This window comes from Tamandua tetradactyla, chromosome 19 (assembly GCF_023851605.1).
Source record: "Tamandua tetradactyla isolate mTamTet1 chromosome 19, mTamTet1.pri, whole genome shotgun sequence".
Lineage (NCBI taxonomy): Eukaryota > Metazoa > Chordata > Mammalia > Pilosa > Myrmecophagidae > Tamandua > Tamandua tetradactyla.
In genome coordinates this window covers 8,707,211-8,963,618 of record NC_135345.1, presented here as the reverse complement: position 1 = coordinate 8,963,618, position 256,408 = coordinate 8,707,211, and the positions used below count along the sequence as shown (strand labels likewise).

Here is a 256,408-nt window from a genome sequence, read left to right as displayed (position 1 = left end):
GGGGCAGAGGCAGTGAAGATTTAAGGATGCAGGACTTTCCAAGGGTTGTGGGGGAGAGTTAGTTGAAGGGCTGCACTTGCAGGGAAGGTCAGGAAAGCTCAGCTTTGGAGGACGATAAAAGCAGCTTTTGGTGCTGGTCCTGCTCCCTCCCCCAGGAAATTTTCGGAGACAGTCTGACCTCCTTCATGGGTCCCTGGCTCTGCATTGACTGGGATAGACTGACTTAGAAAAGTCCTTTCTGGGGCAAAACTCCTCCCAGAATTTGCTCTCCAGGCAAAATCAGACTGAAACAACAAAAGGAGTGTAAAAAACTATAGAAGTGGGCAGTCCGAGACAAAGGCCTGTCAGCTTGAAATACTGGTGAGGGAGGTCTTTCTTCGGGGAAATATAGAAGACAACCCAATTCCTGTAGGTAGTGGAACTCCAAAGCAACAAACAAGCAAAAGCCCAGGACAAGACCGAGGCCCCCAAGACAGGGAATACCTCCACACTGCATTCTCCTGGGGCAGACCTTCCTGACAGGGGGGCTGAAGCCAAAGAAAATCTGTTTCATCCCTATCTGGATACAAAACCAAGAAACAGACATCTCAGGGAATAAATCTCAGAGTTAACATTTTAAGTATTCAAATGTACAGTATGCGGGGCAGGCCATGGTGGTTCAGCATGCAGAGTTCTCATCTACCATGCCAGAGACCAGATTCAATTCCAGGTGCCTGCCCTTGCGAAAAAAAAAACAGTACAGTGTGCAACAAGAGTACAAGACAATAAAAAAAACAGTAAATGATGGCCCACCCAAAGAAAGACTGAAAATGCAGAAAACCCAGTGAAGATGATGGCAATGTGGCCATAACAAAGTTCTTAAAAATGATCTTAAAATGCTACAGAAGATCCTGCCATGCCAGAGACCGAGGATCAATTCCCAGTGCCTGCCCATGCCAAAAAAAAAAAAAATGCTGCATAAGATGAAGTGCAAAGGAAGCATTAAGGATATCACTAAAATAATGAATGAGCAACATGAGAGTGTTAGTAAAGAGAAAGAAATTGTAAAAAAGGAAGCGAACAGAACCATTGGAGTTGAAGATCACAATAACCAAAATGAAAAATGCCTAGGAGTGCTTCCAGAGCAGATCGGAGCTGGCAGAAGAAAGAATCAGTGAACTTGGAAACAAGACACTTGAAAAGGTTCAGGCTAAAGGGCAGACAGAATAAAGAAATATTGAAAGTTAAGATAGCGTAGAGCAGATATGGAACATTGAGTACATTGATACATGCACTGTGGAAGCCCTAGAAAGAGAAGAAAGAGGGAGAGGGCAGAAAGAATCACCAAAGAAACAATGACAGGGAATGTCCTGAACTTAGCAAAAAAATGTGATTATGCACATCCAAGAAGCTCAGAGAACATCAAACAGGGTCAACATGAAGGAAAATGCACCCTGTCATATATTGATCACACTTTCAAGTGAAAAAAAACAAGGAGACAGTTCTGAAAGCCACAAGAGAAAATCAATATGCTACATACAAGGGTGTCCCAACTAGATCGCATTCAGATTTCTTATCAAAAACCATAGAGGCAAGAAGGAAGTGGGATGAAATATTTAAAGTGCTGAAAGAAAACAACTGCCAGTCAAAAATTTTATCCAGCAAGGCTCTATTAAAAATGAGGGAAAGATTAGGATATTCACAGGAAAGCAAAATCAGAGGCTTTCACCTCCCTCACCTCTGGTCTTTGTGAGAGTACCTGCATGTTTCTCTTACATGTGTTCAGTAAGTTTTCTGCCTGCTTACTTTAAAACAAAACAAAACAGAAAAAAAGCAGAAGAGGTTTGTTCTAGTTTGCTAGCTGCCAGAATGCAATATACCAGAAACAGAATGGCTTTTATAGCCTTGCTTTAATTGGGACATTTTCTCACAGCCTTAGGACTGTAAACTAGCAACTTATTGAATTCCTCTTTTTAAAAATGTCCAAATTAAGGCACCAAGAAGAGGTTGCCTTCACTCAAAAAGGCCGATGGGTTTAGAATTTCTCTCTTAACTGGGAGGGCACATGACGAACATGGCAGCAGTCAGCTAGCTTTCTCTCCTGGCTTCTTTTTCCATGAATCTCCCCCAGAGGCATTCTCCTTCTTCATCTCCAAAGGTCACTGGCTAGTGGACTCTGTGATTCTCTCAGTCTCGTGGCTCTGTTCAGCTCTGCTGTGTCTTGTGACTCTAAAAACGGACTCTCTCCAAAATGTTTCCTCTTTTAAAGGATTAATGTGTGGAGACACATCTCCATGGAAACCATCTGATCAAAAGTTACCACCCACAATTGGGTGGGTCACATCTCCATGGGAACAATCAAAATGCTCCCAGCCAGCAATACTGAATGATGATTAAAGGACATGGCCTTTCTGGGGTCCACCACAGATTCAAACTGGCACAAAGCTCATTACCACCAGATGTGCTGTCCAAACAATTGTAAAGGGAGTTCTTCAGATGGAAAAGAAAGGACACTAGACAATGGTTCAAAGCAGCATAAGAAATAAAGACCTGTTAATTTGATAGTTATAAATGGAATATTATTGTTGGATATTGTTTGGTATGTAACTACACTTTTTACTTCCTACAGGTGCTAAAATGATAATGCATAAAAAGTAATGATAAATCTATGTTTTTGGACATACATATACAAAGATATGAGTGGTAACAAGTAAAACAATTGTGGAGGCAGAGGGGTATAGGAAAAGTATATGTGCATGCTAATGAAGCTAAGTTGATGTCAAACCAAACATGAGTGTTGTATATTTAGATATTAAATTTTATAACCACAAGGAAAATAGATGACAAATATAAACATACAGAATGAGAAGGTAGTCAGTGTGATACAACACAAAAAAGGAAAGAAATATAAAAGTAGGTATTAACAGAAGTGAAGGGCACAAAAGGAATGTCTTGTGAAGTCTAAGTAGCAAAATGGCAGAAGAAAGTCCTGTATTATTAGTAATGATTTTAAATGTAAATGGATTAAACTCTCTAGTCACATACAGAGATTGGCAGAATGGATAGAAAAACATGACCTAAGTATATGCTGTCTGCAAGAGACTCACCTGAAATTCAAAGGTGCAAGCAGGTTGAGGGTAAAAGGTTATAAAAATATATACCATTCAAGCAGTAACCAAAAGAGAGCTAGAATGACTATACTAATATCAGTTAAAATAGATTTTAAGTCAAAAACAGTTATGAGGAGAAAGATGGTTATCATATACTGATAGGTGGAAATGCAACAGGAAGCTGTGATAATTATAATAATAAATGCATCTCACAGCAGAGCCCAAAAATAATGAAGCAAACACTGACAATTTGAAAGGATAAATCAATGGTTCTACATTAATAGTAGGAGGCTTTAGCACACTGCTCCATAATGGATAGAACATCTAGTCAGATGATCGATAAGGAAATAGAGGACCTGAATGATACACTAAATAACTAGGCCTAACAGACATATATAGAACACTGCACCCAACAAAAACAGAATACATGTTCTTCTAGAGTGTACATGGATCATTCTCCAGAATAGACCATATGCCCGGTCACAAAACAAGTTCAATAAATTCAAAAAATATTGAAATCATACAATGAATATTCTCCAGCCACACAGAATGAAGCTAGGAACAGAGGGAGAAAGAAACAGAGATTCAATAACAGAGAGAGAATAGCAAAATTCACAAATATTGGAAATTAAACCATATACTCTTAAATAACCAATGAATTAAAGAGGAAATCAAACTTGAAATTGGGAAGTAGCTTGAGACAAATTAAAACGAACATACAATATACCAAAACACTTCCAGATGTAGTGAAGGCAGTGCTGAGGGAAAATTTGTAACACTAAATGTGTAATTATAAAAGAAGAGAGACTTCAAATAAGAAATGTAACCTCAAAACTTGAAGAAATAGAGAAAGAAAAGCAAACTAAATCCAAGGTGAGCAGAAGGAAGGAAAAAACAAAGATTAGAGCACAGAAAAAGGAAATAGAAAAAGAATTGAGAGAATCATCAAAACCAAAAGTCGGTTCCTTGAAAAGATCAATAAAATTGACAAACCTTTAGCCAGACTGACAAAGAAAAGAAAGAGAGATGATATAAATTATGAAAATCAGAAATGAGAAGAGGAACATTACTACAGACCCTGCTGAAATAAAAAAGGACTTAGAAGAGGATATTATGAACAATAGCCAATAAATTAGTTAGCCTTGTTGAAATATACAAATTCCTAGAAATGCAACTCTACATTGACTCAAGAAGAAATAGAAGATCCCAACAAACCAATTACTAGTAAAGAGATTAAAACAGTAATAAAAAACATCCAATGAAGAAAAACCCAGGGCCAGTTGGCTTAACAAGGGAATTCTACCAAACATTTCAAGAAGACTAAACTCAAATTCTGCTCAAATGCTTCCAAATATATGAAGAGGTAAGACTCATTCTATGAGCCCAACCTCACTCTCAGACCAAAGTAGAATAAAGGTATCAAAAGAAAAGAAAACTACAGACTAATATCTCTTATGAATATTGATGCAAAAATCCTCAACAAAATACTAGCAAACCACATCCAACAGCATATTAAAACACTTATTCACCATAACCATTTTGTCTCCAGTATGCAAGGTTGGTTCAACATAAGAAAATCGATTAATGTTACACTATATTAATAGACTGAAGGGGAAAAAAGCACATGACCATCTCAATTGATGGAGAAAAGTCATTCAACAAAATACAGCACCTTTCTTGATAAAAATAGTTAGGACACTTGGAATAGAAAGAAGCTTCCCCAACTTGGTAAGGGGCATATATGGAAAGCCAGTTAACATCCTACTTAATAGTGAAAGACTGAAACCTTTCCTCTAAAGCAAGCAACAAGAAAAGGATGGCACCACCGTCACCATTGTTATTCTACATTGTCCTGGGAGCTCTATCCAGAGCAATTTGGAAAGAAAAAGAAATAAAAGGCATCAAAATTGGAAAGGAAGAAGTAAAACCTTTCCTATATGCAGATGATATGATCCTAAATACAGAAAATCCTGCAAAGTCCACAATAAAACTCACAGAGCTAACAAATGAATTCAGCAAAGTGGCATGATGCAATATCATAACCCCCAAATCAGTAGTGTTTCTATACACAAGCAATGAACAATCAGAAGAAGAAAGCAAGAAAGAAATTCCATTCATAATACAACTTTAAAAAATGAAATATCTAGGATGTATAAAGGACTTCTACACAGAAAACTGCAAAACATTACTAAAAGAAATCAAAAAACACCCAAATAAATGGAAGGACATTCCACATCTATGGATCAAAAACTAAACTCATTAAGATGTCAATACTACCCAAAGAAATTTATATATTCAATACAATCCCAATAAAAATTCCAACAACCTTCTTTGCAGAAGTGGAAAAAGATAATCATTACATTTACACGGAATGGTAGGGGGCCTTAAGTAGCTAAAGCCATCTTGAAAAAGAATGAAGTCAAAAACTCACTCTTTCCAATTTTAAAATTTATTACAAGCCACGGTAATCAAAACAGCATGGTACAGGCACAAAGACTGGCATATAGAGCATTGGAATAGAGTTGAGAGCTCAGAATTCAACTCTCACATTTATGGCCAACTGATTTTAACAAGGTGGAAAAGACAACTCGATTGGGATAGAACTGTCTCCTCAACAAATGGCACTGGAAAACTGTATCTCCATTTACAAAAAAAAAAAAAAAGAACCCATACCTCATATCATATACAAAAGTCAACTCAAAATGGATCAAAAAACCTAATATAAGAGCTAGAACTAGAAAAGTTCTTGAAGGAAACACAGGGAAGCATCTTCAGGACCTTGTGCTATGCAATGGTGTCTTGGACTTTTCACCCAAGCTCAAACAAAAAAGAGAAAATATAAATGACACCTCATCAGAATTAAAAGCATTTGTTTTCAAAGGACTTTATCATGAAAATGAAATAACAACATACACAATGGGAGAAAATATTTGGAAATCATATATCTGATTTAGGATTAATATCAGAATATATAAAGAAATCCTTCAACTTAACCACAAAAATAAAAAATGAGAAAAAGACTTGAACAGACATCTCTCCAGAGAAAAATCTATAAATGGCCAGAGAGCACATGAAAAGATACTCAACATTGTTAGCCATCAGGAAAATGCAAATCAAAACCACGAGATACCATTTTACACACACTAGAACGGCTTCTATTTAAATAAAAAAAGGAAAGTAAACAAAAAATAAATAAATAAACAAAAGAAAAAAGGGAAAGTAAGTGATCAAGAGGATGCAGAGAAATGAGAACACTCATTCAATGCTGGTGGAAATGCAAAATGGTGCAGCCACTGTTGGAGACAGTTTGGTGGTTCCTCAGAAAGCTAAGTATAGAACCACCAGATGACCCAGAAATCTCACTATTAGGAATATATTCAAAAGTATTGAAATCAGGGTCTCATACAGATATTTGCACACTGATGTTCATAGCAGCATTATTCACAATTGCCAAAAGATAGAAGCCACCCAAGTGTCTGTCAACCAATGAATGAATGAATAAAACATGGTATATACATACAATGGAATATTATTCTATGTAATAAAGAATGAAGTCCTGATACATGCAACAACATGGAGGAATCTTAAAGACATCATGTTGAGTAAAATAAGCCAAACACAAAAGGACAAATATTGTATAGTCTCACTGCTTTTTAACAATTTGAATAAGCAACTTATAGAGTCAGAATCTAGAATACAGATTACAAGGCTACAGGGTGGGGATACGGAATGGGAAGTTGAGGCTTAAAATGTATAGGGTTCCTGGGGACTTCTGGGAAGATGGCTGAATAGAGTAGCTTAAGATTAGCCCTACTCCACAGAAAAGTTAGAGAAAGGACAGGAGGGCGACTGAGGCGGCAATTCGGGAGTGTGACTGACCTGGGAGAGCCTTCTGCACCACATATTGCAGCCCTGATTGCAGAGGCCGAGGAACTGAGAGGCAGAAAGCTGAAGCCTGGTGCAGAGGCACAGAGCTATGGACCCCGGCAACTCACCCCACACCCCATGCACCTGAACCCTGTCACCCACTCCCATTCCCCACGCTCCAGGTGCCCACCCTACCAGCCCCCAGTGCACACAACCCCACCCCAAGTGCAGCCCAACCCACCTCTGCACACCTCCTGAGCACTACCTCCCCCTCCCTGTTCCCTGCAGGCTGTTACCAGTGCATAAAGGTTGCAGGCACTAACCTCCATACCTAGGCTACCCCTATCCCCTGCCCATAGTGTCGCACAGCCTCACCCCACTCTGAGCTCAGAACATCAGTTTGCAGCACTCCCAGACCCACGCATGTGCATGGTCCCCCAGTCACATCATTCAGCTCTGGGAATCACACTTTATAGCTGTCCTAGAACTGCACATGTGCACAGCCCTCAGCCTCACTTTTCAGCTCTGAGAGAGTGCCAACCTGCACAGCCGGGTCACATCTGCCCCCAATCCATGAAGGCATAATGCCAACCTGCTGCCACAGCTCTACTCATGTGCACAAAGGGCGCCATTCCTTAGACCAGACCACACCAGGGTTACGCCCCCCAGACTAGTGCACCTGCACAGCCACATCCTCCCTGGCTGCTGGGCACCCACACTCACAAGCATCAAAGTAACATCTTTAACCTGTGTCCATACCTGTACTGAAACAAATCACCATACTGAGTGCTCCACCCCGTGCCCTGCTCTGTGCTGTACAACCATCCCACAAACACAAGACCTTAGACTACTGAAAGAAATCAACTCCCAAAGTTAACCATTCAAGATATTTACATGCACTGAAGACAGCAGAAAATCACTAATCATATCACGATGCAGACAGATAAAGCCCTGCCTAATGACCAAATTAAAACACCAAAGGAGACACAGACATTGGAGCAACTTATCAAAGATGTTCATACAATTCTACTTCATAAAATAAGTGGGATAGCAAATGACATAAAGGAGATCAAGAAGACAGTAGAAGAGTACAAAGAGGAAAGATTATTTGAAAGAATAAATAGAAAAATAGTGGACACAACAGAGATTAAAGACTCTGTTGACCAAATAAAAACACCAGATCTGAAGAGACAGAAGAAAGAATAAGTGCTATAGAGGACAGGATAATTGACTTTGAAGACTCAAAACAGCAAATGGCAAAATAGATGGAAAAGATTGAATGGGAACTCAGGGAAATGATAGACAAAACAAAGCACACAAATATAAGAATCATTGGTGTCCCAGAAGAAGAGAGTAGTAAAGGGCTAGGAAGAGTTTTTGAGGATATAATAGGGGAAACTTCCCAACCCTCATAAAGAACATAAATATACAACTCAGTGAAGCCAAAGAACTCCAAACAGAATAAATCCAAATAGGCCTTCCCCAAGACACATACTAATCAGTCTGTCAAATGTTGAAGAGAACCAGAAAATCCTGAAAGTGGCAAGAGAAAAACAATCTACTACATACAAGGGAAATCAAATAAGACTGAGTCAGGCTACTCAACTTGCACCCTGGAGGCAAGAAGGTCATGGAATGATATATTCAAGATCCTGAAAGAGAAAAACTTCTAGCCAAGAATTCTGTATGCAGCCAAATTGTCCTTCAAAATTGAGGGAGAGATTAAAGTTTTCACAGACAAAGAAGTCCTGAAAGAATTTGTCAACAAAAGACCAGCCCTACAAGAAATACTAAAAGGAGTTCTGCCAGCTGAAAAAAAAAAAAAAAAGACAGCAGGAGGGCACAGTATTGAAGATTACCACTAAGGGTAATTTAAAGAATACAAAGAGAAAGAGGGAAAAGAATATATAGATCTGACTAATAAAATAAAAAAGATAAGATGGTGGAATCAAGAAATGCCTTTTCAGTAATAAGTTAGATGTTAACAGACTAAATTCACCAGTTAAAAGATACAGATTGGCAGAATGGATTAAGAAACATAATCCAGCTATATGCTACCTACAAGAGACTCATCTTAGACACAAGGATACAAATAGATTGAAAGTGAAAGGATAGAAAAAGATCTTCCACGCAAGTTGTGACCAAAAGAAAGCAGGAGTAGCTAAACTAATAGACAAAATACACTTTAAATGTAAAGATATCATAAGAGCAGATCAAGATTACAATGAGAACCACCTCACACCTATAAGAATGGCTGCAATTGAACAAACAGAAAACTACAAATGTTGGAGAGGATGTGAAAAAACGGGGACACTCATGTGCTGCTGGAAGGACCATATAATGGTACAGCCACTATGGAAGACTGTTTGGTGGTTCCTTAGGAAACCGAATATTGAGTGGCCCTATGACCCAGCAATAGCACTACTTGGTATATCCCAGAAGAGCTGAAAGCAACAACACCAACAGCATTTGCACACCGATGTTAATAGTAGCATTATTCACAATTGCAAAAGATGGAAACTAACCAAATGCCCATCAACAGAAGGTGGTATACATATGATGGAATATTATGCAGCAGTAAGACAAAATGACGTCCAGAAGCACATGGCAAGATGGATGAGCCTTGAGGACATAATGCTGAGCAAAATAAGCCAGACACAGAAGGATAGATACTGTATGATTCCACTTTTATGACCAGCATAAAGGTAAAATCAGAGGCTTATAATAGAGAATATAGGGAACTTAGAGATACATAGAAGCTAGAGATAGCTGAACCATTAGCTAATGAGGTTGAACTCCAATGTAAGGGAATAGATAGGAGCAAAGGTGATTCTCTAGTGGGTCTAAAAGTAATATTACCATATTGAAGATGAACAAGACTGAAAGGGGTTGTATAGGCCTATGTGTCCCACTGACTCACACTAGAAATATGAATGAGTTCTCATAAGAATTACTTCAAAGGTATGATTCTTGTATAAAGAGTGTTTAAGTCCAGGATACAGGGGGAAAACTGCTATTGCATGCTGAGCTATGTTCAAAAGGAAACCATCAGCACTTCCACAGCAACAGCAGAGGTAAATAATGGGGTGAGGGACAAGAGTCAAGAAGAGGTTTAGATTTCCTATTTGGTGAGGGTGTGTTTATTCGTTTTCTGTCTCAATTATCTAAAATTGAGAATGTTGATGGACTGTGGACTTTGGGCCCTCTTCATGATGCCCGATGAATGCAGGTGGCTGAAAGATGCACTGATAGAGAAGTAGATTGGCGAATGATGGTGTATACTTATGAATGAAGGTTGTGCTGCTACAAAAAGGAACAGTAATGTGAGGCATGCAACGATGTGAATGAACATGTGGGACATTTGGTGAGACAAAATAAGCCAGGATCAAAAGAACAACAATGGCATGTTCACCTTTAGAAAATGCTTATTAGAAAACAGGGACTTAGATTGTTGGCTTTTAGACCAGGCACATTAAGTCTGGAGTGGTGATTATTATTTCTGGATTTTGAGAGGCTGTTTTTTTACATATAATCTGATATGTAGAGATAAGAACAAAGCTGAATAGGTTGGGGTTAAAGTAATTCAGAACATAGGGGTAAGGAAGACAGTGTCTATATCTTAGAACCACATATATCCTTTGAGACCAATGAAAGAAAGGTTTATTTGATCTGGAACTAAAATTTTCTGTAGTGCATAATCTAATTCAACCTATCTGTATAGCTCATTTGAACAACTGAAACACAGGAAGCACAGAATAAGAAAGAGATCCTTTAATCCTGTATAGATTATTGTAATGCCTGGAAACATCCTAGAGTATATTAAGCAGATAATCAAAAAGTATTGGCAAAGTCCCCTGAAGGAGGGGAGAAAGACTATGGAACTGTTAAACCTTACCATCAGGGAATCCCATGATACTGTGTCAAACTTTAGGGATACCCAAATCAATATGCCATGCTCCCAATCATGAGTCTTACTCTTGTGAAGTTTATGTAGTGGAGAAGCTTAGACTACCCATAGGCATGTCTAAGAGTTACTTCTGGAGGACCTCTGTTGTTGCTCAGATGCGACCTCAGTCTTCTAAGCCCAACTCTGCAAGTGTAATCATTGCCCTCCCCCCTACATGACATCCAGGGGTGAAAGTCTCCCTGGTGATGTGGGAAAGGACTCCCAGGGATGAATCCAGACCTGGCACCATGGGATCAACAATTACATTCTGACCAAAAGGGGGGAAAGACGTGTAATTAACAAAGTTTCAGTGGCAGAGAGAGTTCAAATAAGAGTCAAGAGGCTACTCTGGAAGTTGCCCTTACACAAGCTTCAGGTAGACCTTGCTACCAATCATAACCTGCCAACCTCCAACCAGGACCATTCCAGCCAATCATAAAGAATACCTATGGCAATATATAAGATTCCACAAGGGTTCCAGGCACTAGAGCAACTTTCCAGAAACCTACAACCTCTAGATGGGTCCCTGGTCCAGATAAGTCCTGAAACCTGGCCCAGCCTCTGCAGAACATCAGATAGTTCCATCTCCCTACCCCATATTAGTGACAGACCCTTCCAATAGCAAAAATGTATAATTGCCATAGCCCAAACAACCCCAAAGAGAGGTATGGAAAGATCAAAGGTGATAGTGGAATTATACATAGAAGATAGGACTTAAATGAATATGAATGCCGAATCATTAAGTTGATATCTCTTTTAATCTCCAGTATTTTACAGAAGCTATAAGTAAAAACCTAAAATTGTGAAATTTGTAACCCATGTCAAAGTCTGAAATATGTTCTACAACTAATTGTGGTGCTGTGCTTTAAAATTTATAGCTTTTTTTGTGTGTGTATATATATATAATATATATATATGTATTATTGTTCACAAAAAAAAGAAGGAAAAAATCTGTTGTGATGATAAAAAATATTTAAGCCCTCTAGCCTCCTATATTCTGGAGGAGCTAGAAGGAAAAATCTGAAAGGGTCACATGGTAGCCCATGACAAACTCTGGGGTCTGTCCTGTAACCACTTGTTGAAGTGTACTTTGAAAACTATTTCTTTTTTATTTCTTTGCTTTGTATATATGTTATACTATTCAATAAAAGAAGTTTTAAAAACGTATAGGGTTCCTATTTGAAATGTTTTGATAATGGATGGTGGTGATAGGATTAAAAGGTAGATATCAGATTGTTCATATGGTAACAGAATAAAAAAGTAATGACAGGAGAAAAAGACACAGTATACTTTCAGTAAAAACATTTTCAGTGACAAAGACTCTTGCGTGGTTGTGACTACATGAGTGTGAATATGTTTGCGTATGTACATTGATCATATGAAATATTCCTCTCATATTGCTGTATACATGCATCTCTGGGCATTACTGGCTGGTGCTTATCTAGAACAATGAAGACCCACTCCAGGAGGGCAGGAACCCTAATTGTTTTGCTCTGTACTCTGTATAACTGGAATAGTACCTAGCACATAAAAGGCACACAGTGCATGTTGCTTGAATGAATAATGAATGAATGGGTAGTGTAGTAAGCACAGTAAGTCCCCCCCACCCCGAAGATGTCTATGCCTTATCTCCAGAACCTGTAAATATGTTGCCTGGCCGAGCAAAAGGGACTTAGCTGATAGAAGTCCTTATAAGAGATAAGCAGGGATGGGTGATGATGACACAGTGGCAAAGTTTTCATCTGCCATGCTGGAGACCCGAGTTCGATTCCTGGTGCCTCCCCATGTGAAAAACAAAAAGAGGAAAGCAGGAGCATCAGAATCAAAGAAAAAGATGCAACAACAGAAGCAGAGGTAAGAAAGAGAGAGAGAGAGAGAAACTTAATGCAGGAGACTCCTGAATATCAGTGTTTGCCTTACTTGGTCCTATGTTCAAAAAAAAATTAATTGGTATAATGGGCCCATCCTTTCCATCAATTATTTCTATTTTCTTGCACATCTTCAGTCTCCATCTCCCCACGACCTCTTTCATCTTTAGGTATAAAGAAATCTATATCCCTCCCAGCAAGGGAGATTTTTCTTTGAGCTACAATTTCCTTACTTACAAAAGATCAGTAATGTACCCACCTTTGGTGTTGTTAAAACAATGAAGTTAGGTGCTTAATGTAAATAATCTAGGAGAATCCCTGGCATCTGGTAACCACTTGAGAAATAATAGTTCTCCTCTCATTTTCCAGATTGCTTTTTCATCCTTCCTCTCCTCCACAATCTTAAATTGTGCATCTACGACCCACGTGGTACTAAGATAGCTAATATATATTGAGTGTGATTACTGTTTGCTAATCACTGTTCTAGGCACGTTTATAGATTAACAAACGTTCAACACCTCTAAGTCTCAGAGTATTTCCTTGAGATATAGACAATGTTCACCACCATTCCATAGATGGGGAAATAGTGGCACTAGAGGTTAAGCACAATGCCCAAAGTTACACATCTAGTAGGTGGTAGAGCCGTGATTTGAACCCAGGAATTCTGACACAAACACCCAAGCATTTAAACACCACTTAAACTGCACCAAACCTCCCTAAAATCTGTGAAGGTTTGATGGTATCATGCATGAAATGTCATGATGCAATTTATATTAGAGATTCATTTACAAAATAAAGTAGGAAAAAAAAGGAGAAGGGGGCTGCTTGACATGCACTTGACCAACTGTTGCTTCAGATGCTTTTGAGAGTAGTGGAAAGCTGTCAAGATTGAAGACAGTGTAAAGCCCAGTGATTCCCTTTGGCCCAGAAATAATGGCAATAGCACGAGATTTGAGGTTACCTCTTTTTTCCAGAGGTGCAGTTTTCCAACAGTAGAGCATAATTGTCAGTAGGTAAGCTCATAGCTTGGATAGAGTTTGAATCTTGGTCCTGCCACTTTGGAAAATTCACTTAATCCCCATGATCTTCACTTTCCTCAAGAATAAAATGATAATGATAATGCCTACTTCATTAGATTGTTATGAAGATGAAATTAAATAATGTTCAGAAGTTTCTAGACAATGCCAAAATTTTAACATAAAATTAAAGTGCTTAACTTTAACATCAAATGCTACCCCACAAATCCTCAGCAGATACTGTAGATTTATTTACCCCACACTTAGTCCTAAGAAATTCCCACTCTTCTTTCATTACATAGAAGCTAAGAAGCTAAGTACTTGATTTTTTAGCCTTCCTTATAGTTGAGTGCAAACATGTAACCCAATTCTGGCCAAGGAGATGTAGTTGGAAAGGGATAGTCATAACTACTGAGCCTCTTCGCCCTTCCTTCTTTTGGCCTGGAATGTGAACATGATGCAAGGAAGTTCAGAGACTATTTTGTAAGCATAAAGGAGCAGTCAAGAGAATTGGAGTCACCCAAGTTCTGACATTGTTGAACTGTTGCACCCTAACTAGCAGGCACCTACCTCTAGACACATTACCTGAGATGAAAACAAGCACCCCTTTGTTTAAGATCTGCATATTGCAACTAAAAACATTCTTGGCTGATACAGTGTCCCAACCCAGATGGGCCATTACTTAGATGACAGGTCTTGGCTGCTTTTCCTCACAGATGATTTGAATAACTTTTTCCCTCCTCTCTCAGAACTGCAAGAATTTTGACTTTTAATCCCAAACGTTTAATACTTCTAAGTCTCTTTCAGGCACGTGGTAAACACCCAGAAAAAAAATGTCTCTATTGGAAAGAGGAAGTGAATGGGAGAATGTGGGTATAATTACAGGAACACTGACCACCCATCTTAGATGATGAGGATAAAGGCCACATAGTAAGTACAGGGCAGTGAGCTGGAAGGATCCTGCATCTGAACTTCATGGAACAGAGCTGCCATGAGAGCCTGAACTGCCTACTTCTTGTCTTGGCTTGTAAAAGTCAAAACTTTTTGTTTTATACCCTATTACTTAGGATGTCTTACTCATGACTAGGCCTAATCTCAATTTATACAAGTCATGACAGGAAAGAGCACAAGGGGAATGAGATTATATGAAGCAAATTCAATTCTTTTGACATCTCAGCATGTTATTTCTCTGGGGCAGAGATGCCCTAGCTAAAGGACCTGGACTCATATTCATGGATTCGCTGGTCACAGCAGCTCCGCTGTGGTCGTGGAACTGTCTATGGTCCTGAAATGGGCTTTCACAGGTGCTTTTCATAGTCGTGGGACTGGCCGTGGTGCTGACATGGTGCTGCATGAGCCTAACAAGGGTAATTCCTCTTTTTCAAGTTTGCAAACTACTTTCACATTATTGCATATTTTTTCTATAAATAACCTGTAAAATCAATATTATGGAACTCATTCTACATGATCCAAACTCTATTCTCCCACCTCCAAGTCCAGTCAAGTTTAGTGCTCTTTCTACTACACTACAAGACCTTGAAATTTGGGTCCCAATCTCTAGCCTTCAGAACTATGACTTTGCTTGGCATCCCTAATTGTTTGGGGCACACCCATACATTCATACCTTCCCCTGTAACATCCTGACACCTTCTGACCCTGTAGAGGATCGTAGCATTAATGGCCCTGCAGAATTATGGCGCCCGGTGTATGTGCCCTTGTGTAATCTCCTACCGCATTGACACTGGCCTGGGATATGTAATTTTATTTGACCACTGAGACGTCAGCTTATGACACAAACAGAGTCTTGATAACCACTTGTGCTTTAAGGGTTTTCTCTCTTAGAATGCTGATGCTATCCTGTGAGGAAGCCCAATGTAGCATCCTTGAGGATGAAAGACCACATAAAGGAGGGGGTCCAGCTGCCTCCACTGTCCAAGCTGAGCCCACACTCAGCTGCACCTCCAGGTGAATGTGGTGCCTGAGTAAGCCCAGGAGAAAGAAGCATAAGAAACACCCAACCAACTCACAGAATCACAAGAAATAATAAATTAGTCTTGTTTTAAGTCATTGAGTTTGGCATAGTTTGTTACACAGCAATATATAGCTGATATAGACCCATTACTTCTGGCTACATTTTGGCATTATTCAGTCAGTTTGTTAGCACTGCTTAGACACAAGACCAAGATCAATATCCTCTGGATTAATGGTGTATTCATTCATCTTCCAAACATTTGTTGAACACCTATTATATGCTGTACAAGGTAATGGGGATACAAAAGTGGATAACACCAGTCTCTGCCTTCAAGGAGTTGAGAAAATGGTATGGGGAAACAGACCCACTGATAATCAGCAGAATTGGTATCCCTTATGTGTAGAATGTCTTTTCCCTCCTCCTTACTTGAGGGAACTTCTATTCATTCTTAAAGACTATCCTAACGCACTTCTGCCTTGAGAGTTTTTCTATGATTTCCCAGTCTGGAACAGGTTATTTCCTTATGACTCCCATAGAAGTCTGTGCCACCTTTATTGATGGATTTATCACTGCATCAGACTTGCTGTGACTTTTTACTTGCCTACCTCCCCTGCAAGATTCCGAACTACTTAACTAACAGAAAATGTCTGATTCATCTCATGACTCCAAGTTCCTATCACCTGGTAAATATTCATTGCATGTTTACTGAACGATTGAATGCTAAGATAAAGAATTGAAGAGGATGTGATAAAAACCCAGAGGAGAGAGTGGCCATGGCTTAAGATGATTAGGACATGTGCCCCATGTGAGCTGCATCTCAAATGAGGATTGAAATTTTATCAGATAGAAAAGAGGGGAAGGAGGAAATTCAGACAAGAGGACAAAGACATGGGAATAAGCAAGTAAACAGCATATTCAGAGAACAAACTGTTGGTGTGCCAAACATAGCGGCTATAAGCATAAGAATGGGAGATGAGGCTGGTCAGTGGTTTTGGTCTAAACCTTGAAAACCAAGAATGATGTATCAACACCAGTTCCTAAATATGCCTGGAACCAAGCCTCCACGCCTTCCACCAATGGTTGAACATAGGTCTATGCAGTAAATCCTGATTCTGATACTGCCTTTTATTTAAATAAATAAATGGATCCTGGGAGGTTAGAAAACTATAATCGGCCTTCTTCTCATTTTGTTTACTGGTTGTGAGCCCTAAAGAATGGAGGTTGCAACGAGTGACAAGGACTCAACAGCTGCTCACAGTTTCAGACATTTGCTGTAATTCACACTATGATATGGGTATAATTATCCTTATCAGAATCACTTCCCTTGGTAAATTTGTTCATTAAGTCAAGTAAATTTCCTCTCATTAAATCACAGCATTTAGAGGGTGTCATTTATCTCAGCCAAGAACTAGAGCTTGAAAATAAAGGCAAAGAGAAAAAAAAAAAAAAAAAACCTTGGGTTCTCAGAAGGAAGTGTGGGTGGTGAGGACAGAGGCAGTACTTCAGAAGTGTATTGGAAGCTCGAACCTCCAGCAGTTCCATGACTGTGTGCCTCTTAAACGTAGATCAGATGCAAAACTAGGATACTACTTAAGACCTCACTCTGACTAATTGAGAATGTTGCAGTCCAGCTAAGATCTAGATGCAGAAAAGCACAGCTAAAATAAAGTATTTTCAGTGATGGGAGCATATATTTTGAAAATTGGCCTACAGTTTCATCCAATGAATGAAAAGTACAAGAAATGTTTTTGTGCTGAAACTATGTTAGGTGTTTTAATTTTTATGATCCTCTTCCGTTCTCACAACACCACCATGAGGTGGGATGTGACCACTGTCATAATGCCCATTTATTTTTCTTCTTGGCATTTAACACAATTCTAATTTAAATAACTCTGAGTGGGATTTGGGAAGACCAAATATGTCATATTACCTGCTGAATAACATACAGCAGTTACCACAATTTCTTGTACATAATAAATTCTAAATAAACAGTTGCTGAATCAATTAACTTATTTGTGAATAATCTAATAAATAAAAACCAAGGATTGTTAAGAGATATAGGAACTTACCCTAAAAAAAACTTGAAGTCACCCAGACCAGTAAAATTTGGCTGAACCCTAATTACCTATAATAATGTACTTAGCTAATGAATGTGTACCAGTTAGGAATCTTTAAGTTGCAAACAACAGCATTCTATCTCATACTAGCTAACAAATAAGAAGGTTTTAACTCTGCCTCTCTCATCTCTCGGTTCTACTGGTCTCTGCTTGTCTTTAGTCTTCAGAAAGTTTTCTCATTATGGTAGCCTGCAGTAGCTCCAGCCTTGCATCTTCTCATCTTACCCACCCCAGTGAAGAGAAAACTCCTCTATCCCAATCTACTGCTCCCTGCTATGTGGAACATGACTCCCAAGGGTGTATGTCTCCCTGGTAACTTGGGACATGGCTGCCAGGGATGAGCTAGCCATGGCATCATGGAAATAAGAAAGCCTTCTTGACAAAAAGAGGCAAAAGAAATGGAACAAAATAAAAGCATCAGAGGCAAAAGAAATGGAACAAAATAAAAGCATCAAAATAAAAGCAAAATAAGAGCTTTCAAATAGAGCTGAGAGGTCATCCTGGATGTTACTCTTATGCAAGCTTTAGCCAGATATTTCAAACTACCAAAGTATGCCATGACCCAAACAACAGAAATCCTGAAAATCCTTGAGTGCCCTGGGCTCTATCTACATCTCTGTAATAGTTTTTCTTAGTAAGTTAATTTCTCAGAAACTTAGGTTTTCAAGACTGAGCTTAGGCCAGATAAATCCTGAAACCGAGAAGTATCAGTCTCTCCAAGAACAACAAGCAAGTTTATTCTCTACCCCATAAAGTCAAGACCCTTTTCCAGCATGAAGAAGTTAAAATGGTCATTGCCCAGATATCCCTGAATATTGAGAGAAAGATCAAATGAGAAGGAGGAGGTGTAACTGAGAAATTAGGATTTAACAAATGACTGTGACTACTGACTCATTATATAGATGTTTCTTTTTAGAGTCTAGAGTGTTAGGATAGCCAGAAGAAAATACCTGAAGTTGTTGAACTGTAATCCAGTAGCCCTGATCTTTAAAAATGATTGTATAACTGTAATGCAAAAAAAAAAAGTTGATTACTTATGTTTGTATGGATCTACCTCTAGATGTTTTTTGTTCCATTGATATATATCAATACAACATGGTCATACAACATAGACTTACAACCTCTTTTGTAAGTCTAAAGATTAGGTAGATTGCAATACTAGTGGTCAATAAAATGGAGGGTATAAGGGGTATGGGATGTTTGAGGTTTTATTTTTCTTTTTATTTATTTTTCTGAAGTAATGGAAATCTTCTAAGACTAATCATGGTGATGAGTGAACAACCATGTGAGAACACTCTGAACCATTTATTGTATACTTTGGATGGATTGTATGGCATTGTAAAGATATCTCAATAAATATTTTTAAATCACTGTTACATAAAAAATCACCCCAAAATTTAGTGGCTTAAAAGAAAAATCACTTTTTTTGCTCACAATTCTGAGTCAACAATTTTGACAAGGCTCAACTAGGCAGTTCTTTGGCTCCATGCAGTGTCCTCTGGACTCACAACACATTGTGGTCAGTTGGTGTCATCTGGGGACTGGTTGGACCCAAATGGGCTCACTCACATGGCTGGGACCTCAGCTCGGCTGGCTAGAATGTCTGGGATGTTTGGGCCTCTCTTTCTCCTTGGTGTTTTTCTGAGTTAAGTGCTTGAATTTCAAAAAGCCTCTAACCTAGCCTTCTCACAAGGTGTTAATGTTCTAAGACAGTGCAAACAGAATCTGTAAGGTCTCTCAAGGCCAAGATTCAGAAGTCACACCATGTCTCCTCCACCTTATTCAACCGGTAAAATCAAATCACTGGACCAGCCTAGATCCTAGGAGAGGAGAGACGCTACCTCTTGATTAGTGGGACCTAAAGTCGCATTGCAAAAAAGCATGAAGTGGTGGGGGTGGGGTGGTGTGTGCAAGGGTAGTTCAGTGGTAGAATTCTCACCTGCCATGCTGGGGACCTGGGTTCAATTTCTGGCCCATGCATTTCCCCCAAAACAAACAAACAAGCAAAACAAGCAAAACAAAATTCAACAAATGTTGCTGCAATAACGGGATACTCACATGGCAAAACGATGAGATGTGACCCCCACCATACAGGATGCAAAAGAAAAAAGAAAAGAACAGGAGGGATGGGAAGAACTATAAGATCCAGCTTTGCAAAAAAAATCTTCCACCCACAACGCGAGATATCAATTCCAAGAAGAGTCTAATTGGCCCTACACCATTCACTGGAATATACCTGACTCAACACTGTAGCTAGGGAGAATGAGTCATATACTCATCCCAGAAGTGGTGGGCAGGGAAGATGGCAGGGTGCAGTGCAATCTAATCAACTACTCTTGCCAAGCCACCTAAAATCAAGGAGGCAATCCCCAGAGAAACAGAAGAGGATGGAAAAATGTATTCAGAAGACAAAATCACAGCCAGCATAGTCCAATGCAGGCTCTGTTCATTTTAAGAGGATGGTGACCAGACATAAAAGCATCAGGATGAAGCCCAAAGTGTCAAAGAACTTTTCCCATTGGCCCCCTCAAGAATGAGATCTTTCGATTAAAAGGTTTAAAGAATTTAGGTTGTACTTTTTTTATTAGACTTTATTTTTTATTAGACTTTATTTTATTGGACTAAAACTTTTTTAAAAACCATAGGACTGCATGACACAAATAGCGAACCCTATTATAAGCAATGGACTATAGCTAATAGTACAGTTATAAAAATGTTCTTTCATAAATAATAAATGTCCCACACTAATGCAAGATATTAAGAGTATAGTGGCATATGAGAATTCTGTATTTTAGGTATGATTTTTCTGTAAACCTACAACTTCTTTAATTAAAAAAAAGTTTAAAGGAAACATAAATGAGATCCCCTGATCCATACACTGGACTTGTCCATTTTCTCCTTATTGTAGAAATAAATGTATAATTCTAAAGCCAGATGCCAGAAATGAAAAATGTTCAAAATCAACTCAGATCCTTTTTTTCTTATTCCATGGAAGCCTTTTTATTATAATTTGGTTGACAAAAAAAAAAACACTGGTCAAACCAATTTGAACACTAATTTTTCCTAATAATTTTATTTTTATGGCAAAAAGTAGTAGATTATCACACAGAGTTTATGCATCAATCTTTAGTGAGAATAGCAGCTGTGAGTCCAGTCCAACTAATTCTCAGAGACTAAGATTTAGTCTTTAAGTCTGAAAGTCATACCATGGTGAATTTTCCAAAATCTCATGCCTGGAGGAGGCTCTCTGAGCCCTTGCTGAGCCCATGCTGTCCTGCCTCTAGGAACTATTGTTCTCACTTTACCTTGGAGAAAACTAAAGCTTAGAGAAGCAACTTGCCCACGGTCATAAAACTGGCAACCATAACCCAGAATCTCTGTTTTCTTTCTGCTCAAAAAATGGTGTCACCATTCATTACAATCCACTCATTCAAAGAACACCAATTTTGCCCCTACTGTGGGCCTGGTAGTATTTCAGGTACTGCAGATATTATGGTAAAGAAGAGAAGAAATTTCCAGCTACCATGAAGCTAGAAGAGAGAGAAAATAAATAAATCAATAAATAGGCCAGAAATTAACACATCAAATTCATCAAATGTTGATGAAAGCAAATGATTAGAACATGGTGATGTGCTAGAATATGCCTGCTCATGACTTTAGGTTGACTGGTCAGGAATTAATAACATTAGAATAATGTCAAAGTACTGCCCATGGGCCTCAGGTGCCCACCTATAAAACAGGTGGACTGGACACAGTTATCTCCAAAGCCTCTTTATACACATACTGAGAATGGGGAGACCTCGATTAATAATCCATCACATGCATAAAGGATTTGGTGGGGGTGTGTTCTAGTTTGCTAGCTGCCGGAATGCAACACACCAGAGATGGGTTGGCTTTTAATAAAAGGGGATTTATTTTGTTGGTTCTTCAGAGGAAAGGTAGCTAACTTTCCACCGAGGTTCTTTCTTACGTGGAAGGCACAGGATGGTCTCTGCTGGTCTTCTCTCCAGGCCCCTGGGTTCCAACAACTTTCCCTGGGGTGACTTCTTTCTGCATCTCCAAAGGCCTGGGCTGAGCTGCAAGTGCTGAGATGAGGAATGCCGAGCTGCTTAGCTGTGCTACGTTGCGATCTCTCATTTAAGCACCAGCCAATTAAGTCAAACGTCACTCATTGCAGCAGACATGCCTCCTAGCCGACTGCAGATGTAATTAGCAACAGATGAAGTTCATGTACCATTGGCTTATGTCCGCAGCAACAAGACTAGGTATGCTCACCTGGCCAAGTTGACAACTGAATCTAACACAGGGTGGATGGGTTAGAGTGAAACAGATCAGGATAGTTAATACCAGCACGTCAAAACCAATAATAGTAATGGCAATATCTATAATTTTGAGTGCTCTGCCAGGTTCCTGAAATGCGTTCTTTCCACTTCTCATGACAACCCTGCCAGCGTAGGTATTAGTGTCACTATTTAGCTAATGAGGAAAGTGGAATTCCATGAGGCTATATACGTGTCCCAAGTGAGGTCGCAAGACAGCAGGTCCTTATGAACTAGGCAGGCTGGGCTGAGGAGTTTTGTGGAATTTGTTTTGCTGCCTGCTTCCTCTCTCCAACCTTTGCCCAATTCCTCCTCCTCTACCCTAGCCATGGTGCACCCTGTTCTCTACCTCAATACTCAGACCAAAAGACCCACAGCCCAGCCTCCCTGTAGCCTCCCCTCCCAATGGGCAGCAGTATTTCTGGTGGAATGGTAAAGGCATCTGGCTACCCACTGTCAACCCTGTTCCCTTCAACCCTCACAAGCCAAATTCTCCCCCTGCCATAGAGCTCAGTCCCTGTACAAGGTCTGGGGAAGGTCCTGGAGCAGCAAGATGGGATACCCACAGACTTCTGATCCACCCATCACGCCCCACCAGGAAACTTTAAAATAGCAAGTGTTTTCCCACTTGTACAATACTAACACTTGAGTCTAAAGTCTGTGAACTATCCAAGAATTCACAGATGATCAATAATCAGGTTTAGATTTGAGCCAAAATACTCTAAACCCTAGTTGAACATGCTTTTAGCCATGCTACATCATATCAAAAGAAAATGAAAGGACTTTTCCAGCTAGGGCAAATTAAAATCATCCTCAACAAGGGTATAGAGAGCCTGTTTCATTTCTTTTAAGTCCATCACAAGCCTTCCAAACACAAATGTGTCCCACATCCAAGTTGACAGTGAAAAACTCTGAAGCCTGATATAAGAAGGAACTTATGCCCATGCGCTAATACCCTCCTGGGGCTGGTTCCAGCTAGGGCCAATGTGTTGCACAGTCCCTCTGGGCAGGGCAGCCCTGACTCCAAGTCCAAATAAGAAAGTAAGGTAGAGATTTCTAAACCCAAAGACTACTCCCTCCAGAATTCACACACACTGTTCATCTTGCAGCATGTTGCAAAAGCGGAGAGAGCAAGCGATCTCAAAGACTGGATTTATGAGGCTTCATGCCGCCTGTGAGAGATCCTTATTTGTGGATGTGAGAAACCGGTGGAAGAATTCTGTGGTCTCTCCTTTAAATGCGTAACCATATTTATAATCTCAGAAAGTGAGAAAAAGGGCCTCATAAGCTGGGCAGGGCAATAGAATATAAGGAACAGCTGAGAAGTTGGTAACAGGCCAAAGAATGTTGCTTCAGCAGAAATATAACCAGCAAGATCTCCATCCTTCCACTAACTCAAAATCCACAATTTGGAGCACTCCATGTATACCCAGCGATGGGGATACAATGAAGAATCCAACATAATCCCTGCCACAAAGTCAACTGAGAAAGCAGGCAGGGGCACAATTTTAGCACAATGGGACCAGTGCTGGAGAGGAGTGGAGCATGGGCCATTATGGAATTAAGGGAGGGCACCTAACCCAACTGTAAGCCAGAAAAAGATTCCTAAAGGAGGTGCCCTCTCACTAGAGGGAGCCGCAGATCAAAGAAGGACCTTGCAAGCAAAGGGGAAAGAGGCACTATTCAGAGGCCAAACAGCACATGACAATATGACAAATGCGGGAGTACTGGTAGCTGGTGTGACCAGAGTACAGGAGGTTGGGGGGTAAGAGGGTGCAGTGAGATTCTAGTCTCAAGAAGCAGGTATGGTCTTGCATTCCATTTTGAGGAAAAAGGACTTGGTACTGAAGGCCAGCATTTCCCAAAGTGTGCTTTATGGAACCATAGATCCTAGGCGCCTGGCAAAGAGGGGTTCCATGGTCAAACAAGTCTGGGAAACCCCTCACAGTATCCAACTTTCTTGGAGAATCACAGAGTACTTTGGCATATTAAAAGTTCTGAGCGGTCTAGCCATGAAGGAACCTACTTAACTTTGTCTAACCCTAACTCTTTCCCAAAAGGATCTGACCATGTTAGAATGCAATACCCATTACTGCTTAAAGGAACTCTGGGAAATCTGCCAGGGGCTCTTGAAAGACTTTGAGTAGTTTTTGAAGCACAAGAAGCACTTGTTCATCTTGGTGTACTGAAAAGATGTCCAGAGAAAAGGAGCTGTCCTTTAGTTAGCCAGCTTCTAGACTCTCCCCCAGGGATGCAGCCGGTGATTGTAGCGTATTATTCTCCAGGGCGTCCTAGGCCCCCTTGGGCCTCTCAGCATCCCTCCTCCCTCGCCAGCTGCAGAGCCCACACCACACCCCAGCCACTCCTCTCCCCATCCACTAAACAGGCACCCTGGCCTGTGCCACAAGGATCCACTGCTACTCCCAGTAGGAAAATAACATAGTCACTGGATCACAAGGAGTTGAAGGTATATGTTCTAGTTTGCTAGCTGCCAGAATGCAGCACACCACAGACGGATTGGCTTTTAATAAAAGGGGATTTATTTCATTAGTTCTTCAGAGGAAAGGCAGCTAACTTTCATCTGAGGTTTTTGCTTACGTGGGAAGGCACAGGATGGTCTCTGCTGGCCTTCTCTCCAGGCCTCTGGGTTCCAACAACTTTCCCCAGGTGATTTCTCTCTGCATCTCCAAAGGCCTGGGCTGAGCTGCTTGGGCTGTGCTATGTTGCGCTCTCTCATTTAAGCACCAGACAATTAAGTCAAACATCATTCATTGCAGCAGGCACACCTCCTAGCCAACTGCAGATGTAATCAGCAACAGATGAGGTTCACATGCCATTGGTTCATGTCCACAGCAACAGAGCTAGGTGCCTTCACCTGGCCAAGTTGACAACTGAATCTAACCACCACAGTATAATATTCAAATTCGGATCAGCAAAACCCTTTATGTCTCACCAAGACATTGGTCACTGGGAAGAGGACACTGTTTCAAGTCTCAGGTGTAGGGTGTGTGGGTCCTGATTAGTCACAATAATTCCAATGCCCCTTCCAGGGACTGGCTAAGGAAGGGACTAGTGGTCCAATATAGACCAATGAAATGTAGGGAAGTTTACCAAGTGGCTTCTGGAAAAGATTATTTTATTTATTTATTTTTTTTTTTTGCTTAAACAATGGAAATTTATTGGCTCACGGTTTTGAGGTTTGGAGAAGTCCAAAATCATAAGATCATAGGTATTACATAATTGCACTATTTACTATGAGTCCATGGTTATATTTACAGCCCACTGGTTGTGTTGTGCAGTATGGATTTTTTTTTTAATTTTTTATTCTAGTGACACATAACACAATGTAAAATTTCTCCTTTTACCCAATTGAGTGGTCTTTGTCCCCTTGTGAAAAATAGTTGGCCATAAATGTGAGGGTTGATTTCCGACCTTTCAAGTCTATTCATTGGTCTATATGTGTATCCTTGTGCCAGTACCATGCTGTTTTGAGTCCTGTGGCTTTATAATACATTTTAATATCAAGTGTGACTCCTCCAACTTCATTCTTCTTTTTCAAGATGGCTTTAGCTATTCAGGGACTCTTACAATTCCATATAAATCTGATGATTAGCTCTTCCATTTCTGCAAAGGACATTGTTGGAATTAGGATTGGGATTGTACTGAATCTATAAATTTTGTTGGGTAGTATTGACATCTTAATGGCATTTAGTCTTCCAATCCGTGAATACAGAATGTCCTTACATTTATTTAGGTCTTCTTTTATATATTTTAGCAGTGTTTTGTAGATTTCTGTGTAATGTTTTGTAGATTTCTTTACATCCTTAGTTATATTTATTCCTAGATATTTGACTCTTTTAGTTGCTATTGTGAATAGAATTTTTTTCTTGGTTTCTTCCTTTGATTGTACATTGCTTTCATATAGAAACACTACTGATTTGGGAGTTTTTGTCTTGTATCCTGCCACTTTGCTGAATTCATTTGTAAGCTCTAGGATCTTTGTTGTGGACTTTTCAGGATTTTCTGTATGTAGGGTCATGTCATCTGCAAATAAGGAAAATTTTACTTCTTCTTTTTTAATTTGGATGGCTTTCATTTCTTTTTCTTGCCTAATTGCTCTGGCAAGAACTTCCAGTACAGTGTGGAATAATAGAGGTGACAGTGGCCATCCTTGTCATGCTGATGGTTTTAGGGGAAAGCTTTCAGTCTTTCACCATTAAATAGGATTCTAGGTGCATGCTTTTCATATATACCCTTTGTCATGTTGGAGAAGTTTCCTTCTATTCCTAGTGTTCTAAATGTTATTATCAAGAAATGGTGCTGTATTTTGTCAAATTCCTTTTCTGTATCAATTGAGATGATCGTGTGGCTTTTTTCCTTCATACTGTTAATGTGGTATATTACATTAACTGATATTCTTATGTTGAACCAATGTTGCACACCAAGGATAAATCCTACTTGATTATAGTGTATAAATCTTTTAATATGCCATTGGATGTGATTTGTTCGTATTTTGTTGAGGATTTTTGCATCTATAGTCATAAAGGATATTTGTCTGTAATTTTCTTTTCTTGTGGTATCTTTATCTGGCTTTGGTATGAGGGTGATGTTGACCTTGTAGAATGAGCTAGGTAGTGTTCCCTCCTTTTCAATATTTTGGAAGAGTTTGAAGAGAATGTGAGTTCAGTCTTCTTACAATGTTAGGTAGAATTCCCCTGTGACGTCATCTGGCCCTGGACTTTTCTTTATTGGGAGGTTTTTATTACTGTTTCAAACTCTTTACTAGAAATTGGTTTTCTGAGATCTTCTATTTCCTCTTGAGTCAATGTAGGTAGTTTGTGTTTCTAAGAATTGGTATATTCAAGTGTAGGTTATCTAATTTACTGGTATACATTATTGTTCATAGTATCCTCCTATAGTCTTTTTTATTTCAGAGGGGTTGGTAGTCATGTTCTCCTTTTCATTTCTGATTTTTGTGATTTGTATCCTCTACCTTTGTCAATCTAGCTAAAGGTTTGTCCATTTTATTGATCTTTCCAAAGAACCAGTTTTTGGCTTTGTTAGTTCTCTCTATTGTTTTTATAGTTTTCTCTTTCATTTTTCTCTGCTCTAAACTTTGTTTTTTGCTTCCTTTGGCTTGCTTCAGGTTCAATTTGTCCTTCTTTTCCTATTTCTTCCAGTTTGAGGTTAGGTCTCTGATTTGAAGTATCCTATTGTAATATAAGCAGTTAGAGCTATAAATTTCTTCTTCAGCACGACCTTCACTACATCCCATAATTTTTGGTATGTTGTATTTTTATTTTCATTTGTCTCAAGATTTTTCCTAATTTCACATCTGAATTCCTCTTAAACTAATTAGGTATTTAATAATGTGTTGTTTAATTTCCATATAATTGTGAATTTTCCCATTCTCTCTCTGTTACTGATTTCTAGCTTCATTTTGTGTGGCCTGAAAATATATATAGTATTATTTCAATTTTTTTTAAATTTATTGAGACATGTTTTATGACCCAACGTATTGTCTATTCTGGAAAATGATCTATGAGTGCTTGAGAAGGATGTATATTTTGCTTTTGCTGGGTGTAGTGTTCTATATATGTTTGTTAGATCTAGTTGGTTTAGTATATCCTTCAAGTCCTGTACTACCTTATTGACCTTCTAACTAGATGTTCTATCTATTATTGAGAGTTCTATGTTAAAGTCTATAACTATTAATGAAGAACTGATGATTTCACCCTTCAAATCTGTCAGTATTTGCTTCAGATATTTTGGGGTTCTGCTATTAGGTGCATATGTCTTTATTACACCTTCTTGTTTAATTTCCCCCCTCTCAGTATGTAATGGCCAGCTTTGTACCTCATAGCTGTTTTTTTACTTAAAGTCTATTTTACTGGATATTAATATAGCCATACCAGCTCTCTTTTGGTTACTACTGGGAATTTAAGGTGTTTCTTGCAGACAGCAAGTAGTTGGGTCATACTCCTCTATCCATTCTGCCAATCTCTGCCTTTTGACCAGACAGTTTAATCCATTTACATTTAAAGTCACTACTGATAATACAGGACTTTCTTCTGCCATTTTGCTACTTAGACTTTGTAAGACATTCCATTTTTGTCCCTCACTTCTGTTAATATCTACCTTTATATTTCTTTGCTTTTATGTGTTGTATCATATTGAGTGCCTTCTGTTTCTATCTGTTTATTTGTTGTCTATTTTCCTTGTAGTTGCATGGGGTTAGAATTTAACATCTAAATATATAACACCCATGTTTGGTTTGATACCAACTTAATTTCATTAGCATGCACATATACTTTTCCTATAACCCTCTGACCCCCACCATTTTTTTTACTTGTTACCACTTATATCTTTGTATATTGTAAGTCCAAAAACATAGATTTATCATTACTTTTTATGCATTTTCATTTTAGCACCTGTAGGAAGTAAGAAGTAGAGTAACATACCAACAATACACTACAATGATACTGGCATTTATAGTTATCAAATGTTACCCTTACCTTAAGTCTTTATTTCTTTAAGCTGCTTTGAACAACTGTCTAGTGTTCTTTCTTTTCAGTTTGAAGAATTCCTTTTAGCACTACTTGTATGGCAGTCTAGCAGTAACGAGCTTCCTCAGATTTTGGTTATCTGGAAATGTCTTAATCTCTTCCTCATTTTTGAAGGAAAGCCTAGCTGGATATAAAATTCTTCACTGGCAGTTGTTTTCTTTCAGCACTTCAAATATTCCAACTTACTGCCTTCTTGCCTTCACAGTTTCTGATGAGAAATCTGAATGCAATCTAATTGGGACACCCTTGTACATAAGGCATTGCTTTTCTCTTGTAGATTGCATAACTCTCCCCCTGTGTTTTGCATTTGTGATGGTTAGGTTCTGGTGTCAACTTGGCCACGTGATGAGGCACAGTTGTCTGATCAGGAAGGCACTGGAATGACCACTGCTGCAAGGCTATTTCATAGTTGGTAGATAAGCCAGAGGTTGGTGCATTCAATCATCAATCAGTTAATTGCCTTTGTAGCTGATTACATCTGTGATTAACTAAGGCATGCCTCCCACCAATGAGATAATTCAATGCATTGTAGACTTGTAAGGAAGAAGGAAGACCTTTTTACTGCTTCTTCTGTCAGTGAGCATCTCCTCTGGAGTTCATCCAGACCCTTCATCAGAGCTGCCAGCTTCACAGCCTGCCCTATGGATTTTGGACTCTTTCATTCCTACAGTTATGTGATACACCTTTATAAATCTCATATTTACAGATATCTCCTATTGGTTCTGTTCCTCTAGAGAATCCTAACACAGTATTCAATAGTGAAATCAATACATGATAGGTATTCTAGTTTACTAGCTGCCAAAATGCAATATACCAGAAATGGAATGGTTTTTAAAAGGGGGAATTTAATAGGTTGCTGGTCTAAGGCTGAGAAAATGTCCAATCTAAGGCATCCAGGGAAAGATACCTTGATTCAAGAAGGCTGATGAAGTTCAGGGTTTCTCTCTCAAGTGGAAGGGCATGTGGTAAACACAGGCAGAGTTTCTCTCTCATCTGAAAAGGCACATGATGAACACAGTCAGGGTTCCTCTCTCATCTGGAAGGGCACATGGAGGACATGGCGTCATCTGCTAGTTTCTTCTCCTGGCTTCCTGTTTCATGAAGCTCCCTGCAAGGCTTTTTCCTTCTTCATCTCTAAAGGTTGCTGGCTCGTGGACTCTCTGCTTCATGGTGCTGCAGCATTCTCTGCTCTCTCAGAATCTCTTTCATTCTCCAAAATGTTTCCTCTTTTATAGGACTCCAGAAACTTATCAAGACCCACCCAAATAGGTGGAGACATATCGTCACCTAATCCAGCTTAACAACCACTCTTGATTAAATCACATCCAGGGAGAAGATCTGATTACAGTTTCAACCATACAGTATTGAACAGGGATTATTCTACCTTTACGAAATGGGATTTTGATTAAAATATGGCTTTTCTAGGGGACATACATCCTTTCAAACCATTACAATAGGTGTATTTTTCTTCATATTTATCCTGCTTGGTGTTCTCTGAGCTTTTTGGATGTGCCTACTCATATTTTTTAAGTTTGGAAAGTTCTCTGTCATTATTTTTTTTTACCATTCTTCCTGCCCCTTTCTCTTTTTCTTCTCCTTCTGGGACTCCCGTAAGGCATATATTGCTGTGTTGATGGTATCCTATATCTTTCCTAGGTTATTTTTACTTTTAATATTCCTTTTTTCTTTCTGCACCTCAACCTGTTTAATTTCAAATGTCTTGTCTCCAAGTTCACTTATTCTTTCTTCTGCCAGCTCCAAATTGTTCTTGAAACCCACCTGAGCATTCTTCATTTCAGTTATTATGGGCTTCAGTTCCAAAAGTTCTGTTTGGTTCCTTTTTAAAATTTCTCTCTCAGGCAGGCCACGGTGGCTCAGTAGACAGAGTTCTCACCTGCTATGCCGGAGACCTGGGTTCAATTTCCTACCCATGCAAAAAAAAAAATTATCCCTCTTTACTAACGCTCTCATCCTGTTCATTCACTGTTTTCCTGATATCACTTAGTGCTTTCACTGTATTTTCCTTCACTTGTTGAGCACTTTTAAGATCATTTTTTAAATGCTTATTCTGTATGTCCACAGTCTTGGGTTCTTTTGTTGGTGTTTTCTGGATTTTTTTTTTTTTTTTTTTTTTTTGGCATGGGCAGGCACCAGGAATCGCACCTGGGTCTCCGGCATGGCAGGTGAGAATTCTGCCATCATCTTGCCACCCAGTCTTCTGGATTTTTATACTCTTCCTTTCAAAAGACCATCATTTTCTATTTCTTTGTTTGACTTGTCCTTTTCTTTGCACACACAAAACTTAATTTTTTTAAATGTTAACTCTTGGATTTATCCCTTGAGATTCTGTTTATTGGTTTTGTAACCAGCTAGGGATGAGTCAGAAATTTTCTTGAGCTTCAGCCCTCCTATTGGGAGTAGATTCTCAAATCAAATGCAGTGTCTAGGGTGTTCCCTGCCTTTCTGTGCCTTTGTCTTATCCTGGGCTTTTGCTTGTGAGTTGTTTTGGAGTTTCCATGTTTACAGCAGTGTGCTTGCCCCTTCTGTTTCCCAGGAGACAGACCTCCCTTTCCCAGGTGTTTGAAGCCAGCAGGGCTTTGTCCCAGACTGTCCTGGGACAGTCTCAATAGTATTTTTTTTACACTCCTTTCATTATCTCAAGCTACTTTTTCCTGGAGGTCAAATTCTGAGAGGATGGGGCACTTCTGGAGAGGACTTTCCCAAGTCAGTCTTCCTTCAGTCTTCTCTAGCTTTAACAGGGACAGGAGCCTATGAAGGGGATGCAAACCATCTCCAAAATGCCCTGAGAAGGGGGTCAGGAAGGCCACCAGGGCCTTCTCTGACTGTTCCCCAAAGCTGAGCTTTCCTGGCCTGCCCAGAAAAGGCAGCCCTTATCTAACTGTTCCCGGCAGCCCTGAGGAAGCACAGCATGTTTAAGTCTCCACTGCCTCCACCCCTGTCGGAGGAGGGTTGAAATAACGGCTGCCCCCACAGCCAGACCCCCAGCAATCCAAAGTCACTAATCAAAAGCCATGATGAGTGATCAGCTGTGCCTACCTCTGGTCTTGGGGAAGAGGATGTTTATGTCCTTTTCTGTCACCAGCAAACTGGCCAGGGGCTGGACCCTCTGGCAGCCTGCTGCAAAAGTGGAGCTGGGAGCCAGAAGCCAGTGACAGAAGGGGACATAAAAAAGGGACACAGAACAATTCACTGCCCTTTATCATAATTTATCAGTCTTTTGCTCCCTCTTGATGCTATATAGTGTTTTTCTGGCCTCCAGAGTTTTCAAAATAGTTGTTTCAGGCAGTTCCTGCCTGTTCAATTGTGTTTTGGTAGCGATACTGGGTCCTGAAGCTCCCTACTCCACCATCTCCTACAATCCTCTCTCAACTGTGTGAAAGTTTTTTATTTTGATGACGTCTTATTTATCTATTTTTGTTTGTTGTTACTTTTGCTTTGGGTCTAAAGTCTTAGGAATTATTGCCTACCCCACAGTCCTGAAGATGCTTCCCTATCTTTTCTTCTAGGACTGTTGTAGTTCTGGCTCTTATATAAAGTCTTTGATCCACTTTTGAATTGATTTTTGTATATGATTTCAGGTAGGGGTCCTTCTTTCTTTTTTTTTTTTTTTTTTTGCAAAAGAAGATCCAGTTTTCCCAGCACCATTTGCTGAAGTAACTGTTCTTTCCAGTTGATTGGTCTTTGCCCCATTGTCAAAAATCAGTTGACTATAAATGTGAGGGTTGATTTCTGAATTCTTGATTCAATTCCATTGGTCCATACGTATGTCCTTTTGCTGGTACCATTCTGCTTTGATCACTGAGTGTGTAGCCTTCAAGCAGTGTCTTTCAGTTGAAGCTATCCATCTTACACTAATTCTGGACACTAGGAATGCAAGAGGGAAAAATGCAGGATCCCAGCTACCGAAGAGCTCAGTCCAGTAGGGCAGTCTGTTAAACAGAGAAGGAGGGTCTGCAGTGAATGTCAAGTGGACTATGGGAGATCAGAAAAGAGGCAACTGACCTAGGCTTAATGGGGCATGAGGTGGTGATCAGGAATGGCTTCCTGGAGGAGGAGACAGCTCTGCTGAATCTTGTAGGGATGATCAAGATCAAAAAGAGGAAGGAAATTCTAGACAGAAGGACAGAATGAGCAGAGGAGTGGAAACATGAAACAGCATGGTTGGAATGTTGAATGCCTGAGTGAAAGGAGGAATGTGGTAGGTGGTGAGGTCAGAGGGGTCAGGGGTGGAAACATGGAGTACCAAGTCCTCCCATGCTTTAGTCCCTTGTAAAGGAACCACCTCCTCTTTCCAAAAGTCATTCTATTTCTCCCCTCCATCCAATTAGCAAGGTGGATTGTCATTTAGGTCTGGAATTATTTTAAGAAATAGGCTCAGTCTTTCTATACCCAGACCCCAACACTTAAGTCCAAACTGCACATAATGATCCCTGAACAAAGCCAAAGAGGTAGATGTTGGTCATATATTTTTAAAAAAAGGTACTGAGAAGGGAGCTCAGAAAGAAATAAATTATTTGGTCTCTTCATTCTTTAAGAGTCCTAAAAGCCCATCAGGTACTTCTCTAGACTGTTCAAGCATCACCCAAAGAGCTATTTGGAGTTCAAGCACATTCCTTTAAGTGGCTCTTACCCACCCTGAGAGCCAGGCAGCAGGGACACCACTTATCCCAGCTTTTAAGAAAATTATCATGAAAAGATTAGAAAGCTCATTTTCTCAGGTCACTGTAAGGCCAGGCCTTCCATATCGCACCACTACCCTCAACTCCCACCCAGAACCTTCATATCCTTCCCAACACATATGCAAAGTCATTTTCCCAAGAGCAAAGGAAACTTCTCCAGTATTGTTTCTCCTAGCAATTCCAATACAGCCCAAACAAAGAGGGTGGAAAGAACTTACAGAGAACCGCCCGCACCCAGCCACTGAGTTAACATGATTTATGCGTTCTCTCACTTAGAGTTTGGGTGGGGAGCAGACTGGAGGGCCAGAAAGCCTCCGTTTAAGTCCAGGCTCTGTCATGGGTCCCCTGTGGGTCTTGGGTCAGGTTACTTAACCTACCTATGCCTCAGTTTTCTTCATCTGTGAATGGGGATAAGAATCCCTACTTCTGGGGCTGTTGTAAGGATGCAATAAGTTAATACATGTAAAGTACATAGAGTTGTGTATCTGGGTTAGGGAAAATGAGAGCATTTTCCATGCTGTGGTCTTCCTAGAGAGATGAAAATGCTAATGAGCCTTCCCCCACAGGAGAATGTTCTGTCCCATTCTCCACATTGGCCACAGAATTCTTCTCTTCAAAGTATGGCTCTGGCTGTCCCCTGAATGCCCTGTGGAAATGTTGTCATTCACCAGCCCACATGCCCAGACTTGGCTCTCCCACCCACAGACCACCATTTGTTTTATATTCATGACTTCTCATTATGAACTCTAGTTTGGGGAAATATGCAGGAAAAATTTCTCCCAAAGCCTTTAATCTATGAATCCCCTGTCTCTATCAAATGTATATGCATAGCCTTATTCCTCCATTGGAATGGCCATTTAAGAAGTTTGGTCTCTGGGTAAGTAAGCCTAGCTAATTGTCAACTACCTTATGCTAATATCCATCTCATGAGGGAAGCATGGACAAGGCCAGAATTGGCAAAACAAGCGGCCTCCTCCAATGAGCAATACTAGTGGTACCAAGAAGAGCTCCCCAGTTCTCTGGTCCAAACACAGCTCCCCAGCCAGTCTGCTGAGAGTCCCTCTTTGCAGCTCCCTTTGCTTGAAATGTTCACCATCAAAGTTATTCCCCGAGTTGGATGAATAATAACCACTATAATGCATTATATTCAACAGTTGCATATTGTATTCTAAACCCATTCTCTTACATGAACTCAGTCCAATTATTCAGTCTCCCTACCTCGCGCCCCTTCTCTCTCTGCAGTGCCCATGAATCCCTGAGATTCACTGTCTGCAGTAGATTCTATCAGTAAATTCTATGGGCACTTGCCCACATCCTCTTGCCCAGCTCTAACCTCAGCTGCAGCCAAGAGGGGCAGTTTGCAGGCATCCTGATGGCTTCTTCCCTCAAGGATCATCTCTCAACTTCTCTGCCTCAGGGCTTTCTCTGAAACCAGGGGCCCAGGCTCAACCCCAAAGCCTGGAAGCTCCCAGAAGTCAGTGCCCTCAGAGACAACTCTCCACCAGTGGGGGATGAGATTCTTTGGGTAAATGCATGGGCCTAAGTCCTTCAGGAGTAAAAAGTTTAAGGTATATTCTACATAGTGTCCTAGAATGTTTCCAGTGAGTTTGAACCCATGATGCCCAGCAACACAAAAACTCACTCTTAGCTGGCCTTTCCCTCTGTATAGTTAGCTAACATAGTTATAGTTAACTGATAGGAAAACACCTCCTAATTTAGTGGCCCAAAACCAACATTTATTTAGCTCATGCGTCCATAGGTCAGCTGGGAGGTTCTTCTGGGTTGAACTTAGATTTTAAATTAATTTCTTTGATCCTCAGATTTTTCCATCTATAAAATGGGATGGCAAAACTAGAAATTTCCTATGTCCCCTTTTACCTCTGGGATTCTTTTTCTTTAACAATAAGAGTAACATCCTTTGCATTAGCACTTTCCAATTCCCAATCAATATCACACTCATTACCACTCAAATGAGATGGATGACTTGACAGTACTGGGTGGGGAAAAGTGAAGAAACAACAGTTTTTCCATAATGATTCCACTATGGCTATAAATAACCCATGAAGACAATTTGACGTCTCTTGCAGACTCTGTAGTGGATCTGGAAATCCAGTGACTGCGAATGTTCCAGACTGATTGGGAAGGTGCCACTTCTGATTCAGCTGGGCTAGGTGTTTGCATAAATTGAGTATTTGGGTTTGTGACTAAAGCCAGCTGAAGGAATACAACAATGTGGGAGCCTCACATTTATTCTCAGAAGATAAAGGGCATTGGCATTCAAAAGCCAACGTTTACTAGGTACTCAAAAGAATGTCAGTCCAATTACTTCTCTTTGTGTCTAAATCCTTGAGAGACCTTGGTGCTTGGAGGCATCAGAGCCATTTGGCTGAAAATCCATTCAAAGAAAAGAAAGGGGATAGGGACAAAAATGTCTCTCCCCCTTCCAATGGAGTACGCAGACTTTATTTACCCAGCCATTCATTCACTTATTCCACACACTTTTATTTAGCCCCTCCTCAGTTGCAGGCCCTGTACTAGAACTCCAGGGACCATAGAGATGAAAGAGGGAATGCAGATTTTCTGTGAGCAGTGATGCCCAAAAGATGCATATGAAACATTGTAAAACAATGGAAAAAGTGCCTTCAGCAAAGCACTCACTTCTGCGAACAGGCAACACAGAGGACAGACAAAGCAGACAAAAACATGCAGTTGTAGAATCAGGGAAGTTTTCCAGTGGAGGGGGTATTTGCCTTGAGTTTGGATTGAACATCACAGAGCATCACAGAAAGTGGTTTCTGGCCAATTTGCTGGTTTGACATGATAACTTGAATCTGCCCTTCAGATGGTTGAAGTCACTAGTCCAGCTGTGAAAGTTCACTCTTACAGATATCTCTCCCAGAGCTAGTTTGCAGGTAGACCAGGGCCCACAGGTAGGAGTTCAGTCTCACGCCATCTCATTCCAGCCACCTCTACCTTCACACTGTTGTGGAAAGAGCAGAGTCAATCAGACCAGGATTTGGTTCCAAGCTCATCCATTTTCTAGCTGCGGGACCAAATGAAAGTATGTAAAATGAGGGTGGTGATACCTGCTTTACTGGATGATTGTGAAAGTTTAGGGGGAGGGGCTGAGCTCTACCCAGGGTGCTGTTTGTGGCCTCCCATGCACCCCACTGTTGCTGCAATCACCTCACTCTGTGTTGAGGTTGCTCCTGAAGCAGTGATGCTACCTGATTTATACCTGATTCCCTGGTGTTTGGAGTAGTTCCTGGCAACTAGTAGGTGCTCAAACAATGTTTGGTGATACTGCTAGCTAATTGTGGGAAATTGCATTATTATTATTATTCAGCAGCACTTGCTTTCTTGTCTTCCCCCATGGAAGTGGGGCAGTTCCACATCCCAGTGATTTTGGACTTGGACAAGTGACTTGCTTTGGCCAATGTAATGTGAATGAATTCGATGAATGCCACATCCGAGCAAAGGCATTCAATGTTTTTACATGGTCTGGCATGATCTCTGATGATCTTGTCCTCCAACATGAGATGAGCATGCCTCAGGCAGCTGCTACTAGGAAGCCTGGTTTGTGGAATGAGAGCCAAATGAAGCTAACATGAATCCGACTCGCAACCAAGACCCAGGCCCAGCTGAACCTAGCCAAGCCCAGTAGAGCCATAGCTGACCTGTGAGTGAGAAATAAATGTTTGTTGTCAGCACTGGGATTTGGGGATTGTTTGTTATGCAGCATTATTATGATAAAATGTGACTAATATTTTATAAAAACTAACTGATTACTAACAATATGCCAGGTATGGTTCTAAATGCTTTGTATAGAGTGTCTCATCTAATCCTTACAACATCACATCAGATAGTATTACAACTATGTCCACTCAACAGATTAGGAACTGAAGCAAGTTATTCCCAAGATTATATAGCTAGTAAGTAGGAGAACAAGGATTCTAAATTAGCAGCCTGACTCCAGAACCTGAGAGGCATAACCACCCTGCTATACTGCCTTCACTAATGAGTCAATCAATTAATTAATAGATAATGACATCTACCTGGTTGCCCACCTGCATATTCAAGGAGTTTCCCAGTGACAACCTGAGTTTGCAATAGGCCATTCATTCAGTCATGACGCATCTGCCCAAGAAAGTACACAGATTAGTGTCAACCTCCAGCAGGAGCAACTTTCATCTGACCTTTTGTGATTTCTATTTGAATTCTCACATTTATTATTTATAACACTAGAGTCTGAACTGCTCTGACAAGGCAAGGTTTGGGGTTAGGTCTGCAAGGACAGAGGAGCAATCCCCTAGCTAAACTAGATGCATGAAGCTGTCTCGACCACACTAAAGGGACAGCAAGGGGAGAATGAGCACTGTTTATGGAGTCAGGAGCTAGCCAGGTGGTCATGGTTATGCCATGGTGCAGTATGTCACCATGGAAGGCTCTCTCTGAGCCTCAATTTGCCTACCTGTAAAAACATTTCATAGAAACAGTGCAAGAATTACATGAGATAACACATGATTCTTTGCAAAAAGCACAAGACTCAAAGCACCATAACAATTCTTAGCATGATCATCACCATCATCATCACCATCATCAATATCACTGTTATCATCACCGTCTTCAATATCACCATCATCATCACCATCACCATCATCATCATCACCATCACCAATATCACCATCATTGTTATTAAGCCCATATTACATTCCTGAAGGACGTCTACTGAGTTTGTGAGCGCTGACAGAGGCCTGGCTCTGAGCCTGGCTGTGTGCTGCATGAGCTCTGGGCATGAAGAGACCCGATTTATAACCATAGATAGTAACCCTTCCCTCAGGGAGGTCATGGCACTTGGCACCAGGAAGTGTCAGAACTAGATTTTCAAGAGTGGGGCCCACCTTGGAAAGCCCTTTTAAGCAAACAAAACTTATTTTGGCAGCCATCCCCTTTAGGTAACCTCTTCTCCAAGTTGTCAGTCTAGAAGGCTAGTGGCCCAAACTCAATGAGTTCCCACCTCCTTACTCCTATCACAATCAACCGTCCAAAAGGAAAACCTCCCAAATACCAAATGCTCGCTCTTCTATGCCAGGTTCTACACATCTTGTCCACTTTATCTGCCTGAAGTAGAATTCTGATCACTGTGCAATCTCCTGCTAAATGACTCTCATCAGATCCTCTACCCCACTACAAACTTCTTGGACTGACACTCAGAGTCCACTATAATTTAGACTCCACCACTTTCCTAGTTTGAGTTCCTTAATGAACTTCACATTCAAGCCAGGTTGAACTCCTCACAGTCTCTGTTGCTTCCAGGGCCACAGACAGCCAAACCCAGATGTATGTGATGGTCAGAGTTCAAGAACCGGACTCAAAGACACTAGGAACAGAGCTTGAGGAAAAAGCTGGACTCAATTACCCAGTTTTCCAATGGGGTGCTTAAGAGCCTAAAGATGAAGAAGGGAGAGGAGGAAAAAGATTTCTATTTTATGGAGGCTTACTCTGCAAATACATCATTAATTCCTGAAAGCTAAAACTCAATCTATACTACATGTACTAAGTGCCAGGATCTGTGCTAAATGTTCCATGAGGTAGGCATTATCATCACTTTTCAGATACGAAAACAAAGGCTCAGGGAGTAAAGTGTATTGCTGAGGGTAACATAGCAAACAGCTGAGTCAAAATTCAAACCCCAGCCTTCTTCCCCTGCTTCTGGAGGTTATATGACACTAACTCATTGGGGGGGGAAAAAGTCTTAGCCATGACTTGAGCTTGTACATGCAGCTACAACAAGGAAATCTGGAGCATTTGGCTCAGGACAGCATTTAAAGCTCCAGCCTTTTACAGCCCACGGTGATGACTGCAAACAAAGACTGTTCCCCCTGTGTCTGCTGGCACTTTCCTCTCTTCAAACCCTTGAGCCTAAGTAAAGACTCACATTTTTTGCCCTGCTGCCATTTTGATCCCTAGTGTTTATTCCCACTGTCTTGGCCCCATTGTTTCTCTGGTCCATGTTATTACACGATTAACAAGTAGCATTAAACATGAGTTTAATATTGAAGAACTGAGTTAGCAGTATAATTGGCCAATCTAAGACAATTCTGAGACTTGTTCTCACATTTCTCATAACTCAACTAAAAAGACAAATTCAAATTACTAGTCTTTAATCCAATTCATAATGAATATTACTGATATAAGTAGTAAGTAGAAGATAAATCCGACAATGGTAAAATTAAATGGACAATTGCTAGAAATAATGCCTGTCTCCAGAAACAGAAAAACAATAGCAGAAGATATTGATGGAATCAATAAGAGGAAAGGAACTGACAAATAAATCTTCATTGTAAGGTTTTCAAGCATAAAAATTACTCTGTAAAAATAAATTTAGTAAGAAAATGAAAATTTTGGAAATGGCTTAATTTCCCCCAAAGAGGAAAATTATCAGTTCGTCTAATTGGCTCAGTGCATTTTACTCTAGAAAATATCTTCCAGGCAAAAATTCATGAGTGCTGACATTTATGGTTAAAATGTTTGCTTCCAAAATCAAACATCTTCAGTTTCAAATGGTAGGGACATGGTGGCCAAGGTGGCTCAGTGGCAGAGTTCCCACCTGCCATGCTGGAGACCCAGGTCCAATTCTTGATGTCTGCCCATACAAAAAAAAAAAAAACACCCAAATGGTAGGAACAAAATATCTGTTCACCTTTGCTTGATGTTCATGCTGTCACTGCTGCCTGTAATCCTTCTTCCCCTAACCCCTTTCCCCTGGTCAGATATTACATACCTTTCAAGGGCTAGTTTAAATGCCACCTTATCTACAAAATCTTTCCTGGTATTCCATCTAGAAGGGAACTTATGGTCCTTAGAACTCCCTCTACACTTTTTCTCACTTCTTTTGTGTCACCAAAGACCTTCAACCTTGAGTTAGGTATTGGAACCAGTCTCTCATCCATCCCTACGGACTGGCTAGTCAGCAAATGACTAAAGAACGAATAGGTAGATGAAAGCACTAGTGTTGAGTACTCACATACTACTGTGAATTTAAGTCCATGTGCCACCATTCCAAGAGAAGTCCACTTGTTATGCATGGAAAAAATAATTGATCCCTTGTCAACATATTCTGGAACAACGAGACCAAGTGAGGCAGATGTTGGGGACTGAGAATCCATCTAAGGGGATAGAACTCTCACTTCAGAGGTGACACATATTTCACTGAGGTAGCCGGTTAACCTCATTGACTAAATTATTTTTCTTCATTCCCTACCTCCAAATGAACCAGACTTCCTACGTTCATTAGAACCATCCAAGCTTCTTGGAGAAAGGTGTAGCTGAGGGAAAAGGAAATGGTCTTAGGACAGCTATGGGAATGACAACATCAAGGTCAGGAAAATGTTGTTAATATTTCAAAGCATGGTTGACATTCACAAGGACTTTTCAAGAAGAAACAGGGATTAACGTTTCTGGATAGAATATTCAAGATGCTTTCTTTTTTTTTGTCTGCCTCCTCTCCATCCCATTGGTGAGGAAGATAGCCCCACCCTAAGGCTTTAGGATTGACCAAACACACACTCAGCCCAGATAGATGAAATTGACAGCAATTTATTAGTCACCTATATGCACAGCCCTGGGAAGAGGATGCTGAGCCCCATGCCAGGGCACCCGAGGCTTGCACTCAGGAGCACAGTGAACTTGCACTCAGGGCACACGAGGCTTGCACTCAGGAGCACAGTGAATGAGCAGAGGCTGAAGGAGGCAGGCTTTGTAGTGATAAGAGGGTAGGTGCCCCCTGGCTCCCAAGGAACGATGTGATTGGCTTGTTTGAATAATTCCATGGGCTGGCAGGAAAGTAAAACCAAATAAGTTGAGGACACGGGGGTGCAGTTGTTCCAGTTAACAGGGGAAGCAGCCAGCGGGGATCCTTTCTTGGGTGGGGGCGGGGGGGATGGTTCTTGCCTCATGAGAACAGGGGAGCTCATGGTTAGGTCTCTGAGGCTTTATAGAGGTTCAAAGATTTCAGGACAGCATTGAAATTTTAGGCCACACAATATACTCTAGGGCCCAAGCTCAGGCTTAAGGAAGCACGAGCCTCATAGCCATGAGAATAAGGGTGATTAATGGGGAATGTGAGCTCTAGAGTTTTGCTGCTGGGTCTGTGTCAGGGGTTAAATCATGCCCCCCACAAAAGGCATATGCAGGTTCCAACCCCAGGTAATGTGGGTGTAAAACCATTCGTAAATAAGGTCTTTGAAAATGTTCTTAAAGTGCGCCCAAACTGAGTGGGCTTTAATCCAATGTGGCTAACATCTTTTTAATCAAAGGAAATTTGGCACAGAAAAAAGGGCCACAGGAAGCAGCCAGAAGCTAGAAATCGATGGAGTCCAGAAAAGAAGAAAAGACACCACCATGTCTATTGCCATGTGGCAGAAAAGCCAAGGAACTCCTAAGATTCCCAGCTAGCCAGAAGATACTGACCCCTGAAGGAAACAAGTCTTCTCACCTCTGAAACCAATAAATTCCTGTTGTTAAGCAAACCCATTTTATGGTATTTGTTTCATTAATTCTGGTTTCTCTGTGTTTAGGAGTTCAGTTCTCAGGATCCCTGTTCTCTCTCACTTTTTGCTATAAGCAGCAAGGAAAACTAGGTTGCACCCTCCATACTTAGATTGGAAATCCCCTCAATAAAATATCCGAGTTCATTGCTTTTAAGTTCTGCCTTCCATCCAACATTAGAACACAATTTTGCCAAGTTCTCTGTAACTTTATAACAAGGATCCTCTTTCCTCCAGTTTCCAGTAACACATTTATTTCCTTCTAAAGTCTCATCGGAAGGAACTTTGGTGTGCATATTTCTACCAACAGTCTTTTCAAAGAAATCTAGGCTGTTTCTCTCAGACGCCTTACAGTTCTTCCATCCTCTATTTATTACTCAATTCAAAAGCTGTTACCACATTTTTAGGTATTTGTAATAGCTGCACTCCACCTCCTGGTACCAAAATCTGTTTCGAGGGCAGAACCATGGAAGCAAAGGTCTGGACTAAAGAGATCTCCTTGGCCAAGAGAGTGGGCCCACCATGTGTGTGAAAAGTGCTGGTGTGCTCCTGCACCTGGACGGGACAGGCCATCTGCCTTGGTGCTTGGAGGGGTGGGCCTTGCACCATATTATTCAGAAAGAGTGCCATGTCCCGATGGTACAGTGTCAAGGAGAGCATGGTGGCTATGCAAGTATGCTCAAATGGGGTGGAACTGCCACTCCATCAGGCCCAGAGGGAAAAATGTTAATCTGTAGATGATTCTCAGACCTTGAAATCTAATGGAGCTCACCCTGCTGGGGGCTGGAGTTATTTATGACCCAGGACCTCTGTTTTCCTTCCAATTTCTCCCTTCTGGGGTGGAAATGTCTATCCTATGTCTGTCCCTCCCTTGTTTATATTAGAAGAGATTATTTGTTTTCTATGTTTCACAGATCCACAGGCAGAGGGAATCATTCCCCAGGACAGACCATACCCATATCAACTTTGGTGAGACTTTGTACTTAGCATTATTCTAAAATGGTTTAAGAATTCTGAGATGTTGCGGAGTGAATATAATTTGCATATGGGAAGATCATGTCTTCTGGGGATCCAGGAGACTGAGTGTTGGGGATTAAGTCATGTCTTCCCACAAAAGGCATGTTCAAGATCCAACTCCTGGTCCTGTGGGTATGAACCATTTGTAAATAAGACCTTTGATGATATTAATTGAAGTGTGCCCAAACTGAATGAGAGTGGCCATAAATCCAAAATGGCTGAAGTACTTGTAATCAAAGGACACTGAGCACTGAAAGAGTACCCATGAGGAGCAGCCAGAAGCTGCAAGTCAATGGAACCCAGAAGAGAAAGGAAAAGATGGCTGCCAAGTGCGTTGCCATGTGACAGAAAAGCTAAGGAACCCCAAAGATTGCTGACCAATCACAAGATACTGACCCCAGGTGAAAGCAAGTTTTTGAACCTCTGAAACTGTGAACCAATAAATTCCTGTTGTTAAACCAATCCATTGTGTGGTATTTGTTTTAGCAGCTGGGAAACTAATAAAATCTGAATCTCAGATCTGCCTCACTTGCTGTGTGACTTTGGACAAATCACTGAACCTCTCCATTCCTCAATCTTGTTATCTGTAGAGTAGTAGTATTGATAGTACCTACCTCCTAGATTTCTTGTAAACATTAAGTGAGTTAATGTTCATAAAATGTTTAACTCAGAGTCTGATGTGTAGCACACACCCAATAAATTGCTGATATCATCATGGTCCTTACTTCATGGTGTCTTTGGTGCCACTGAGATGAACATGCCCTGTACCTCTGCAGGAAACAGGACTGGGAGTGGGGCATCCTAACCATATTAGCAGTAAAGAATCCTTGTCTGGTGTCTTTTTTATTAAGAATTAAGGCTTTATCCCTCCTGTTGATATGCAAAGATTTTCTCTTAAGATTTCCTCAGCTCAGCCATCACAAAATGCTTTCCAGCTCTCAGGAGAAAAATGATTACACATCCTGAGTTTAGTATGTCACAAACTCAGAGAAGGAAGGCTGAGGGGAAGGCTGAAAGTGATTCAATATAGGGGAGATGTGGAAGCTTGAAGAGTCAGTCTGATCATGAATCACCAAATTGGAAAACCCAGGGATGATTTACAAGAAATATTCTCCTGAGCTTTGAGCTTTCACCTGCATATGGTAAAGAAGTAAGTTCCCTCACTGCTCTTAGAGCAGGGACAAGGAGAGCAGCTACCTTACAGTATTGCTGTGAGTACTGATGAGTTAATACCTGGTAAACCTCTAGCACAATGCTCAGCAAGAATGAGGTAATCAGTGTAGACTCTCATCTTTGGTGGTGGTGGTGGAGTCCCACATTCACACCCCTTCTCTGGTCTTCACCCCATACACGTACCTGGAGGGTCCACTTGCATCTTCAACATGAGTCTGAAGCTGAATCCAAAGGCACCATGCCCCTTCACCACCACCACCAGTTTCCCTTTCCTCCCAGGTCCCTGACGGCTCCATGGTGCATGGTATCAAGTCCACGGTAGCAGACCATGCTACCCCAGATAATACTCATCCATCATTAATCCTGGACCTCAGAACAAGGCACAGAGAAGGTATTCAATACAATCTTCAGAGCTCGTGGGATCTGTTTGTTTTGTTTTGCAAATTGTTGCCACCATACTCTTATGATGTGAGGTTAGTCAAGCCAGACAAGGATAGGTTTGAATCCCCACCTTATCAAATCCTAGCTGTGTGACCTGGAGCAGAGGACTTGATCTCACTGAACCTTACTTGCTTAGCTGTAACACTGAGATAAACAAACCTAATCATAGAAGCATCTGCTCATGAAACATCGATGAGAACGCTTTGTGCAAATACTAATGTGGCATGGAGTAAAGTCTTAGTTAATGATCATTTTCACCAATAATAATGACCCTGTAGTGTTGCATGATGGTTTTACTTTTTAGAGATGAGTTTCACCAAACTCAGAGATGGTGAATCATTTACTTAAAATCACACTTTCCCAGTCTGATGCTGGTTCTTTATGCTGCACAGATGAAGGTTGCCTGAAATGTCGAGATTATTACACAGATTATGCAGGGAGGTGGGTAGGTGAGGTTGCTTGAGTTCTTGATTTCATTTTAACAGCCTCTCTCCCTGAAGGAGGAGCTTGTAATAATAAAGGCATGATATCTTTAAACTTGTTTTCAAACATTCAAATCATTTATTAGATCCTCTTTCCCTTGTCACACCTTAGGCTCCCTGCAATTTTGCAAAGAAAGACCTGCTCTCTTTCATGAAATACAAAAAACAAAAACAAAAACCCATGAGCCTTTGAAATGCTTTTTTGCTCCAGGAAGGACTAATATTTGTCAGTTGTGAATTACCATCCTGCACACTTCTTTTGATCAAAGAATTAATCAGGGGCCTAAAAGTCCCTGCACATCTGTGTTTAATCCGCAAATGAACAATATTCCTTCTCTTCTGGAAATATTGTGAAAAAGCATAAATATCACCAACCTCTTTTACCTAGAAAGAGCAATTGGATTCTTTTGTTCTCATGATCTCTCCCTTAAAAATGGATTTCCAAAGACAGGGAGGGCTGCTCCAGATATAGGTGCATAGTGTCATGGAAAAGATCACTAAACTGGGAGTCAGGAGACCTGGATTCTTGTAAAAATATTTCAGCCTCACTTGGCCTTAGTTTCCTCATCTGCACTATGAAGGGGGTGGACAAAATTATTTCTGAAATTTCTAGCCAGATTTCAAATTCTATTCAAGTATGGAAAATTATTAAAGAAAAAAATGATAGTGGCCATTTCTGTTCAGGTTGGCAAACCTTGCTGACTGAGTCTTCACATATGAACTGTCTTAAGGGATCTTAGAAAATTAATTTGGAAATCGGGGTATGTGAAGATACATACGTGTACTTATGTGTACCCATGTGTGTTCACATGCTTCTAAGTGTAATTTAGACATATGTGTATTGTATGAGTATCTAGGAGTGCGCGTGTGTCCTTATGTGTATTTGGCTGGGGAGCCAGAAGGGTCAGCAAGAGCAGTCTTTATGTGGCTGAATGCAAAAACACTCATAATGCAACATTTTAAGCAAACCTTTTTAGCTACAGCATTAGTCATTCTATTGTTGGCTTTAGAAACACAGAAAGTGCTTCCTGGGTAGCATCCTGGAGTAGACAAAAGAGGCTTTAGAACCGAACAGACTTGATTTCAAATCCTACTTCTGGTACTTGTCCTATGTCTCAGAATCTGAATCTCTTTATCCAGATTGATGTGAGGTGAAATAAGGAAAGGTTTATAAAGCACCTGAGCATAATGAAAAACTCAATAAATACTACCCACTCTCTTTTCTTCTACATTAGTTATCTAATTCTCAGTAGCAAATTAATCTAAAACTTAGCAGCTTAAAACAACATTTACTATCTCACAGCTTCTGGGTTCAGGGGCCCAAGCAAGTCTTCACTGGGTCTTCTGGATCAAGATCTCTACAATTAAGGTGTTTCTCAGGGCTTCAGGCACATCTGAAGACTCAACTGAGGGAAGATTCATGTGGCCATGCATAGGTCTCTGATGGCTGTTGGCCACAGGCCACCCTCAGCTCCTTATCACTGAGCTTCTCCTTAGAGCAATTCACAACATGGAAGCTTCTGTCAGAAAGAGCCAGCAAGAGAGCAAGAAAGGGCAAACAAGGTGGAAATTACAGTCTTTTTGTAACCTAATCCCAGATATGACATCTCATTACTTTTGCCACATTCTGTTCATTAAAAGGGGTCTTTAGGTCCAGCTCACACTGGACAGGAGGGGATTGCACAACAGCAGGTGTGATGTTTAGATTCTGGTGTCAACTTGGCCAAGTGATAATGCCCAGTTTTCTTGTCAGGCAAGCACTAGCCTGACCTTTGCTGCAAAGATATTTCGTGGCTGGTTGATAAAATCATCAATCAGTTGATTGAATCTGTCACTGACTATACTTGGGATCAACTAAGTCATGTTTCCCACCAAGATAATTCAATCATTTGAAGACCTTAAAGGGCAATGAGAAACTTTTTCACTGCTTCTTCAGCCAGCAAGCCTCTATGGTGGAGTTCATCAGATCCTTCATTGGAGCTGCCAGCTTCAGAGCCTGCCTTATGGGTTTTGGACTCTTCCATTCCCATGGCTGCATTAGATACCTTTATAAGTCTCATATTTAAAAATATCTCCTGTTGGTTCTGTTTCTCTGAGAACCCTGAGTAATACAGCTCAGTTCTGGGAATGGTTCTTGAGAAACAAAATCTTAAAAATGGGTTTTTACTATTATTTTCTGCTCTGGTTAGATTCAGAGGTACTAATGACTCTGTTTCCAATAATCAAGATGGCACTGACAGTCCATGGAACGAGTTTGCAAGAGAGATACTCAAACATCACCATTAGATTCTGCCAATTGTACACTTATACAAGGCAAGGCTCTGTGTGTGAGTGTTTTTGGCACCTTTACGGAGTTTTGTGGAATTCAGAAGTATAATAATGATGGCTGGTTGTTGTTAGATACCCTGGATATAGTGATGAAGGAAAGGGGTGAGCTAAAGGCTTCAAATTTGCAACTTAAGCATCATATGAATGATAAAAAAGTTTCCATGTGTGTCCTGAAAAAAAATCTTATTTCCTGTGGCCACAGACTTTGAGATCTCTGAAAACCAGACACAGAGCCTCACTGTGTAAGTAGGAGATTTACAATGTAAACTAAAATCTCAAACTTGTGGGGTGTTTGCTGCTAAAGTAAGGGCTTTGATTGGAAAAGGATGGGAATCTGAAACGTGAAACAGTGGTATATGATTTGATAATGATGGTGCTGGGGAGCTGGGATCCCTGGAATCTTCTGAGACTTTGCTAGGTAGACCTGTAATGGACTGCCCTGAGGAAACAGCTTCCTGCCCTCCACCCAGCCTTGAAGAAACAGCTTCCCAGCCTCTAGTCTTCCCAGGAGACTCTGCCATCCAACTCCCACATAATAAGATTGAACCTTCAGTGCCTGCTAACGATGTAACCACATCCCCTCCAGAAATACTCTTACCCCTTTGTCTAGAGTGTCTAATCCTGTTTCACCAGATGAAACTACAATGGAATAACCTGAGCTAATTGACTTGAAAGGCACTTCTACTTCTTTTTATGACCCACACCCACCACTCCTCTTTTCTTCAAGATTTATAACTAGACTAAAGTCCCAACAGGCCCTGAAAAGTGAGGTGTAAGATGTGATCCATGAGTAGGTACACTATACTCCGAAAGAACTGCATGAGTTGTCCAATGTATATAGACAGAAGTCAGGGGTATATGTGTAGGAATTGTTATTAAGGATGTGGGGTAATGGTGGAAGTAATATAAAGAAATTGGATCAAACTGAACTTATTGATATGGACCCACTAAGCAGAGATTCTGCATTCAGTGTTGTAGCTTGAGAGGTTAGAAAGGTCGTTAACAGTTTGTTTGGATGGTTGCTGAAATATGGATCAAAAGGTGGCTGACATTACCTGAGGTGCCCTAGTATAATGTAGATGAGGGGATCCAGAGGAAGACCTGCTCACATACCCCAAGAATGTCCAGATGACAGCACCTCTTTCACCAGAACCTTGTGAAATACATTTGTGAGACTAGCTCCATCATCCCTGAAGAGCTGTGTAGTCTTGCTTCTCAGTAGGTCAGATATTATGTGGGAACTGCTGTCATTGAGATGGGATATTTAAATAGGATGGGAAAGATCAGATCCCAAGTTGGTAGAAGTCATGTGGCAATAGTTAATCACCATAGACAAGGTGGGCCTTGCCTGGCCACCATAATGGACAGCAGACTCAAAGCAGCAGTCAAAATAATCTGACTCAGAGACACTTGTGGCATTGGCTAGTAGAACCTAGAAGTAAAATAGATGGACAGTCTACTAAACTCTTGTTTCTGTTTCTGTATAGGCAGAAAATTTCTAGATCAAGTGAATAGAAATCTAACTTAAACTACAAAAACAAAGAGTCACGGCCCCTTAATACCCGGATTTGAGACAGTTTACAGACCTAGAGCCACTTGAATGAGGGGAGGGCCAGGTACCTTTGGGGAAGGACCCTGTCACACTGCTCAAAATTTACACTGGCATTCTTCTTCCCAGCCTTTTCCAGGAAGACCTATGGCCTCCCTGGGAAAAAGGAAATGATCAGATATCTCAGAGATTATTAGACACCGGCTCTGAAGTGACACTAATTCCAGGAGATCCAAAACATTTCCTGGATTCATCCCTAGAGTCAGAGTAGGGCTTATGAAGTTCAGGTAATTGATGGAGTTTTAGCTCAGCTCCATCTCACAGCAGGTCCAGTGTGTCCCCAGACCCATTCTGTGGTCATTTTCCCTGTTCAGAATGCATAATTATAATCGACATACTCAGCAACTGGCAGAATCCATACATTGGTTCTCTAACTCATGGAGTGAGGGCTATTATGGTAGTTAATACCTACAATTGGGCAAGTCATATCTCCTTGGAGAGAAACTAATCAATTTTCCAATATACAGTGCTGCATACAGTTTAAGAATGTGGGAATGAGATATAACAGAACTGGAACTGATTTTCTAAAGAGGAATTTAATAAGTTACAAGTTTACAGTTCTAAGGAAGTGAAAATATCTAAATTAATGTCTATCTTAATTTAAACATTTCTTAATTTAGAAAACGAAGATTTCATGGAGATCTTCACTCAAGAACGGCTGATACTGTTTGAAATAGTTCTTTCAGCTGGGAAGTCATGTTTCTGCTGAGCCCATGTTCTTGGGCTCCTTTGCTTTCAGCTTCTGGTCCTTTGGGGATTCTTCACTTTGCTTCTCCAGGGCTGGCTTTCATTCTTTGGCTTCCCTTGGCTCTCTTCAGGGTCTGGCTTGCTTAACATCTCATGGCAACGTTTGCTGGGCTCCAAGCATCTTCAAACATCTGTGTCTTGGTCCTCTCTACTGACTCTGAGTTTTCTGACATTTCTGTTATTTCTGGCTCTCTCCAAAATGTTTCCTCCTTTAAAGGATTCCAATAAACTAATCAAGGCCCACCTGGAATGGGTAGTGTCGCATCTCCATCTAATTAAATGATCACACCCGCAATTGGGCTGCGTCACATCTCCATTGAGATAATCTAATCAAAGGATTGCAACCTACATTATTGAATCATGATTAAAAGAATGGCTGCCTCCACAAGACTGAATGAGGATTAAAACATGGTTTTTCTAGGGTACATAATGCTTTCAAACTGGCACACCCACCAATAAAATAATCCAGTCAGTTGAAGATGAAGGCAGTGACTTGCCATGTCGTGGTAGAAGCCTAAGCAGCACTGTCACCTGCTTTCTGCAGAAAGTGGAAAATGATGGACTGGGGCCTTTAGCCAAGGAGACCTCTCAGCAAATAGCTGGCAGGACTGCCTGGTTTCTTCTTGCTGCTTGTAGTGATATGAAGCAAAAGAGAAATAAATTCAGGGAAGGGTTGGGAAACACACAGGAAAGAGGATTTGATGGTGTTGAAAATTATCTGCCTCTCCAAAGGGCAAAAGACAGTAAGATTAAGAAATGACTTTCAAATAAACTTCAAATCTAGGATATTGCCAGGAAACAGTTATCTAGGGATACCACCAAGGGTGTGACTCAATGACCTTTTGTTAGGAGCTTAGAGAGATGAAGATGAAGATGGTGCATCAGGGTATTCAGCACATGAGAGGCTTGGGGTGCCCCATGGCCCTCACAACTGATCAGAACTGCTTCCCAGAACCTTAAGGGCACCGTCCCTCAGCTGTCTCACTGAGATACAGGAGGGCTTACCTGGAGGGAAAATGTGTGGATGTGACTTCTGTCTAATGGAGTGTATTGGGTTCTCCAAGGAAACAGAACCAACAGGAGATTTTATATATATATATATATATATATATATATATATATATATATATATATATACATACATACATACATGTACATACACACATATATATAACATATGTGTGTTTATATATATAATATAAATATTATGAAATTTATTATAGGATTTGGTTCACATGACTGTGGACATGAGCAAGTCCAAATTGTGTAGGGCGGGCTGCAAGTTGGGAACGCCAATGGAGGTTTACAGTTAATTCTCTGGGAAAGCTGCTTGCCGAAGTAGGGATCTAATTGTTCTTCCTGACTGCTGAGATCATCAGTTCTCCTTTTAGAGCCCTCAACCGACTGGAAGGGACTTCTCGTATTCTTGGAGGTACTCTCCTCTGCTGACTGTGGATATCATCAGCCGCGGATGTACAGCATATCCTCACAACAAAGATCAGGCTGGTGCTACATGCGATACCATTTTTACTCCATCAAATTGGGGAAAATTAAAAATGTTTATAATTTAATCTTGGTGAGGTACCAAGGAAAATCACTCTCATATACATAAGAGTTGGAATGTAAACTGATACAACTCTCTGGAGGGCAATTTGCAACATCTGTTAATACCTTAAAATGCTCATATTCTTTGATCCAGCAATTCTATAAATTTATCCTAGAAAGAGCGTCTCATATAAATTAAATGACATATGTAGTGGGATACTTACCAAATGCCATATAAGCAAAGTTTGAAAACAATCTGAATGTACTGTCCAACAGGAGACTGGTTGAATAAATTTTAGTACAGCCATATGATGGATTACCATGCAGCTTAAAAAGAATGAGGCAGGTTTACATGTACTGATATGAAGAAATCTCCAAAAAAATAAAAAGTGGAAAAAAAAGCCAGTGTAGAAAAACAAAACAAAAATTTATGCACAGAATTATGCTTATATATGCATCACAGACCTCTAGAAGGAACTCAGAAAGAGGTAATAAGGGAGGGGAACTGAGTACTATGAGATTCAAGAACAAGAAACCTACTTTTCAGTATACATTGTTTTATACCTTTTGAATTTTGCATTATGTGCATTCACCATATATTTTTAAAATTTTTAATGTTTCTTATTTTTAAAATAATACATTGTATAGCTCATCTTTAAAAAATAGACATGTTCCAAATAAAGTCTGATAGTATAAAATAAACTTGATATACAAAACTTAGGTAATTCTTACCTAAATAATTGAAAGTTTGGCTTAATAAAATTTGCTCCAATATTTTGTCTTATGTATATAAAAATAAAAAAAGGCACAGAAGCCAGCTTGAAAGGGTTCCTGCTGGACAAATTTAGAACAATTTGAGCCTGATAATAAATAAGGGTAGTATAAAGGATTATAATCTATTTTAAAATTATGAAGCCAAGAGTCTACACTGACATAAATAAGAAAGGCAGGGGGTACAAAGAAGAGAGTAAGGCTGGCTCTTCTTCTGGTAGAAAGTTGACAATAAACTTAAAAAAATGATGGATTAAAAAAAACTGGCATTCATTCCTGGTGCCTGCCCATGTGAAAAAAAAAATTGGCAACCATAATAATAATCAATTTAGGCAAGAATCACTAATACACGTCAAAACTAGTGCGTGAAATTTAAGCAATAGTTAAACTAGTGGACCCACCAAAACCCATTAATCAGAGTTAGCATTGCCAGTAATGGACTAACTGACAGCCGGGCCTCTTGATAGGTCACTCTCAAAGAAACCCAGCATCGCTTCTGTGGTTTTCCTGCCGAAAGTGAGTGTCAGAATCTAATCATAGGGAGGCACCAGAAAAGCCCAGATTTAATGACATTCTTAGAAGTCGGCAGCTGGGTGCACCTCACAAATGCCAGTGTCAGGAAAGACTCAGGGCCAGGAACTATTTCAGAATAAGGGAGACTAAAGAGTCAGGACAGCTAAATGCTATATATATTCATGGATAATGTTTGCTTGCAAAGTACATTAGCATGATAACAGATGAAATCTCAATCAGGTCTGATGATTAGATAAGAGAATTCCTTGTTTTCAGGAGGCAAACACTGGCATATTCATGGTAAATAAAGTTCTTGTTTTTAATCATTGAAATATATGGATGTGTGTGTGTGTTTGTTTGTGTGTGTGTATGTAGAAAGAGAGAGAGAAGAAGAAAAGGACATAATGGAGTAAAATATTAGTATCTGGAGGATCTGGGTAAAGAGTATTTAGGAATTCTTTGTGCTATTATGCAACTTTCCTCCAAGTCTAAAATTATGTCCAAATAAAAAATATTTTAATAAAACATAAATTGTGAAAAATCTTTCTGCAAATTCTTTGACACTCTCCCCACAAGGAGTGAAGCCTAATCCCCTTCCCTTGAATATGGCCTTAGTGCCTCACTTCACTGCTCATGAGCAGACAATGGTTGACAGGGGATGGGCCCACCTGGCTCTCGCTCTCTCTGGGTGCCTGCCTTTGGAATCCTGAGCTGCCCTACAAGGAGCCCAGCAACCCTGAAACATGCCGCCGGGGGGACCACATCAGGAGACCTCATACAGGTAGAAATGCCCGAAGACCCCCGGCTGGTCTCAAGGGACATCTGGCTTCTTTTTACAGTCCCCATGTCATGTCTTGCCAACCATCCCACAGAACTTTCCCCAGTGGGGTAGGTCACGTCTGCTGTCCTGGAGAGCCAGAGCAAGAGTGCAGCAAGTTAGGTGCAACCTCAAAGTCGGAGGAGGCACTCACCTGTTGTCACGCGATCCTCGCGTGCCTGGTGTGGTGAAAGGTGCTGGAAAGACGGCCTCCCTTCAAATTCAGCCTGGGTGTCTCTGGCTGGGAGCCCTTAGATCAGTCCCTGGACCCCTGCCCACCCCAAGTGCCTGGTCTCTTTAATGGCAGGAGGGAATAAGCTCAGTTGTCGGGGGCCTAAGGGAGATACCTTGGAGACCCTTTGCAAGCTGTGAAAGAGCCTTCAGACATTGCTTGTTGACAGCACTTTCTGGGTCTTGGGTCAGTGCCAGACTATAAGGACCACCACCCCCCTGCTGGGTAGCCCACCCGTCCTAGGCTGAGAAAACCGTGGTGGCAAGACAGAACAGGTCTCGGTTGGCTTCTAGGAAGATGCCACGTCATACAGAGTGGGGACCTCAAAATCCCCATAAACATCTATCAAGCCATAGAGTTCTTTAAAAGAGGAGGAAAGAAAAGAAAAATTAATAATACAAAATTACCTCCAGGTCAGACACATGTATTGAATCCTAACCCCTGCCTTGGTGGGATTGGCGTGCCCATTTCTCCAATAAAGAGACTGGAGTTCAGAGAAGTACCCAAATTCAGACAACTAATAAAAAGTGACACTAAAATTTGAACTCAGGGATGTGGAGCTTCAAAGCCTGAGCAGCCACTGGTTTTTTTATGTTAGCAGCATCCACGGTTCCTGGTGGGTAGGGGTAACCTGGGGGTGCAACCACTGGGGAATGGAAGGGGGAACTTTGTTGTTTGCATATGACGAACTGCTGAGCAGCTACAAGAAGGAATGAAGTTGTGAGGCATCACCTAGGTGCATGAGCCTTAAGGACAGTATGTTGAATGAAATGTCAGAAACAAATCATACCTTACTCATATGGATTGAATATATGATACAAACTTGAGAACTGAAGTTGAGAGCATGGGTTATCAGGTTGGGGCCTATTGTAAAGGTTCCTAGATTGTAAGCTCTCACAGCAGTCCCATATATTTAGGAGTTGTAACTGATATTTCTAAATCCTGAGATACTGAGCTATTTGTATATAGCCGGGTCGTTCCCTGAGACTTCAGGTATCTGTATGACACCTGGGCACTGAGGCTGTGAAAGTCAGCATTACCCCATTCAGCAACTGTTAGAGGAGCTGGGGAAGTGACCAGACTTCATCTAGAGCTGTGAAGGAAGCTGATCTAGAGAGGACTAAGGTAAATCAGGATTGCATGGATGATATGGTCCATGTTTTCAAACTTCAACCTCTGTTGTGAGACAAAAGGGAGAGATGTTTATTTGGTGCAAAATTAATATTTTGGGGTAGCACATTATTTAATCTAACTTGCATGATCAGTTTACTTGAACACCAAAAATCACATGGAATCTTGAATAGAGTGTGAGGTCTTGTTGATTTGTAGGTTAGTGTGATCCCCCAATATATCCCAGAATAATTTGGGCAGAGAATGAAGGAGTATTTGCAGGGTTCCCGTGGGGAACTGGGGAGAAAGGAGGAAATATTCAAATTCCCCATCTAGGGAATTCCTGATACTCACATGTAGTACGGAAAACCATATATGCCAAGCCCTCAGTTTTGGGCCTCATCCCTCTGGGGCTTGTTCATGCAGAGGAGAAGCTAAGCCTAGTGATAATTATGCCTAAGAGTCACCCCCAGAGAACCTCTTTTGTTGCTCAGATGTGGCCTCTTTCTCTAGGCCAACCTGGTAGGTGAACTCACTGCCCTCCCCACTATGTGAGACATGACTCCCAGGGGTGTAGATCTTGCTGGCAATGTGGGACAGGAATCTCCCTTTTTAGTTGATGGTGTATTGGAGTGGCTAGAGGGAAGTACCTGAGGCTGTTGAACTGTGTTCCAGTAGCCTTGATTCTTGAAGAAAACTGTATAACCACATAGCTTTTACAGTGTGACTGTCTGATTGTGAAAACCTTGTGTCTGTTGCTCCTTTTGTCCAGGATATGAACAGATGTGTATTTTTACACAAGGATAAAAATAAATTAATAATAGGGGGCAATAAAGGGTAAAAATTGGGTAGATTGAAATACTGTTAGTCAATGGAATGGAGAGGTAAGGGGTATGGGATATATGAGTTCTTTTTTATTATTTCTATTTCTTTTAATGGAATGATGAAAATGTTCTGGAAATGATCATGGTAATTCTGTGGTGATGTTGTGAACCACTGATTGTTCAATATGGTTGGACTGTGTATGTATGGATATTTCTCAATAAAAATATTTTTTTAAAAAACAGAATACTTAAGAGCCTCAAAACAAAAAACCTGATCAGCATAGCTTCATGTTTAGACAGCTGGCATCTGGAGTCAGGACCCCTTAACCACAGCACTGCGGATGTTTTGGGCTGGCTAATTCTTTTTTCTGGGGGCTGTCCTATGAATTACAGGATGCTTAGTAGCATCCTTTGCCTTTCCTCACCAGATGCCAGAGGCATACCAGCTGTGATGACGCAAAATGTCTCCAGATGCTGTCATATGCTCCCAGGGGTGATGGAGGGGGTGGAGCATGGGCTCAAAATTGCCCTGGTTGAAAACCACTGGCTTAGGTATAAACTCTGGTTCCACCACTTACTAGTCATGTGTCCTTGGACAAGAAATGTAACCCCTCTGCATCTCAATGTCCTCATCTGTCCAGTGGAAAAAAATACCAGTGCCCACCTCCTGGGTTAATGCAAAGGTCAGGTAAGATCCCACAAGAGCTCCTGGCACCATCACTTGGCTCGTGTAAGGGCTTGGGACATGAGCTATTTTTCCTGCTTGCCCAAGCTGCCTTCCCTCCAAACACAGAGCTGTGCACAAAGCTGGAGTACATTGAAGATCCATTTATAGATGGGCAGAGAAGAGGATCAATTAACCAGTAATTAGACAATTAGCAAGGAGCTGAACTCTGTGACCCACACATTAGTGCATCTACTTGCTGGGAGATGTCCCTGCGGCCTCTCTTACCATCCTGGGCCAGTTGAGATCAAAGACATTGTGGCCAAGCTGCCTGGGGTCAGGGCCAGCTCGGCCACTCCTGAGCCCCACAACCTTGACCTTCAGCCCCTTGGTGCCTTTATTTCCTCATCTGCAAAGTTAGGGTAATAAGATTGCTCACATCCAAGGAATCAGTGCGTGTGCAGTGCCTGCCTGGAGTAAATCTATCGGGTGCTTGCTGTCATGGTTCTCACTGCTGTCATTAACCCCATCATGCCCTCTAGCCAAGCTGGCCACCTTTCTGTTGCCAAGCCTGCCAAACACAAGCCCATTTGCAGCTTCTGTGCTGGTAGTTTCCTCTACCTGGATCACTCTGTCCCCTAAATATGAACAAAGTTCAGCCCCTTTCTTCTGGGTCTCTGCTTAAAATATGCTGTTCTGCCTTCTCTGACCACCCTCAAAAAAAAAAAAAAAAAACAGCAGACTCATCACTCTTTTCACCCCACTTGGGTTTTCAACATAGCAGTTTTCAGCACCTGATAGGATATGTCATAGCTGGTATAGCACAGTACAGTACAGCACAGGATAGTAAGGCTTATTTGTTTGTCTGTCTCTCCCACTAAAATATAAGGTCTAGAGAATTTAATTGATGATTATATTCCCAGTGTCTAGAGCAGTGCCTGCCACAAAGTAAGTGCTAAGTCATTACAGTGAATGATGAATGGTCTTCTACAGAACAGGTTTCCAAAGTCCTCACATGATTCATCATTTAAAATGGGGACCAAGAACAGTGTTGGCCACAAAAGACGTTGCTTATCACACCTGTTCTTCAGAATAAGATAGCTGCATGTTAGAACCAAAAGAACCTTCCAGATCAATTAGAGTTTCTTAAACTGTGTTCCCTGCATCTATGATCTCCAGACAGTAAAAGTGAATCGCAACTTCTTTTCACAGGGTCAAAGAAGTTGGGAAAGGATGCCAACGCCTGCCCCGTCTTGGGGATTCACAGCATGCAGGGAACGCTCTAAGAATCCCTGCAGAAAAGACCCCGTGTTCAACCTGGTTTGTTAAACTGACTTGACCCTTGACCCCAACATTAACATCTTGCAGGTTCTTAGTTCATCACAAAAGAAGATTTAAATAACAGTGATCTAGTATAAATCTTTCCATCTACAGATGCAGACAGAAAGTGATGCCCAGAGAGGTTAAACTGACTTACTTAAGGCACACAGCTATCTCCTGGATCCTAAACCAGGACACTTTTCATGGCCCCTTATGTTCCCCTAGTGGTCCACTTAGCTGTCAGCTCATGTGAGGTCAAAAACTGAAAACAAACCTCAGACCCCAGCATCAATTTTATTAAATCATATATGAAAATAAATCTGCCATACAGGATTTTCTTTCCATCTCACCATTCCAGAAATAGTCAATTATTCATTCAACAAATATGCGTAAAGCATTATGTGTCAGGCACATTTTGTAGTGAACAGGGCATGCTTGTTCAGAAGACTGACAATAAAATTATCCTTAAAGAGATCAAAATTGATTGAACTGTCCTTGATAAGGCTGTTTCAAAGGAGAGACGTGTAAGAAATTACATATTCACATTTCATTTGCTTCCATTAACAGTACTCATGTTTAGATTTGATGGCAATAATTTGCTATCAACTGGAATGGTTCTGGAATAAAATGCTCCCCTTCACTGAGCAGACTGCAGAGAGAAAGAACAAAAAGATTATAATTAGTTAGGCTTTTTGTTATGCACTTCAGCAAGCAGATTTCCCAACGTCAGGTCCATCCAAATTTCATCTCTGGCTCTTAACATTTTAGTCTAAATGAAGTCCTCCTTTCGCTGTTGTCTACAAACGAAAATGCCTACTTAAAAATGGGATTTCTTTTTGAAAGCACGTTGACTCAATTTCAAAGCCCTTTAGCAAATGTGATTTATCTGATGGCACATAACTCTAAAATAACGTGATAGATTTGAGACTGAGAAAGATCTAGCTGTTGTTCTGAATGGTCTATTCAAAGGAAGGGGCATCTGTCTAAGAAGCAGGAGAGTTGCTTTATGTTGTATGATTTCAAAAAGAAGAATCCAAATGAAAAAGTCTACATTAGAATCCTGGGCTGGAGGCGCCCATATCCGACACCATGGCTCTGAAGCTGGCTGTACAGCACAGACTCAAGACATGTGTACCTAATAAAAGAGAACCTGAGGACTCGGAAGGTCTTCGGAGTCGTTTGCCCCCAAGCACTCCTTAAGGGTGCATCTGAGTAGAAAAAAAAGGTGTGTTTCCAGACCCAGAGCACCTCTCCCCTTGCTTTTCAAGGATGCCCTCGCAGTTTCTCCCAGGGCAGTTCTGAAAACCAAGCTGGCCAAGCAAGGATCATTACCCCATGGATCACATAATCTGCATTTATTAGACACCAAAATGAATCAGGAAGGTGTCCACGTTTGTAGTACAGACACCTCCCAGCACAGAAGCTGCAAAAACACAGGGACACAGAAAGCACCAAAGCCACCAGGAAAATCACCACCCAAGACCCTTCAGCACCACTGCACACATGAACCTATTGTTTAAAAGTCAATCCAAACACTAATAAGTCACCAGACAATCCACTGGTATAAAAAAACAGGGATGCGTATACATTTTTAAGGACCAAGCATCACTTTTTCTCTGCTTTAAGAGGACGTTGGTCCACCTCCGCTCAGCTGGAGTATATCTGAGTTTATTGCACACCATTCTGCCAATTCTTTCCACCAATAGTAGATGGGTGAGGTCTTGAAGCACTTGGGCTACTACACAGAGAGAAACACTGATAAACTGAGCAAGGACTGGAAATGTGTGTATTTATGGGTGTGTGTGTGTGCATGCTTGTAAAATGTCTCCGGAGCTCGAAAGCCAGGAGGGGCGTTTCTATCGCAGCCTACTGGAATCCGTTTGGGGTGAAAGGCGTTATTTTGCCCAGTGAAATTTCCGCCTCGCACTCCAGCTCGCAGACAGACTCCGCAGCAGGGTCATCGCCTGGGGATGTCTGGGAAACCCGGGACATCCGATCGAAGGGGGCCTCCTCCTCCTCCTCCTCCTGCTTGCCCGCCTCCCCCTCTGCCGGAGTGACCGCGTTGGGGATCCCGAGGATCGCGGCCGCTGCCATCTCTCGGGGGAACGCCGTGTCCTGGTTGTAGGAAAGGAGCTCATTGCTGATGTTCACCGTCTCCACCGCGGTGCGCGCGCAGAGGCGGCTGCAGCCCAGCAGCTGGGCAAACACCTTCCGGAAGTCGGCGTTGAAGGCGTAGATGATGGGGTTGAGAGAGGAGTTGGCCCAGCCGAACCAGACGAAGACGTCGAAGGTGGTCTCGCTGACGCAGGGGAAGCTGCGCGCCGCGCCACCGGCATGGCTGCTGCAGAAGGGGACCATGCAGTTGAGGATGAAGAAGGGCAGCCAGCAACACACAAAGACCCCCATGATCACCGACAGGGTCTTGAAGACCTTGGTCTCCTTCTTGATGGATGCCTTCAGGCTGGCGTCGGGCGCACAGGGCGCGCGGCTCCGGCAGCTCTGCGCGTGCTCCGCGGCCCTCTCCAGCGAGGAAATCCTGCGGATCTGCACCTGGGCGATGCGGTAGATGCGCGTGTAGGTCACAATCATGATGGCCACCGGGATGTAGAAGCTGATGAGCGAGGAGGAGATGGCATAAGTTCGGTTCAGGCTGGAGTCACAGTTCTCTGCCCTCCTCCCATCAGGCTCCTCTGTCGCCTCCCAGGGAGTCGCATTGGCCGGTTTGGACCCAGAGTCCACCCCTCCCAGGGAGCCCGCCTTGTTGTCCCTGTGCCAGTTGAGCTGGACCGGGATGAAGGAGATGAGGATGGACAATGTCCAAGCCAGGCCGACCATGACCAAGGCCACGCGCTGGGTCATCTTGCGCTCGTAGCGGAACGGCCTGGAGATGGCCCAGTAGCGGTCCACGCTGATGACACAAAGGTTCAGGATGGAGGCCGTGGAGCACATGATGTCGAAGGCCACCCACACATCGCAGAACGCTCCGAATGGCCAGTAACCGGCCACCTCAGCGACCGCCTTCCAGGGCATGACCAGCAGCGCCACGAAGAGGTCGGATACGGCCAAGGACACGATGAAGATGTTGGTCATCTTGGCGCGCAGGTGGCGGCTGCGCACGATGGCCGCGCACACCAGCACGTTGCCCAGCAGGGTCCAGAGGATGAGTAGGGTCAGGAGGCCAGCGGTGACCACCTGCGCGGGCCCCAGCGGAGACGCCCCAGCCGAGCCCCTCACGGTGCCCCTCGGCGCCAGCTTCTGCTGCAGCCCAAACCGCGCTGTGTACTCGGTGCCATTGGGTCCCGGCGGCAGCATGTCGGGCTTGGCGACAGGAGCAGACTGCGGGGGACCCAACTTCAGTCCGGCGCCCCCCGGGCGTCCCCATCGGGCACCCCGGGGGCGCTCTGGGACCCCGCGGGCTCAGGTACACCCTAGGATCCGGGGATCGCTCACCGTGCGCTGCGCCGCGGTCCGGGAGAGAGTCGGGTCCCTGTCGGCTCCCTGCGCGCCTCCAGGTCGGTGCGCTCGGCCCCCGCTGCGCAGTGCTGGTCTGGATGCCGAGAGCAGGAAGCGGCTAGTGCCCGCGGGCGGCAAGGCGGACCCGGTTGCTCTCCGGAGTCTGCAGCTCGCCGAGCGGCGGTGCCGGCTGTGTCGGGTTCAGAGCCCGAGCAGGGGAAAGCTAGCCACCACCGAGGGGGCGGGGGCCGGAGGCGCCCGCGCAGGGAGAGCGCTGCTGCGCTGCTGGGTGCCTCGCTCCAGCTCTGGGTCCCGAGTTCCCCACCCCACCCGCCCTGCGCCTCCGCGCTCGGTCCTGCCGCGCACCCGCCCCACCTGTTCCTCAGATGCCTCACTCTCCACGCTCCACCCGCCAGGCTACAGTCCCAGAGGAGCCTCAGAGCCAGGTCCTCGCCCCGTGCTGGAGAAGACGTTCCCCAGGAGAACCAAGAGGTGCCTGGCCCTGCCCTGGTGCCCCAGACACGTTTGGAGAGGGGGCGCAGGAACAGCGGGGTGGGGTAGAGGTTGGGGAGAAGCACTACAGTCTAGACTGAGAGGCGTGGTTGCAGGGTGCAGAGGGCAGTCTTCGATTTCTCCCAGGCCAAGTTCAAATGTACTTTATTTCTGGCCAGTTGACTGAGGGCGCTAGGGAACTCTGCTCCTCTGCCCCTCCACGTGGTGGAAGAGTCAGTGAAGCCATCTCAGAAAAGGGCCTGGGGAGGTGCAGAGCACACAGTAGGCTCTCAGGAGATGTGTCTCCTGGCAAGTGTCCTCCACACCAGCACCACCCCAATTCTCAACACCCACCCTGAGACAGAGGTTCAACCTGACCTTTTGCAAGACTGTCCTCTTCCCCCACTGCCATCCCCACGCCCTGCCCGATTTTTACTTTGGGGAATAATTTTGGATGAACCCAAAATGCAAGGGCGCCTCATCGAGTTGGTAGCCTCCATACAGGGCCCTTCCATGGTCTTCCTCTTCTCTCACTTTGAGAGGGGCAGATTCATACTCTAGTGTTTAACAGAAGAGATAACCGAGGTCTGGCTAGGTGTCTGGAAGCCCAAAGCAAAAACACTGGAGAGGGAAAGGCAGTGTTCCTGTGATTTTCCCACATCTCCCAAGCTGACAAGTTCCATTTTCATTTGTGAACTGTTCGAGTCTCCCTGCTCATATTAATGTCCGCTGAAGGAAACCAGGGAATGAACTGAATGAGACAGAAGCATGCTACACAGTTGCATCTGCGACCCCACTGTGTAGTGGGGTCTAGAAACAGAGGCTGGACTTTCTCATCCTCTCCCCACTCTCTCTCTCCAACAAGACCCACCTGTATCCCATATCAATACCAGCATCTCAGTCCTTGGCCTGCTCAGCCTTAAACACAGCCTCTCGCCCCTCAATTCTCCTCCCTTTTGGTGTTTTCTACCTCTGGACATAGCAAGACCATTTGTCCAGGTGCCAAACCATAAAAATGGAGTCCTCCTCACTTCTCTTCCCCTCTCTCCTCAGAGCTAGTCCAAATCTTTCCACTCTTTTCCACCACAGAGATCATCCCTGTCCAAGACCATATCTTCTCCAAACTGTATGATGCTGACACTATCCTGACCTCTAGGATAGGAGGTTGGGGTGGTAGAGGTGGTGGGGAGGACACCGTTGCCAGGAGATGTCATCTCCTGACTTGCCCTGGCCTGCCCTTCTTATCCACCCTCTACTCAATGGCAGACAGGGTGATCTTTCTTAAAGGTAGGTGCGATCATGTCACTGCCCAGGTGAAAGCCCCTCAGGGGATCCACGTGATCCCCAATCCTTCGTTGGGAGCACAAAGTCTCTCCACCACCTTGTTCTGGCCCTTGCCCACTATTCCCACTTCTCCTGCCACTCCTCCACATATAACCTGGATTCAAATCACCTCCACCACCAAAAGAGAGCACTGGTTGTAATTTTCCCCTGGGTCATCTGCTAATTCCTTGGCCTATAATGAACTTCATCTCATCTTATCCTCCTGGAGAATACCAACTTATGATGTCAAAAGAACTTGTATTTTGAAGGCAGGGACGTTGAAGTCCAGCCTTCATTCATCAAATATTTATTGAGCACCTACTATGTCCCAGGTACAGATTTAGGGAACACAATGGTGTGTGAAAAAAATATATTGTGCTTTCCCTCAGAGAGCCTCCAGTCTGGTATTTGAGGATCATCCAAAGAAATGGGTGATTGTAACCATGACAACTGCTATGAAGAAAAAATAAATAGCACTTTGAAAATGTATAATAGGTGGGATTGACCAAAACACAATGTCAGGGAAGGCTTCCCTGGGGAAGTTCCTTATGGGATTGAAATCAGAGTTAAGTAGTCAAAGGAGACAGCAGAGAGAAGGAAAATCATGGCAGACAGAAAGAGCAGGCATTTACTAGCTGTGGGATCTTGGGCAAGTTACTTGTTCCATTTGAGTCTCAGTTTTCTCCTCTGTAAAATGGTGTTAAGAAGAATTATCCCCTGATAGGTTAGCTTTGGGGATTTTAAAAGATAAGTATGATGAGATGAAAATAATTAACGCATAAGGGCTCAGAGCCTCCCTTGTCCTCTGGCTGCTCTTGAAGTTCCTTGTCCTGGACTGCTTTCCAAAGAGAACCCTGCCCTGCCTTTGGTGAGAGAGATGCTGAGAGGGGATGCATTATTGGACCCAGGAGGCTGGAGGAGGATGAAATGGTCCTGGAAGAAATAGATGGCATTTGTCTTCACAATTAAAGGAGAGGAACTAAAAGCTCAGGATATGGTTTCCAGGTGAGTTTGACACGAAAGAAGTGAGAGGGCTGGAGTATATGAGGAAGGTGGACAGGAGAGTAAGAAGAATTTTAAAGAAGCATTACCCACTGCATTCACAGCATTGAAAGAATTTAAGTCTGGAAATCACCTTTGGCCTGTGCTTCGTTAGTACAGCTCTGCTTTGAGACTGGGCCTCGTCTATCATCGCTTCATGATTTGTGGGTAGGACTTACCAGACATAGTTAGTGCCTTTCCTTGCTTTCAGATTTAACTCAAATGCGATCTCCCCAGGAAGGCTTCTGGACCGTGTTTTTACCACTTGTTTACATGACTGTCTGACCTTCTAGACATGGAACCTCTAAGTAAGGGACTGTGTCTTACTCATATCTAGATTCCGCAGCCAACACAAGTGGGTACTTAACAAGTGTTTATTGGCAGATGAGTGAAAAAAGAAGCCTCTGTCCCACAAATTTGAAGGGCACACAATTCAATCAACCAAAAGAGGCATGCACACACACTCACCACACAGTTTTCAATACATTTCTGGATAGTCCTGACCCTCTGAATTCCTTCCATCCATAACAAGCATTTATTGGGGATCCGCTCTGTGGGGCCCCCCATACTGGATATACAAGTCACGACCAGGGCGGTGTATCAATTATGAAATTTTCCAGCAGAAGGAAGTAAAACATACTGACAGGGCAGGCAATGGTGGCTCAGTGGCAGAGTTCTCACCTGCCATGCTGGAGACCCAGGTTCATTTCCCGGTGCCTGCCCATGTAAAAAAGAAAAAGAAAAAACATATCGCGAAATGGGGTCTTTTTTCCTAATTAGGACCAAATTGGTGTTTGAGCTGGAGAGTCAGCTGGGTCTGCATCCCAGGCTCAGTTCTGGGCTTTGAGGATATGAGGAGAATCAGACATATCCCTTGTTTTCCTGGGGCTTACATTCTAGAGAGGAGACAATAGAAAACACCCTAAAAAGTAGGATTTCACATAAGTGCTGTGAAAACACCCTAAAAAGTAGGATTTCACATAAGTGCTGTGAAGAAAATCAAATGGAATAGTGAAATAGAGAGTGGCTAGATGATAAGGACAAGCTGTTTCAAATGGGTAGTCAAGGAATATCTCTTGACAATCAGAAAGACGATGTGATTCCACTCAAGCAAAGATCTGGGATAAAGCATTCTGGAAGAAGAAAACAGGCTGTGCAAAGGCCCCGAGACAGAGTGAGCTTTTGGGGGGGCATGGGCTGGATTCAGGAATCAAACCCGGTCTCTGGCATGGCAGGTGAGAAATCTGCCACTGAGCCACCGTTTCACCACCCCAGAGTGAGCTTATTTGATCAAAAGTGAAAGGCCGTAGCATCGTGGCCAAGGGAGGGAGTGGCATGAGATGGAGAAGGACTTTAGATTTTATTCTAGGTTCCAGGTTCCTTGATTAAAATCCCCTGGATTGGTTAACATCTGAGGGCCCATACATCTCCAATACTATAATCTTTAAGTGCCAGGATGGCAGGATAAACTAGAGTATGGCAGAGCATATCCCAACTCTGAGCCTCTCACAGTATTAAGAAACAATTCTCAAGGTTGCATATAGGGAGGGTTGAGGTTCAAAATCCACTAACAGAGCATAGACACTGTGGTGGCTTGAAGCTGTACATATGCCAGAAAAAAATATGTGCTGAAATTTAATTCATTCCTGTGGCTATTACCCCATTGTAAGCAAGCTTTTTATGAAGTTACTTCAGCAAATAGGATTAAGGCGTGACCCAGGATGGGTCTTAATCATATTACTGGAGTGCTTTATAAGAGAATGAAATGCAAGCAGAGAAAGAGAAAGCCCCAGGAAGCAAGAAGCTGAAATGGAACCAGAATAGAAGGAAGAAACCAGCAGAGATGCCCAGGAGCCAAGGGTCACCAGCAGCCAGTCTTGAGGGAGAAACGTTATCTCCTTGATGATGCCTTGATCTGGATGTTTTTCTCAGCCTCAAAACTATAAGCAAATGAAGTCCCATTTATTGTTTAAGCCAACTCATTTCATGGTAGTTGCTGGAGTGGCCTAGGAAACTAAAACAGACATTAACCTATCGCTACAGATGCTAGCCCTGGTCATAGCACTGGGGCAGGGGTCCAAAGCCCTTTGCTGTGCCAGCATTAACCCTATGATTACTGGTTGTACAGAGGTATGGGGGACTTCAAGAGAGGGGCTGGGACAATCGAGGTGAGCAAGGAGAGATCAGAGAGCAAAGGAAAGTGGCAATTTACCAAATGACGTGGAAATAGTTTAACAAGTGGAAGAATATACTGTGTATAATACAGGCTGAATAAATGAACCATACTGAAGCAGAGTCCAAGGGAAGCAACTTTCTCTTAAGTTGCTTTCCCACCTATATTAGTTTCCTAGGGCTGCTATACCAAGTTAAACAGATTTAGTGGCTTAAAACAAATCAAATTTGTTATTGTATATTTTTGTAGGTCACAAGTACAAAATGGGTCTCACTAAGCTAAAATCAAGGTGTGGATCTGGCTGTGTTACTTATGAATATTCCATTTCCTTGCCTTTTCCAGTTTCTAGGGACTGCCTGCATTCTTTGGCACACGGCCCCTGTTTTGGTTTCCCAGCTGCTAAAACAAATGCCATATGGTGGCTTGGCTTAAACAATGGGAATTTATTGGCTCCTGGTTTTGAGGCTAGAAGTCCAGAATGAATGAAGGCTTCAGCAAGGCGATGCTTTCTCCCTGAAGACTGAGGTATGCTCTGCCATACTCTAGCATGCTGTGGCTTCCTTGGGATCCCTCTGCTTTTCCATCATGTGGTGATATACATAGTGGCATTGTCTCCTTTCCCTTACAAGTTCTGTTGACTTCCAGCTTCTGGCTATTCCCAGTGGTTTCTCTGACTGTGTCCAATTTCTTTTGCTTATAAAGACATAAACCATATTAGATTAAGGTACTCCCCCATTCAGTCTGGGCATACCTTAATGAATCATATCTTCAAAGGTCCTACTTACAAATGGATTCACACCCCTAGGACCAGGGGCTGGGACCTGAACATGAATTTTTGGGGGATATGATTCAATCCCCAACAGTCCCCTTCCTCTGTCTTCAAAGTCAGCAACACTGAGCCAAGTCTTTCTCATGCTGCCATGTTCCAGTTCTCTTCTGCCTTTAAGGACCCCTGTGATCATATTAGAACCATCTGAATAATCCAGAATCATCTCCCTCTCTCAAGGTCAGCTGATTAGTAAACTTAATTACATCTGCAACCTTAATTCCCCACTGCCATGTAACTTAACATATCCACAGGTTCCTGAGATTAAGACATATATCTTTGGAGGGGGTTCATTATTCTGCCCAGCACACCACATACCCTCCCTTTAATCATCTTTGTTGTTCCTTTGGATGCACTTTGACTTCTCTGAAATTCCAAAACATTCTTTATTACCACACCCACCTCTTTGTCAGCTTCAACTTCTTTTTTACTTGCTCCTTATGGTGGAGCTAGTGCTTGGCAGATACCCATGTGCTTCCCAGCATTGACTATGCTCCCTTGTTGTTTGATGGAGACATGTGGCCAGATCTTGGCTAATTCATCATGGATAGAAGCAATGTAAATCACAGGTCTGAACCTTAGAAACATCCATGGGGTCCATGAGCTCTTTCTTCTGCTTCTGACATGGTCTTGGAGCCATATGTTCTACAGCCTAGCTACAAAATGTAGAAGGCCTGTGGGATGGCTGGTCTCCAAAGATGGCCCCCAAGGAAACAACTCTCCTGGTTTGCATGCCCTTCTGTGGTTCCCTCCCACAGTGAATTTGGGCTGGTGAGAAATAGAATGTGGTGGACATGGTGCTATGTCACTGTTGAGGCTGGGTCATGAGAAGGCTTGCAGCTTCCACTTTGGTCTTTAGAACATTTGCTCTTGGAACTCTCCCTACTGGGCTCTAGTCACCATGCTGTGAGATGCTTAAGCCACATGGAGCGACCACTAGAAGGTGCTCTAGTCCTAGCTCATCTCCCAGGTAACAGCGAGCATCCACTGTCAGCGATGAGAGTGAGCTAGTGTGAACATTCCAGATCAATCTACCCCTCCCAATCTTAGTTACAGGAATGATCCTTGACCCAGGAAATATAATCATCATGCTGTATTTTCCTGTCTTTGCAATTGGTTGAGATGTGGGCACAGGATCCACACAGGGTCAGATAAAGTTCTTCCCTGTGTTAGTATGTAGATACTTGGAAAACAAACTTGGGCCCCTTTCTAAATGGATGCAGTGTGCTTTGGGTTTCCCACAGCCATTTTCTCTGTCCACAGGAGGAGAGAATGAGAGTCCTATGGCAGAAATAACAGGAGTGAGCAGGAGAGAGAGAGGAGAGGAGAGAGAAGAAAGAGAAAGAAGATGGGGGAAGCAGAAAAAGACCACAAGAATCATATCTTTGAACCTCTAGATCCAGTCCTACCCTTATGAAAATTACCTTTTTGCTAACTAGCTCCGGTTGTCTCTTTTAAGTACAAAATCCCTGCTTAGTGCAAGGAACCTACAAGGTTCAGAGGTGGCAAGAGAACTGTTCATATTTTATCCCAGCCAGAGCCCTGATCCCAAGGGATGGTGGCAGGGATGTGCTCCTTTTATACACATCTTAGTACAAAATTGCACTAAGAAGATTTTCTTAGAACACTTTAGCACAAAGGGGTTTTTCCAATTTAGTGAGTAAGTATCTTCTATTTGAATTCATTGATCCTCCTTTTTCTGAAGACATACTTTAAATTGGATTTGCTTCACTGAGACAAATGGCAAAATCAATAGGAAAACAACTGGAATTTTACTGCTGCTGCTAGGTTCCTACTTATTTCAGAAGACTCAACTCTGGTTTTGGCTTTGTTTTTGTTTTCCACACTCCTTTTTATTAATAGATCCCTGGAGTTATCTGGATGCTTTTCCCTCTTTTTAAGTAGACATGAAAAGGCACGATCCATCTTTGTTCTGGAGGGTTAGATGGAAATAGAGGAAGGAGGCATGTGAGCTGATTGAGGAAGCAACTGTGAGGCGATGGCATCCATGGCCTGATTCAAGCAGGTGAGTTGGTCACTCATGCCACAGAAGCCAGGAAAGCATCTGTAAGCTCTTAGTGGTGTTAGTTTATCTCCCATTTGTGTGCACTATGAGACAGATTATAGTTTGTTATAGAGAGGAATACAAGTAAGAAAAAGCCAAAAGGAAAGATGCAGAGGGCAAGGTCTGGGAGGATCTCAGAGTCAAGCTTCCATGTCCTCCCCATGTGGAATCAGAATGCATCACCTTTCTAGCAAGCTGATATCATTGTCAATCATGGAAGCCCCCCCCAACTTTGATTTATCCCAAGATAAATGTGGGGGTGTTTTGCCAGAGGCTATACACTGAGTTCCCCAGCTGCCAGTCCTGCCCTGTGCTTAGCTTGGCCCAGTTGTGGAGATAGCAAAGCTAAGAAGATGGAATTGGCCTGGATACTTAACTCACTAGATGGAGAAGACCCCCGTTGATATGCACTGGGTTTTGCATGAGGGAAAAAGTGCTTTTTTTGCACTGTCCCTGAGATTTGGGATTATTTCACACCAAGGCATAGTAGAACATTCATTATCTTGGCTAATACAAGTATGATTAAATGTTGCTCTATTTTTCATGGCTACTAAGTGAATGCATTTGCTATTCACAGGACACCCAGATCTTGGTTTATAAATGTCATCCTTCACTGAAAGGACCCAGAGCTCCTCAGAGAAATGGCTGATGTAGAACTGGGGCAGGGAAAGTACAGGATAAACCTGAAATGTTTTCTAGCACCAGAAGTAAGAACGTGCTCAAGGATTGATGGAGACATGTCAAAAAAAGACTCAACAATCAATTTGAAGCAACTCTCACTTGCCAAATCTAAAAAAAAAAAAAAGTGAGGATCAAAATTAACAATAATGTAATGGATTATAATCTAGTGAATAAAATAAGAATCCATAAGTCCACAATAATGGAAGGGAGGGAGGGAGGGAGGAAGAGAAGCAGCGAAGGAGAGAAGGGAGAAGGGAAGAATTGGAGTTCCTTTTAGTAGATGCAGTTGATAAACACAGAAGGAATAATAGAAGATCACATTTTGTAACCATGATAGTAATAATTGTTTCAGGCAAAAATCATCATTAAGTGAAAATTTGGAGAGGAACGGGATATTTGCATGATCTCAAAGCGCCTTCTCAAAGAGGGGGGATGGTAATTATATGGTGGAAAAACACCTGCATTGCCTTTCATGAAATTTCATGAAATGACAGGGACTTTACAAAAACAACTCATCACAGGGGCTTTCTGAGAAAATAAAATGCACCCTACAGAATTGCAGTTAAGCAACACCTGGAATAAGTTAGTTTGGGACCAGTAGAGACAGCTTATCAGAAAGGACAGGCTTACCATGCTAAGCAATATACATCTGCTCCCCATTTTGTAAGACCCTCCTGTGTAATAGGAAAGTTCACTGTCGGCTAGTCTTTGTGAACCCCCATGTGGAAGTGCTCTACATGCCTTTATGAGTAGCTGTGACCACTTGGCTATTAAGCTCTCACTCCATTTTCCGTTTGTGGTCTCCCTGCTTACAAACAATCTTTTCTCTCTCAGTGAACCCTTTTAATGCTTTACTGTATATGTGGTAATTTTTTTTTTGACAGTATCAATGCTAAATCTCCTGAATTTGATCATTAAACTCCCATGTTCCTAGAATTTACATGCTGAAATGTTTAAGGACAAAGGGCCAGGAAGCCTGCAACTATGGTTCAGGAAAAGATATATGTGCCAGTTTGAAGAAATTATGTACCCAGAAAAGCTATGTCCTTTAATCCTCATTCAGTATTCTGGATGGAATCTTTATGATTGTTCCCATGGAGATATGACCCACCCAGTTCTGGGTGGTAACTTCTGATTCAATGGTTTCCATGGAGATGTGTCTCCACCCATTCAAGGTGGGGTTGCTGACTGGAGTCCTTTAAGAGGAAACCATTCTGGAAAAAGCTTTAAAGCAACCAGAGCCAACAAAGTCCACATAGCCAGAGACCTTTGGAGATGAAGAAGAAAATCACCCCTGGGTTAGCTTCATGAAACAAGAATCCAGGAGAGAGAGCTAGCAGATGTTACCCTGTGCCCTCCCAGCTGAGAGAGGAACCCTGAACTTCATCAGCCTTTCTTGAGTGAAGGTAATCTCTTGTTGGTGCCTTAATTTGGACATTTTCACAGTTTTAGAACTGTAAATGTGCAACTTAATAAATTCCCCTTTTTAAAAGCCATTCTATTTCTGGTATATTGCATTCCAGCACCTCACAAACTAAAACAATATATGATATATATCTTTTAATATATATTAAATAAAATATAGATTTGATATAGTTTAATAGTAGAGTAGAGTAATGAATTTAGGTTCCAAAGGAGCCCTGGCCTTTGTCCTGCCTTCTGGGGGGAGAGGGGTTTTGGAACTCTAAAGCTTTGAAATTTCCCATGATAGGAGTGTTTCTTGTCATCCTGGTGTCCCCTTCCCCACCCCAGAACACCTCAATAGTGTCTGCTAATGAGGTGACTCGGGACCAGGTCAGCTCAGCCCTACCTCCACAACCCCTGGGGAGGGGAAGGGGCTGGAGATTGAGTTCCACCCCGTGGATATTGAGTCCATCAAGCACGCCTGTGTAATGAGACCGAATGACAACTCTTGGGCACTGAAGCCCCAGAGAGCTTCCATGACTGAGAAGGTGCACCAGACTCTACGTGGAAAGGACATGGAAGTTTGTGTCTGAGGTTCTTCTAGACCTTGACCTGGCGCTATATGTCTCTTTTTTGGCTTCTTCTTATTTGTATTCTTTCCACTACGATAAAATTATCATCATAAATATATGCTTTCAGTGAGTTTTCTGAGTCATTCCAGTGAACTACTGAACCCAAGGGGGTGGTGGGAACCCCCAAATTTGTAGGCAGTTGTTCTGAAGTGTGGGTGACCTGGGTCCCCCAACTGCCTGCTGATGGCTGAAAGGCAAGCTTGTAGAGGATTGCCCTGGGCCTGAGGAGGCCAGCCAGACTCCGGGTACAGCCAGAATTGCATTGTAGTTAATGACAGAAGTTATTGAAGTTTCTGCAATAATATATAATCTAACATAATGTGACATAATATAACAGCAAAGAGAAATAAAGTAAATGTGGCAAACGATCACAGTTGATGAATCTGGATAAGGGTTTTATGAGAATCCTTTGTCTTGCATCTCTTCTATAAATTTGTAGTTATTTCAAAATAAGAAAATCTTTAATAATATATTCATTAAGAATGTTTTCAGCTATGAGTAACAGAGAGCTTGACATTTGTAGCTTATGCAATAAAGACATTTAATTATCTAACATAACAAGAAGGAGCAGGCAAGGGCTAGTACAAAGGCTCACAGAGGGAATTGAGGACCCAGGTTCTTTTTGTCCAAACACTCCACCATCCTTAAGGTGGTACTTTGAGCCTTTGGGGCCCGTGGTCACAGGCTGGTTGATACAGCTTCAGACCTCAGGACCAAGTTCAAATTCGAGGAGTAAGATGGGAGCAGGCTATGTCAGGGGCTTTTTCTTATGAGTCTCTCTCCTATCACCTTGGAAGGAAACTTCCTTAGAAGGACTCAGCTGTCTTGTCCTTATGTCTCATTGCCCCTAGCTACAAGACTGGCAATGTTAATAAGTATCAGACAAAGAAAACAAAATGCTCATGCATGGTTTAAACCAATGATGGTTTGTCACTTGAGACCATGGTTTAAACCAATGATGGTTTGTCACTTGAGACCGGGCTCATTCCTTCCCCAACAAAACCAGAGTTTTCTCAGCAAGCAAAGCAATTTCTCCAAGCAGACAGTCACAGTGTATACCCTAGTAAATATTTGCTAAGCACCTACTCTGGCCAATACTTTGCTGAATCTGGGTTATAGGAATCAAAATGCAGTCCCTGCCTCCAGGAGCTCACAGTCACCTTCTCAGGACAATCTGCCCACTCCCCCATCATAGCTCTCCATCCAGGACATGGAAGCCCCATTAGAGCTTACACAGGAAGGGGTAGAGTCAGGAAAAAGCAACCTTATCCAGTTGGTTTGAGTTTTTCCACACCAAACAAATAACTTCTTAACCTGCACAGCAAAATATCAAACAAAAACCTGGTTTTGACTGAGCTTTCTGCAGTATTGAAACTATCTCCCCATCTCCCTGTTTTTCTCCCAGAATATCTTCAGCATCCATTCATTCATTCTTGCAATGATGATACACAAGTTCCTCCCCTGCCATCACTGGAGAAACAGATGTAGTTTCTTCCTCTTGAGACTTACAGTTCAGTGGAGAAGTCAAGTTCCCTATTCAAACAATCCCACACATAACCATATGATTAAATCCTAGGCAGATGCAATGAGGGAAAGCTAGAGGGTGTTGAAAGAGTTCATAACAGGACATCAGACCTGTGTGAAGAGTTCCCTGAGAAACTGATGTTGGCATGGAGATCTGAAAGATGTGTGGGAATTAATAAGGAGAAAGGAAGGCAGAAGAAACAGCAAGGGCAAAGGGCTTCTGACAGGAAGAACTAAAGACACTGGTCAAATAGTGCCGGAGCACAGAGAAAACATGGAGCCCAAGGAAACTGGCATGAGATGAGGCTGCAGAGGTAAGAAAGAGAGACCAAGCAGGACCCTGAGCACCAAGGTATGGATTTGGGTCTCTGTCTGAAGAACTATGAGAAGCCACAGGAGGATGTCAATCAGGAAAGATATGAGCAGATTTGATTTTTTCAGACACCACACTTGTCACAGTGAGAAGGACAGAATGGTATGGCGCAAGAGATGAATTGGAGAAATTAATGAGGAGGCTACTTCAGAAGACCTGCCCAGAAATCACAGCAGTAGAGGTAGAAGTTGAGTGGGGGGATGGAACCAAGAGATGCTTGTGGGTAAAACAGAATTCATGCCTACTGAGTGGAGATGGGTGGAAGGGCCACGTAAAGACAACTCTTGCGTGTCTGGTGTCGTGTAATAGCTGGATGATAGTATTGTCCATCAGGATGGAAAATATGAGGAGGAGGGGGGACTGGTCCGAGGGATTGGAAGCCTTGAGTTTTGTTCCAGACACACTGAGTTGAAAGAGACTTTGAGATACCCAAGCAGGCTGTTGGAAATTGAGATGTCAAGCTGAAAATGTAGATTTCGGATTCACCCACCTCCGAATGGTGAGAGCCTTTGGCTGGGAACTCGAGCACTGTGTTCATTTTCTGTTGCCACCTTAACAAATCACCACAAACTGGTGTGACTTAAAACAGCGTAAATGTATTCTCTGACAGCTTCGGATGCCAGAAGTCCAAGACCGGTCTTACTGGCTGAAAATCAAGGCATAGTCAGGGCTGGTCCCTTCTCGAGGCTTCCGGGATAAATGCATTCTTTGCCTGCTCCAGCTTCTGGGGGCTGCCAACATTTCTTTTTTGGCAGCCCCTTCTTTCTCATCTTGGCTTCCACTCTCATATTGCTTCTCCTCTACTGAAGGCAAATCTCTCTCTGCCTCCCTCTTATAAGAACACATGTGGTTACACTTAGGGCCACTGGCTAATCCAGGATAATCTCCCATCTCTAGATCTGTACTGAATCACATCTGCAAAATCCCTTTGGCCATAGGAGGTAACACATTCACAGATTTCAGGGATTAGGACCAGCCATCTGAGAATTTCTGACAATGTCTGTAAGGAGAGGAGCATCTGGTCTACCTCTCTGCAGCAGCCCCTGGAGGCAGAGACCTCAAATGATAAGCATAATTATAGTAAGAGCCAGCTGTGTGCCCACAGCCTGTGCTTCAGGCACACACTGTGGCTATTAGTTCTGCCAACAATCCTTTGAGGTAGGTCTCTTATGGCTGCCATGTCACAGAGGAGAAAAGGAAGGTGTAGAGAGGTGCCAGAAACTCAATAGACACACAAGTCCAGACTCCAAGCCTTCACCCTGACTCCCTGCCACACTCATTCTAGGGAAGCTGTAGCTTCAGGAACCCTTGTCAGGGTAGCCTCAGCCCTGGGTGCCCCCGCAGATGATGGAATCAGGGCCCTTGTGCCAAGGCCCTTTGCCAGAAGCCCCAACTTGCTAGAATCCTGCCCTTCCTGCTGGGTCTGACTCAGGGGCTGGGAGCAGCCAAAGGAGCGGGAGCCTGCACGTGTTTCCACAGTTGTGCTGTAGCCCATGAGCTTTTTATTATTATTATTGAGAAAAATCTTCACACACTTGCCTTCTAAACATGGTGCACAATCATTGGCTCACAATATCATCACATAGTTGTATATTCATCACCATGAATATAACATTTGCATCACTCCGGAAAAAAGAAATAAAAAGAAAAAAATCACATATATACCATACCCCTTACCCCTCCCTCTCATTGACCACTAGTGTTTCCATCTACCCAATTTATCTTACCCTTTTCCCCCTATTATTTATTTATTTTTATCCATATTCTTATCTGTCCATACCCTGGATATAAGGAGCATCAGACACAAGGTTCTCACAATCACACAGTCACATCGTAAACTTTATATCCTTATACAATCGTCTTCAAGAATCAAGGCTACTGGAACCCAGCTCAACAATTTCAGGTACTTCCCTCCAGCCACTCCAATGCTCCATAAACTAAAAAGGGATATCCATATAATGCATAAGAATAACCTCCAGGATAACCTCTCAACTCTGTCTGAAATCTCTCAGCCACTGAAACTTTATTTTTTCTTATTTCTCTCTTCCCCCTTTGTAGTCAAGAAGGCTTTCTCAATCTCTTGATGCTGGGTCCTGGCTTATCCCAGGCTTTCTGTCACATGTTGCCAGGGAGATTTACACCCCTGGGAGTCATGCCCCACTTAGGGGGAAGGCAGTGAGGTCACTTGTTGAGTTGGCTTAAAGAGAGAACACTGGCCCGTGATCTGGACCACCCTTGTGTCACTGTGCACCTTTAGATGCCCCCCACCCACAGCTGTGCTTCCACCCTCCCCACCCCCGTGGGAAGGACTGCCCTCCCCTCACCCCACTGCCCTCCATGCTGCATCCTGCTGGACGTCCGGTCCCATCCCCTCCACTGCCAGGTGAGGCTGGGCAAAGGACACCTGCACACACCTGAGGCAGAAATGCGTGTTGAGGCATGCAGAAGCTGTGTCACGCCCTCGACCACGTTCCTGGAAAAGGAGGCCTTTTAAACAGTTTCTGCTTGGGCGATATCTTAGCGTGACAATTAAGACTATGATGAGAAGATGTTGGGGAATCAGTGTGAGGTCATGTATATATGGATGGGGCTTTAATGTGTTTCCCCCACCCCCCGCCAATATTGCAGATGCCCCCCACTCTCAGGCCTGGCCCCTCCCAGAAGCCAAGGATGCTTCTGGAGTGAGTTAGACTTTAGGGTGCACTAGGTAGGATGATTTCACCACAAGTAACAGAAAACCCAATATACCACGGCTTAAACCAGGGATCAGCAAACTCTGGCCTGCACACATGTTGTGTAAATAAAGTTTTATGGCATACAGCCAGGCCCATCGTTTACAAATGATCTCTGGCTCCTTTCACAGTACAATGGCAGAGCTGAATAGTTTAAACAGAGTCCATATGGCCCACAAAGCTTAAAATATTTTCTATCTGGCCCTTTAAAGAAAAGTTAGCCAATCCTTGGCTTAAACATGACAACGTTTGATTAGTTCCCATAGCAAAGGGTCCAGAGGAAGGCGGCCCCAGGACCAGTTCAGCACTGTCACTGGAGACCAGCCTCTTTCTACCTTCCTTCTTCAGCAGTCTGGCTTCTCATTCTTGGGCTTGTTACTTCATGGTCACAAACTGGCTGCCACAGCTCCGAGCTTAACTGACTTCCCACCACTGCATTCAAGGCAGGAGGAAGGATAGGCCTCCTCATCTTGTTTTAATGAGAGATTAAAATCCTCTCTGGGGCATCCAGCAGCATTCCCTCACCTCTGGTTGTCCAGAACAGGGCTTGGTACATATTTTCCTTAAAGGGCTAGAGAGTAAATATTTTAGGCTCTGCAGATCACAAATGGTCTCTGTAAAATATTCTTGTTTTTTCTAGTTGCTGCTGGGTGCACATTTCTTTGCAATCCTTTGTAAATTCCTTAGAATCCTTTTCAATCCCCCTGCAAAGAGTGAGTGAGTTTAGCACACTTGGCTTAGACCATTCCAGAAACTGTAGGAGGCAGTTGCCCCTATTGTGAAAAAAGTCAGAACTCCACTTTCTGCCCCATAGGGAAAAGCTATTGACTGCTCCCCTCTCCCACCCCAAGCCAGATCCAGAGAGCAAGCGGAGGAGAGCAAATTGGGAAAAGCTTCTTCTGGCCTCTTGCATAGGCATAGGGGGGGTTATAGCGACCTCTTGTGCTCTGAAAGTGGAGAGACTGTGTGCCCGGGTAGGCAGAGAATCCTGCCAAAGCCTTAAAAACCATTCCAGGAAACACGCAAATCATGAGTGCCCACCATGGTCCCCGCGAGGGAAAGGGGCTGAGCCCTTGCCATTATGAAGCAGATGATCCAGCCGGACAGCAAACAAATCAATAACTACAAATGGCAACAGGCTAAAGGGTCTGAGCAGAACAAGGAGGTGAAGATAAGGGGTCAGTTTGGACAGAGGGCTGGGGCAGCCCCACCTTGGAAGGATTGTCTAAGCACAGCCTGGAGGGTGAGGAAGAGAGGGATGCTTGCAAGAAGCTAGGAGAACATGCCAGGGAGTGAACATGGCAGGTGCAAGGGTCCTGGGGGTGGTGGGCTGGCGGTCGGAAGCATTTGGAATAGTCCAGGAAGTGAACAGAAACTTACCTGATGGGGCTGCATGGGGGAGGGGCACCTAGGGGTGGGAGGTTGGCCTGCAAAGGAGATGGAGTAGCAGAGGCCAAATCATGAAGGACCTCACAGTTTGGCCTCTGCTGGTCTGAAACTGTTATGTTCCCCAGAAAAGCCACGTTTCACTCCTAATCCAAATTTATGGGGCCAGACCACTTGTCTAGGGTGGGAAACTTTGATTGGATTTTTTCACAGAGATGTGACACACCCAGATGTGGATGTGACCTTTTGTTTATATCACTTCCATGGAGATGTGACACACTCAATGTGGTGGGGCCTTTTGATGAGATAGTGACGTGATTCCACCCATTTGAAGTGGGTCTTTTTTTTTTTTAATATTTTTATGGAGAGATCTTCACACACATACATGGTGTACAATCAATGGCTCACAATACGATCACACAGTTGTGTATTCATGACTTGATTTGTTTACTAGAGCCCTTTAAAAGTGGAAGCATTTTGGAGAGATCTCAGATGCAGATGCTTGGAGAACAGTTGCTTCGGAGCTGACAGAGACAGCAGTGTTTGGGGACGCTGGGAGTGCCGACAGAGAGAGCAGAAGCCTAGACATGGGAGAGCCCAGTGGATGTCACCAGGTGCCTTCCCAAGAGATGCTAAAGAAAGCCAGACCCCAGAGCTGTGTCCTGGACAAGCTAAGTGAAGGCCCACAGACGCTGAGAAAGATAACCACTGGCATCAGAAGTGGAAGCAACAAACAAGGACCAGCAGACGCCAGTCACGTGCCTTCCCAGATGGGGGACTTCCTCCAACCAAAGTATCTTTCTTTCTCTGGATTCCTTAGTTTGGAGATATTTATGGCCTTAGAACTGTAAAACTTGTAATAAATTCCCTTTTTAAAGGCTGTTCCATTTCTGGTATATTGCATTCCTGCAGCTTTAACAAACTCACCTGGGCTAGGATTTTATATCTATTATACCATCTTCTAGAAGCAACTGGGCCGCCATTGAAGTGTCCTTAGCAGATGACCCGATTTGATTTGCATTTTTAGACCATATACTATAATTGCCCACATGTTGAGGTCACCGACATGTCATTCGGAACTTCCCTCCACCACCACCACCACCCCACCCCGGTTTTCCTCCTGTGCCCTGCCTGTGGTCCCCATTTCCTGATGGCAGGGTCCTTCCCTGCCAGGTGCCCCAGCCTACACCTCAACGCAAGCTCCACTCCCCCCGCGGAACCCCCGACAACTCCCAGGTATTCTTGCAAGCCTCTCGGGAGGGACTAGGACAGGCGCGGTGAGATGGGGGCGCGGGGAACGGTGGTGGGGCATCCCTGCTGAAATGGTGGCTCGCTCCTGGCTTACCCAGAACTCAGAATCCTCATCATGCTGCCTACGGAATACCATCCGGGCCTGTTTGCGGCCACCTCCACCCTTACCCCTTATTTGTCATCTGGTCGCATCCCCCCACCCGCAAGGTTTGGCCTGAAAGTGCGGAGTGAGGAGGAACCAGAAGGAAATGCGCGGGCGCCCCCTGCTGGTCGTGCTCTCCCATCGCAAGACTCACATTTCCTGGCCCCAGGACGCTTGGGAGCAGTTGTCACTTTTCAGCATTTTAGGCTAATTGCAATACTTTATAAATGGGTGAAAATGAAATCTTCTATCAGTGGACCGATTATTCCTTACAAATGTTTCCAAGCAATTTTTTGACGGATATGATATCTTTATCAAATTGACTTCCTTTTTAAGACGATTTGGCTTAATAGATTGGAAAAGGCAATAGTGTTTCAAAAAATGGCATAGAAGTCCAAACGGTACAATTTACTAGCCACGTGGGAATAATCAAGAGGCTCCCTTCATTCAAACAGTGTAGAAATGCGCACCTAACCAGGTCAATAGACATAGTCAGATTAGAGATAGAGTCCCAAGTTCTTTAATTTCAAGGGTCAGACAACTACAACACAATTGCAACAATTGCTTCAGTTGGATTTCATGACTGGTTGTTCCGGGAGTTATAAAGGAGTTAATTTGACACCCAGGTATAGGCTAGGCAGATGCTGGTAGGGTTTAGCTCACAGCTTGTACTATATTTTCTCATGCACAATTTGTAGCCCTGGATGTCCAGCTCCAAAACCTACTGCTTGAATTATCGCATATGCAGGAAATAAGCCCTTATTGATTGCAGATGTAATCAGCCACAGCTGTCATCAACTGACTGATGATTTATTATACCAATCTTCGGGTTTATCAACCAGCCACAAAATATCCTTGTAGCAACCGTCAGGCCAGAGCTTGCCTGACCAGACAACTGGGCATCATGCCTTGGCCAAGCCGACACCAGAATCCAACAGGGGATAGTGTTGAGGTGTGTGTGCTGACCACCCCCGCCCCTGGGGACATCTGACAATATCTAGAGACGTTTCTGGTTGTTGCCACTCTGGGTGATGCTGACACTTCTGGCAATGCCCAGGGCAGCCCCCACAGCAAGGAATTAGCCAGCCCAAAGTGCCAGTGGTGCCAAGGCTGAGAAAACATGATCTAGAGGTGATCAGTGTTAACTTTTTATGTCTATCAGGGTATTATATACAATATATAATTGTGTAAAAAGAGGATTGTTTTTATTATATGTGGAACTTGTATTTAACTTGCTCTTTTTCTTTTAATACATCAGAGGGCATGTCGACCATTTTAGGGTCCCGCTGGTGTTGATTCTCACACTTTTATAGGCACAAGAATCCCCTGGGGACTTTGGTAAGATTCCTGCCCTGCGGTGGTCTGGGGTGGGGCCCAGGAATCTGCATGTTAATAAGCAGCTCAGCAGATGCCAAGTCTCTTTGGGAAGCATCTCCTCAGGGGTCCACAAACCCCCATGAAGATACTCAAACAGCTGTCCTTGACATTGTATATTCTTCTACAGTATGATTTTATGTGGCTGCACCTGGATGCACCATTCCCTATTTAGTCAAACCCTGCTGCTGGACATTTGGGTGGATCCCCTCCTTTTCTTCTCCTATTGTAAACAACACTGTAGTGAACATCTTCTTGCTGAGTCTTTACTGACATTGGCACAATGCCCTGTGAAGAGCTTTACGCTGACTTGGCAGTGACTACATGAGAATGCTCGTTCCCCCCAGGGATCCCATCATGGCTGGCATTCATTCTACCTCTGCTCTAAGAAATCAGGACAGCCCTGGGGCTTCAGTCCTTGGATTTGGGCCTCTGCTGAAGAGATAAGGGGAACTATGATAATTCTGGCAAAAAATTACCTGGATTTGTCATGGCATAGGGTGGACACAGGGCACTTTCAGGGCTTGGAAATATCAGCCCAGTCTGGTTGGACTCAGAGGTCCAGAGAAGAGTTCTTAAAAGATGGAGAATTTCTTCCCTCCAAGAAAAAGAAGAGCCCTGCAGATTCAGAGATGGCTATTCCAGTCAGGTGGCTTTTACCTACAAGTAATCAAGCATCCTGACTCAACCAGCTTAGAAAGCAAGGCAAATTTATTATCTTACATACCTAGAAATTCACAGAAGAGAAATCCCACATGTGCAGTAAATCAGCATTAAGATCTCCAGGCTAGAATAAGGGACATACATATTACACCAATAATGGCATCCCATTTCATGTTCATCAGGTTGGCGAGGCTGGGAAAGATGTGAAAGAAAGGGAGCACTCAGAGGCTGCTGGGGGGAGGGAAAATTGGGAAAAGCAGATTGGAGCACGACTGGCAAAATCTGCTAGGGCTGAAGAAGCGTATTCCTCAAGATGCGGCAATTCCTCTCTTGGTATGTGCTCTAGACACTCCTCACACACATGTGTAAAAAGAAGTGTTCCAGAATATTCACTGAAGCTGTGTAATTAGGAAAAAATTTAAACAGCCTAACTGCCCATCAATTGGGATGCATAGATAATTTACGGACTGATCCTACGGTGGAATATTACACAGGAGCAAAAAGTTATTGGATCAGAACTACACGTATAATTGTGGCTAATCCTCTAAACAACATTGAACGAAAAATTAAGTAGCATAAAGTTCTACTTGGTATGATACCATTTGTGTAATGTTTAAAAACAGGGAAAATGATCCCTGCTATTATTTAAGGATACATATGTATGTACTAAAATTATCTGCCCATGTGAAGAAAAATGACAGCCAAGTTCAGTGTGGCGATTTCCTCTAGTCTGGGAGAGAAGGAAGAGGTGGAGCTGTAGTGGAGACATACCACTGAAGGCATGCTGTGTCTATAATGTTTTATTTCTTAACCCAAGTCACTGCTAAGGAGATACTCATTATTTTTTTCCTCTGTTCTTTTTTGGTTGCATGAAATTATCACACAATAAAATTGCTTGGAAGAAAGAAAAGACAAGTCAGCTGAAGGAAGAGGAAGTTATAAAGAAGCCATCAGAGAAGATAAATTTCCAATATTTGTTCTTGGCTGTGGGGAGGAAGGATGCTGGTGTTCTGGTCTCTCTGGCAGGTAGATCCCGAGGTGGGGGAGCTCAATGCCCAACGCACCAACTCACTCCCCAGAGCTGATTCTGTGCTCATTGGAAAAATCTGACAATTTGCCTTCCTATATAGCTCACTTTCACAGAGACTGAGCCTCTGGGTACTCAAATAATCAGGAAGAGTCTTGCACTTATTGTTATCTTATATTTTAGTTTCCTTTTTACTAAAACAAATACCATGCAATGGCTTGGCTTAAACAATGGGAATTTTTAGGCTCATAGTTTTGAGGCTAGGTGTGAGAGTTATATTCAGCTGTCAACTTAGCCAGGTGATGATGCCCCATTGTTCTTTTGCTGTGGACTTAAATCATCAGCATGTGAAATTCATCTAAAGCTGATTACATTGGCAGTCGGCTAAGGGGAGTGCCTTCTGCAATGAGTGACATTTAATTTAATTAGCTGGAGGTTTAAAAAAGAGAGGTCAGAAGGGAGCATAGCCCAAGCAGCTCAGCCCAGACGTTTGGGGATGCAGAAAGGGATTGCCCCGGGGAAAGCCGTTGGAACCCAAAAGCCAGGAAAGGTCAGCAGACTTCACTGTGTGCCTTCCCATGAGAAACTCAGATGAAAGCTAGCTGCCTTTCCTCTGAAGAACTATACACTTGTAACTAAATAAATCCCCTTATTAAAAGCCAAGCCATCTCTAGTGTGTTGCATTCCGGCAGCTTTAGCAAACTAAAACACTTGGAGAAGTCCAAATCAAGGCATCATCAAGGTGATGCTTTCTCCCAAAGCCTGGCATCTTCACCCAGTGAGCCTCTCCTGTGGAGTCTGTCCAGACCCTTCATCAAGGCTTCCAGCCTCAAAGGCTGCCGTACAGATTTGAGACTCTCGCAAACTCCACAGTTGCGTGAGACCCCTTTATAAATCTTATATTTACAGATCTCTCCTGTTGATTCTGCTTCTCTAGAGAACTCTGACTAATACATCCCCTCCACCCCCAGCTGAGAGCCACTTTTCTAGATGAAATTTATTATAAGTGGTGTTTTCCCTTGTTTTTAGAACATCTGCCCATTTTTTAATTTTCCTAAAATTAACAAAGTAGTTCAGTCACATTAAAAAATGTCTCAATGTCCTATTGCCAGTGCTGTCAAAAAAAATTCAAATAAGAAGATATTCTCATTAGTATTTACAGGTCAGTAAACTAATTTTATTATGATTTAAAAATAGTTGCAAAGAGAATGTATGCAAAGGACCCCAAATGTCAATATTCCTCAAGAGCCTTTAAAATATTTATAACCTTTGGACTAGACAATTCTAAATATAGGAAATATTTTACAAACATTTATAAGAGAAAATGTTATAAACACTCTACACCCAACAATAGGAAACTAAGTTAATGGTGATACATTTACTTGACAGAATACAATACAGCATTAAAATGACATTGACCAAGAGTGTATAAATATGTAGGGGAAAACATTTATGCCATGTTGTCAATAAAAAATAAAAATGGATCCAGAATTTAATATGTTGCATCATCACAAATAGGTATAACAACAACAAAAATAAAAAGAATTTTAGGTATCAATAATGGCTAGAAGAAATACAAGATGTTAAAAAGTGATTAATTGAACAATGTCACCATAGGTGAATTTTTTCCCTCCCTTCTTCCAACATTTCCAGATTTTCTGTAATCATCATGTATGAATTTATAATAAGAGAGAACAGTAAAGTTCATTAAAAAAAACCTTCAAAATGATCGCAAATAAAACTGTACCAAAAGAAATATATCATCTTTACATTGATCCATGCATGCATTTCCTTCCAGATGATAAAAATAACTTTGTTCAAAATTGAATATATTTAGAAATACAATATAAACCAAATGTGATTGTACCTATTCTATAGTTATCTGTTCTGGGAAGGATGGAACTTAAGGTGATTACTACAAGAAAAAGCTGAGTGTAGTAACATGATCAACAACAAATAGAAAATGCCTTTTATGAAAAACAAACTGGATCTTTTTTTTTTTCCCGACCTAGGATCACATTCTTCCAAAATGAGGTCCTCGTTTTAGAAGTAGACAATAACTGGGGCTTGCTGAGAATTAACTAACCAAGGACAGATTAAAGCCACCTGACCCATTTTGATCTATCGTGTTTATCTTCAACCAAGATGATGAACAATTCCAAACCGCAGGAAACACAATGGTTGCAGACAAAGAGCAGCCCTTCTCCTATTTGTAAGGCAATATTTGTCCACTCTGGCCATCCCCAGGTGGCCCCAGTGAACTCTCTTGTTAGCTGGCTCCTCCAGCTTTTGCATGGAGCCACGTCTATGTCTTACAATAGACCTCAAAGAGGGAGGCGGCTGCGTGCATGCGGTAGAAAATAGAGAACGGCATCGCCAGGTTGACCACAATGATCCAAGGTTCAAAGCCAAAGACGATTTCCTCCAATCCGTTGTCATACTCTGGGCGGCAGCCAAAGGCAGGGGGTATCCAAAGCTGCAAGAGAAGAGGAGAGAGTCCTCTGACCATTGGGTCCTTTCCACCCCACCCCCCCGATTCCGTGGTGGACAACCTCCAACCACCCCGGAGGGTCCACGCAAATCCCAGGCACCAGGTGAGTTGACTTTGACTCACCGAAAACCAGAGAGTCGCACCTGTCACAGTTGGACGACCTCCTGTCCCTACACAGCCTTTCTCACCTCGGAGCCCACCAAATCCACTGCCTGCCTCTCCCCCCACCCCCATGCTGCTTCTCTCTCACTCACCCCCAGGTAATCAGTCCTGAGTGAGCACTTTCAAAACTGTCCAAATCTCTCCATCCCTACCACCCTCACCTTGGTTTGGGACTCAGGATCCCCCCACCTGCAGTGCAACTCCTCCTCTTCACCTCCTCTTCACCAGGTGCCTCCAATCTACCCTCCAGGTGGCTGCTGGAATGATCTTTATAAAGCATGCGTCTGACCTCATTGCTCTCCTGCGTATAATGCACTAGTGGCTTCCAATTGCCGCTGGTGAAAATCCAAATTCCTGTAACAATCTGCCTTTCCACCCCCACCCATCTACTTCTCCATGTTCCCCTCCTCACATCCCCGACTCCAGCCTCCCAAGTCCGCAGCCCCCAAAATCACATTTCTCTCCAAATCTACAGGCCTTCGCTCCCACTGCCTCCTCTCTCAGGAATCCCCCACCTTTCCTCATAGACAATATCCTACAGTCTTCCAAGTCCAAAGACATCACCCTTCCAGGAAGACTTCCTGGATCTAACAAGCCTTGGCAGGACTCTTCCCACGTTCCCACAGCCCCCTGGGTATTCCTTGCTTGTCACTGCCACTCTCCCCCACGTCCATTGAGTTCTGAGAGCAGGCAGAGGCCCAGGACCCAGCACAGTGTAAGGGCTTTGTGAAGATAAAGGCACAAAGGACCTGCAAGAATCCCCATTCCACAGATGGGCAGCCCGAGGCTCAGAGTAGGAAAATAATTCTCCCCAGGCCACACAGGTCATCAGCAGAACCTCTGGGCTCCATGACTCTGACATCAGCCCTCTGCAAAGGGCTGGCAGAGGGAAAGAGGCTGCAGGGGATCCCCGAGGCTGGCTCTGCTCCTGCCTCTCTGCCCCATCCTTTCCAAACACCTACAGTGCAGGGGACACACCCCAGGGCCCTAAGTCAGGCATTGCTGCTTGCCTGGCACTGTCTCATGCTTTGCTGTTTAAATCTGTTTAACCGCAACTGCTTACGGCCCACTCACAAATTTGTTGGCTCAGCAACGTGGCAGGCACAGAACTCCTGAGGGGCCCCAATCCACTTGGTGAGCTTTAAGGCTGCTCAAGAACCAGCAGTGAGCTTGGAGATGCAGACCCAGGCCCCACCTGCATCCCCACCAGCCAGGGGAGGGATTCAGACCTGCGATTGTGCCACCTGTTGACTATTTAACACCATCCCCAGCCTCCCTTTCCTCATCTGTAGGATGGGAACGCTGACCCCTGCCTCAGGGGCTGCTAAGAGAGTAACACGAGAGCTAAGTTGACCAAACCTAAAGCCATGAACCTATTTTTTTTATTGTCCATGGACCCTACATGCTAATCACCCCCTCTCTGTCTCTCTGTCTCCATTCTTCATCCTTTCCCACCTCTTAAATTGCCGGGATTCCTCAGGGCTCCATTCACTTCACTCCCCGCTTTGCACACTTGGACAACTCTCCCCCGTCCCGGGGCAGGGTAGGCAGCCTTTAAGGTGGCCCTGTGACCAAGCCTCCTGGAGGCAGGCCCTTGTGCATTCTCTTTGCTTGAGTTAGGGCTAGAATTCACTTCCAACAAACAAGGTGGAAAAGCTGTGGGGTCACATCCAAGATTAGGTTCCCAAACATTCCAGCTTCCATCTAACTCCTCTTCACTCACTCGCTCTTAGGAGAGCTGCCCCATAGGGAGACCACGTGGCAGGGTACCGAGGGCCTCTCCACCCCCGCCCTGTTCAACACCCCATGAGGAACTGAGTCCTGCCAACAGCTGCGTGAGAGAGTTTGGAAGCAAACCCTCCCACCGCAGTCGGCCCTTAAGATGATGGCAGCCCAACCTGCAGCAGTGGCATCAGCTAAACCACACCTGGAGTCCCGGTGCACAGACATGGTGGCATGATAGAAACCTGTTGTTTCAGGTCACTAAGCTGTGGGGTAATTGTTTATGCAGCTATAGGTAGCTGATACACGTGGCTTTCATTAACATCTATATTCAGGACACTCCCTAGTTTTTAGCTCTATCACTTTGGCTCCACAACCCTTAGGAATTTCTTCTATGACTCCGGCTGGTTCTTTCCAGTATTCTTTGCTCAGCCTCTTAAATGTCAGGCAGTCCTAGGCTCATTCCAGGGTCTATGTCTCTTCTCTATGCACATAGCCCCTGGATAATCTCATCCAATATAGACTTGAGACTTCCCAATCGAATTCTCCAGCCTGGCCAACTATCAAGAATCCCAGGCTCATGTATTCCACTGGATGCTTGAGTGTCTACAATGTATTGCAAACTCAACATACCTTCTTCATTTTCCCTCATTGTATCAGTGACATCTTCCACCCAGTTGCTGGGTGAAAAGTGCAGGTGTCATCCTTGTTTTCCCTCTTACACCCCTAACCATCCATTGCCACCCAATCCATCAGTGAGTCTTGACTTTTGCATCTCCCAATCTATATCCTTAACCCATCCATTTGTCTCCACCCCCACCTGCCTGGGCCACCATGCCCTCTCCCCTGGATCACTGCAGTAACCTCCTAATGGATGTCCTTGCTTATACTCTAGGCCCAACAGCCCATTCTCCACTCAGCAGCCAAATTAATTTTTATGTAAATCAGCTCACATACATACTCAGATTAAACCCTCAATGTCTTCCCAACATACTTAAAATAAAATCTAAACTCTTACCCAGGATTCTAAAGTGCTTTGTTAGCTGACTCTTTAGAAGTCCGTCTCCCTTCTATGACCCCAGCCACCCAGGCCACTTCCTCTTCCTCAAACAAGAGCAACTCATCCCACCTGGGGTCTTCTCTAGCTGTTCTCCCCATCTGGACCACTCACAGCCAGCCCTTCCTTGTCGGTCAGTTCTCAGCTCTAATGCCATCATTTCAGAGAGAACTTCCCTTCAATCTGCCTGCCCCACCTGATCTACCTCTGTAATTCTCTTCATGACATGTTAACATAGGATGTTTTTCTTATTTGACTATTTATGGTCAGTCTTGTTGCCTGTAAAATTCATAAGAGGGTTACTGCTGCCTCATTATCACTCAACAATGTAGGCACTCAGTGGACATTTTTTGAGAAGAAGAGGGAGGAAGGGAGGGATGAGGGAAAAGAGGAAGGGAGTACTGGACTTCTTTCCTGAAATCCAGACCTTTATATCTGCTGTTAAAAGGCCTCAAAGTCCCTGTGTCTGGGTAGACTCCGTCACTGCTTGACCCACAGAATATGGCAGAAAGGGCTCCAAGCAGTTTCCAAGGTCAGGCCTTAGGAGATGGGCAGCTTCCACTCCCTTTCTCCTGGTACATTTGCTCTGGGGCCCCAAGTCACCCCATAAGAGGTCTGACTTCCCTGAGGGTGCCCTGATAGAAAGCCCCATGTCAGTGCTCCAGTCAGGAATCCCAGCTGAGTCCAGCCCTTCAGCCACCCCCACCAAGGCACCAGATGATTGGACCTCCCAGTCCAGCCACCAACCCCAGTGGTGCCAGGAGGAACAGGAGAATTGCCTAGCCAAGCCCTGGCAGAATTCCTAACCCACGAATCATGAATGTAATAAAATGCTTTTGTTATACATTGGGGGTGGCATAGTATACAGCAATGGGTAACTGAAACATCCTATTGGCTATGTCCACTTGGATGTCCACTAGGAAGACTAACCTCCTAGTCTTCCTTCCATGCTGCACCCCAAGCCTCCTCCTTCTCTGGAATGTCTGGTCTCCATGAGGAGCACTGCCATCCATCCAGGAGCTCAAGTTGGAAGCTGGGGAGTCACTCTTGGCATCTCCCTCCCTTCATGTCCACATCCAGCCACTCACAGCTACTGCCAACTGGACCCTAGGAAGCTCTCTGGAGACCCCATCCCCAGCCACCATGACCACTCATGCAATTACCGTCTCTCACCAGAGCCACTGCAAGAGCGTCCCCTACTCCTGCCTGAGCTCCCTCCCTCACCCTCCAACTATTTTTCCACTGTGCAGCTAGAAGGTTCTCCTTAAAACATCAGATCCTGTCACTGCCCTGCATAAAACCCATCAATGATTTCCCATTGCGTTCAGGGTTATATCCCAGCCTATAGTCACAGTGTATAAGGCCCTGGGTGGTCTGCCCTGGCCACCTCGTGTTAATCTCATGCCTCTCTCCCCCTCACTCTCTGTGTCTCAGCCCCATGGATTTCCTTCCCATTCCTTAAGCCCATCAAGCTTTGGTTTGCATCCATGCCTTCCTCCTACCTGGGGTCTCTGCCCAGAGTGTTCCCCATCCTCCCCAACAACCCCTTCCTTCCTCAGAAGAAGCTCCAAAGTTTGCACAGCTCTCTGAATTTCTCTGTCACTGTGTCCTTCACCTTTTAAGGTCCTAATGACACATCTCATTGACACTCAACAAACGTTTCCACTTACTTCTCAGTTTGCCTAGTGTTCATGCCACCACCGACTGATTGCCCCAGCACCCTAACTGGAGCCTCTCTACTGGCTCTAGGTACTGGTAACAACAAGACTGTCCCCTGCCCGGTGACTTTAACTCAACATAGAATCAACCACAGGGTTTTAAAGCTCTGGGTATGGAGAGCTAGAGGCACCTTGAGGCATCATCCTGTGATGATGTCCATCCTCAGCTGGTTTCCCAGGAAAAGAGCCTCCATGGGGCTAGAGCACAGAGACAGAGGCAGAATGGATCTTCCATCTCAGCCTGAGCCCTGGCCCTGGCTCTCAGGTCTCAACAGACTTGTTGCCACGTGGGTACCATGACAGAAGCACCTCACCTCACTGCTTCGATTCTAGTGTTCCAGCAGGGCTATTTTTGTAGAAGCTGGTCCAGAAATGCAAGCCAAGTATTTTACCAGGCAGTCAACCAGAGAAGCAGCAGGGGAATGTGGCTTTCAGAACTTGGTAAAAAGAGACCTGTTCATTTCCTAGGGCATGGACAAGAACCACGTCCTTTAGCGGAATGCTAGAGTGCATTCTGACTTCATAAGAATGTGAGCTCAAACACCCCTCTATGGAACCCCACTGTAATTGCTAATATCTAGTACACCCATCTCTGTTTAACTCCGTTGTTCACTGCTGTGCCCTGAGCTCCTGACATAGTTCCTGGCACACAGCAAAAGCTCATTAAAAGTCTATTAAATAAAAGAGGGTTTTCCCAGAGCCAAACTCTCCTGCAACACTTCTCCCTTCAATCTCCTCATAATGTCTTCCTCTTGGGAATGGAACCAAGGCCCACACGATCCAAAGCAAGAATCCAGATTTGGTCGGCAGACATGTGTCTTTCTGGCTTCACTCAGGCTAATTTTGTGGCCTTGGGCTAGTATAAAAAGTTGCATCCCCTGAGTACACAATTCCCTGGTCTGGGGTCTCTTCCCTGAATTTCACCTAACCAGCTCACTACAGAAGCCTCCATGGTGCCAAGGGCTACTGCCCTCTCCTTTTTGCCAAGCCTTGCCATCCATCTTCTAGGTATCTCTAGAAAAATCCCAACAGCACACAATCCTTTTCATTCCTTTTTCTGCTTTCTATCCCCCTACCTTGTTCAAGCACCACCCTTTACTACCTGGGCGGCTGCAGTGGCCTCTGTTCTGCTCTCTCTGCCTCTGGCATTTCCTCTCTCCATCTTCCCTGCACGTGGTGGCTAGATGCTCATCCCAAAACACAAGTCTGATCATTTCTTCCCTTGTCCTCAGCATAATGCCCCAACCAAAGCCTGTCTCACTGGACCCTCCATCCTATTTCCCACATTGCTTCTCAGTGTATCATGTGTGTAATTCACGCTAAACTGCTCTCTGTCCCCCAAATATGCCACAGTGTCTCTTGCCTCTGTGTCTTTGCAAATTGTGCATTCTCTTGCAGAAATGCCCCTGCCTTGACCACCCAGTAAACTTCCAACTGTTCCTTGAGGTTGACAGACAATATTGAGTAAACAGCCCTACCTCCTTCTTCTCCCTTGCTAACTTCCACCATTGAGACTGAAAAGCAAATTATCCACTTCCCCAACTTCACTTGCAGCTAAGCATAGCCATGTGACATGGGTCTTGCCAATGAGACTTAAATAGAATGATACTCAGTCATCTGTGACAGGTTTTCCTTTCTCGCACCAGTCCTTCCCCATTTATTCTTGAATTGAACCCAGAAGGGATGCCTGGTGCTGTAGCAGCTATCTTATGACCACATGGCAACAAGCCACCACACCAAGGATGGCAGAGTAGAAACATAAGCAGTGCCAGGATCCTTGAATCTATAGGCAGCTGTCAGGCCAACCCAGAGCAAACAACCTCCAGAATTCTTGAGATAATAAAAAATCTTTAAGATTTACAATACCAATCCTCCCTGCACATGGTGGCTAGGTGCTCTTAATTGATACCAGGGCCAAGCTTTCTACTTCTCACACTCTTAATTGATACCAGGGCTCACCTCAACCATCCCTTACTCATCAAAGCCCCTCCCTGGATCCATGTTCCTATTATATCATCCACAGACCTCTGTAGGAGCACTTACCCTACTTGTATTATATGATTTTCCTTGTGTCTGTCACCCACAATAAGGTGACATTTTTGAAGAAAGAGATTGGTGCTTCTCACCTTTAGTTATTTGCCCAGCCTAGCCCCTGGCACACAGGAGATACTCAGTAAGTGGGCTCATCAAATAGATGTCTACATTCCAGCCTCCTCTTTTAACCTCACACTTAAAGTACATGTATTGGGCGGGCCATGGTGGCTCAGTGGCAAGAACACTTGCCTGCCATGCCAGAGGACCTGGGTTCGTTTCCCGGTGCCTGCCCATGTGAAAAAATAAAGTACATGTATTACCAAATGCCTCCCTTCCTTATTTGAAAAAGGCAAAGTAAAGTACATTGATTTAAAAATAAATAACAGTCGGAATACAGGGGTAAAGAAGACACTATCTGTGTTTTAGAACTTCACCTACTCTATGAGACCAAAGGAAGAGAGGTTTGTTTTGTCCAAAACCTAAATTTTCTGTAGCACATAATCTAACTCAACCTGTCTGGATAGATCATTTAAACAATCCAAACATAGGGGGCCAGAATGGAATGAAAGCTTGTAATTCTGTATAGTTTAATAAAATCCCAGAGTATGTTGAGAAGAAAATTGAAAAGTATTGGCAAAGTCCCTTGAGGGACTGGAGAAAAAATATGGGCTTATTAAACTTTACCACTGGGGAAATCCCTGATGCTGTCTCAAACATTGGGGACTCCCTAGTCAATAGGCCAAGCCCTTATCTTGAGGCCTGCTCCTGTGAAGTTTATTTATGTGGTGGAGAAGCTTAGCCTACCTATGCTTATGCCTAAAAGTTACTTCCAAAGGACCTCTGTTGTTGCTCAGATGTAGCCTCTCTCTCTCAGCCCAACTCTGCAAGTGAAGTCATTGCCCTCCCCCCTGTGTGGGACATGACATTCAGGGGTGAAACTCTGCCTGGCAACTTGGTATATGACTCCCAGGGATGAGCCTGGAACTGTGGGATCAACAATGCCTTCCTGACCAAACGGGGGTAAAAATTGTAACAGATAAGGTATCAGTGGCTGAGAGAGTTCAAATAGAGTCAAGAGGCTACTCTGGAGGCTACTTGTAAGCAAGCGTCAGTTAGACATTGCTACTGTCATGGTTTGCCAAACCCCAACCAAAACCATTCCTGCCAATCCTAAAGAATACCTAGGTCTTTATCTGAGATTCTGAGACAAAGGTCCTATGCACTATAATTACTTTCCATAAACTTACAACCTCCAGATGGATTCCTAGGCCAGATAAGTCCTAAAACCCAGAGGGACCAACCTCTCCAAGAATATCAACTAGTTCCATCCCCTACCCATATTATCGACAGCCCTCTCCAACATGAAAAAGTTAGAATACCCCTAAAAATTGGTAGAATGATCAAAGGAGACGGTGGAGTTATAACAGAGAAGATAGAATTTAACAAATGAGTATGACTGCTCAATCATTATACTGATATTTCTTTTAGTCTGGTGTCTTGGAGCAGCTAGAAGGAAAAACCTAAAATTGTGGAGCTGCAATCATACCAAGCTCTAAAATCTGTTCTACAACCAATTGTTGTGGTCCGCCTTGAAATTTATTGCTTTTTTGTATATATGTTATATTTCACAATTTAAAAAATGAAGAATGAATAAATAAACAACAAACAAATAAATAACGATGTCAATTACCGAAATATTACAGAGGAACAGAAAGGCTGCAATATTCCTGAGTACTCTTCTCTTGGTATTGTCCTGAAAAAAACGGGGATGGCAGGCCAGGCATGGGGCACCCTCGCAGCCCCTCTCTTCTTCCTCCTTGCTCCTGCCTTCTTCCAGACACAGATTTCCATTGAGTGAATGTGCCATGTCCCTGCCCTGGGGAGCTCCATCCCCAGCCACACCTCCATTCTTGAGGCAAGAGGAAGCAAGGGGCATTGCATTGCCACTGCAGACTGTGACCACCCGGAGAGTCCTGATGTCCTCGGAGAGCCTCTCTGGCTCCCGGTGAATGGACTCAATGATGAAGAGGTTCTGGATGTACTTCTCGACAATCACCAGGATGGAGTAGGGCAGGTTGAACCAGGTGTACAAGGGGCAAGCTTCAGCACAGAGCATGGCCAAGATGGAACCCCAGGAGATGAACCAGGAGCCAGAGGCAGTGCCCACCAAGAGGTCCGTGTCCAGTTTGCGGGCTGGGTTTTTGGACTCGTCAAGGGATTTCTCATCCAGCCTGTAAATCCAGGTCCCAAGCAGGCCTGCACCCCCCATGACCACGAGCAAGGTGATGGCGTACAGGTAGAACATGATGAGGGCAGACTCACTCTTGGTTTTGGAGCGCCCGATCTGAATCAGGTAGACCACCACAACCCCAATGGTGGTGGCCAGAACCATCAAGCCCAGGGCCGAGCCCACTGTGACCCCGTTAAACTTGAAAGGCACCTTCTGATGCGGATGGATCTCCACGTGGCGGCCAATGTTTTTCCACAGGACGTACAGCATCGTGGAAGCCAGGATCTGATACTCTATGTTGAAGGGGTACAGATAGTAGATCCCATGTGAGATGGTGGAGCAGAGGCTCGGGGGTGTGCAGTTACACTGCGGTGTGTGGTCATCTAAAACTGGGAGGGGGCAGATCACAGGGGAGGGCAATTAGCATGTTCAGGGGAAAAGTGGGAAAGCACAGAGAAACATTTCCACTTGGATTCATGCTTGAGCTTTCCCACTAATTTAAATCTTAATTTCAGAGCTTATTATGATGTTTAATATCATTGCTAAACTGGCAGTCATAAATATTTCCAAAAGAGTATCAGTTACATAAATCATGTTTTATCCGTACATCAGAATATTATGTGGCTATTGTAAGTGGTATTCCAAAAGCTTATGTATTAATATATAAAAATGTTCACAAGATAATGTGAATAACAAAAATCAGGTTCCAAAGAGGATATAGAGTATGACTCATTTTTGTAAATAATAGATGTATAAATGATCAATGATGATAATGATTAGATAATGATAATAAATTAACAGATAAATAAATGATAGAAAAATCTGGAAGGAATTAAACTAAAATGTTAATGGTGGTTATCTCTGGGCAGGAAGAGAGTTTCTGTAATCCACACAATGACCATTAAAATTAGAATGAATGTACATTCTAAGATATAGAAAATAATCATATCACAATGACAAGTGGAAAAAAGGCAAGAACAAATTTCATATCAAGTATCTTTTTAAAAGCAGGTTACAACCCACAACTGGGTTGTGAAATCAATTTAGAGGGTAGCATCCAAAATTTTTTTACCGAATAGAATCGCAATGGAATATATTAAGATGGAATGAACTGGCATAGAATGGAAGAGAATGGAATGGAAATTTGGGAGTGTCTCTGACATGGTAAGGTTAAGTAGTTAGAGACTGTTTCATGATACACACAGATATACACAAGTAAGTATCACAATATAAAAATCTATTTCTTATTGTAAATTGTAGTCCAAAAATAGATTGAAAAACACTGGTATATATAATATGATAAAAGAAACAAACAAACAAATGAAGAAACAGAAAGGGAAAGAAAGAAAAAAGAAAGAGGGAGGAGGGAAACACTACTTGGAAATACCCAGACATTATCAGTATTTATATTTTTGGGTAAGTGATACAGTGAATTTTTTCTTTATACTTTTGTCATTGTTTTATTTTATGATATGCATGTGCAACTATGCTTGTTTGAAACTGTTATGCACTTTTCTTTTTTTTTTAAAGAAAAGCTATGTTCTTTTAATCCAGTCTTGTGGGAGCAGACCTATTGTGGGGGGGGACATTTTTATTAGGTTGTTTCCTATCCAATTCAAGCTGGGTCTTAATCTTTTACTAGAGTCCTTTATGAGAGGGCACAGAGAGCTTTGAGCCAAAAGACATTTAAAGAGAGAAAGAAACCTCCCCAGGAAAAGCCAGGACTGACAGGAGCTGAGAGCCATTTTGAAACCAACCCGGGAGACAAGGGACAGTAATGTCACCAAGTGCCTTCCCCACATGACAGAGGAACCCCAGACACCATCGCCTCTCTTCAGTGAAGGTATCCTCTTGTTGATGTCTTAGTTTGGATGTTTTCATGGCCTTAGAAGTATAAATTTGTAACCATAAATCCCCTTTGTAAAAGCCAATCCATGATAGTTCCAAGATGGGGGCTTAGTGAGGTGTGGAAGTTAGCTTGTCCTCCAGAGCAGCTAGTAAATAGCCAATAATAGTACTGAACAGCTGCTGGGACCACATCAGTGACCAGACACGCAGCGTACACCAGTCTGGACAAGCTGCACCAGCTGCGATCCCAGCCAGAATTATGAGTCCCCCAAGCCTCTGAGGCTGGCGCCCCTCCCCTACAGGCTGATTCCCAGAGGGGAAAGGAAAGACACTTTACTAGCAGCAAGGGGCTGAGCTCAACCAAGCTCCACTATGGAATTAATTAACAAATTCTGACTGCTAAAAACAAGCCTCCACTCAGATAAACCTCAAATAAAAGTTGAAGTTACTAGTTTTTACCCAGGCACAGAGGGGGCAGGGCTGATGGGGAAAAAAAAAAAAACGAGTTTTTTTTTTTTTTTTTTAGCAGACAGCACAAAATGCTTGAAAAGGCCTGGACCCTAAAAAAATAGGGGGCACATAGGACCTGGAGATACATAGAGCAATGTATCCATTTAAGCTCTTGATTAACAAACCCAAGGAACAGGGCTCCTGCTCTGAAAAGGGTTTTTTTGTTTGTTTGTTTGTTTTTGCTTTGTTTCTACTGCTTAACTGCTCGTTAGATAAAACTGCACAGCTTCTCAGGCTCCAACTGCCCCAGGCAAGGGCACAATTAAGCTTGTCTGAGAGACAAAGAGGCAGGTCAGGTGAAAGGAATTAATTCCCTGGAGGCTGTGCCTCCCCCAGGAGAGGGGTGGGGCCCAGCTCAGGTGGAATCCCTCCCTCAAGGAATTCAGACCCCAGGGACTGGAAAACCAAAGCAATGAAAGCCAGCCTACAACCTCTCCTCTTTCTCAACCATGCCCCCAGCAGGGAGAGTTTGCTGAAGTTGAAGGTACCACAACACTTCATGCTGGTGGGACCTGCAGGCAGACAAGTGCCACATATTGGGAAGGAGAGGAAAAACAGAGTCTAGAGGCTTCATAGGAAAGTCTGTCAACCTGCTGGGTCTCACCCTCAGGGAAAACAGATGCAGGTGACTCTTTCCTCCCAAGAGGAGGACAGTCTGGTCTGGAAAAATCTGACTGGGGTCTAAAATATCTAAGTAGACCCTCCAAAGGGAAAAAAAAAGGCTCCATACAGGCAGGACAAGAAACAAGAAAACAAGAACTGAAAATTTCTGATCTATTAAACAAAACCTATGCTAGAGGTCTAGAATAAGCTGAACTGAATGTCAAAGAACAGATAAAGAACAAAGCCATCCAGCAAGAAAACCATAGGGAAAAGAGTGAAAACAATCTCCAGAATAAACTAATTAAGAAAATTAAATGCTTAGATTCCAGCAAAAAATAACAAGTCATACAAGGAAAATTGAAGATATGGCCCAGACAAAGGAACAAACCAACAATTCAAAGATACAGGAGTTGAAACAATTAATTCAAGATGTTTGAACAGACATGGAAAATCTTATCAAAAATTAAATCAATGAATTGAAGGAGGATATAAAGAAGGCAATGGGTGAACAAAAAGAAGAAACTGAAAGTCTGAAAAGATAAATCACAGAATTTATGGGATTGAAAGGCAACAGTAGATGATATAAAAAAATAGAAACCTACAACGTTAGATTTCAAGAGGCAGAATAAAGGATTAGTGAACTGGAGGATGAGACATCTGAAATCCGACAAGCAAAAGAAAATATAAGGAAAAGAATGGAAAAGTATGAGCAGGGACTCAGGGAATTGAATGACAACATGAAGCACATGAATATACATGTGTGTGTCCCAGAAGGAAAAGAGAAGGGAAAGGGAGGAGAAAGACTAATGGGGGAAATTATCATGGAAAATTTCCCAACTCTTATGAAAGACTTCAAATTATAGATCCAAGAAGAGCAGCGTACTCAGATCCAAATAAACATATGCCAAGAAACTTACTAATCAGAATAACAGGTATCAGAGAAAGAGACAATTTTTTTTTTTATATGGGCAGGCACTGGGAATTGAACCTGGGTCCTCTGGCATGGCAGGCAAGCATTCTTGCCTGCTGAGCCACCATGGCCTACCCAGAAAGAGACAATTTTGAAAGCAGCAAGAGAAAAGCAATCCATCACACACAAGTGAAGCCCAATAAGACTATATGTAGATTTCTCAGCAGAAACCATGGAGGCAAGAAGACAGTGGTATGATATGTTTAAGATTCTAAAAGAGAAAAACTGCCAACCAAGAATTCTATATCCAGCAAACTTTTCCTTCGAAGATGAAGGGGAAATTAAAACATTTTCAGGCAAAAAAAATCATTGAGAGAATTTGTGACCAAGAGACCAGCTCTGCAAGAGACAGATTGAAAAGGACAGAAAAGAGAGGTGTGGAGAAGATCATAGAAATGAAGACTATTAGTAAAGGTAAAAAGAGGAAAAAATTAGATAGGACATATAAAATCTAAAAGGCAAAGTGGTAGAAGAAAGTATTACCCTTACAGTAATAACACTAAATATTAATGGATTAGGCTCCCCAATCAAAAGACATAGACTGGCAGAAAGAATTTAAAAACAGGACCTATCTATATGCTGTCTACAGGAGATGCATTTTAGACCCAAGGACAAACATAGACTGAAAGTGTAAGGTTGGGAAAAGATATTTCATGCAAACAACAATAAGAAAAGAGTAGGAGTAGCTATACCAATATCCAACAAATTAGACTTCAAATGCAAAACAATTAAAAGAGACAAAGAACACTATATATTAATAAAAGGAACAATTCAACAAGAAGACATAACAATAAAATATTTATGCACCGAGCCAGAATGCTTCCAAATATGTGAGACAAACACCGAAGAGAGAAACAGATACATCTACCATAAGAGTTGAAGACTTCAATTCCCCACTTTCAGCAATGGATAGAACATCTAGACAGAGGATCAATAAAGAAACAGAGAATGTGAATTATACAATAAATGAACTAGACTTAACAGACATTTATAGAACATTACACCCACAACAACTGGATACATGTTTTTCTCAAGTGCTCATGGATCATTCTCAAGGATAGACCATATTCTGGGTCACAAAGCAAGTCTCAACAAATTTAAAAATATTGAAATCATACAAAACACTTTCTCAGATCATAAAGGAATGAAGTTGGAAATCAATAACAGGCAGAGGGCCAGAAAATTCACAAATATATGGAGGCTTAACAACACATTCTTGAACAACCAGTGGGCCAAGGAAGAAATGACAAGAGAAATCAGTAAATATCTCAAGGCAAATGAAAATAAAAACACAACATATTAAAATTTATGGGATGCAGCACAGGCAATGCTAAGAGGGAAATTTATTCCCTAAATGCCTATATCAAAAAAGAAGAAAGAACAAAAATAGAGGAACTAACTATTTACTTGGAAGAACTAGAGAAAGAGCAGCAAACTAACTCCGAAGCAAGTAAAAGGAAAGAAATAATGAAGATTAGAGCAGAAATAAATGAAATTGATAACATGAAAACAATCGAGAAAATCAACAAAACCAAAAGTTGGTTCTTTGAGAAAATTAATAAAATTGATAGACCCTTAGCAAGGTTGACAAATAGAAAAATAGAGAGGATGCAAATAAATAAAATAAAAAATGAACGAGGAGACATAACCACTGACCCTACAGAAATAAAGGAGGTAATGAGAGGCTACTATGAAAAACTTTATGCTAATAAACTAGACAATGTAGATGAAATGGACACCTTCCTAGAAAGGCATGAACAACCAACATTGACTCGAAAAGAAATAGATTACCTCAACAAACAAATCACAAGTAAAGAAATTGAATCAGTCATTAAGAAGCTCCCAAAAAAGAAAAGTCCTGGACCAGATGGATTCACATGTGAATTCTACCAAACATTCAAGAAAGAATTAATACCAAACTTGCTCAAACTCTTCAAAAAATTGAAGAGGAGGAAAGGCTATCTAACTCATTCTATGAAGCCAACATCACCCTCATACCAAAGCCAGACAAAGATACTAAAAGAAAAGAAAATTACAGACCAATCTTTCTAATAAATATAGATGCAAAAATCCTCAAGAAAATTCTTGCAAACTGATTCTAGCAGCACAATAAAAGAATTATATACCATGACCAAGTTGGATTCATCCCAGTTATGCAAAGATGGTTCAACATAAGAAAATCAGTTAATGTAATATACCATATCAACAAATCAAAGCAGAAAAACCACATGATCATCTCGATTGATGCAGGAAAGGCATTTGACAAAATTCAACACCCTTTCTTGTTGAAAACACTTCAAAGGGTAGGAATAGGGGGGAACTTCCTCAACATGATAAAGGGAACCTATGAAAAAACCACAGCTAATATCATCCTCAATGGGGAAAGACTGAAAGCTTTCCCCCTAAGATCAGGAACAAGACAAGGATGTCCACAGTTACCACTGTTATTCGACATTGTGTTGGAAGTTCTAGCCAGAGCAATTAGACACGAAAAAGAAATAGAATGCATCAAAATTGTAAAGGAAGAAGTAAAACTATCACTGTTTGCAGATGATATGATACCACATGTTGAAACCAAAAAAAAAAAAAAAAAATCCACAGCAAAACTACTAGAGCTAATAAATGAGTACAGCAAAGTGGCTAGGTACAAGATCAACACACAAAAATCTGTAGTGTTTCTATACACTAGTAATGAGTAATCTGAGGGGGAATCAAGAAAAAAATTACTTTTTCAATTGCAACCAAAATAATAAAATATTTAGGAACAAATTTAATAAGGATACAAAAGATCTGTACAAAGAAAACTATAAGAAATTGATAAAAGAAATCTCAGAAGACCTAAATAAGTAGAAGGGCATACCACGTTCATGGGTTGGAAGACTAAATATGGTTAAGATGTCAATTCTACCTAAAAATTGATTTATAGATTCAATACAATGCCAATTAAAATCCCAAAAACTTACTTTGCAGAAATAGAAAAATCAATAGCCAAATTTATCTGGAAGGACAGTGTGCCCTGAATAGCTAAAAATATCCTGAGAAAGAAAAATGAAGTTGGAGGTCTCACACTACCTGACTTTAAGGCATATTACAAAGCTACAGTGGTCAGAAAAGCATGGTACTGGCATAAAGACAGATATACTGACCAATGGAATTGAATAAAGTGTTCAAATCTAGATCCTCTCATCTATGGACAATTGATCTTTGATAAAGCAGTCAAGCCAACTCACCTGGGACAGAACATTCTCTTCAATAAATGGTGCTTGGAGAAATGGATACCCACATGCAAAAGAATGAAAGAGGATCCATACGCACTACACAAAAATTAACTCAAAATGGGTCAAAGACCTAAACATTAGAGCTAAGACCATAGAACTTTTAGAAGGAAATGTAGGGAAATATCTTATAAAACTTGTAATAGGAGGCGGTTTCCTAGATCTTACATTCAAAAGCATGAGCATTAAAGAAATAAATAGATAAATGGGAACTCCTCAAAATTAAACACTTTTGTGCATCAAAGAATTTCATCAAGAAAGTAAAAAGGGATGGACCTAGAGAACATTATGCTGAGTGAGTCTAGCCCAAAACTGAAGGACAAATACTGTATGGTCCCACTGATGTGAACCGACATTCGAGAATCAGCTTGGAATATATCATTGGTAACAGAGACCAGCAGGAGTTAGAAACAGGGTAAGATAATGGTTAATTGGAGCTGAAGGGATACAGACTGTGCAACAGGACTAGATACAAAACTCAAAAATGGACAGCACAATAATACCTAAGTGTAATGTAACTAGGTTGGAACACTGAATGAAGCTGCACCTGAAATATGGTTTTTTGTTTGTTTGTTTGTGTGTTTGTATCTTTTGTTTTTGCTTTTTTCCTTTTCCTTTTTATATATATATATTTTTTATTAGTATTATTATTTTAATTCTCTTCTCTATATTAACATTCTATATCTTTTTCTGCTGTTTTGCTAGTTCTTTTCCTAAACCGGTGCAAATGTACTAAGAAATGATGATCATACATCTATGTAATGATACTAAGAATTACTGAGTGCATGTGTAGAATGGAATGATTTCTAAATGTTGTGTTAATTTCTTTTCTTTTTTTGATTAATAAAAAAAATTAAAAAAAAAAAAAGAAAGTAAAAAGGCAACCTACACAATGGGAGACAATATTTGGAAATGACATGTAAGATTAGGGTCTAGTATCCAGAATATATAAAGAGATTGTTCAACTCAACCACAAAAAGACAAACAACCCAATTTTAAAATGGGCAACAGACATGGACAGACACTTCTCAGAAGAGGAAATACAAATGGCTAAAAGGCACATGAAAAAATGGTCACATTTCCTGGCTATTAGGGAAATGCAAATCAAAACCACAATGATATATCATCTCACACCACCAGAATGGCCATTATCTATAAAAGAGAAAATGACAAGTGCTGATGAGGATGTGGAGAAAGAGGCACACTTATCCACTTTTGGTGTGAATGTAAAATGGTACAACCACTGTGGAAGGCAGTTTGGCAGTTCCTCAGGAAGCTAAATATAGAATTGCCATGTGATCCAGCAATACCATTGCTAGGTATCTATTCAGAGAACATGAGGGCATGGACACAAATGGACATTTGCACACAAATGTTTATAGCAGTATTATTTACAATTGCCAAGAGATGGAAACAGCCCAAATGTCCATCAACAGATGAGTGGCTAAACAAGCTGTGCAATATACATATGATGGAATATTACACAGCTGTAAGACAGAATAAAGTCATGAAGTTTGTAGCAACATAGATGGACCTTGAGGACATTATGCTGAGTGAGACTAGCCAGAAACAAAAGGACAAATACTGTATGGTCTCACTGATATGAGTTAATATTAATGAACGAACTTGGAGAATTTCAGTTAAGAACAGAGGTCATCAGGAGATAGAAATAGGGTAGAAATTGGGTAAATGGAGTTGAAGGGATAAAGATTGTGCAACAGTACTGACTGTAAAAATTCAGAAATGGATAGCACAATACTACCTGACTGTAACACAATAACATGAGTACACTGAATGAAGCTAAATGTGAGAATGATGGGGGGAAGAGGGCTGGGGGCGCATACGAAACCAGAAGGAAAGACAGACGATAAAGACTGAGTTGGTATAATCTAGGAATGCCTAGAGTGTACAATGATAGTGACTAAATGTAAAAATTTTTAAATGTTTTTGCTTGAGGAAGAACAAAGGAATGTCAGTATTACTGGGTGTTGAAAATAGATGGTCATTCATATTTTAAAACTTCAAATTCTGGGTGAGACTTTAGTCTCATTTGTAGCAAATGTCTATTTGCTACAAAATTTATATTTTGACTAGTGTGTTTCCCAATTTAGCTTATATGGACAGTTTAATTGAACACCATATGTACATGGAACCTTGAATAGGGCATGAGATTTTGTAGGTTTGTCCAGGTTAGTGTGATGCCCCAATATATCCCAGAGTGATTTGAACAGTGAATAAAGAAGTATTTGCAAAGTCCCCTTGGGGGAATGGTGAGAAAAGGGGGAAATTCAGCTTCCCCATTTGGAAAATTCCTGATGTTCTCACAACCAGTGGGGACAACCAAATCACTAGGCCAAGCCCTCAATCTTGGGGTTTGTTCATATGAAGCTTATCCTTGCAAAGGATAGACTAAGCGTATTTAAATTAGGCCTATGAGTCACCCCCAGAGAACCTCTTTTGTTGCTCAGATGTAGCCGCTCCCTCTCTCAGCCAATGCAGCAAGCAAACTCACCACCCTCCCCCTCTCTACATGGAATATGACTCCCAGGGATGTAAACTTTCCCGCAATGTGGGACAGAAATCCTAGAATGAGCTGGGACTCAGCATCAAGGGATTGAGAAAAACTTCTTGACTGAAAGGGGGAAGAGAGAAATGAGACAAAATAAAGTGTCAGTGGCTGAGAGATTTCAAACAGTCAAGAGGTTATTCTGGAGGTTATTCTTATGCATTATATGGAAATCCCCTTTTTAGTTTAAGGTGTATTAGCATGGCTAGAGGGAAGCGCCTGAAACTACAGAGCTATGTTCCAGTAGCCATGTTTCTTCAAAATGATTATATAATGGTGTAGCTTTCGCAATGTAACTGTGTGATTGTGAAAACCTTGTGTCTGATGCTCCTTTTATCTACACTATGGAAAGATGAGTAAAAAATATGGATAAAAATAAACAAATAATAGGGAGAACAAATGTTAAAATAAACTGAGTAGATTGAAATACTAGTGACCAATGAAAGGGAGTGGTAAGGGGTATAGGAAAAAAATAGGGGAACAAAGGTTAAAACATGCTAGATAGATGGAAATACTAATGCTGAATGAGAGGGAGAGGTAAGGGGTATGGTATGTATGTGTTTTTCTTTTCTTTTTATTTATTTTTCTGAAGTGATGCAAATATTCTAAGAAATTATCACAGTGATGAATATACAAGAATGTGATGATATTGTGAGTGACTGATTGTACACCAAGTATGGGATGTTCACATGTTAAGAATGTTTGTGTTTGTCTGTTGTTTTGACAATAAAAATATTTTAAAAACAATACCAAAACAAATCCTGTCCATTTCTGTATATATTGCATTCCAGCAACTTTAGAAAACTGGAACAGTGACTTAAATTTTCCATGCATGAAGAGTTTCCCCACCACTTATAACTTAGTGCAATGCTCTGCAGAAGACAGAGGAAGAAATCAGGAGGGAAGGTCCAGGTCAATGGAATGTGAGAGTTGGCAGAGTCCTTAAAAGTCAAGTCACCTAATCGTATCTTTTCACAGAGTTCCCTGGAACCAGAGAGCCAGGATTTGAATCACTAACCAGCCATGCAAACTTGAACTGGTTATTGAACTTCTCTGTGACTCAGTGGCTTCATCTCTGCTATGAGACATTGTCTACCTCAGAGCATGGGTTAGAAAATTAAATGAGCCATGCAAAGAACCTAGAACAGTGGCATACACTCAGCATACACTCATCAAATGCTCGTTATTGTTTTTGTCATTGTTATTTTCTTGATTCCAAGGAAGAAATGGAGGCCCAAAGAGGGGAATGACCTTCCCAAGAGTGGATTGTGGTTGGGGTGGGGAAGAAGTAGAGCATCTGTCCCCTGAATCCACATTTCCATCCCACAGGGGAGGAGACTGAGGTTTAAAGTTGCCCTGTGACTAACCTGAGGTTGCATAGCTAGACTAAAATTGTAGCATGTTGAAGCTGAAAGGGGCCTTTGAAAGTGCAGAGTCCATATCCCCTCATTTTACAAATGAGAAATGGAGGCTCAGATAGTATGAGTGGTTTTCCAATGTCACACAGCTAATAAGTGATGGGAAGACCCAAACCTGAGACATCAATTCAGTCCTCTCAACAGTTCTCTCAACTCAAATATTCAAATAGAGAAGTGATAGATTATAAATGCTGAAGAATTTTGGGGAAAAAATATAAAGATGAGGGCTACAGGCTCTCAAATAGGAACAAGGGGGAATAAACACAGGACAAAATTATAAAACAAGGGCAGTTAAATAAAAATTTCAAATAAACTAAGCTCAAATGACCTCAATTGGGCCTTCAGGATATATCTTATAACTGTATGTTTAGTAGAAAGAACTGATAAAAGGGTCTTAATTAAAACAAAACAAAATGACCAATATCCCATATTGAAAACAAAGACATTCATTTCAATACCAAACTGGACCACAAGAAATGGTTAATCAAAATGATAACCCTTGGGTCTTGCAAGTCCCCGAAGCATTGAAGAAACCTTTCATTATGCCCAGCACACATCCTACTTATGGAGGTAGGATGAGAGACTTAGGCGGTTTTGTAAGATTTTGAACAACAAAGGATTGTTTGGCTGATGTTGAGTTTGCTGGACCCTGCAATTCATTGGCACCTGCCCCTCCCCCACTGAACGTTTCCAATGTGTTCCAACATGGCGGAAGGGCAGCTCCCCTGATTCACCTATAGTTATGTTCCCAAAGCCCAGAGTGATGAGACGCTCCTTGTGCTCATTGAGTTGGTGCTTTGACTCATTCAGGACACTGTTGGCCCACAGCAACAGGTTGGTGAACACCGAGTGGATCACCCCAAACCTGAAAAACACAAGGACTCAGTTCTTGAGCAGTTCACATGCACACATGCCCCCTTCTCAGCCATGATTGTGATTTAACCTGGCAGCTCAGGCTCTGGGTGGGTCTCCCTGACTCCCTGGGTGGGGCAGTTCTATGGGACCTTCCAAAACTACAGAGTCTTGGCATATTAATTTTGAACTTGCCAGAACTCAACCATTTCTACAGGACAACAAAGAAACTGAGTAGGGCTATAGGAATTGAATCTTACTAAAAGAAGTCAACACCAACCCTGCCATTCACCAAACCCTTTCAGTATCTTTCAGCAGGGAAGAGGAGAGAAGAGAGCAGTGTGAGAAGGATAATGTTGGGAGTATAGGAAGTGGGTATAGCTTTACTGTTGGTTGGCCAACCCAACAATCATTGTCCACTCCCTGATGCTTTGCAACCTACCACTAAAGACACTGAAATAAGCCAGTCATTTGCTGTCCAGTCTCCTATGGGGCTAGCATGACCATTCTGGCCAGTGAGATATGAGGTGGAGATTTCTAGGTACTATTGGGAAGGATTTTGCTTTCTGGATTAAAGGGGTAAGAATGAGAGGAGCCTACCTACTCTCCTTCCTCACCCCTTTTACCTACCTTGAATGTGTACATGAAGGCTAGAGCTGTGGCAGCTGTACTGTGACCATGAGGCAAATAGCATGGGCTGAATGGCAGAGAGGAAACAGAAGGCCTGCTCTGCAATGACTTTGTTGAGCTCCTGGAGCTTCAGATAGGTTAAGGAACTAGCCCTTCACATATGTACTTAGTAGCTGCACCAGGGTTGGAAGAATTAGTAAGTGGCATAACTGTCCTATTCTGGCTCCAGAGGCCTGCCCCTGAGGAAGAAGGGCACATTGCCTCCTGAGGAAGAACAAAGCAAAAAAGAAGATGAAGTGGAAGGGGAACGCTGGGCTCTGGAGAACAGAGGAGAGATCTGTGGGAAGTGTGGCTCCAGTAGGGTCGCTCCCAGTTTCAAAGCTCCAAAGTTTCCCCGTGTGGGCAGGTATAACACATATTGACATTGGGAGCTTCAAAGGTGATTAACACTGTGCCTTGCCAGAAGCAGGTGCAGCAAATACCTGGAGATCTGAGAGAGGCATTCCTGAAAACCTTTTTGGCAACTGATTGCTGTAAATTAGAGGGCAGAGGGCAGGAGAAGCATGCCCCTCCATCACTGATTGTGTGCTCATCCATTATCTGCCTATGGGAAAAATAGCTGTCACTGCATCCTCAACCCTGACCCTGCCTTTCCTCTGAGTTTTAACCCCAGCTGACCCCTCTGGAGTTCCCACAAACTCTCCTCATTTGAACCCAGGCTTCCTTTTGCAATTGCATAACTTGCAGACAAAGCTAGAGAAATAAACAGACTTCCAGGGTGTTTGAGTTAACTGTTTGCCTGTCTGTGTACCTCTACCTTGCCCAGTTGCTATAGATTATGGCCAGCCTTCCATGAGGCATCTGCAGGTATTGTATAGAACCTTTGACAAAGACAGACAATGCTGTTTGCATCAGACTGGCTGGCTTCTCTTTTGCTCATAAAGCACACAGCTCCTTTTTCTTCTCTCCTCTTTCTGGTCCAATGGCTTTGTCCAACCTCAGGGCCCACTGAACCCAAGGAGGTAGAGCCAAAGCTGCGCACGGAAGCAGTCTGTTCCACAATACCATCTGCAGATGAGCTGGCAGCCTCCTATCGGTTTGATCTGGAAATTATCCTATGAAGGGTATACGTCATTACCCCATGCCAAGCTGCCTCTCCCATGCTAGGACCTGAGAACCCCAGATCACAAATAAAGGGAAAGCTTCCTTCCCTGAGCCATTTCTGATTACTGTTTGTTTCCAGCTCTGCTTTCAGAACTGTAAACCTAACCCTTGGGGAAAGAAAATGACTCAAACCAGTAAGGAAAATTTTCAGGTAGGGTGTAAACTTCCTTTGCATACTAAAATCATGGGAGAGTAGAATATTGGCTTGAAAGATCTGAAGAAAGAGTCAGCCTATCAGTGGCAAGCTCAGAAGCCTCCAGGACCTGCCAGAAAACGCCAGTGAATAAAAGGGGTCTAGAGTAGGTCATTAGGGAGTGGTGGGGACAGCAGCAAACTGAAGGGACAGCCCCCATTCAGAGGGTCTAACTCAGATTCAGCTCTAGCCATGCACATTTAGGATTGTCAGATCCTCTAACTTTCCTAGAGAAGTCTAAATCTGAAATCTGAAAATTGGTAAGTGATTTGAAAATGTTACACATGTTGCTGCACAAACAAAACATATCTGCAGATGAAATCAAGCTAAATCTGATGTGGTTCAAACCACTCACCATCCAGTTTAGGAAAATGAGGTCCAGAGATGGAGAGAGATGGTCTCCAGTCACTCAGAGTGTAGTGTGTACAAGCAGCTGTAGCCCAGACCCTTTGCGCCCAAAGATCCCAGCCTAGAGCAGTGCTGTCCAATAAAGATAATGCAAGACATAGATGCAAGCCACATACGGAATTTCAATTTTTCTAGTAGCTATATTTTTAAAAAGTAAAAAGGAACTGGTGAAATTAATTTTAATATTTTGTTAATCCTAATATATCCAATATACTATATCGCATCAACATATAATTAATACAAACAAAAGTTATTAGTGAGCTATCATACATTCTTTTTTTCATTCTAATCTCCAAAATCCAGACTGCATTTATACTTTGTGGTAGTTAGATTCGGGTGTCAACTTGGCTAGGTGAAGGTGCTTAGTTCTATTGCTGTGGACATGAGCCAATGGCATGTGAATCTCATCTGTTCCTGATTACATCTGCAGTCAGCTAGGAGGCGTGCCTGCTGCAATGCATGACGTTTGATTTAATTGGCTGGTGCTTAAATGAGAGAGCTCAACGTAGCACAGCCCAAGCAGCTCAGCATACCACATCCCAGCACTCGCAGCTTAGCCCAGGCCTTTGGAGATGCAGAAAGGAATCACCCTGGGGAAAGTTGTTGGAACCCAGAGGCCTGAAAGAGAAGGCCAGCAGAGATTGCCTTGTGCCATCCCACATAAGAAAGAACCTCAGTTGAAAGTTAGCTGCCTTTCCTCTGAAGAACTATACATCAACTAAATAAATCCCCTTTTATTAAAAGCCAATCCATCTCTGATGTGTTGCATTCCAGCAGCTAGTAAACTAGAACATATTTACTGTACATCTCAGTGTGCACGTGCCACAATTCAGGTGCTCAGTAACAACCTATAGCTAGCAGTTGCTGTATTGGACAGAACTCTAGAAGACTGAGTGAAGGACCCTTTTCTGCTTGGAAGGTCTTGGGCCCAAATGTCCCAAAGCTATGATTAAATAAATGACTAAAATTCACCTAGAAAATGTCACTACCATGATGCAGTGGAAATAGCTGTGGATTAAAGCCGACACTCAGTTCCCATCCAGTGAGTTTCCTGACCCTGAACATTTGCTTCATGTCTCTGAGCTTCATGTTAAGTGAAGTGTTCTAAATATGTCTTTTAGATATAGTTGGTTTCTACCATTGTTCAAGCTTTGTTTCCTTATAAATCTCTCTGGATGTTCTATCTAGTATTGAAAATGCTTTATTGGCATCTCCATCTATTATTGTTCCCTTCAATTCCATCAATATTTGCTTTCTGTATTTTGGGGTCTGTTGTTAGGTGCATCTATGTATACAATTGTTACATCTTCTTGGTGAATTGATCCATTTAACAATAGGTAATGTCCTTCTTTGTCTCTTCTAACATTCATTTCACTTCTCTGAGCCTCAGTTTCCTCATCTGTAAAATGAGAATCATGATCATTTCTATTGTCCCTAGTGGACAGGGATCTTGTAAGAGAGAATTTCATAAGTAATAAAGGTAAAAGAAAGCGCTTTATAAACAGTAGAGTTAATATGATTCAGCCTAGGAGTTTCTAGGCATGGAGAAGCTGCTCAAATTGAAAACATCTTGTTCTTCATCCTAGCAATTCTACTTCTAGGGATTTAACCCAAGGAAATAGCCAAAGGTATTCAAAACCACTTTTGACTGAAGATGTGCATCCTAGCACTATTTATAATAGCAACAAAACTTTTCAGACAAATTAAATGTCCAACAATCAGGCATTGGTTGAATAGACCCCAGTAATGAGATACTATGTTATCAATAAAAATCCTATTGAGGAAAAATCCTGATGGAGGGAATGTCACCAGCAAAGTGAAAAGAAAACACAGAGCAAGAGGAACAGGAACACAGGTTTAAGGGGAAAAATTAGATACCTATTCATAGAAAAAAGACTGGAAGGAAACACCAAAATGTTCACAGTAGTGGGATTATGGTGACTTTTTCAATTCTACCATATGCTTACACATTTTATCAGGGAAAAAAAAGTACAATTGTTAAAGATAATGCAATGTTTGTGGAGTAGATGACATAAAACCCATGCCCTGGAACAAAAACAGCAAGTGTCACCCTCACACTGCAAGCCAGCCCGCAGCCTCATGAGCGGCTGGACAAGCAGGCAATACACACCCTCACTGCCCAGCATAGGAGACAGGATATGGGGTTGGGGGCCAAAATCTCAGGCCTGCTGCTTCCACTCTGCAACCGTAGACAGGTCTCTCTTGAGGGAGCCTGTTGCCTCGTCTATTTCATGCAGATAAGAGCAGTAACCCTCACAGAGCTCAGGTGTGGGTTAAATGTGATGATGGACATGTAAGTCTTTGTCCAGTCTTCTAAGGGATGTCTTTGTTGGGTCCTTAGGGTCCTGGACCTTATTGTCCCTGATTCATCCATTTGGCATCATCTGTTCATTCCCCTCCCCTAGCAGGGGCACAGCACACATTTCTGTCCCTCCCCCACCCATCCTCCTTTGCTCCTCCCCCCAGCAGAAGACATAGCTTCTCTCATTAATGATACTGGGGTTAAAGGTCATTGAAAAGGCCACCACTTAGGGATGAAGGGGGAGTAGCACAGGCTGCCCAGTGCACAACTACGGGGGCACCACTCACACAGCCTCGGACATTAGTTTGTCATCACTGTAAATCCCTAGCAGGGCCTGGCAGCAGTCATTGCATGCAATAGGCATTTGGCAGATGCCTAAATGTTTGCTGAAGTTAATCCTTTTTGCATAATGAGATTAGTAAAATTTATTTCTATTTTAACAGTCTATGTAAATGGTTCTATTCAGTAATCATACATACATGAATCTTCTAAATGCCATTTACCATTTCAAGTGCTATTGGGTAAGTTTTCTGTTCCTCACTGATATTTTATAAGATGACTTGCTATAAAGCAAATATTGATCCCTTGATTCACCTATATGTTTGCATGTATGACTTTCTAACATGATAGTAAGACTTCAGGCATTGATGAGATTCACTCCATTATCATATAGACTCTTTCCATTGATGCTCACAGTTACCTGGAGAGAAAGGTGGTTGGAGATAATAATAGACCCAACACTCTTATTGAGTACTTATATCCCAGGCACAGGTCATATGCTTTACAATCCATCCTCAGAGGCTGACTGTATTATTATTACCATTTTACTCATGCAGACACTGAGCATCAGAGCAGGAAGGTTTCTAAGATGAAGAGCTGAGTTTCAAACCCACATCGTCCTTCTGCCACGGCTATCTCCAGGAAGGAACCAAGGGTGAAAGGATTCCTCTCTGGGTCAGGAGTAAAGGTTTTGCTCTTCAGGACAAATCAGACAGTTGTTCTCAGTTTTTATAACTCAAGGCAGATTGCAGTGATAATTTCTGTGAACACCAAATGAACACCAAATTTGACATTTAAAGCAATTACCCACTATTTTTACCTTTCAAGTGTTTTGAAAGACTGGATAATATCCTTTGCATGCCCCCAAAGAAAATATACCTAGACAGAAATAAAAGAAGAAAAGAAAAATGCATCAGTGGAAAAGCTGCCATTGCCTCTGCATGCTTGAGAAGCCCATAAAACTTAAGAACAATATGCAGAAAAATGCTGGGGCATCAGTGACCACCCTACCCAAGAAAGGCAAACTGCTATCTTCATCTCATGTGGTAGTACCAGTCAGCTGTGGGGAAGGCTCTCCTGGAGCACTGCGGTAGGAGACTGGGTGAGGTCTCTGAGGGGTTCAGGAGGAAAGGGGGCCATGATTGACTGATTGATTTGTGGGTAAAACTGTTTACCCACAAAATGTCCACCATGGCACTGAGTGTGGGGAGCAGCAAGCTGCCTGTCATAAACCCTGTTTACCTAAGTCAGCTTATACCTAAAAGATATTCACTGAACAATCCTATGTGCTAGTGGGCCAGCAAACAGACATTGAGAGCTTTAAATGAAGAGCAGAACTGAACGAAGCTCGTCTTTCATTTCACTCTGTTAACGTAGTTTCCCCATTCACCAGTCACCAGTAACGTACAGGGTGGGGGCTGAGCAGATAGATGCTGGGATCTGACGACCTGCCAAATACTGACTCCCTCATGCCCAGCTACGTAGCCATTCTCAGAGAATCTTTCAGGATCTGTTTTCCCATCTGTGAAATGGAAGTGAGAAGGGAACCTACCTTGGAAAGTGCCGTGAGCAATTAAGTGGGATAACCCATGACAATTACTTAGAACAGCACATGGAGCAAGTTCAGTTGTCAATAAGTATTCAGTGCTGTCAACTGACTCACTGACATTGATTGAGCACCTACTCTGGGCCTGACATTATTTGATCTTCTAAAATATTCAGAGCCTTATTTTAGACATGAACAGACACTGATTACCTACTAGTGCCTGACACTGCTGGCACTTTATCAATTAGTTACATTTAATCTTCATTTTGCCATCAACAAGCTATAAAAAGAAAATCAGACACCCCCAAATAAAATGTGTTTATACATATTACCTCTTTGGCATTGTTTTGGCAAAGATCAACTGTCCTGCTCTGCATAACACTTTTCGGCAGAATTCATGATCACTGCTCTTCTCTTGAGTCACCCAACAACTTAAAAACCAACAGCAGGAACTACCCGGTAAGGGTGATATACAGTTCAACAACAGAGAAAGAGGTAAGTAAATTATTATTTATCAATGAATGCTACATTAAACAGCTATTAAATTGATGCTTTTCTATAAAGACTATATAGCAACAAAAAAAGATTAATGTGATTTTTAGAATGAAAAACTAAATAGAAAATTCTTCACCCCTATGGAAAACTTTGATAAGCAAGTACACTTGAGTCCAAGGAATGAAGGGAATACAAAAAAAAATGTTGGTTTCTTTTGATGGGTTCATGGGATGCATTTTTTTCCTTCATTTCCAAATTTTTCAGTAGTTACACTATATTTATAAAAGAATGTATTTAAAAAATTTTTTCCTATCTCTACCCATCTCATGTGGCAATAGGCTCATGGTGATTGCCCAATAAGTACAGAATGATTGACTGACCGATAAAACACCCTAGATCAGGAAGATGGAGATTTCCAACTCACCAAGTAACAAGAGTGTATACTGAAAACTCATCCTCTGTCTACAGCCTTCAGGTGCTCTCTCTGTTGCCTTCAAGACAAAGTCCAAAATCCTAACGTGGCCTAGGGTGGAATAACAGCCAGCCCTGAACGAGCATCCATCACCTGCCCAGGCCCACACAAAGGGCTTTGCATATGGCAGTACCTCACCACAACCTCATCAGGCAGGCTGAGGTCATCCCCATTTTACAGAGGGGACCCATGAGGTCCAGAGAGGATAAGCGATCTTTATAAGGTCACAGAGCCAGGATTTGAGCCCAGGTAGCCTAAGCGGAGTCAAGGCTCATAAGCCCTATGCTGGCCAGTGTCGGCTGCCCCAGCCACATCTCCCTTTTCATTCTCACACTGGGTCATATGGAAACACTGCATGTCCCTAAAGACCTCCCCCTTTAATGTCCTCTATTCCCCCTATTTTACGTACCAACTCTGGGACACTTCCCAGAAAGGAGCCACCCTGTCACCCCAAGCTGGTAAGATGCCCTCTTTTGTGCTCCCTCCTCATTCTGGGTGACTTTGTCAAAGCCCCAGTGCTGCAACTGTCCATTTTCTTGACTATCTTCCCATCTGACTGACACCTCCCATAGGGCACAGACCATGGCTCCTTCATCCTGGTATACATCCAGTACTGAGGTTGGTGTTTGATGCTTTAGAAATGGACTGAATCATGAATGAATGAGTGAGAATGCAGTCTCATTTCTAGTCTCACGAAGGCTTTCCACGCTGTCACTATTTCACTACACGTCTGTCATCACAGGCTCTGGCTCCCCTGGAATGATTAGCCGGCAAACTCTCTGAACGTGGGCAGCTCCTGCGAAGCCACACCTATCAGGCCACTGACTTATTCCAAGGCTCTACTGCTGACCTAAACTGCCTCAGAGCTCACGTGGCACATCCTTACAAATCACTTCACCTTTAGAGAAACATTCAAGGGTTCATCCAGAGCTGTCTGGGTAAACAACGGGGTGCCCAAACTGGACAACCCTTTGGATAAAAAAATAATAAAGTTTAAAAAACAGCATCATTTGCCTGTTGGGAGGTTGACAATGGGTTGTGATGGACATTCTCAAGCTGGAAACCCAGAAATATTCAGAACAATGGTGGTACCACTGGTGTAAGCCCATGGTCTTCCGGAGCGAGTGGCATAGACCACCACCGTGGCTCGGCTATGACTGTGACTGAGCAAGACACTTGCCCTCTTCCTTAGAAAATGAAGGACCACATCTATCCCCATGCAGTAGTCGAAAAGATTACACAAACGGAAAAAGGAAAAGTGCTTTGAATTCTCTGAAGTACTACAGAAATATTATTGTTACTAAAGTAACAGCCTGCCTCTGATCGCCACTGCCCAGGAGTTCTGGTAGAGATGGCGGCTACCCCAGAGACCCACCGAAAGTCTTCTCATTCATGAAACTTTTCTAATTCAAAGTGATGTATTTACATTTTACATCTTAACCCTTACTTCTGGGACACCTCGAATTCACCAATGCTGGGAAAATAATCATATGCATCTCTAAAAGATTTTCATCCACAAGTGGCCAAACAGAAAAAGGTCTGAATCGCCCAGAGAATTGACTATAATGCCACTTTTTAATGTTTCTTTTGAGGGTAATAAAAGTGTTCTAAATTTGATTGTAGTGATGGTCACACTGCTCTGTGGATATGCTAAGAAAATATTGAATTGTACAATCTAAATGGGTGAATTGTATTGTATGTGAATTACATCTCTATAAAACTGTGAAATTTAAAAATTGCCCTGGAAATAAAATTCCCTCAAGCCTTTTCTAGGGGGCACTGGCTTGCTAGACTTTCCTGACACTTCACTCTTGTATGTTCTGCCTCCTAGGACCCCCAAGGGCACCTGTAGTCCCATTTTACAGTAGAGGCAGCTGAAGAACTGAGCCAGAGAGATGGACTCAAGTTTGCCTTTGGATTTCTGGGCAAGCTCACAGTAGCTCCGCTTGCTCGTTATCCTGATGTCACAGAAGAAGTTCAAGGCAACATAACCCTGGGATACACTTAAAAGGCATAAACTCAGGGTGGTTTACCTGTAAGAGAGTATGGACCGCATGTGTGACAGGGAAAACTCCTTCAGTGGCTGATAAACATTCAGAAAATCCAACAAAGTATCCAATTTTCAGGCATCCTAGGACGATGGTAATGGCTGCAAACAAAGTGATGCTACCTAAATTTGGGGAAAACACACACACACGTTAATATATGATGATATTTCAAAATAACTTACTAATAAATTATATTACTGCCATGTAAACTAAAACTGGACGACAGGCCTTGTGTCTTTTTCACCACCCTGCTATTCCAGAGTCTGACACATGATACTGTGCTAGTTTGAAACTAATGTACCCCAGAAAAGCTATATCTGTTTAATCCTAATCCAAACTTGGGGGGAAGACTATTGTAGTGTGGGATATTTTGATTAGGTTGTTCCCATGGAGATGTGACTCACCCAATTGAGGGTGTGACCTTTTGAATAGATTATTTCTGTGGAGCTTATGGCCCCACCCATTCAAAGTGAGTCTTAATTAGTTTATTGAAGTCCTTAAAGGAGCTCACTGAGAGACAAAGAGTTCAGAACCAATATAGAAAGCAGAGAGCTGCAGATGTTTGGAGATGTACAGAGAAATGAAACCAACACACAGACATTTTGCAATGCAAAGATTAAAGATGAGATGCAGAGTCTGCCCCCGAGAAGCTAAGTGAGGAATCACAGAGGCTAAGAGTGAAAGCCACTGAAAGCAGGAGCTGAGAGCCATTTGAAACCTGAAGTGGGGAAAGGACAGCAGATGTTGCAATGTGCCTTCCATGTGACAGAGAAACCTGGAGACTGCCTTTCCTCCAAGAAGTTACACTCTTGTGGGTGCCTTAATTTGGACATTTTCACAACCTTAGAACTGTAAATTTGTAACCTTAAGTAAATCCCTTTTGTAAAAGCCAATCCATTTCTGGTATACTGCATTCCGGCAACATTAACAACCTGAAACAACATGATAAATATCAATCTCAAAGTGTCACTCTTATCCTTAAAACCTCAGCTGGCCTTCTGCTTTCTAAAGAGTAAGTCCCAGCTGTGTAGCATAACATCCAAAGCCCTTAACAGTGGCCAGAGCTTTATCCCCATCTCCTCCCCCAGTATATACACTAAACTCTGGCCACACCCAATGTCTAATCTTCGAGGACAAACATCATAACATCATACCCATTCGCTCTTCCCTGCCTTCTTCCATTCTTCTTAAAATAGAAAATCAAATACCACCTTCTGAAGACTTCCATGTTCCATTAAATTCCCTTTTTCATGCAAGACAACTCTGTGTTCATAGCACTCTTAACTACTTGCATAGAGAATTGCAATGATCTATTCATCTGCGTCTCTCCTCCACTAACATCCTGCCAGGCAGGGACCATGGATTAATCCCCTTTGTATCCTCTGTACCTGGGGGGCTGGCACCTCCCAAGTGCCCCACAACTATTTGATGAGTGAATGAATGAATGCTCTTAAAAACTCCTATAAAGTCAAATAAATATTCTCCTCAATATAAATGTCCCAAAGTAAGGGAACAATTGAGTGAATTACTATCAGCCACTCATTGAATATTGTGTGACCATTAAAAAATGATGGTTAGGGACATACTACAGAACACCTGACCACCTGAGCACCCTTCAAAACTGTCAAGGACACCAAAACAGGGAAAGTCTGAAAAACCATCAGAGACCAGAGGAAGCTAAGGAGACACAATGGCTGAATGTGATGTGGTATCCTGGAGGAGACTCAGGACAGAAAAAGGACATTAGGGGAAAGCTACTGAAATCTAAATAAAGTCTGGACTTTATAGTCATGAACTGTGGTAGATTGAATCACATACCCCATGACAACAAAAGGCATGTTCTTAATCTCAATTACCATGACTGTGGGTGTGAAACCATTTGTAAACAAGACTCTTTGAAGATATATGATCAGTTAAAGTGTGTACTCCTTTGTGAATAAGATCCTATTTAGGCCTTAGTCCACAGGACCGGAGTTCTTTGTAAGCAGAAGAAATTCAGACACAGTCAACAGAGAAGCCAGAAGCCAGAAGGCAGTGGAAACCAGATGAGAAAACACAAGGAAAGAGAGTTGGCCATGTGATGGGAGGCAGAGATGCAAGCCAAGGAACCCCAAGCTAGCACTAGACTTTGGGGAGAAAGCATAGCCTTGCCGAAACCTTGATTTTGGACTTCCAGCCACTGAAAATATGAGATAATTAACTCCTGTTAAGCCAACTAGTGTGTGGTATCTGTCATAGCAACCCTGGCAAACTAAGACAATGCTGGTTCCTTACTGGTGACAAAGCTACTCTAGTAATGTATTATGTAAGCAATGGGGGGAAATGGATTAACTCCCTGTGCTGTCTTTACAACTTTTCTATAAATACAAAACATGGAAAGCACTTATACTAGGTAAAATGAAGGAAGGTCGCACTTACATTGTACATCAGGTGTGGTTTTAACAAAAAAACACAAAAACATGTGGATAAAAAAAAAAGAAGAAGAAGAAAGCTGGAAAGAACTATGTGAAATGCATTAAAAAGAAATTAGTATCAATTTAACAACAAAGAGACAAACAACCCAATTAAGAAATGGGTCAGACTTGAAAAGACCTTTCTCCAAAGAAGATATACGAATGGCCACTAATCATGAAAACTTGCTCAATTTCATTTGCTATTAGCGAAATGTGAATCAAAGCCACTGTGAGATATCATATATACTTAATAGTATAATCAAAATGATATTGTTTCATCAAATATAACAAAGGTGCAATAATGCAAAGTGTTAGTAATGGGGGAACTAGAATTGTGGGGGGTCAGGAGCAATAAATCAGGCCCTAGCAAGAAGAAGGTATCTGGAGTCACAAGATCCAGGGCGGAAAGTTCCCAAGAGTTAAAAATTGAACAATAGTCATTGTTAAAAAATTAAAAGAATGGGATGTATTGTGCAAGAGCTAACAGCATTTCCCTGCTTCTGTGGATAAGTTCGTGGTTTTTGCCTTTATAAGCTCCCCTTGAGAACCTCTCGGGGCTGCTCTCTGAATCCTCCTTCTTGGGGGTTTCTGAGGCAGTCGCTAGTCGGCCAATAAAGACTCCACATTGGCTTGCAGATTTCTTTGAATTGTGTGGTCTCTCTTTTGGTGCGCCCCACAACAGAATGACTGCTGTTTAGAAAGAAAATAAAAGGAAAACAAATGTTGGAGGGGATGTGGAGAAATAGGAACATTCATACATGGCTGGTAGAAATGTAAAATGGAGCAACCATTGTGGAAGAGTCATTGACATTCCTCAGAAAATTAAGTACAGAATTGCCATATGATCCAGCAATCCCTCCTCTAGGTGTATACCCAAAAGAATTTAAGTCGGGGACTCAAACAGATGTGTGCACGTCAAGGTTCATAGCAGCACTATTCACAATTGCCAAAGGGTGGAAACAACCCAAGTGTCCATCAGCAAGTGAATAGATAACAAAATGTGGTATATATGTGCAATGGGATATTATTCAGGCTTTAAAAGGAGTGAAGTTTTGATGTACACCACAACGTGGATAAACCTTGAAAACATGTTGAGTGACACAGCATGGGGAAACAAAAGAGCAAACATTGTAAGCTCTATCTTATATAAAATAATTAGAATATAGAAATTTGGAAAGTCAGAAATTAGAAATAGGTTACCAGGGGCTGGGTGGGAGTGGGGAATGGTTAATGCATAATTGGTACAGAGTTTCCGCTTGGGGAGATGGAAAAGGTTTGCTAATGGATGCATATATGTTACCAGAATAAAGTTTAAAAAACAAACAAACATAGAACTGTACAATACAAAGAGTAAACCCTATTTGTAACTACAAACTATACTTAATAGTATAATCAAAATGATATTGTTTCATCAAATATAACAAAGGTGCAATAATGCAAAGTGTTAGTAATAGGGGGAACTTTGTGTGAGTGGCACGGGGGCTTATATAGCAGCTCTACTATCTGTATGATTTTGCTGTAAACTTATAACTGCTCTAATAATAAAAAAAGAAAAAGAAACTTGCAATAAGCTTTAAAATTAGTGAGAAAAGCAACTGCCCATTGGGACTTTATCAATGTAAAAATCCCTCATCCATCACCTAGGGCAACACTGACTGCCATTCACACATTCTCTCCAGTGAGCAGGGTGTGTGACATGCCTCAAGCCACCCAGCAGGGAATGGGGTTTGGGCCATACCAGTGAGCTATAAAATTACAGCCCAGCCCAAGAAGCAGCCAGTGAGAAGTAATGCAATCGCCTGGCCTTTCATTTCCACTGCTCAAAGCCTTGTAGAAACAACTCTGTCAAGTTTTTTGTTTTTTGTTTTTTGTTTTAATCCTGAAAACACTCCAGTGAAATCAGAAACTTTCTAAGAATAGAGATTCAATCCCAATGCTTTGAAATGGCTTGACAAATGCATGGTTCATTTGAATTACAAAAAGGAATAATAAGACAAGGTATTTTCGTTTCCTAGCTGCTAAAAAAAAATACCATACAGTGGACTGGTTTAATAACAGGAATTTAATGGCTCACAATTTCAAGGCTAGGAGAAATCCAGAATTGAGGCATCAGAAGGTGATGCTTTCTCCTGAAGTCTCCAGAAGACTGAGGCATTCTGGAGCTGGCTGCTGGGACTCTTTGGTCCCTGGCTTTTCCGTCACATGGCGAGGCACATGGCAGCATCTTCTCCCTTCTTTTCCGGGTTCCATTTACTTCCAGTTTCTGGCTGCTCCCCGTGACTTCTCTCCATCTGATTTTCAGTCTGTTTATTAAGACTCCAGTAACCTGGATTAAAGTTCAACCTGATTCAGACGGGCCACACCTTAATTGAAGTACCGTCTGGTAAAGATCTTATTTACGATGGGTCCACACCCACCAGAATGTGGACCGAGACCGAGACCAAGACCAAGACTGGGTGCCCAGCCCAGGCCACCACACAAGGCTAAGCAGCCTGGGCAGGGTGACCAGAGCACAGGCCTGGAGCTAAGGGGACCAGGGCACTGGTCCTGGTTATGCCACTGACGCAACACATGGGCCAGGACAAGCCACTTCCTTGCTCCTAGCCTCAATTTCATTTATTTTTTGCATGGGCAGGCACCAGGAATCGAACCTTGGGTCTCTGTTATGGCAGGCGGGAACTCTGCCTGCTGAGCCACTGTGGCTCACCCTTAGCCTCACTTTTGTCATCCATAAAATGAGGTTGGTCTGCAGCAGTGGGCACCAAGCATGAGCATGTATCAAAATCTGGAAGACTTGTTAAAACACAGCCTGCTGGGCTCCACTCCCAGAGTTCCTAATTCGGTAGGTCTGAGGTGTGGCTGGAAAATCTGCATTTCTGAAGTGTTCCCTGGTGAGTTTAACAACATTGATCTGGGCCCTCGCTTTGCTGACCTAGAACACCATTGTGGATCACATTTCAAGAATTCAGTGATAAATACTTCATATCCCTTCTCACCCTCTTGAAGTCCTTCCTTTCTTCCTTCTTCCCTCCCTCCTTCCTTCCCTGCCTACTGTCAGGGCTCAGAAAAGCAATTCTACCGATAAAATACACTCCATAATCCAGAGGCCTCTCAGCTTCTTTTGCAGAACCGGATGTTTGAAAGACAGAGCAGTGTGTCAGTAACAGAGTATGTGTCAGAAACCCAGCAACCAATAAAATCATTAACTTAAGCCCCCATCCAATCAAGGGACAACCCACCACCTAGTAGGCACCCTCCCCTCCCGAGATCAATGTACCTTTAAAACACGGTCCCCAGAGCAAAGAACTGGAGCCATTTTCTCTTTCTTCCCACTGTCTCCCCAGGCAGGAGCCATTCTCAGGCTCCCACCTACCTTCTCCCTGCTTCCTCACCTCAATAAATCTGTTAAGCATTGACTGGCTGTCTTGGGTAGATTCCTTAATGACTCCATGCCTAATACCTACCTTCCTTCTTTCCTTCCTTCCTCCACCAGCCATGGATTCATTCATCGATTTATTAATACCACAAATGTTTGGGGATTCCTACATGAATGAGACACTGTGTCAGGGGCTCAAAGATAAATAAATAAGATCACTGGACACAAAATACACAAGTATAATATGGCATAAATTGAGGTGTGGCACCAGACTTCTCATTTGCAGTATAAGAAGTCAGAACCAGCACAAGAGCATCAACAGTCCACTGTGAGGAAAGGACTGCAGACCAAGAATCCTAACCCCAGTAAAGAAGTCACCCACTTGATAGAGAAAAATATGGATATTTGGAGATAGGCAAAATATAATTAATTAATCAACTATTAATTGAGCACCAACTATGGACCAGGTGTTGTCCCAGGTACTGGGATATAAAGATCAATAAAAATAACTCCTTAGGAAGTTTAACATTCTAGAAAGGGAAGACAGGAAAGAAACAAATAAAATGAGAACATAAGAAATGCCAGAAAGTGATAAGTGCTTTGAAGAAGAGTAAAGCAAGAAAGGAGACTAAAGTTGATGATGGAAAGTCAAGAAAGTGGTCACTGAGGAACTGATAGTTGAGAAATATAAAATATCAAACACATAACTCATCTGAGAAGAGTATTTGACTAAGAGCTTTAACAAAACAATTGCAAACTGGAAGAGTCCTCAAAATTGGAGAGAATGAAGAGGAGAGGAAAAGAGAGAGAGCAATACACTTAGTAAAAGATTGGATGGGTGAATGGGTATATGGATGGATAAGTGGATAGATGGATGCATGCATGGATTCATGGATGTGGGGAAGTAGGGTGTGAGTAGATGAATTAATAGATAAGTTGATAAATAAATAAATAAGATATGTGGAACTGATTCCAAATGCATCAAGACAGATTGCCCAGAGTGGGGGTTTCCTTTGAAGATGTCAGAGTAGGGAATTCCAGGACTCACTCCTTCCATCAAAGCAGAAACTGTCTGAGATAATTGCTCTGGGGCTCCTGAGGCCGAAAGAATACTGAAGCATGCAGGGAACAGCAGGAGAATGAAGCTGATTAACTACTGTAGAGAACAGTGAGTTTTCTCTGCACAGCAGCTATCAGCACCCATCCCCCACTCTCAGGGTGGGCCACTTTGAGATCCAGCCCCTGGCCAGCTCACTGCAGACAGAAAGGACATAAAATTTTTTTCCCTAAGAACAAGGATAGACACAGCAAATTACTGATCACAGCTTTAGATTAACAAATTTAGATTGCTGGATCTTAGTGCTGAGCTACTATTTCAGCCTGCCTCAGACAAAAGCAGCAGCAGACATTGTTTAAACCCCACCCAAAACAGGGGCAGAGGTGGTAGAGATTTCAAGATGCATTTTTCAGGGTTCCAAGGATGGTTAACTGAAAGTCTGCATTTTCTGGGCAGACCAAGAAAGCACAGATTTGGGGAGCCATCAAAGAGGCTTTGAGCACCCTTCCTGAACCTCTCCCCAAGGACTCTTCCCCAGGGACCATGTGTTAGGTGGAAAATACTGACTTGGTGAAGTTCTGTCCAGGGTGCCCCCCTCCCAGAATTTGCCCTGCAAGCAAAAGCAACTAGAGGCAATAAAAGTAGAGTAAAAAACTATAGAGGTAAAACAAAAAAAACAAATAGAACAGATCAAGACTCCTGGAGAAGGAGCAGAAGAAAGGAAGCTTTCTCCTGGTGGTTAAACAATTGCAAAAATGTGCAATCTTCAAAACTGTACCACAATCTAGGGGAAAAAAATAGAAGAAGAAGAACTGAAAAAAACATGGTCCATTTAATGTGGGCTAGTCTAAATTTTGAGAAAAAGAAGTCTTAACACAAAGCCAATCAATGATAAAACTCTATGTAAGAGAGAGAAACTGACCTTCAGAATAAACTATCAAATAATCATATGCCTAGACATCAGTTAAAAAATAACAAGCCATACTAAGAAATGGGAAGGTATGGCCTAGTCAAGGGACTAATTAAAACTTCAGGGGAGACACAGAATTTGGAACCACTAATTAAAGATCTTCAAATAAATCTCCTAAAGTAATTCAAGAAAATGAAAGGAAATATGGCTAAAGAGACAGCACATGTTAAGAGAGAAAAGTGTGATCATGAGGAAGAATTGGGGAGTATAAAAGGAAATATAGTAATAATGGGAATGAAAAGCACAGTAGAAGACGTTAAGAACACACTAGAAACATACAACAGCAGACTTGAACATGCAGAAGAATCAGAGAACTAGAAGAGAGGACAATCGAAATCTTACAGACAGAAGAATGGATAGAGAAAAGAGTGGGAAAGAAAATTAAGTAATGTCTCAAGGATTTGAATGACAGCATAAACCACACAGACTTATCTGTCATCAGTGTTTCAGAAGAAGAAGAGACGAGAAACGGGCAGAAAGAATATTTGAGGAAATAATGACTGAAAATGTGCCAACTCTTATGAAAGACATAAATATACATATCCAAGAAATGCAATGTACCTCAGACAGAATAAATCCTAATAGACCTAGTCTGAGACACTTATTTAGCAAGACAACAAATGACAAATATAAAGAGGGAATCATGAAAGCAGCAAAGAAAAGCAATTCATCACAATGCTAGTTTGAAATTGTTATATACACCAGAAAAGCCATTTTCTTTTAATCCAATCTTGTGGGGTAAGACCCATTGTTGGGTGGGACTTTTTGATTAGGTTGTTTCCATGAAGATGTGACTACACCCTTTCAAGGTGAGTCTAAATCTGTTTACTGGAGTCCTATAAGAGGGAGGCATTTTGAAGAAAGCACAGATGCTTGGAGATAGAAAAGAAGATGCCCTGGGACATGTTAAGCTAAGGGATGAAATCCAGAATTTAGAGAAGTTAAGAAAGAATGTGCCCTAGCAGAAGCCAAAAAGAACCACAGGAAGCTGAGAGAGACATTTTGAAACCAACTCAGGAGAGAAGGGCCAGTAGATGCCAAGCGCCTTCCCATATGACAGAGGAAACCAGACACAATTGACCTTTCTTCATTGAATATATCCTCTTCTTGATGCTCTAATATGGACATATCCATGGACTTTATAATTGAAACTTGTAACTTAATAAATCCCCTTTATAAAGCTGTTCTATTTCTGGTACATTGCATTCAGGCAGCTTTAGCAAATTGAAACAGATTTTGGTACCAGAGAAGTAGAATACAGTGATTTGAAAATGCCAAAAATGCTGGAACAGCTTTGTAAATGAATAAGGGGAAGATCCTGGAAGAATTATGAGATTCTTGATGGGGAATGCCTGTATTGCTTTGAGAAGACTATTGGTAGAAGTAGGAACTCTAAAGATGCTTCCAATGAAGACTTATACAGAAATGATGACTGTGTCATTGCAAACTGTAAGGAAAGTGGTTCTTGTTTCAAAGTGGTGGAGAATTTGGAAAAATTGAGTCCTGGGGTTAGATGGAAGGTAGAATTTGAAAGTGGTGACCTTACCTGAGGAAATTTCCAAACTAAATGTGGAAAAGGCAGGCTGGATCTTGCAGCTTATAGAAAAATCTGAGAAGGGATAAACTGAGAACTGAAATCTTGGGTACAAAGAAACCAGGAATGGTAATCTGGAAAATTCTGGGCTTCCAGAAAGTGACCAGAGAATAGTGCCCTATGTGAGGATTTATCCAGATATGGAACAAACTAGCCATTTCCAAAAAAGCCATGATCAGAAATGCAATCATCCAGAGAGGATTTGTGGAAAGTCCAGTGGTCTGATGGTTGCAACCCTCTATGCTGCATGTCAAGCCAACAAAATTATGAAAGATCTGTATAAACAGAACCATTACCAATCAGGACTAAAAAGAACAGAAAAGGAACAGATTGAAGGGAAAATTACTTCAAAGGCAGAACCATGGAAGCTAAGGTCTGGAGCCAAGAATACTTGGGCCAGGAGAGAGGACTCACCCATGCACGTGGAGAGGGTGAGTTTGCCTGGAGGCAGAGGGTGGGCCTTCTGCCTCATTGTTCAGGAAAAGTATGGCCACCTCAGGCATCAGAGAGAATACAGAGCATTCCTGGGTATTGGAGAGAGTCTTGCAACCCTCCCACTATTATGAAAGAGTTGTGTATGAACCCGGGAGATGGGAGAATCAGAGTGCCACTCAGATGCTTGAGGAGGGTGAGGACAAGAACAAGGTGGTCTCCCCAGTGTGGCAACCCTCACCCAAGTGTTTGCAGACAGCAGGGATGCTGTTTAAGCCCTTGGAAATGGTGGGACTGCTGCTTTCTCAAGCCCCATGGATAAAACGTTATCCTATAAAAGACTCTCAGACTTTTAAACATAATAGAGATTGCCCTGTAGTTTTCTGGAACTGTTTGGGTCTGACAACCCTTGTTTTCCTTTCAATTTCTCCCTATGGAAATAGGAACATCCATACTATGACTGTACCTCTTTTGGATATTGGAAGGAGATTACTTGTTCTAAGTTTCACAGGTTTACAGCCAGAGGAGAATTTTGCCTTAGGATAGACTAGCCTGTAGCTGACTTTGATGAGATTTTGTTTTTGGTTTTGTATTTTTTTTTATAGTTACTTAAATGGTTTAAGGTTTTGTGATATCATGATGAAATGAATGTATTTTGTATGTAGAAAGAACATGTCAGGGGGAGGGTCAGAGGGTGGAATGTACTGGTTTAAAAATGTTCTGTGCCCCAGGAAAGCTATGTTATTTTAATTCAATCTTGTGGGGGCAGACCTATTGTTAAGTGGGATCTTTTGATTAGGTTGTTTCCATGGAGCTGTGACCCAACCCATTCAAAATGGGTTTTGATCTGCTTACAAAAATCCTTTAAGAGGGAGGGATTTTGGAGACAGCACAGATGCTTGGAGAGAGAAAAGAAAATGCCTTGAAAGATACTAAGCAGTGAGGTTTCCAGTGTTTAGAGAAGCTAAGAAAGAAAATGTCTCAGAAGAAGACAAAAGTACCCACAGAAGCTGAGAAAGCCATTTAAAAACCAATCTATGGAGAAATTCATAGAAGTGGAGAGAGAAAACTATGGAACCAAGAAGCTGAAGGTAATGAAACTTGGAAAAGAACAGAGAGACCAGCAGACACCATCATGTGCCTTGCCTTGTGACAGAGGAGTCTAGGTTCTCTGGCAACCAGTGTTCATGAAGAAAGCATTGTCTTAACAACACTTTGATTTGGACATTTCTGTGGCCTTGGAACTAAGAAATGGAAATGTCCTCATATAGATTGTGGTAGTGAAAGCATAACCTATGTGATTATAGTGGAAACCATTGATTGGTTACTTAGGATGGATTACATGATGGGTTAATAAAGCTGCCAAAAAAGTAATCAGGAGGCCAGGGGCAAGATGGGAGCATAGAGAGCTGTGGAATTTAGTTCATCCTCCAGAGCAGCTAGTAAATTGGCAGGAAATGTATGGAACAACTGCTGGGGCAGGGGGACATCAGTGACTGGACACACAATGTACATCAGTCTAGACCAGGTGGAGCAGCTGAAATCCCAAATGAAAGTGTAAGTCTCACAAGCCACAGACACTGGTTCCACTCCCCCACAGGCATAGAAGGCTGGTTCCTCAAGGGGAAAGGAAATAGACTTTACTAGTAGCAAAGGGTTAGCACAACCAAGTTCCAATTGCAGAATTAACAAATTCTGACTACTGAAAATAGGCCCCCAACACAGATAAATCTGGAATAAGCACTAAAGAAAACAGATGTTTTTGCTCCAGCAAAGAGGGCATGGGGCTGGCAAGTAAAAGAAAAAAGAGGCTTTTTGAGTTGGAGAGCACAAAATATTGGAAAAGGGATGGACCCCAAGGGAAGGGGACACAACAGAGCCTGGGGATACATAGAGCCACATCGTACTTCAAGCTCTTGATTGGTGGACCTGGGAAGCAGGGAGTCTGGCTCTGAAAAAGGCCTTTTTCCTTTTCTTTTTCTTTCCTTTCTTTCTTTTGTTTACTTTTTAGCAATTCATTAGATAGAGCTAGAAGCACTCTTAGGCTCCAGCACTGCCCCAGGTAAGGGCAACCAGAGCTTCTCTGAGAGACAAAGTAACTAGTCAGGTGAAAGGGGTTTATGCTCTAAAAGGCATATGTTCCCAAAGAAAAGGGAGTAGGGCCAATCTCAAGCGGAATCCCCTCCTTCAGGGAATTCAGGCCCCAGGGACTGGAAAACAGAAGCAACCAAAGCCCTGCTACTACTGCAGCCTCCATCTCAACATACCCCTGGCAGGAAGAGTCTACTGAAATTAAAAATACTGCATCACTTTACACTGATGGGAAGCCTTGGGCAGACAATCACCACATGCTGGGCAGGATAAGAAAAGCAAAGAGTCTAGAAGATTCATAGGAAAATCTGATAACATTCTAGGTCTTACCCTAAGGAAAAACTGATGCTGGTGACTCTCTCCTCCTAAGAAGTGGGCCTGTCTGGTTTGGGAAAATCTGACTGGGGTCAGTGGTATTTGAGGAGACCCTTCTTTTAAAAAAAGGCTCCATATAGGCAGAGCAAGAAACAGAAAAATAAGAAATGAAAAATTCTGATCAGTTGAACAGAACCAACGCAAGAAGAATAGAATAAGTTAAACTGAATATCAAAGAACAGATAGAGAACAATGCCATCCAGCAAGAAACCCTAGGTAAAGAGTGAAAACAGGGCCATGGTGGCTCAGCAGGCAGGAACGCTTGCCTGCGATGCCAGAGGACCCGGGTTTGATTCCCAGTGCCTGCCTGCCCATGTAAAAAAAAAAAAAAAGAGAGAGTGAAAACAACCTCCACAATAAACTAATTAAGGAAATCAAATGCCTAGATGCCAGCAGGAAATAATAAGTCATACTAGGAAAATTGAAGATATGGCCCAGTCAAAGAAACAAACCAACATTTCAAATGAGATGCAGAGGTTGAAACAACCAACTCAGGATGTTTGACTAGACATGCAAAATCTTATCAAAAATCAAATCAATGAGTTGAGGGAGGATATAAAGAAGATATTAGGCAAACATAAAAAAGAACTTGAAAGTTTGAAAAAAACAAACTGCAAAACTTAAGGAATGAAAGGCATAACAGAAGAGATTAAAAAAAAACAATGGAAACCTATGATATGATAGATTTGAAGAGACAGAAGAAAGGATTTGTGAACTAGAATTAGAAGACTGGTATATGAAATCCAACACACAAATGAAAATGTAGATAAAAGAATGGAGAACTATGAGCTGGGTCTCAGGGAATTGAATGACAACATGAAGTGCATGAATATATGTGTTGTGGGTATCCCAGAAGGAAAAGAGAAGGGAAAAGAAGCAGAAAGACCAATAGAGGAAATAATCACTGAAAATTTTCCATCTCTTATTAAAGACATAAATTACAAATTCAAGAAGTGCAGCATACCCCAAACAGAATACATCCAAATAGACATACTTCAAGACACTTTCCAATCAGATTGTCAAATGACAAAGACAAAGAGAGAATTTCGAAAGCAGCAAGAAAAAAGCAATCCATCATGTACAACGAAAGCTCAATAAGATGATGTGTGGATTTCTTAGCAGAAACCATGGGGGGCAAGAAGGCAGTGGGATGATATATTTAAGATTCTGAAAGAAAAAAACTGCCCACCAAGAATTCTATACACAGCAAAACTCTCCTTCAAAAACTAGGGGGAGATTAAAATATTTTCAGACAATCACTGAGAGAATTTGTGACTAAGAGACCGCCTCTACAAGAAATAATAAAGGGAGCACTACAGGCAGATAGGAAAAGACAAGAAAGAGAAGCCTGGAGAAGAATGGAGAAATGAAGACTATTAGAAGATGTAAAAAGAGAAAAAAAATAGATATGACATGTACAATCCAAAAGACAAAATGGTAGAAGAAAGTACTGCCTTTACAGTAATAACATTAAATGTTAATGAATTAACCCCCCAATCAAAAGACACAGACCAGCAGAATGGATTTAAAAACAGGATCCATCTATATGCTGTCTACAGGAGACTCACTTTAAACTCAAGGACAAAATATGTTGAGAGTGAAAGGTTGGGAAAAGATATTTCATGCAAACAGAAACCAGAAATGAGCAGGAGTAGCTATACTAATATCTGACAAATTAGACTTCAAATGCAAAACAATTAAAAGAGACAAAGAAGGACACTATGTATTAATAAAAGGAACAACTCAACAAGAAGACATAACAATCATAAATATTTATGTACCGAGCCAGAGTGCTCCAAAATGCATGAGGCAACCACTGACAACTCTGAAGGGAGAAGTAGACATGTCTACGACAGCAGTTGGAGACTTCAATTCCCCACTCTTATCAATGGATAGAACAGCTAGACAGAGGATCAATAAGAAACAGAGATTTTGAATAATACAATAAATGAACTAGACTTAATAGACATTTACAGAACATGACACCCCACGACAGCAGGATACACATTTTTCTCAAGTGCTTATGGGTCATTCTCAAGTATAGACTATATGCTGGGTCATAGTCTTGTACAATTTACTTTCTCGATCATAATGGAATGAAGTTTGAAATCAATAACAGGCAGAGGGCCAGAAAATTCACAAAAGTACGGAGGCTAAACAAAACATGCTTAAACAAGCAGTTGGCCAAGGAAGAAATTATAAGAGAAATCAGTAAATATCTTGAAGGAAATGAAAATGAAGGCTAAACATATCAAAATTGATGGGATTCAGTAAAGGCACTGCAGAGAGAGAAAGTCATTGCCTTAAATGCCTATTTTTAAAAAGAAGAAAGAGCCAAAGTTGAAGAAATAACAGTTCACTTAAAAGAGCTAAAGAAAGAACAGCAAACTAACTCCCAGGCAAACAAAAGGAAAGAAATAATGAAGATTAGAGTAGAAATAAATGAAACTGAGAATATGAAAACAATTGAAAAAATCAACAAAATGAGAATTTTTTTCTTTGAGAAAATCAACAAAATCGATGGACCATTAGCTAGGTTGACAGAGAGAGAGAGAGAGAGAGAGGATACAAATAAAATCAGAAATGGAAGATGTGACACAACCACTGTCCCCAAAGAAATAAAGGGCACAATGAAAGAATACTATAAGCAACAATATAATGATAGACAGCATAGTAAAATGCACAACTTCCTAGAAAGGCATGACAATCAACATTGACTTGAGAAGAGAAAGATGACCTCAACAAACCAATCACAAGTAAACAGATTGAATTAGTCATCATGAAGCTCCCCCAAAAAGGAAAGTTCAGGACTTTCACATGTGAATTCTATCAAGCATTCAAGAAAGAGTTAGTAATGATCCTGCTCAAATTCTTCAGAAAAAATTGAAGAGGAGGGAAAGCTACCTAACTCATTCTAAGAAGCCAACATCACCTAATACCAAGTCAGACAAAGATACTACAAGAAAAGAAAATCACAGACTAATCTCTTTAATGAATATAAATGTAAAATCCTCAATAGCTGTTCTAGTTTGCTAGCTGCCAGAATGCAGTATACCAGAAATGGAATGGCTTTTAAAAAGGGGAATTTAATAAGTTGTTAGTTTACAGTTCTAAGGCCGAGAAAATGTCCCAGTCAAAACAAGTCTATAGAAATGCCCAATCTAAGGCATCCAGGGAAAGATACCTTGGTTCAAGAAGGCCAATGAAGTTCAGGGTTTCTTTCTCAAGTGGCAGGGCACATGGCAAACACAGTCAGAGTTTCTCTCTCATCTGGAAAGGCGCATGATGTACATGGTCAGTGTTCCTCTCTCACCTGGAAGGGCACATGGTGAGCACAGCATGAGAAGCTCATGTGGTAGCTTCTTCTCCTGGCTTCCTGTTCATGAAGCTCCCTGGGAGGCATTTTCCTTCTTCATCTCCAAAGGTTGCTGGCTGGTGGACTCTGCTTCGTGGTGCTACTGCATTCTCTGCTCTCTCCAAATTTCTCTCATTCTCCAAAATGTCTCCTCTTTTATAGGACTTCAGAAACTAATCAAGACCCACCCAAATTGGTGGAGACACACATCCAGCTAATCCATCTTAGCAACCACTCTTGATTAAATCACATCTCCAGGGAGATGATCTAATTACAGTTTCAAACATACATTACTGAATAGGGATTGGAAGAAACAGCTGCCTTTACAAAATGGGATTAAGATTAAAACATGGCTTTTCTAGGGTACATACATCATTTCAAACCAGCACAACCGCATACTTGCTAATCGAATGTGGCAGCACATTAAAAGAATTATAAGCCATGACCAAGCGGGATTTATCCCAGGTATGCAAGGATGGTTCAACATAAGAAAATAAATTAAAGAACACACCATATCAAAAAATCAAAGTGGAAAAGCCACATAATCATCTTGATTGATGCAGAAAAGATATTTGACAAAGTTCAACATCCTTTCTTGATGAAAACACTTCAAAGAATAGGAATAGAAGGGAATTTCCTCAACATGAAAAAGGGAATGTATGAAAAACCCAGGGTTATCATCATCCTCAATGGGGAAAGACTGAAAGCTTTCCCCCTAAGATCAGGAACAAGACAAGGATGCCCACTGTCACCATTGTTATTCGTATTGTGCTGGAAGTTCTAGCCAGAGCAATAAGAAAAGAAAAAGAAATAAAAGGCATCCAAATTGGAAAGGAAGAAGTAAAACTCTCACTGTGTGCAGATAACATGATACTGTATGCTGAAAATCCTGAAAAATCTACAGCAAAGCTACTGGATCTAATAAATAACTGCAGCAAAATGACAAGGTACAAGATTAAACCCCAAAATCAGTGGTGTTTCTATACACTAGTGATGAGCAATCTTAGGAGAAAATCAAAAGAAAAATTCATTTACAATAGCAACCAAAAGAATCACATATTTAGGAATAAATTTAACTAAGGATACAAAAGACTTATACACCAAAAACTACAAGAAATTGCTAAAAGAAATCAGGGAGGACCTAAATAAATGGAAGGGTATATGGTGTTCATAGATCGGAAGACTAAATATAGTTAAAATGTCAATTTTACCCAAATTGATTTATATATTCAACACAATACCAATTAAAATCCTAAGAACTTACTTTGCAGAACTTAAAAAAATAATAACCAAATTTATTTGTAAGGGCACTGTGTCCTGAATAGCTAAAAATATCTTGAGAAAGAAAAATGAAGTGGGAAGTCTCACACTACCTGACTTTAAAGCATATTACAAAGCTATGGTCGTCAAAACAGCATGTTACTAGCATACTGAACAATGGAATAGAATTGAGTGTTCAGAAATAGACCCTCTTATCTACAGACAATTGATATTTGATAAGGGGGTCAAGCCAACCCACCTGGGACAGAAGAACCTCTTCAATAAATGGTGTTTGGAGGACTGGATGTTCACGTGCAAAAGAATGAAAGAGGATCCATATCTCACACCCTATACAAAAATTAACTCAAAATGGGTCAAAGACCTAAACATTAGAGCTAAGACAATACAACAACTTTTAGAAGAAAACGTAGAGAAATATCTTATAAATCTTGTAATAGGAGGCAGTTTCCTAGATCTTACAACTAAAGCATGAGCATTGGAAAAAGAGATAGATAGATGGGATCTCCTCAAAATTAAACACTGTTGTGCATGAAAGAACTTCATCAGGAAAGTAAAAAGACAGTGTATGCAATGGGAGACAATATTTGGAAACCACATATCAAATAAGAGTTTAGTATCCAGAATATATAAAGAGGCTCTTCAACTCAACAACAAAAAGATGAACAACCCAATTTAAAAACAGCCAGAAAACTGGACACTTCTCAGAAGAGGAAATACAAATGGCTACTGGGCACATGAAAAGATGCTCAACTTCACTGGCTATTACAGAAATGCAAATCAAAAACACAATTGGATATCATCTCACACCCACTAGAATGGCCATTATCAAAAATGCATAACAGAAAACAAGTGCTGGAGAGGATGTGGAGAAAAAGGTACACTTATCCATTTTTGGTGTGAATGTAAAATGGTACAACTGCTCTGGAAGGCAGTTTGGCAGTTCCTCAGGAAGCCAAATATAAAATACAGAATCACCATATGATCAAGCAATCCCATTACTAGGAATATATTCAGAGGAAATGAAGTTAAGGACACAAATGGACATTTGCACACTGATGTTTATTGCAACATTATTTTCAATTGCCAAGAGAAGGAAACAGCCCAAATGTCCACCAATGGAAGAGTGGCTAAACAAGCAGTGGTACATATATTTATTATTAATGGAATATTACATACCTCTAAGACAGAATGAAGTTATGAAGCATGTAACAGTGTGGATGAACCTTGATGACATTATGCTGAGTGAAATTAGCCAGAAACAAAATGACAAATACTATATGGCTTAAATAAAATTAATGAGTGAACTTCGAGAGTTGAAGTTAAGAACACAAATTATCGGGAGATAGAAATAGGGTAGGATTGGGCATTTGGTGCTGAAGGAGTACAGGTGGTATAATAGGACTGATTGTAAAAATTCGGAAATGTATAGCACAATACTACCTGAGGGTAGCACAATAATATAAGTATACTGAATGAAGCTGAATGTGAGTATGATTGAGAGGACAGGGGACACATATGGAACCAGAAGAAATATAGAGATGGCATAATCTTGGAATACCTAGAGTGGACAATGATGGTGATTAAATGTACAAATATAAAAACATGTTTCCAGGGTGCATGGGTGGTTCGGTGGTGGAATGCATGCTTTCCATGCAGGAGACCTGGGCTCAGTTCCCAGACCATACACCCAAAAACAACAATACAAAAAAAAACGTATTTGCATGAGGGAGAACAAATGAATATCAACATTGCAGGCTGTTGAAAATGCATGACATGATGATTAGGTTCTGGTGTCAACTTGGCCAAGCGATTGTGCCCAGTTGTCTGGTCAGACAAGTACTAGCCTGAATGTTGCTACAAGGATATTTCATAGCTGGCTGATAAACTGCAAGGCTGGTATATTAAATCATCAGTCAGTAGATTGCATCTGTGGCTGATTACATCTGTGATAACTAAAGTGTGTCTCCCACCAATGAAGTAATCCAATTAATTGAAGGCTTTTAAAGAAGAAGAGAGACTTTTTCACTATTTCCTTGGCCAGTGAGCCTCTCTCATGGAGTTCATCCAGACCCTGCATCAACTCTGCCTGCTTCACAGCCTGCCCTGCAGGTTTTGGACTCTTCCATTACCATGGTTGCATGAGACACCTTTTAAAATCTCATATTTAGAGATCTCTCCTGTTGGTTCTGTTTCTCTAGAGAACCCTGACTAATACAGCTTTGTACCAGGAGTGGGGTGGTTATTGAGAAACAAAATCTTAAAATGAGTTTTTATAATTGGTTTTCTATTCTGATTAGACTCAGAGGCACTAATGACTCTGTTTCCAATAGTCAAGATGGCACTGATAGTATATGGGGTGAGTTGGTGAGAGAGATACATAAAATATCACTATTAGATTCTGCTAATTTTATGGTTATATGAGGCAAGGCTCTGGGTAAGAATGTTTTTGGCACCTTTAAAGCTTTGGAGCTTTGTAAAATTAAGAGGTATAATGATGTTGGCTGGTTGTTGTTAGATACACTGGTTACAGTGATGAGGGAAAGGAACGAGCTAAAGTCTTCAAATTTTCAACTTAAGCACCTTATGAACAATGCAAAAGTGTCCATGTGTGCCCTAAAAGAAAATCTTATTTCTTGTGGTCGCAGACTTGAGATCTCTTAAAACCAGACACAGAGCCTCATTGTGCAAGTAGCAGATTTATAATGTAAACTAGAAGGGAATCCCTGGACTATTCTGAGCCTTTGCTAGATAGGCCTGTAATGGACTGCATTGAGGAAACAGCTTCCCAGTCTCCAGTCTGCCCAGAGGCATCTTCCATCCAAACTCCACCTAATGAGATTAACCTTTTACTGCCTGCTAACCCTGGAACCACTTCCCCTGGAGAAACAGCCCTCACTCCACTGTCTGGAGTGATTAATCCTGTTTCACCAGATGAAACTGCAATGTAATGTCCTGAGGAAACTGGCTTGAAAGATACCTCTATTTCTTTTCATGACCCACCCCCACCACCCCTCTTTCCTTCAAGACCTGTAACTAGACTAAAGTCCCAAAATGAGGTACAAAGTGTGATCCATGAGAAGGTATGCTATACTCCAAAAGAGCTGCATGAGTTTTCTAATCTATACAAACACAAATCAGGGGAATATGTGTGGGAATGGATACTAAGGGTGTAGGATAATCTGAAGTTGGATCAAGTTGAATTTATTGACATTGGCCCATTAAGCAAAGATTCTGCATTCAGTGTTGTAGCTCAAGGAGCTAGAAAAGGCATTAACAGTTTGTTTGGGTGGTTGGCTGAAACATGGGTCAAAAGATGACCAACATTACCTAAAGCTGAAATGCCAGAACTGCCCTGATATAATGTAGCTAATGGCATCCAGATGCTTAGAGGGATTGGAATGTTAGAGAGGATTTATCCTGGAAGACCTGCTCACACACTCCAGGAATGTCCAGAGGGCACATCTTTCACCAGAACCTTGAGAAATAAATTCCTGAGATTAGCTCCATCATCCCTGAAGAGCTCTGTAGTCACCCTTCTCGGTAGATTAGATATTACTGTGAGAACTGCTGTCACTGAGCTAGAATCCTTAAACACAATGGGGATGACTGAATCCAAGTTGGCCAAAGCCAAGTGGCAGCAGTTAATTGTTATAGGCAAGATGGATGTGGCCACCATAATGGACAGCAGACTTAATGCAGCAGTCTAAATAATCTGACTCACAAAGACTTGTGGCATTGGCTAGTAGATCATGGGGTACCTAGAAGTAAAATAGATGGGCATGCTACTAAGTTCTTGTTTTAGCAGAAACATTCTAGGTCAAGTGAAAAGAAGTCTAATTTGAATTACAAAAACAGAGCATCACGCCCTTAATGCTTTCCCAGACTTGAGACAGTTTACAGACCCAGAGCCCCTTGAATGAGTGGAGGGCCAGGTACCATTGCGGAAGGACCTTTTAATGCTGCACAAAATTTACACTGTTAACCTTCCTCGCAGCCTTCCCCAAGGAGACCTACTTTTACCAAGGTGACTGTGCGAGGGAAAAAGGAAATGATCAGATATTTGGGGGATTATTAGACACTAGCTCAGAAGTGACGCTAATTCCAGGAGACACAAAACATTACTCTGGTGCACTAGTGAGAGTAGAGACTTATGGAGGTTAGGTGATTGCCGGAGTATTAGCTCAAATTCAACTCACAGTGGGTCCAGGAACCCACTGGACCCATTCTGTGCTCATCTCACCAGTTCTGGAATGCATAATTGGAACCAACATACTCAGCAACTGACAGAATAGCCACACTTGTTCTCTGACTCATGGAGTAAGGTCTATTATGGTAGGAAAGACCAAGTGGAAGCCACTAGAACTGCCCTTACCTAGCAAAATAGTGACTTAGAAGCAATACTGTATTGCTGGAGGGATGACAGATATTAGTGCCACCCTTAAGGAGTGCACGGGTGGTGATTCCCACCACATCCTGATTCAACTCTCCTATTTGGCCTGTGCAGAAAACAGGTGAGTCTTCATGAACACATTAAATGAGGATGTTGGGTCAAAAAAAAAAAAAAGAAGAAAACAGGTGAGTCTTGGAGGATAACAATGGATTACTGGAAACTTAACCATGTAGTGACTCCAATCGCAGCTGCTATTCCAGATGTGGTATCATCATTTGAACAAGTCAACACAATGCCTGGTACCTGGCATGCAACTACTGATTTGGCAAATGATTTTTTTCTCAATATCTGTCAGTAAGGACTGCCAGAAACAATTTGAATGCAGCTGGCAAAGCCAGCAGTATGCCTTCACTGTCCTGCCTCAGGGGTATATCAATTCTCCAGCCCTATGTCTCCCACCAGCAAGGTAATCCAATCAATTGAAGGCTTTTAAAAAAGAAGAGAGACTCTCACTGTTTCTTCAGCCAGTGAGCCACTCCTGTGATGTTCATCTAGACCCTTTATCAGAGCTGCCAGCTTCACAGCCTGCTCTATGGATTTTGGACTCTTCCATTCCCACGGTTGTGTGAGATTTATTTATAAATCTCATATTTACAGATTATCTCTTGTTGGTTCTGTTTCTCTGTGAACCCTGACAAATACAAATGGTATACAGGAGAAAGTACAGTCAATGCAAGCTATGGTCTATAGTCAACAGTAACATTGTAATATGCTTCCACTGAATGTAACAAAAGCATTATGCCAAAACTAAATGTCAACAGGCAGGGGCATGGGGGAGGAGTATGGCTTCTTTGTGGAAGAAAAGGAAATGTCTTCATATCAATTATGGTGGAGAAGGCATGTCTATTTACTTAGGTTGGAGTGCATGATGTGTGAATAATACTGTTTAAAAATAAACAGAGAGAAACAAGTGCTAGAAAAAATGTGGAGAAAGAGATGTACCTACTCACTGTTGGTAGGGAAATTGAGAGGTACAGCCTCTTGGAGGGCAGCATGGTGGGTCCACAGGAGGCTAGTGTGGGGTTGCCATATGATCCTGAAACCATTGCTCAGTATAGACCTGGAGGAACTGAGTGTGGGGACATGAATGGACATTTGCACGCTGGTGTTTATGCAGCATGTTCTAAAGTCACAATGAATGGAGGTGGCCTAAGGGTACAATGGCAGAAGAATGAAAGAGAGAACTATGGTGTCTACATACAATGGACTACTGAGCAGCCTCAAGAAGGAGTGAAGTTGTGAGGCATGCAACTAGGTGAATGAAGCTTAAGGACTGTATGTTGAATAAAATGTCAGAAACAAGAAGTCAGATATTATCATTCCTCAAACATATGGACTGACTATAAGAAAATAACTAGGTGAACTAAAGTTGAGAGCATGGGTTATCGGGATGAGGACTTTTGTAAAGAGTCCTAGATTGTAATCTCTTACATCAGTCACATATATTCAGGAGGTGTAACAGTTAATTCTAAATTCTGTGATACTAAGCTGTTTGTATATAACATGGTAGGTCCCAGAAACTTCAGGTATTTATATGAACCATGAGACTCAGAGTTAGAACTCTGAAGCTAAAAGTCAGCAGTACCCTATACAGGAACTGTTTAAAAAGTTGAAAAAGTGATCAGCCTTCATATTGAAAGATGAATGAAGCTGATCTGTATAGGACTAAGGTAAATCAGAATACAGGTTAAGGATGATACAGCCCCATATATTAAAACTGCAACTTCTGTCTGAGACTAAAGGGAAAGATGTTTATTGGATGCAAAATTTATATATTTGGGAAGTACATTTCCTAATTTACCTTGCATGGTCAGTTTAGTGGAACATGGTAAGTACATGGAATCTTGAATAGGGCATGAGATTTTGTTGGTTTGTCCAGGTTAGTGTGATGCCTTGATATATCCCAGAGTAATTTGGGCAGTGAATAAAAAAGTATTTTCAAAGTTCCTTTTTGGGACTGGGGAGAAAAGAGGAAATATATACCTTCCCCATTTGGAGAATTTCTGAAATTCTCGCAAGCAGTGGAGACAGCCAAATCAATAAGAACAAGCCCTCAATCTTGGGGTTCACACCTATGAAACTTATTCCTGCAAAGGATAGGCTAAGCCTACTTAAAATTAGGCCTAAGAGTCACCCCCAAAGAACCTCTTTTGTTGTTCAAATGTGTCCTCTCTTTCTAAGCCAACTTGGCAGGTGAACTCATTGCCCTCCTCCTGCATGGGACATGATTCCCAGAGGTATAAATCTCCCTGGCAACATGGGACAGAACTGCCGGGATGAGCCAGGCATGAAGAGATTGAGAAAACCTTCTTAACCAAAAGGGGGAAGAGAGAAATGAGACAAAAGAAAGTTGCAGTGGCTCAAAGATTTCAAACAGAGTTGAGAGCTTATTTTGGAGGTTATTCTTATGCATTATATAGATACCCCTTTTTAGTTTATGGTGTGTTGGAGTGGGTGGAGGAAAGTACCTGAAACTGTGTAATAGTGAAAACCTTGCATCTGATGCTCTTTTTATCCCGTATGGACAGATGATTAAAAAATATGGATAAAATAAATAAAGAATAGGGGGGATAAATGGGTAAAATACATTGGGTAGATGGAAATACTACTGGTCCATGAGAGGGAGGGGTACGGTATAGTAGACATGAGTTTTTTCTTTTTATTTCTTTTTCTGGAATGATGCTAATGTTCTAAAAAAATTATCATGGTGATGAATACACAACTATGTGATGATATTGTGAGTTACTGATTGTGCACCATGTATGGAATATATGTGTGTCAAGATTTGTCAATAAAAATATCCAAAAAGAAAAAATGATCCACAAACTCCATGCAGTAGCAACCCAAATAAATCCACACTGAGACATAGTCAAACTGTCAAATGCCAAAGATAAAAAGACAATCCTGAAATCTCCAAGAGAGATGCAACATGTTAATGTGCAAAGGAACCTCAGTAAGATGAAGTACCAATTTATCATGGGAAATCATGAAAGCAAGAAGGCAGTAGGATGACATGTTTAAGTGCTAAAAGCCAAAAATTGCCAACCAAGAATTCTTTATCTGGCAAAGATGTCTTTCAAAAATGAGCAAGAGTTAAGACGTTCCCAGGTAAACAAAAGCTGAGGGAGTTCATTGCCAGTAGACCAGCCCTACAAGAAATGTTAAAAGGAATTCTTAAGGTTGAAAGGAAAGGACACTAGTCAATAGATTAAAGTTCCATGAAGAAATAAAGAGCTCCAATAAAGGGAATGACTTGGGTTAATATGATGCCAGTACCATTTATTTTTGCTTTTTAACCCCACTTTTTACTTCCTACAGGACCTAAAATGCAAATGCAAAAAAAGAAACAATGCATCAGTGGTTTGGGACTACTACAAATATTAATATGTAATTTGAGACAAGAACTGCATAAGGATGGGGGGACAGAGAACATAGAAACATACGTGTGTATGCTATTGAAGTAAATTTTGGTTTCAATTCAAATGAGATTGTAATATATTTAGGATGTTACATTTAAGCCCCATTGTAACCAGAAAGGAAATGTTGGGAAAAAGTATGCACAGAAAGAAATTAGAGGGGTTTCTGAAAGGTCCATTATAAAAATAGGCAAAGGATTTGAATTGACATTTCTCCAACAAGGATGCACAGATGGCTAACGAGCACGTGAGAAGATGTTCAATATCGTTGGACATTGGGGAAGCACAAATTAAAGGCACAGTAAGACACCAGCTTACACCCAATAGAATGGCTGTTATTAAAAAAAAGAGAGAAATAAAGTATCAAGTGTTCATGAGACTGCAGAGAAATGGGAACCTTAGCACATTGTTGTCAGGAGTGTGAAATCGTGCAGCTGCTGTGGCAGACAGGTCCTCAAGAAGTTGGAGATGGAACTACCATATGACCCCACAAACTACTTCTAGGTAAATACCTAAAAGAATTGAAAGCCAGGACACAGACAGATTATTTGTAAACCAATGTTCATGACAGCATTGTTCACAGTAGCCAAATAGTGGAGGTAAAAACCAAAGGTCCATCAGTGGATGAGCGGACGTGCACATGCATTGCAATGATGCTCTGACCTAGAGAGAAGTGCAGCTCTGATACGTGCTGCTGCAGGGACGAACCTTGAAAACATCATGGTGAATTGAAATAAGTCAGACTTTATCTGGCAAAGATGTCTTTCAAAAATGAGCAAGAGTTAAGAGTTAAGACAGAGGGACAGATAGTGTATGATTCCACTTGTATGAAATAACTTGAGTGTGCAAATTCATAAGGAGACAAAGTAGAGCACAGAGTGGGAGAGTGGGAGAGAAGGGTGAGGGAGGAGTCAGTGCATAACTGGTGCAGGGCTTCTGCTTGGGGTGATGGGAAAGTGCTGGTCATGATAGTGGTGGGGGTAGCACGGCATTGTGAGAGCGATTAATCCCACTGAATGGTATGTTTGGGAGTGGGAGTGGTTGAGATGGGAAAGTTCATGTTGTATTTATGTTTACATAATTTATGAGAGTTTAACGTGACGATAACAACTGAAGACAATATATGATCCTGAATAGGATGTAATGATAGAGGAAAAAAGGTCCAAAGGGACATGATTGAGACATATGAGAAAAAATGGAGTATAGACTATAAGCTTTATATCAATGCTAAATTTCTTAAACTTGATAACTATACTTAAGTGGTTACATAAGTGAAAATCCTTTCCTTAGGAAATGTGCATGGCAGTATTAACTGCCCAAGGAGCATGATGTAGACAATATTCTCAAATGTTTAGAAAATGATAGACAGATAGACAGATACATACATACATACTTAGACTGATACAGCAAATGAGGCAAAATGTTTAATAGTTGGTGGATATCTGGATGGAGTATGTATGGAATTTCTATATTTTTGCACTTATCCTGTAAGCTTGAAATTATTTCAAAATAAAATTATTTTTAATGAAATAATATGAATCGGATTATAAGAGTAGGAAAAGCAAAGATAACCATTAATAGAATATAAAAACAATAAAATTTCCAAGTGATAAAAAAAAGCAAACATGGAAAAGGAAAATAAGGGACTGATAATGTATAATATGTTAATTATAATCACCATAAATAAAGATGAAAATAATAACTCATAGATATAAATCATTACAGTAACTTATAATGGTCAAAATCCTTCCATTAATTAGTAAACGAGGACAGAAAGACCAAATTAAATCACAATACCTAGCTATACACTCAAAACATATTTTAACCTAGCAACAAAGGCTGAAAATAGAGGAGTGGACAAAGAGGAGCCAGGCAATGCAAACAAAAAGAAAATAGGAATGACAATAGTAACATCAGACCGTGTGGAATATAAGGTTAAATGTAACAAGTAGGATACAGAAACTCCCACTTTTATCTTTATAAATGGTAAAATAATGTCTGAGAAAGATATACGAGCCACAGATGTGCCCAAACAACGAAGTTTTTGCTTTATATATCTGACAGCTACTAATAAAAAAACAAGAGTGGAAGACTTCAGAAACGGACAGTTCTGGTAGACAAAATATAAGGACATGAAGAAATGAATCACACAATCAATAAATTGATAGATATGTATAGAGATAAAGATATAGAGATATAAAACCTCGTATGCCTCAAAGAAAGAATGTGCAATTTTAGATGTTCAGGAAACACTGACAAAATTCAATTGTGCTCTAAAAAGGCAGTAGAAGCCAAAGGTTTAGCTGCAAATCTTGCTTTCTACTACATAGTGATTGATGACCTCGTGCAATTACTTAACTTCCTCGAACCTCAGTTTCTTCATCTGTAAAATGGGGATAATAATAATACGTATGTCATGGGGCTGTTGAAGGGATTAAATGAGCCATGCACACACAGTGTCTCACACATATAAAATTTTATAGACATATTGTTATTATTCTCATCACTCAGCCACAAAGAAAATCTTAGGGAAAAAATTAGGAAGTGTACCAGCCAGCTTATTTGAGAAAAATCCAGAAAGTGCCTAGGGTACCACAGAGAAGAACCTTAGAGGTAGAAAGGCCCCTTCCAAGGCAGTCTGCATCCCCCACCTGAAGCAAGGATGCTTTCTGATGCATCATGACCAGGTGGCCTCCAGGTCTCCACCTGGACATGCCAGTCGCTGAGAGGCTTGACATCTCCCAAGTGAGTCCTTCCATCACCAGTAGGTGCTTACACTAGAATGTTCTTCCTTAAACTAAACTTTAATCCTCTTGCCTGGAACTTCTGTCTCCATTCACTCATTCATTCATTCATTCAGTTGTTCATCAGATATCAATTGGCCCTTATCACATGTTAGATACCATGCTGGCTGTTGGGAATATAATGATAAGCCCAAATGGACAAGGTCTCTTGCCTTCATGAGTTCACAGTCTGGTTAGACAAACAGTAAAACAGTAAGTGAATAACATGATTTCCAGCCTGATAGTGCTAGGAGGAAAATGAATAGGGTGCTGTGAGAACATACAACCTGGGGTCATACCAGGAGGTGTCAGGGAGGGCTTCCTGGAGGCAATGACTCTTGTCTGCTGATAGCCAAAGGATGACATGGAGCTGACAGGTATTAGATGCAGTGTTTTCTACCCTGTGACTTCTGCATCCTTCTCTCTTCTGGAATGAGCCTCCTTTGGCCCTTCCGGCACCACTCTCCTAAGGGGGCCTAGACAACCCTCAAAGGAGGACAAGACACTCGTGTGTGAGCTGACTTCTTTCCCATTGAATGACAAACCTGTATCTGCCTTATGACAGCCACATACTCTTGCTGATGCTGAAATCCTGGCATCATGCTTATACTGCCTATCAGACCAAAAGCTCCAACAACAACAAAAACACAAAAATTTAAGGAAATGCATTTAAGATTCTCTCATAGTAACACCAGGGCAGTTCTTGGGATCACAGCTCCCTTTCTTGAATTTCTCAAAACCCTCTGCATGGTGCTCACTTTGGCAGCACATATACTAAAATTGGAATGATACAGAGAAGACTAGCATGGCCCCTGCCTGCACAAGGATGACACGCAAATTCATGAAGTGTTCCATATTTTTAAAAAAAAACCCTCTGCATGGCGATCTTCTGAATTTTTCTGGATGTCACTGTCACACTGAGCTCTTTGTATTCTGCATATTCTTTTTATCATTTAAAAAAAATCCAGACAGCTTTCTGACATCTAAATCCAGATGATTCTAAGTGGTCTGTTTCTTAAGCCCAGCTTCCACATTGGAGACTGAATGGTCATTCTGAAATGCTGATCACATTACTCTCCTTGAAAACCTACATGACTCTCCTTACCCTCGGGACAAAGCCAAGGCCTGAAGGCTGCTGTGTAGGGTTCTACATAGTACAAATTTTGCCAGCATCTCTGGACTCACTTCCTGCCTTAAACATTTCACTCAAAAACAAAAGTCACCCCCCCATACCTTCACCCAAGGATACTCTTCTGCAGTCTCCCACCCCATCTCCTAATACTGAATCATTCACGTTACATAAGAATATATTGCACTTAAATTGTGCAAGAGTCTATTCTAGCTCACTTATTCTCGTAACAATCCTACGTGGTAGGCATTGTCATCATTCCCATTTTACAGAGAAGAAAACTGAGGCACGGAAGTGGAGCTCCCTGTCTGGCCCCAACAGCATCCGCTCAGCCATCATGCCGTGCTGCCCCCAACCGTCCTTGCCCCCCACCCACCCACCCAGAGCCCCTGAGTGCAGGGCCATGCCTAGTTCATCCTTCCATCCTCAAAGTCCAGCCCCTGCCCAGTACCGAGTGGGCGCTCAGTCCAGGTTGCCAAACAGGATGCCAGCCACCCATTCTTTCTATGCCTGCTTGGCTTGCTCTGTTTTTGTTGCTCTGACAAGTATCAAGATCCTTCTTCTCAATAGTGAAGACAGAAGCAAAATTGAAGTGGAAGATTTTGCCTTCTCTAACTCCATTAATATCATGCCATCTGCCCCTAAACAATGAGTGTATCCCTTATTTTCTTTCTCACTCTGTTTGGATATTTCCAGTAATGGGGAGCTCAGCTCTCCTCTGGGAGCCCCTTCAACTTCATCAAGTAAACGGGGTGATAACACCCACCTCGAGAATTTCTGTGACATTTGTTAAGTGAAAGAAGCCAGTCACAAAAGGCCACATATTGTGTGATTCCATTTTATATGAAATATCCAGAATAGACAAATCTTAGAGATAGAAAATAGATCAGTGATTGCCAAGGACTGGAGAAGATGTGGGCACAATGGGGTGACAGCTAAAGAGTGCAAGGTTTCTTTCTTTCTTTTCTTTAACTTCGAGGTCTGATTTATCTAGTTTTTCTCTTGCTGTTCCTGCTTTTGGTTTCATATCTAAGAATCCATTGCCAAATCCAAGATCAAGGAAATGTATCACTAAATTTTCCTCTAACAATTTTATAATTTTAGCTGTTATATTTTAATGCTATTTTATTGAGATATTTTCATACACCATAGAAACCATCTGAAGTATACAATCCCTGGCTCACAGTACCATCACGTAGTTGTGCATACATCCATGATCAAATTTAGAACATTTTCATGACTCCGGAAAAGAAAACAGAAAACCCTAATCCCCCCATACTCCTCATTCCCTCCTCCCTCCACCAGCTATTATTGACCACAGTATTAATGTGGTACATTTGTTGCTGTTGATGAAAGAATATTAAAATATTACTAACTATAATCCATAGTTTGCAGTAGGTACGTTTCCCCCCATACTCCTCTATGATTAACTCATTTGTTCTACTTCATGACAGAACTTTTTTTGTATCTATATAGTTAATCACAGACATTGTCCACTATAAGATTCACTGTCATCCATTCCCATTTAACCTCCTCCTTTCCTTCTGGCAACAAGCATGACTCTAAACTTCCCCTTTCACGCTCACCCACCATTCAGCACTGTTAATTATTCTCACAATCACCTGCTTCCTTCCGCCCATAAGGTTTCTTTTTGAATGATGAAAGTATCTGAAAATTGATCTTGATGGCGGTTGCACAACTCTGTGAAAACAGTAAAAACCATCCATCGGCATGTATAACTTCAGTGGGTGACTTGTGTATGGGAGGTGAGCCATATCTCAATAAAGCTGTTTAAAAGAGAAAAAGGGGTGCTGGGACACAGTAACATGGGCTTGCCACAGCCATCCTGGACAGAAGCCAAGGAAACCAGGAGCAACTGGGAGGCGGCGGGCCACAGAACAGCTAGGCTGAAAATAATCAAGATGAATGTCCGTTCTGGGGAGAGAAATCAGGTGAAGTTGGACTGATGACTGCCCCTGCCTGAAGTCAGAGGGGGTCGGCCCCTGAACGGCTCCTGTCCGGAGGCACCCCTCTCCACCGCCGGCTGCACAGCGCCGGGACGCAGCCTCTAAGTGCTTCCCGTGAGTCAAGGTGGCGCTGACAGGCTGTGCATCCCTCCTGTTCCCCAGCCCTGCTTCCTGTTCTCTCCCTCCTCCTCTGCTTTCTGCGGCCAGGCCCCACTGCGACCCGCCCCTCTCCCCCCAGATCCCTGCCTCCCCCCCCACACACACACACACTACACAGGTATTGAGACCCCTTCTTTTCAGCAACCCTCCCGTTCTCACAGGGGAACCTACAATGCACTCTACTATGTGCTTTTTGGAAACACCCCATTCCAGCCCAAGTGTTCCAGCCTTTGTCTCTGCAACTGGCACTGCTGCCACCCTGGGCTGGGCTTACAACAGCCACTCACTCACTCTCTGCCCCTTTCCCTCTGGTCCCTTAAGGGACAATGAATGTTGTGCTCGGAATGGCTCTTTTCAAGGGACGGCATGCAGGTGGCAGCTGAATATCTGTGTGGTGTGTAACATATATGGATGTGCTTCATTTTAAGGGGATAAAAGCCTATGTAAAAATCTGCACCCAAAAAGAAATAAACTTGGAGATGATTATTCACATTTTAAAAGGGATTACTGGGACAGTGCTTTTAAAGTGCCTGGCATTCGAAACACCCTCAATAAACATAGCTGTGACTCTTATCGTCCTCATTCCCATCATTGTGTGTTCATAACACTTTATGGGTTTGAGACAGGACAGAACAGAGGAAAACAGCGGAGCTGGATTAATAATCTGTCATCTCTGGGGAGTTTTTAGCACCAGGTCTTATTTTTCATTTCTAAGAAACCATGTTCACTTTGTCGCACCCCCTGCGGCCAGGCCCCACTGCGACCCGCCCCTCTCCCCCTGGATCCCTGCCTTCCACCCACCCCCGACACACACACACACTACACAGGTACTGAGACCCCTTCTTTTCAGCAACCCTCCCGTAGGTGGAATAAATATTTCCTACTAAAAGATACATCTCATAGCCCACACCCAGACCCAGAAACTTTCTTTGGCAAACCCCACAGCCTGGAATCCCACTGGTTGTTTCGATTTCCTAGACTTCACTGTCACCAGGGCCAGCATGGAGCCAGGTTCTTGAGTCCCACCTGTCTTTCCAGCTGATTCCAGTAAAAACCACAGTCTCTGCTGTGGCTGTAGGTGCTTCCCCTTGGCTTAGACTCTCTGGGGTAATTAGCCTCTAGCTTCTCTGATGAGCCCACAGCTCATCCGCAGGCATCGACAGCGCTTTGCAAACCACTTCATTTGACCTCTCCCAGCAGCTCCCTGAGAGGCAGGCTAAGACTCCTGACTTATTGACGGGGAAAGCAGAAGATGACAGAGTAGAATGGAGACATTACCAAGCCTTCCAGAGCCGATGGCATTTCCATTAGCACAGGCCTCATTTAAATGGTTGTGTGGGTAATTATGGGAACAATTTACTAAGTATTCAAGCAGCCACCATTTATCAAACGCCTACTATGTGCTCTGTATATGGACTCATTCATTCCAGCTCTACATGGTCATCCAAATGACAGCCCAAGTGCAAACCTAAATTCTCTCATTGCCCCCAACCCCACCCTCCGTTCCTCACTTCATCTTCCCTATCTTGAGAAATGGCACTACCAGTCACCCAGTGACTCAGGACCCAAAATGTGAAGCCTTCCTGAAGTGCAATCTTCTTATATCACCCATCCAACCCATCCAGGCCATCAGCAAGAGAGATATCCGCTTCTCATCTCATCCACCACCTCGCCATTCCCCATCCAAGCCACTGTCGTATCTCCCCTGGAGGATGGCATTTGCCTCCACACTTGCCCCTCCAGTCCAATACCATAGGTGTTTAAAATGCAAATTTGCCCATGCCCCACCCCTATCCTCAGAACCGTCCAATGGCTTCCCACCACTTTTAGAATAAAAGCCTGGCAGTGACTGGCACAGTCTCCTGTGATCTGGCCTTCCCCCAAACCCCTCCCCTCCATTTTGCCTTCTCCTATTAAATCTCAGGGCTTCAGCCTTCAAGCCTTCTTGTTATTCCTTCCACACATCAAATTCAGTTCTGCCTCAGGGTCTTTACACAGGCTGTTCCCTCTGCCTGGGTTGCACTTCCTCCTTTCCAGCATTCAAACCTCTGCTCAAAAGAGACCTCCTCAGAGAGTCCTGCTTTGACCACTTGTTCTAAAATAGACCCAATGGGAAGGAGAAGGAAGAGAGGGTGTGTGTGGGTGGGGGGGTTGGGAGAGGAGAGAGAAGGAGGAGCAAGGAAAGACATCAGGGGGAGAAAGAGCAGAAGGAAGGGAAGAGAGGGGAGAGGGAGAAAGAAAGGAAGGGAAGGAGAGAAGGAGGGGAGGAAGAAGGAAGGAAGGAGGGAAGAAGAAAGTGAGGGAGGGACAAAGAAAGGACCCTCCACTACAGCAAAGCAGAGGGAAAACCTGAGTGTGTGGGTGTATTTTTAGCCTGCGTTAGACAATATCCTCAGTATAACATTTCATGCCCTTTTTGGTTTGTTTGTTTTATATGGCATTGGATTACCTGCCATTCACAAGAAGTCACAAACCATGACCTTCCCTAAAACAACCATTTCTGGAACTGGAATCTGGGTGTCCCTGGTGTCACATCCGGTTCCCAAGGCAACATGAACTACACGTAGACCCTGAGCCTACGAAACCTAAAGTCTCATCCAGATGATCAGACTCACATCTAAACAGTCATAAAACAAGGCAGAAAATGATAATAACAAAAAAAGAGAGCTTTAGCCAGATATAGCTGTGGCTCGGGAGTGGTAATTCCTACCATGCACAAGAGAAGATAGCATTTGGGTCAGAGCTTGGAAGGGATGTGGGAAGGACAACTCATGTGTGCTGGCATCCAGCCTGGGCCCAGCAGCCTCCTGTGACTCCCATTCTATAGATGCTGATGCCAGCTGGGGGCAGGGGATGAACTAACTTGCCTAAGGTCATGCAAGAAAAGAGAGAGCCACACCCTCACTGAGATTTAAATCCAGGTGTAACAGGAGAATCTGAATGGAGACATGTGATGTGTCTGGACCACATGGTGGGAAGTGCACTTGGCCTCCCGCCATGAAGTTTTCCCTTCTGGATTTCCCATCGCCTCCTCCCTTGTATGATCAGCATGGAGTTTGTTTCCCTTTCAGGGTTTCCTATCTTAACGATGTTTCAATCAGTGTGTTTTGAGGACCTGGCAAGAGGTTCTATTCCCCATTGCTCCAACATGCAAACCTCATTCATTACTTCATCCATCCCACTTGCATATTCTAAGCACCTAATTTATGCCTGGCCCTGAGATGGCTCTAGGACAGAACTCTAGGACATGGCCCCAGCATCACAGAGGCCCTACAGAGTCCTGGAGGGCACAGATGTGTCAACAAAGGCACGGTGAGGGAAGGTGGTGGGTGGGGTGGTCAGAACTTTGTTGAGAGATGATGTTGTGAGAATCCAGCCCCATCTTGGAAAGGCAGATGGGCAGGAGGGCAGGTGGGATGGTTGAAGAGACACCCCAGGAGGAGGAAACAGCACACGCAGAGGCATGGAAGGGTGAAATACTTGATGGGAACTTTGGGAATGCCTGGAGCCCAGAGAGGGGGCAAAGGAGGGGATAAAAGCAAGGAGGCCAGGTGGGGCCAGATCTCAGACCCTTGAATGTCAGAAAAGGGAGCGTGGCCTTCATCTCGGGGCCAGTGAGCCACTGCAGGGCTTTGAACCTGGGCAGGATTTGAACAGGCGTGTGTAAATGTAGCCCGAATAATGGAATGTCAGGCAGTAACCTGAACTCAGGAAGAAGGAGTTACTGCAATGACCCAGGTAGTGCCTTGTCAAAAGCTTACTAGAGAAAGAGAGAGAAGGAAGAGCAGGAGAGGAAAGCCAGGAGGGACTTCCAGGAAAACAGAGGCAGAAAAGACTGCAGCAAAGAAGACCAAGGAGTAAAGGGTGCAGAGTTGCAGCTGGGTTGCAAGTGGCGGGCGAGCTCGCTGGATGCGCAGCACACTCGCCGGCACCGGCTGGGTCCGAGACTCACCGCGCAGCCAGCTTGCGCCGGCATGTGTGTCCTTGAGGCGGATGAGGCGGCGGTGCGCGTAGCTGCGGCCCACGTACCACAGCATCCAGAGCAGCTGCAGCAGCATGAGCGCGATGAGGAGGCAGAGCAGGTCGCTCTTGCCCACGCCCGAGGCGTGCACGGCCCAGGCCAGCAGGAACAGCAGCCCCGCCACGAACATGTTCAGCCCGTACTGGCTACTCAGCGCCTCGGCCAGCTTCTGCGGGACGCTGGAGCGGATGACGCCCCGCCGAGGGGCCAGGGACTCCGGAGAACCGGGAGCGGGGAGGAGGCGCGGTGGACTGGCCGCGGGCCTCGACCCACCCTGGTCCGGGGCCCTCGCAGCAGCCCCGAGAGAGGAGGGCGCTCCCCGGCCTTGCAGCATCTTGGCGGGACAGCCACCGAGTTTTGTCCCCGAGGTGGCTGCGGCCGGTTGGACCCGCCTGCTGTTCCTAGCTCCTGCCTTTGCCCCGATGTGACCTGCTAACCAGCCCCGACTCCTGCTCACCGCCCTCCGATCCCTGCCCCACGCCTTCTGCTGAGCTACCCCTCTTCCGCCTGCCTTCCCGCCGTTCTGCCCCTTTGCTCTCTGTCAACGTCCCCACCTCGCCTCACTTACCAGTGCCCCCCACCCGGCTGTCCCTGGCTGTCCCCGGCTTCTCCGCGTTCCACGACGCCCACTGCCCACTAGCCCTCCCTCCCCAGCTCCCGCGCAGCCCTCCCGCTCACTCCAGGGTGCACATTGGCCTTTCCGGGATCCCGATCGTGCCTGCCTGACCTGGGACCGAGCCAGCCCGGCCCCCCGCACCTCTGCCCCGCCCCGACTCCCCCTGCCAGCGCGCAGGGACCCGCCCGCTACCCGCCGCGCTCATCCCTGCCCGGGCACCCCGGAAACCCTGGAAGGCAAGAGGCGCCCCCCGCCCACTCCCCAAGTGAGGGACGTGGCAGGGAGGGTGGAGGGGAGAGCCAGAGGGCGCCGCACCCGGCCGAGAGAGGGGGCACCGGGGTCCGCCGAGCCTTGCACTGTTCGGGGCTGAACCTGTGCATCCGTGCCTGTGTCTGCAGAGGTCCCGGTGAGCCTATAGGTAGCGTGTCTGTCTGACTGCTTTGTCTGTGTGTATTTCTGTGGAGTATTTTCTATGAGGTCACAGGTGTCTGTCTACTCATCTGTCTTGGTGTGTGTCCGATGGGGAAAGGAGCCCCTGCCCGGGGACCTGCGAATGGGGATAAGTAAGTCATGCTTTTGTCTGTCTGGGTGTTGTGCCTCTGATGAACCTCGGGCAGTCAGCTGGGAGATGCCCAGATGCAGGGTAAGACATGAGCCACTTCCAAGAAGAGGGGTCATCCTGTCCCTTCCTCCTCCAAGTTGATAGGAAACTACGTGTGAACAAAGCGGAGCGGGCATGGGCTTAGTTTTAAGCCACTAAGTTTTGGTGTGGTTTGTCGTGTAACTGCATGAATGTAACTGTAAAAAACACACACAGGTGGGAATGAGTCCAGATGGGAGAAGACTTGGGGGTCCCAGCCCTCTGTGGTGGCCACTGCTGGCTTGGATGAATGGCATTAAAAGAGTCCTGACGGTCCCAAGACAGATGGTGGCAGTCAGGGTGTGAGTGAGCAGGGAGAGGACAGCACACAGCAGGTGTGTGAGAAGGCTTGTGCTAAGCACCAGGGTCACTCTTCACTCCTGCCACTGAAGGTACCTGGGCTGGGGAGGGATAGGGCTCCCGAAGGCACCTGGGCCAGAGAGGGGGCATGGCTCCTGACGCCCTTTTCAACTCCTCAAATTGTATTCGTTTGCATCAATGCCATAATATAATTTTTGAAAATGAGAAGCACACAATAGGAAATAGTGAACACAGAACTCTTGCGTGGAGTTTTGCTGTACAGGGGACTGAAGAAATGCATGCTAGCTGGGGAGCACATAGGGGTCAAACTGACTGTCAGAAGATGGGAAATATTATCACATTGCTGTGAGTAGACAGGAATGATCCATCTCGAGGAGAATATTGTGAAGATGCCCAAAGTGGGCTTTGAAACAGTTTTAAAGGCAGCAGCTGTACTGAAAGCTAATTGCACATGTTGCTTTAGAAATAAAATCTCAACCACACATTACATTTTGTCCAAATGGGGAAACTCTTATTCCTCAACTTCAGATCAGAGTCTGTGAGACTTGGAGGAAGAGACCTTTATGGCCATTTTAGGATTATTCTTCTGTTCTGCTCTTCTCTTCAAATTCCCTCTCCCTTTGACCAAGGAAAGACGCTGCAATCCTGCTGTTTTAAAAGTAGACCCCAGTGTATACAGAGTATTCCTAATAGATGTTTCATTAATTATTTTTACAAATTCCGTGTAAACAGCTCCTAGAATTCACTAAACTCTTTCCCATCTCAAGGAATACTGAACAAAATCACACAAAGTCTTTTTCACTGTGAATGAACCTGTGGGACATTTGGTGAGGCAAAATAAGCCAGAAACAAAAGAGCAAATATTGTATGGTCTCATTTGGAAAATAGTTATAAGAAAACAGGGGCAGAGACTGTAAGCTCTTATAGCAGTCACAGTTAGTCCGGAGTGGTAATTGTTATTTCTGGGTTTTGAGAGGCTGTTTTATATCTGTGTAACCTGGTATTAAGTGATAAGAACAAAGCTGATCAGATGGGGATTAAGATAATTCAGAACACAGGAGTAAAGAAGACATTGTGTATATTTTAGAACCTCACCTACTCTTTGAGACCAAAGGAAGAAAGGTTTATTTTGTCCAGAACCTAAATTTTCTGTAGCACATAATCTAATTCAACCTGTCTAGATAGCTCATTTAAACAATCAAAAACATAAGGAGTGCAGAATAGAAATGAGGGCCTATAATCCTGTATCTCTTAATGTAATGACTGGATATATCCCAGAATATATTAAGCAGATAATCAAAAAGTATTGACAAAATTCCTTGAGGGATGGGAGAAAAAATATGGAACTACTAAACTTTACCACTGGGGAAACCCCTGATACTGGGTCAAACATTAAGTACACCCAAATCAATAGGCCAAGCCCTTGATTTTGAGGCTTGCTCTTGTGAGTGGAGAAGCTTAGCCCACCTATAGGTATGCCTAAGAGTTACTTCTGGAGGACCTCTTTTGTTGCTCAGATATGACCTCACTCTAAGCCCAGCTCTGCAAGTGGATTCATTGTCTTCCACCCTACGTGAGATATGACATCCAGGGATGAAAGTCTCCCTGGCAGTATGGGAGTTGACTCCCAGGGATAAGCCTGGCCCTGGCACCATGGGAACAACAATATCATCCTGACCAAAGGGGGTAAAAAGTCTAACAAATGGGTTATCAGTGGTGGGGGGAGTTCAAATAGTCAAGAGGCTACTCTGGAGGTCATTCTTACACAAGCTTCAGTTAGACATTGCTACCTACCGTAACTTGCCAAACCCCAACCAAAACCATTCCTGCCAATTCTGAAGAACACCTAGGGCATTATATAAGATTCTACAAAGGTTCCATGAACTAGGTTAACTTTTCAGAAATGTACAACCTCCAGATGGGTCCCTGGACCAGATAAGTCCTGTAAGGAAGAGGGGCCAGCCTCTCCAGAATATCAGCGAGTTCCATCCCACTATCCCATATTATCGGCAGTCCCTTTCAACTTGAAAAAGTTAGAATGGGCATAACCCAAATACCCCTAAAAAGTGGAAGAAAGATCAAAGGTGATGGTGGAGTTATACAGAGAAGGTAGGGTTAACAAATGAGTATGACTGCTGAATCATTATATTGATATTTCTTTTAGTCTCCAGAATCTTAGATCAGCTACAAGTAAAAACCTAAAATTGTGGAACTGTAATCCATACCAAACTCTGAAATCTGTTCTACAACTAATTGTTGCTATATGCTTTGAAGTTTATTGCTGTTTTGTATATATGTTATTTTTCATATAAAAATATAATGAGAAGTGAGTGGAGTGGTTTTAAACTCAATGTATAAACAAGTAATTTGTGACTAGATGTACATAAAACATAAAGGTGGGGAAGAAAAAAAAAGCTTTTCTTAAAAAGGGAAAGGGCATTTATTCTAACCACAGATGCTGCAGAGGCTTGTCCAACTCCTACTGCCCAGATCCCTAGCTCCTCACCCAAACTATCCTCTTTAATGTCCTTTACAAGACTTGGTTCTTCAGCTTTCCCCTTGATTCCTTTCCAATGCATTTCTCTTTGCAAAGTTCAGCCAGAAACCATTTTGCATAAAACCAAAGAACCCTGATACAGCCAAGAGCTCTAAATCATGTTTCAAATCTCCTAGGAAAGACTGTTGCCTCCAAAGCTAAAGCCCAGACACAGATTTGGGGGAAATCCAATCTGGTTTTCACCGTAGTGAACTAAGTTGGACTCAGTTATCCCTACCTTCCCTGCCAATTCTAACTTTCTGGCTACTGCAGAGATATCTCTGTGCAAACTCACTAGGGCAACAGGGTAGCTTCTCATCCTGGCCAGCACACTAGAATCACCCGGGTAACTCTTGAAAAATTCCTGATCACCCTACAACTGAATCACAGCCTCTCTGAGCTTTGGGCCTGGCAATTAGTGTGCAAGACCAGTTGAAATACTGGTCTTGATACTTATTTTGTGAAAGTCAGGGACACTTTTAAGAGCACACATTTTTTCCTTATTTGTTCCTTACACATTCCTGATTTTCATGATAAAGATTTACAATTGTCAATTTAATTATCCATTACTCTTGTCAGTGGGTGCTCCTCCCACAGGCATGTTTAGAGAGAGGCAGTGCTTGACACTTTTTATTTAATAGTTCTAATAAAGGAAAAGACCTTTAAATAACTTACATGGCAGCTATTTAACAGCAACAACTACCAGGCATGACCCTTTTTTATTTATTTATTTTTTAGGTGCATGGTCTGAGAATTGAACCCAGGTCTCCCACATGGACGGCAAGCATTCCACCACTGACCCACCCATGCACCCCACGCATGACCCTTCTTAAACAAATTTATAAAAAAGTCTGTTTCTAAATAATAGGGTAATCTCCTGTAGTTCACAAGTTGTTGGAATGCAATATACCAGAACTGGAATGGCTTTTAAAAAGGGGAATTAAATAAGTTATAAGTTTATAGCTCTAAGCCTATAAAATTGTCCAAACAAAGGCATCCAGAGAAAGATAAGTCAAGTCAAAGAAGGCCTATGGGTCAGGAGCACCTCTGACAGCTGGGAAGTCACATAGCTGGCATCTGCTCCTGGGCTCCATTGCTTTCAGCCTCTGTGCCTGTGGGGGTTCCTCACTTTGCTTCTCCTGGGCTGGCTTTCACCTCTTGGCTTCCCTTGGCTTGCTCCAGATTCTGGCTTGCTTAACATCTAATGGTGACATCCGTCCGCTGGGCTCCAAGCATCTGTGTCAGCTGAATCTGCTGGCTCTGTCATTTCTCTAGGCTCTGCTCTGAAGTTTCTGCTGAATCTGTCATTTCTCCAATATGTTTCCTCTTTCAAAGGTTCCAGTAAACTAATCAAGACTCACCTGGAATGGGTGGGATCATACCTCCAACTAATCAAAGATCACACAATTGAGCATGCCACATCTCTGTGGAGATAATCTAATCAAATGTTTCCAACATATATTATTCAATCTTGCTCCCACAAAACTGGATCAGTATTAAAACATGACTTTTCTGCGGTATATAATACTTTCAAACTGGCACATCTTACTACCATCCTAGCTGGCAAAAGTATCAACCCTAATTGACTAATAGCAAAGTGTGCTAAACAGAAAATTCCAACTTTTGATTTCTATCCAAATAGTAGATATACTATGCATGTTAATATAGAAATACACACACATTTATTTGTGGAAGCTGTCATTGTAGACTCCTCTTTGGTCCCATTCAACCTCCCTCTACTGGCTCTAAACCAAGGGCTCCTAATTCAGCTACTGACTTCTGGGGTTTGTATCCTCAGCCTTGCACTGGGCCCTCACATCATTGAATGGCTTAGCTACCTGATTCTGAACTTGGTCCTTATTTTAAATGTCATCTTTCTACCTATCTTCACATGTGTGTGCACACAAATCAAGTCTGATTCTGTTTAAGTGATCATGCCTGACTTTTTCCTTTGCAGACACCGTGATTTGATGTGACATTCCTGATCTGTGATTCTCCTTTTTTTTCCCCTCTCCATTATCATTTATTGAGTGAGCACCTACTAAGTCTCAAGCTTTCAGGTGTTTTGAAAATATTATTACTATCATCCACAATCCTACAAGACAGATATCAAGCATATTACACAAATGAAGAAAGTCATTAAAAATTAAAGGGCAGCTTGAAAATGTAGAGCTGTGTTCCAGTATCCATGTTTCTTGATGATGGTTGTATGATGATGTAGCTTTCACAGTGTGACTGTGATTGTGGACTTGTGTCTGATACTCCTTTTATCTACCCTGTCAACAGACGAGTAGAACATATGGAATAAAAATAGATAATAGGGGGAACAAACGTTAAAGTAAATTTAGTTTGAAGTGCTGGTGATCAATGAAAGGGAAGGGTGGGGAGTATGGTATGTATAATTTTTTTTCTGTTTTCGTTTTATTCCTTTTTCTGTTGTCTTTTTATTTCTTTTCCTTAATTGGTGTGGATGTTCTAGGAGATGATCATGATGATGAATATGCAACTATGTGATGATATTGTGAATTACTGATTATATGTGTAGAACGGAATGATCACATGTTAAGAATGTTTGTGTTTCTTCTCATTATTTAAAAAAAATTTAAAAATTAATAAAAAAAATTAAAAAAAAAAAACAAAACTAAAGGGCAGGTCAATTATTCCTTGAGGTCTTACAGGCAGGTGAGATGTGCAGGGTCTAGCCGATCCCAACTCTTAAGCTCTTTCCCTTAAAGACTCATGACTCCATTTAATCTCATGACTTCAGAGCATGTGCCTCAGAGATAAGGTACCAACTGCTTCAAGAAAACCACCTCCTAACAACAAACACAACACATAGTAAAAAGGGAGGATTTGTATTTTGTCTCCTCTTCCTGCACATACATAATCTCTGGAAGAAATGCAAATAAGTAGGGCAATGGCCAACAGGCAGGTGACTTCCAGGCAGTGGGAATCAGCAAGGCCAATGCCACCAATTGGGCTCCAGATCCCGAAGGTCGCCGCACTGGCCCCCAGTATCCTCATTACTGAACGATGCAGGTGTGGACCAAGTTAGGTTATACTGGAAGTTACAGTCACAGTGAGAGGATCAAGACCAGGTACCTTCTAGGTCACCAGGTTTAATGTGAACGTCTTTGTAGTTGAAGGGCTAATACTTTCTTCACAAGGTCTCTGAAGGTGAGTGTAGCTTTCTCCAAAAAGAGATTAATTCCAAAGTCTATCTTATCAAAACTCACAAGAAAGTTATAAAAATAATTTATTTAAGTATTAAGGAAAAAAAATTATATACATTTAAAAATGAGCAAAAGTTCATAGGTTAAACAAATGTTAAAACCCCAATAATTTACACAATGATAAAATCTAAACTGATTTCAACAGAATAGGAATACATAAAATACTTCCCATTGGTCCTCTCAGCTAAAAAGCTATTATAAAAATTAGAGACTGAGTAATTATGTAAGGGATAAAAGGCACATGACAGTATCATCCCTTTATATACATCAGTCAAGTTATACAATGAACTAGCCTCCTGCTATTCCTTAAATAAGAGTAAACAATTTATTTACAATTTTGGGAGTGTATTATGCACTTAAAATAAAACTTTGCTAAATTTTTACATCACTACTTACTCCAAAGATTCAAACAGATCAACATTCCAAAAGTTATTTCTTGATAACATGAACATCTGGAAAATTCAATAATCACTTGAGTTTAAGAATATGCCAAGAAAATATAATTTATTCCGATTTCAACCATGGATCTCTAAAGTCACAATTTATTCAAGAAATCCATTCACTTCATAGCTCATAGATGTGAGAAAATATTACAGATTTCCATTAGCTGTCCGTGTCACTTTCAGCTAGCTGGATGTTTAGTCATTCACTTTAAATTTACATGCTCTCAAATCTGAAAAAAAATAAGTATTTATGTACCAAGTAAGACATTCTATTTTAATCTACTGAATTTAATATTAAAATACTGAGATCTGCCTAGGCACCTACAACACTAGTTCTCCATTACCAATTATAAATTAATATTACTAGTAAGGCAAAAGCTCCTGAACATCTGTAAAATCTCAAAACTGAACAGGCAAAGCAGAAAGCAGACAACTTAGACGGGGAGGGGCAGGTGCCAGGCTAGGGGAGGGACAATTCTGAAACCCATGAAAGAAACTCAGGAACGCTGAGCTACCTGATGTAATCCACGTAGAGGGGTAAATGGTACACTGAGCAGAGTCCTTGAGGTCCTTGAACAAGGCTCAAAAGTCTGAGGGGATGCCATCCATGCACATGGCCATGTCTGTCTAGCAACTATTTTCAGACTGGTAACAATGAGATTAAGTCCACCTCTTCACATGGTTACAGTGATTTCCTTTAAAATTCCCAAGAAAGATCATTCTGCTTGTTAATTGCAATGTCATTTTCTTTAGTATCCCACTCTTCTCCTTTATATATTCACCTTTACTTCTCCCGGCCTCAGTTCACATCTCTGTACAGTGACACTTGGAGATTTTCTCCAAGTTCTGACATCAGGGACCTGAAGGGAGGAACTGTCTTTGCATTTTTCGCCTGGCCCTCAGCGTGCACTGGGATGTTTATTTATTAAATGCATACTTATTTAATAAATGAGTAATCTGATACTTAGCAAAGATACCCCACTCTCAGGCAGCAGGCCCAGGGAAGCAGCGGTCTGTGGGGAAGCAGAAATTCTATCAAAACTATGGTAGAAAAAGCTGATGTGTCATCCATCAAGTTTTTATGAGGCAGCTACCCTAACAGAAAATGGCAAAAATTTCCCCCAAAAATGGATAAATTTGTCTCTTTCTGTCTTCCTATTTCTTAAGAATAAGCTATTCACCTATCATCTGGTATAAGTTTACAGAAATTAACTTCAAAACAAAATATTCTAATATGAGAACATATTTATATTTGAAGGTGCAAGTACTTGTCTTCATGAAGTCTTTGAAGAGCAGGATGCATCTCTAAAAAGTCATCATTTAGAACAAAATGATAAAGAAGGAAAGGGGTCTCAGTCCCTTTTATCCTGGAATTCAGTGGATGAATAGCTTTGGTGTAAACCTGACAAAATAATTCAATCTCTTACAGTGGTGTGCACTGAAAAATGTCATGAAGGACATTTTTAAAATGAGTTCATTATTAGAAAAACCATCCCTTTAGAAGACTTACCTTTAGGAATCATCCAAGGAGTGAGATAAACATTATAACTCCCATAAACTGGGTAAACAACAACAAAGGAGTGAAAAATGACCACACATGCCATAAAGCAACATTGAAACTGAAAGAAAAGAACAAAAAAAGTCAACAACCATAGCAGTAATATATACAAATATTTCATTCTAGAATCTAGATTTAAATAACTCACTTTTTACTCAGTTTGCGAAAGTTCACCTAGCCAGCAACTTGCTATGTATCAGGTTCCTCAGATATATGAAAACTGTATATACTTATGGAACTACTGCTGTCTCTTCAAAAAGTACCCTGGGGCCTGGAATCACTAAAAGGCTGCTACCGGGAGTGGGCGGGGCTTAACAGAAATGCCAGTCTCTTAAAGTCAAGGTCTACAATGGAACATGAATTAAAATGGCTAGCACCTACTTTTATGATTTCACAAATCATCAAACTATCATGAAAAAGTGAGACAGTTAAAAATATCTTCTCTTAGAAACAAAATGAAAAAAAGCCATTTATTAGTTGCTTTAAATTTTCCACTGAGAAAAACACTGTTCCTATCACCAAGGTAAAAATAAAACACATTCTAAATAAAAAAGACTTTTAATGATTGAATTCTAAGAGCAGAAGTCAATGAAGGGAAAACTATAAATAGTTAAAAAAAATTTTCACATAGTTAATGCTTTTACTAAATAATATTTTGCTAAATATGAATTTTAAATAGCTATAACCCTACTTTTTATTAAAAAATAAAACTTTTTTAATAAAAAAGCTTACATTTTTTTGTAAACCTGACAAAATAATTCAATCTCTTACAGTGGTGTGCACTGAAAAATGTCATGAAGCACATTTTTAAAATGAGTTCATTTTAAAATGGGGGTAAGCTTACATTTAAGAGAAGAAGTTAAGTAACACACCTTCTTACCCACATCACTGAAGGTTTAATAACATTGTAATACAGAGAATATCCATAAACTACAGAAAATAAATCACAGAAAACACACATTTAAATGAAATAATATTAAAAGGTATATGTAATTGAATCGCAATTTAATTACTATAAAGAAAGAAAGAAAACTTGAAGGGCTATAAACAATACATAAAAGAGTAGTTTCTGCTTTGGTTGGAAAGATTATGGAATTTATGCCTTTGTGTTTTTCTACAATTTTATAGATTCTTCTTCAAAAGAGCAAGTATTACTTTTATAAATCAAAAAATAAAAACCCAATTTTTTCCCTGAGGCCTAATAACTTATGAAGAAAGATATTTATTGTGACATTCTTTGCAATAATAGAAGAATAAAAACTGTAAGGCAACACTGGGGAAATAGATGAATGAAATCAAGGTAAGTTCATGCAGTGAATAGTTTTCTATTTGTGTATTATACAGTGTATTAATTTTCTATCGTGTCACTGCTAAAAAGAATAAGGCACATCTATACATACCAGTATGGAAGAATTCTAAACATATGGCTCCATCAAAAAAAGAAGAAGAAAACAGATGAACCACCCTTTTGAAAACTAGTCTGGCACTCCTTACTGCGGCTGAATGGAGGCATACCCTATGAGTCAACAGCTTCACACGTGTACGTGTGTGTGTGTGTATGTCAAGCATTCCAACAGAAGTATGTACATATTCGCTACAAGAAAGATTTACAAGAATGTTTTTCACAGCATCATTCATGACCATCCCAAATTAAAAACAACCCAAAATCTATCAACAGTAGAAAAGACAAATTAACTGGGGTTCAGTTACACAGCAGAATGGTAATATATATTATGGATGAGTCAGACAATATTGCACAGAAGTAGCCAAATAGAAAAAAAAATACATACAATATTTTCTATAATGCTCAAACATTAGACAAAATAAAAATAGGGTATTTAAGGGATGCATACTTGGACGGTAAACTCATAAAGAAAAGCAACAAAGTATTTACCATAAAGGTAGGCTAGGGCCTGTCTCTGGGCAGGAAGTTGCAGGGATTGGGGGAAACTACTGGGTGTGAGTGTGGCTCTCTTCCTTGATCTAGGGGGAGGTTTATGCTAGAGCTTATTTTGTGAGAATTCATTCAGTTGTGCATTTTCATTTATTCCACTTTTCAAAATGAAAAATATTTAAAAAGCAAAATGCAGAATATAAATGTTACCATTTAATTTTAAATAACTAAATAAATGAAGAGAAAAAGATGATACTGAAAAGGGAACTGGGGAATAAGAATTAGAGGGAGATGACAGTTACATCGCATCTTTTTCTTTTGAATTTTGTACCACGTACATCCTTGTCTGATCAAAAAAAATTTTTTTTTAATTCCTATGAGTTGTTTCAAAGCTAACTCACCAAATTCCTGCTGCAATAAAAGAGGCTGTTGTAATGGGTATTAATGTTGGATACTTGATATCATAGTCTTTAATTCCACAATGCCATTCCAGATAGACTATACAGTAAAATGCGATGAATAAGCTGATAATCAACAAGGCACCACCAGAGAGAAACCAACTGTAGAGACAGAAAAGAAAAAATAACAGTTGAAAGCACTTAGCAAATCAGCAGACAGCTTAAAAATTTTCATTAATAGTCTAAAAATCAAGCTGATTTCTAAGAAGGTTATCAACCAGGGCAGAAGTGGGGTGGGACTCACAGAGTCCAATCTTTCAGTAAGTCTTGATCTAATGGGAGGTGGGGGTGAGAAAAGATGAGTCATGAGTCAAGAAAGGACTAAAAAGTAAGACTTTAAATACGTGTGTGTATATGTGTGTGTGTGTGTATGTATATATATATGTATATATATACATACATACACACACACAATGTCATAAAACCAACCAACCAAGACAGGACCCTGGTTACAATAACGCGTTTTTTTTTTTTTTCAAAATATAGGAAGAGAGCTTTCTGGCTGTTTCTGGAATTTTGATGTAAAAGTAACAAGAAAGATTCTCAACAGGTACCAATAACTCCTCTGGCTTAAGCAAGGTTCCTTAAAATACAGAAAATCAATTTGGAAGACAGTTCATTCCAATCCTCCCTCATAAAAGATTTCCTTCTGAATATCTACAATCCTTTCCAGAGGAACAAGGACTTTTTCCTCCCTTCCAATTTCATCTAAGACCTGATTACATCTATGTGAGGTAAACCCATCAGCTCCTACCTATCTCCCAGCCACTGCTAGCCAGGGGATGTGCCCCGATTTGGGGACTTTAGACCCTCAATTGTTCCTACTCAATCCACCAGAGCCATTATCTTTTGTTTCTCTATGAGGAGAAGCAAGACTGGCATTACATGTAGAGAGAAGGAAACAGGACAGTGAAGCAAGAGAGGCAGGAACACTAAGTGGACTTCTCATAAAAGGCAATATTCTAGATTCCCTCAAAGAACTTTATGATGACACAACTCTGGGGTGTCAATACTCAGGGCAGAGCAGGGGTTCAGAACAGGGCCTCTGACATCTGTCTGGGTTTGAATCTCAGCTTTGTAACTCTGGGCAAATTACTTTACCTCACTGTGTTTGGAAACATTGCACTTATCTCACAGAACAGCTGTGAGAATTGAAGTGCATAGCAAAGTGCTTCTCCCACAGCTAACCCCTCAACAGTATTCCTCTGATGCTCTCAATGATAAAAATATTGCCACGGTCCTCTTCGGAAGGGTCTTCAAAGAACTCTCTTTCACTAGAGCATGCATTTCCAATGGGAGTGATCATTCCCAAAGTAGAGGAGGTCTTATTTCCTTTTATGTGCAAAGTACAAATATATATCCAGTGCATAAGCAAATGCATAGTTTATCTGTGATATTAAAGTTTCACTGGGCAGGGCTGATAAGAAAAAAAAAAAGGCTCTTTTGCCCTATTTGGGGTCAATTAACAAGTAAAATGCCTCGAGATGTCTAAAAGGCCAAAGCAGCTGATGTCCAATGGGGTGGGAGTGAACATGACTGGGCAGGTGGGCTTCTTGTTTACGTGCACCTTGGGTGGGTCAGGCGGCAGACAAGTCAATGAGGAATGATGGGAAGAGATAGGAAGAAGCCCCAAGATCTGCTCCCCAACACGGCTTACCTCCTCCCTGAAGGGCATGTGGGGGTATGGCGGGGTCCAGCTGGTACATGTCTTCCCTCACGAGGGCTCACAGGCCTAGTGCCAAACCATCCACATTCCAGGCCAACGGCCAGTCACTGAGGTCACTGAATATAGTGGAAAAGAAAGAGGCAGATACCTCTCACACGTTCTGCCCTGGAGACCCCTCATAGGACAAGGACAAGGACAAGGGCCACGACAGGGGCCAAAGGAAGAGGCTCCAGTGTCATCCTGGGTCGGAAACTGAGGATGGGTTTGTTGGCAGACTGACCACAGCAGCTCTGGTGCCTGATGGGAGAATTTCATGCAGGGCAGAGCATCAAGAGACCACTAGGAGAGATTAAAGTTAGACATCAAGAAGCACTTCTCAGTGGGACAAGAGTCATTGGACTAGGAGAACTGGGAAGTCACACAGTCCCTTCTCCCAGATACATTCATCACCAGGAGGGCTGATTTATCTGAAGATAGAGGCTGGATGAAATATCTTTCAAAGAAAGGCTGGCAGACCTATTTTTGAATGAGTGTGGCCTCAGGCAGACAAGGACCTACCAGGATTTCTACAACTACTCCGGAGTAGCTGTAAAACTCCAACAACCCAGAGCCCAGCTCAGCACCTGAGGAGTAGCTGGGTACCAGAAGGCTTAAGCACCCAGCCAGGACACTCCATCTGGGCCCAGCATACAGAAAGAGGAACTGCTTCAACCCCTAGCTGACTCTCTGTTGCCCACAGCATAGTTTGACCTCTTTGCTCTTTAAAGCTCTAAAGAATCAATTCATTCAGTTTTTGCTTCTATCCCTGCCACAAACAGACTGCTCCAGGCAAAATAAGATGCTTGCCAGTCCCCTTACAAGACCTGAGCCTTCTAGACTCCACATCATCTCTGTATGTCCATCCTTCAAAACCAAGCTCAAATGCTGCCTCTTTCAAGAAGCCTTCCCTTTTCTTGCCCCACCTCTGAAAGTCTAAAGTTTAGGCTTTTAACAAATTTTTGCTGAAGAAGAATTTTTGAAAAGGGTTCCTCTGGAAGGTGTTAATAAAGGCAGAGGAACGATATGCTAGAGGCCTGGTGATCCCTGTACTCTGACAGATATTTCCTCCTGTTTATTTCTGGTTTTATCTTCAAACGGAATCCTAGCATGGCTACTCTGCCCAGGTATGGTAAAGGATATAAAAAAATTGATAAAAGCTACCTGAACAAAATATAATATTCCAGGTCAGTGGTCCTCAACCTGGCTATGTATAAGAGTCGCCTTTGCAACTTCCTAAAAGGAAGCTATTTTGCCCCAGTCCCCAGAATTCTGACTTGGTGGGTCTGAGGAAGGCCCTAAGCATCTGGGTTTTTAATTTTAGTTTTTTGTTTGGTTGTTTTTGATACACATAACCAGGGTAAACAAAATGTAATTTCCAAAGCATCACAATTTTTTTCATTTGAGAGTGACCTGTCCATCCTACTTATGAATGTACAATCTTATAGCCATGCATAGATTTAAAGAATGCTAATGTCTAGAACTTAGGTTTACAATAGAGCAAAGTGAAATTACCTCAGCCGTCGGAGGAACAAGCTATTTCCAAGACAGTGGAACATACTCTACGGTGCCTTTTATGTACCCCTCTCATCATATGGCTGCTCAAACTTCCTACTGTTCACCAAGTCCCTCACCAAGGAAACAACAATACCCCAAATCCTCAGCCTTTGATTACATTTATGCCTTTTTATCTGAGGTGACAGTTTTTTGAGGGCAGGTCTATGATTGGTACTTCCTTTGCATTCTCCACAACCTCTAGTCCCAGAGTCTAAGTCCTGGCCTTGCCAAGTAACAGATGTGGGTGTACCACTTACTACATCTTAAACGTGTAGTTAATTTCTTCCCTCACCAATTTCTTTAAAGAGGAACTACTGAAAAAACTTAATGTAAGGATACAACAAAACCCTCCCACGTCTCCTAAAAGCTCAGGTCCAACTCTCAAGTTGGGGCTGGGTAAGGTGCCATCCTAGGTACTCCTATAGTATCACACACAGATACTTACATGGCACATACCACACAGCCTATTAACTTGACTGTTTCAACCCAGGATAAGTTCTTAGAAGTGTAGAAATGTCCTTTATTCATCACCATAACTTACTGACTCACCCATCTCAGACTCTCATGAAATGTTCAATGAAGGAGCAGTGTTACACGTGGGGTTTAGAGTACCTGTTTCCTATTTTCCTAGCCCAAGTTCAAAACCAATTAGGAAAGATCAAGGAGGTAGACTGATTAAGACCAAATGCCAGCTTTATTACTGATGGAGCTATGAGGAGAACATAGCTTTGGTGAGTGGTGACAAAGAGCTTCCTGATACGGAAACCCAGAGTTAGGCAGACATACCCACTGGGTTCCAGGCTGCAATGAAATTTCAGAGATGTTCTCATGTGGGGGCTGCCCTCATAAAATGTATGGCGTGGGGATCAGACCAGAATGTGTGTTTCCTGTGGTTGGCTGCCTGCTGCAAGAAAAGCAGGTGCTAAGCTACATATGCCCAGTCCTTCGTCTCAAACTCAATCAGGTAAGCGACACCACCTCCCAAAAATGAGGGAGTGTGACAAAAAGATGGAAGTGCTTAAGGAAAGTACTTGCTTATGGTCATAAGAAAGGAGAGGAATAAACTTTTTCTCTGCAATCATTTAAACAAACTCCCTTAAGCCTTTTCCCCCTCCAGAAGTCACTGCTCCTCCTGAAAGCTTCTTGAGGACAGACTGTATGTCCTCCCCTGGTCCCACAGGATCATTATGCCTGTATCTGTCTACCCCATTGGTATTTCCAAACAATTACTCTTGCACCCCAAGCAAATCACCCCTCCTACTGCCAGCTCTGAAGCTCACCAGCCTCTCTCTCTTTCTCTTTATTATCCAGGAGCCCACAGATTATTCTCCAGTGTTCACTAAGGATTCTGGGCTATGACTTACAACCTTCTCCATGTTAACTCCTGACAGCTTACGGAAGGGATCCCAGTTCCCATGTATGACAGTCCATTTGATATCCTGCCAGCATTAAAGCTCCTGACTCCTCCCACTAGTGACTCCATCTCAACTTGAATTCAGTTACACCCTGGACCTTGTTAGCTGTAACCATCACTGAAAACATATTCTGAGGCCCCATTCTCCCCTCACTACAGCTCATTCCCTCCTCCCGCTACACTTACATTTCCTCTTCTTAAAGTCCTTCAGTCAGAGTCTTTATCCCTCCATTTTTTTCCAACTGGATTAGGCCCTTCCTAAATTTACCATCTTCCCCCTCCTACAACACATTTGTGCTTAAGAGGCACATTGAAACGATGATTTCCAGTTTCACCTTCTCAGCTATAAACACCCAAGGTACATGCTCTTTTATTCATCTCTGGATCACCAGCATCTCCAACATGGTGCCTGGCAGAGTAGGTGCTTACTAAGTATTTGAAGAATTCAACTGACAAGAGGTTACAAGAAAAATAAGACAAAGGAATTTTTTTTTTTGCTGCAGCAGCCTCTGAAGAGTGGCAGCCATGGCTCAGAGCTACCCCATGAGCATGGGCCTCAACAAGGGCCACAAGGTGACCAAGGACGTGAGCAAGCCAAGGTCTAGACGCTGCCACAGGCACCTCACCAAGCACACCAAGTGCATCGCGGACACCGTGGAGCTCCTACAGGTCTCCAAGGACAAGTGGGCGCTCAAGTTCATCTAGAAAAGGGTGGGGACACATATCCATGCGAAGAGGAGGCAGGAGCTGGGCAACGTCATGGATGCCACGAGGAAAGTGGCCACCAAGAAAGACTGTGCCCCCTACCTGTGCATCAGAAAACCTTTACAGAAAATAATAATAACAGTGACAAGGTGTTTAAATTATGAAGCGATAAAGTTTTCTTACCTACTAGTGTGAATGTTTTCTTTAATGGTTTTAAAAAAATCGGCATAATAGGTCCCAACAATGGATGCCAAAATCCAGAATCCAGAATGAATGTTAAGTCTTGGAAGATGTTTCTCCTTTTTCTTAACAACTCCAGAGGTTTCTGCAAACACCAAGCATTTCAACTTAAGTTACCATGACCATATGAGGAAAAATTACACATTTTTTTACACATATTTTAAACTAAATAAAGTAATAATTTCCTAGCACTTTCTAGTAACTGGACTCTCTCCTATCGTATCAGATTTCACTTGCAAAACAATCAAGATACGTTTATATCTGCAGAAATAATAAATAGGAGCCAACTATAATATATATTCAATACAGTCAGCATTTACTCTAAAAAATTTTTAAATCAAATTTGCATATTTAGTCATTCAGAAAGAGTGATGCCATCTGGTAGTGCAGAAATTTTAATATGTCCTGCATTTCTTCTAAGAAAGCAGTGCTGTTAAGAAAAACACAAAAGGCACACGTTAGAACAAAAAATGGGCTTGTGATCTTCTAAGAACACACCTTATAATCAAACATTTTAATGCAGATCAAAGTGGAAATAGCACACTGGACAGTGAATCAGGCACCATAAGTTTAGTCCCACCAAACTTCTTATCTAGCACTGTCTAGTTAAGTGATGGACAAGTCATTTCTTCCATCTGGGACCAGTCTTAAAAGAGTGGGTGGCTGGGGGTTAGGTCAGATAAGTTATTTCTAATAGGTTCCCCAGGTGATTCTGACAAGTCCTCTCTTGGTACCTGTGAGTACCACTGGCCAATATATGAGATTTTCAGCCTTTGGCTGCTGTTTGGAATTCATGCAGGAACTTGCTAATAATCCAGATTCTAGGGAATACTCTGAAAATTTATAAATCAGCATGCCTGGGCACATTGTTTTGTATGTAACTTTGAAAAGGTTAATAGATGCATACCGTTTACCACACAGAGAACAAAAGAAACTAAAATGAAGTCTCCCTTGCTCATATTTTTAATCCCAATCCCCCTTTCCAGAAACAACCACCAGCATCACTTTCTACTGAATTATTTCAGAGACATTTTATGCAACTACAGGTGAAGACACAAAACAGGTTATTGTTTTGTACACCTACAGTGGCATATCAAAGATTATTCTGCGTCTTGCTCTGAAGATCTTCTACACTGGTGTTCCATGTAGGGATACATACAAATATTTTTAATCAGCTGTCTGCCGATGGACAATTAGCTACCTCCAGTTGTCTATTACAAAACAATGCCGAGGTGAAATACTTCGCACATGTGTTTGTGTACTCGTGTTTCTCGTACAAGTATGTTTCTCTGACAAATTCTTAGAAGTGGAACGGGTGAGTATTTTAAATTTTAATGGCTATTACCAAACAGGTGGCATAAAGATTTTCAGCCAGCTCTCCAGGGAATTCTAAGCGCAGCTAAGATGGAGATCTCGAAGGATCTTTATGACACTAAATATCCGAACTTCCAAAGTTGGCAAGCACCACAGCCTCGAAAAGCGAGACCAAGTCCCTCCTGACTAGACGAGGGAAGCGGCGAGCCCGGGGGGCCAGCCGTTGCCAGGCGCCTCGCCCCCGGGAACCATGGCACGGCTCGGAGCGCGCCCGGACACAGCGCCTCACCCGGCCCGGCGTCGCCCTCTTCATCCACCGGAGCCTCGGTGTCCGGCAGATACAAATACCGCCGCCGAAGCTGGTCCCGGGCCCGCAGCGCGTCCATCTTCACACCGCCCCGGAAACGCGGCGGAAGTGACGCCACACACCAGCACTTCCGGTTCACGCCTGGGCGGGCTCCTGACGCCGGAGGTGGAGACTACATTTCCTTTGCAGGTTTAATCGTTGAATGTGGACTTTGGTGTCACAGCTTCAACGCTCAAATTCGCCAACGTGATTTGACTTTTCATATCCTGACCCGGAAAAAAAAATCTTCGGATCCATCTCGGGCCGAAGATTGTCCCAAATTTTCTCCGACCAACGGAAGCCCAGAAGGACCAAGGCCACGGATGCCGCTGAATTCGCAGTGGGAAGGGGTGCGCGGCCCGGAGTCGTCGCCTTGTTGGTGTTTCTCTCTGCTTCTGGAGACTTCCTTGGCTTCTTTGTGCCCAAGGCATTAAAAAAAAAAATACCCTGCCGTCCTAGCCGCGACTCTCAGTTCCCGACGTTTTCCTTACTCCTGTTGATCAGGAGTCGCCAACCCCACCCGAAAGGGTTGAAGGCACGGCCTAGGAGAGGTGGGGGTGACTGCTATCGATCCTCAGGCCCTGCCCTTCCGGCTTTGGGCACGAACTGAACGTCCCTGAGCCTGCGTCCTCTTGTGCACAACGGAGATTATCCCTGCCTCAGACTTACCGTGAGATTTAAATGAGAAGCGCCAATGTATGGTCCGAGTTAGCCCCCTTTTCTCCTCCAGCCGTTCTCTTGCGTACGACCGACTTGTGAAAAATTGCCCTAGCCAGGAATGTGGGAGCTAAATTACCTTTCCAGCCAACTACCAGACTTCTTTGTCACTAGTTGATAACTTTTTCGCCACAGAAAATCGTTTACTGTTTACCTTACCTCCCGTATCATGTGTTGGGAAATTCTGCATGTTAGGTTTACAGACATTTAGGCAGCATCTGTTGTTTCCTAAGAACTGTTAGGCACCATGCTAGGCTGGGAAGATAGAGATGAGTGAGGCATTGCCCTTGCTGAGATACAGCTAATTACCTTATAGTGTGGTAAGTATTTATAGATGCACAGAGGCGTTTTGTTAATTCAGTCAACAAACATTTGCTCAACACGTGCTAAAGTGCTGAAGACAGAGGTTAGTAAGAATCTAGTGGAAGGAACAATTGCAACAGGTTATCCATAATAGAAACACCCTACATGGGGCAGTTGACTCTTTTAGGGTGGGAGAGGGAGCCAGGAGGGTGGCTTGGAGTGGGTGAATGCGGGAGTGGATAACCCAAAGCCACACAGGAAGTAAAATTTAAATTGATTAGTAGGTGCTCTTTAATATCATTTATATTTTGTGGGTATTTGTAAAATAGTGCAATAATATTAAAAAAAGTCAAGTTTCTCCTGTTTTTTTTTTTTTCATTTCTTTAGCCTTTCTAGCAACAGCCTTTGAAGCAAAGAGTTTAACAGCTGGGCAGATCATATAGCCTTTCTAAACAATACCTCCCTTTTCCTGTTTTGTTTTTTCTTTTCATACTCCCAAATACAATAGGGGTTCGTCTCTTCAAAGCCAACTGGGTCTTTGCCCTCCCCTGTGTCTTGTATGGAGCTGGAAACCTTGGTAACAGGAAGTGAATCAAATAGTCTCCTACAGATTGTGTCTTTCCAAAAGGGTCAATGCTGGGTCTTCTAGTAACTTAATATTCCTGAGGGCATCAGCAGATTCCAGGGTCTCCGTATGTAGTGTGTTCAGGGCAGATCGGGTTCCCCATTTGGTGGCTTCAAGGCTTTTGTATTTGGATCTAACATCCTTCCAGCCTTTTTTTTATCCTTTGATATTTTAAATGGCACTATTTGCCCACCACATTGATGACACTTAAAAGCAGGTTGGAAAAAATCCAACATAAAATGACCACCATTTCTGGAGACCCCATTAAGTAGTTCTTAAGTATGTGTACTGTGCACCTTAGTTATAGATACATATTAGATTGAGATCAACCAAGAAGTTTTCGTCTTCACTATGAACTAATACATGAACTAATACATGTGGGAAAAAAATGAATTTGACTACGACCTTTGCTGGCCTCCTATTAAAACACGGCTAAGTCCAAGGCTCTTAGAGACTAATGAACCCTGGCTCCATCACTGTGGGTAAGTTATATCATTGTTCTAAGCATCAGTTTCCTCATCTGTGAAGTGGCAGGTCCCAGAGTGAAAATGTATCTATGCAAATTGCTTAGCCTGGTGCCTGACATATAGTTTGTGTTTAATCAGCCCTAATTTGGCTTGCCAGGTCTTCATGGTCAGCATTTTATTTACCTCATTGGTTATTCTCTTCTCCTTGGTCTCCAGCGACACTTTATTCTTGTTTTTCTTCCAGTAATTTTGACTCTTTATTGCAATTTTTCTTTTTGTTTGCAATCTTTCAGCAACCCTGCGGAATGAAATACACAAGACACATGAGACGTACGAGACAGACAAGATGACTGCAGCCCCGAAGAGCTTCAGCTGCTTTATTTTATATCCTTTCTCACAGCTTTTTTGCTGACCAAGCCTGCTTTTCAGTATATTACTCCCTACAAAGAAGAGATAGCTAAAAAGACCTTGGGGCTTAAGAAAAAACAAACATTCTGTCCCTCTCAGACTGTCCTCCAAGTAAGCAGATAACAGTCTCCACAGTTTACTGCCAAAGCCACTCTGAAGCCAATCACTCCCAATAAACTCCGCAGGTTTTCTGTTAACCCTTGGCTCCTACATCTTTTGCTTACCTTTTCCTTACCAGTTGTGTCTTAGATTCTCCCTTGTGCCCTCTGGTGCTTGATCACACCTGTTAAGTCTTTGTTGTGGACATTAATTTGTCTGAGAAATTACTCTTTCTCCTTTCTGTACTGGTTCTGCTCAGTTCTCAAGACACTGACCATGTCCTGGGGGAGGGCACATGACCCATACCAGAGTTGTCAGTCCTCAGGTTTATGCTGGAGGGAAAGACGCTCTACTCCCCTGATATGGTGAGCTGTGAAGCGAGTGTGAGTGTGGGGCTGCCATGCTGGTCACATGAAGGAAGCCCGTCCTGGAAGGCAGCTCCAAGATGCAAGCCAAGCCAAGCAAGCCTAGGAGCATTGTTTTCAGCTCCTGGATTCAGCCAAATCCTGGTTAACGCAAGGAAGGCCGTGAGTGCCGGAAACAACTGCCTTGGGGCCCTGACCTGGTTCCCTCATTCCTGACTGTCTCACCTTGGGCAAGCCACTTAGCCTCTTATGTGGACTTGTAGCTGGAGTTAAGGATAGCATCTATCTCAGGATTAGATAAGAATTAAAAATATTAATTCATGTAAAGTGCTTAGAACAGTGCCTGGCCCATGAAAAGCTCTTAATGAATGTTAACTGTTATCATCATGGCTGAGACATCACAGATTTCTGAGCAAAAAAAAAAAAAAAAGAAAAGAATTTTTTTAACTAAAGCTAATTTGAATGGTTTCTTTTTTGTTGAGTTTTTTTTTTAATTAGAGAAGTTATTATCAACACCTTGAATTGAGGCAACTGCTGAAAGCACATTTTTATTATTGTACTAATAACTTTAGTTCAGGGTTTAACTTAGGGTAGACATATATATATATATATATATTGAGTGATTTTCTGTTACTTGCAATCATCAGACCAGACCAGTACAATCTTTTTCTTGTGTCACATAGCTTGTCCCTAACTGGCCTGTGAATGCCTCCTGGAAACAAGGCTTTATCTTTCCCTTCTTTTTTAAATACGACATTTGGCACATGGTGCAGGCGCAGGCTTGGTTAATATGACCTTTTAAAATTTTATCATCCTTTAAAATGTATCATCTTAAAGCTAGTTTCTATTTTTTAGATCTTTTATAGTGTAGGCACCAATTCCATAGGTTACTATGTGAGAGAAAATAGGTTTTCTTTTTTTTAATTTTAATTTCTAATTTTAGGGAAGGAAAAGAGAAAGAGAAAAAGAGAGGAGGGGAGAAGGGGGAAAGAGGGAGGATATTCAGAGCAACTTATTCAGCTTGTCTGAGCCTTGACATTGACATCTTTACCAGAGTGATAATATCAAGATTATACAGTATCTTAGTTTTTGTGTCTGGCCTCTTTTACTGAGGATTGTATCCTCAAGGTTCATCCATATTGTCATGTGTTTTGGGACCTCATTTTGTCTTACTGCTGCATAATATTTCATCATATGTATATGCCACATTTTGTTTATCCACTAGTCTGTTGATGGGCAATTGGATTGCTTCCATCTTTTACCGATTGTGAATAATGCTGCTATGAGTATTGGTGTGCAAATTTCTGTTTCTGTCACTTCTTTCAGCTCCTCTGGATATATTCCGAATAATGGTATTGCCTGGTCATATGGCAACTCAATGTTTAGCTTTCTGAGGGGCTGCCAAACTTCCATAGTGGCTGTACCATTATACTTTCCCTCCAGCAGTGAATAAGTGTTCAGTTTCTCCACATCCTCGCCAACATTTGTAGTTTCCTGTTTAATGGCAGCCATTCTTATAGGCATAAGATGATATCTCATAGTAGTTTTATTTGCATTTCCCTTATAGCTAAGGAAGATGAGCAACTTTTCATGTGCTTTTTACCCATTTATATTTGCTCTTCAGGAAAATGTCTATTCATATTTTTTCCCATTTCATGATTGGGTTGTTTATTCTTTTGTTGTTGGAATATATAATTTCTTTATGTACACAGGATGTTAAACCTTTATCTGATGTATGGTTTCCAAATATTTTTCCCCTTTGAGTTGGCTGCCTCTTCACCTTTTTGACAAAATCCTTTGAGGCATAGAAGATTTCGGTTCTGAGGAGCCCCTATTTATCTGTTTTTCTTTTCATTGCTTGTGCTTTGGGTGTAAAGCTCAGGAAATAACCTGTTATTAGGTCTTGAAGATGATTCCCTATGTTTTCTTCAGGAGTTTTACAGTATGGGCTCTTATATTTAGGTGTTTGATCCATTTTGAACTAATTTTTGTGTCAGGTATAAGATACGGGTCGTCTTTCATTCTTTTGTTTACTGATATCCAGTTTTTCCAAGCCCATTTATTGAAAAGACTGTTCCGTCCCAACTCAGTAGATTTGGAAGCCTTATCAAAGATCAATTGACTATAAATTTGGTGGTCAATCTCCCACACTCTCAGTTTGGTTCCATTGATCAATACTTCTATCTTTGTACCATTACCATGCTGTTTTGATGACTGTGGCTTTGTAGTAAGCTTTAAAGTCAGGAAGTGCTAATCCTCCCACTTTGCTCCTTTTTTTTAAAAATATCTTTAGCTATTTGAGGTTTTGTTTCCTTAAATGAATTTGATAACTAGCTTTTCCAAGTCTTCAAAATAGGTCGTTGGAATTTTGATTGGTTTTGCATTGAAAATATAGATCAATTTAGGTCGGATTGACATCTTAACAACACTGAACCTTCCTATCCATGAGCATGAAATATCTTTCCATCTGTTTAGATCTTTAATTTCTTTAAACAATATTTTGTAGTTTTCTGTGTTCAGGTCCTTTACTTCTTGGTTAAGCTTATTCCTAAATGCTTGGTTCTTTTAGTGGCTATTTTAAATGAATTTTTTTCCTTAGTTGTCTCCAAATGTAAATCATTATTTTTATATAAAAACTATTTAAAACTAATTTCATTTTGAACTGAAGCTTGGGGATACCTCCTTTTCATAATGAACCTGTGTTTGGTTTCTGACATTTTAAATATTTGTAGAGGAACCCACTAGCAGCTGAAAGGAGAAAGGTAGAAATTCTGGGAAATACCCAGAAATTGGGACAAGCCAGACCACTCCATGACTACCTTTGCAGATGACCAAAAGTATGTTCAATTTAAAGATGGGGAAACTGAGACTCAGAGAGGTGATGTAAAGACCCCCAAATCACAGCTTGGCAAGTGGCAAATCTGGGGCTAAGATACAGCTCTTTCTACTACCATTTTGCCTTTTCCAAAGACAGGGAATACCCCGTAACACTGGAGAGACTGTGGTGTTATAGGAGGCGGGTATGTGTGTGAGAAACAGGACAAGGAATCAAGTTACTATGCCTAGTATTACCCCATGTTATGCTGGAGTAACACAAACACCCAACTTTATTTGGTTACCATGAGGAAACTCGTGGAAAAGCACCTAGCATATAGACACTGTTCAGTAAATGTTAATACGTCGCACGTGGGATACTGCCCTTCATTCCAAGACAAAAGCTTATCAAAAAAAATATATATATAGATCCCTCTCATTATATAAATAATGCAATTAAATAAGTGTCTCTCTTTCAACACAACTCTGGTTATTTTTCATAAAAGCTATAGAATTGCCATTTCCAGGGCAAAGGGCAGATTTTTAAGGCTTTTGATTAATATTTTCAAGCATGCAGTACATGTTGCATTCCCACCAGCAGTAGGTAGAAGCCATCTTCCATACTTGCACCAGCAACTGGGCTTTACCATTTTGATACATTTTTCCCAATTGATATTTGGGGAAAAAAGTGACATTTTATTTTCTTGTCTTTTTTAAAAGATTGATTTTTCACCTGTTAATTGGCTGTTTGTACATCTACTTCCTTTTGATTTTCTTCTTTGCTATATTTATAGATTAAGGATATCTTTGAATACCAGATATGTGACAAGTATATTTTTTCCAATTTATCATTTACCTTTTAAGTTTGATCATTTTTGTTGTTGTTTCTTTCATTTCTCATAGCCTATGATGAAGAGAGCATGAATAGGTTCTAAGTGGAGAAGCCTGGCACATGAAAAGTACTAAGTAAATGCTACTATAAATCACCAGGGGCATATACTTGAACCTTCTTCAAATGAACATAGTTATTTGCTGTCCATTTGTAACATAACCACCTGTACTGAGAGAGGTCCTTTTAGCTATCCACAACAGAAATCATCTTTGGCCAGCTTATGCAAAATAGAAATAATAGCCGTACAATAACAATTAAAATCATAAAATACATGTACAAATTTTTAAAGTCACTTACTGGGATTCCTCTGAGGCACCTCACAAGATGGACAGAAAAATGGAACTTCAATTAAAACTAAGTGAGGATACACCTCAAACAGCCCCAGAAGCATGAAGGGGACTGCACTTCGAGGACTGACAGTGCTGTGCCCTGCTGTTATCCCTTAGCCTCTTGTCCTTTCAGTGCATGACAGCCCTACTTCTGACTCTCAGCACCTGTGCCCCTTTGCCTGGGAACTTTGTCTGAGCGCATCCTTTTTAAGAGGTAGAGATGGAGGGATTTCTCACAGAAAGAATATCTGTGTGGGCTCAGCAGATGTCTTCTGCACTAGAGGAGCAAGCCCTAGTGAATCTTTAAGGACAGGAATAGGATCTTGGGGGGAAGAGTGGAGAAGCTTCTTTGGGTGTCAGTGTGGCAGAGAGAAGAGAGATGCTGATCTCAACCAAAAGACCCAGGCAGGGAAAGGACCAGTTCTAAAACTGGAAAAGGAAAAGGAAGAGATGGGTAGGAGGGGACCAACCTAGAATTAAGAGGCCAAGTGGCCAGTATCTCTTCACAGAGTCAGTCTCCTCAAGCACTCCTGAAACTTCTGGCTCTGTGGCCCATTTGGGAGCAATGTTTGGTTCTGTTTCTGTGGAGGATAATCTTCTATATTAAATCACTGGTGTTTGAGAGCCACTATCAGGCTTGCAAACCTGAGGCAGAGCAGAGGGGAGTCCCGGCTGTTCACACTCCTAGAACTCTCCTGTCTACTAAATGCCAATATGAACTAAACTGCTTAGTGCCCAAAACTTAGTCCACCACTGGTGTGCACGTAACAAATAAACTCAAGTTTTTCCCTGTTTTCAAATGAAAAAAAAAAAACATTTTTTAACTTTTTTTATTAATTAAAAAAATTAACATACAAAACATTAAGATATCATTCCATTCTACATATACAATCAGTAATTCTTAATATCATCACATAGTTGCATATTCATCATTCCTTAGAACATTTGCATCGACTCAGAAAAAGAAAGAAAAAGACAACAGAAAAAGAAATAAAATGATAACAGAGAAAAAAGATTATACATACCATACCCCTTACTCCTTGCTTTCATTTACCACTAGCATTTCTAATTAAATTTATTTTAACATTTGTTCCCCCTATTATTTATTTTTTTTCCATATGTTCTACTCTTCTGTTGATAGAGTAGCTAAAAGGAGCATCAGACACAAGGTTTTCACATTCACAGAGTCTCATTGTGAAAGCTATATCATTGTTCAATCATCATCAAGAAACATGACTACTGGAACACAGCTCTACATTTTCAGGCAGTTCCCTCCAGCCTCTCCGCTACATCTTGAACAACAAGGTGATATCTACTTAATGCATAAGAATAACCTCCAGGATAACCTCACAACTCTGTTTGGAATCTCTCAGCCATTGACACTTAGTCTCATTTCACTCTTCCCCCTTTGGTCGAGAAGGTTCTCTCAATCCCTTGATGTTAATTCTCAGCTCATTCTAGGGTTTTTCTCAGTCCCTTGATGCTGAGTCTCAGCTCATTCCAGGATCTCTGTCCCAGGTTGCCAGGAAGGTCCACACCCCTGGGAGTCATGTCCCACACAGAGAGGGGTAGGGTGGTGAGACTGCTCGTCATGTTGGCTGGAGAGAGAGGCCACATCTGAGCAACAAAAGAGGCTCTCTTGGGGGTGACCCTTAGGCCTAAATTTTAAGTAGACTTGACCTATCCTTTGTGGGGTTAAGTTTCATATGAACAAACCCCAAGACTGGGGGCTCAGCCTATAGCTTTGGTTGTCCACACTGCTTGTGAGAATTTCAAGAATTCAACTTGGGGAAGTTGAATTTCTCCCCACTCTCACCATTCCCCGAAGGGGGCTTGCAAATACTTTTCCAGTCACTGATCAAATCACTCTGGGATTCATTGGGGCATCACTCTGGACAAACCAACAAAATCTCATGTCCTACCTGAGATTCCAAGTACTTATAACATTCAATCAAACTATCTACATGAGTTATATTACGAAATGCTCTAGTCAAAATATAAATTTTGTAACAAATAAACATTTTTTGCTTTAGTCTCACACATAAGGTGACATTTTAAAGTATTAATTATCATCTATTTTCAGCACCCTGAGATAATGACATTCCTTTGTTCTTCCTCATGCAAAAACATTTTTAAAATTTGTACATTGTACATTTCACTATTATTATACACTCTAGGCATTCCTAGATTATACCATCTCAATCTTTACCATCTATCTTTCTTTCTGATTTCATTTATGTCCCCAGCCCTCCTCCCTCTATCATTCTCACATGCAGCTTCATTCAGTGTTTTAACATAATTACATTACAGTTAGGTAGTATTGTGCTGACCATTTCTGAGTTTTTATATTCAGTCCTGTTGCACAATCTGTATCCGTTCAGCTCCAATTACCCAATATCTCACCCTATTTCTATCTCCTGATGGTCTCTGTTACCAAGGAAATATTCCAAGTTTATTCACTAATGTCAGTTCATATCAGTGAGACCATACAGTATTTGTCCTTTTGTTTCTGGCTAATCACACTCAGCATAATGTCCTTAAGGTCCATTCATGTTGTTACATACCTCATAACTTTATTCTGTCTTACAGCTGCATAATATTCCATCTTATGTAAATGTCACAGTTTGTTTAGTCAACTGTCTGTTGATGGACATTTTGGCTGTTTCCATCTCTTGGTAATTGTTAATAATGCTGCTATAAACATTGGTGTGTAAATGTCCATTTGTGTCCTTGGCCTCCTGTCCTTTGAGTAGAGACAGCATATAGATGGGTCCTGTTTTTTAATCCATTCTGCCAGACTATGTCTTTTGATTGGAAAGTTTAATACATTAACATTCAGTGTTATTACTGCATCGGTAGTACTTTCTTCTATTTTGCCTTCTGGATTTTATATGTCATATCTAATTTTCCTTCTTTTTACCTTTACTCATAGTCTTCCTTTCTACACTCTTCTCCACACCTCTCTCTTCTGTCTTCGTATCTGTCTCTAGTGTTCCATTTAGTATTTCTTGCAGAGCTGGTCTCTTGGTCACAAATTTTCTCAGTGATTTTTTGTCTGAAAATGTTTTAATTTCTCCCTCATTTTTGAAGGACAATTTTGCTGGATATAGAATACTTGGTTGGCAGTTTTTCTCTTTTAATAATTTAAATATATTATCCCACTGTCTTCTCGCCTCCATGGTTTCTGCTGAGAGATCTGCACATAGTCTTATTGGGCTTCCCTTGTATGTGATGGATTGCTTTTCTCTTGCTGCTTTCAAGATCCTCTCTTTCTCTTTGACCTCTGACATTCTGATTATTAAATGTCTTGTAGTATGTCTATTTGGATCTATTCTCTTTGGGGTACGCTGCACTTCTTGGATCTGTAATTTTAAGTCTTTCATAAGAGTTGGGAAATTTTGAGTGATAATTTCCTCCATTAGTTTTTCTCCTCCTTTTCCTTTCTCTTCTCCTTCTGGGACACCCACAACACGTATATTCATGTGCTTCATATTGTCTTTCAATTCCCTGAGTCCCTGCTCATATTTTTCCATTTTTTTCCCTATAGGTTCTGTTTCTTGTCAGATTTCAGATGTTCCGTCCTCCAGTTTTGAAATCCTATGTTCTGTCTCTCGAAATCTACCATTGTAGGTTTCCATTGTTTTTTTCATCTCTTCTACTGTATCTTTCATTCCCATAAGTTCTGTGATTTGTTTTTTCAGACTTTCAGTTTCTTCTTTTTGTTCTTTCCTTGCCTTCTTTATATCCTCCCTCAGTTCATTGATTTGGTTTTTGATGAGGTTTTCCATGTCTGTTTGTACATTCTGAATTAATTGTTTCAGCTCCTGTATGTCATTTGAATTGTTGGTTTGTTCCTTTGACTGGGCCATATCTTCAATTTTCCTAGTGTGATTTGTTGTTTTTTGCTGGCATTTAGGCATTTAATTACCTTAATTAGTTTATTCTGGAGATTGCTTTCACTTCTTTTATCTAGGGTTTTCTTGCTGGATGAATTTGTTGTCTATCTGTTCTTTGACATTCCAGTTCAGCTTTATCTGGACCTTTAGCTTAAGTTTTGTTTAACAGAGGAGAATTTTTCAGTTCTTGTTTTCTTGTTTCTTACCCTGCTTGTGTAGTGCCTCCCCACCCCCACAACTTAGGAGGGTCTACTTAGATATTATATACCCCAGCCAGATTTTCCCAGACCAAACTGGCCTCCTATCAGGAGGAAAGAGTCACCTGCATCGGTTTTCCCTGAGGGTGAGACCCAGCAGGTTGAAAGACCTTCCTGTGCAGTCTCTGGACTCTGTTTTTCTTATCCTGCCCTGTGTGTGGCGCTTGTCTGACTGCAGGTCCCACCAGCATAAGATGATGCGGTACCTTTAACTTTGGCAGACTCTCCCTGCTGGGGGCTTGGTGGAGACAGAGGAGAGGTTGTAGGCTGGTTTTAATGGCTTCAAATTACCAAGCTCTGGGGTCTGAATTCCTTGATGGAGGGATTCCACCCGAGTTGGGCTTCACCCCTCCCATGGGGAAGGCACAGGCTCCAGACAAACTCCCAAAAGAGCTCACTTCTGCCTATGCCTGGGGCAGTTGCAACCTGAAAAGTCCTGCTGCTGTATCCAGAGGCAGTCAAGCCTTTGTAGATACACAGCCACAAAAACCTCTGTTTCCTTCTTTTTTTTCCCCCTTTTTCTGTCAGTCCTGCCCCCTTGGCACCGGGGCAAAAATGAGCAACCTCCACTTTGATCAGGTTCACCTAAGCTGGGGGCCTATTTTTAGTAGTCAGAATTTGTTAATTAGTTCCACAATTGGCGTTTGATTGTGCCCAGTCCCTGCTGCTGGTAAAGTCCTTTCCTTTCCCCTCTGGGAAGCGGCCTGTGGGGGAGGGGTGCTAGCCGCTGCAGCTTTGGGAACTCACAGTTCTGGGGGGTGCTCGCAGCTGGTCTAGCTGGTCCAGATTGGGGTACGCTGTGTGTCTAGTCACTGACGTGGCCCCAGGAGCTGTTCTGTACTGTTTCTGGTTATTTAGTAGTTGTTCTGGAGGACAAACTAAAATGCACACGTTGTTAAGCTGCCATCTTGACCCGGAAGTCAAAACATTTATTTTTGAATAATGAATATACTGTACCTCCCATTCTCAACCATAAAACCATGATAAGGGCTTTCTGACCACTTGATCCATTGTGGAAACACTTGAACAACACTGGCCTGGGTGTTTTTAAGAACACTCTACCCAGGTTGGGTGGTGTTGGAAAATAATGCCCTCAATCTGTTCGTCTTCTCTGCTCAGAACTACAAAAGTCTTCATTATCAGCTCAGACCCACAAGCATTTAGACCTGTCAAGAGTTTCAAGAGCAATACTTGCATTGAGGCCTCATTCTTCACCACCACCCCTGGTACACACCCCACCGCTCCCAAGTCGCCCAAACATGACTAGAGCTCCTGAGCAGTCTCTGCTCACACATGGGACTACCTTGAAGCCAGACTTTGATGTGTCTTTGTCCCTCTCTGTCACAGAACAAGACCCTCAGTGGGTGGTTCCGTTGTTTCCCATCCTCTAGTAGAGTGTACTGGCACTTGATGAATTTACAGAATCTTGTAGTAGTAATATTTGTTTCCCATGTGTTTACTGATGAACCTCTAGGTTCCCATGACATTTCTTTTGAATCCTCCACAACATCCCAAAACAGTTCCTCAATAAATACTTACTGAATTGGGGAGAGGTGGAGGGCAGCACTCTACCTGAAATATCTTTATAATAATTGTTTAAATTATCAAAAAAGACAGATAGAAACAAGGATGGAGGTCCTGACCGAAGGAGAAACTGGGTCAGGAGAAAAATTCTAAGAAATGGAGGGATCTGAATTTAAATCCTGATTAGTCTACTAACTATAGACTACTCACTGTGATCTGGGACAAGTCACTTATGTGCCTGTTCCCACCTATGAAATGGGTATGATGACATCATCCTCCTGGAGTTATGGCAAGATATAATGATATATAGAAAGGACTTAGTACTGTGCCCGGCATAGAGCAAGTACTCAATAAAGGGTGATGAAGATGATGATGATGGTAGTTACCAGGGAAAGGGAATCCCTCAGTGCATGGACAGTACCAGAGGGACAGCAGCAGGTCAGAGCAAGGCTGCCTTGAAGTGGGGAGGCAAGTGGCCACGCCCACAGGAAGAGCTCAGGATGCAGAGTGGGAGGGGGATGATGGTGAGGATGAAAATGGCCTCCTTTACGGAGTTCCTCACCTGACTAACCATCGGCTCCTCGCAGTGGCCACAGGAGATGCTCACCTATGAATCCTGTTCTACACGAAGGCACAAAGTTTTCTATAATTAAAGGGATTGAGGGAAACATTAATTTATTCCTTTTGATAGAAATGATTAAATTGCCCCTTTGGTAGTTTAAATTGTAATTAATGAGTAATTACATATTTTTGCCAGAGTTTAAAGATCAGACATTGCTTACCAGGTCAGGTCTTTGCCCGTATTCTCACAGCTAGAAACCTGGTGGAGCTAGGATCTAAACCCAGGCAGGTATGGCTTCTGAGTAGCCATGCTAACCGGCCTCTTGTGTCCCCAAGTACCACAGGACATAAGCTATGGAAAAGTCAGGCACCCAGGCTCCTTCTTACTGAACGCTGGACCTTCTTCAGCAGGTTGGAGGCTGGGAAACTGGATGCCCCCCACCCCTCCACCAGGGCTGGTGGCGCATTCCTACCCTTTCCAAGAGCCAGGTTAGGACACAAAATCCTGAGGCACACCACTTGTCACCACCAACTGACTGGAGGTGATAGGTCAGATGAAACCTATTTGCTTGCCTAGCTTGAGGGTGTAGGCCAAGCTGGGCAACAGTACAGAAATGCAACCAGATGTATGCCAACTGGGGATTGCTTTCATGCCAGTAAGAATCTGCATGTCCTTCCTTAAGAGATACAACATGTTGCTTATCTTGATGTAGTAAAAACTACAGAAAGTAAATCCACAACCATATTTTGAACAGAGCACATAAGGAATTCCACCCACCCACCTGAAAACAGTTCAACTCCCTGGTACTACCAGGTTGGCACTAGAGGGCAAATGCCCCATGCAGAGGGTCATGTGGACTCAGTAACCTCCCCTTGGCCATCACCCCCAATATCACTGCCACTCCCAAGGAAACCTGCTGGTCCTTCAGTTAAAAAACAAAGCAAGAGGAAGAAAACACCAGCCTTTCCAGACTGGCACTGGAGAGCAGAGCACTGGGCTGGGAGAGAAAGGATGGCCAGATAGTGCACCGCAGCATCCAGGCACTGCTGAAACTGGGAGGGGACTGAATAGCCAGGGACCTACACAGCGTCCAGACCGAAAGCCCCAAGATACAGTGGTTGCACTGCCCTTGGGAGCCACTGCATCTTTTTGCAGACCCATGGCTCACAAACTCAGTGGAAGAGCAGAGCACAAGGCACTTTTGTGTGATGTCACGGAATATAGTTTAATTAAGTAAAAAATACCGCGTGCCATATAAAAGTCTACATTAACTCTGACAGCACCTAAACTAGAATCTATCTTAAGAATGAGATTCTTTTTTTAATTTATTTTTTATTTATGATATATATCCACATACAAACACAAACATTCTTATCATATGATCATTCTGTTCTTGTTATATAATCAAAAACTCACACTATCATCAAATAGTTGTATATTCATCATCACGATCATTTCTTAGAACATCTGCATCAATTCAGAAAAAGCAATAAAAAGAAAGCAGAAAAAAATTCATACATACCATATCCCTTACTCCTCCCCTTCACCAATCACCAGCATTTCAATCTACTAAATTTATTTTAACATTTGTTCCCCCTATTATTTATTTATTTTTAATCCATATGTTTTACTTGAGAATGACAGATATTTAAGCCAAGAATTTCACGTGGGGATACCTTACCATTGAGAATACTGTATTCTTTTTTTCCTGAAATCTGGGGAAGATTGATTTCTCAATTTTAGCTGTATAATACCTCTCTGTTCAAGCACAAAATCGGTCCAAGAGGGGCTATCCTATAACATTACTGTTTGTACCCTGATTCAAACTTGATGCCAAATCTTAAAAGCAATACTGTTAGCCACGATTGGTGTAATCCCAGCAGAGCAGACTCCTTACCTACTTTTGATCTACAATGGAGAAATCTAATATATGGACGACCAGGGGCCTCCCAAAAGAAGTCGAACTGAGGTCACAGGAAGGCAGAGTGGCAGAGGTAGTATTTCAGCAGCTCACAATACCTGCTCTGTGGACAAACAAAGTCTGACCTTCTGAGCGACGTCTGACCTTTCAACTCTGACAAGCATATGTACACACTCGGCAATTACAATTTAAACTACCACAGGGGCAGTTCAGTCTTATGTCAAAGGGAATAAATTAAAGCTTCCCTGGATCCTGGAACAAAAAAAGCTAAGCTATCATTAGCACTCAAAAGAAAACAAAGTAACTTCTATTTCGACCAGTGCATACCCTTTTTTTCTCACAAGTCCTCACTGTATTCTAACCCAGACAGACAACTAGCAGTAAGGTCTAACCTCAAATTACAGAAGTTGAAAAATCTATTGAGTGAGCTGAGAAAGCTCTTGAGTTTCTTTACATGTTAAAGGACATGTAAAGTATCTGAGAAGATGTCATTCTTTAAGCTGGTGTAAACTGCTATTCTATGTTATTTTTAACATCACTCAGGACTGCAATCTGCTGGGAAAACTTGGCGATGTCATTTTCTGTAGTTTTATCTTCTGGTAATAATCCCTGTGATTTTACTTAGCAGCACTGAGTAACTGCTATTTTGAGAAGATAGTCAGAGATGGAAACTTGAGAAATAGTAAATTTCATGCATTTTGGGGCAAAATAAATTCATATAAAGAGTACATGGCAATATAAGTTGGTACAAGCACTTTGGAAAACTGTTAAGTAGTCTCTCGCTAACGCTGAAATATACTCTATGATATGGCAGTTCCACTCCTAGGCACATGCTCAGTAGAAATGAGAATGTATAAGCACCAGAAGAAATACAGAACATGTTGTTTCGTTAGAAATCTAGCAACTCCCAAAACTACCCCAACATTCAACAGTAGAGTGGATAAGTACTATACAGCAATAAAGAATAAACTACTGCCCCAAAGCAACATGAAATAAACTCACGTATCGTTGAGTCCAAGCAGCCATACACAAAGGATGCAGGCTGTAAGATTCCATTGCATAAAGTTCAAAGCCTGACACAATTGGTCTCGGCTGGCAGAAGAAAGGAGTGAGGTACCCAGGGGCCAAGGTGTTCATTTCACAGATGTGTGCACTTAGTGAGAATTCATTGAGCTGCCCTGGTTTTACATTTTTCTAGATGTGATACTTCCATAAAAGGCTGCCATGAGGAAATCAACACACAGGTTTGTTTAGCCATAGTATGACTCTGTTCTGAAAAGGTTACCCATGAACTGAAATCCTGAGTGTCACTTCAATATTGTAATCAATTTTGTCACTTAAAGCCATTTCTACCCTGCAGGGTTTGCCACACCATTGGCCGCACAGACTCTTTTGGGCTCCAGGCCTGTCCACTGGAGAGCTGCATGCAGAAAAGGGCAGTGTCTGCAGGACAACCTCTCCCTGGGGTGTTCAAGTGTTCATGCCTCAGACCTTTGATAGCAGAAAATACACGTTCTGTGCCCACCTGATATATTCCAAGGAAATAGTTCCAGATACCTACAATATGCCTGGCACGTCTGTGGATATTACTATTACTCTATCCTCCTGAGGAAGTTAGTATTATAGACAAAAACCTAGGGCATAGAGAGGCTAAATTACCTTGCCCAAGCAGGGCCCTTGGCTAGTAAAATACAAAGCTAAGATTCAATCTCAAGTCCCATTCCAGCACATGCAGGCCCATGTTTTGCACCTCTCACCTCCCACTGCTTCCCACTGGGGTGGGAGAGGGATTTAGGTGAGGGGTGGGAGTGGGGAGTAGGTCAAGTGGCAGACAGAAGAGAAAGATGGCCTAATACATCAAGTAGGTAATAAATATTTACTGTTTTCTTTCGAGAATAAATCCAACAGGCTTAAGGAACCTAGCACCCTCTAGCTGAGCCCAGGCAGAATTCATCATTTTCTACGTGGGCCCACGTTATAACCAGCACACCCCATGAGCACTTTACTGTGTGCCTCAATGTCTGGCTTCCCCTCCCTCAAGACAGCCCGGGAATTCACGTGCCCAGCACAGAACCTGGCCCACGGGAGGCACTCTGTATTTATTTGGTTGGTTCTTGTGACTTAGGAGCATTTCCACGATCAGAGAGCAGAGGGCAGAATTGCAGGCCCCAAGGGTGCTGGAGAATACAGGCCCCAAAATCAGTGCACAAAAGACAACTTCCCAATAGAATCTTTGTTAAAAATATGAAATCCCACTGCACAGGTATGCTCCCTAATTCCTCTTCTGAAATTAAAATGAGTGAGTGTTCTCACATGTACCAATTCTCCTGCTAAGATCTACCCTGTTAGAAAAACAAGGATTTACTACATAAAAAAGGACACGTAATTTGGGACGCAATATAAGGTAACACTTTCTGTACGTAGCAAATGAGAAATGTAATATGCTTTCCTTCAAGTAGAAAATTAGAAGGTCTCTTTTAGTTATTTCTTGAAAGCTTAATTGGAAGAACAAATAAAGGCTGAATATATTGAGATCCAGTAACCCTTAAGTACTAATAAATATATAGTACTTTTTTTCTTACCTTAGGTGAGTATATTTGATCTCTATTTTCTTTCCACAAGGGAAGGAGTCGCAATTTTAACCATACTACTATGTCATGGCTCTGTCTCCAGGTGTGCTGGTGTGAAAGGATGTATGAAAAGTCATATTCTAATCCTAATCCAATTTTGTAAGGCAGCCATTTCTTCTAATTCCTATTCAGTATTGGATGTTTAAAACTTAGATTATGTCCCTGGAGAAGAGACTCAATCAAGAGTAGTTGTTAAACTGGACCACCCATTCCAGGTGGGTCTTGATTAGTTTACTGGAATCCTATAAAAGAGGAAACATTTTGGAGAAAGTAGGAGATTCAGAGAGAGCAAAGAACGACAGAGCCATGAGAAAGCCACAACAGAGGATGCCGCAGAACCACAAAGCAGAGAGTCCACCAGCCGGCAACCTTTGGAGATGAAGACAGAAAACACCTCCCGGGGAGCTGGAGAGGAAGCTAGCGGATGATGCCGTGTTCACCATGTGCCCTTCCAGCCAAGACAGAAACCCTGCCCATGTTCATCATGTGCTTTTACAGGTGAGAGAGAAACCCTGAACTTCATGGCCTTCTTGAATCAAGGTATCTTTCCTTGGATGCCTTAGATTGGACACTTCTATCGACTTACTTTAATTGGGACATTTCCACAGCCTAAAAACTGTTAACTTGCAATTAAATTTTCCCCTTTTAAAAGCCATTCCTCTTCTGGTATATTGCATTCCGGCAGCTGGCAAACTAGAACGCCTGGTATATCAACAATATATAATTTATGCTGGAGTCCAGGTTCATCACTAAGATTAAAAAAAAAAAAAAAAACAATAATACCAGGTAGGTGGATCCATTTTCAATGGTAGCCCAAAGAAAAGAACTAAGATGCTCTAAATAGCTTTCACTGATGGAGATGAATTGGATAAAACCACTGATCTCTTAAACCTCTTGTTCAATTGCAAAAGTACCATCTAAAGACAGTAATGTTTTTCATTACTAAATGAAAAGACTACTGTTTTTCAATCTCTAGAAATCTATTTTGCAAAAGAAAGGCAATTACAGGCTAGCGAGATTGTCAAAGTAAATTGTTTTAATTGTCAAAGTAAATTGTCAGCTCAAGTTTTAACTCCAACAGGCAAAATGAAATGCTCAGAAAGACAATGTGAGAGCATTTCAAAGGTATTCATGAAAACCGTATGCTGTAAAGATGCTGATTATTGATCTCATCTCTTTTTTGCTTATTCTTATAACCACCCTGTGAGGTAGAGAAGTAAGAATGGCGTCTTTGAGAAGTCTTACTCTCCTCAGAGGAGGTCGTTGTAACCTGGCCAAAGTAGAAAACCACCTGTACTTGCCCTAAGCAAAGTTAACAATGAAATTTTGTGGTTTTGAAACTAAAGCTCTCTCGATACAGATTCTCCTCTGCCACCATCTATTCACCATCTTTCAACTGCTCCTGCATCAGCCCAAGTCTGGCTATCACCCTGGCACAGAGCAGAGCGCAGGCTGGGCTCATGCTGCCTGGTCTCACACTCGGTTCCCTGAGCCTCAATTTCCTTGTTGCAATGTAAGTTACCTGGTGCTGCCTGATGTTACGGAGAGACCAGACTGTGACAGTTGCCACTCAATCTTTGGAGTACTAGGAATTGAAGTCCTGGGAGAGGTCGAGACAGACCCATCTTCTCCCAATACTGTTTGTGCAGCATGACAGGAAATGACCAATGCATACAGTTGACAAATGCCAGGGATGCCAGAAAATGAGGTGTCAAAAATGCTTCCCTGGCAGAGTTGGGGAAGAACTTCTAGATATCTGGACAGACCAGGGTAAGGATAAGCTTGCCTTCGCTTAGACAAACTGCCTTCCCACTTTGGGAAGCACGCAGGTTCTGGGCAGACGCAGATGTCACACCTGGCTTGGGCTTTGTCCCTACTTAGGGTAGGTGTGTGGGTCAAGCTTCACTTTCCCTTTCCTACTTTCCCCTCTTTCCAGAATGTCTAAAGCCTCTCATAACTCAAAAATTGTTCCTGATAATGATAACAATCTTGACAGCAACCACTGAAGGAGAATCTACAGGTTTTGGGCACAGTGATGTGTGCCACACACGAAGGAATTCATTCACTTACAACCCACAAGGTACTTGAACTATCTCCATTGTTCAGATGGGAAAGTGAAGTTCAAAGAGGTTGACCAGAGATTGGCCAGGCTCTATGTCCAGGTCCGATCCTACAGTCCTTCTTCATTACGACTCAATCCTGCTACCTCATGGTGGCATGGACCCACGCTGGGAATGAGCACAGCTTGATGCTCGGGCCACCTGGCTCTTTGCTCAGAGGTTTTGTCTCCCTCCTCCCAAGACTATCGAATCCTCTTAACTGTCGTTCCTTGGCCTGTTCTTGCTTTCACTTGTGGAATGAGATATTAGCAGATAATAGTCAGTAAGCACTGGCTAAAGGGCTGATCCTTACTAGAAGCAGTGGCTTTGAAGGGATTTGTGGGCAAAACCTACTCAACGATCAAAATGAGGGGGTAGATGGCTCTTTTCCCTCATAGTAAATTAGGACTTGGGTTACCCGTTTCTGGAGTTTCAGTCCAGGAGCAGCACTCGAACAGCATTAAGCAATAATGTTCACTCTCAAATGAGCTTTTTCCATGTACTGGCTGCTTCTGCTCAGACCACACTCTGAAATCTACCCACTGGCAAATCTATCCTTGGCTGCAGGTGTACAGGCAACAGTGAGCATGAGCCAAAACTGCTAGAGAACTGCCTCCAGGAGCCTAACTTATGGTAGGTAAGGACTATCAAATACAAGAGAGTTTGTCATGACCGGTCCTGAAGGAAATGCTGCAACTCACCTAACACATTTTTTTTCCCCACATAAAAGTATTTTTTAAAGTACAAAGAATGCTTACCACTACAAATTTAGGATTTGGACAAGGATATATTTTATTTTTTCATAAAAGCTCTACCAAAAATATATCTTCTCCTTAACTTAAAAATACAGGTCTGAAAAGCAAATTTGAGTTGGTATAATTCATGACATGTTTTACAAACAGTAGTGACAGGAACAAGTCAATGACAGAATGGGCTCAGCAGAATATAAAATGTTCACTTCAAAAGCTTGACTTTGTCCTTTAGTAATTTAAAGGTGGGGTTTTTGCTGATTTTCTTATTAAAGATGGCCAGAAGTTCCTCTTCAGATTTGTGATGTTCATTTGTCACTGTGTAATACTGAGCTAAAACCTTCACAAAGGAAAAACAAACATTAAGTGTGTGTATTTATCTTGGAAATTTACTGGTAAATGTTCTTTTTCTAACCCAGAAGCAGGTTAATGGCAAAAAATGAAAGAAACCAATGGCACACAATGTGCACTGCTGCAGAAATTTCATCCAGCTGAATACACTGAGCCTGTCTGACATATGGCACACTCAGACAAAAACAAAAAGGAAAAGAAGCCATTGCTTAGGAACAAGCAAAAGCTAGCCAAACATCTATAACAATCAGACTTTATAAAAATGACTTAAATGGAAATCTCTCTTCAACTAAAATATCATAAACAAGTTCAAATGTAGGAACTGCCCTGGCTGAAGAAGTGGGATGAGATTTTCCCCAGTCCTTTCCCACAGGTCTCAAGGGGCTACCTGAACAGGTATGTCATTGAGATAGACACCTATATGCATATATGTACACGTACGTGTGTACACACGCATAGAGTATTTAAAACATTTTAAGAACTGTACATTTAGAAATAAGGAATCATTTTTCTCCAGCTATTATATACCTGGGTTTGTTCACACACATACCTTTTTCCTTAGCTTTTTGATAGCTATTTCATTGTCTGGAGCTTGTTTCAGAACTGCTCTAATAGTTCCCTTCCAGTTAAATTTACCTACAATACAAAGAGGAGCATGTAAGTATTTTGTCCTGTTTCTTATCAGGGGGTAAAGAAACGATTTCTTCTTTTTCTTTTTTGCATGGGCAGGCACCAGGAATCGAACCCGGGTCTCCGGCATAGCAGGTGAGAACTCTGCCTGCTGAGCCACTGTGGCCCACCCAAGAAACGATTTCTGCAATGTCTGTTTGCTGCCCTGGAAATGAACCAACCCCTGAGACAAGCAGGAGGCCCACAGGGCCTTGTAGCCATCACGTGCTCTACGCAGCCATAGGAACCATAAGCACTAGCGCCCCTCCTTAGAGGGAGCAGGTTAAATAAGTATCCTGTTGCCATTACCACCACAGATTTCTGTAAAGAAAAAAAAAAGAAAAGTTTCATCTGATGAATGTGAGAAAGATGTACAAAACATCCATTAAGATTGTGGGACTGGCAAAGGACAGTGAGCAAGACAAAAATAAGCAAAGTGGTTTAAACTTGAGAGGAAAACCACAAATAATTATTATGCAGTGGGATTTTAAAAATAAAGCAAACTCTTATAAGGAATTTCCACTTCCAGGATATGAAGTAGATGTACTTTTCTCTAGTCCTCCCTCTAAGCACAACTAAAAACCCTGGGCATTAAATGAAAAACAAACTTAAGACTCTGAAAGGGAGAGGGAAGAAGGCAAACCCATGGAGGACTTTTTATAGATACAGACAAATTGATCCTAAAACTTATGTGGAAAAGTAAAGGAACTAGAATAGCTAAAACAGTATTACAAGAGAATAAGTAGGAGGAGTCAGTCTATGTGATTTCAAGCTTGTCATATAGCTTCAGTAATCAAGACTGTGTGGTATTGGCAGAGGGACAGGCATTCCCATGGATCAAGAAAGAGAACAGAGAATCCAGAAACAGACCCATGCAGATATGCCCAACTGACTTTTGACAAAGGTGAAAAAGCAATGCGATGGAGAAAAGACTAGCCTTTTCAACAAATGTTGCTAGAACAACTGGACATCCAGAGGCAAGCAAAAATAACAAATCTCTACCTAAGTCTTATACCATCACTCAAAATGGATCCTGGACTTAAATGCAAAACTATAAAACTTTCAGAAAAATCTCCAGGATCTAGAGCTAGACAGAGTTCTTAGACCTGAGTACCAATACATGAGCTAAAAAGAAAAGACTGATAAATTGGACCCCATCAAAATTAAATAGTTTTCTCTATGAAAGACCACATTAAGAGTATGAAAAGCAAGCTACAGACTGGGAGAAAATCCCTACAAACCACATATCCCACCAAAGGGACTAGTATTTAGTATGTATAAAGAACTTTCAAAAATCAACAGTAAAAAAAACAAAAAATCCAATTAGATAATGGGAAAAAGAAAAAGAAATGAACATACATTTCATCAAACAGATACACAGAGGACAAATAAGCACATGAAAAGAAGTTCAGAATCATTAGCCAATAGGGAAATGCAGGGTGGGCCACGGTGGCTCAGCAGGCAAGGATGCTCGCCTGCCATGCCAGAGGACCTGGGTTCGATTCCCGGTGCCTGCCCATGTTAAAAAAAAAAAAAAAAAATAGGGAAATGCAAATTAAAACCAAAAGCAAATTACTCTTTTTCTGAGAGCTATCACTTTACACCTGTCAGAAATGCTAAAATAACAAAAATAGTGACGTTCCCAAGTGCTGGTGAGACACTGGATCACTCACAGTGCTCGTAGGAATAAAACCACACTGGAAAACATTAGGCCCCTCTCTTTAAAAACCAAACATCCAACTACTGGACCACCTGTAACTGTGCTCTTGGACCTTTTCTCAGAAAAATGAAGACTTATGGTTACAGAAAAACCTGTGCACAAATGTTTATAGGTATAGCAGCTTCATTCATAACAACCAGAAATTATAAACAACTCACATGTCCTCCAACGGCAGAATGGTTAAACAAACTGTGGTCCATGGAATATTATTCAGCAATGAAAAGGAACAAACCATTGATAAACACCACAACCGAGATGAATCTCCAGAGAACTAGGCTGAGAGCCAACTGCAAAAGGCTTCATTTATACCATATTCTTGAAATGATTAAAGTATAGAGATGGGGAACAGACCGATGGTTGCCAGGGGTTAAGGCAGGGGTGTACGTGGCTCTACAAAGGACAACATCCCTGTGGGATATCCTGGTTTTGATACTGTACTGCTGACCTGATTGTAGCCTCAGGGGAAACCGGGATAAGAACAGAGACAGATGTGGGATCTGTCTGTATTCGTTCTTACAACTGCATGTCAATCTCTGTTTTTCCTCAAAATTTCTAATTTAAAAAAAGGTTTTTTTTTGGAGGGGGAGGGTGGTTCAGACTCAGAACTCATAGCCAACCCAACACCATTAAGAAAATCTCTGATTCCCACTTGATTCCCTGACTAGCAGGACCCCAGGAGGACAGAGGGGGAGAGCTTGCTGTTTCCTAGGAAAACAGGAGAGAACACTTCCAGGTCCGAGCGAGCAGGCGAGTTCTGAGGAGGAGGTAGCATCTGAGAGGAACTACAGAGGCCAAGGACTGAGAGAGAGAGAGGATGGCCATGAAGTTCCTCCAGCCAGAGACAACAGGGGCAGACCCAGAGACAGGGAGAGGACAAAAGCAAGACTGGCTGGACCCTGGGGTACTTACAGAGCAAGGAGAGTCAAGGCAAGGGAAGTGGGGGAGGGGAAGAGGGAGCAGGTCTTGGAGAGCCACACTGGGTTCATTCTAAATTCCAAAGATAGCACATATTTCAATCCAGACAGCTTTCCCTTTTATTCTTAAAGAGAAGAAAACAGAGAGAAAAGACACTGAGATAAGGCTCTCTAATTCTTCTGTGCCACCACACTGATGTATTTGCTTCTGGAGGCAGTGACCCACCAGGAGTCCCTGATTCCCTTCCTCCTTCCAACGGGCCCTGCCCTCTCTTGACCCCATTCCTACTCTTAAGAGGGCAGGTGTGGCTCAGCAGGCAGAGTTCTCGCCTGCCATGCCAGAGACCTGTTCAATTCCTGGTGCCTGCCCATGAAAAAAAAAACAAAGAGGGCAAGTGCTTTTAAGATAACACAATACCTTTCACAGGAGCTTCATGGTCTTCTGTTTCTCCACCTTCAGAATGTCCTGGGAACTTCATCTTTTTCATTTTAGAATCTGCTTCAGCTAAATATTTAGAAAGATAAAAAAAAAAGGACATATATCTACTTGCATTTATGACAGCAGCTATTTACTAAGTGCCTTACCCACTAGAAGCATTAAATGCCAGCTTGCTTTTTCTCCAAGCAATCTGGCCCTGTGGATTTTACCACCCTTCATTTAGAGAAGAAACAGGAAGAAGGGAAATGGAGTTACTTGCCCTGTCCGCCTGATCCCAAAGCTCACCCTCTTTCCCTAATAGGGTTGAAAACGTAAGGTCCAACTGGTTTAAAAACGTTTCTAACAAGCCGTGGAGCAGAAGCCAGCCGCGTACCTTCAGAGTGTTTCCGCTTTCTTTTCCCTGCGCCTAACTCTGTCTCTTCCTCATTGGGGTCTTCTTCCCGACCCCCATCTCCGTCTCCAGCCATTCCCACAGCCTCCGCACTCGCCTCCTTGCTCCTCTTCTTGCCTTTTTTCTTTGCTGAGCCATTGGCCTTGAGGGTCTCCTCACCTTCAGCCTGCAGCCCAGCCACTGGCCCCTTCTTGTGTTTTTTAGCCTTCTGACTCCTTGTATTTTCTTGGAGGTTTGCCAATTTTAGTTCTTTCTTTTCCTTTTTTCTATTCTTCTGCCGCTCTTCCTTCCTTTCCCTCTTATTCTTCTTCACCTCTGCCTGCTCTTTGGTGGTTTCATCAGCTTTGGAGGCTGGGACCGTGGCGGCCAGTTCGGCACATGGCTTGGCCACTGGGTTGAGTGGCTGTTTATCTTGCTCCCTATTGACTGGCTCCTTATTATTAAGCAAAACCAAGAAACTCGTAAGTATTCATTTCACACTCAGATGTTCAAATCACTGCATGTATCTACTGAATAAATTGTTCAAGAAAAATGGTTTCATTACTTACCATTTTACAACTGTGGCCCCCACCCACAACAGCTAAAATGTAGAAGTAAATACAAAATGGAAACATGCTCCCCCCAGCCCAAGGCCCTCTCTGCACTTTCCTGTGACAAATCCTTAGATCACAGACCTTTAATTTCAGGCCAGACCTTCAATTTCAACTCACTATTCACCTTTCTTTTAGATCAAAGTGCTCCTAGTCTGGTAAAAACCACTGCATGTATATGATATGTCTGCAGACCTGGGTTCAAGTTACACCTCTGTTAATTAGTAGTCAGGTGACTTAGGGCAAGTTATTTATCTGCTCCGAACCTATTTCCTCATCAGTAAAGTGAAAGGTTAATACCTTACACAGTTGGTGTAAGAGTAAGATGAGAAAAGTCATGTCACAGTAGATGCCCAAACCAACCCAGCCAGGTGAGGAGACTGTAAACACCCATCCCTAGACAAGGGGGGTGTTATTATCAACCTCATTCAGATGAGACAGTTACCCTTAAAGCATGCCAGGGCCACCACTGTGGAAGAGAGTATGAAAGAAGGGCAAGGAAGAAACCACAGATGGCTAACTATATGCACTGGAGCAAACCAAACTTTCCATTTTCTCTATTACTTTGTAAAAATCAGCATGGAGAGCATAATGAAGATGACTTCAGCATAGCCCAGTCCCATTCCCTGCTGTAAACTCTCACTGGACCCCCACCCTTTCTCAAGAGATGACATGGAGCAACCTAAAGGGGCGCTTGGAAGGGAAGGAAGACGGTCCATGGTCACAGCCCCAGGGCTGCATCAGTCTTTCTTATTACTCCTTTAGGAGACTGTAAGAAACAAGGAGGGAATTATTTTCCTCAAAACTGCTCCAAATAAGGATTGGCTTCCACTATAGGCCTCTACGGAAGTACAAGAACTAGATGGTCACACCTTACTTAGATCTTAGTGCTCAACTCGAGGCTGAAAAAGTAGCATTTAAAAGTGGAGATTATTTGGTTTTCTCAGTAGTGATTTAGAGAAGCCAAGTTGTTCAGGCACGTGGGGAGAAGAAGGCAGGAAACAAGTTCAGGACTAGACTCAGGAGGGAGAAGGGAATAAAGAAAGTTCACATTTTTATCCCACAATTGTTTGTATCTTTAAATAAGATATTAGTGAAATATGAGTACCACAGACCTTAGCCTTCCTTCCACCCAATTTGGACCAAGTCTCCAGCTGGAGCCTTTCCTCCACATCCAAACATACTCTTAGACCTAAAGAAGGGAGGGAGGGAGTGGGACACACACACACACAAACATACACATCCGCCTTGAAGCCACTGAGTCATTCATTCCCCCAAGTTCTTTCATTTGGTCTCAGGCTCTCCTTAGAGATGGCTTCACTGACTTCCTCCCCTAGAAAGCAACCTCCTTTACTCTCTGGCCCCTTCTGCAGCCTTCTGTTTCTTCATAGCCCTTACCACACCCTCTCATTACAGCACACCCCTAAATGTTCAAATGTGCTTACTGGTCTCCCCTGTTAGGACACAGCTTCACGAGGGAAGGACTCTGACCTAACTGTGGTTGTGTCCCCAGTGACAGGTGCGGAAGTGGGGAGCAAGAATTATTACAGCACAGAAGACAAAAGCCTCCAACCTACCACCTGGTGCAGCCACGGAAGGGAATGTCTTTGTGGTGAGAATGAACAGGGCCACAGGGCTTTCACTCTACATAGAACTGGTACTGGGACGTGAAGAAGGTCACAGGGCAAAGGTGAAGATACAGAGTTCAGAGTTTACCATGAGCTGTTTCTACTGATTATTTCATTTAATCTTTAATATGTTCCCAGCTTAAAAGGGAACACAGAAAAAGCTCGCTTTAACCCTTCAGTTGAAGTGAGAAGAGTTTCAAATATTTAATTTTTAATTAAAAGGATGGAAATAACCCTTAAAAATAGGTGCCACTAGATACATCACCAAGATAACATTCCATTTTGTTCCCAATCTCCGGCCAAAATAATTCTATGTAAAGTTAATCGACTTCCACCAATTAATAAACTAGAATAAAAGGTCAGTTCTACCTTCACTGGTTTTTTGAAATTATCAGTGATGTTAAGACTCTAAATAGGAACAAAGTGCATTGGACTAATGGGAAAGTTTCTTTAATTAAAACGATATAACCAATAATGTGGCTAAAAAATATCAAACCAAGATACTTTGTATGTATTTTCCACATTTGGAGTTTCACTCTCAAACCATCAATAAAATGGTGGCTGATTCCATCAATAAAATGGAATTATCGCTCCATTAGAAGGAAAGGAGACTGAAGTTTATCAAGTGCCCACTACACATGCTGGACATCGGGATGCACACTTTTATATAATACCTACCGCATCACGAAGCAGGACTTTGGGATGCCCTCACCTATTCATTTTTCTTCACAGCACTATCACCACCTGTGATATTTTATTATTCGTTCAGAGCCTGGTAGAGATCAGGTACTTGGTAAATACTGAATAAATGAATATTCTTATCTACTTTTTTTTGTTGTTAAGATAAGGAAACTAAGGCTCAGAGAGGCTAAATAACATGCCCAAGATCAAGCATTTGGGTAACAACCCAGCAGGGATGCAAACCAGGTCTGCTGGAAACCCAAGGCTACTGCTCTTCCCACTGCATCCTGCTGCCTGATTTCTAAGCCTGATTTCTATATTCGCAGGCACCCTTATCAAACATTGGGATTAAATACCTTTCTCTGCACAATAAGGAAATCTTCTCTGCAGTGCATTCAGTCTATTCCTTCCCATAAATGAAGGCACAAAGAGGCTCTCTGAAAAAGAAGGCTGTCTTGACCTCCAAAAATAAGACATTCCCATTTCATTATTACTTATCATTTTTGCCACACTATACCAAAATTAGATATGACTTACACTGCTGGAAGCTTCAGAAAAGATATTCCACACCTGGTCCAGAATAGATTCATTATGAACTTTTAAACTGTTCTTCATCCAATTCTGTAAGGAACAACAACCACAAGCCATCACTTACCTGTTCTAACAGATATGCACGCTCAGTCCCTGATGAGGCCCACGACTCCTGCATTTGTGAAGTTATGTTAAATACATACCTGAAATTTCGCCTTTTTCCTTGGAATGTTGTCATAGCCACCAATTTGTTCTAAAAGTTCCCTCACTTTGGGGCTGACATTGGGTCTTTGGATTAATTCAGTAATTTTCTACAAAAAAGGAAATTAAGATAAAGCAAACCCGATAAATAACAAATGCAAGAGTTTCATGAAAGCCAAGTTGAAGTGTCCTTGCTTTGGCCAGAAGGTGTACATTTCAAGCCCAGATCCTATAATTATGTTTACAAGTATAGAGAATAACAATAAGATAAATGTCTACCAGCATGGCTTTAAGTAGAAATGATTAAATCAAAATAGGATAATTGAGTTAAGAAACAGTTCCAGTGAGAAATAGTTATTATTTATCATAATAGTGTTATTATAAAAATAACACTATCAAAAAACCCTAGCATTTATGTGGTACTTATTCTTTGCCACTGTTCATTAGGCTTAACATGTATTAGCTCATTTAATCCTTACGACCACCTATGAGGTAAGTTCTAAGATCAACCCCCTTTTATAAATAAGACTGAAGTACAGAGTAGTTAAATGATTTACCTGTAATCACTCAGTAATTGAGGACAGAATGGAAATTTGAACTCAGGCAGCCTGGCTCAAGAGTCCTTGCTCTAACCTCTAGGCTGCATCAACATTCAAAGGCTAAAGAACAAATGACACTGAAGTTTCAGTTAGCTAGGTCAGAGTTATCCCAAATCTACTTAGCTTCAAGTGTCAAAACCCATTCCCAACTCACCTCTTCCACCTCCCCATCCGTCACTCTCTTTAACTACCTTCAAGAATACTTCCTGGGCCCCAGTGGACTTGGCAGGGAAACACTCATCTCTTGCCATCCTTGAGAGTTTACTATGTGCCCAGGCTGTGCTAAGACCTGTCCATGTGTTATCTTACCTTATCTCTAGAGACAAGAAAACTCGAGGTGCAGAATTCCTCCCAGGGCAAGTGCAGGTCAAAGGCAGAAGCAAACTCTGCTTTATGCTAACCACCACCAAGGGAGGCCCTCTGCACACTCTTTATTACAGAAAATATTAAATACACACAAAAGTAGAAAGAAAAATACAATGGACCTCTTCATGACCATCATTCAGCTTCAACAATTATCAACTGATGGCCAGTCTTATTTCCATCTATACCCTTATCCACAACCAACCCCCTCATATCTTAGATATGAGGGATTGAAAACTGAAACATTTTAATTCATTTTAAATCATGAGGGATTGAAAAATGAAATGTTTCAACTCTATTAGTCATTCTTTATTAGCTGAAACATATTTCTGTCAACATAAATTTGCACTCATCAGTTAGATCTGGTTGCCCTGCAATATAGTTTGTATAGCATAGAAGTATAAATACGTGACCTTCATTTACCAGTTTTCAAAATGATTTGGTTACCTAGTCCTCTCATACAAAACCAATAAATTTTCTTCTTGTTATCTTTAACACTGCAACAGTCTGAGCAATAAAGGCAACTTTAAAAATCCTAAGAATTCCCATTATAACCCTAGCCTGTTTGGAGCCAACAAACAACCCCAGGAAAAATCAAAGAATCCTTGGAAACTATGGAGCCAGGGAGGAAGTGCCAAGGCTTGCTTTCTTCTAGGACAATGTGCTAACCTAGGGGTAGTGGAAGACATCCGTGCTTGGTGGACTGAGCCCTGGTACTAGGATATTTAACCATGTCTCAGGACACAGAGTCTAAACCCTCCCACATGGACTGCTCTAAACCAGACCCAAGCCTGCCCATCTCCACAGTCTACAGAAAAGGAGAGAAAACAACCCTGAGTAACACACAAACTCCCAAATAACAAACACAGCATGCAGAACACAGGTGAAGAAGTAAGCCTAAAAGAAAATGGGATGTAACAGTAGAATCCCTGAGTGCTTCATGCAGTTAAACTATTAAGAACATAAATAATATAAAATAAATGAGATCAGAATCATTAGGCGAAAATGAATAGTGTAGTGACCAAGAAGTAGAGGACCAAACCAAAACCACTAACATCTAATAAGTCATCCTAAATAGCAAGAACAGAGACAGAAATGGAAATTAAATTAGTGACCTAGAGAAAATGCTTATGGCAATCACTGTGAAGGCTGAGGAGAAAAATAATTATTCAAGTTAGAGAGAGGACAGTAGACCGGATGGACAGTTAAAGGTCAAAGCTGAGTTAGCACAGACAAAGGAGATGAACAAAAACAATGCGGGAAAATTTCCCTGTATTAGAAAATAATTGGATCTCTAGACAAAGAGACAAGAAAAAATTGATACAGAATTATAAGGGAAGGATAAAAAGAAAAGTTTCTTCAAGCATCTAGGTAAAAAAACATAAATCAAGAAACCATGATAAAAATTGACAAGAGAAAAACCAGACTGGCTTAGCACTCTCAGAGTGGCGTGCAGTGTCAGAAGCTATCAGAACACTGGTGATAAAGTTTGGAGGGAAAACACCATGGCCTGGGGACCAGTGTATTTCTCCCCACCCATTACCATCCACATGTGACTGCAGAGACATCTGGAATGATGTCAGCCAGCACTAACATCTGTCTTCACCTGCTGGTTGGTTTTGGATCATGTGTTGCATCCTTCTCTGACTTTTTTCCTGTATTGCTTGCGTGCTTTGTTTTGTTTTTTTTTAATTAACTAATGTCCACCTATTTTTTATCAAAATGGTAATGTAATAAAAGTTAGCAGAAAAAAAAGAGAGAGAAGCAGCAGAGTAGAATGTCAGGGATGAGGTGGGGAAAGGCCTAAGAGGAGCCAGCCCTAAACACGGGAGCATAGCAGATGGGGTCGAGGGTTTCCAGAATCGTAGGGGAAAAGTCGGAACAAAGAAGCAAGCAGCTGCCAAGACAAAAATTCCCAAGTCATTTGTGAAAGGAGGAAGGGTCCCTACAAGGATATTCTGAGCCCGCTACAGTATTCATGACTTCAGATCCACCTATCTACCAATATTTGGCAACGGGGGAGCAGTAGTTCCTTAATTTTAGTTTTTAAAAGGAGAAGTTTAAGGGATTTAAGGAAAAGAACAAAACACCCAAATTCCTCTCCGACAGCAGGGCAACAAGGAAGGCCCAGTTTACTGTCCCAGCCAAAACATTTACTCTTGTCCATCTGTTAACAGTGTCAACTAGGGAGAGGAGGAATCAGACATGGAACCAACCAGTGGACAAGGACAAACTGGAAGTAAAGTTCTTGGTTTATAAAACAGTGGCACAGCTGCTGAAGCCTGACACTCCAGAACAGGGGTAGAGAGTAAAATATTTTAGGCTTTGCAGACTGAATGGTTTGTTACAACTATTCAGTTCTGGCCTTGCAGCACTAACGCAGCCATAGACAAAATATAAACAAACACAGCGTGGCTGTATTCCACCAAAACCTTATTTACAAAGAGGCAACAGGCTGGATCTGGCCCATGCTTTGTAGTTTGTCATCCTTCTTTAGGGGATCTCATTCGAGCTTCCAGTAACAACTGAGATGGAACGCAAACGCATAGGTACTCAATTTAGGAGTCAAGGAATGTCATCTGGTACTTGGGTGGATCAAGCTGCAGTGCCCAAGTGTGGCTGGTGGCCACCATCCTAAATATTTGAGTTAAGATGAGCGATTTCACTAGCTTCTCAGCTGCACTTGGCAGACTCTAAATCTGCTGTAAGGAGAGGACCTCCCTCACCTTGGAGAATGCAAAGTCAGTAAGCTAATCAACACAATTTAAATTAAGATTTAAATTCTCTCAAAGGGAGTAATTACTATTTATTTGGTTTCCAGAGAAAGACAGAATTCAACATAACTGACGTTAGTCTTTCATCCTCCTACCTTCCTTTCTAAATCCATCCTCCCGACATCTATTCTATAAATGCTGAATAACATCCTAGAAGTTATAACTCTCAAGTGAATCAGGGATGTCATTACTTTCAGCATTTTAATTTTGCTTGTTTTTTGGTTTTTTCTTTTTATTTATTTTTACTGATATCTTCACACACCACACAAACCACATACAAACACAGGCAAGTGACTATTTTTTTCTTTATGCAATAAAGTTATACAATCATTATCAAGATCAGGGCTTGGATTACACTTCAACAACTCGTGCTTGTTTTTATTTCAGTTAAGTAGAAAATTCCTTATATTCATGAAAATATCTTTATTTTGGCTGATTCTGATGACTGAGACATGACAGATTAACGTGGTTTGGGTTATAAACATTTCCTTATCACTAGAAGTAGATAAAGAATAGAAAGTGTCCATTCAGTTATTAGCCAAGGGAAAATTGGTAAGAATTCTATAATACTTTTACAAAGAAACCTGTGAAACTCATGGATTAAAGGCAAAATAAAATGCAATTGTATCAACAGTAGAAAAAGAAAGTATTCTTTTTTAAGAAGTTTTAGTTGCTCAACCTCATCTATCCTACCGTACAATGTTTCCAAGGTCTTATCTGCCCAGGTGACCAATTTATTTTTAGTCTATGAGGTGTCAGACAAAAAAGTATGAGGAAGTAGCTGCCAGACGAAGCTACTCCATGGATTATACAGACTGTACCTGGATCCACGCCTGCTGTTTAACATCGCCTTTGTGGGTTTTACCTTCATAACCCTTGCCACCGTATTTCTGATCTTCACTTATACATTTCACATGGTTTTTGTAATCATCGCCCCTTTAAAGTGACAAAAAGTAGACCATTAGGTTGACACCCAGACTGAAGGCTTCGGGTAAAGCAAGTCCACTCCTTTGACCTGCTGTAGTCCATGCTATATTATTTCACAACTGTCCACGGCATAAGCCCCCGCCTATTATACTCACTGGTCTCATAACTGAGCAGAACCATGTATTCCCTTCTTCCAAACAGTTCAATGGAATGTGGAATGCCCCACTTTCAAACTTTTTACCCATCGTTTTGTTTTCTATCAAGGTAAACTTCGCCCAACATAAAATTAACAGTGGCCAGTTCACTGGCATTCGGTAGATTCCCAGTGTTGGGTGGCCAAAACCAAATATCTAGCTCCAAAACATTCCCACCACCTCTAAAGGAGACCCCTTATCCATTAAGCAGTGCCTCCCCCCCCACTCCCTTCTGCCCTCAGCTCCTTCAGCTACTATGTCTCTATGGCTGGCCATTCCGGATATTTCATACAAATGGAATCATACAATATGTGACCTTTTATCTCTGGCTTCTTTTTTCACCCATCTTTTATATGCCAATATCTCAAACCAAATTAGCACACATCATTTTTTTTTTTTTAGTCATAAGTGACTACATACTGAATAAGAAAATAATTCTCTGCAACAGGTTGATTTTATCTTAGACTTTGAAAATCTGTTTGACATAGTAGGTGATCAATACTCAGTTATAGAAGAAATTTAAAAGCTGGTGTAAAATAATAGTATCAGGTCGCTTAAAAAGTTCTGGACCTCAGAGTACTGGGGAAAAAAGAAACCTTCATTCTCTTTCATACACTCTTTGGAAAGCTCTATGAGGTTCATGAAACGTTGAGGGTGGAGTGGGGAACAAAGACCCCTAATTACAAACAACCCAATTCTCTCCTGTTTTATAAATCTGACTTCCTTCCAGGATTAGGTATGAACAAGGGGGTTATCAATTTCCAAAAAAATGGAAAATCTGCTCCTCTGGAATGAAACCCAAATGGATGCTCACAAATACCACCCACAGACCACACTGGACCTTGGACAGACGTAGACATGAGCCAGCTATCCGCCTGAACCCCCAGAAGCTGCTCGGGAATCAACCAAAACTGAAGTGATCAGCCATCTGCAAACAACCCACCCTAAGAGATGGTGTGTGAGCAAATCAGGACAAGTCCTGCCTCTCACGCCACAACTTCTCGCCTTGACTGAGCCTTAGTTTCCCCCACACCCCTTCTCACTGTAAGTGTTTCCTTCTGACATGCTGGTGGGGCCAGGAGGAGCAGCTTCAAGGCCACCACCCCCTCAATGTTCTAGGGAGGGCCTGGGCTCCTCGGCAACCAGACATCTCCCCCGCTTGAATTAATAAACCGACTTTCTGGTTTGAGTCCATTGCTTGGAGGGTGATCAGCACACGACAGCCCTGGCCTTCCCAAACTGGCTCTGAATCCCATGAAGCCTTACTCCACGCAGTCACTGCGCTGGGCCTGGTAACCCTGGCCACGCAGCACAGCGCATGTGGCCCGGACTGAGCAAATGCCTACTGCTGTCGCACTTCCCCTTCCTTATTCTCCTCTTGAACGTGTCCTAAAAGAGCAAACAGGGTAAGAATCACACCAATTTTAATTAATGGACCGTACAAGATTTCAAAAAAATCTTTTCTCAAATTTGCCACCATTTTTTTTTTAAAGCTTTGTGGGGCCAATGCTTCCCAAACTAGTATGGACATTTACTATGAATCCACATAAATTATGAAGAATTTACCAGAAATCTTTACCACAGTCAATGCATGACAGGCATTCACAATTTCTACAGATAGCCACATGCTTTTCCACTTGCACTTTCTTCACTGATTCGCCACAAGCATTGCAAGTAAAAAATACCATTTTGGGCTCAAGTATTTAATATTCTCTCTTCAGAATTGGTTTTGAGTCTTGTCCTAAAAAAAGAAAAATGACAGTTAACTTTGTAAACGGAAACTTCTATTCACAAAATGATTCATAGAGCTAACTTTCAACATAATTTTATATGAAAATAGCTACAAATAAACAGAATCAAAGTTGATTAGCAATCTACATGAAATTCTAACATCTGTGTAAGTAAAACTGTCATTAACAATGATAATGATGGTCAGTATTTACTGAGTGCTCACCATGTGCTAGGATCCTTAAGAAACCCTGGGAGGAAATGACTGTTCATAATTCACATGAAGTAACTGAGGCACAGAGAGATTAAGAAACTTGCTCACAGTCACAGAGTAGCAGAACCAAGATTGCAACCTGCAAGGCTGGCTCTAAACAGGAGAGTTTTTGGAGTTTGTAAGTGAACTGTCATACTTTTTCTAATAACCTCAAGATATATACATATATTTAACTTAATAGAAGGCATTGCAATTAGGTATACACTGCAAATTACTTCAGGTCCCCAAATAAAACAGCAGGGGGAAGAAGAAATGAAGGAGGTTTAAAAACAGTTTCTATAAGCACTAAAGACATTCAGGTAGGGATTACTATGTCTCCATAGCTGTTAAAGGTTGAGGCTATGCCCCTCAGTCTGAAAAGACAACAGCAAGTCAGGGGCTTCCGTCATACGGCCTCTTCTCCAGTTAGAAAGAAATGGAAGCATTCCCACCTATTGGGTGTTGAATGACTGGAAGGAGTAACAAATCCAGGGGTGCCAGGAGTCCCAAACAAGCCCCAACATGAAACACACCTGCACATATCCATAGTCACCCCTTAAGAATTTCAGAGGGATGCTATCATGCTCAACAAACCACAAAGTCATCTAAAAGTGTTACAAGAGTCATAGGAACTATCCTTGGTTATATACTTTTCTATTCACCCGATTCTAAAAGAGTACTGCTGTTTGACAGTTTGACAGCAAAAATATGGAGAACTACTGCTTAACTGCAAAATTTTTTCTCAATATAAAAATAAAGGTGAGGCCCAAGAAAAGGGATGCAATTTGCTAGGGGAAAGATTTCATTTAAGAATCCTACAGTACAAATAAGCTGTTCTTGGTTGCCAGAGCATTCTCAGGCAGGAAATCACCACCTCTCCTCAACTAACATGTTCTAGATGACTGCTGCTGAGGTCACATGTAAGCAAGGATCAGGAAGTTCACGTCCACTCAACCTGGGATGGAAATGTACACCCTGGCCCAGCTGCCACCCAGCAAGGATGCTGTCAGACCACAGCCTGCTTCATGCCACATACATATGCAGGTCCTGGCCCCAGTGCCCTCCATTTGCCATTAGGGTGGGTTAAGAAGGAGAGGCAAGCGGTCAGCTACAGCCCAGTCCTGAATGGGTAAAGCAAACAAAGCTTATCTGGGATGTGCGGCAACAACCACCATTGCCTCATCTGGTCATTGTAAAGACATGCAAATATTTAGTCACAGACTCTTCGGGAGCTGGGGTTGTGTTTTCCATGCCCCAGCTCCATCTAGGCCCTCCATTCTATACCAGGCCAAGGGATGGTCAACAGAGGTCAGGTAAAGACATCAAAAGCAGTCCTTCTGCCTCACAATGGAACACGGGCCATCATCATGTTATCAAATAGTCTATAGGTGCCCTTTTTGTGATCAGTCACAAGAAACGGGCTGTCATTATTACCACCAGGTAGAAGGTGCTGTAATAAGACAATTTATCTGCTGAAAAGTTTAAAGTACTTTCACTATGATATTCAACAATGAAAACACTCCTTCAAACTCAAGATCTGGCTTAAGAGCTCTTCAGCCCTTGTTGTTGAGGACTACCCTGCTTCTTGATCTAGCGAAAGAAGTGGGGAGGAACGTTTCACAAGCCTCAAGGTCTGATTGGGAGATTCCTTGCTAAACAATCTGTCATGCAAAGTCAGGAATTAAAGGCCTGGGAAGGACAGCTGGAAACAAAATGTGGTGACTGAAAGAATACTTTGTCAACAGTGATGTTGACAAAGAAGATGCTTGGGATACCTAAGTAAACATGTCAGCCCCATGGGACCTGGCCACACAGCGCAAACACCAGCTCAGGACGGGATTAGAACCTGGTCACATGCCCTTTGGAAAATGGCTTTTCCTACTGGTTCATTTGGTCTTTTATGACAAATATTTACACTTAGAGATGTGATCGTTTTAAGTCAGAACTCAGTCTCTCAGTGGTTGCCTTTGGATTTTGAGGATAACCACTGCATTTTTATACTTGACATGATTTGGGGACAGCCAGCTGCCTGCTTGGCTAATGAGCTAAGGTATGTAAGGAGCTTACCTCTCCCTGTCAGAGCACAAGGACACCTCACACCTGATCCATTCCCAGGAAAAACACCTTCCATTTATGAGTAAACACTATACTCTGTGTGTATAGGGGCAGGCATGCAAAGAACAGCAAGCTCACCAACCACTGTCAAAACCATCTTAACTGAGCAATAAACAGAGTGCCCCAGTTTTAGTGCAGGCTTAATAATAGAAGTATAAATGCTATAAAGTTAAAAAAAAATTTTTGAATGTTCAATCCTTCTAACTAAAGATGATAGCAAACAGTGCCTAAAAAAAAAAATCATTCAAATCCACAAGACTAAATAAATGTGAAGATACTTAAATAATTAAACTTATAAATGCTGCTTCGGGGAAACCTGTAGCATTTATACCTTTGAAGTCAAAACTGTCTTATGACTTTTGAGACACGCTGTATTGTATTCCCAGTCTCGGTCATTACATATCTCAACTTTTAGTGCTAATTGTAGAAAGACAGTTTTTCCAATGGGGCTGGACTCAAATGAGAGTCCCATCCCTTTCCCTTCCAGCTCCCCAACTCGTTGTCATACGTGCCAATCCTAATAAAGCCACAGAAATTCTGTGTACCCTCCCTTTCAGAAATGTGCACATATTAAGAGAGAATGACAGGCAGAGAACATTCTTGAACCAGCTGGCAGCCCATGTGGTTTTCATCCCTATAACTTAATTCAGCAATCATTTACTATGTGCTCAGTGTGCATCAGGTGCTATGCTTGGGTACCAGGCATCCAGATACACCCAAATGCCCCCACTCAGATTAGACCAGGTCCTCTGTACACCCTTCTGGATGACTATTCATTAGACTATTTGATTTCCTGAGCTCCCACAACTGAGAAGGAAATGAGGTGGGGCTGAAAAGAGATGTGCTCAGAGTGTTTCACATTTACAACCACAATTACACCCACCACATCCAAGACAGGTATGATCACACAACTACCACCAGTGAGAGAAAACCAAGGCTCAGAAAGTTTCGTTACCTGAAGTCAGAGAAAGTAGCAGAGGTGGCCTGTAATGCCAGGATACAACCCCAAGCCCCTGCTTCTTCATTTTTTTTTTCTTTTTTATTAGAGAAGTTATAAGTTCACAGAACTACTGCATAAAATAGTTTCCATATAGCGCCCTATTGTTAACACCTAGCATTCGTGTGATACATGTTACAATTCATGAAAATGCCTTTCTATAACTGTACTATTAACTATAGTCCATCACTTACAAAACGGCTCACTATGTTGCAACTGCCTGTCCATAATGACTTGTCATATCCTTGGCCATGTGCTTGGCTGTCACTCGGCTTGGGAACCTTCAGTTGCTCATCCAAAAAAAATCAAGGGCTCTAGAAGATGACCCTCCACTAAAAATTTTGAGGACCCTAAATCTTAATTCTAAAGACAACCACCCTGGGAAAGGAGGCCGACCATCCGTGTCACAGCTAAGGATGTAGGGTATTGGATAGCGATGCTGAACTAGTTGAGGGGCAGCAGCTAGCAAGAGGCTGGGAACTCAGGAAGGACTGTAGGCACTTTTATCCCCTCTCACCAAGATGGAGGCCACATTTGGGGCCAGGGAATCTGAGCTGGAGCCTGCATCTGCCAATTAAAACCCCAATGACCTTCAGCAACCTTAACTTCCCCAAATCTGATTCTTTTATCTGTAAAATGGGTCTAATATCTATTTTAGAGCACTATGTGGAGAGTTAAGTAAAATATCAGATGTGAAAGCTTCATCCTTATCCAACAATAGAAATGTTTCTCTGTGATTTATTTATCAATTTGCACATCAACACTATTGTACCCAGTCACCTCCCAAACCCATGCTCCTTTAAATAGGACCCTCAATCAACCTATCCAACTTTAAAAATTCACTCCAGAGGCAGTCTTATTCCTGTCTCCTCTGGCTCCTGACTCCACAGGCACCTACCAGACTGTTCCCTGTGAATATGACATTGGTTTGGTTCTGGTGATTGGGATTCACATTGATTTTTTTTTTTTTAATTTTTCTCCTTCCTCATTTTTGTATTGCTTAATTTTTTAATGAAAATAATTTTTAAAAAACATTATTTTTAAAACAGTCACACACACACAGACCCAAACTAGATCAGCACCCCTAAACAGGACACTTGGTCCTGTCAGCCAAGCAGTTCCCAGTCACCATCAACTCTGATCTTGAGTTCTCCCATCAGTGAGAAAAGGGCTCAAATCAATTACGCCAGCCCCAAGCCTCTTCCAAGGGTAAAATTCCACGACACCTAGAGCATGTGACTCATGGGAAGGTCAGACAAGTACACACTGTTACCACCCTGCCTAAACCCTAGCGTGTGCAGGTGAGGTCGGTCACAACGTGCACTCACACAGGACTTCCCCCTTGAACCATGCAAAGGACATTTATCTCCACATAACAGACGGGCAAACTGAGAAACAAAGTAATTAAGCCATGTGTCTCCACCTCCAAGTTCCAGCATCCTCCTCATTATATCACCTGCATTACTGGCATCCCGTCATCTCATATTATGTTATTACATGTTACTGTCATGTTATTCATAACCGTCTGGGGAAGTCTGTCATGTGCCCGGCACTGTGCTATACAGGTGGGGAAGACAGGCTTGCAACGGCACACCCCATCTCATTCCTCAGGGGTAGGCGCCGCAGAAAAATGCCTGACTCTTATATGCCTGTCACCCTCACAGGTGGTTAACGTGTCTGTGCCCATTTAACCCTCACCACGGTCCAGTGCGTTAGGTTCTGTACCGTTCCCTTTTGGCACATGAGGAAGGTAAAGTAATTTGGTCACACACACACAAAATGAATCCGGTCCTAAGCTCGTGCTCTAACCACAATGCCTGAGGCCTCCTCCTTGGGGACCGAGCTCCCCGAGACTCCGAAGAGCACCGCCCCCAACATGCAGCAAGCCCGAAGCCCGCCTTAAGCGGGATCCAGCTGCCCTGGGATGCCCAGGACTGAGGGGGTTCCCGGGACGCAGGACTTTCAGTTTTAAAACGGGGACTGAATAGGTCGCCCTAGGTCCAGGTCTCCTTCCACTTTTCCCCAGTCCGAATAAGATGTGAATGAATTTCCTTCTCCTTCCCAGGGTGGAAGCCAAAAGAGGGAATGCAGCCATCAGCCACACCGCCCGACCCTTCTTCACTCACTGCTCCTCTACTTCCTCCGTCGGGCCTGTGTGTCACCGCCCCTCACCTCTCAGCAGCCACCCGCCAACGATTTCAACCGGCCACGGAGAACACGTGCAATCGCTGCCGCCCGCCGCGCGCAGCCGTCACCGCCCTCCAGGGCTTCCCCGCGCAGAAATCGCGCTGGAGCCGGCCCGCGCGCCTGCGCACCACGGCCAAAATCCCTGCGGAAGTGACGCTACCGGAAGTCGGAGGGCGGTTCCGGCAGGTCAAGGGGGCGTTGTCGGGTGGTTCTGCTGCCGGCCAAGCCGGCGTTAAGGTGGTGGTGTCGGCAGGTGGAGAGGCTGCGGCGGGTCAGGGAGCGGCCTCCGGGGTAAGGTGGTCATAGGGCCTGGAGGCCGGCCTCCTAGAGGGCGCGCGGTCGGGTGGGAGAGGGAACCGTCAAGGAGGGGAGGCCGGGCATCCGAGGGTGGCCCCTGAATCCCGGCGGGGCTCTGCCCTGCCCCCACCCCCTTCTCCCGGGGCACTGCGAGGGTGAGTGGAGAGCTGTCCGCCTCCTGCGTGAGTTCACGAGTGACTGCCCTGTGCCAGACGGAGGGAAAGTTGAAGGAGACGCAAAAGACAGAACCTAGTCCGGGGAACCGGGCCTTCTCCCTCGTGCAGCCCCCTTGGCCTGAAACCCCACACTAGGTCTTTACCCGGCCTCCTCCTGCTCATTCCTCCAGACCGCTCAGCCGTCGCCTGCAGGAAGCCCATCTGACCCGCTCCCGCCCTCCGGCTACCCATTTCTGGATCCCTGTTTCCTTCTCTTACTGTAGTTGGGAGTAGTGCTTACAACAACAGAGTTCATAGTGTTGCGCAGTCTCTCATTACTGTGCAGGCTCTCTGTGCTCTGTTTCAGATCTGTAGAAGGGGGAATACCGGTACCTTAGGGGTGTTCATAAACCCATGCACAGGAAGTTCTCAGCACATGCTTGACTCTTAGTAAGTGCTCAGTAAAGGATAGTTGACGTTCTCAGAGCTCAGGGCAGGATCTGGCATATCGTGGGTGGCTACTAAGTGACTATTGTATGAATGAATGTTGAATAGGGTAGTTGAGTGGAGGTGTGAGACAGCATCCTGAAAAACATTCACTTTAGGGTGAGGGCATACCGGGATCAGCAAGATTTCACTGTAGAAGTGAGAGGTGTTGGGCCTGGAATAGAAGGACTCACTGGGATTTACAAGGAGGGAAATAATTCCCAGCAGAAGTGGGAGAATGGCAGAGGTTGAAAAGCAGGTGCTTGAGGTGTGCTTTTGTGTTCAAGGCACATGTTTACCTTGTTCTTCCTCGTTGTTTTTGAAGTTGAACCCGGGTGCCGGACTGCCATAGGCGATGTTTACCTTGTTCTTGCTCCTACATTTTTTTCATTGGATCCCCCTGAAAACTCAAAACTCAAGTGTCACCACTTGAAAACAGATATTCCTGACCTTCCTGCTACCTTTGCCTCTTGCTTATAATATTCCTCTCTTCCCTCTTTGGCAAACTTTTTAACTTTCAGATTTCCACATAAAGCTCTCTTCCAGAAAGTTTTCCCTGGAGGAAACTGACTTCTACCCTCCCTCCCCCACGTTAATTTTTATTTCAGTGGTTCTACTTACTGCATTTCACATCTCACAGGCACTGCTGTACTTGTCTCTCATATTATCTGATCAGGTTAAATGTTTCAGTAGACAGTAAACCAAAGAAGCAAATCATGTAATTCCGCGTAGTGGTTGGGAGTGTGGGCCTTGGTGTCAGATTGCCTGGGCTCCACCTCAACTCGGCCCCTTATTAGCTGTATGACCCTGGGAAAGTTCCCTAGCCTTTCAGTACCTGGTCAGGTTGTGTGCAATTTAGAACAATTTTATCTCACAATTTTGTGGGTCAGGAATTCCGGCAGGGCTCAGCTGGGCAATTCTTGAGCTTTGTGAGGTGTGGACTGGTGTCACTCATGGTATTCAGCTGGAGACAGGGCTGGTCTAGAGGACTTAGGATGGCTTCACTCACATCCCTGGTGCCTTTAAAGGTACGACTGGAAGATTGGGCTTAACTAGGCTTAACTCCCAGAAGGAGCGTTCCAAGAGATGGGGAGTAGAAGCTGTTAGCTTTAAGCTTGGAACCAGAAATGAGCACAGTCTTACTTTTTCTGTGTTCTGTTGGTAAGAAAGTCAGAGCTTGCTCAGATTCAAGGGGAAATTCAACCACACCTCCTTGTGGGAAGAGTGTCAAAAAATTTGTGGCCGTCTTTAATCTGTCAAGTGTCTCACTGTCCTCATCTGTAAAATTAGAATAATAATAGTACCGGTCTTATAATTATTATAAGAATTTAATATAATAATCATAATATTTATAAAGTGTATTTAATATAATCATAATATTTATAAAATGTCATTTTATAAATATTTTATAAATACTTGTCATTATTTTATAAATTTTTAAATAAAATTTTTGTCATTATTTTATAAATATTTGTCATTATTATTACTGTTACTTGGTACAGGGTGCATTATTGTTTATGGTTTTTATTTACAGGATACATACAGATACAAAATTCTCTTTTCCAGAGTTTTTCTCATCTTTCTGGGGTGGTACAGGATTGCCATTATGAAACAATTAGAGAACTATACAAATTAGTATAGAATGGTTATAATTTATAGTAAAAGTAAATTTTGGAACACAGAACTTGTGTCATCATAACTCTGAGAGCCATCCAAGGAATTTTTTTTCTTTATCACTTCTATAGAACAAGAAAATGTCTAATACAGATCCAGAATATTTACTGTATTTTATCATTTAAGTCTATGGACAAAGGTCATTTAAAAACTTTTTTCCTGTGGGAGGGAGCATAACATGGACTCGAGAATTAAAGAGCCAGAATTCATATCCTGGCTCTGTCACTTACCAGTTATATTATCATGAGCAAGTTCTTATATGATCATGAGCAAGTTATCAAACTCCCCGTTTCTCAATTTCCTCATCTATAAAATGGTGATTATCAGGTTCTTGCAGAATTTTTTGTAAACAGATATAATATTGTTTAGCAGAGTGCCTGGCCTATTAAAAGTAGTCAGTAAATGACAACTACTAATAATAACAGTTAACCAAAAAGCCTTTTCTTTTCAGGCAACCAATGTGATAGGGGAAGGGAACTGGTTACTTAATCATTTGGTTGTTCAGTTCCTTTGAGGATTCTATGCTTAGCCCATTACCCCACCACCTAATAATGTGTTCCCCTGTATATATTCTTGTTTGGGCAACATTATCTTCTCCAGGTATAGAATTAAGGAATGAGATGGTGGGGTGAGTTTTGGAGATTCTAACCTGAGGGGATCATACAGTTGAAGGTGTTTAGTAGAGAGTCAGAGATTTGGAAGTGGTGGTCAAAGGTAAAATTTCAAATTTAGGCATTGTCTAAATTCCTTCTGTGAACATTTATTACCTGTTCTGTGCCAGCAAAGACAGATGAGATGGTACCCTCAAAGAGTTCACAGGTTTTGGAAATGTAAGTAACTGAACACTATAATAAGTTCTCTTACTGAAGTAGTTTGGGGTGTTGTTAGAGTACAGGGGAGGGTCCCCAGTCAGACCTGGGAATGGAGAGTGGAGAAGAGGGAGCATATCAAGAACATCGAGAAACTAGACAGCTGCTCAGCTGAGTATTGATGTGGAGTGAGCATTATTTGGAAGGTGGAAGGGTCAGATCTGAATAAATTATTTCCAGCATAGAAAGCATCAGAAGTGAAGGCTTTTGGAAGAGAGCAAGGCAGAGGTCAGCAGTCCACCTGCTTCAGAATGACCTGGCTGCTTATAATGCAGATATCCAGGCTCCAGTGTACAGTGGCTGAACAAAACTGTAATGGCATGCAAGAAACTACTTTTTAACAAATTTCCCAGGTGATTCTTTCAGCTAACCTTTACTGAATACTTGTATGCCAGATGCTGTTCTAGAGGATGACATGGGTTAGCACAATTACCTCCATTAACCTGTGAGATAGGATGAGGAAGTCTTTTGCCCAAAGTCATATGGCTAATGAGTGGTGTAGCTAGGGTTTCAGCCCACTGGCCAAGAACATAGCCTTTTGGAAAGCCAAAGGTAGTTCATTTTGGCTGGTTTCAAAATGGAAGTAATAAAGAAAAGACTGGGAGAGAAGTATGAGCCATGTTAAAACGCTTGGAATTTGGCTTCATGGATTTTTTCAGTGATGCTTTTTCGGTAATGCTTAGGCACTCAGAGTGAAAGCAGAGAAAGCGGATGATGGCTTTTTAGGTTTTTAGGGTAGCAAACTGCCATTTTAACCTCCACAGAGAGGTTAAATGAGCCTGACTTCATTCCTCCCTGCCATTCTTCTGCCATAAATCATCCCTACTAGCCTAAGCTCCTGGGTTTCAGAGACCATGCCTTACTCACCTGTGTATTCCAGTGTCTAGCTGAAACGGTTTTGTTTAACTGTGTGTGTATATATATTTTTTTGTTCTCCTCATTAGAACTTAAAAAGCTTCATGAGGGTGGGGCCTTTGCATATTTTATTATTCTTGGAGCCCTAGAACTTGCCACACAGTAGGAAGTCATTAAACATGTTGAATGATGAGACTTTCTCTGCCCACATAATGGCTTTCTGTCCCATATGGGAGTCACAATCAGAATTCTTAAAATGCCTGCCAGGCTCCTCTGACCCCTCTGGAATGTCATCCCCTACTACTCATTTGGCTCTGGTGGCACTCACATACCCAGCAAGCCCCTGCTTCAGAGAGTTCATACTTGCTAGTCCTTCTGTTCCAGATGCCTGCACAACTCATTGCCTTACCTCCTTATGCTCAAGTGCACCTCATCAGAGGTAGGAAGGAACAAATGAATGGCCTTGCTACTTTGGGATACCCTTTTTTTATTGTTTAGTTGTGTTAATTTAGTCTTACTTGTAACTTCTCTCCCCAGCCAAGCTCCTGGCTTTCCTGAACTTCTAATTCAGTGTCTTATATGTAAGCACCCAGTAAATATGGATTTGATCTGAACCAGTTGGCTTTTTTGTGTGTGTTTTTACCTTATATATGTTTATGTATATTTTTTATTGAAGTAGTCCCGGGTAGAAATGAGAGAAGCACATGTAGTCTTATCACAGTCATTTTCTAGATCTGCACTGTCTAGTAAGTGGCTGTTTAAATATGCATTAAATTAAGACCCTGGAGTCATACCTGCCATCTCTCCAGTGCTCAGTCCCACATGCAGCTGGTGGCTACCACTGAGCAGTGCAAATAGAGAGCAGTTCCATTGTCACAGGTAGAAGGTTCTGTTGAACAGCACTGGTCTAGCTGCTTAAAAAAAAGTTTGTTTTTTTTTTAACTGTTGCTGTGACAGGGAATTATTAACCTGGACCACAGATCAATTAGTGGGTTTCACTGCTGTTTCGTTTCTACTCATGCCGTTCAGAATCACGGTCTTATTTGTGTGCTTTATTGAAGGTCTCCCGAAAGGTTGAACATGGACCCTGTTGCCACACACAGCTGCCATCTCCTCCAGCAACTGCATGAGCAGCGTATCCAAGGCCTGCTTTGTGATTGCATGTTGGTGGTGAAAGGAGTCTGCTTTAAAGCACATAAGAATGTTCTAGCAGCCTTCAGTCAATATTTTAGGTATGTACTTGAGGTTTCATTCCATGACACAGAATGCTCTTCTAAAATGGAAATAATTTGATTGAATTTTGTTTGCTCCTCAGATTTTGCTGTGCTTAACTTTATAGCACTTTGTTTTTCACTTTTGTTTTTAAAGTAATTGGAAAGGAAAAGAACCTTTTAACTAAACTGTATTTGGGATGATCAAAAGTATTTTGGCACTTTGCCTTTAATTTTAATAATTCTAATTAATGTCATTCTTACCAATTTCTTATCCTTTCAAGATAAAAAGATTGAGAAATTGAATACCTGCTAAGAATTATTATGTGATAAGAAATCACTTAGCACAAAACATCCTATATGTTGTTGTTTCTATTAAAGATTTTAGTTTTTGTTTCTCAGTTGAATATTCTAAGAAAACCTTAGGCTTAAAATTAACTTATACCTGTAAAGCAATAAATTTTGCTTATATAAAAGATTTATTTGTTAACACTGAATAATATCAAGCGTTATTAGAGGTAAGAATTCTACATAAATTGATTTTCTGGTTGACTGAGACATCCCTCTTTAAGCACCAAAGCTGCTTTTTTCTTTTTTCTTTTTTTTTTTAGTACTTTTTGTTTCCAAAATGCATACCATTTTACAGTTCTAATAAACAATATATGGAACATGATTTAATTTTTCACTGTTAATCCTAAATCATCAAATTAAAGCTCCATCATCATATGTCCCATAATTAATTACTGAAATAGGGAACACTTTTTGTGCAAAATGATCCCAGACTTCAGGCTTTTCTGCTGCTGGTTTCCTCTGTCTTCCCATGGCAGTTAGGTTTGATGTTCTAATGCAACTGGTTGTTTTCCCCATTCTTATTCTGATTTGTACTTTTCATAAATAAGAACAGAACTGAAGGTCGTTTAGGGGAAACAGATGACACTGTTTTCTAAAATGTTTTCAACAGTCTTGAGAGTTAATTTACCTAACTCAGCTTGCTGTTTTATACACACCACCAATTCTTTACCTGTGAATTTGAAATGTCTGTATGTGCTTTATGGCCTGAAATATCTAATTGTCATACTAAACCTGAAATTTTGAAAAGTTTGTATCCTTTAGTTTTCTGTATCCTATCAACATTCAAGTAATAATGCATAAAGAGAATTCCATTTTGAAGAAATATTAAGACAGAGTGATCTTGTATGTGCTGGATGTATTTTGGCACTTAGTTTTGCTACTTCGTCTATGGTGTGTCATCCATACTACTGTGTGAGTTTTTTTTTAATTTGCAAATTTAATGAGTAAATTTCAGAATTTCACTTTGAGATCTTTTGTAAGGCTGGGTACCCAACACACTAATTCATCTGAATTGCAAATTTGGATGGCTTGTCAAGATTTTTGTAAAAGATTCAAACATACTGAAATTTAAAATCTTGGCATTTATGGAAGTGTAGTAATTTCATATATTAACCTGAATATAAGAAGGTGTTAGAATGTATGAACTTTTTAACACTGTAAACAGATATCCTTTCTTTCATCAGGAGCCTCTTTCAGAATTCTTCAGGCCAGAAGAATGATGTTTTTCACCTGGATATTAAAAATGTAAGCGGTATCGGACAGATACTGGACTTCATGTACACTTCTCATCTAGAACTTAACCAGGACAATATACAAGTTATGCTGGATATAGCACAGTGTTTACAAGTTCAAAATGTTCTGAATCTGTGTCACTCATTTTTAAAATCAACAACTGTAGAACAGCCACCTGGCATGCCTTGTAATAGTACATTCTCCCTGCAAAATACTTTGACTCCTGTTGCTAATTGTGTTATAAATGAAAATTACCCTCCTCCCTTACTGGAAGAGTGTTCAACAGATGTACAACATAATAAAGTTTTGGATGAATCTCATTCTCATGCTTCATCATCAGTTAATCTTCATCACTCCTCAGGTGAAATACCGAAACAAGCCCCTGATACTTTAGATAGCAGCTGCACAGAGTTACCTTTTAAACAGCCAAATTACTATTACAAACTCAGAAACTTTTACAGTAAGCAGTACTATAAACAAACTGCTTGTCCCAATAATGAGAAATTAATTGAGCAACCTTTTACTTTCAGTACATCCACAGATCTCAGTGCAGTAGAAAATCAACCTTGTGCTGTCAGTCATTCTGAATGCATCCTGGAATCCTCTGAACATTTGCCTTCCAATTTCCTGGCCCAGCCTTTGAGTGACTGTGCCCCAGAACCTGAACCGGACAACACATGCCAACAACCTACCAAACAGATGAGGCTCAAAAAGGCCATTCACCTTAAGAAACTAAATTTCCTAAAGTCACAGAAATTTGCAGAGCAAACATCTGAACCCAAATCAGGTGATGGTTTAACGAAGAGGATAGAATCTGTTAGTGAAAACTCTGTAGAGAAAACCAGCAGCCAAAGCACTGAAGAAAAAGAAGGTGAGGAACTTGTCAATCCAGAGAATTTTAATTGCATTAGTGAAGAGGAGAGACCCGAAGACACCACCACGTTGGAAGAGCAGTCACAGATGCTTCAGTCTCAGAGACAATATGCTTGTGAATTGTGTGGAAAGCCTTTTAAGCACCCAAGCAATTTGGAGCTTCACAAACGGTCTCATACAGGTACACTGACTCAGTATCTGCAGGCAAAAGAAAGGAAAGAATGCAGATTTTCAGTTACCACTGCCTGCTCCTGTTTTTGTAAGAAATTTTGCTATTGCTTGATGAAATCATTGATGTCTTAAAAAAAATTGGTGTTCAACTACTTTTTATTTTCTATATTTGATGATGCACTTTACAGAATAATCTTTAAAAGTTCTCTAAATGGCTTTATAGAGCCCGTTTAATAAAGATGGTATACTTTTAATTTTTATTTTAATTATGGTTTTATATTAAGCCTCTTGCACTCAATTTCAAATTAATTCTAAAACATAATTAGCTATCTTTGGATTAAGTTGTCTCCTTAGAACTAGATTAACGTATTGTTTTTAAAGAATAGTGTAGGTTAATTCAGATTAAATGATTTAGTTTGAGTAATTCTAAAAGTTCTCATGAAAGTAGTTTAAATCTTAAGCATTGTGATTTGGGAGGAAGGAGATAAACTTTATTAAACTTTAACCATTTGGCATTTTTAAATGAAAATTCTTACTTTTTGAACATTGAATTTTCAAATCTTTATTACTTAATTCCTATCTCCTTCCTTTCCCCCAAAGTTTTTTAAGGTGTAAAAACTTCTTCCTATAATTAAGCACGATGATTTTAATAACATATTAACAATAATTGTCTTATAGGCATGAGAAATAATGTGCTACAGGATACCTCCAAAGTAATTACTTTTAAGGAGCTTGTATAATTGCATTTATTGATTGATGAAGTGAGCTCCCAGTTTATGTGGGTGTTTACTACCTCATTGTACTGTTGTGAGACTTCTTAAGAAATTCCTTTATAACATTTAAAGCATTATTTGAATATAAATTACTATCATTATTATTGCAAGTAGTCCCAAATCACTCCGTCTGAAGACAGTATAATTGAATCTGTTTTTCCCTGAAACAGTTCATTTAGGTCAATTTTCTAGAGCCTAAAGAACACTGTGATTTTTTTTTTAATTTGAGAAACATATCTATTTCTCTTCAAAGGAAATAAAAATCAAATTTCTCATTCTGATAGAACATCTTTGAATGACAGTAGTTTTACAATCATAAGGCCAACAGGCTTTTGTTAAGACATAATGTTTTACTAAGAAACAGCTCTCAAAGTATGGTTTGGGAACCCTGCAGGTCCCGCAAACCTTTCATGGGTCTATGAGCTCAGAACAATTTTCTGAATAGCATAAGATGTTATTTGCCTTTTCCCTCTCCTCCTCTCACAAGTCTTCCAGGGGCATGATAGTGCAGTGATGTCATCACTCTGATGGCTGATAGGTGTGCTCGGCTATTCATGTGTTTTAAAGATCACTCAGTTTACATTTCTAATATGGTATATATCAATAGATATTACCCACATAAACAAAAGCTAGTTAGGGTACTCAATTTTTAAGAGTGTAAAGGGGTCCTGAGAACACAAAAGTTTGAGATCTGCTAGAATAGGGTAATTACCTTTGTCCCCAGTGAGTTGAGTAGTTGGTGACCATTTTTCAAAGTCTTCTATCTCATAATGGGGACTTTAGTTTATCATTGTCTATTACCCCAATAATTTCAGACATAAATGTTTGAGTCCAAAAATACAAAATTACTATGATTATAATTATCCAGTATCAAAAGCGATTAAACATTTTCAGGAAAAGGTCAAAATAAAAATAATCAGCGTGAGCCCAGAAAGCTAGCAAACTCGTTTCTTCAAAGTAGCAAGCGCCATCAATACACTAGGAAGGGAAAACGTTGTTTTTACTTTTTGAAGAGGTCTCTGATGAAACCACGGGATTTGAGGGGAGTGGGAAAAATGGAAGGTTCTCAGTGTTCTGGAGTCTCTTTAGACAGATTATATAGATTTGAGGCAGTACCTTGAAATACACTGTTAAACATTTTCTGGAGACTATATTCGTAACAGCTGTAGTAGTCCCTTTATAGCAGAGTACTGTTCTCTACACTGTTAACTCGAAATGTAATCATTAAGAGTTAATAAGATCATAGGTGACTAAGAAGTCAGTAGAGGATCACATCTCCCATAAAGAAATCTTATTTTTCCTTGTTAACATTTTTAAACAAGGTTGAAAGGCAGTGAAGAGTTTCAGGAGGTCCTGCCCTGTTTAGGGCACTTCTGTGTTCACAGCTGGCACATGTGAGTGTGTTACTCAATTACTGTTTTGGTAAAGTGAAGGAAACAGGCTGAAGAAAAAGGTGAACAAGGTTCGTGCTGTTCAGCAAGAAAACTCATATTTGATTTTCAACTGAAGGAAAAATCTGCATTCATAACCCAGGTGTGGGTTCAATGCAAATAAATTTTATTTTACTGTAACATACATTTATATTGAAGGAATTTAACTTTTCAGAGAGAATTAAATATAGATTTAACTTTTATCAAGTCTGCCTAGCACCTAAGGGTGAGAAAGAAGTAAGTGAAGGCTCCCCATTTTCATACTCATGATAAAGGATGTAATACTCTGTTTTGAAATTAGTACACAGGAGATAGTTTAAATATTTTTAACAAAAACTGAGCAAATATTACTAATGATTTTACAAGTTGCTTTTTTGTTTTGTTTTAGGTGAGAAACCTTTTGAATGTAACATTTGTGGGAAACATTTCTCTCAGGTGGGAATTCTCTTATTTACTGCTAATAATTGGAAACCTGAAACCCAGTGTTTATTTGTATTACAAATAAAGCATCCACTTGGACTCGTGAGAGAAGCCTCTGGTGATATCTAACTTTGAAGACTTCAAATTAAATCAGGAGAAAATAATTTTTAAGAAAACCAATTTCCAGCTTGCTGAGGGAAAAGTAGCTTTTTAAATAAGTGTGGGAACTCTCACAATGCCTTTTTTTTCCTTTAAGGGTGAGTCCAATCCTAGTATAGTTCTTCTCTTTCATGAATATAGTTCCAAGTTTCTCAGTAAAACTTGTTGAACATATACCAAAGGCTGCAGATTATGCTGGGCTAGGTCCAAAACAAATAATAGCCATCTTATTCTTATTGGGATTATAAATTTTAGAATGACAGAAAAAAAGACCAAACAATTTTAATTCCTTGCTTTTACTACTACCTTGTAGCTGACCTCTGTTAAAATAACTTGGAGAGGGTATTCTCTCATTCAGCAAACATTTATTGTGCCCTACTTTGGGCCATGTACAATGCTAGGAGCTAGAAATAAAGAAACAGAGAGATTTAGTGTTTCAGCAGAAAATTTAGAATGGCTTTTCTTTCTAAAATAGAAGTTAACTCTGCTGTCCATCCATGGGCAGGGATTCCAGAGGTCAGTAAGACAGAAGCTGCTCACAAGGGAGTACCCAGTTCTGCAGAGGAAAGAGTCACAGGCATTTTCACTTTTACCTACAGTGTGATAAATTCTGTAGTGAGAGCATGTGGAAATGCTGAACTGGGAACTGGCTTACCAATGGGGACTTGACAAGAACAGGCAACTGTGAGTCTGGTGCGAGTTAGGAGCGCGGGCCATGCAGAGCAGAGAACCAGCCAGAGTAGCACCTTTTCTTGGCCATGTTCCCCACGGAGCCAGCTCTTCTCATTTCCCCTTCATCTGTTGATGGCGTCAGTGCCATTTCCTCACACACCCCACCTACAATCTGAATTGCTTTTATTCCTCCTACTCTCTGATTCCCTAATAAAGGATACACCAAATCCTAACATTCTTCCTTTGTATGTCAGTCCTGTCCTCCCAAGACAACTACTTTCTGTGGGCCAGGGAACAATATCTTATCTGTGATTATATTCCCAACATCCAGAAAAACGCCTAGCCCCTCGTAAGTGTTCAGTGAGCATCAATGAACTGAATGGAGTAATCTCGCCACCGTTCTAGGGGAGGTCCTGGCTGCTTTAGACCAGCCCAGCCTGGGCGTTTGGAGCTTGGCTCTAGGCCAGGTCCAGATTTGACTCCTGCCTCTGCAGAGAGCTTACTGCTCTCTGACCTTGGGCCAGCTGCCTCACCTCTTTTCTTATCTGTAAAATAGGGATAATAAGCTCACTTACATCGCAGGGGGTGTGGGGATTAAATGCATTCATACTGATAAGTATTTAGAGCAGTGCCTGGCTCATAGCAAGTACTCAGGGAACATTATTTACCTGGCTGATTGCCATCACATCTCTCTCCCATCTTTCCAGTTCTCTCTAGGGTACCAGTCTTCCTGAGACACCATTTTAATCTTAGCAGCTGTGTTGTTGTGGAAAAAGCCTAACACCTGGATTAAGGACCACTAATAATTGGCAATCACTGCTCCTCTAGGCTTGTTTTTCTGATTCTTAAAATAGGAATAATGCTTTATGGGACTATTAGAAAAATTAAGTTAAAAAATGGATATGAAAGCCCTTTATTCATTTAAGTTGTGATAACAATATGAGTTAGGTTATTCTCTTGCCCAGTACCCTTCCGTAGCTCTCTACTGCTAACCAGATAAAGTGAAACCAGACACTCAGGCGTGTCTGTAGTCTGCCTTCAGCCTTCTCTCTGGCATTGATGCCAGGTTCCCACCCTCAGAAACTCTGATTCTGTCAGTTTGGTGTGAGGCTGGAGTATTAGTACTTTTTAAAATACAGCCATTTTGATGTGTGGCTAAGATTGAGAAATACTGCTTTAAAGCTTGTCCTGCTGCTCCTGTTCTTTTGAACTCTCCCAGGAGTCACCAGGTGTGATAGACACTACGGAAATCCTCCTTTCTTCTCTATTGGCATCTGTGTATTTTTTGTTGTTGTGAAAAATAACATAGCTACAAAAAAGCAATAAATTTCCAAGTACATTTTAACAAGTAGTTATACAACAGATTTTAAAGTTTGGTATGGTTTATAGTTCATAAACCATAAACAACTAGATTTTTCATATTCTAGCTATTCCAAGACACTGGAGACCAAAAGAAATACCAATATATTGATTCAGCAGTCATGTTCATTTAAATCCTATCTTCTCAATTATACTCTTCCTTCTCTTTTTTCTTCTTTTTTGTGAAAAATAACTATAAATACAAAAAAGCAATAAATTTCAAAGTACATTGCAACAGTTAGTTGTAGAACAGATTTCAGAGTTTGGTATGGGTAACAACTCTACAGTTTTAGGTTTTTATTTCTAGCTGCTCTAAGGTACTGGAGACTAAGAGAAATATCAATACAATGAGCCAACAGTCATATTCATTTATTAAACCTGACCTTCTCTGTGTAACTCCACCATCATCTTTGATCTTTCTCCCACTTTTTAGGGGTATTTGAGCTATGCCCATTCTAACTTTTTCAGGTTATTTGGTTCAGGGACCCATCTGGAGGTTGTAGGTTTCTGGAAAGTTACCCTAGTGCATGGAACTTTTGTAAAATCTTATATAATGCCCTAGGTATTCTTTAGGATTGGCAGGAATGGTTTTGGTTGGGGGTATTTGTGTATTTTTTGTTAGATTTTTCTGAATGTATCCTTATGGTTTTCACATATATATTGCTGTCATTTTCATAGTGAAAATGAAGAAATTTTTATGAACAAAGACTTTTTAAAAACTTCATTCAACAAGTGTTTGTTTCAAATGTGCAGTGTCCAGATTTGAACACTGGTGCCTGCCCTCAAGGTGCTTATTGTTTAGGGAAAGAAATTAACCGATAAAGTGCAATGAAAGATTTTGAAGTGCTGGAGCAGAAATGTGGATGGGGAATATGAACAGAGAAGGGAGTTTTCGTTTCTCCCAGAAAGATGTGAGTGTTGGGGTGAGGCAAAGGTATGAAATGACTTAAGAGATTGCTTAGGTGAGCCTTGAAGACAAGTGGGCATTTATTTGAAGAGCCTGGAAATCTGGAAACAAGGCCCAGGTAGCAGTTGTGTTGTTCATACCTAGGAAATAATGCCTGCTAGCCAGTCCTTTCCCATAAACCAAAAAAATCATTTTTCATAATGAATTGCAGTAAATATTTGTGGTTGTGGTGGATTGGAATGCTCCCGTGTGACTTGCCAGAGTGTCTGCTTTGGGTAGAAGTGAGTTCTTAGAGTTTGCCTTCTGGAGGGTTTGAAAGTTAGGAAGCAGATTTGCCAATAAGAATCCTTCATTTTGTTTATACAGAATTTATTATTTGTAAGGATTAGTCTTCACCAAAAGAAAGCTAATCACAACCTTAATAGTGACTCAGCAAGCCTCATGGTGCATCAGCTAAAAAAGCTATTATAATCTTAGATTGTAGCAACAGAATATATATCTGTTAATATAATTCTGAACACTGTCTCTCCAGATCTCAGGACATAAGAGTCATGCCATACTTTAGAGTACTAATGAGTCTCCATGGAGCAATGGGCCTCCCAAATGAAGTAGAACATGGCAAATTGGAATGTATCCAGAGGAGAAAAAGGATAAGTGACAGGCTTGGAATTCCTGTCACATGAGAGGAGAAAGAAATTTTGATGTGTTTAGCAGTTTTTGGTAAGACAGTAGACTTGTTCTATTTCTCCAAGGAGAGATGTTTGAGCAGATGTTACAGAATGACAGGTTTTGAGAGCCTCCCAGCTTTCTTAGCAGGACTGTCCAGGAGTGAAACTACTTGCTACCTTGTGTCCAGGGAGTGTTATCGAAGGTATACCAGCATTCTTTAGGAAGCTGGCTTAGATCCCTGGTTCCCAGTGGATTAATGCCACAGGTGACAAAAATTTCATCCAATCCATGGTGAAAATGCAAAAAGAAGACATCTTAATGAGCTTCTCCTAAGCTTTAAAATTTGTAGCTGTAAGATGATGTTTTCCACACTTTTGGTGTTAAAACTGTCCTTTTAGTCACTTTATGATCATTGTTTAGATGGCATCTCCCTGTTAATCCTTAATTATTTTCTTTCCACTTTTACTACTTAGTGAAATCTTCAATCTTAGAACTCCTGAATTAAATGACTTTTCAGATCTGAGATCCCTTTCATCTCTAAAATTTTATGATTCACTGACTTTTTTATGGAGATGAATCACTCAGCTGTTATTAAACAAAGGAATATATGTTGAGTTTGTGCTTAAATTCTGATGTTCAAGTAAATATCGGAAGGAGTTTATTATAAAATTTATTCAAGACCACAGATGTTAAGGCTTTTTTTTCTACAGCAGGATTTTTCTGTTCAAATTGCTAACAACTCCATCTTAATTTAGTAAAATGATATTTACTTAAAATTGAAATTCCTTTACAGCTGAAATTTATTAGCATAGGTTTAACAGCACAAACTTTGGAGTAGGCACACAGCTACTGACTTACAGTGTTAGATCCCAGTTGTATGACCTGAGGCTGGCTACTTAGCTTGTAGAGCTTCTGTTTACTTCTCTGTAAAATGTGAATACTACTAGTTTATTTACAAATGATATTTGCAACTTCTTAGCAAAGTGCTTCATGCCTAGTGCACTCTTAATAAATGGTAGCTATTATTATTGCCACGTGCTAGAGTTCTCATGGACTCAGCTATAGAAAATTTCTAAAATGCAGTCTGTATTATATTTTGTACCAGAGTATATCAAAAGTTTACCAAAAATGAAAGCATTCAGTTGAAGTTCCCGTCTGCTCCCCTGTTTGGTATCTAATTTGGTGTAAATTATCTGAATGTATTATTGGATTTATTTTGTCTGAATGAAGCTATTATTTTTATTGAATCTACTTTTATGCTGTTTCTCAGATATACTTCTTTATCTCAGGAAAGATAATTATTTTCACTATATTCCAGTATTATATAATTAAAGGGACGTTTTGAACCTTTTTTGTGTGTATAATTTGGTGGTCTCTATAAGTTTTCTTTTTTAAAAAAAATTATTTACAAACACTCTGTATCTGACAAACATACAATACCCCTACTTTACTTCCCCCATCTCTGCAAATTTACTATTTCTAGACCTCTCCTATAAGTGATGTCATGCAATATTTGTCCTTAAGTGTCTTGCTTATTTCACTGTGCATAATATTTTCAAGGTTCTTCCATGTTACAGCATGTTTCAGAACTTTACTCTTTCATATGGCTGAATAATATTCCATTTTGTATTTGTTTTTTTTTTGCATGGGCAGGCACCGGGAATCAAACCCGGGTCTCTGGCACGGCAGGCAAGAACTCCATTTTGTATTTGTACAACATACTGTTTATCCATTTATCTGTTGATGAACATTTGGATTATTTCCACCTTTTGGCTATTGTGAACAATGCTGCTATAAACATTGGTGTATTTGTATCTGTTTGAGTCCTTGTTTTCACTTTCTTTGGGTATATACTTAAGTGTGGAATTGTCAGGTCATACTTAACTTTTTGAGAAACCATTATATTCCTTTCCACAGTGGCTGGTCCACTTTACATTCCCACTAATAACACACTGGAATTCCAATTTTTCTGCATCCTCTCCAGCGCTTGTTAATTTCTGTTTTCAATGAGAGCCATCCTTGTGTGTGCAAAATGATATCTCACTGTGGTTTTGATTTGCGTTTCCCTAATGGCTAATAATGTTGAGCATCTTTTCAGATGCTTATTGGCCAATTGTATATCTTCTTTGGAAGTATGTTGGTTTAAGTCCTTTGCCCATTTTTTAATTGTGCTTTTTGTCCTTTTGTTGTTATGTAGTAAAAGTTCTTTATATAGTCTAGATATTAAGCCATTATATGATATAAGGTTTGCAACTATTTTCTCCCATTCTATAAACTGTCTATTTTCACTTTCTTGATTATTTTCTTTTATGCACAAAAGTTTTTTAATTTTGATGAGATTGAATTTATCTATTGTTTTTTTGGTTGCTTATGCTTTTGGTGTCATAGCTAAGAATCCATTATTAAATCCCAGGTCATGAAGATTTGCCCTATGTTTTACCTTCTAAAAGTTTTGTTTTAGCTTTTATAGTTAATTTATTGATCCATCTTGAGTTGATTTTTATATATGGTATAAGTTAGGGAGCTAATGTCATTCTTTTGCCTGTGGATATCTAGTTTGCCCAGCACCATTTGTTGAAGAGACTATTCCTTCCCCACTGTGTAACCCTTGCATACATATATCAGTTGGCCATAGATGTGTAGGTTTATCTCTAGACTTTCAAGTCTGTTCCATTGGTCTATATGTCTATCTTTATGCCACACTGTTTTGATTACTGTAGTTTTGTAGTACAGTTTGAAATTGGGAGTGTAAGTCTTCCAGCCTTGTTCTTTGTTTTCAGAATTGTTTTTAGTTATTCAGGACCCCTTGCAGTTCCATAGGAATTAGAGGATCAGCTTTTCCATTTCAAAAAAAAAAAAACTGCCTGAATTTTGATAGGGATCACATTGAATTTGTAAATCACTTTTACTAATGCTGACATCATAACAATATTACATTTTCCAACCCATGAACATGGGATGTCTTGCTATTTATTTAGGTTTTCTTTCATTTCTATCAGCAGTGTTTTGTAGTTTTCAGTACACAAGTCTTTTGTATCCTTGGTTAAATTTATTTTTAAATGTTCTTTTAGATGTCATTATAAATGGAATTTTCTTAATTTTCTCTTTGGATTGTTCATTGCTAGCCTATAGAATCAAAATTGATTTTTGTGTGTTGATCTTATACCTGCTTCTTGGTTGAAATCTTTTACGAGCACTTGTGTATTTCTTTGGGCATTTTAAACTTGCTTTACTGTTGCCTATTATAATATTAAGTGGAAGACCATTTGATTATATTTGCTTTGAAAACAACTGTAATGATTTTTGTAAAAAAGGAAAAATGCAACATTGTGAAATATTAACTCAAAGAATGCATTCCAGTCATAATATATACATACTTTATGAAAAACTTAAAACAAGAGGAATATGATTTAACTGAGCAGATGTTGCTATTCAGATTATTATATAACAGATCAGCTTTTCTGAACTTGGGAGTGATTGATCTACAGTGGTAGTGGTGCATTATCTTAACAGCAAAAACTCTCAAGCAAGCTTCTCCAGCATGGCAAAGTAACTCTTTGTCATAATGAGTACTCAAAAAACATACTAGGCTTGTCATAGAATCTTTCCTGGCCTCAGGTTTTCCTCTCATACAAGAGAAGACTTTAGATGCCTACACACCCAATATTAAATTCTGGCCCAAATAATTACTTGTCATGTAACTGGCAAATAACTTTTTCTACCCAAATCTCAGTTTTCTATCTTGAAAAAGAGACAACAGTACCACCTACCAAGGGTAATTCAGTAATGCACATAGGCCAAAGGATGCATAGCATAAAGTAGCATTTCAGCAAATATATATAGTTGTTTTATTGTTATTAGTAGTCATTCTGTTTAAAGCTGAGTATTTCCCAGAATTTTGCCGAATTCTTTCTCTTTGGGTATCTAAAATATACCCAAATATTTTCTAAACCATATTTATCAGATTCTTAGCTGTGATATAGCTCAGTGTTTTTCAGTGTCTGAAAGAAATAACAAGCCACCCATGTTATATAATATAAAATCCCCAGGTAGTTCATCAGCAGAGCCATATCAGGCCAACATTTTTTAGTACTTTAAAATTTCCACACACAGTTGAACTTCAGGCCCATCTTCAAAGTGATAGCCATTAACTATCTTTGCATTTAAATACAATTTGTTAGTTGACTTTATTGTCCTCACTGCCGTTTGGGCCTGTATCTATGCATGGAAGCCTGCATACTCTTAGTCTTGGGTGGCATTAGTTCATTTCAGGGTTTCTCTGCAATAGAGAACCAATTAATTATAACACATTAAATGGGGGAAATGAAAAGTTGAGACTGACTGTTAAATGACAGCATTGGAATATTTTGTTTCCAAGTCCTAATTTGAAACATTAGCAAGTAGCTTTTTGATACCTGAGGCCTTTACAGTTTTAATTTCACTATTCTTTAGGCAATTTAATATCAACTTCCTATTGATTAGTACATGAAATTATATTTTCTGATCTCTATTTAATAGGTTGCTCTTTATAAAGCCCTGCTAGATTGAAAAAAAATAGGAACATAAAAGATTCCAAAACAGAATGACTAGCGTGTTACATCTGATTTTCATTTGTTCCAATGGTAAAATGATGTACTGGTCAGGCAGAATTAACTATACAGCCAGAGGAAATACTTTCTGAAAATGTCTTACCTTATGAACAAAAGTATATTGTTTAGAAAAAAAAAGATGAGTATTGACATAATCATGTAAAAGTACCTTTTGTTTTTGTTTTCAAATGATGCTTGCATGTAGATGACCCAACCTAAAAACAGTAAGAAATAAAATATACCAGGATCTGTTTTAAAAAAGTCTTTAAGACCACCAAGGCATTCTCTAGACTGCTTTGGGGCTCATTTAAGAGGGAAGCACCACAAAAGTACATGCAAAGAAAGAAATGTGCCTAAGAAAAGGACACAAGTACAAGAGCTCACATAAGGTGCTTTTGCTCAAGAGTGCAGAGTTTAAACCCATCCCTTGTTCAGCAGGTGTCTGAACAGAGTTAGAATTTGGCTGGTCCTTTTTCTTTTGGCACATGGGTCCTCTCAAGTTGTACAGTCTTGGCTTCATTTGCAAGTTGCATAGAACCTGAAGAGATCTGTCAATTTCCTTTTGCATTTATAAAACCTTTCTAAAAACAAACTTTTATTATTGGCGTGTTTTTCTTTTCCTTTTTTGCAGGCAGGCAACTTGCAGACTCACTTACGTCGGCACTCTGGTGAAAAACCATTCATCTGTGAAATCTGTGGAAAGAGGTCAGTACTAGGCTTATTCTTATGTACGTAAGAAATAACTTACAGAGTATCTTTGAAAGTCAGAGTTTTCTGAAGCTTTGGCCTGCAAACCTACCATTTATGGGCTTACTCTACCACTCACAGGTAAATTCAAATTCTCCAGCAATTCATGTGCCATGCATGAGAATAATAAAAAGGAAAAGGAATATCATTTTAACAAAAGAAAGTCTAGGACAGTAGTATTAGAAAGGAAGTGGAATTTTACATGAAGCAAAATTTACCTTCATTCTAAAAATGTCTATTAAAATAGAATGACCCTAAGGAGGTTACTGTTTGGTTGAGGAGATGAAACATGCAGCCTTAATGACTGTACTTCAGGAGAGATTGGGGTCAGGAGTGCCACTAGCCATGGACTCATCAAGGGTTATGAGAGTTCAGCAGCAGGAAAGATAGAATTCAGCCTTGATAGCCGAGTTACTTGGGAAATGAGAATTGACTTGGCAGCTGAGAATCTTATACTTGAGATGGAATGAAGTGGGTGGCAGTTTGATTCTACTCCACAGTGTGGAATCAATAACGACGTGCCCCCTCCTAGGTGCACACAGTTCTATGACCTCAACTTCCCTTCCCATCACATGGGTCATTTATTGACGGTTCATATACTCTGTCATCTAATGGTTGTGTTAGGACAACAAGCATCAGCCAAGACTATACCAGTCACATAGCTGTATATTCACTAGATGAAGAAGCAGCTCTTGACTCACTTCCAGGAAAATGGTTTTCTCTGCAGATGTTAGAAAACAAACTACAAAAGCTGCACAACTAGCCAGTCTCCCTTTCCACTTCAGCTGTCTGATCCTTAAAACCAGTCCAGTGCCCAGGTGTTACAAACGGCTCATTTCAGGTGCTTGGCAGCATACCCTTTCTACTTCTCCACCTGCCATCACTTCCCTTTTACCCCCTGAATGTCCTATTTTGTGCAGTGTTTTAAATGTGAGCTTTGTGAACCCCATTTTAAAGTAGGGATCATACCTATATGTAGTGTCTTCCCCCAAACATGCATTATTCTATTATCAAGTGTAGTTGGATGGAAAGAGCAAAGATTCTGCATGAGGGCCTGGGTTGATCTAAGTCAAGGTCATGACCATGCTTGAACTTAGTTTCCCTATATGAAAAGTGGCAGTGAAAATGCCTACCTTACAGTGCTAAGGAGAGTATTATGTGATATTTATCAAAACATCTAGAAATCACTTAGATTATGGTAGCTACTGTATGAATGCTAGCTTCCTTTCTTTGTTTGGTTTCCTTTGTTTATTAATTTTATGTTTTATCTGTCCATTGTGACTCATCTGTATGAGTCTCCAGTAGACAATAGGAGCAGAAGCTCATTCTATAGGATATCTTGGGTAGGTAAGGGGAGGATTCTCTCAAAATGACCTTATGAGCTCAGGAACTCACACTTGGACTTCACTTTATAATGAAAAGAGCTGGGTTGGGCCTGCTGCAACCATGCCAAAATTTACTCAGGGCTGCTTCAGGGGTTGCCCTCGTGGTGCTGGACCACCAAGCTGGGATGCTGTCCAATATGTTCCAAGCATCCTAGTGGCACCACGAGGCAAAGGTCTTCACCCTGCTCTCAACTCCTGAGCTATGTGGTTCAGGTTTTTTTTCTCTTTACAGCTCCTAAGGTTAAACCAGGGCAGAAAAAAAAATTTAAAAACAAAATGCTTGTGTTCAGGAAGATGGCAGAATAGGATAGTTTCATGAAACAATTAGAGAAGTGACAGAAAAACAACTGGGACAATAGTTCCAGGGTGTGAATGATCTGAGAGGGTCTTCTACACTATATAGGGAAGTGCTGAATGAAAAAGTGGAAGAATTGGGATGGAGAGGATGGCTGGGTGTGGCTTGGTCATGACTCCTCTGGGGACAAGAGGCAGCACCCAGATAAGTGTCTGCCCTCCACTGCTAGCTTGGGAGATCAGCCCCCTCAGCTCCACAACTGGGAGAACCCTTGCCTTATACCCTACAAAAAATTAACTCGAAGTAGACCAAAGACCTGAATATAAGCATTTGTACCATAAAACTTCTAGAAGAAAATATAGGGAAACATCTTCAAGATCTAATAATAGGAAGTAGCTTCTTAAATTTTACACACAAAGCTCAAGCAATGAAAGAAAAGATAGATAAATGGGAACTCCTCAAAATCAGATACTTCTGTGCCTCAAAGGACTTTGTCAAAAAGGTGAAGAGGCTGCCAACTCAATGGGAAAAAATATTTGGAAATCACATATTGGATAAAGGTTTCTTATCCTGCCTACATAAAGAAATCATACAACTCACCAATAAAACAACAACTTAATTATAAAATGGGCTAAAGATATGAATAGACATATTTCTTTACAGCAAAAACAGGTAAGTAAAAAGCAAATGAAGAGATGCTCATTTCCATTAGCTATAAAGGGAATGCAAATCAAGACTACAATGAAATATCACCACACACCGATAAGAATGGCTGCTTTAAATAAAACTACAAAGGTTGGAGAGGGTGTAGAGAAATTGGAACTCTTATTCACGATGGTGGGAATGTATAATGGTATGGCTGCTGTGGAAGAGTTTGGCGGTTCCTTGGAACACTAAATATCAAGTTGCCCTAGAACCTGCCAATACTCAGTATATACCCAGAAGAGCTAAAAGCAGTAACACAAACAGACATTTGCACATCGATTTCATAGCAGCATTATTCACGGTTGCCAAAAGATGGAAACAGTCCAGGTACCCATCAACAGAGGAGTGGATAAACAAAATGTGGTATTTACATAGGATAGAATATTATGCTGCAGTAAGATGAAATGATGTCCTAAAACAACATAGATGAACCTTGAAGACATAATGCTGAGTGAAATAAGCCAGACACAAAAGGAGAGATACTGAATGATTTCTCTATTATCAAGGAGGTTAAACTTAAATGTAAGGGAATAGATAGAAGTGAAGGCAGTTCATTAGTGGGTTATAAGTAATATTGCCATATTGAAGGTGAATGTGATTGAAAGGGTTATGTAGAACCATGTATCTCACTAATTAATACTACAAATATAAATAAGTTCCTGCATGAACTACTTCAAAAGTATGAATCTTGTACAGTCATTAGTAGAGGGGTATGGGGGGAAACTACTGTTGCATATGATGGCCTATATTTAACAGGAATACATCAACAGTATCACAGCAATACCAGGGGTAAATAATTTGGGGGGAAGTAGAAGACTTAAGGGGAGGTATGGATTTTTTATTTGATAAGGATGTGCTTATCTGTTATTTTTCTCTTTGGAACAATGAAAATTGTCTAAAATTGACAGTGTTGTTGATTGTTCAACTAAGTGAGGATAATGTGAGACATGGATTGTTTACTTTGGACATTATCTGTGATGCCCAATGAATGAAGGTGGCTGAAGAATACATTGACTAAAAAGTAGAATGGCAAACTATAGTGTATACATATGATGGAATACTGTATGGCCACAGAAAGGAATGAAGTTTTGAGGCTTACAACAAGGTGAATGAACCTTGGGGACATTACATGGTGCAAATTAAAGCCAGATGTTGTCTCTTTTAGAAAATACTTATAAGAAAACTGAGGCCTAGATTGTAAGCTCTTACAGCAGTCATATTTAGTCCAGAACTTTCTAGATTTTGAGATGCTGTGCTATGTATGTATACCGTGGTATTTCCCTGGAACTTTGGGTACCTGTGTGATACCTAAGACTCAGAGTTGCAATTTTGCAGCTCTGAAAGTCAGCATTGCTGCAGTCAGCATTGCTGCAAACAACAACCGTTGAACTGAAAAAGAGATCAGACTTCAATTAGAGATAAAAATGAAGATGATCTGGTCAGGTCTAAGGTAAATCAGAATACAGGGTAAAGGATGACGTTGTCTGTATTTTAGAACTTTAGCTACTGTATGAGACCAAAGGGAGAGAGGTCTATCTTGTCCAAAACCTAAATTTTCTGTAGCACAGAATATAAATCATTCCTGTATGGATAGCTCGTTTCAACAACCCAAACACATGGAGCACAGAATGGGAATGAGGGCTTGTAATTCTGTATAGCTTAATGTAATACCCAGATACATCCTAGATATGTTGAGTAGATAATTAAAAAGTATTGGCAAAGACCCTTAGAGATCTGGAGAAAAATGTGGAACTATTAAACTTTACTGCTGGGGAACATTGGGGACTCCCAAGTCAATAAGACAAGTCCTTGATTTTGAAGCTTGCTCTTTTGAAGCTTGTTTCTGTAGTGGAGAAGCTAAGCCTACTTAGAGTTATGCCTAAGAGTTACTTCCAGAAAACCTTTTTTGTTGCTCAGATGTGGCCCCTCTCTCTCTCTCTCTCTCACTCTCTAAGCTCAACTCTGCAAGGAAAATCATTACCCTCCTTCCTATGTGGAACATGACATCAAGAGATGAAAGTCCCCCTGGCAGTATGGGACATGACTCCCAGGGATGAGCCTGGCCCTGGCACCAAGAGATCAACAATGCCTTCCTGACCAAAAAGGGGAAAAGAAATATAACAAAATAAGGTATCAGTGGCTAAGAGAGTTCAAATGGAGTCAAACTATTGTGGGGACTACTCTTAAAGCAAGCTTAAGCTAGATGTTGCTAATTATCACAGTTTACCAAACACCAACCAACACCATTCCTGTTAACTCTAAAAAACACCTAGGGCTCTGAAACTATTATGTATGGAAAAGCCATGACTTTTTCCAGATCCAGTCTTGTGGGGGCAGCCATGTTTCTTTCTTTTTTTTTTTTTTCAGTATTTTTATTGACAGATTTTCATGTACATGGTATACAGTCATTGGCTCACAATATTATCATATAGTTGTGTTTTCATCACTATGATTAGTTTTGTTGTGTTTTTTTTTTTCATCACTATGATTAGTTTTGTTTTTGTTGTTTTTTTTTTTTTAATACATGGGCAGGCACCAGGAAACGAACCCAGGTCTCCGGCACGGCAAGCGAGAACTCTGCTACTGAGCCACCATGACCTGCCCACCATGATTAGTTTTTAGAACATGTGCATCACTCCAGAAAAATAAATAAAAGGAAAAAATCATACATCCCATACTTCTTACCCTTCCTTTTCATTGACCACTTACTAGTGGTCCATCTACCTAATTGATTTTACCCCTTATCACTCCTATTATTCATTTATTTTTTATCCATGTTTTTTTACTCATCTGTTCATACCCTGGGTAAAAGGAGTATCATACACAAGGTTTTCACAATCACACGGTCACATTGTAACAGTTATATCTTGTATAATTGTCTTCAAGAATCAAGGCTACTGGGACACAGTTCAACAGTTTCAGGTACTTCTCTCCAGCCACTCCAATACACCATAAACTAAAAAGGGATAACTATATAATGCATAAGAATAACCTCCAAAATAAGCTCTCAACTCTGTTTGAAATCTCTCAGCCACTGAAACTTTATTTTGTCTTATTTCTTTCTTCCCACTTTTGGTCAAGAAGGCTTTCTCAATCCCTTGATGCCGGTTCTCGGCTCATTGCAGGAATTCTGCCCCACATTGCCAGGGACAACCTCTGGGAGTCATGTCCCATGTAGGGGGGAGGGTAATGAGTTCACTTGCCAAGTTGGTTTAGAGAGAGGGAGGCTACATCTGAGGAATGAAAGAGGTTCTTTGGAGGTGACTCTTAGGCCTAATTTTAACTAGGCTTAGCCTATCCTTTGCAGAAATAAGTTTCATAGGGGTGAACCCCAAGATTGAAGACTAGGCCTATTGATTTGGTTGTCCCCACTGCTTGTGAGAGTATCAGAAATCCTCCAAATGGGAAAGTTTAATATTTCCTCCTTTCTCCCCAGTCCCCCAAGGAGACTTTGCAAATACTCTGGGATATATCAGGGCATCACACTAACCTGGACAAACCAACAAAATCTCATGCCCTATTCAAGATTCCATGTACTTATGCTGTTATTAACTAAACTGACCACACAAGTTAAATTGGTAGTACATTACTACCCAAAATATAAATTTTGCACCAAATAAACATCTCCCCCTTTGTTTTCACACAGAAGTTGAAGCTTTAAAATATGGACAATATTATCTTTTACCCTAAATTCTGCTCTACCTTAGTCCTATCCAGATCAGTTTCCTTCATATTTCTACTTGAAGTCTGATCCTTTTTTCAAGTTTTTATTAAACAGTTCCTGTATGGGGTAATGCTGACTTTCATAGTTTCAGAGCTCTAACTCTGAGGCTCAGGTATCACATAAATACCCAAAGTTTCTGGGAACAACCAGGTTATATACAAACAGCTCAGTATCTCAGAATTTAGAAGTAATAGTTTATAACTCCTGAATATATGTGAGCGCTATAAGAACTTACAATCTAGGAGCCTTTAAAATAGGCCCCAACCTGATAACCCGTGTTCTAGTGTGCTAGCTGCCGGAATGCAATATACCAGAAACAGAATAGCTTTTAAAAAGGAGAATTTAATAGGTTGCTGGTTTACAGTTCTAGGGCCAATTAAAACAAGCCTTTAGAAATGTCCAATCAAAGGCATCCATCCAGGGTGTTGCAGCTCTTTTAGAATTTGTCTAGTAGGTTTTCTGGCTTTAGCCGGAAAACCCTCGAGAAAAAAAAAAAAAAGGCATCCATCCAGGGAAAGATACCTTGGTTCAAGAAGCCGATGAAGTTCAGGATTTCTCTCTCAGCTGGAAAGGCACATGGCAAACACGGTGTCATCTGCTAGCTTTCTCCCCTGGCTTCCTGTTTCATGAAGGTCCCGGGGAGGCGTTTTCCTTCTTCATCTCCAAAGGTCATTGGCTGGTTCTCTGTGCTTCCCTTAGCTATGTCTTTCTTCTCTGCTCTTTCTGATTCTCTCTCATTCTCCAAAATATCTCCTCTTTTATAAGATTCCAGTAAACTAATCAAGACCTACACAAAAGGGTGGAAACACACCTCCACCTAATCCAGCTTAACACCCACTCTTGATTGAGTCACATCTCCAGGGGGGTGATCTAATTACAGTTTCAAATATACAATACTGAATAAGGATTAGAAGAAATGGCTGCTTTTACAAAATGGGATTAAGATTAAAACATGGCTTTTCTAGGGTACATACATCCTTTCAGCATATCCATGCTCTCGACTTTAGTTCACCGAGTTTTTATGTTATAGTTGGTCCATATGAGTGAGGCATTATAATATTTGTCTTTTCGTTCCTGACATTTCATTCAATATACGGTCCTAAGGTTCATACACCTAGTTGCACGCCTCACAACATCATTCCTTCTAGCCATGTTTCTTTAATCCTCATTCGATATTGTACGGTGGAAACCCTTTTGATTAGATTATCTCCATGAAGATGTGGCGTGCCCAGTTGTGGGTATGGCCTTTTGATTAAATGGAGATGTGTCTCCACCCATTCAGGGTGGGTTTTGATTAATTTACTGGAGTCTTTTAAAAGGGAAAATATTTTGGAAAAAGCTTCAGAGTCCACAAAGCCAGAGACCTTTGGAGATGCAGAAGGTGAACACTCCCGGGGAAGCCTTATGAAGTGAGGAGAGAAAACTAGCAATTGTTGCCATCTCACTTCCCAACTGACAAAGGTGTCCAGAAGACTAAGACCCCAGCAGACACCAACCATGTGCCTTCCCAACTGACAGAGGTGCTCCGGATGGCATCAGCCTTTCTTGAGTGAAGGTAACCTCTTGTTGATGCCTTAATTTGGACATTTTCATGGCCTTAAAACTATAAATTTGCAACTTAATAAAGTCCCTTTTTAAAAACTATTTTATTTCTGGTATATTGCATTCTGGCAGCTAGCAACCTAAAACAGGCTCTATCTCAGATTCTACAAGAGTTTCACACACTAAGATTACCTTCGGGAACCTACAGCCTCCAGATGGTTCTCAGGCCAGGTAAGTCCTGAAACCCAGAGGGGCCAGACTCGCCAAGAATATCAACTAGTTATACCCCCCCCCATCCCATACTGTCAACACCCCTTTCCAATGTGAACAACTTGGAATGGGCATAGCCCAAATATCCCTAAAGATTGGGAAAAGGGTCAAAGGAGAAGGGGGAGTTATAACAGAGAAGATAGGATTTAACAAATGAGAATGACTGCTGAATCATTATATTGATATTTCTTTTAGTCTCTAGTTTGGAGCAGCTAGAAGGAGAAACCTGAAATTGTGGATCTATAACCTATACCAAACATTGAAATCTGTTCTATAACTATTTGTTGCAGTGTTCTTTGAAATTTATTGTTTTGGTTTTTTGTGTGTATTTGTTATATTTACAATAAAAAATGCTTAAATAAATAAAATAAAATAAATGCTTGCATCAATAAAAGGAGTCAAAAAATGTAAAGAAGTTTTAAACATACATTTCATATGAAGCCAGTCCATTTCTGATTATATTCTGAAGTGCAGTTCCTTCCTCCCTCAGGGCCTTGCAGTTATAATGAATCCCAGGCAGGTGGAAAGGCTCTAACTTGAATTCTCACTCATGGCAGGTTTGCAGCCTCTGGTGATGTCCAGCGCCACATCATCATCCACTCGGGGGAGAAACCGCACTTGTGTGACGTCTGTGGTCGAGGTAGAGTGGAGGCGTTTACTTTTTTTCATGATGACTACTGATTAAAGTGTTCTTAGTCCTTCAGTTTAACACCTGTTTTGGTTTCTCTAGGGTTTAGTAACTTCAGTAATTTGAAGGAGCACAAGAAAACACACACAGCTGACAAAGTCTTCACCTGTGATGAATGTGGGAAGTCCTTCAACATGCAGAGGAAGTTGGTCAAGCATAGAATCCGGCACACGGGTGAGCGGCCCTACAGCTGTGCTGCCTGCGGTGAGTCTTCTGACTTCTCAGACAAGGCAGCCGGCAGGACTCCCATGGAGCAGGAAGGGTACCACTTTTTGTCCTTGTTCTTTCAGGTTTTGGTTTGGTAAAGCTGCTGGAATGCAGTATACCAGAAATAGGTTAGCTTTTACAATGGAGATTTATTAACTTACAATTTATAGCTCTTAGGCCATGAAAATGTCCAACTCAAGGCATGAACAGGATGATAACTTGACTCTGAAGACAGGCTGCCAGCATCAAGGACACCTTGGTCACATGGTCCGTCGTTTCATTCTTTCAGTTTCTGGCTTCAGTAGCTTCCTCTGTCTTTCCAGTTGATTCTTTCTCAGCTTCTCTGGGGCCTTTCTGTATGAACTTCTCTTAATTTTATCTCTGCTTCCTCTCAGCTTCTCTGGGTTTTCTGTGCTTTATGTTTCCTTCATTCTCTTATAAAGGACTTCAGTAAGGGGATTAAGACCCACCCTGGACCAACTCCACAATTGAAATAACCTAATGAAAAGGTCGCACCTACAACAGGTCTGCACTCACAGGAATGGATTAAAAGAACATGGCCTTTTCTGGGGTACAAAACAGCTTCAAACCATCACAAGCTGATTCTGTATCTCAAAAGTCATTTGGGAGCCAAAGCCACCTCCTCAGAAAATGGAAGTAATAGTGTTTTTGTCCTACTTCCCAGGGACTTCTCTCAGTCACATAGCAGAGATTTACTGAGTGTCTTATGTATCAGGAATGTTAGATGCTAATGGCCCAGGTAGGCAGGGTGAGGTAAGTGAGAAAGTGTGGGAGATAATGGCCAAAAGAGCAAGATGGCTCTGCACAAAAGCATTAGGACCACAGGGTAAGGTCTCAAGGTAGGACTTTTTGAGATCATTTACTTAGAAAGCAAAGAACATTTCTGGGGACATTTGATGCTTCACTACAATCATCAGTGCAGTCACCAAGGAAGAGCAGCGGTAAGCTGTCAGCCCTAGACCCAGGGTGCATCTTGGCACAGAGGTGGCTGGTTGCCTGTGATCACAGAGTTTTAGGGTCAGGATGCAGACACACTTTGCCTCCAAAGGACTGAAGTTTGTGAACACACACGTGACAGGTACTTAGCAATGCTAATTGAATCATGGGGTGAATAAATGAGTAAAGACGTTCATGATTGCCTATTTAGAGCAAATGGGGAAAATGCTCGGAGTCCAGCTGTGGAAAGCCTGGAGGGAGGGCATTTTTCACAGTGCCTCATTCTGGTGGTGATTGGTATCTTGAATATGGCAGGGCTTATGGGAGGTAACCAGTAGGCAGCTTTGGTTCTCTCTCCCCTTAAATTGTATGCAGATCTCCTGGATAAAAATTTAGGCAGTTGTATGATTAATATGGTCACTCTTAGAAAATGAAAATTCATCCTTTTAAATCACAAACAGTCTCAAATCGCTAATTTAAAATGTCAATTCCAAGTAATTATGACAGCTGTGAACTGGATTTAAAGTTGTTTTCTCTTCCCTACCTGTAGCTGAGGACCTGAGGCAGGACCTTTCTCTCTCTTCACTTTGCACCTCCTCCCCTCTGCCCCATCTCACTGACTGTATTTTCTGACTGTGACAGGTCAGCTGGAAAGATGGGGAGAGATAAAGGGAGCTAGAATGTTCTTATGGGACAGGTTCAGTTTTTTTTAACAGTTTTATCAAGATAATTCCCATTCCATAAAATTTACCCACTTTACAGTGAACAGTTCATTGGTTTTTTAATATATTCAGATTTTTACAACCTTCAGTGCAGTCTAACTTTAGGGCCTTTTCATTGTTCCCAAAAGAAACCCCATACCTATTAGCATCCCCTTCCTACTCCCACCCACCCCCTGCCCTAGGCAATTGCTAATCTACTTTCTGTCTCTTTAGATTTATCTACTCTGGGCATTTCTACAAATGGAATCATAAAATATGTAGGCTTTTTTTTATTTAAAAAAATTAATAACAAACAAAAACATATTATGTTTAATGATATTAAACATTAGCATATCATTCCATTCTACATATATAATCAGTAATTCTTAATATCATCACATAGTTGCATATTCAATATGTAGCCTTTTGTAACTGGCATCTTTCACTTAGTTTTATGTTTTCAAGGTTTATCTATGTTGTAGTACATACCAGAGCTTTATTCCTTTGTATGGCCAAATAATATTCCATTGTATGGATAGACCATGTTTTTTTTCTTCATTCATTTATAGGTGGACATTGGGTTCTTCCTACTTTGGGTCTATTATGACTAATACTGCTGTGAACATTCATGTACAGCTTTTTTTTTATACATCTATTGAAATATCTTTATACACATACAGTCCATCCAAAGTATACAATCAGTGGCTCACCATATCATCACATAGTTGTGTATTTATCATCATCATCATTCTTAGAACATTTGCATCACTCCAGAAAAGGAAATAAAAAGAAAATAAAAAGCTCATACATTCCATACCCCTAATCCCTCCCTCTCATTGACTACCAGTATTTCAGTGTACCCAATTTTTTTTTTAATCCTGTATCCCCTCCATCTGTTATTTATTTTTTTGCCCTTATTTTTTTTTACTCATTTGTCCATACTCTGGGTACAGGGAGCATCAGAGGCAAGGTTTGAACAATCACATGGTCACATTGTAAAAGCTGTATAATTAATGTAGTCGTCTTCAAGAATCAAGGTTACAGGAATATGGTTCAGTAGTTTCAGGTACTTCCCTCTAGCCACTCCAATACACTGTAAACTAAAAAAAGGATATCTATATAACACATAGGATAACCTCTCAATTTTGAGAGGTTTGAAATCTCTCAGCCACTGAGACTATTTTGTCTCATTTTTCTCTTCCCCCTTTTGATCAAGAAGGCTTTCTCAATCCTTTGATGCCAGGTCCCAGCTCATCCTAGGAGTCCTGCCCCACGTTGCCAGGGAGATTTGCAGCCTTGGGAGTCAAGTCCCATGTTGTGGGGAGGGTAGTGAGTTCGTCTGTCAAGTTGGTTTAGAGAGGCCACATCTGAGCCACAAAAGAGGTTCTCTAGGGGTGACTTAGACATAAATATAAGTAGGCTTACCTTCTCCTTTGCAGGAGTAAGTTTCCCAGGGGCAAACCCCAAGATTGAGGGCTCAGCCTCTTGAATTGGTTATCCCCAGTGCCTGTGAGAATAGCAATAATTCCCCAGTTGAGGAAGTTTATATTTCTTCCTTTCTCCCCAGTCCCCCAAGGGGACTTGGCAAATCCTTTTTTATTCTCTGACCAAATTATTCTGAGATGTATCAGTGCATCTAACACTAACAGTAACCTCATGTTCAGCTTTTTGTGTGGATGGATCTTTTCATTTCTCTTGGATTTATTATAGACAGGTTCAGTTTTAAAATGGCTTCACATCAGGGCTTTGCAGTGTTTAAAGCTGCTCTTTCTTGAGTAGCTCATGGTCCTTCAAAATATAATAAGAGGTCCTTTCCCTCTCCTCCCCATGCCATCCCTCTCCTCTCCCCAACAGTTAACTTCATTTTCTAAGGTGCAGATCACATTTTCCTCTTCTCTCTAGCCCTTGGTTTTGTAGCAGTTAATTGCAGGGAGCCATTTTATTTGGGAGCCTTATCGCCCTTCTAGGCCATCTTCTAAGGCTGCATTTAAAGTGGCTCCAGGCCTGCTCCCCTGCTCCCTGGAGGTGTTCTTTGCTCCGGGGGCTGACACAGGCCCACACTAGCACAGAGCCAACCCTCCTCTCTTTGCCACCTGCACAGCGGCAGCTCTCTTGCTCACTAGATTTATGTGGCAGGAAGCGGGCACTGGCCCACTGGCCCCTCCTAACTACAGAGAGGCGCATCAAGCCAAGCTCTTCTCTCCAGTCAAGGTGTAAGGGGGAGACACTCCCCACGTTGCTCCCTCTTGGTGGGAGGAAAAGCACAGCAAAGCTCTCTTCAAAAAGTCCTCCCCCACATTCTCCACCTTGTCTTCGATGTCCCCACCCTGACTGTTGGGGAGGGGCTTATGAGTTGGATGGCTGGCTTTCACTCCTCGCCTATGATATTTCTTAGAGTGTCTGAAATGCCTAGTTTCACTGTAGGGGCCCATGCGCCTTCATATTTGGGTCCACTGTGTTTCAGGCCCAACCATGCACCCCAGCTATGGCTTTCAGGAGTTGCCAGTCCTCCTCCCACCCATTTGGATGTTTCTTTTTCAGTTTCTTCTTTTCTGCCTACCTCAGTTTTCCCATTCCTACTCTTTTTACAGGTGGCCTGGTGTAGTAAATCCACTTAGATGAGAGAGCCAGTTAGACCTATCCTCTTCCTAGCTGTGACCTTGACCTGTTATTCTTCATTAGCTCAGTAAATACTTAGTGTGCCCCTGCTGTGTGGAGGCACTCTACCAGCTCCTTAGGATGCAGCATGACTTCCTCTGATCAGTTCCTTCTTCTCAGGTCCACTTCTTTCCTCTTCATGGCATTTTTCTCTATTGACAACAAATTGGTATTTATCATGGTTTGTCTAGTCCATTAACCCAGACCACTGCCTTCATGTGGCACTCTACCTTGGATAATAATTTATCATTTGTGAGGCTGGCACAGTCACCTCTTCCTATTTAAAAATTCATGTAAAATTAATGTTTAACCCTCAGAAATTAGTTTCACTTTTCTTCTTTTGTGGATTCCCACTTTGATCTCTTTATCATAAGGGCAAATTCAACCAAACCTAGTCAAGTGTTTTTTGGTAATTTTCCTTCTGATTTTTCCAAATAGCTGAGGATCACTGGGTTCTTGTGTAGAAAAAATCTGAAGTTTTGCATGTCACTTCTGTAATCCCTCTTTATTTATGTAGTTTTAAATGACCCATGAATTAATTTTCCAGATAATGAAGTATAACCTTCAGTTGCCTATGGTTTTGAATTGTAATAGTTTTGTATGAAATTACAGAATGTTTTGTATACCACTTTACTTCCACAGTCCGAGTTGATCTTCACTTTTTTAAAAGATAATGTGGTAGAGAAAACACAGATTTCAGAATTGCTGAAGTCACACTGGCTTAATTTAATTTTGTAACCTTGGACAAGCTACCTACATCTGTGAGTCTTGGCTTCCTTGTTTATAAAAGTCATTGTAGGGATTGTTCAGGGGACTGAAATAGGTTGAGTCTGCTTTTTCCTTCATTTTTTGAGCACCTTCAATGCTCTGTCTCCTGTGAGATATAAAGACAAGGACTGGCTCCTCTTCCTCAGAAGATCCACGGTCCCTGTCATGGAGAAGGAACCCTCTCTGAGGAGCTGTCACATAGAATGTGGCTTGTAATATGTTCCTTTCCTTAGTTGCTCAGTGAAATCATCCCCCATTCCTCCCACCCATCCCTAATTCCTCTCCCCCTCCCTGCTTGCTTTGTCCCTTCGGACTTGTCATAGTCTTTACATTTTAATTCTTCTTCCTCCATCAGGATGTCAGCTCCGGGAGACCAGGGGCAGGCTTTGGTCTCTCGCTCTCTGCTGTGTCCCTAGGTCCCAGAGCACTGCCTGGCCCTATGGTGGCTTTCAGTGGATATATGTTGGATGAATGTGTGGGTCACATTTTAGTCAAGACAGGAACCTCCGTGAATTGGTCCTCTAAACTTTCCTTCCTTCTTTTTCTCTCACTTTATCTTCCTGTTTTACTTTCAAAGAGGTTTTCTCAACTATTTCTTCTAAACCTTCACTATAATAACTTCAATTTCCAAGAGTTTTTTCTTCTCTAAGTATTTGTTTTATAGCATCCTGTTTTCTATTTCATGGTTTAGTATTTCCTTCGGCCCTCTCATGGTGTGGCTTGTTTTTATGCCTTCTTCTGCGAATGGACTTGTTTCTTTTCAGCCATTTCTTTTGGCATCTTTCTGATTGGAGGCTTTCCTGAATGCCCCTCGTGGTTACTGGTCCTCGTCTGTTCATTTAAATGAGTACAGAAGAGCTGAGTGCTCCCTGGTGGGCTTCACGTAGGTTCTTCACAACTGTTCTGGAGAGGCAGCCCCAGGTGTCCGTCTCCACAGGCCTTTTCTCTGGGACCACTTTCCAGAGAAGAGTCCCAGCATCTCCTGCCTATGGAGTATAAGTCTGGATGTGAGCATTTGGGGAGCCAGGTCGGGGAAGGGCATCAAGCAGAGCTTACAGTTCAGCATGTGGCTATCTCTTACTTGATGGCGCCTCATCCCTCTCTCTGCTGTTGCCCTGGCTTCTGACTCTGGGGCACTCGGCTGAGCTTTCTAGTGCCCCCAGTTCCGGTCTTCTCCAGGGAGGAGGGAGCAGCGTTGCTGGCTGCCTGGGGCAGAGCTGTAGATCTGGAATTGAAGTGTGTCTGTCACCTCATCTTCCTGCTTCTGGTCCCTCCTGAGCCTTCTGGAGCCCCACAGGCCTGGTCAGTTGGCTTCTTACTGGTTTTCCCCCTGTGGGCATGGGCTGTCAGCCTCATCTCTGCTTGGTCATGTGCCACTTGGCCAACCACAGCCCAGCTTCTGAATTTGAGGTGGCATTATGTATGTGCCATTATTCTTATATTATCTTGTCTTTGTGGGTTTATACATACTCTTTTCCTTTTAGTGGGGTTTGAGAAGGAGCAGAGGTGAACATGTATGTACATAGTAACCAGAAGTTGCCCTATTGATAGTTGTCTCCTTGGCATATGCCACTTGGCTGGCACTGTGCTTTCACTATATCAGTTTCTTCCCCCACTCCTTAATTTGCTTCTTTGGTCTAGGAAGACAAAGCGTAACAGATTCTTGTTAAAATGTATGTGTAAAAAAAAAAAAAAGCTCCTAAGACAACAGGGAAAAAAGCTCTCTACTCTGGCTAAAATTTATACAGGTAAATTTTTTAGCTCTTAAAATTACTGCTACAACGTTTATACTGTTAGCTGAAGAAAATAGGCCCTGACATTGTGAACAAAATATAGATGTGAATATGCAGAGACAAAGAGTTATGGTTTGTTGTTTCAGTGTATTTAATATGGGAGAAAAGTGTCTAAAATCTAATTGCATGGATATTGACAACTAATTTGATCATAATAGTATGCCTGTTGCTTGACTAGGGCTAGATACCTGAGAATTCAAATATAGTGACACATGGTAAGTTAGGAGTTCTAAATATATACCCACATTGATTGTTGGTTTATTTTTGGGTAATCTCTTGTAAATGTTGTATTGCTTCTGTGGGGTTATTTATTGATTTTTCTCTCTTATCTTCTTACCTATTCTAATCATAGAACTAGATCTTTCACCTCTATTGTATATATAGAACAAGGCAGTAGACCCAGGGGAAGGATTGGAAAATCATGGTAAAAAGCCCATTATAGTCATGTTTCTGAGTTATCAGTTGGACATGTTGGATTTGAGGACAACTGAAGTGAGACCAGCAAGGAGGAGAGCTGGGGGTTCCCCATCAGAATCCTGGCAGGAGCAGGCACATAGGCTTTTGCCATGCTGCCCTGAGATCCTGAACCTTAGGTATCACTGTAGAGGGGACTGCCCCAAAGAGTGCAAGTGTCTTCCACAGTGAGCCAGGGAATCAGACGTTCCTGGGTACTGACATCGGATTCAGTCCAGCTCTCCTTAACTCAGGATCATTTGGGATTTTGGAAGGGGGACACGGGAAATCCTTTCATGATGTCCATTTCTAAAAACATGCTATTTTTCCTTTTCCAGGAAAATGTTTTGGGGGATCAGGTGACCTCCGCAGGCACGTCCGCACTCATACTGGGGAAAAGCCGTACACATGTGAGATCTGTAACAAATGCTTCACCCGCTCTGCTGTGCTCCGGCGGCACAAGAAGATGCACTGCAAAGCAGATGATGAGAGCCCGGACACAATGGAGGAGTTCAGTCATGTCATCGAAACCTCCGACCTTGAGAAATCTCAGAGTTCAGATTCTTTTTCCCAAGACATGTCTGTGACTTTGATGCCAGTGTCTGTTAAACTCCCCGGCCCCCCAGTGGAAAACTCAGCAACAGGGTTTGAGAGCCGCCCTGCAGGTGCCTGTTGTAAGTTACGGCCTCTGGGGCACCCTCACATAGCCAGTGACCAGGAAGACCTGAATTTGGAGCCTGTGAAACTTGCCAAGCCCCCAGTGCAGCCAGCACCACACCAGGCCTATGCGTACGTGGGTGTGGAGCCCTCAGCCCTGGATGAGCCGCTGCCCACTGACGGCATGGCCATGATCCGCTCATCCCTGGCGGCTCTGGACAATCACTGCAGTGAGCCCCTGGGCAGTCGTGCTCCTTCCACTGTTTACCGGAACTCAGAAGGGCAGTTTTTCTCCAGCATGACTCTCTGGGGCCTGGCGATGAAGACACTGCAGAATGAAAGTGAGTTGGATCAGTGACGGACTAACTACATCGGCATTTCTCAGCATTAGAGTCATGTTCTAAATTTAGCAGACTTGTCTCAGGCTGCAGGAGGGGGCCGTTTTCCACATGACTGGGCCCTTCTAACCAGCTAAGGAATATTTTGATCATTTCCTTCCTGATGGCTAAAAATGTGAAGCATCTTGAGCTCAGGGTTTGGGAAGAAAGGTTGGCCCAGGAGCAAAGGGCTTGAATCACAGGAGCTAAAGGCTTGAGAAACTCTCATTAACTAGCGTGATAGAATGCATAATTGTATAAACTGCTGTACATTTTGGTCATGCGAAAAGAAAAAAAATACATATATATATATAATATACAGGTATTATTTTTGCATTTTTTACAACATTATTTGTAGCATTTTGTACTTTTAAATATTTGCACAAAGGTTGTATTTGTATATGAAACTCTTAATTTAATTTGAATAAATGGAACTTGCCTTCCTATATAATAGCATATGCTTTCTACAGGGTTTTTATTCACCTAAAGGGCACAGTGATATAAAAATAGCAACAGGGTTTCATTGTTCTGCCATCTGCAGACAGTGAGCTTCAGAAGCCAGTCTTCTACTTCCTCCTTGGGTTGCAGGTGAGCTGCTCACCCTCTCAGAATCTTCTTGGGTTTTCTGTAATATGAGAGAAAGGGCCTTTTACAAGGCTTAAAGGACCCAATCATACATTAAATCTGGCACTTGACTTTGCTTCCTAAAAGTATATTTCCTTCTCTCACCTGCCCAGCCCACTTGATGGCTTCTGCCCCTAGCGCTGTTGCTAGAATACCAAAGTGAGATAATGTTACCAGTAGGGAAACTACTAAAACAATATATATTATTTGCCTATGGGACTGCTTGCCCAAAGGCCAGATGTTTGAAAGCACTGTCTCCCCCCACCTCCGGACAGTCTCAATGTCAATATCAACTCAGAAATATAATATGCCCAAGAGAGAAACTGGTCAGCAGGTGAGGATTTTCCTAGAAAAGAGGCATGTTGTAGATAATATCCAATGTGAAATCAGACAAATTTGGTTCAATTCGTGGTTTTCCCAACCATTGACTACATTTGCAGTCCTGCAAGGCTGGCTCAGCAAGTGTGTTTTTTTCCCATTTTACAGACGAAAAGGACATACGGTTAATGAGGGGTGAGGATCTAGGTCCCTCCCTTCCGTGGTACATGCCTTGGAGTGCTCATAGACATTAATCTCCTATGTCTGTCCCACTGGCCCTTCATGTCCCCCACCGCTTCTTTCTGGTTCCTCCTTGCGTGTACCAACCGCAACAACCCTCCAGGGCCTCCAGGGCCTGGCAGATCCACTGATCCACCCATCTTTCACTGCCTGCACACCCCAAACTTGTTGCCCAATCTAAACCCTATGCACCATCATGCCATGGTATGCTTTCCAGACCTTGAGCAAACTTAGCTGGTAAACCTTCAATCCTTGCTAAACCGAGCTTTGCCCCTGATCCTGCACGCAGGTGGTTGAACCAGGCTGGCAAGAGGCAAAACATTCTCTGGTTTCAAGTGAGCCCTGAGTGCTGCCTCACAGTCCCCTGTGCCAGTTTGAAAGGATTCATGTACCCTAGAAAAGCCATGTTTTAATCCTAATGAGTCTTGTGAGAGCAATGGTTTCTTCTAATCCTTGTTCAGTATGATAGGTTGGAAAAATTGTGCATATTAAACTTGATTAGATGGAGACGTATCTCCACCCATTCTACATGGGTCTTGATTTGTTTACTGGGATCTTGTAAAAGAGGAGACATTTCGGAGAGAAGAGAGCTGCAGAACCACGACAGAACAAGAGAGTCCACCAGCCTTTGGAGATGAAGAAGGAAAACACTGCTCTGGGAGCTTCATGAAGCAAGAGGCCTGCAGAGAAAGCAAGCAGACGCTGCCATGTCCACCATGTGTCCCTCTAGCTGAGCGAGAAACCCTGTGTCATCAGCCTTTTTGAACCAAGGTACCTTTCCCTGGATGCCTTAGATTGGACATTTCTATATCCTTGCTCTAACTGGGACATTTTTGTGGCCCTAGAACTGTAAACTTGTAACTCGTTAAATTCCCCTTTTTAAAAGTCTTTCCATTCCTGGTATACTGCATTCTGGCAGCTAGCAAACCAGAATACCCCCTGTGTTTCTCTATTCCACGCGCTGTCCCAGATGTCTCTCACACATTTTCTTCTCCATCTTCTAACACCTCTTTCCCCCATCCTTCCTCTAATGCTCCTGCTTTCTGTTTCACTGAGAACATAGAAGCAAATAAGGGAGGAGCTTCCCTCCAGCTCTCACCCTGCCCACCAATCTACCTGCCTGCGCCCAGAGACTCACATCCCATCTAAACCTGCAACCCCACCCCCACCTCACCTCTTTCTCCTACCAGACTTAGCACTGTCTGACACACAATATATTTTGTCCCCCTGCTGGATACGAGGTCCAGGAGGACAGGGATTTTTTGTCTCTCTTCTTCCACTGTGTCCCCAGAGCCCTAAATGGTGCTTGGCACTTAATAGATGCTCAGTAAGTAATTGTCAAAAGAATGCTTTGGGAACACCTTTTAGACAAAATATTGGACCCCTCATTTTCCTTTCTACTTTGATCCTCCATTTTTCTTTCCCTTTGAACCCTGGCCAATCAGATTTTGGTCCCCACCTCTCCAATGAAACACTTTTCATTCAGGTCACCAATGACCTTCCCATCGCTAAATCCAGTGGTGGGTTCCCAGTTCCCATCTTAGTTGACCATAGGTAGTATTTGATTCTCAATAGTAAGTTGATCTAGTGTCTTGGAACAAGAACTGGGACTCCAGGGTCTACACTCCTTCAACATTTCCCCCTAACTCACTGGCTGCTCGGTATCTGACTCCTTTTCCCCTCTTCATCAATCCACCTAGTGTCGGGGCAAGTTTTGGGGCACCCCAGAGCTCAGGCCATGTTCCTCTTTTCTCCCCCTATTCGCTCACACCCTTGCGAATATCACCATGTCTAATGACTAAGTGCTATCCAATGGCCCATGACTCCTAAACTTACAAGTCAGTCCTGGGCCTTTCCCCTGAATTACCCAGGAATATTACAAAAATAGGACAAAAACGCATCATGCACCATTAAAAGTCTTAATATAATCAGGACAAATAAAGTCTATTGAAAAGAAAAAAAAGATGCACCATGTTTATTCTGTGCCAGGCAGGTGCTTTTCAAATACCTGCTCATTTACACTTCATAACCACCCTGTGAGACAGATCTTATCACCTCCATTTACAGATGGCCTAGTGCCTCCCAGAGAAGTCAAGCAATCTGGTCATTAAGAGATGGAGCTGGGTCCCAGGTCCCAGAGTGGCTTGGTGGCAGAGGACCCAGCCAGGTAATAAGAGCCAGGTAAAGGAGGCAAGTCTCATCTGCCAGACTGTTATGCGAGTTTTCACACAAGCACCTGGTGCTATGAGAATCATGAAATCTTCTAGGGCTCATAATGCCCTCCCCACCCCACCTTTTATTAAACTTTTTTCCCCTTGAAGTACTTAAGTAATAATCCCTGGACTATAGTGAAAAAATCAAGGAAATACAGATAAGTAAAAAACAAAAGTAATTTTATCCCCTGGAGATGATGGTGATGAGAATAAATTAGATTCTGGTATCATTACTAACACCACCAGCAATAGCGACACGTGCCTGACGCTTCCCCGTGTCAGGTATTGTGTCCGTCAGTCCTTTCGACAACCCAGTGAGGTGCTACACTGTGTCTTGGTTCATTTCCTTAAAGACACCTCTGCATTCAGGGACAAATAAATGTAGGCGCTTTAATTTTTTTTTCAATTGACTTATACTGTGCATACTGCCTTGTTCTTTGCCTTTTTCACATAGCAAATTAGCACCAACATCATTCCTTGTCAAAAAACTATGGGTCAATTCAACACTCTTCAGCCACAAGCAGTAGGCCCGCCAGGCTTCCCTTTGACTAGAGGACGTTTGTGCAGGACCTGCAGAGTCCTGGGCAGACGGCAGGGGCTCAGTGTCTAAGGCCCTTCGGACTTCACAAGGCTGTCGGCGCGCCGGGCTGCTTTGTGTCAGGTTTTCCTGCTGCCACCAGGTGGTGGTATAGCATTCCCTATCCACCCGAGGTCAAGGGCCCGCCGCCAGATTTCAGGACACTGGCGCTTGTCTTAGCCTCACAGGAGCCACCCCGGAATCCTCTTAGTTGACGGAGCATTCTCTTTTCACCCATTTGCGGGGGGTGGGGGTCGGGGTAACGTGCTCTTTGGGTCTCAGCCTTACCGGGTGTCTCCCTGCCCACAGGCTAGTGGGTGAGGAGTTGCCCTGAGGCTGTGAGCCCGGAAGGGCTGGCAGGTGAGCCTTGCTCGGCCCCCTTCCCCGGGACGCACCTCACAGGTCAGGTGAGGGATCCAGGGTGACAACCGCACACGCCGGGCAGGGCCAGAGGAGGACGCAGCCCTTTCTCCTGCCTCTTGCTGGAAAAGAAACAAGAACAACCACCTCAGGGCTGGGTTTTCTGAGGTTTGGCGGCCACAAAAACCCACTTGTGCCCCTGGTCCTGAGTTTGAGTGTGGCAGGAGGTCGCCTTGGGCACTGGGCTCGGCTGACCCACCCCTGGGCTCCACGAGTGCAGCTCAGAGCCACCAGGCTGTGTGACCTTCATCTCCCCTTGGGCCTGAGTTTCCTCCTCTGTAAAATGGAACCACCCACCTCCGAGGGCTGGCGGGATATGGGCACCCAGTCAGCCCTGACCTTCACCGTGGCTCCCTAGGGGTGAGTGCCCAGAGGGCAGAGACCCGCAGCTGAGTCCACTGCTGTCCTTGCCAAGCCTAGAATAGTGTCCAGCACTTACCAGGCACGCCACCGATATCTGTTGAATAGATGGCAGGGATGGAGGTTTCCAAGTAAACAAAATTATTTGGCCCTTTGTGCCTTTAAAATGACCGGTAATGGTTTTAGCTAAAATCCAAGCAAAGGGTAATCACATGTTGGAAGGACTCAAATGCAATGTATCAAGGTTGCAAAATTGAATTCAGAAAACTGTAATTTCTTAATTTTGTCTATAACAATTCTTCCTGAGGAGAGCAAGTACAGAAAAAGCAGAATGTATGTCTAATCCAATGTAAAGCATGGGAGAGCGTAAGCAGTTCCTTCAGGAAGCGCCTGCTCAGCCCCTCTGCTTTCTCCCACACATGGAGTCGTGTAACGAGGCCACACATCTACCCCACACTCGAGGGAGGAACCAGGGTCCCTAGACCGTGTCCCTAGTCACCCAGAAAGCTGCCCCCTGTTGACCCTGCTCACATTTGAATTTCTCAGCTTGCCGGCTGAGCCCAGGGAAACTTCCTGGCTGGCCTGGCTGCAGCCTGGACCCTGATTCCTGATCCTTGCAGGCCACAGAGGCTGCCACGATCTCTCTCCGCCCTGTAACCCCCCCACACACACAATCCCCAAGCCAGCCTCCACTGTGCAACAGGCCCCCTGCTCTAATGGGCACCTCAGCCCCCTTCGGGCTCTGGTCTCAGCAGCCTCCCAGCTGGAGACCTGAGGAGCCGGGGGAGGGCCAACTATACCCTTTGGGGGACTGACTTTGCCAAATCGCCCAGTGGGTGCAGCTGGGCCCCAGGTGGGGATGGGACACCATCTAAATTTAAGGGCAAATCAGGGGGTGCAGACCAGGGCTTCCCTCTGCCCATAGGGGAATGCCTCGGGGAGCTAAGCACCTCCAGTTTGCCTGGAGAGGGCAACTGGGACATCCTAATGGCCCCGCTGTCTGTCTACTTTCTCTTCTCCTCCCTCTACCTCCTGAAAATATCCAGACCTCCTATACCTAGGGCTGGACTGGCCAGCTCCTGAGAATTCCCTGCACTCGGGGCCTGGCCCTTGACGCACTAAAGGATAACATGGAGGGATTTGGAAAATCCTGCCTCGTCAACAAAACCCTGGCTTTTGAATCAGAAGAACTCTATTCTGCGTGCCAGAATCAGCATAGTGTCTCGAATCTTTGCACTCCTTCTGAAATTTTCCTACTTGCCCCCACCCCCGCCCCAGCAGATGAGTGGTTTTGGTCACCAGGGAGGAAGGCCATGCACTCAGAGAGGCAAAAGTGAAAAATACACTGACTTCAAAATATTACCCCTCCATAGTTCAGCATGCATACATAAAGCAAAAGCATCAGCCTGATCTGGAAGTGGGTCACAGGGAGTGTCAGCCAGCCAGGTTCTATCTTAGCTTTGCCTCCTTTTTCTCACAGGTGGTCTGGGGCATTTATCTGCCTTCTTTGAGCCTGTTTTCTTATCTAGAAGATGGTCCTGACGCGGTTTGCTGCTCAGGAGAGGGCTTCTGTCTCCTTGACGCTTTGATAAAATACACCTAAAATTCTTATTCTTGCTTTCCTTTTATCCTCTTTTCATCATCCAATTATTTTAAACTTCAGTGTTCTTTTGTATAATATGCACTTATACAAATGGATTTAAATCCTTTCAGGGTCTAATATATGAAATGAAATGCCTATCAAGTGTCTGACACCTTAATACATTGTGGCTATTGTTATTTTTACCTTCAATAATAACCTTTCTGGAGGGCGGATGCTTCAAAAGGAGCTGGAGGTCAGTCATCCTGAGCCGTTCGGGTAGGAGCTGCGTCCTGGTCACTCCTCTAGCCTCAGTGACAGACAGAGGGGTTCCACCAGAGATTCAAGGCTGCAAAATGAAGACGGAGGGTCTGAGCCAAGGCTCCACTAAAGAGAGCTCTTTCCAATGGCCTCCGCTGGAAGCCAGCACTGGACACAGCCCTCATTTTCCTCTTTGCTTCAGAGGAAAGCTAGGCCTAGTTTACAAACAGTGCATCTCCCCAGGTTAGCCAATTCCAGCCTTTGTCTTTGAGCCATTTTACAACTCTTTAAATTGCAGGTGACCCATAGCAGTGCACGCTGATTCTTGGCTAGGGACATGCAGATTCTGTCCTGTCCAGCAGAGGATGGATTAGCTTCACCCCCCACACCCTCAGACTCCAACCCCCAGCAAATAACAGTTTTGCCCCTATTTCATATTAATTTTGATATTCTTGATCTAAAAACATGTCTTGTCTTCAGATTCCCTTTTGAACTGGTTTTAACATCTGCTCTGCTCAATCCCTGCTAATGAAGTGACATGTTTTCTTTAATATGTACTCATTTTCATATGTGCACGAGAAACATGATTTCACCTCTCTGTGAAAATTATCTTCTAACAGACTTCTGAAACCAAAGGTTTGTCCAGACTTAGACAAAATTTTCTAGTGTTTCTACATTCATTTATGCCTAAACAGAGCAAGACAGAGGAGCTCAGTCAGAGTCTGACCAGTGCCCTCATCCATGGTGCTAACAGAGGCAAGTTTCTCAAGCCTCAATGTCTCCCTGGGGACACCTACATCATCAGGCTTAGATGAGGCCTACCTGGGATGGTCACTCACAAGCTCACCTGTGGCCTGGGCCAGGTGCACCTGTGGCCATTACCCACCCCTCCTCTCTGCTGAGAACTGTGTGCCTTGGTTTTCTTTTAATTTTTTTAAAAAATACCAAAAAACACCAACAAACACAAACATTCTTAAGTTTTGATCATTCCGTTCTACATATATAATCAGTAATTCACAATATCCTCACATAGTTACATATTCATCATCATGATCATTTCTTGGAACATTTGCACCTATTCAGAAAAAGAAATAAAAAGAAAACAAAAAATTCATACATACCATACCCCTTACCCCTTCCTTTCACTGATCACTAGCATTTCAATCTAAATTTATTTTAATACTTGTTCCCCCTATTATTCATTTTTATTCCGTATGTTTTATTCATCTGTTGATAAGGTAGATAAAAGGAGCATCAGACACAAGGATTTCACAATCACACAGTCACTTTGTGAAAGCTATATCATTATACAATCATCGTCAAGAAACACGGCCACTGGAACACAGCTCTACATTTTCAGACAGTTCCCTCCAGCCTCTCCATTACATCTTGACTAACAAGGTGATATCTATTTAATGCATAAGAATAACCTCCAGGATAACCTCTCAACTCTGTTTGGAATCTCTCAGCCATCGACACTTTATTTTGTCTCTTTTCACTCTGCCCCCTTTTGGTCAAGAAGGTTTCCTCAATCCCTTGATGCTGAGTCTCAGCTCATTCTAGGATTTTTGTTCCACGTCACCAGGAAGGTCCACACCCCTGGGAGTCATGTCCCACGTAGACAGGGGGAGGGTGGTGAGTTTGCTTGTGGTGTTGGCTGGAGGGAAAGGCCACATCTGAGCAACAAAAGAGGTTCTCTTGGGGGTGACTCTTAGGCCTAATTTTAAGTAGGCTTGACCTATCCTTTGTTGGATTAAGTTTTATGTGAATGAACCCCAAGATTGGGGGCTCAGCCTATAAATAGCTTTGGTTGTCCGAACTGCTTGTGGGAATATCAAGAATTCAACTTGGGGAAGTTGAATTTTCCCCCTTTCTCACCATTCCCCCAAGGGGACTTTGCAAATACCTTTTTATTTACTGTTCAAATCACTCTGGGATTTATCAGGGCATCACTCTGGACAAACCAACAAAATCTCATGTCCTGCTCAAGGTTCCATGTACTTATGGTGTTCAATTAAGCTGTCTACATAAGTTATATTAGTACCTTGGTTTTCTTGACTTCATTACATACTAAACATTTATTGAGCATTTACTGTGTGCCAGGAGTGGTGCCAGTCACTGCAGACTTAGCCGAAACCAAGACATCTGTACCGGTTTGAATCTGTGGTGGACCCCAGAAAAGCCATGTCCTTTAATTCTCATTCAATATTGCTGGGTAGGAGCATTTTGATTGTTCCCATGGAGATGTGACCCACCCAATTGTGGGTGGTGGTAACTTGTGATTAGATGATTTCCATGGAGGTGTGTCTCCACCCATTGAAGGTGGAGTTGCTTACTGGAATCCTTTAAAAGAGGAAACATTTTGGAATGAGTCCCTTTTTGTAGAGCCATGAGAAAGCCAGCAGATGACACCATGTTCGCCACATGCCTTTCCAAATGAGAGAGAACTCCTGACCCTGTTTGCCATGTGCCTTCTCACTTGAGAGAGAGACCCTGAACTTCATCAGCCTTCTTGAACCAAGGTATCTTTCCATGGATGCCTTTGATTGGACATTTCTATAGACTTGCTTTAATTGGGACATTATCTCGGCCTTAGAACTGTAAACTAGCAACTTACTAAATTCTCCTTTTTAAAGCCATTCCATTTCTGGTATATTGCATTCCAGAAGTTAGCAAACTAGAACAACATCCAATGACACTGATCCTGGGGCATTTACATTTTAGTGAGAGGAGACATGCAGGCAAACAATTAATAAGGGAACT

General features: G+C 41.8%; 5 protein-coding genes, 3 long non-coding RNA genes, 2 other non-coding genes and 1 pseudogene across 18 annotated transcripts; 6 read left to right on the top strand and 5 right to left on the bottom strand.

Moving 5' to 3' along the window:
• Positions 1-59,468: 59,468 nt before the first annotated feature.
• DRD5 (dopamine receptor D5) lies at positions 59,469-60,914 on the bottom strand. The gene has a single exon (XM_077137080.1). The coding sequence runs from the start codon at positions 60,912-60,914 to the stop codon at positions 59,469-59,471; it is 1,446 nt and encodes a 481-aa protein (XP_076993195.1).
• A 23,555-nt stretch (positions 60,915-84,469) lies between these two features.
• OTOP1 (otopetrin 1) lies at positions 84,470-150,421 on the bottom strand. Its single transcript, XM_077137079.1, has 6 exons — positions 150,019-150,421; positions 115,164-115,300; positions 111,438-111,496; positions 105,503-105,633; positions 93,039-93,967; positions 84,470-84,640 (listed from the first exon to the last, which is right to left on the bottom strand). Exons 1-6 carry the CDS (start codon positions 150,419-150,421, stop codon positions 84,470-84,472), a joined length of 1,830 nt encoding a protein of 609 aa, XP_076993194.1.
• LOC143663801 (U6 spliceosomal RNA) lies at positions 143,562-143,672 on the top strand. Its single transcript, XR_013166182.1, has one exon. It is a non-coding gene; the product is annotated as a U6 spliceosomal RNA (small nuclear RNA).
• Positions 150,422-157,439: 7,018 nt separating the features above from the next.
• TMEM128 (transmembrane protein 128) lies at positions 157,440-169,154 on the bottom strand. Of its 4 annotated transcripts, XR_013165705.1 has the most exons (6): positions 169,008-169,154; positions 167,348-167,489; positions 161,730-161,888; positions 159,387-159,495; positions 158,392-158,571; positions 157,440-158,106 (listed from the first exon to the last, which is right to left on the bottom strand). XR_013165705.1 is itself a non-coding variant. In XM_077136386.1 (5 exons), exons 1-4 carry the CDS (start codon positions 169,102-169,104, stop codon positions 159,396-159,398), a joined length of 498 nt encoding a protein of 165 aa, XP_076992501.1. In that variant the 5' UTR covers positions 169,105-169,154; the 3' UTR covers positions 157,440-158,106; positions 159,387-159,395. The 4 variants fall into 4 exon arrangements, 3 of the variants coding, with proteins under 3 accessions (XP_076992501.1, XP_076992502.1, XP_076992503.1); XM_077136386.1 differs by lacking the exon at positions 158,392-158,571; XM_077136387.1 differs by lacking the exon at positions 157,440-158,106 and having other exon boundaries at positions 158,113-158,571.
• On the top strand, positions 166,717-167,328 carry LOC143663699 (large ribosomal subunit protein eL36 pseudogene; annotated as a pseudogene).
• On the top strand, positions 169,129-174,604 carry LOC143663023 (uncharacterized). Its single transcript, XR_013165706.1, has 3 exons — positions 169,129-170,101; positions 170,472-171,191; positions 171,470-174,604. It is a non-coding gene; the product is annotated as an uncharacterized LOC143663023 (long non-coding RNA).
• A 7,940-nt stretch (positions 174,605-182,544) lies between these two features.
• LOC143663020 (uncharacterized) lies at positions 182,545-192,174 on the top strand. Its single transcript, XR_013165704.1, has 4 exons — positions 182,545-187,371; positions 188,810-188,953; positions 189,540-189,605; positions 190,802-192,174. It is a non-coding gene; the product is annotated as an uncharacterized LOC143663020 (long non-coding RNA).
• Positions 189,728-210,089, bottom strand: LYAR (Ly1 antibody reactive). 2 transcript variants are annotated; one of them, XM_077136384.1, is made up of 9 exons: positions 209,913-210,089; positions 204,260-204,434; positions 202,394-202,508; positions 197,839-197,946; positions 197,642-197,725; positions 194,188-194,638; positions 193,794-193,880; positions 190,623-190,708; positions 189,728-190,061 (listed from the first exon to the last, which is right to left on the bottom strand). In XM_077136384.1, the coding sequence occupies exons 2-9, from the start codon at positions 204,379-204,381 to the stop codon at positions 189,927-189,929; spliced, it is 1,188 nt and encodes a 395-aa protein (XP_076992499.1). In that variant the 5' UTR covers positions 204,382-204,434; positions 209,913-210,089; the 3' UTR covers positions 189,728-189,926. The 2 variants fall into 2 exon arrangements, with proteins under 2 accessions (XP_076992499.1, XP_076992500.1); XM_077136385.1 differs by lacking the exon at positions 209,913-210,089 and adding an exon at positions 207,981-209,906.
• Positions 210,090-210,171: 82 nt separating this feature from the next.
• Positions 210,172-247,325, top strand: ZBTB49 (zinc finger and BTB domain containing 49). 5 transcript variants are annotated; one of them, XM_077136382.1, is made up of 8 exons: positions 210,172-210,264; positions 215,371-215,541; positions 217,635-218,236; positions 220,740-220,786; positions 229,758-229,831; positions 238,352-238,434; positions 238,525-238,686; positions 246,358-247,325. In XM_077136382.1, the coding sequence occupies exons 2-8, from the start codon at positions 215,390-215,392 to the stop codon at positions 247,032-247,034; spliced, it is 1,797 nt and encodes a 598-aa protein (XP_076992497.1). In that variant the 5' UTR covers positions 210,172-210,264; positions 215,371-215,389; the 3' UTR covers positions 247,035-247,325. The 5 variants fall into 5 exon arrangements, with proteins under 5 accessions (XP_076992497.1, XP_076992495.1, XP_076992494.1 ...); XM_077136380.1 differs by having other exon boundaries at positions 217,056-218,158; XM_077136379.1 differs by having other exon boundaries at positions 217,056-218,236; positions 238,525-238,656.
• On the top strand, positions 236,403-236,464 carry LOC143663769 (U7 small nuclear RNA). Its single transcript, XR_013166154.1, has one exon. It is a non-coding gene; the product is annotated as a U7 small nuclear RNA (small nuclear RNA).
• LOC143663018 (uncharacterized) lies at positions 245,462-251,430 on the bottom strand. The gene is made up of 3 exons (XR_013165703.1): positions 251,314-251,430; positions 247,537-247,678; positions 245,462-247,004 (listed from the first exon to the last, which is right to left on the bottom strand). It is a non-coding gene; the product is annotated as an uncharacterized LOC143663018 (long non-coding RNA).
• Positions 251,431-256,408: the final 4,978 nt, after the last annotated feature.

Bases quoted from the DNA above. Each gene is read 5' to 3' on its own strand.
- DRD5 (XM_077137080.1), bottom strand. From the start codon at position 60,914: ATGCTGCCGCCGGGACCCAATGGCACCGAGTACACAGCGCGGTTTGGG.
- OTOP1 (XM_077137079.1), bottom strand. From the start codon at position 150,421: ATGCTGCAAGGCCGGGGAGCGCCCTCCTCTCTCGGGGCTGCTGCGAGG. The intron at 105,634-111,437 runs GTAAAAATAGTG...TGTGTTTTTCAG, and splicing joins TCTTTCAAAACACTTGAAAG to GTTTGGGGTGATCCACTCGG. The intron at 84,641-93,038 runs GTAATTGACATC...CTTCTCTTGCAG, and splicing joins TGTTCCTCTGTAATATTTCG to CTTTGGATACCCCCTGCCTT.
- TMEM128 (XM_077136386.1), bottom strand. From the start codon at position 169,104: ATGGACGCGCTGCGGGCCCGGGACCAGCTTCGGCGGCGGTATTTGTAT. The intron at 167,490-169,007 runs GTGAGGCGCTGT...TGGTGTTTGCAG, and splicing joins AGAGGGCGACGCCGGGCCGG to AAACCTCTGGAGTTGTTAAG. The intron at 161,889-167,347 runs GTAAGAAAACTT...CTGTCTCTACAG, and splicing joins GAAAACATTCACACTAGTAG to TTGGTTTCTCTCTGGTGGTG.
- LYAR (XM_077136384.1), bottom strand. From the start codon at position 204,381: ATGGTATTTTTTACTTGCAATGCTTGTGGCGAATCAGTGAAGAAAGTG. The intron at 197,726-197,838 runs GTATGTATTTAA...TGTTCCTTACAG, and splicing joins GGAAAAAGGCGAAATTTCAG to AATTGGATGAAGAACAGTTT. The intron at 194,639-197,641 runs GTAAGTCATATC...CTTAATAATAAG, and splicing joins TTTCTGAAGCTTCCAGCAGT to GAGCCAGTCAATAGGGAGCA.
- ZBTB49 (XM_077136378.1), top strand. From the start codon at position 215,390: ATGGACCCTGTTGCCACACACAGCTGCCATCTCCTCCAGCAACTGCAT. The intron at 218,237-220,739 runs GTAAGAAATTTT...GTTTTGTTTTAG, and splicing joins CACTGCCTGCTCCTGTTTTT to GTGAGAAACCTTTTGAATGT. The intron at 229,832-238,351 runs GTCAGTACTAGG...CACTCATGGCAG, and splicing joins TGTGAAATCTGTGGAAAGAG to GTTTGCAGCCTCTGGTGATG.